General features: G+C 38.0%; 14 protein-coding genes across 21 annotated transcripts in view; 6 read left to right on the forward strand and 8 right to left on the reverse strand.

Moving 5' to 3' along the window:
* The first annotated feature begins 55,383 nt into the window (after positions 1-55,383).
* Positions 55,384-62,458, forward strand: katnbl1 (katanin p80 subunit B-like 1). 4 transcript variants are annotated; one of them, XM_084432746.1, is made up of 10 exons: positions 55,384-55,544; positions 56,538-56,665; positions 58,879-58,916; positions 59,031-59,307; positions 60,541-60,656; positions 61,134-61,184; positions 61,288-61,377; positions 61,521-61,625; positions 61,715-61,811; positions 61,914-62,458. In XM_084432746.1, exons 2-10 carry the CDS (start codon positions 56,549-56,551, stop codon positions 61,944-61,946), a joined length of 924 nt encoding a protein of 307 aa, XP_084288872.1. In that variant the 5' UTR covers positions 55,384-55,544; positions 56,538-56,548; the 3' UTR covers positions 61,947-62,458. The 4 variants fall into 4 exon arrangements, with proteins under 4 accessions (XP_084288872.1, XP_084288870.1, XP_084288869.1 ...); XM_084432744.1 differs by having other exon boundaries at positions 55,409-55,544; positions 61,718-61,811; XM_084432743.1 differs by lacking the exon at positions 55,384-55,544 and adding an exon at positions 55,571-55,974.
* Positions 62,459-63,023: 565 nt separating this feature from the next.
* emc7b (ER membrane protein complex subunit 7b) lies at positions 63,024-65,919 on the forward strand. The gene is made up of 5 exons (XM_084432860.1): positions 63,024-63,461; positions 63,793-63,912; positions 63,998-64,136; positions 64,618-64,698; positions 64,786-65,919. Exons 1-5 carry the CDS (start codon positions 63,235-63,237, stop codon positions 64,930-64,932), a joined length of 714 nt encoding a protein of 237 aa, XP_084288986.1. The 5' UTR covers positions 63,024-63,234; the 3' UTR covers positions 64,933-65,919.
* A 985-nt stretch (positions 65,920-66,904) lies between these two features.
* On the reverse strand, positions 66,905-68,428 carry chrm5b (cholinergic receptor, muscarinic 5b; the record flags this gene model as incomplete). The annotated part of the gene is made up of 1 exon (XM_084432611.1): positions 66,905-68,428. One exon carries the CDS (start codon positions 68,426-68,428, stop codon positions 66,905-66,907), a length of 1,524 nt encoding a protein of 507 aa, XP_084288737.1.
* Positions 68,429-69,632: 1,204 nt separating this feature from the next.
* Positions 69,633-87,439, forward strand: aven (apoptosis, caspase activation inhibitor). Its single transcript, XM_084431620.1, has 6 exons — positions 69,633-69,919; positions 70,385-70,562; positions 83,510-83,580; positions 83,678-83,773; positions 84,456-84,741; positions 85,742-87,439. Exons 1-6 carry the CDS (start codon positions 69,707-69,709, stop codon positions 85,882-85,884), a joined length of 987 nt encoding a protein of 328 aa, XP_084287746.1. The 5' UTR covers positions 69,633-69,706; the 3' UTR covers positions 85,885-87,439.
* ryr3 (ryanodine receptor 3) lies at positions 86,150-173,270 on the reverse strand. Of its 4 annotated transcripts, XM_084431613.1 has the most exons (103): positions 173,031-173,270; positions 159,346-159,465; positions 157,911-158,009; positions 153,195-153,215; positions 150,949-151,023; positions 150,529-150,607; positions 149,781-149,893; positions 146,200-146,299; positions 145,994-146,087; positions 145,654-145,728; positions 144,652-144,808; positions 144,050-144,214; positions 141,926-142,047; positions 141,574-141,754; positions 141,359-141,494; positions 137,735-137,830; positions 137,319-137,437; positions 135,348-135,481; positions 134,316-134,557; positions 133,958-134,150; positions 133,329-133,545; positions 133,015-133,119; positions 132,095-132,198; positions 131,683-131,766; positions 131,384-131,543; positions 130,168-130,312; positions 128,057-128,259; positions 127,597-127,771; positions 127,213-127,421; positions 126,892-127,119; positions 126,571-126,731; positions 126,228-126,387; positions 125,182-125,268; positions 124,872-125,098; positions 123,887-124,706; positions 122,426-122,626; positions 121,492-121,594; positions 121,006-121,140; positions 119,839-120,112; positions 119,161-119,275; positions 118,244-118,376; positions 116,384-116,487; positions 115,740-115,875; positions 115,432-115,615; positions 115,204-115,312; positions 114,955-115,075; positions 114,599-114,768; positions 114,086-114,306; positions 113,818-113,908; positions 111,303-111,443; positions 110,671-110,834; positions 110,510-110,588; positions 110,304-110,393; positions 110,079-110,225; positions 109,930-109,989; positions 109,779-109,854; positions 109,565-109,688; positions 108,776-108,891; positions 108,612-108,679; positions 108,375-108,496; positions 108,142-108,191; positions 108,001-108,061; positions 107,669-107,907; positions 107,430-107,511; positions 107,208-107,338; positions 106,692-107,009; positions 106,351-106,591; positions 106,169-106,256; positions 105,989-106,081; positions 105,666-105,836; positions 105,526-105,585; positions 105,308-105,442; positions 104,314-104,426; positions 101,653-101,749; positions 99,621-99,733; positions 99,471-99,522; positions 99,320-99,376; positions 98,744-98,843; positions 98,581-98,660; positions 98,417-98,493; positions 98,257-98,330; positions 96,600-96,617; positions 95,719-95,799; positions 95,427-95,515; positions 95,179-95,307; positions 94,985-95,089; positions 94,821-94,902; positions 93,434-94,737; positions 93,233-93,276; positions 92,988-93,153; positions 92,816-92,902; positions 92,498-92,701; positions 92,256-92,386; positions 90,889-90,931; positions 90,682-90,809; positions 90,544-90,604; positions 90,319-90,465; positions 90,094-90,228; positions 89,069-89,225; positions 88,864-88,928; positions 88,682-88,782; positions 88,490-88,541; positions 86,150-87,253 (listed from the first exon to the last, which is right to left on the reverse strand). In XM_084431613.1, the coding sequence occupies exons 1-103, from the start codon at positions 173,076-173,078 to the stop codon at positions 87,158-87,160; spliced, it is 14,595 nt and encodes a 4,864-aa protein (XP_084287739.1). In that variant the 5' UTR covers positions 173,079-173,270; the 3' UTR covers positions 86,150-87,157. The 4 variants fall into 4 exon arrangements, with proteins under 4 accessions (XP_084287739.1, XP_084287742.1, XP_084287740.1 ...); XM_084431616.1 differs by lacking the exon at positions 153,195-153,215; XM_084431614.1 differs by lacking the exon at positions 96,600-96,617.
* A 2,727-nt stretch (positions 173,271-175,997) lies between these two features.
* Positions 175,998-202,256, forward strand: fmn1 (formin 1). The gene is made up of 20 exons (XM_084431621.1): positions 175,998-176,472; positions 177,123-178,024; positions 178,157-178,414; positions 183,462-183,598; positions 186,967-187,072; positions 187,946-188,007; positions 188,361-189,679; positions 191,715-191,856; positions 192,524-192,611; positions 193,153-193,214; positions 193,946-194,034; positions 194,218-194,347; positions 194,540-194,686; positions 194,815-194,874; positions 195,573-195,693; positions 198,334-198,426; positions 201,062-201,113; positions 201,244-201,393; positions 201,536-201,617; positions 201,763-202,256. The coding sequence occupies exons 2-20, from the start codon at positions 177,136-177,138 to the stop codon at positions 201,805-201,807; spliced, it is 4,032 nt and encodes a 1,343-aa protein (XP_084287747.1). The 5' UTR covers positions 175,998-176,472; positions 177,123-177,135; the 3' UTR covers positions 201,808-202,256.
* A 462-nt stretch (positions 202,257-202,718) lies between these two features.
* Positions 202,719-203,616, reverse strand: grem1a (gremlin 1a, DAN family BMP antagonist; the record flags this gene model as incomplete). The annotated part of the gene is made up of 2 exons (XM_084431623.1): positions 203,549-203,616; positions 202,719-203,253 (listed from the first exon to the last, which is right to left on the reverse strand). The coding sequence occupies exon 2, from the start codon at positions 203,250-203,252 to the stop codon at positions 202,719-202,721; it is 534 nt and encodes a 177-aa protein (XP_084287749.1). The 5' UTR covers position 203,253; positions 203,549-203,616.
* A 263-nt stretch (positions 203,617-203,879) lies between these two features.
* Positions 203,880-206,571, reverse strand: scg5 (secretogranin V). The gene is made up of 6 exons (XM_084431622.1): positions 206,450-206,571; positions 205,852-206,086; positions 205,584-205,733; positions 205,292-205,404; positions 204,357-204,410; positions 203,880-204,206 (listed from the first exon to the last, which is right to left on the reverse strand). The coding sequence occupies exons 2-6, from the start codon at positions 206,072-206,074 to the stop codon at positions 204,090-204,092; spliced, it is 657 nt and encodes a 218-aa protein (XP_084287748.1). The 5' UTR covers positions 206,075-206,086; positions 206,450-206,571; the 3' UTR covers positions 203,880-204,089.
* A 2,640-nt stretch (positions 206,572-209,211) lies between these two features.
* On the reverse strand, positions 209,212-212,528 carry actc1a (actin alpha cardiac muscle 1a). Its single transcript, XM_084431819.1, has 9 exons — positions 212,361-212,528; positions 211,514-211,665; positions 211,281-211,409; positions 211,030-211,140; positions 210,611-210,695; positions 210,317-210,478; positions 209,855-210,046; positions 209,550-209,731; positions 209,212-209,462 (listed from the first exon to the last, which is right to left on the reverse strand). Exons 2-9 carry the CDS (start codon positions 211,640-211,642, stop codon positions 209,319-209,321), a joined length of 1,134 nt encoding a protein of 377 aa, XP_084287945.1. The 5' UTR covers positions 211,643-211,665; positions 212,361-212,528; the 3' UTR covers positions 209,212-209,318.
* A 5,129-nt stretch (positions 212,529-217,657) lies between these two features.
* On the reverse strand, positions 217,658-222,070 carry rrm2 (ribonucleotide reductase M2 polypeptide). Of its 2 annotated transcripts, XM_084432079.1 has the most exons (10): positions 221,002-222,070; positions 220,708-220,776; positions 219,655-219,801; positions 219,453-219,569; positions 219,221-219,354; positions 218,879-218,973; positions 218,660-218,793; positions 218,461-218,565; positions 218,205-218,318; positions 217,658-218,006 (listed from the first exon to the last, which is right to left on the reverse strand). In XM_084432079.1, the coding sequence occupies exons 1-10, from the start codon at positions 221,092-221,094 to the stop codon at positions 217,854-217,856; spliced, it is 1,161 nt and encodes a 386-aa protein (XP_084288205.1). In that variant the 5' UTR covers positions 221,095-222,070; the 3' UTR covers positions 217,658-217,853. The 2 variants fall into 2 exon arrangements, with proteins under 2 accessions (XP_084288205.1, XP_084288206.1); XM_084432080.1 differs by lacking the exons at positions 220,708-220,776; positions 221,002-222,070 and adding an exon at positions 220,018-220,245.
* Positions 222,071-223,641: 1,571 nt separating this feature from the next.
* Positions 223,642-227,260, reverse strand: klf11a (Kruppel like factor 11a). Its single transcript, XM_084432267.1, has 4 exons — positions 227,051-227,260; positions 225,841-226,086; positions 224,461-225,313; positions 223,642-224,368 (listed from the first exon to the last, which is right to left on the reverse strand). The coding sequence occupies exons 1-4, from the start codon at positions 227,138-227,140 to the stop codon at positions 224,082-224,084; spliced, it is 1,476 nt and encodes a 491-aa protein (XP_084288393.1). The 5' UTR covers positions 227,141-227,260; the 3' UTR covers positions 223,642-224,081.
* A 4,979-nt stretch (positions 227,261-232,239) lies between these two features.
* taf1b (TATA box binding protein (Tbp)-associated factor, RNA polymerase I, B) lies at positions 232,240-243,064 on the reverse strand. The gene is made up of 15 exons (XM_084433272.1): positions 242,953-243,064; positions 242,759-242,857; positions 242,520-242,607; positions 242,330-242,427; positions 238,443-238,535; positions 237,480-237,576; positions 237,248-237,392; positions 235,619-235,718; positions 235,380-235,527; positions 235,077-235,254; positions 234,013-234,050; positions 233,836-233,917; positions 233,679-233,749; positions 233,358-233,592; positions 232,240-233,239 (listed from the first exon to the last, which is right to left on the reverse strand). Exons 1-15 carry the CDS (start codon positions 242,965-242,967, stop codon positions 232,972-232,974), a joined length of 1,755 nt encoding a protein of 584 aa, XP_084289398.1. The 5' UTR covers positions 242,968-243,064; the 3' UTR covers positions 232,240-232,971.
* Positions 243,065-264,677: 21,613 nt separating this feature from the next.
* Positions 264,678-277,979, forward strand: ywhaqa (tyrosine 3-monooxygenase/tryptophan 5-monooxygenase activation protein, theta polypeptide a). The gene is made up of 6 exons (XM_084431703.1): positions 264,678-264,792; positions 265,484-265,913; positions 273,928-274,051; positions 275,791-275,954; positions 276,635-276,730; positions 276,884-277,979. Exons 2-6 carry the CDS (start codon positions 265,620-265,622, stop codon positions 276,941-276,943), a joined length of 738 nt encoding a protein of 245 aa, XP_084287829.1. The 5' UTR covers positions 264,678-264,792; positions 265,484-265,619; the 3' UTR covers positions 276,944-277,979.
* Positions 277,980-278,663: 684 nt separating this feature from the next.
* Positions 278,664-288,358, forward strand: part of adam17b (ADAM metallopeptidase domain 17b) — a 12,201-nt gene continuing 2,506 nt past the window's right edge. Inside the window, exons 1-20 of the mRNA XM_084431705.1 lie at positions 278,664-278,967; positions 279,057-279,232; positions 280,520-280,652; positions 280,744-280,877; positions 280,970-281,058; positions 281,131-281,329; positions 281,587-281,714; positions 282,691-282,777; positions 282,865-282,975; positions 284,699-284,843; positions 284,941-285,032; positions 285,106-285,258; positions 285,354-285,553; positions 285,656-285,759; positions 286,577-286,711; positions 286,815-286,945; positions 287,107-287,185; positions 287,267-287,355; positions 288,099-288,155; positions 288,247-288,358. The exon at positions 288,247-288,358 is cut by the window's right edge and continues 2,506 nt beyond it. Coding sequence (XP_084287831.1) covers positions 279,145-279,232; positions 280,520-280,652; positions 280,744-280,877; positions 280,970-281,058; positions 281,131-281,329; positions 281,587-281,714; positions 282,691-282,777; positions 282,865-282,975; positions 284,699-284,843; positions 284,941-285,032; positions 285,106-285,258; positions 285,354-285,553; positions 285,656-285,759; positions 286,577-286,711; positions 286,815-286,945; positions 287,107-287,185; positions 287,267-287,355; positions 288,099-288,155; positions 288,247-288,358 — 2,266 coding nt within the window. The 5' untranslated portion in view covers positions 278,664-278,967; positions 279,057-279,144. The remainder of the gene's footprint in view (positions 278,968-279,056; positions 279,233-280,519; positions 280,653-280,743; positions 280,878-280,969; positions 281,059-281,130; positions 281,330-281,586; positions 281,715-282,690; positions 282,778-282,864; positions 282,976-284,698; positions 284,844-284,940; positions 285,033-285,105; positions 285,259-285,353; positions 285,554-285,655; positions 285,760-286,576; positions 286,712-286,814; positions 286,946-287,106; positions 287,186-287,266; positions 287,356-288,098; positions 288,156-288,246) is intronic.

Genomic DNA, 288,358 nt, shown 5'->3' on the forward strand with positions numbered 1-288,358 from the left:
AAGTTAATCAACTTAACCAATATATTTTATAAACAAACATGCAAGGGGATAAACAATTTAGGCAGAAATCCTTTTTTGGAGTAGATTCTGTGTAGGCTTCTTAATAAAGCACACCTTTTATCCTGAACTCCTTGACAGTATTCCTGGCACTATACTGATAAGGCCAGTGACATAATTCGCTGTACTGTAGTCATCACCACACCTGTATGAACTTTTATTGTAATACACCAGGTATGTTTTCAGGCTGTTCATGAAATAACAGCTAAAATCTTTAGCAGATTGTACAGATGTGTTCAGACCTGAACACCACAGACTTTGTAAGAGGGTTTTAAGTCTGCGTGATGTTGGCCAAATTTGCCAGTGCTTTAGCCACACCCCAACTATTCAGTGGAGGTATGAGAACATATACACAATTAAAGGGATTATTATAGGGTCATGATCCAAAGGTCACGGATAACACATTAAAACAAGGTACAGTTCGTAAACATTAGTTTCTACATGAGCTACAGTATCATGAACTAACATGACATTTTTTTGCCGAATTGATTCATCTAGGTTAAAGTTAATTGATAATAATTATTTATTGTTTTGTTTGTTCATAATACATAAAAAATACATGTTAATTCATGTATAAATAACACTACTTAAAAGTTAATATAGTTTTAGTATACATTACCGATCAAAAGGTTGGGCTTAGTAAGTTTTTTTATTCAGCTAGGACACACTGAATTGATCAAAAGTGACAGTAAATGCATTCATAATGTTATAAAATATTTCTATTTTTAGAGCGACACCTGCGCGACACAATTTGAACACAATTTATCTTTGGCGGTATGGTTCCTTATGGGGGTTCTTGCTCCATAATTAATAACATACAGAGCTTTAGCATTAACCCACCATAGAACCATCAGCTGGAGTGATATACAGATTTAAGACAGTTTAGTAATGTCTTTAAGCAACAGTTTTAACATGTAGACGTAGCAGTGAAATCCGGGACGTCTATACTGTAGCTTGGCTATGACGATGATGTCCGTGACGCTAGGACTAATCTGAAACAAGAAAGACAACAGCCAGAAAGTGCACGGAAGTATGCTTGATACTTATAGTGGGAGGGCGGGAGGGTTGCGAGTAGTTTGAGCATGTTTCCTGGGAATTACCACGTGAATATATATCCTCCTGGTCTAATAGGAGAATGGTAGTGGTTGGAGCGATTTGACAGCTGACCGTGTCAGCTGATTGCGGCCTATGCCTACGTGGCCTTTCTGAACTAACGCTGCGCTCGATTTCAGACGAGACCACTTTAGCAAGTTACTTGAATTTACTGAACACAATTTATCTTTGGCGGCATGGTTCCTTATGGGGGTTCTTGCTCCATAATTAATAACATACAGAGCTTTAGCATTAACCCCCCAAACATAATGAGAGGTATTAACTGCTCGAAGAAGAAATGTGGAATTGGATGCCTGAAATCATGATCTTGATGGTGGAAGGCTGAAGCTTCCTAGAATCGAAGCAGTAGCGCATATGATGGGTATATTGGCTGCGATTTTAGGCACAGAGAAAGTGTTGCAGAAATCTGAAAAAGACGACTACGGCGAGTCATACGTTTTTTGTGTCGTCTTTGCTAGCCCTGATCTCATATAGTGTGTTGCATTCAGTCTAGGACTGTTTGGCTGAAGTCCGGGCAGCCCAGTCGTGATGAAGCAGCTCCCAGTGTCTGAATTCCTGGAAATTGAACTGGGACAGAGAGTCAACTATTTTATTATCCAGCCCGGGTATGTGAGTAGCTTTAATTGTAAAATTGTTCATAACCGAGATCCAGTTCAGTCCCCTAATAAAACGGTTAATGAACGGCATTGAGGAACGACCTTTGTTAATAATATTCAAAGTAGCTTCACTGTCACAGAAAACGAGGATATTTTTCCTGGTCCATTTATCTGCCCATAACAAGCTAGCAATCACTATATGATATAATTCCATGAGTGCTGTCGATTGAATTGAGGGAGCTAGTTCCTAAAGTTCTTTTGGCCATCTCTCTGCAAACCATTGTTTATTAAATATCCCTCTGAACCCGACGGAAGGAGCTGCATTGGTGAACAATTTTAGTTTTACTGAGGTCTCTATGTTTTCTTCGTAGAAGAAGGAAATGCCGTTCCAGTTATCGCATAGTTGTGACCAGAATATTAAATCGGACCTGCAGACCTCGTCTAGCATGACTGTGTCATGCATTTTCTCTACCGTTTTGGCCAGATCCAAAAGTCTGGAAATAAAAGAACGACCTTGGGGTATGATCCTCATAGCAAAATTGAGATGCCCCAGCAGAGAAAGAATATCCCATTTTGTAAAGGTAGTTAATAGGGAATAAGATCTTATAAAACCTCTAATCCTTTCTAGTTTATCTAGCAGAAGAGATGCTTGAATTTTTTCGGAATCTAGCGTGATACCCAGAAAATCCAGGACATGAGATGGACCTTTTGTTTTCTCTTCTGCTAGAGGAATACCAAATTTGTTGAATGCTTTAACCAGGGAATTGATGCTGTGCGGTGGGTTGGCATCTGGAAAGTCAATGAGCAGAAAGTCGTCCAACAGATGAAGAATGAATGGCAGTTTAAAATTATTCAGTAGGACAGAGTGCTTCAGACAGTGTATCAAAAATATTTGGGCTGCTTTTACACCTGAATGCGAGTCTGACTGAAAAATAATATTTCTTCTGCCAACTAACTCCGAAAAGATACCACTGAGACGAGTATAAGGGCATGATTTTCAATGCGTCAGTGATATCCACTTTACTAAGCCACGGCTAATTTGATGAGTTTAATTGCATTGTCCACAGTGGAATAGCACAGGGAAAAAGGTTCTGAGGGAATTAAACTGTTGATGCTTGGAACCCCTGCGGAGGAGTGGGGAGCGGATAAATCGATGATTAGACAGGGTTTTTTTTTACGAGTATTTCCTGACTGCAACTCCTAAAGGGTTAATACAGAAAAGTTTGAAACGAAGTTGATCGAAAGGTCCGATCATATAGGCTACCCCTTCTCTATTTCTTTCCCCAACAGATCGTCTACGGCCTGTGGGTCTTTGACTGGAAGAAGAATGATGAGTACCATCCCAAGAACACCATCCCTACTGTGAAGCATGGGGGTGATAGCATCATGCTTTGGGGGTGTTTTTCTGCACATGGGACAGGGCGACTGCACTGTATTAAGGAGAGGATGACCGGGGCCATGTATTGCGAGATTTTGGGGAACAACCTCCTTCCCTCAGTTAGAGCATTGAAGATGGGTCGAGGCTGGGTCTTCCAACATGACAATGACCCGAAGCACACAGCCAGGATAACCAAGGAGTGGCTCTGTAAGAAGCATATCAAGGTTCTGGCGTGGCCTAGCCAGTCTCCAGACCTAAACCCAATAGAGAATCTTTGGAGGGAGCTCAAACTCCGTGTTTCTCAGCGACAGCCCAGAAACCTGACTGATCTAGAGAAGATCTGTGTGGAGGAGTGGGCCAAAATCCCTCCTGCAGTGTGTGCAAACCTGGTGAAAAACTACAGGAAACGTTTGACCTCTGTAATTGCAAACAAAGGCTACTGTACCAAATATTAACATTGATTTTCTCAGGTGTTCAAATACTTATTTGCAGCTGTATCATACAAATAAATAGTTCAAAAATCATACATTGTGATTTCTGGATTTGTTTTTTTAGATTATGTCTCTCACAGTGGACATGCACCTACGATGACAATTTCAGACCCCTCCATGATTTCTAAGTGGGAGAACTTGCAAAATAGCAGGGTGTTCAAATACTTATTTTCCTCACTGTATATGTGACAGCAGTCGTCCGTGAGGGGATTCATTTTTGTATTGATTTATTTTATTATTAAAGTTTGTGGATTGTTCTGCCTCCTTCTTGCCGTAACAACATACTTTGTTACACCCATATCTCCTGTCCTTGAGGTATTCACACCTCACACCTACCAAATTAACTGAACTTTGATGGCCAATAGACTCTGGTCCGCAAAACCCAACCGGACTGGAAAGGAGACCAGGTTATTTTTGCTCTTGGCTTGTGAGGTGAACACTTTTTGACATAACTAATATGTACATGTCATGATCTTTGCCAGTTAGAGAGAGAAAGAGTTCACGGTTTAAACACACAGGCCCAGAAGGCCAATCATGACCTGTTCGGCCTTCGAGGCATGGGTTTTGACACACAGGGAAATGTGACTGTGATGGATCAGTAGAACAGAGTAGACGTTCTGCAGAACGCAGAATTATTTGCCTCTATCGAGCTGAGTGCTTGGATAGTACAGCAGCATTGTCTCAAGTAATTGGATGTTCTTCTGTTGAGTAAATAAGAAACCCATGTCTAAAAACTACTGTCTGCCTTGATTGTCACTGCCTGGTTCAAGTGTCATACTCCATAACAGATTAAATTCATTTTCATTTGGAAAGAATTAGTTGTAAAAATACCATCACAGTAAATTGATTGACAAGATTTTGATCTCTGCTGTATTTTTGCTATTCGAACATAGTATTGCCAACCTGAGCCAGAAGCAGCATTTATGTGAAAGCTTCTAATGTGGCCGCACTCACTGCAGGGTTCATTAGGTCCAGATGCTATCAGAATTATCCCTGAGGGCATTGTGAGCAAAATATTTCAGTGGCAGCTCCGGCACAGATAAAGTTAATAACAGAAGGCTTTGGACTAACAGCAGAGAGCGGCTCTTCAGTTCACCCTTGGTGAGATCTGCTGGAATGTGTCCTTTTCAACACTCCTGGTGTGATCTGATCAAAATCAAAATAGTGACTTGTGGATGGAGAGTAATGCTTTCGCTTCACCCGCCTTGCTTTCCTGCTACTATGTAATGGATCTAATGATATAAAAAAATTAACAGAAGGTCTGGATTCAACATTAGAATTAAAAAGCAATACAAAATATATAATTTCCTTTTCTCTCTGATTTAATTTGTTTTTTTCTGTGTGCACAAAATGTTCTAATGTGAGTTTATCTGCATGCTCCTGCTAAAACTTAAGTTATGTAAAACCAGTTTCCTCCACTGGCAAAATATTCTCTTGAAGGAATGTTGCCTTTTTTCTACACAATTTTCTTATTAGCTTTGTTGCTCCACAACCTGTCTACAAGGATAAACGTTAACATGTTGTCTTGACATTATGCTGGGGATCTAAAAATGGGTTCATTCTCTTGGCATATGTTTGGGTTTTTTTTTCTTCTCACTTTTTGCTCTCATTTGTCCAATGTCCTCTCCTCTCCCATAATATGACTAGTGAGGCCAACAAGATCTACTCACAACAGGTGCTGTATCAGTAGATAGGCATGGTAGCACTAAATCCCTTTCCTAGACTGGAGTTGACTGTGAATCAGAGTACAAAAATGCAGAATAAACCTATTAAAGGTGTCTCTAGTCTGTACATTTCAAATGTATTGGTTTGTGCTGTCAACATATGTGATAATACTCAAACCAATGGTGAATATTTCTACAATTTTTTTTATTATATGAGTTATACACTACCATTTAATTGTCTGGGTTTTTTAGTCGCATGAATCAATGAACATGAATGAAAACAATATGATGCTTCGGATGGGATATATTGGGTATAAGATGGGGCCAATGTCACAAAAGAGTGCCCTAAGCTGTTAAAATGTCAGACTAAACCTAGCTCAAGACAGGCTTTATATTGTCAACACAGAATGTTCCCTATTAAACCCAATATAGGGAAAAAAGTTTTGAAAAAAGTCTCTTATGCTCACCAAGGCTGCATTTACTGGATCAAAAATACAGTAAAAACAATTTACAATTTAATAGAACTGTTTTCTATCTGAATATATTTTAAAATATAATTTTATTCCTGGGATGGCAAAGCAGATGATGTATGTGTATATTGTATAAACCTAATGACAATGCTTTTATTTAATTGTTTCTTTCATTTTGTGAAAGTTGTGAGTCATTGAAATGTGAAATGTGTTTTTGTTCACATGGTCACTGTCACAAAATAGCACACATTTGATTATTGGCCTAGAAATATTCCAAAATCGTAAACATTTCATATTTGTTTTACGTTATCATTTTTGGGCAATTTTTTTTTGTAAATCTTGAATTTTTGATGCTGTCCCCACTGTGTACTTACAGTTCAGAAAACTAATCACGGAAGTGAGAAAAGTCAGAAATGTCACTGTAACTAATGCCTTTTGTGAACCCTGTGGACGAAAGGATTATCACTTGTGTGCTGTTTACTGTTATTTCCCTAGTAGAATCATTGAGATTGTGTGTTGAAATCAGGCCTTAAGATCCATTTCCTGAGAAGGCTGTAGCATAATCATCTATAGACTGCTAAACCCTGCTTTCACAAGCAGTGTAGGGTCTACTAAGATCATAGATGTGACATTTGCTGCCTATGATTTCCCATAAAATTGTGTGTGTGGATCTCCGACTGGTAAAATGAATAAAATGGCGTCTTATGGGGTGTTTCAAAGGAGTAAATGAGTTCATAAATTATTATTATTTTTTTTTTTTTTGATGCATGATTCCATTTAAATAAGCATTGCAGTTTATTGAGAAGGTACCTTTTGGTGAACCAATCACTGACTGAGCACAGAGGCAGCTGTCTTTGATTTTGGACATTTTGGGTTTTCCCTGGAAATCAGACATAACCAGCTGACCTTCATCAACAGACATTTTGTGCTTGGAGATTGAACATTCTTGAGAGTGTAGTCCAAGACTGACACTTGAATAAGGACATACTGTATCTTTAAGCAATGTGTAACTGAGCAGTTGGCATTGACTGGAACAGCATTAGTGTTAAAAGGCACCTTAAATTTACTAGCTATTAACTTTGATTTGAGACGCTGTTGTACTTGAGCAGCCCTCCTCTCCAGAAGTTCAGAAAATGCTTCTCAGATATGCTCTTGGAGGTGCTGGAAGTCATTTTTCTGTGAATAACTGCAAATTACCCTGAAATATAGGCTAGACCCTAGCAATTTCCTTTTTGCGTGTTTGTTTTGGCTTTGGATGTAAGTGTGTGGCTATAGATAAAAATGTATTTTTTGTGGGAGTCCAGTGGCATCGGTTCTTTCTTGGTGGAGCAAAGGCTGTTTGTCCTATTTTGAATCTTATCAGCTCAGAGTTTACAAGTAACACATGCACAATCACAACTCAGTCTCTATATAACACAGTTATGTTTAAATATGGACACTAAAGACACTGTCTGCAACGTGCAGGATGTTAAACTTTTCAGAAATCACAACTCCAGCCTGCGAGTCTGTGGTTCAAAGTCTGAGAATAGCAGCATGAGTTTCCACATGCATTGTGTGCTCTTTGTGGTAAAGGACATGTGAATAGAAGCGAATGGCTTACTTTGTGTTCTTTGGAGAGTGTATATTCTCTTCACGTCCCTGGACTGGCAATTTTATGTATTTTACTCAGAATATCATCTGTTTGAAGATCTGAACACCAGAATGCCGTTAAAGACCATAAATCCACAATGTACACTTGGCTATGTTTAATGGAATTACAGTATATCCTGGGAGGCCTGATGTTTCTGAGGAAGGCCAAACAGACATTTTGTGTAGTGACAGTTCATTCTGAGAAGTCATGTGGAACACAGGTGTTTCACAGTACCGGAGGTGCATTTGAACCTCTAAGAGACTTAAAAAATGGGGTTCACTGTTTATTTAGTGCTGTTTTGATAGAGCTATTTAATATATGCACAAATTAACCTGTTCATAATTTACTCGTGGTCCTCAAGCCTCAATTAATATTTGTTGCAAAAGATGCACAATACATTGGTTATCAGCCAATTTGGGGTTTAAATGTTTTTAAAAAGGAAGTTTCTTTAGCTCACCATGGCTGCATATTTAATTGATCATACCTGTATATCGCTTGATCGATATTATTATATTTCCACAACATTTTATTTTAAAATTTAAATTATTCCTGTGAGGTTAAATCTGAATTCAGTGTCATGTGATCCTTCAGATATCATTACAATATGCTGATTATTATTATTATTATTATTATCAGTGTTGAAACCAGTTGTGCTGCTCAATATTTTATGGAAAGTAATCTTTTGTAACATTACAAATATTTAACGATCTGAAACGCAAGTATCAAGCGTGAAACGCAATTAACTTTGTGGGCGGGTCTCGGGCGCTGTTGCTATTATACCGGCGGGATAAATGACTCTTGCGCCCGACGCAAATCTAAAATGGGTTGGTCTGAAGTAGCTTCATTATTCATAGGTGTGGTTTGGGCGTAACGTGAAATAAACTAATCAGAGCGACATCTCACATTCCCTTTAAGAGCAGGCGTGCTTGTTCCATGGCGGTTTGCTATTATAACGGCGGATTTGCAGGCGCACGCCAGGAGCGGTTCACAGCCGAGGAGACCGACGGGCTTGTCAGGGCCGTAAAACACAGAGAAGTGACATTGTATGGGGATGGAAGAAACCCACCAAACCATAGACACAACAATGATTTCCCTTGTGTGTTCATATTTTTCCTTGTAATAATGTATGATTTGCAAAAATGAAAACTGCTGCTTCTGTGTAGATGAGAGAATCAAAGTGTATGCACGTTGTGCACACGCTACATTGATTATGGCCAAGCATGCGCCCTTAAAATAGCATATGAATAACATGCGCAACGCGCAAGGAATTTAGGAATTGTTTTCTAAACCTGCAAAATAGCACCAGGGAACGTTTGCGCCGGAACACGCCTCCTCTTTGCGCTGAACCGCCCCGGGGAGCGCAAGTTCATTCCCTAGTTTACCGGCATGCGTCTGTGGAGGGAAAAGTCCGCTGTGCACGGGTGCAAAATAGGAATGATACATGCGGCGGTGTACAAAGTCAATTGCGCTGGGTGCAAGATAGGGCCCATAGTGTCAATTTAATGCATCCTTACCAAATAAAAGTATGAATTACTTTAGAATCAACAATCTTACTGACCCCAAACTTTTGAACAGTAGTGTTTATTGATCAATATTGCATATTTCATTGTGCATGCTTTACATATTAGATTACTTGTACCATCATCTAATTCTCACTGAAAATTTGTCTTTAAAAAAACAGTTAAATGTATTCTTTAGCAAAACTTTACTTGCAGCAAAAAAAATAGTATAGAATTTTAATATTTGTAAATGAAGATTACTGTAAAAGGTTTCTTTATAGGAAGTTTGGGTGGTCGGAAGCACTAGTTGTCAAATACTAGGAGCATTTTACCACAGACTGTTCCTTATTTCAATAGAATCCCGCACCTTTCCAGACGGTAGCCTTTGAACTCCGCACTCAGTACCGCTAATTGCAAATTCACATGGTTGAAGCTGGCATCTGTGGAGTTCTTCTCAGCGGTGCACTTCATGTAATAGTAGCCATATGTTTGTGTTGTACGTTATTGCCATACCTGTCTGTTTCTGTCTCGCATATCCCCTGAACCGCTCCTTGCTGGACCATTTAGTTTGATATTCACTGCACAGAAAAACCATTGACTGTATATGAAAGACGAATCCCACCTTTGCTCTTGTTGATGGAAAAGATGTCTAAAATTGAATACTTCTGATGTTTTATGTAATAAATGATTGATGTAGTGTATATTTGGGGTTTAATAGGGAACATTGTGTGTTGACAATATAAAGCCTGTCTTGAGCTAGGTTTAGTCTGACATTTTAACAGCTTTTTTTGTGACATTGGCTGGGACGTGCCCCGTCTTATACCCAATATATCCCATCCGAAGCATCATATTGTTTCCATTCATGTTCATTGATTCATGTGACTAAAAGATGCGGTTAAGTGACTGTCATTATGATATAGATTTTACCATGTTTAAAAGGAAGTATTTAGACTTCAGTTCAGTGACAATCACAAGCTAACATCACATCAACATCGGAGAGCTCAAATTTAATATTTCACCAGTTTTACCCCCTGTGGAGGATACTTTCAGGTCAACTAAGCATAACCTTGACCTGCTTTTCCAGTCCAGTTTTAAAAGTCTGTGGGTTGCATATAAACTCCCTTACAAGACCTTAAAAATCCTACACCTATTAGTCCAGTGAGCTTTGTGTTAGCAAGGGAAAACCATTCAGGTTTGAAGTTATATTAGTTACCCTCCTACCTGGTGCATGTTCATACATTGCTATTTTTATCTTGATCTTGCAATTAATAATCATATTTCATATATATAATATTTTATTGTTTCCACTGTTTCATGAACAATACTGATTTGTATTACCTTTTTTATACCGGCAGAGCACATAGATCTGTTCAAGTCTCAACCTGTCCATCAAGGCTTAGTTTGGTCTCTAACCACAAGTTTGTTTCTTTTTTTACAATTGTTATAGACAAACCTGAGTTAAGCCTGTGATTGCTTTGTTTCCTGTTAAACAAAGGTCTTTTTCCACAATGGGGACCTCTTCTTTGGAAGAGCTGCATACGTTTGGCTTATTGTGACCAGATGTCCATGTCAAATTAAGCAGTAACTCAAAAGCAGGTGTAAAAAGGTAGTGCAGCAGACTCCATCTTTATTTTTGGCACCTTTCAACTGGTGGCTGGATGCCAAGATCCGTTCACTAAAATATATTTCATAGAATGGCAAGCTGACCCTTTTTACACTTTATGTTATTGGCCTTTAAGGGTTAGGAAATGATTACAAATTATCTGGCACAAAGTTCACTTTTCATAATTCATGGTTAATCTTAAGACAAAAAAATGCATAGGTTTCCACAAATATTTTAATCAGCACAACTGTTTTCAACATTTCTTGAGCAGAAAATCAGCATATTATAATGATTTTGGAAGGATCCTGTGTGGATAAAGGGCACATAAAGAGTTGGTGACGTGAGGTAGCTGATCTCACAGGCGTTCTGTTGACTTCAGGGTTGAACATACTGCATTAACAGCCATAAAAGGTGTCATATGGAACATCTTGTGTGGAATAATCATGGTGTTTAAGGAAATTAAGTTCATGGTTCTCTTGACTCACGTTGTCCTGTAGCTCATGTCCTTTCCTTGATCTTTTCTGCTGGCTTGTTTGTCAAATCGATGACTGGAACGACTACATTTTACTAGCTTGTACTAGTGGCTGACCATAAAAGGGAGTGAAGACAATGGCTAATATAATTGTTCCCTTTGGCTTCTTCCTCACACCAAAACCAGTGCTCTAAATCTTGAAACGGTCTGCATTTGTCTGGTATGTTTAATTTGAACATGAAACTTGAGCATGTTGTGATACAAAGTGGTCTATATGATAAAATTCAGTACAAAATTGTTATTCAATTATACATCTAATGATATTTCAGTGACTTAGTTCATTATTTATCGTATATTCTTTTTATTTCAAAAGCACCTGACCATTTTTAACCCATTTTTAACCACTTTAATGAGCAATCTTTAAGTGTGAAACAGCTTCTCAAACAAGAAAAAAAGTAGGGCAGGACTTTATTTTGTCAATAGGGAATGGATTGGATCGTTGTGGTTTGCTATTGCTGTGATCTCATGTGAGTGACAGGGTTGTCCTGCCCTCACGCCAAAAAATAATGTGCATGGATAAATCATTTAATACTGCAGTATTCCATAAAAACAAAACAAGAATTGTCTGATTTCATGGTGACTTGTACATGACTTGTACAACCCTGTAGCAATACAGTCTTCATGTCATACTAAATTCTTTTTAATACTGATAAAACACCCCATTCTCCACAGATCTATGGCCTCTATATGTGTGAGACAGATATGTCTGATACTCATGGGAACGGTTGAATGGGTACAGGCTCAATCAGACAGCAGACGAACTGGCGCTGTTTTTGTCCTGGTGACTCCATGACAGAAGTTGAGAGCTCACCAAGACCTTCGTCTGGGATGCCAGCCAAAAATGGCCCGAGTGAGATACACTGTCAGCACCACGGGCCAGGACTCAACATTCTGCCCTCCTTCAATAAACTCATCTACTTTTCCTCCTCAAGACTGCGGAGATAAAAATAAATAATGATAATGAAAGGAGGAAATAAATATAGTAATCATTTTCTTAATATGTTTCTCTTGTAAAATGATCTGGATTTCCTTTAAACGAGATGAATTTACATGATAAGCATGGCCTGTCCTGTGTTTCTCTGTCTAGACCACTAGAGCTTCTGCATGCCAGTTCTCACAGCTCCGTTACTCCAGCAACAAACCCTTAACGCATTTGTTTGTCAGAAACACTGAAGTCAAACGAGGTCAAAGCATGCCTTCACTTCTGTCAAGCACACAGAGCCAATCCTTTCCCCTGTCAATGTATCGCAGTAGTGCGTCACTGTGTAGGTATGCAATGCATTTACATGTGAACACATTCATCTTCCAAAAGAAATCGATCTGGGGATGGTGCATGGTGAACAGCATTTTGTTCATTGTAAGACGTGATGAATTATCTTGTCAGGAGCATGAGTAAGACTGGGCATCTGTTTATGCTCCAGGGCCTCAATTATAAAGCACGCGTACAATCACATCCATGAATTTGAGCCTACATTAAAAGTGAGCAGCAATCTTTAAAGGCAGAGAAGCATGCATGCCAACATTTTGTACCTTGATGCACTGCTTGCTTTAAGTTATCAAAGTGAGTAAAAAAAATGGCCAATTCTGGATTCATATCAAAATATTTTGTGCATATAAATGTGGTCACTCATTTATGTTCATTTAAACAACTGTATATGGAAAACCTACTTGAGTTATTCATAATTGAGGTTTTTTTTTTTCTGCCAAAGTTTATTTGACTCACTTAGGTTGTATTCATTTGATCCAAAATATATCATATATAAATAACTTTTATATTTTAATATATTTTAAAATGTAATTTATTCCTGTTATGGCAAAGCTGAATTTTCAGCATCATTACTGCAGTCTTCAGTGTCACGTGATCCTTCAGAAATCGTTCTAATATGATGATTTGATGCTCAAGAAACATTTCTTAATATTACCAATGCTGAAAACAGCCTTTATTTGAAATAGAAATCTTTTGTAACTTAATAAATGTCTTTACTGTCACTTTGGATCAATTTAATGAATCCTTTCTTAATGTCTAAATCTTACTGATCCCAAACCTTTGAACAGTAGTGTGTCTCTGCATAGTATCTGTAATTTGTGTTTATGCTGTATTTGTTCTGGTAATTTTAAGGGCCTAACAGATCATTTGGCCAGTTGTACACTCAAAAAAAAAATGTTTGCCTCTTGTTAAATTTAATGAATTAAAATAAGCTAAAGTAACACGATTGTTTAATATTTTGTCAACTTAATTTAATTGTGTTCAATCAACCTAATATATTTAAAACTGAAGTTTACTTAATTTATTTGTGTGAAAACTACATGAATAATTTTTGTTGACAACTAACTGGGCAGTGGATCTGTAGTTCCCAGCATGCTTTGCAAGGGCCTGCATTAGGAGGGTAAATTTAGGGATTAAAGTGTTATTTTATGTGTTTTTCTGTAAATGGAAAGATGTTGTTAGTTAATGTTAGTGTTTAATATTCAGTTATGTTAGAAGCTTAGAGGACTTTCTGTAATGTTTTTGAATTTTGTGGTTACCATTATGCAGAAGAGTGGCGACTGTGTTTAGCTTAGGGCTGTGGGCATGCATTGCATGCATTAAACCTCTTTCGCAAAGTGGTTTTAATTTAAGTGAACAAAATTAATTAATTAATTTTGAACACTCAAAAGCTATTCTTTGAATTAATGTAATTAAATCATGGTAAGGATTTCCACGTGATTAAATGGCTTTCTTTCAGCATTAAGCACTTTTGTTAGGCTAACTTAAATTGGATCAACTTTATTAACTAGTGTAATTGTACTACTGTAAAATAAGTTGGATTCAACTATATTTAATTAAGTTGAATGCAAATTAAGTAAATTAGTTGGTCCAAAACATTGCAAATTAGTTGGGCTGACACTATTAAATTAAGCTGTGCCCAACCATAGTAAATAAGTTGAATCAACCTTAATAAATTAAGTTGACCCAACGTAAGTACATTAAATTGGAATAACAGAATTGCATAATGCTGAAATAAAGCAAGTTAATCATGTGGAAATCCTTTCCATGATTTTTTTATGTTCATTCAAAGAGTTATTTTTTTGAGTGTATGAAATCAAGCACGCTTTTAGGGACAGAGTAAAGACTTTCTACAAATATTAAAAAAAGTAATAATAATATAAATCTATATTCAGACAAGCAAAAATGCTGCACAACATTCCAAATTTATCCTTCAGCCACTTGTTTGCTCTTCTAAATAGTTCTAAATCGTTCATGGGAACATTCAGGAAATTATCATAAGTTCAAATTTTGGCTGCTTACACACGTGTCTTTATAAATAAGGCCCCTGCCGGTGTCATTTAATAACAGGGCCCACGTCCATTCGTAAAATTACTGTTTTCTTATTCTACCCACACCTTTCCTTTTTCTGCATAGTGCTATTTTGGATCAGGCCCTGAACAAACACATGTACGTCCTTACACGCACTTATAGAGAAAATTACACTCACAAAGTTTTACATACTGAACTCTTAAAGCAAAAGCATCTCATTGTGAACAACACAGAACTCCTGCTGTAATGAAATAATGGTCTAAAAGTAGATAACAAAAGAAACACAGGCAGTTGTCTGTTGTGTCTGGGAGCTCGTGCAGTGGTTAATGGTGTGGCAGATATTGGATCAGGCAAGAATGCTTAACTCGCTTTGATAAGTATGGAGCTGACATGCTTTCTGAACTTGTCACGCTGCTTCCTGTGAGCTTCACACGCGTGCTGTTCTTATCTCCTGTGCCTTGTCAGCCTTCGGATGATTAAAAAGCTTAAGCTGTCACCGAAAGGAAGCGCACATATTTTGTAGGAACTGAACCAAACTATCAATCAGCTAAAATGGTTTACATCTTATGTCTTTCTTGCATACATTTCTCTTGTAAGTTGATGGATTTTGTTTTAATAACATTTAATACAGCGGAATCTTACTATAATAAATTGTGGAAAGCGGTCTTCCTCCAGAATATTTCCCTTCAGTTCCTAGGCATATCTTAGGGAATATCTGAGGAATTTAGCTCACAAAGATGGAAGCAGTCTCTGAAGGAAGCTCTTTAGATTTTAAGAAAGCAAAGCTCATGGATGCTCTGAACAATTTAGGGGTTTTTTTGCAGGAAAAGGGAGTTTTTTTCTTTTTGATTTTGTTTATGTATGTATAATGTTACTGCATATTCTCATATTTTCTGTTTTTCCCCCCTCATTTGCTACAGTCTGGCAAAAAAGTTAATTACGCCTCTATCCAATGTGCATCAGACCTATTATGTTACCTGATAATATATATATATATATATATATATATATATATGACTATAGCGCTATTGTACGGTTATCATTATGATAGAGGTGCAAGACAATCTAAGGAACTGGAGATTGATGAGAAAGGAAGGAGAAATGTATATCTGTGGCAGTAGATCTACTGTAACACTGTCAGTGTCCTTACAGCAGCTGCATAAATCACAAAACGGTAATCAAGAATACCTTTGATCGGCTAAAGTCAACAATTAAACATCAGAGAGTCTTTACATTTTCAAAGACCTTATGGCTGCAGTAGATCTAGAAGGATTGTGTTCTTTTCAGTGTGTCTAACGACTTTGAATGAAGATGATGAATAAAACCACTTAAAAATAGTTGAACTGATCTAATCTTACGCGATTACAGTTGACTGGTCCTTTCATTCATGCTTACTGTAAGAACAGGGTGAAGACAAAAGGCGAATTAGCTGCAATCCGCATTAATCACCGGGTAAACCACCATGTGAGGTCCACAGTCAGCTGACAGGACTCAAACTGTATTGCTGAGGTTACGTTCTCAATTTTCCTCAGATTATTCCTTAATCCAAAACACTGCGCAATCACTTGACAGAGAAAAATAATTCAGGCAGTTAAGATGAGGAAACTAAAATTGAGCGTGGTTTTTTTCTGCACATGCACGCATGAAGGAATATAGTTCTTGTGGTCACAGATTAAGTAAAAGCTGATGTACAACAGAAGTCCTAACAATATCTTAAAGGGATAGTTCACCCATTTACTCAGTCTCATGTTCCAAAGCGGTATGGCTTTCTTCTGTTAATATACATACAAAGATCTTTTGTTTCTTTGTTCATAAAGAAATTCACAGAAAATCACATTTTTGGGTGGACTATCCCTTTAAGCATGAAACCTACTTTTGGATTGTGTTACATTTTATTAAGAGTTATGGCCAATAAACACAATGTCATGCACCACAAGGCATTTTTACACAAACTGTTCAAAGATATTAAATCTAGTCTTGAAGTAGCATCTCGAAGTAAATACAGAAATCTCATCAAATCGTGGTCAGATCTAATGGTGTATTGAATATCTGCCTCTGATGAATAAACTCATGCAGGAGCTGTTTTGCAGTGTCATGAGATTCTTTGTGGCTTGTCTGTCCGTAAGGTATGACAAAACAGTCTGAGCTTCAGACTAAATCAGAGCCACAGCCACGGTGTTTGTAGGATTCTGTAGCATATGTTTAGCAATTATGTGTAATACCCTCCAGTCTTTAGCCATTATAGCTAATAATAATCGAGAGTGACATTTCATTTTCCTTCACACAACTATTACGCAAGACAAGTCTTATTTTGAAGGTGCAAAAGTATTTGACGTTTTACCTTTCTGGTTTTCCCAATTACCAAATGTTTGCATTTGTGGTTGTCTCTTCAGGGAACGACTGATAAATGTTGTGTTTTGAATTTAAGATTTGCCGTTAACCATAATGGCCATGTTTATGTAAGAGATTAATTTAAAGACACAAGAGGATAAGACATTCTTCAGATGTGCGTGTGTGAGAGCATATTTTACAGGAAAGAGTAAAGGAGTAGTTCATTTATTCGCTATCATGTTGTTCAAAACCTCTATGAGTTTATTTATTATGTGGAACATACAAAAAAATAAGTATTATTATTATTACACAAACAAAGCAATATTTTCTAAAATATTTGTATATATTTTTTAAATGTATATGGACAATTTTTTTATAAATTGTGTGTGTGTGTGTGTGTGTGTGTGTATAAAATTCATTTTTTGTCCATATACGTTTAAAAAAATATTAAAAATATTGCTTTGTGTAATTATAATAAAAAAAATAATTATTATTTATTTATTTTATATAATAGCAAAATGTATAACAAAGGTTTGCTGTAAAAAAAAATATATATATTTATAGTTTAAATTTTAAACTTGAGCCATTGGATCAACTCCAAATAAAGTGTTTTTCAAAAAACATCAAAGTATTCTCAAATTGACATTTAGTTTATTGTGGTGTATGCTGAGTATGCATTTGTTTATTTTTTCATTCACTTTCAAGTGCGACTAAAATTTGTTGGGCCCCTTTGCCGTGCATTCCTGAGTCAAGGGAATGTGCTCTGAAACATCACACCACCACATCAGTCTTGGTCGTTTTCATGCTTAGGTTAAAAGCCATAAATAGATGTTCTCAGACCGCACAGAGTGGCTCTTAACTTCCTCGTCCCGTCCCAGGAATGAAACCTTGACAAACGCGATCTGTTCTGTGTGCTAGTGGGTGGCCAGTGGAGGTCACTGCCCTGCTGAAGTTGAGGTGGAACCAGTGTGAGTTTCACACCTCAGTCAAGCAAGCCTTGCAGGAGAGAATATCTCCTCTAAACAAGTCTAATCTCTCTGTTCGTCCATATGAGCTGAGAGACGGGCCTCGGGTCAAATGCAATCTTAAACTATAGAGATTAAGGGAAAGTGTATAGGCTATATTAGCAGAAAGGAGAGTTGAAGAAGACTAGTTTGACTGAGAAATATATGATTAGACCAATTACTTGTCACTTAAGACACACTTTGTATTCGGGAAGCTTGCATTTTGGCAAATAAATTGGGTGTTGTAAAAAGTAGCATTAGGGGAACTAAATAATGGCAGTGCCATTGCTAAGTAGACGTTCCATGTCTCCACTTTTACATGCGCTTCCATTTACTCTCAAGCTAAATTCCTGAAAAAATGCTGATAACTGCAAGGGTAACGACTGACCCTAACATGTATTAGATCAGGGTTTCTCAAACTCGGTCCTGCACAGTTTAGCTCCAACCCTGATCAAACACACCTAGCTGTGAGTTTCTAGTGATCCTGAAGACATTGATTAGCATGCTCAGGTGTGTTTGATCAGGGTTGGAGCTAAACTGTGCAGGACAGTGGCCCTCCAGGACCGAGTTTGAGAAACCCATCTAGGCAGCATTATCAGTGAATAGACTGCAGGCCTCTGGGCATCTGAATAACTCATGTCTCTGGGGTATTATTGTGTAAACTGCCCTGGAATGACTGGCAGCCATTGAAGGCATCATGGAGACAGATTAGAAGGATGATGTCACATTCATATTATTTCATCTTGTACATAGATTATGAGGTGCATAGCTGGACATCTTCGGAGACGTGTCTGGATATGAAATAATCTAGATTGGTTTCATTTGGCTATAACAAACTGTTCAGGAATTGATACTTTGTGCTGATTTTGAATAGTCAAAACATTGAAATATTTTTACTTCCTGCCATATATAGTGCAAGGCATAGTTTATCACTTTTAAAGTGATCATAATTTGAAGCCCATTTTATCCTTTAAAAGCATCATATATGTAGAACAGAAAATTGTGGTGAAAACAATTTGCTGAACAATTTTCCACCACATCTCATGATGCTGTCACTTGATTGACACAATTTTCCATATTCAAGTTTAAGCTCAGGAAGAATGCAGGAGGGAAAACCATACGTCAACAAGATTTATGACTGTCAACTTGCTTCCTTATGCCACATATGTTTCTCTTGGTAAGACTAAAGTTAGAAGATTCGTTACTTGCTGTTGCTGCCAATGCTATATGCAATATAATGCTATAGAATTAAATCACTGTGTACATGAAATGTATGTGATTTTTGTTCTGCCGGCAACTCTCAACGCAATAAATATCCTAAGGCCATTTATATTTTTGTTCACGGCTGTTTAGCTTAATAGCATTCTATATCTACTGGTAATTTCTTTCACATTTTACTTTCTCAGGTTGGCCTCAGTGACCTGAGGAATGAGCAACAATTTGCCAATCGCCAAGCCAATTTGACAAATCGTGAGCTTAGAATTATAAGGTTCTATCTCCGTTTAGGGAGATATTGAGCATCAAAGTTTTTACATTCCAGCTGGCAATGGAGAGATGGAACCTTTTTATTTTATTAATAACTACTAACAAAATCTTTTTTTTACAAAAATAACACCACACAGGCATTAATAAACACCTAATGGATCAGATTATGTCAAAAACTCAATTTCGACCAAAAGTGGAGATAGAATCTTATAATTCTAAGCTCACGAAATATGCTATACATTTTTTGTTAATACATTTTGGCTGCTTATTAACCATTGGACATGATTTAGAAAGATATATATATATATATATATATATATATATATATATATATATATATATATATATATATATATATATATATATAAGCTCATGTAATACCCTTAAAATTGTAGGTTTACTCACAAATATTAGAAATACATGCCTAAAAACATGGAAGACAAGCTATATCACTCACTTCCAGAGATAAGCATATTTCAGTGAACAATTCTCATAGTGTTCATGCCGCACATGGTAAAAGCCACCCAAACGGCCTGATAAAAATGACATCTGAACTAGACCGTCAGGGAGGTGTACTCAGCAGCCAAAGAAATACACCTGTTAAATTTAACTTCTCAAGCGTCTGTTGGAGTACTTGGTCTTCTTAGATAGCAGTTTCTGCAGTCATTTACACAATTGAGTTTGATGCCCAGGGGGAGAGTGATATCACTGATTTCTCTGCTAATCGGCAGCCATGAGGTCTGCTCTCTAGAAAGTTGTCGCAGGTCTGGACCACCAGTCTAGGTGATGTCAGCGTGTATTTGAAGCATTGACCTTTGATAGCACAAAACATTAACCAAGAGTGACTGTGACTCTTTGTCTAGTAGTTTATGCTTCTGTTTGTGTTGCTTTAAAATAGCTACTTTTCAAGGTTCCGTTCTTATATATTCTTCATGCTCACAAAATGCTCCCGAAAACTTTGCACTGCAATCAAAACATTTTCACAAAACAGTATTGATGTACTGTATGTGCTGTATTGTTATATAAAAGTAAATAGACATAAATCACAAACAAAAAAGAAATAAATTTAAGATTAAAAATATGTTAGGTTTAAAATAAGATTAAATTTGTTAACATTAAGTAATGCATTAGGTATAATGAACTAAAAAAAATTAAATTCACTGCATTTCTTACACTGTAAAAAGTGAACAGTTGGATCAACTTAAAAAAATTACTTCAATTGGTAACACCTAAAGAAATTACGTTTTCTCAACTTAAATTATCACGTTGTATCGTGGAAAAACGTGATTTCTTTAGGTGTTACCATTTGAAGTAATTTTTTTAAGTTGATCCAACTGTTCACTTTTTACAGTGTAATCTGTTAAGGTAATTTGCTATAATACAATACTATATTCATGTTTGTTTATAATACATTAATGTGTACAACTTTAAATGTTAAACATGTTTTGCACGTGCATGTAGAAAATAACATAACCTGGATTTATAAATGCTTTTTTTATTTAATGAACAATATATTTGTTGTTAATTCATGTAAAGCATTAACAAACTTAACCTGAGTTTTACCATTAAAACTGATAAAGTTCACTGTTCACGTCATTTAAATTATGCTTTAACACAGAGATTTTGTGACTTTGAGAAAGGTCTACATGATGTCATTTCAGCTGACAAGTTAATGATGCGTTCCGTATGATGGCTTTTTTTTTTTTTCATTCAGTGTCTGGTATTTTTTAACTATGCACATTTTGTCTCTTCTACAGGACTCATACATCATGACTAAATTGCTTTCTTGATGTTATTCGTGAGAATGCTAGTTTTGCGAAGGCAGCTGTGAGAAAAGATCCACACCACGGCTCACAATTAATCATTTTGCAATGATCATTTTATGTTTTTTTATCGCGTCTCACGCTCTTCTTAAAAGCTGCCAGTTTTAACAAGGGTTTTGGACGAGCTGCTGGTTTATAATATGCAATGATGAATTTGATCTTCCAGCTATCATCACCTGCATCCCATGGGGAGCTGCTGCTCACACAAGCCATTGCCTCAAAACAAAAACAAATTGTTGGATTTTACTGTTTGCATATGAGGGTGTGTGTTTGAAGAGGGTCAACGGATCGCTGAGTAATAGAACAATAACTGCTCTGTTTGTTCTCAGCTGGACTGACGCCATGTTGTTCCTGTGGTGACCCCCTGGAACGCCAGATTTCAGGACATTCCAGGCATTCTGTAATGGGACATAGGTGAGGAGCCCAGTGGCATGGAACAGAGCCCTCTTGCTATTCTTTTTCTTTTTGCAGTTTATAAGCTCATTATGTAATTGCTGGTCTACTTGCATCCCTGCTGAAAGGGATAATAGAGGTTGTGGGCTGGACAAACCAAGACAAGATGCTTAGAGACTTGTCCTTCACGCACTCTGTCTAGGGGAGGTTTGCAGAAATCTATCAGGTATGACATAAGGACAACTAAAACCGTTAAAAAAATACATTTTTGTTACCTGGAAAAATAAATGTAATAAACACAGCACACAAAAGGCTCTCACAGCTCAGAGCCTTGAGGCACGAGGTTTCTCCGTGCTCTCTCTATGCATTTCATGTCTTAAAGGTGCACTATGTAACTTTTTTTGTTTTTTGTACATCATGAATCTATCTTCCAAACTGTGTTTTTATCCTATCATGAATCACTATGATACGCCTAAAGTGTTTATATTCGGACTATTTTAGACTAAATGGGACGCCAACTGCTGCGGAATATCCCAGTTATGTGACTCGTCATAGAAGTAGCTCTGGCTACAATGTTCTTCTGTTGTTTACCAGCCGGAGTGAACTCCTGAAAGTTCGCTTTGGCAAGCTGTTTCGAACTCACAAAACGATCTTCATTTTGGCCTGATTTTGTTCGAAACCATTCACATTCTTCGATTTCACTTGAAGTATATTGGGGCCTTAAAGGCCTCTTTCCCTTAAAGTTTCCCTAGGGCATCCAGTATTTTGGATAAATTAAGATGTCTCCCTTGTTTATTTAGTAGTATTAAAATATTTCACATATGTTTAGTCAAATTAATATTTTTAATTTAAAAAAAAAATATATATATATATAAATATATAATAAATGTAACTTTTGTTAAAAACTAACTAGCCCCCCCCCCAATCCCCACCCCACCCCACACACAACTATATATATAACTTCAGGAGCTGCTCTCCCTCCTGTGTCTTCCAAGCTTGAATATGGACCATGGTTGGCACGTACCCGTCATTCATTAATGCTGTCTCCGTTTTCACTTTCCATTCCCTGCTGCCTCACTTCCAGTAACTCTTCTGTCCCCCCCCACACACATACATTTTATTGGGAGGGGGTTTTATTCCTCCACCTTATGTTTCTTGTGAATATTTAGTTTGTTTATTATGTGAAACTTAGCATGAGGATAGTAAAACTGAAGTTATACCATGATTAACCGATTATTTCCAGAGATTGTTGAAGTATGGAAACATTTTATATGTATTTGTTTTTAAGAAGAAACAGCTGTGCCTCCAAGTTTTTGATATACAATTTGTATTTATGATATATTTATATAGATATATATATTTATATAGAATGTATGTGAAATTTTAAGTTTAACATGAACAAGATCTACCCTTGGCAGCATCTTGATAGCATCTGAAAGGTTTGAATTTTGGGTTTAGGGTTAGTTGGGATAAAGATTGATCAGAACTTATCTGATCCTCTGTTATCTGGACTCAAGTTTGCACATAAGAATATAGCATAGAATGTCATACAACCATCTATTATTTCTGTTTTATAATTTTCTAGGATTTTTTTTAGGATTCTTATTCAAATTAATTTGCTAATGAATCATTCCAACCAATTGTGAACTACTTCAACTGAGTTATATTTATATATATATATATATATAAAAATGTTGTATTTGGTGAAATCACATTCACCAGTGTGGTCATAGGACAGAAAATAAATATGAACTGATTTGAACTTACAGCATGAGCGCCAGGGTTTCATGTGTTAGAGCTCCTGTACTGCTACAGTAGATCACTATTTCATTAATAATTTGAACAAGAACTCATACTGTAAACTTGCAATGACAGAAAGAATCACATACAAATCATGTTTGTAGCTGAACTTTTTTTAATAGAATAAACCAGCCAAAGGAATTGATTTTCACAGAGAATTTATTGCACAGCCATGATGAAATACGCTCTACTGATTCTCTTTAAATGGAAATAAGGTCATGAGTTACGATGATAGAAATATTGTAGGATAAGTCTTTTAATGACCTAATTTGAAAACCATATTAAATGGTCTCATGTAGACCTGCCTGAGGAATTATATGTAGAGTTATAGATATTCTCTCCTATTGTGACAAGCCGGCATACGCGTATGGTACCAAAACCTCTAAACGACAGGTTTAAAAATCCACAGGGAATAAATAAAAATTCTAAGTTATATTATCATCACCACATCTTTAGAGATGGTCATTATTCTTGTTTGACTGTTCACTGACTTCACCCAAACCAAAAGACTTTTTCTGACCCAAGACCCACATAGTTTAGTTATGATGGGGTACCAGGTTTCTTAATTCATAAAACTGTGTAGTTATTGTAACATTAAATATTCCACCAGACCTTTAAGTCATAAGCCTAAGCGTGTTATTGCATTTTCAGCTTGTATGTTAATATGCTTGAAAATGTTAATTGCTCTCAGTATACATCCAATGTGACAGAAGCTTAACTTTCGATGAGAAAACAGATTTTTATTTATTTTTGTGGTAGGGGAATGACATCAGTACTTTCAGCCGAGCTTGACATAGGAAGTTCTGTGTTGCCTCATTTCTTTAGCAAAAATGAAAGCTACTGGTATGTGACACAAAAAAGGCCACATTATATTCCACCCCTCTGCTGCTGAATATCCTTCCATTGACACACCCTTCCTCTGTACATGGGGTCAGCCTGTGTTCACTGTAAAGCTGCTCAGGTTAGAGACAGACCTTGAAGGATGTTTTTCCTTCTCTACAAGATTACCAAAAGATGCTGTGCTGAAAAAAACAGTCCAACTGCACTAGGACTGTTCACTAGCTATGTTTCCATCCAATATTGCAATTTTAAAATTGAGCTCTTTTTTTTTTTTATGCACGTTTTTATAAATGATTCGCATCTTGGCATTTCCATCCAGCATTTTTTTTTAATGCAACATCCCAAAATTCACATAAAATAGATGGAAACATAGCAACTGTTGGCATCACTCCAATTGTTTGTATTTGTGTTTCAGACTGACTTTCAGTCAACATAATAGTGGTGATGATTTTTCAGTGACTCTTTTAAAGGGATACTCCACTTTTTTTGGAAATAGGCTCATTTTACACCTCCCCCAGAGTTAAACAGTTGAGTTTTACCGTTTTCGAATCCATTCAGCCGATCTCTGGGTCTGGCAGTACCACTTTTAGCATAGCTTAGCATAGATCATTGAATCGGACAAGACCATTAGCATCTCTCTCAAAAAAATGACCTAAGAGTTTCTATATTTTTCCTATTTAAAACTTGACTCTTCTGTAGTTACATTGTGTACTAAGGAAAATGAAAAGTTGCGATTTTCTAGGCTGATATGGCTAGGAGCTATACTCTCATTCCTGCGTAATAATCAAGAAACTTTGCTGCCGTACCATGAGTGCAGCAGGCGTAATGATATGACGCAGCGCCTGAAAATAGTCCCCAGCTCGGTAACTTCCAACGTGACCGGGACTAAGTTTGTCTAACCTATTAGACCTATTTTCAGGCGCTGCGTCATATCATTACGCCTGCTGCACTCATGGTACGGCAGCAAAGTTTCTTGATTATTACGCAATTAAAGTCTGTGGCTGCATCCGAAATTGCATACTTCCCTATTATGTAGTAGGCGAAAAACAGTATGTGACAAAAGAGGTATGTCCCAATTCATAGTACTCATAAAAGAGTAGACAAAAAGTACACAGGTTACCTACTACTTCCTCTGAAGTGTGCATACGATGGACACTTTACTATCCCATGAGGCAGTGAAGCAACATTACTGACGCTGGTAGGTCACATGACAATGACAGCTTGGCGAATGTTTTTACGTCTGGATTACATTCATATTACGCACGCTCATACTATATAGAACAGACTTTTTTTCACGGCCATGAAGTAGTTATCCAAAATAAGTACCTATGTGATTTCGGATGCAGCCTTTATGAATCGCTAAATCATTCACTCAACAGTTTCGTTTAGAAGTACTGATTCATTCAGGCACGTCACTGTGTGTTGCTCGGAGATGGGCTTTGTTTGTAACTTTTTTTATATATTGCGATCATGCAACACTGCTTAGATCGAATGCATGTGTTTCGGATAAAGTATTCTTGAATAATTCTAGAGGTTCTTATTCATTTTAGAGAAATCTGATATATGAATCCAGTTCAAAACTGGTTAATGTCAGCTAACTTTTTCTCTCTTATTTAGGTGTTTGGGCTTTCTAAACTTTATGTATAACCTTCAGAGGAAGGATTCAGAGATCAGCAGATCAAGTACTGTAGTTGGATTGTTTCTCTTATACATGTTCTGTTAAATTATGACAGTTAAATGCTCCTCAGAGTTGTTATTTGTCCAATTATCCTCAAGAAGACATTGTTTTACACATGACAAAGTTGATCCGTTTTTCCCTGAGGCTGTAATTAGTCACTCACTAGTGAACTGATGATTGGGTGAATTGATTCCACATGCTGAATTAAATCTTCCTGGCCCCTCTCAAAGCACAAATCACATGTTGTTCTTGCTTATTTGCATTTAGTTTTTTCATATTTGCGCTCCATTTCATCATGAGACGTTTCTGGTGTCACAAGTAGAATGATAGCACTGGAATCAAAAGATTTTCTCATGAACCTCTGATTTAAAATGAGTACAAGCCTAATTCCTTCAGTCTGTGTCATTTCTAAAATGATCCACAAGATATTTTATAGCCAGAAACCATCTTTCTAACGTAGTACCAGAGGACTGCTGATATGAGTCTGTGTTGTGTTAGACAGGGCTTGGAATCACATTGTGTTCACATAGCTAGTCGCACTGTGTCAGCCACATGTCTGTGGTCAACGTGAACCCAAAAACCCCAAATGTGAGGCAATAGTTGGTATATGGGCACATTATTAGTATTTATTACTTTTACCTATTTACCTCCTCCCTAGAGGTTCAAAAATATGGGCCAACTAGTAGGAGTTTATCATTTTCCCATTGCAAATTATATGATTGTATTGACAGTTTGAGTAAAAAGTTGCATTAAAAATAACTGTGACTATCATAATGTAATATTTTTAGAGTCTTTGCTTTAAAGGTACAATATGTAAGATTTTTGGAATAAAATATTCAAAAATCACTTGCACAGTGTGATATATTTCCTGCAGTTGTGTACTTACAATATCCCAAAAGTTCCCAAAGATTTTTAATTTCAGAGAAATTCCAATTTTAAATAATGGCTCGTCCCTGGTCACTGTCGTCTGTCAATGACGTAATATCCGCTTTTTCCCTGGTTTCCGCTCGTACTGTCATAGTAACCATGGCGACAGACGTGGACAACTACGTTACGTCTAGCGGCGCGCTCACGCTGTTGTAGTTTCGTTCAAACATTATGGACCATGGCAAGCAGACGTTGGGACAAAAGGAGAACTAAAACGAGGATCAATATCAGCGTGGCGTTTTCGAGATGCCGAGAGCTCAGCGTCCGCGACTAACTTCGACTTGACAGAGACGCTAGTCTTGCATGTACTTTATTAGACAGGTGAGCAAATGTACATAAAATATATATAGCTCAACATGGTGAAATGTTAGAATATGTTATTCTAATGTTGATCTAGCTTACTGCTAGTCTCATACAGCCAACAAACTAACACATAGAATAACATTATAACTTTCAACACACTCAAATGCTGTTTAGTGTGATAGTGAAGACCAAGTGAAACAGCGCTGCGTTACCTCACAAGTTTCATTCGTCAAATAAACTGACCTGTGTGAGAAGTAATTCAGCACTTGCAGGTAGTTAGGTAGAATGAAATGTCCTTATTCCTTTATATCCGCGGGACTCGCGTGTAGCGCTGATATCTGTCTCTCATTAGCAATCGTGCTATGCTTCATACCACATGTTAAAAACATGAATGTATTCACTCATCCATAAACATTATTAGATCCATCAGCATGACGACAAGTTCCATAATTCTGCTTATGCGTCATCAACCGACGCCTTTGTTATTGTAAGAGGTTAGCGACCCCTAGCGGCGAAAATATACATATTGTAGCTTTAATGACAGCAGCACTCGAGCTGCAATAACTTCACACGTTTGTGTAAAACCTGATGATAATTTTCTCATGATTTGAGAATGATTCAAAGAACATCTTGTGCTTGTGCAATGGAAGCAGGAACATCTGACTGTCTGTACAAACACAGTTTGCAAGATCAGTATCACAAATTTTCAAAAAGAACCTTAAAGGAACACTCCACCGTTTTTTGAAATAGGGCTTATTCACTTTCTTTCCTACATTTAGATAGGTGGGCAAATGCATTTTTGTCTCAGTGCATGCATTGTTTTAGTTTGACAGGGTCGGCGCTAGCTTAGCTTAGCTTAATGAATGGAATCCTTTGTTGCCAGCTAGCATGTCCTGAGTAAAAGTGATATATATAAAAAAATAAAAAAATAATTACTTCTTGTGGCCTGCGTATTCACAACAAGTACAAATAGCGATGCAGATTAACACTAGGCGATTTCCTAGGCAGATATTGGCTTATATATTAAGGACTATATTAGGGGGAAGCACAGGCGAAGCACTGCTACTTGGGCGTGATATCTCTGCACCTAAGTAGCAGTGCTTTGCCTGTGCTTCCCCCTAATATAGTCCCAAGTCAATATCTGCATAGGAAATCACCTAGTGTTAATCTGCATCGCTATTTGTACTCGTTGTGAATACGCAGGCCACAAGAAGTAATTAGGTGTTTTTTTTTTTTTTTATATCACTTTTACTCAGGACATGCTAGCTGGCAACAAAGGATTCCATTCATTATGCTAAGCTAAGCTAGCGCCGACCCTGTCAAACTAAAACAATGCATGCACTGAGACAAAAATGCATTTGCCCACCTATCTAAATGTAGGAAAGAAGGTGAATAAGCCCTATTTCAAAAAACGGTGGAGTGTTCCTTTAAATAATTCTTATTAATTAGAGTTCTTTAAAAGTTCATTCTGTTTATATTATTATTTACATTTGACTTTGAATCCTAGATTTGTAAAGTGGTTTCAGGCACTTGGACACTACCGTTCAAAAGTTTGGGTTCAGTAGTATTTTATTTAAGAAATTAATGCTTTTATTCAGCAAGGATTCATTAAATTGATCAAATGTTACAGTGTAAAGACTTGTTGCAAAAGATTTCTATTTCAAATAAAGACTTTTTAAAAACGTTTTATTTATCAAAGAATCCTGAAAAAAAAAAAAATCAGAATTTCAACAAAAATTAAGCAGCGCACTTGTTTTCAACATTTATAATAATAAGAAATGTTTTTTTTAGCACCAAATCATCATATTAGAGTGAATTCTGAAGGATCATGTGACGCTGAAGACTGGAGTAATGATGCTGAAAATTCAGTTTTGCCATCATAGAAATAAATTACATATTTAAATTTTAATAATATTTCACAAGATTACCGTTTTAACTAAATTTTGTATCAAATAAATGCAGCCTTAGTGAGCATAAAAGACTTCTTACAAAAACATTTTAAAAAGTACTGACCCCAAACTTTTGAACATTAGCAGTGATAGTGGACTTATTAATTTTTTTCAGTAAAGCTTGGAAAACATCTTTATTTTTGACAGTTGCTAAGAAATGCTTTTCCAAGGCACCACACAGAGCAGATTTGAGGCTGTGCGTGTTAGTCACATTACAGATGTTTACTTTGTTTCTGCCGAATGAATGCTGTCAGCGGGCAGTCTGCATGTGCCTCCACTCCAGTGCTCATCTCGTCTGACCACAGACTGTTCACCTCAAAATAAAAATTCTGTCAACATTTACTCCCCCTAATGTTATTTCAAACCTGTTTTACTTTCGCTTTTGAATAGAACACAAAAAAGACATTTATCAGAATGTCTAAGCTGCTGTTTTCCATACAGTGAAAGGTGACCATGACTGTATGTTAATGCTAAAAGTGCGTTATATTCTACCCATAAGCCCCACTTTTCATAAGCGTGTGGTTATGAAAAGTATATGATATAGTGCTGTAACACAGTCTGAAAATATTGTGGCTTTGTTTTTCCTATCACGTGAGGCTGATTTCTCCACTCGTGTCTCAAAGAGTGCTTTCCCTCTTTTGAGAGTTTCTATGACTCCAGTCATTATATTATGGCCTTCCCTCAAAAATTAAGAATGATGATGTTGGAAAAGCTCCATTGACGATCAGGGAAAAGTAAAAGTTGCATCTGATTTGGGAGGTATCATCCAAACAGGTTCTCAGGTCAATCGGGATCATGAACCACAAGATTGTTCTTAAATCTTGCGTCAAAACATCAGGTTTGCCATCAGATTGGATCTAATCACTCTACTACCCAATAGTTCTTGATATTTCTGGAGAAATCTTTATGTATTTAAACATAGTTAAACAAACCTAATGTGAGGCCCCCAAATCATCATCCGGACCTCCCTTAACCACCTGGCAAAGTCAAGATGGAAATGGTAACTTATATAATGCCAAGAGCGTCCAAGAGCTCTAACATTGCCCTAGTGTTGGTGTCCAGCTCATCAATATTCATTAGAGGATCTCTTATGGTGGCTTTAATGGCCATGCTGCCAGGCCCGTTTGAAGGATTACCACACATTAAATTAATTCTATGCATGTGAGACTCTCACTGTATTTAATAAAAGATGTCAAATATTTTAAAATGCTAAATTATGTTCTTAAAGTTCTAGTTTATCTAGTTTGCTAGCCATGTGCCATAGAGAAAGCTGAATGCAGGCATTTCAAATGAATGTATTTGAATAGTTCACTAGCCTAGTCTTTTGTGTTATAACAGTTGTTTGATTGCCGGCATTATGTATTTAGTATATTGTGATTTTCCCACATAGTGCTGAAATTATGGGCAATCAACTGGAAAAGCAGTTTTGAGTAGAGATTAGACACTATTGCTATTGTTATAATTACACATATCTGTATTAATAATAATGATGATAATAATAATAATAATAATAACAAAAATATATCACTAATAGCAATAATAATCTAGATGGTCACACATGTATTTATATTTATTATTATAAAAAATTCATACATTTGTGACCATCTAAAAATGATTATTATTATTGTTAATCACTATCATAATAATGCAAAGTTGTTTATCAGTCTAAATGCTTGCAAATTTATTTTTGCCTTTGTTTTTTGTCTTTGTCATAATAGCTCAAATTAATGAATGAATGGGTTTTATTCAAACAATATATCAGATAACTTACTTTACCTTTGAATGGCATTTAACAATATACCAGATATTGAAGAACCGTTAAATGTGAAAATCTGTAAGAAAACTCCAAAGCCAGTGCAGTCTTTTTTGGTTTTTCAATTTTGGTCACATTTCTTCATGCTTTTATAGGAAACATATGCTCTTTTTTTTACTTTCCTGCTAATTTTCCTCATGAACTGCCCTTGTGTTTTCAATCCATGAGGAGCGATTGGCTCAATAAACAGAGTTTTCCTATGTGCGACGATCAGCCAAACACAGGCACTCTGTGGCTGCGTGTTTATCTGCAGCTCTCAGTGCATTTCCATTGACACACCGTGTGTGTCTCTGCAGGTGCGCATCGTGCGTGAAACTCATAAAGAAGTTTCTGTGAGGGTACTTCCCCCAGCTTCCTCACAGAGTTCTCCCCACCTTTTCATCATTAAAGTAAGCTGATGAGGACTTCTAGGTTTACAAATTTTATGAAGCACCTTTCATATATGGTGGCCCTCCTCCTTTAATGTAACTCTTCACTGTCTGTCCACACCAGTGGTTTCTCTGTCATCCATCTGAACTTCTACACACCTTACTACATTTGTCCATTTCTGTCTTCGTCTCTCTAAAATGTTTCTTGTCTTATAAACTTAAGTAAAACCCAGCATCCCCCAACCCTTTCTACAGAAAATACACTTCCATAGTTTGTGCCAGGATTCATTTCCTTTAAATGTAGTGCTGAGAGCAAAGGAAAACTGCCCCCAGGAAGTTTAACTGAAGCGATGTGGAAATATTTACATGTCCGGTGTCTAATACCTTCCGTGGACATTCCTGAACCTCCTCTTTACTACAGAATGAGACCTTTGTATGGTTGCATTTGGGCAGCGTCTCCACACAGCAGCCTCTACAACTATGTTGGATGACTAATGTTGGTGTGGCCTGCATCAGTACAGTAAACAATGGCTACTTCATCTTACGCCCGGTTCACACATACTCCTTTTGCGGTACGTATTGTAGTACGTATGCGGTGCAGAAGCAGCACGGGCTCATTGTGCTTTCACATATGATGCGTTTTCAGTGCGCAACTGATCCACGGCTGTATACCACAAACACAACATTTATTCATGATTTCAAATCCAAAACTTGAAGTGGTTTTCAGCATTGTACACTCTTTGTACACAGTACAGTCACTTTTAAATGCACTAAAGTTTAATTATTCAATTAATTAGGCTACTTAGGCTATAGATTTATACATTAAGTTGCTCAAGCAAGTGGCAAAACATTTAAATGTACTTTAAATCACACTGTGGTTGCTATGGTGTTCTGGATGGTTGCTAGGCGGTTACTAGTCTGTTTTGGAAAGTTGCTGGGTGACTGCTAGGGTGTCAGATAGAATTTTTATAGACTGAATTCTGGAGTTGAAGATGGAGACTCACTGATTCTTTAATGAGGGATTTAATTTAATTTTCCATTGGAAACTAAAGTGGACTAAAGGAGAATCACATTTTTTTTCATTCAAATAGAGATCAAAATTATCCCATGATTTTGAACAGAAAACTAAACAAAATAACATGCAGTTTACTAGAGGTTCTGACAAAATATTCATTGCTGCAGTCTATTTAAAAATATTTAATTAATTTGAATGAATTAAATTGGTTTGAATGAATAATTCAATGACTCACTCATAAATAGATTGTTGCAGGTATGAAGTCACTTTGAAGGCCAGTCGACAGTTAACATCACACTGGTTCCCTCAACAAAAACCCAATAGGATTTTTCCATATGCTTTTGTGGATCACAGATATAAATTTTTGCTATAATCCAAAAGTTTATGATATTTGCACGTTTTGTCCATCAAGATCATTTTCACAGATGAACACATCTTTTATGAATTTTAAAGCCTAAATGCAGTTGCCAGAAGTAAAAAGGTAGTAAAGGTAGGCTAAACGAGCTACACTACGCTCGAATGAATTCAACGTCACCATCGCTAAGCTTCCGACAACTCTTTCAGTTTTTATCTAAAAATATTTTCCCAGAAAGTTTGAGTTAGAATAGTTTGTAAGAGCACAATTATAACCATAACAAAGCTGTAAAAGCGAGCTGAGCTGACCTGTTCGGCGTGATGTTGAATCTCCTCGACAGCCTCTAGTCCCATTTAGCCACTTGTTAGCAACCGCCTTTATCAAGACACGTTACAGTTTCAAAAATCACAAGTGCGGTAATACTGATGTATTTTATGTTGTTCACCACAGACCTATTTCAGCTATTAAACCAAAATCCCATTCCAGAAACCCATTGACTTTTGGACGATGGAACCAGAAGTGCTAAAATGCTAACTCGCTTCCCCGTTTTGGCCTACAAAGTGATGTCATACCTTCACCACTCTATAATTCACTTGTTTCGTTACTTGATGGATCAGATTTCATACCTATACATGACAACTGCTCTCTCTCTCTGGGTCAGCGGCAGCACCAACGCAGATTTGAAAGTGATTTTGTCAATAGACACATGCGAATTGTTGTCATTTAGGAATAAGATCGTGTAAATATTTGAATCGAGATCGCGATCTTTTAACGATTAATCTTGCAGCTCTAAAATACACGTATGATATTTTAAGATGCCTCCTTAGTTTGGCTTAAAAATAGTTCATACCAAACCAAGACACGTTACAGTTTCAAAAATCACAAGTGGGGTAATACTGATGTATTACCAAATGTGCGCTTGATGATTTATAGCTGTCATCTAAACTTCAGCGTTTTAAACTTAAGACCATTTCACTGGAAATACCCCAAAGCCAATCTCTGACAGACAGCTCTATCTTCGCTGAAAGTATTTAATGTCACTGAAAGGCACTTCAGCAGGTGGGACAATGAAATGGTTGGGATACATTATGACTAAATACATATACCTGGAATGACAATGAAATGAAATCTCTGAGATTGGACCTGAAGAGATCTCTGCTTCATCGTTCTTACTAAAGACTTTGGATGGTGGCAGACTGCTGATATTGCGCCAGGGGCCACTAGATTGTTGGATGATATCTATATCAACCGCCTAAACCTCTAGTGAAAGCCTGGGCCACATCTGGTCATTCTCATGATGCTTAAAGTGTAGCAAGAAATTCAAAAATGCAATAAAATTGATTGAGGTTGTTCTTTTCAAAATAGAGGAATTAGCATGGTGGTATTCTAGCGTGTGCATTGTAATATTTCAGTGAATAAAAACACTCTTATTCCAGGAAAGAATACTCCGTCTACAAAACTGTTTTTCTCTGTCTGAGACTGATTGAAAATGTTTACATGACCCTTGTGGCTACTTCAGTGATTATGAGATGGATTTTAGTCCATTTGATGTTGTTTCCCAGTGCTTTTTTTTTGATCCATTACAAACAAATGTTTTTTGTTGTTTTTTTGTCACCATCTACGCAGAGAATCTTTTTTTTTTTTTTACTCCTGTTTGAGATGTCTGGGCTCCTCCTGCTTCAGTGTTTTTTTCTATTTTAAACTGAAATGTGTATATTTGTCCCAAATAGTTCTCTGCAAATGTGCAGTACCTAAATAGCAATGCAACCTTTTGCACCTTCACATTTCCATTTGAACATACTTACCTCTCTCCTTGTGCTCTGACATGTTGTGTTCACGGTGTGTGTGTGTGTGTGTGTTCTCTCTTTCCTTCCCCTGAACTCAGTGGCTCTCATCATAAAGGTATCTTTGTGATAGCCTAAGGTCTAATTTAAAGCAAGGGGGCCAGCAGTTGCAGCTGTGTTACTTTCCTTGGCTGGCCTGATTTTTCAGACCCTCTAACACCACAGACAGCCCAGTTATGCAAACACGTCTATCAAAAGACTCTTGGCCCTGTGGAAAAACAGTGCTCTAAAAAGTCATGTTATCTCATCCCAGAGGCACTGTAAGTATCAAGCTTGGAAAAAAAGGTAAAGTCTGCCTTTTCTGAACCAGTTTCTTTAAAAAAAAAAAAAAAAATACTAGACCTGAATGATGAACGACCAGTAAAGTCTGATTACACATAAAATGACTTGTATGAGCTGGTCCTTTTTTAGTGAATAAAGCATACAGTGTGACCAGTGTAGTCCAATTTCCAAGGTAATGACTCTTAGGTTGCTGTTTTTAGTGAATCAAACACATACAGCAGAACCAGTGTAATCTGATTCCTGACAAATGAGTTTCTGAATGAAACTGTTGAGTGAATGATTTAGCGATTCAGCATCCGAAATTGCAGACTCTCTTGAGTGTGTACTTATTTTGAATAAGTAATTACTTCACGACCGCTAAAAAATTATGTTCTATAGTATGAATGTAATTTGGACGTATTACATCCGCCATGCTGTCATGTGACCTACCAGCGTCGGTTGCATCACTTCACTGCCATTCACAAATCCTTGCCCGTGGCCTCATGGGATAGTAAAGTGTCCATCCACTTCAGAATCTCGCCGGAAGTACTGTAGTAGGTCATCTGGGTGCTTTTTGCCTCTTTTATGAGTACTGTGAATTTTAATATACTACTTTTGTCACATACTGTTTTTCGCCTACTTTATAATTGGGAAGTATGCAATTTCGGATGCAGTGTAGTCTGATTTCTGAAGGAATGGCACTAATTAGGCCGTTTTTTTTTAGTTCGTCAAAAACATACAGTGCAACCACTGTAGTATGATTCCCAAACAAATGGCTCCTACTGTATGAACTAATAGTTTTTAGTAAATCAAAATCATGCAGTGTGACCAGTGTAGTCCAGTTCCTGAGAGAATGAATCCTAGGATATGGTTGTTTTTAATGAATCAAACACATACAGCACAGCGATTGTAGTCTGATTCCTGAACGAATGACTCTTGTGAGCCGATTCTTTTTAATAAATCAAAAACAAACCGTGTGACCAGTGTAGTCCAATTCCTGAGCGAATGACTCTTATGAGTTGGTTGTTTTGTAGTGAATCATAAAACATACATGGTGAGCAGTTTGGGTCTGATTACAGAACTTTTTGTGTGTGTGTGTGTGTGTGTGTGTGTGTGTGAATCAAAAACATATAATGTGACCAATTGTAGTCTGATTACAGAAAAATTTCATTTTGAGTCGATTCTTTTTAGTGAATCAAAAACTGGACATTTTTATTTATTGTTGTTCTGTAATATACTGTATTAAACATTAGCATTGTTCAAAATGTTCTTCTTCTCGTTCCACTGAAGAAGAAAAAAGGCAACATAGTCATAACGGCATGGCAGAATTATTATTTTTTTGATCGAAATATTTCTTTAATGGCAAACACAAGCAAAAACAGAACATTTATGGTTGAAGCCAGACAGAGTTAAAGGATTGCAGACAGAGGACTGTGGTTAAGTTTATTCTAGTGATTGGTGTGGGAAATTTGTCAAGGAGTTTTATTTTTAGATTGTTATCCGGATTTGGGTCTCAATCTTTAATATTTGTTCATTCTTAAGTGACAGCAGCGCTGCAGCCTTTTTGTTTCCATAGCACTGGTCCGACAATCCTGGAGACAGCGAGTGTCTCTGTTTCTCCTCCAGATGCGTGCTAAGGACCAATAGACAGGAGAAGTCTTCTCATCTAATTGAAGTCAATAACAAGTGAGGAATGTTTCTCCACTTTTTGAAGTTTTTCTTCAAAAGCTCACAGGATCTGTTGGGGGAATGTAGAACATCACTTTAGGGCTGCAGTAATCTAGCCTCATGGGCCAGAGGGCAGAAAACATTCCAGAAATTTTTCCCAGTGACAATGACCCTAAGATCGAAATTTGTGTACAGGTACACACTGTTCAGCGACCCACTGATGTCTTCATATAATCCTACATGAAGTGGCCAAGGAGAACCCCTCGGCAGACCGTAAACGATATTGGTATAACTGTTTCAATTGGTTGTACTGCCAGGAAAGTGTTTGTGTGTATTAAAATCTTTCCAGATTGTAGCTCTGCACAAACCCACAAGAGCCTGAAGAGTTTACATCATACGAATCAAAACCTAACGTGTATATCAGTCAGATGTCTTTTTGAGGACATGCCAGGCTTTTTTCAGCTCTTCCGAAATCCTCAGATATTGTGATTGTTCTGTGAGCGATTCGGCCTTGTTTTCACTTTCTCAGCATTTGAATTGTTACAAAGAGAATCATTCTCAAATAATTATTTTTTACCTGCATAGATGTTTTGTTATTTGAAGAAACATCTAAAGAGACGTGAAATCCCAGGCTTAAGTTAAACACACAAACGCTGCATTCCAGCAAAGGCGGCCGGTCCCAAACGAATTCATTTCAACACCTGATCTTGTTCTGTTGAAACAGCTTGGACCCTCATATCACACATACTTTCAGTTTTACTCCCGTTTGAGGCCAGTGGGTGCCTCTTTAATCTGTGACCTCGCCATAGACCTCATGTAAGTTTGTTGACTCCCTCTCTTCCCTTTTCTCCAGGCATTCAGACGAGTCTCTGTGCGAGTGTCAGGTCGTGTATACCTCACCTGCTCTGTGGGCAAGACAAGCAGATCCTTGTTGACACATGCAGTAGTCAATGTATTCAAGCTGACAGTCTAATGTGCTGGATTAATGTGTGCGCTGGGAGAGATGGATGGATGGGTGAATGCATGATGCTTGTGGTATATAAGTATCAAGATTTTCCTCTCCAGTCCCCCATCTTCCTGCATGCCTCCTTTGGTCCTTTTTAAGCGTCTTAAGTTTGGCTTGTCTGGTAGACCATTGATGGTATGAGGAGAAGTGCAACAAAATTAAAATCATGCTACATGACAACCAATTAGTCCAAAAAAAATTAAAGAGATACTCCACCCAAAATTAAAATTCATGTCATCCCAGATATAAATGACTTTCTTTCATCAGATGAACACAAACTGAGAGTCTCTGTGAGTCCATATAATGCAAATGGATAGTAACTCAAAAGATTATGCTTCAAAAACCAAGCAAAATTGACAATGTTTCCTATTAAACACACCTATCGTTTTGCTTCAGAAGGTAATAATTCATTAACTGAGGTCGTATGGATTACCATTGTGTTCCTTTTCGTGGTTTTTGAAGCATCAACTTTTGGGTTACTATCCACTTCTAAAATCTCCATATGTGTTCCACTGAAGAAAGAAACCAACATACATCTGAGATGGCATGAGGCCGAGTAAATGATGAGATCGAGATTTGAGGAAATAGTCTTTAATAATTAAATCCAATGGGCACAGGAAAACTCAGAAGAGATAATAATTATTATACAACCACGAATAACAAACACAACCGGACCATGAACTGTGGAAACTAAGGGCTTAAATACACAGACAGTACATTAGAGTTTTAGAAGCCTTAAAAAGTAGGTACAATTTTCCATCTGGTAAACTCTCTAAACATGGCAAATAAAAACAAACTGTACTATGATTTTTTTCATGGTAAAGAAATTCATGGTACAAATGACAGATTTGGCTTTTAGGAAAATGTAACATACAAATTGAGTTTTTTTGTTTGTCTTCAAACGGCTACAGATTTCTTTAGAGGACTTGTCAAGAGCGCAGCTTTACCGCTGGCCAAGGTCTCTCTCAGCGGTGACGTCTGACCCAAACGTTCACCGATGCAAGATTTTGCGAAGGTGGCAGAATTATGTCTTTGATTTGACTCTCCCCTGCAGTCTGTGTGAGCTTCATATTTGATCTCAGGTCAGTGAGTTGAGGTGAACAAGTCTCCCCTTTGTGCCTGGCTGCAGCTTTGAACGGTCTCATACTCCTACAGACAGTGCCAGAGCAAAAGAAGTGCCAGTCACCCTGACCTGTCTGGCTGATGAAAGCGATGACCACATGCCAAGCGGGACTTCCAAACATCGTATTAATGGAAAACATTGGCTCTTGAAAGCTTTAAAGCTTTAGCGCTGTCCTGAAAAGCAGGCACTTAGAAACACCATAAACCAGAACTACAAAATGCATCATAAAAATGGATTTATGGGACTGAACAAATGTTTACAAGCCCTTTGAGTTATTATGAATATTTATATAAAAATTAAAAATGAAATGAAATGTAGTAAGCTCAAAATGATGATATGATCTTTCCATAGACCTCACTGTTGGAGGTTTTCCTTGATAGTTTGGAGACCTTAAGGAGCAGGGAGGATACCCGGGTTGCATTACTCCCTTAGTAAGAACTGGCTGCAGTTCAGCATCTCACACACCAGGAAACAGCTTCAAAGACTTCCAGCTTACACTGAGAGAACTGAGGTAAGTGCACTATAAGCCTCGTTGAAGAATCACTGTCTGTGTCAAAATAGCAGGATAATGGGCCATTAAAACATCCTCCTTCTATTAAAACATAAATCTGACGATCTCGAAGCAACTTGGAAGCCCATTTGAGCCACAGAATGGAGAAATTAAAAAGTAATCTTGACTTTATATCTCACAAGGTCCCGGTTTCACAGACAGGGTTTAGATTAAGCTAGGATTAGGCCTTACTTCAATTAGGACATTTAAGTAGCTTTTATAACCGTGCCTTAGGAAAAAAACATTGCTGGTGTGCATCTTGAGACAAAACAATGGCACTGACATATTTTATTATCTGTCAGTGCAAGTTGCTTTCAGTTAAAACAGCTCAAACATGCACTTTAGTCTGGGACTAAGCTTAAGCTATGTCTGTGAAACCGGGGGAAAATGTATTTAATGTCTCCCACTATGTGACTATATTTCGCAATTTCATTGTGACTTCATCATAATTGCCTTTATCGCAATTGTGACTTTATATCTCACAATGTGACATTGTTTCTGTTACGGATATGCAAACACAGGAGAGGAAGATGGATGGTGAATAGTGATTTATTGATAATATAAAGGTGCAGTGATGAGGTAAGCAAGGTAGTGGAGTCCAAAGGATGATCTTAATGGAGACACAGAGGAAAGGAAGGGAGACGGAGACGGTCAACATTGCATGAATGAGGTCGGACAATGACCTGTGGTGAGGAGTGTGCATTTGTAGTGCCAGTGATGATGACATGCAGGTGGGGACCAGGAGGGATGCTGGGAAGTGTAGTGCAGAGGATGGTGGCTTGGTGGAAATGTGTTTCTCATAATTCTGTCTTTATATCTCTCAATACTGAATTTATATTTTTATTGACTTTACTTTAGAAATTAACTTCTATAAAAGATAATTACAGCCCCCTTCTTCCCCTTAACAGTTCAGATCTGATTTACGACAAATTGCAAAGTCAGTCCTATTTGGGGCATGCAAGACCAACTCCTGTCTACTAGAATAGTGAAATACTGAAATCTAAAAAAAAAAAAACGTTTTGCCAAGCTCACATTTAAATAACATTTCAAATCACCAATAAAATCAGACATGGACTGTCTCCTAAATGTTGTTTTTCTGCTTGATCTAGCCAATGCGCATGTACAGTCCCAAGCATGCATTAACAAGACACTGTTTGTTTGTTTTAATGGGAATCTGATCTTTTGACAGCTGCTGCAGTGACGCAATTGAATTTACCAATTTGCATTTGGCTCTTTTATTTAGAAGATGGGGCTTATTAAGCCATACTTAAGCCAAAGAAGTTGTGCCGTAATTATGCATGATTGCTTTTCATTAGCATCAAAGTTCAGAAGAGGTAGCACATTTTGCCTGACCTTTTCCTGCACAGGGAACACTTACATAATCAGCCATTGGCCTTTTCAGTATTTCACTATGTCCTGCCATGGTTATGACTTCCATTGTGGGAATCTTAATAATGCACAGAGCCTATAAGCAGTTGTTTTTTTTATTAACTAGTGATGATGTTTATGAGCAGTGTGTGCTTTCACACAGTTCTGTCCTGTAGGGTGTCAGTCACTCCCTCTGGCAGCTCAATGAGGTGTTAATGCCGCAGTTGAACTGATTGGACCGGGGACCTTTCAACGGCCCTCGGCCCCACCGTGGTGGTGATGTTTTTATGTTTTGTAGGGTTTCATGTCAAACACTTTAGTAACACCTTTTCAGGATCATACCACGCCATGTAGAGAGAACACTGTTAGGTACGCTATGAGTACAAAGAATTGCCTTGTTTTTGCCCCTACATTTTATTACTTCTTGCTGCTTGATACTTACACATTCTTTACCTTCTTGTGGTGTTGATGGGATTTACTTGAAAGCACTGGGGTACACTATAAAAGCACTGGTTTCCTTCTCATGCAATCCCAACGGTTTCCTGTGCTAGCTTGCAGTACATAAGGGGCATTTGTGTGAGCACAAACGAAGATATTTTGAAGAATCTGGCTAACCAAACAGTTGATGGACCCCATTGACTAATTTTTATTTTTTTACATAATATGGAAGTCAGTGGGGTCCATCAACTGTTTGGTTAACCAGATTCTTCAAAATATCTTCTTTTGTGTTCAGCAGAACAACTTAAGAGTGAGTAAATGATGACAGAATTTCCCTTAAACACCACAGAGAACTGCGATGTGAGATAAGAGTGCTTGTCTGCACTGCGGCCAGAGTGTTCAGTACTGCAAATATTTACACCTTGTGAGCCATTTATAAGTAAAAAATTCTGTACCGTAGTGTAAGTTCCCAAAAAGGAAGCACTTCAACCTGTTTTGTCAGAGGTCATGCTCTAAATGTTTGCTTATACATTACTTGCTGTCATTCCTCACACAGATTAATGACATTGTTCACAAGGCTTAAACTCTTGCGGTACTGAACACTGGCTGAACTGAAGACATGCACTTTCATTTCATTTCATTTTCTCAATTTCTTGTCATTTCGTTTTTTTTATTTATTTCCATTTTCATTTCATTTCCCTAGGCCTAGACCCCAGTTTGAAAACATATGAGTTAGGTTAATATACTGCAAGGTTGTTTTTTTTTTTTTTTTCAGGGGTTGGTTTTTATGTAATTTTCAAGCCATTAATGTGTACTTGATTTTATATTTATTTTTCAAAAGGTAGACAGACGTTAAGGACATGATCCTCTCTTGAGCCTTGTTAACTGTGGTGCCCTTTTTCAAAGCTGTGGCTGAGTGAAACCACAAGCAAATTTTTTTCTGTTATATAACCGTGGACTGAATAGATGCACACTTTCAAAATCATCATGCTGCTTTATGCGCTGGTGAACCTCTTCATTTAGCAAGTCAAACACATTTCCATGCTGCTCAATCAAAAGAGCAAGATTCATTTGAAGCCAAAGCTCAAAAGTTTCCACCTCAGAGTGGAATCAGATGCTCCTCTGAGCAAAAAAACTTCAGGTGGGGGACACTCTGCTATGTTATTTTCAAAAGCTAAGGAGCAAAAAGTCATCTAATATGTTGAGGGTGGCTCTGAATGTGGCAGAAGGGCAGGAACCTAAACTAACAAGTCTAGCCTCAGCCACAAAAGTCAAACACCGGCTAAAATAACATTGCCTAACAGTGCAAAATCAGACACCACGTTTTATTACCGTGGGGCCCTCTGTTCTCAGATTCACTCAATGAGTCCAGTTGACCCACCTCGGCAGGCAGTGAAGGTGATATGTTTAAATGTTAATTTATTAGTGGAAGAGGTCAGTTGTGTATCTGTGGACCTGTGTCATGCAGAAAGAAAATGAAAGGGAAATATACAACAACACAAGATGGGCCCCATTGCATATCTGCTGGACATGGGTGGAATGTTCAGGGTTGTTTTTTGAGCACAGTGGCCAACAGAGAGAGGTATTGTGCAGGGAAACCTTAGTCAGTCTAAGCGAAAAGCTCAATAAACTCTAATGCTTAGTGCCTGATCAAACAAGCAATGCAGTGCAATATGGGACTCTTTCATGGTGACATTGAATCAATAATGATAAAAATTATGATTAGGGTCAACGTCCTTATCACGGATTAAAAATATATATAAAAAATTCAATTCATACATCAAATGACTTGAATACACCATGAACATATTTTTAATTTCTTAAATATGTATTATTATTATTATTAATATTATTATTTTTTCATTCTTCAGAAACATTTGTCCATTAGTCATCCTGTTTACTTCATATTTTGTTGCCTCCAGCTGGTGGGACAGTTTTTAAAATGAGAATTTGCGCAATTGCGTAACTGAGATCCTCCAAAATACCCACTGGAACACTTTGTCTCCCCAACACTGTGGCACGTTGAGAACGAAGACGATGAGGATGAGCTCGCGGATTGATGGTATTCCAAAGCAGCACTTGAAAGAGCAAAATCGACGACGTGTTTTCTTTTTACCAAAGCCAGCTCATTAAGACAGACTGAGCTTCCAGGAAGAGAGAGTTTATGGAAGACTGTTCCTTCATATGTGTCCTTGATCCCTACACTATCAAACAACACACATTAGTGGCATCTCTGGGGAGTTTTCCAACTGGTGAGAATTCTGGTTTGGTGAAGGATAAGCAAGATCTGAACATTGCTGATTCGCCATGTGGATCTTTCCTACTGTCTCTGGAATCTCCTTTGATGACAGTGTTGTTCCTGGCCAAGCATTTGAGTAGAGTTTGCATTTTCCAAGTTGACCTCTCTGTTTCATCTTTATGTAGATGCTTCATCACACCCCTCACTATTAGAGAGGTTTCAGTTTCATCACAAAGATATTTGGGGTGGTTAGAAACAGCACATTTGTATAAATTTATTTATTTTGCTGTGGCCTGTGTCGTTTGTGTCAGATCTCTTGTCCAAGTTCTGAAGATAAAGAGACAGACAAGCATTTCATTACGTTTTGAGCCAAGTATGTGTGCGAAGAGAAGATCAACAAAATTCCAGCGCAAATTATACTGTTAGATTTAAACATTTGCAATAATAACAAAAAAAAAGTATCTAAAATATAATATTTTATTCCTTTAGATGCTTTGTGCCATTTAAGTCTGAAAATGATGAAGATGTGGGGAAAATATAGATTTGTCTTTTTGAGTAATAAATAATAATTAAAAATAGCTAATTTCTTCCAGTTAAGGAATTATACAGATTTTTATTTTATATAGGCCTATGTATTTATTTATTTATTTATTTTACTTAATTAAATTTTTGCCAATATTCTCAAATATCAGATATTTATCAATTCATTGTACTTGGACGTCATCAAATTGTAATTAAAACACTTTTCTCTTGGTTACACTTGGGCAAGTTAAAGTCTAATCCGGGGAACCATGTTGAATTGGGTTATATATATATATATACATAATGTCAACAAATCCCAATGTTACAGGGTATAAAAGGTCTTTATTTGTGCATGTCATGTAATATATATGCCCTTGCACCCAGTTTATGGGTTGTTGTCTGAGCTCTCTGCTTGAAATATTGCATTGCAGGGAGGGGGTGAGCTCTGCTTCAGGAGGAATTTGGAATCTGACCTTCAGAGAGGTGAACTGGATACTGTTTCAGACAGTGTATGATCTTTTCACCCTAATGTCTGAAGTGTGTAAAAGTCCCAGGAAGGCCAACAAATTGAAAAGGCTATTTTTGTTAACCTCAATAGGGTGTTATTCTAATTCCAAATAATTCACAATTTCACAAAAAGGTACTGAAATTGTGTCATGTTTCTGATGCGTCACTAAACTGTTCTCTTTGCTATGTTTTTTTTTTTTTTTTCATTCATGTGTAACACACTTTGTATTCAGCCACACATTGATAGTAAAAAAAAAAAAAAATTATACCAAGATTATTCCCACCTCCATTCCACTCATGCTTTGAATTTTTTTTTTTATAATTCCCAATGTTAATGGATATAGAGAGAGCAGTATAGGGTCAAAGGACAAGGATTTGTTGGTGTTTAAATTTGTTACCTGTAATAACAAAGCTTGGGCTTTGCTGCTAATTAGATACAAGCAGTTCCCTCATAATGCTTTTATAGGATATTGCAAAAAAATGTACACTACTTGTTTGAGTTCAGTAAAAAAATTATGTTTTTTTAAAGAAAGTACAGCAGTGGCGCATTAAAATGCATTAATAATGTTGCAAAATATTTCTGCTTTTAATAAATGCTATACATTTGAACTTTCTGTTATTCATAGAATCCTAAAAAAAAATCATAGTTTCCACAAAAATATTAAGCAGCACAGCTGTTTTCAACACTGATAATAATAAATGTTTCTTGAGCAGCAAATCAGCATATTAGAATGATTTCTGAAGGATCATGTGACACTGAAGACTGGGGTAATGATGGCGAAAATTCAGCTTTGCCATTACAGGAATAAATTACTTTTTTATATTAAAATAGAAAACCGTTCTTTAAATGATAATAACAAAAACAATATTACAGATTTTTATGTATTTTTGATCAAATGAATGCAGCCTTGGTAAGCACAAGATACTTTTTCTCAAAAATATTTTACATACCCCAAACTTTTGAACAGTGGTATATATCTGTTATCCTTGAAACATTACATTTTCTCACTTGATGAGTAGCGTAAGCTTTGACGCCTCTCGCGGTTCAAACAAACTGGGCAACAAACTCAAGCTCCTCCGACATTTCTCTTTAAAAATTGTCGTTTTAGACTTCCGATTCGTGACTGGTGTTTTGTTTTGCTCTATCCTCTGCGCTTCTGCATTCGTCATTACGTTGTGCGTCAAGTTCAAGGGTTACTCTTCCACCGTAAATCGATGCTTACAGCCGTCTGCCGGGAGCTAGTTATTTAGTCGATAAAGTTTTCGATATCGATATTTTTCTTACACGAACGAATCGCTTCACTTCAGAAGGCCTTCATTAACCCCCAGAGCCGTGTGGAGCACTTTAATCATGAATGGATGCACTTTGATGGACTTTTAATATGATGGAAAAAATATAGAGCCATTCACTGCCATTATAAAGCTTGGAAGCTTTAATATAACTCCTATTAATAATCTAACTCCTATTGTATTCGTCTGAAAGAAGAATGTCATATACCCCTAGGATGGGTTGAGGGTGAGTAAATCATGGGGACATTTTCATTTTTGGGTGAATTATCCCTTTAATTCTTATGTTCTTTAATATATGAATTGATTATTTTGCGTGGTAAGTGTTGAATACACAACATTGGAGCAAGGCTCTTTTTTTGGGAGATTTTACAACACAGTTAGCATACCTGGAGTGATATCCTGAAGCAGCAATAATCACCTATACATATCTAGGCCATGTTCATAAATCACACACATCATGTCTGTGCGCAGAGGGAGGCTGGCTTTCCACACGCTCTGCCTCTTTTCACAGCATTCAGACGTTCAGTAGCTCACTCTACACTTTCCACATTAGATGTTTGCAACTCCACAGGGGATTGTAGCCATGCCGAACTGTTCTGGGAAACAAAAATGCCTTTGAGGTTCAGCTATTAGCACTTAGCATGCAGCGATTGTTCCCATCACTGTATCGGACTGAGCTGCATTAGTTCTAAGTTGTGTTTACAGTAGGTCCACTTAATAGCTGTTCCATGTCATTAAAGGTCCTAAACTGGCAGAGATATAAATGCTCAAATCCATGCCAACCCCTTCCAATGTATTATAATGAAGTAACGATGATATATATATCAATGAAGTGATATATATATATGATATATATGTATATTATATACTCAGACACGAGTTCAGAATGGAACCCTTCCCAGCTGGTGTCAATAAGCGTGTGTGGGTCCAAGTTTACGTCTGCATGTAATGTAATCAGAATGGAAAGAGCCAACAGCTTCCTCTTTGGCTGTATGAGCGTGTGTGGGAGTTTAGTGTTAGTCAATATTTGTCCCTATGTGTATTACGTGTATTGCAGTGTTTACATTGCCTCAAACATTTACAAGTAGCCTCAACCGTCCTGGCGTTACAATATTTTCCCATGCGCCTGTTTGTCTATCCGCCTTAATCACATTAACCTCAATGACAGACGGAAAGTAAAGGGCTTGATTTTGCTGCTAAATCGAATCATCCGTCAAAGCTAATTTGAAGTGGTTTTGATATAAATTTGTCACAGTGTACATGTGAGCATATTTAAGTTTCAAATCCAAGTAAACGTGCACTAGTAGTCTAGGATGGTGGACATAACAGCAGATTTTGTTTTGTTTTTCAGGGTCATTTGTCGAGTAAATGTCGGGCTGCACGTGATCACTTGACAAGATCCTTTCATGGATAATCAAACAAAGCGAAGTTGGGAAACTCTAATTTAAACAATACCAGCAGTAGCTCTTCATCTTTGACTGATGATTCATGTCCCTGTTTGTCCTTTTGTCCTTAAGAATTCTGTGGAAACTATCAGATATCACATGACCAGTTTTGTGCACAAAAAAAGTGGGCGTATTTAACAATCCAAACTGATGAAAATGGTTCATGTTCAAGGTAAAGTAAAAACTTTCTCTGATTTCAAATAGACCTGGAAAGCCGAGGTCATGCATTCAAGTTGGAAACTACATAAACATAGCCAAAACAAATCAAACAAAAATCTTATTTCCTGCATTAGTGGACAAGTACTTTTACTATTTATGCATGGTGTCTAAAGAAAAACAACTTAACATGAATTAAATGTAAGGTAATTTAACAAATTAATCTTCACAAAGCAAACCACAAAGGGTGTTGACTATGAACTCTGTCGTATAAAATAAATGAATAATTTGGGCATGCTACTTCCAGAGTCGCAACTTTGCTATAATTGAGAATTCAAAATGTCCCACAGGTAAATATGGCTTTGCTTGGTCATTCATGTGCACATACCTCATAATTAGGATATTTAATCCACTTATTAAAGGCTGCATTTGACTTTAGTATCATAAACAGTGCTGTGCTATGTTGTTTTGACTAATTTAAAGTTCTAGTTTACCCACAAATTAAAATTCTGTAATCATTTACTCATCCTCATTTGAATCCAAACCTGTATGATTTTCTTTCTTCTGTACAAAATAAAGATATTTTGAGAAATGTCAAAAAGTGTTTTTTGTGCACACAACAGAAGTCAGTGGTAACCAAACCTATTTGGTTTTAATTTCCAAAGTATTCTCATAATTGTGATAAAAAGTGTAAAAAAAAAAACAATCCAGCTTGATATGTTTGCGTTACCTAGTTGTCTTTTCACTGCTAGGCAGATGAGAACAACCAACAACAACAAAATACTGCAAAGCTGCGACTCTGGACCTCATCTATTGGAAGTTATGAACTCTTCTCACTCTGTCACTTTGGTTTCTGTATGAAATATGACAGTGATGTCATGAGCAGCAAGCCAAATACTGACTCAGTGCCTGGATCCCCATGAAAAAGTAAGAACAGATGAACTGATGCGGAGCAGAATCTCGCTACTTAGCGTGTGGCCCCAGGGCTTGTTGACAATTTGGTGGCCCTTTCATGAATCTTCTACGGATTTATTGGTCTGAATGTGTCTGAAATTTTGAAATTACTCCCAGAGTGATTCTGGTATCACTCAGACTGCAGCTGGATCAGTGTGCGGTCGTCATGACTCCCACAAACATGTGGTGAAGGTTTTATGACGTTCACGCTTTCACCCGACCTACACAGACTATACAAGTTAGTGCATTAGTGATATTAGTCTCATTTATAATATTACCTAAAATGTTCTTCATGTGGCTGATATCACCTGACTGATTCAGATGCATGGCACTAGCAACACTGACTTCATGGGTTTGATTCCCAGGGAACACACTGGCTTTTTATATATATATTGAATGAAGTTGCTTTGGTTAAAAGTATCTGCCAAATGCAAAAATGTGCATTCTTAGCTCATCTGATATCACACTCCCAAGGCCTTGCTTTGTCTTGAGGCAAAGGGTGGACTGCAAAAAGTCAAATGGAAACTATTTTCTCTAAGTTTGTGGTAAATGTAATTTGTTGTGAAAAAGCACATGAAAATGTGTGGCTGTTTGATGTCAGGGTCCTCTGAGGAACTTTGGCAGAGTCAGGAAGTAACCCATCTTGTGAAAATCAACAGTACATTATCGATTCATTACACCAGGGAAACCGTACATAAAGCAGGACAGCCTGCGTAATACATACGCAAATCTGCACGATTCAGAATGCTGGCATATGTGCTATTTGGCCAGACTCCAGTGTTTAGGTGGCTCAAATAGTTGAATACAAAGAAAGCATCTTTTGTGTTTTTTGCATCCACAGATTTATAGAAGTGTTAAAGGAAAAGTTCACACAAAAATGAAAATTCTATCATCAATTAAGATCCATTCACACCAAGGATGACAAGTACTGTATAACAATAACTACAAAGTTTTAATAAATCTACAAGAAAAGGAAGTCTATACCACAACTAATGCTAACGACTTCTTTCAGAGCGTTTTTCTTTCCCAGCTGATGAACGAAATATTGACTGATCAGAATCGGTGGACGAAATAACTGCATGTTTAAGGCCCGTTCACATTAGTTTCTACCCCAACGCATGATAATATTTGTTTACTATAAGTGTGCAATCAAGCCCTTTAAATTCGGATGGATTCTGATTGGCTGTCAATGTTTTTATCTTCCATCACTTGGGGAAGAAAAATGTTCTGCAAGTGATTCCAATGTTATTCCTTAGTGTCGTTATCATTAAGATGTTAAAATTGTTTTTAAAATAAATCTATTATGGATGCATTCGAAAGCTTAAAAATGGTGCCTTCGGAGGACATATTCCAAAGAAAGAAGGCATCAAAGCACGTCCGAATCCAGTGTTAGCTTTAGGCTACTTCCTGGCTCCTGAGATACCGTCATCTGATCGATTTTTGAAGCCTTTGATTTCACACAATCCTGGGCTTTCCATTCTGTGACAGTTAAGCTAAAAAAATAAAGATGGCATCTGAAATTTGTGATTGGTGGTCATTTTGTGTGTAAATATACGTTTTTGATCAACGTTTTCCACTTTTGATTTCATACCGCGAGAAATCACTGTTGTGGTAATTAAGTATTTGCTTACTTATTACCAAAGCTCTCTCTATTTTGTTATAGATCATAAAACTATTATGCCTCCTCAGAAGTCTGTCCAAAAATCAGTTTCAGCAGTTATACCTTCATGCACAAACACTGCTTGAGAAGTCAAGCAGTGAATATTTACTTTCAGTGAATATTTCAGCAGTGAAAGCTACAGTGAAGATTTCATGACTATGATTTCTCGCTAGAAATGACATCATAAGTGGAAAACATTGATCAAAAATGTACATTTACGCACAAACTGATGACCAGCCGCAACTTTCAGATGCCATCTTTATTTTTAAGCATAACTGTCACAGAATGGAAAGCGCAGGATTGTGGGATATCATAGGCAGAGAAGGATACATCTATGCTGCCTTCAAAAATCGATCAGATGACGGTATCTCATGAAACAGGAAGTGAAGCTAACATTGGATTCGGACGTGTCTTGATGCCTTCCGACCTTGGAATGCGTCCTCCGAAGACAGCATTCATCAGTTTTCGGACGCAGCCGTTACCTGATAGGGTGGCGAGGCAAGAAGTCGTAATTCGTACGCAGCCAAAAGCATCCACAGCAATCCACAATAATGCTCTGTTTATTTTAAGTTATTTTAAGCTCTTATTCTGATTGGCTGTCAATGTTTTGTTCATCAGCTGGAAGAAAGACATTCTGAAAAGTTATAGTTATGGTGCGGACTCTGCTATTCTTTTATATTTAAAATTATTTTTAGAATATCGTCATAGTTATCGTCCTTGGTGTTCTAGCTGTGGTGTGCACTTCTCTATTCTCATAGATTTTGGTCGATTATTAAAACTTTATAGATATTGCTATAATTAACACCCTTTGTGTGAACAGGCTTTTATAATAAAAAATAAAAAAATGTGTCTGTTTAATGCTAATATAATTATCATTGTAGTTATTGGTGTGAACAAGCATTTAATCAATCCTGTGTGGCTTTCATTGAAGTCACACTGAGGTACTTAGACTGACACAATCGTAATTACCGTTTTTTTTATTTTTAACCCAACTGTCATACATGATCTCTTTGTAATGTCTCTTTCAGATGAAGTAAATCTTGGCACAGGTTGCCTGCAGTGGCAGGTTTAAGTCTACGGGCACCATGATGAATACACCCCTGCTCCATGTTGGCAGTCAAGTCTCATACACCACTCGAGGTATCATCTTACATCCCTGCAGAGAGGAGAGAGTCTGCAGCCTGTCAGGATCTGGAATCTCAGCCCTGTCAATCTTCCCACACACAGCAAATACTGGCTGAAAAACAATGACTGTTTTCCTACCATCAGTGCTGTTTTTCCAGCACTTCCTTTTTCTAATTTCATCACACAGAGTTATATTGTCTGGTCTTAGCGTGTGTGTGTGTGTGTGTGTGTGTGTGTGTGTGTGTGTGTGTGTGTGTGTGTACAGGTTTATATTGCATTGTGGGGACCAAATGTCCCCACAAGGATAGTAAAACCTGAAATCACCCACAAAGATATACAGCGAAACAGAGCGTGTGTGTGCGCATGCATTCAATGTTCAGGTATATGGTTTTGAAATAGCTGATCATATCCTCTTGAGAGTTTTCCAATGTCTTTTCAGAATGCATTCACTATAACAAGTCAAAACAGATTTAATTAAAAGCCATGGATCATATTTGTAAAAACTTGTTTTGATTCATGCCTTTTGTTTTACCTTCTTAAGGAGATGGTTCACTCCAGAAATGAGTTAACTATGGTTTTCCAAATCTACATGAACTTGCTTGTGTATTCTTAATATTCTGGCCACTCTTTACAATATTATAAAAAAAAGCACAAAAAGTCTCATAAACTATGCCGTACATGTGCTATATTTATGTTGCTGTACAATCTGGACTGAATGGTTTATAAATCAGACTGATCTAGTTATGATTGACAAGAAATTAAGGATCAAGGATCAATTATGGATGAACTATCACTTTTTAAAATATGCATATTACATTAAAACTTGCTCTACTAAATGTCTTTAAAAATCTTTTTTTAAAGATATAGGGAATTTTCACAAACATTTGAAAACATTCACATATAACTGCAGTACTCATGCTTATAACACAGTACTCCGAAGTGTGTAGGTATAGGTTCCAGTGTACAGATACTCCAGATTGGACATATAACCCATACTGGAGCTCCTGCACATGCCCCTCGACGAATCTGCACTGAATTAACTCTTCATAATTCTGTTCACATCAACGTCTGAAGAAAACGATTGCATCAAGAGGGCTACCTGAAATCCAAACAGTGAGCCGGACAGGATGGCAGTTGAAGTAAAAACTGCCCTTATTGCTTTCCAATGACATGCTTGAAAAATGAGCACAACAGTGTCAGTAATGTGATGCACTTACAGAATATATATGTATGGAAACAAATGAGGAAAATTAACCCTGACTCGCATTACTGGCAGTGAAATAAGTGAAATATGTGAGATAAGTTTGAACTTTGAGATGTCATAGGTGAAAACCTAGAGAACTGAATTGACCATAAAGTGTATTTATTCTAAGCTAGGTCAGGTGTAGTGTCAGGTTAACCAAGCAAAATGAGTTCAGAGGTCAAAGTTTACATTAGGGTTAAGGTCAGAGTATCTGAAGACACAAACGATGGCTGGTTAAACTATCACTAATGCACTAATTTGAGGTTTGAATTCCCTTGTTCAAACTAATTTCAATATGTACAAAAATGATGGTTAGGCCACAGAAGAACGTTTGAGATTGAGTTGTGAGAGTTCATAAATAACAGCTCACCCACACACACACTCGAGTTTTCACAGCTTCATATCGCCATCTGGTGGTTGCAGACCCCCCTTTTGTTTACAGACTAATCAATAATATATTATTCTCTCTGATGTATAAGAAGTTTTCAGTTATCTTTATACTTGCTTTTCTTAGCTTTTTATGGTTTTGTCTGTAAATTCATGCTAAAAAACGTTACAATGCAGCTAATCTTTCAGATTTTTTTATATATCTCACAGCGACCTGATCCCAGGTTTTGTCATTAGAGGTGAAATGAGAGCCATCGTCCCAAAACCTCAGTGATCTCAACAATCGAATGAAGAGGAGAACAGATGGTAAATGTGTCAAACACATTCCCCTCTTTACTATTGACTTAAGATGTTACATCACAGGTGGATGTCTGCCTAGTCACGCTAATACAAAAGATCAGAGATTAGATGTCCATTTAAGGAGCAAAATGTTACAAGCCTGAATAGCTTATATATCAAATGTCACCTTCTTTAAAGATTATATCATCATTATATCATCACTTGCAAATATAATATGTGGCTATAACATCTGTGAAATAGAGAAACAAGTGGATCCAACTATCTGTATCCATGTGCTTGCACCCTTAAATTAAGACAAACTAGAGGACTCAGACTTCAGAACTCAACCTTGATTACATTGTTAAAGCTCAGCAATAAACAGCATTAACGCTACAAACACCAAGGTCATGCGTCCAATTCCCAGGGAATGCATGAACAGAATATATATATATATAAATGCAAATGTTTAAAATAAAAGTGTTATGATTCCAACCTGTGTCCCAGTCTTGTGTGTTCCTGGACTTTTATGTTATTTCCTGTCTTGCGCCATGTTTTGCAGTTCCTTGTTACGTTTAATGTTGATTAGTCTCTCCAGGTGTTTCTTATTAGCCACGCCCCCTTGTTATCTTGTTAAGCTTGTCTGGCTGTGTATATATATATATATAGACCTTTGTTGCACTTGTCTTTTGTCAGTCATTGTATGGACATTCCCTGGTTTAGTGTGTTTCCTCCTGTTCTGTGGTTTCACCAGTTATTTTGTTTTCGTACTTTAATAAATCTAACCTGCACGTGGATCCGCGGCCAGCCTGCTTCTTTGCCTGTCTCAAATGTTGCAAAAAGCTTCTGCCAAATGCGTCAACAATGCTTTTTTTAATTTGCTCTTCATCAAAGAATTCCGAAAAATGACAACAAAATATTAAGCAGCACAACTGTTTTCAAAAATAAATGTTTCCTGTGCTTCAAATAAGAATATTAGAATGATTTCTGAAAGATCATGTGCCACTGAAGATAATACACAGATACACCGTAATAAATGACACTTCAAAATATATTAAAATAGATATTTTAAATAGTAATAAAATGTCACAATATTTCTGTTTGTACTGTATATTTGGTCAAATAAATGCAGACTTGGTGAGCATAAGAGACTTCATTTAAAAACGTTTAAAATCTGTCCCCAAATCATTGAACGAAAGCGTACATTTGAATAAGTCAATTAAATGTAATTTTTCCAATATTTTGTTTAAAACAAGTGCTGTGAAGAATGTATTTATGTTCCCCAGTGTCTGCCATTTTCATTCCAATGAAAACTAAGGAAGTCAAGTCTGTTTATCTTTAGGTTTTTTATTTATTTAATTAATTAATTAATCTGTTAGACTATTTTTACACATATTGAAGTAGCTATTATTGCAGTCTAATATTGACTCTTTTTTTTATTTTTATTATTTTTATTTTTATTGAAAGGCTCAACCCAAATAATGGTGGAGATGTTAGTGAATTTTTGTGGCTGTCTGAATATGAGTCCTATGTCGGCTATTTTATTCAGTTTCCCCCATCAGTTCAGCAGCTTTTTATTTGAACTGTGGTGAGATTTGACTTCCATGATTTGTTTGTAACCACATTTCCATGTGGGAAGATTTGTCTTCACATTCTCAAGAAATGGCATTGATTTCTTGTGCTTGACTTCAGAAATAATTTTAGAACTGAAAGAAGATTGATAAAAAATGATGGCTGTCTGTTGGCGGCGTGCTGCTTCTGTACATTCAAATACATTTCAGTTCAGCTCATAAATCTTCCTGCATTCATAATATGAGTCTGCACCAGTATATCCTTCAGAGATGTAGTTTAATGGCAATATGCACAGTTTTAAATCCATTGTAAGTTGGCTGAACTTCTATCTTAACTATATATTTATTAGATTTACAGTAAGAGAATAACCTTTGGTGAAATGTGATTCATGAGTGAAATTTACCAGTTAATGTGTGTCCCTTTATTCTAGTTTGTGGTTTCATGCACTAATGATCACATCAGCACTGTTTGCTAGTCATCATCACCTTTGTTGACACATTTGAACTTAAAGTCATCATGAGGAGCAAAATGAGCTTATACCTTTAACAAACATCAATCCTAACAAGATTCTTACTGAAGATTAAAGTGGCATTACAGTGATAGTGATTAAGGACCTGTATTTTTGATGTTTTGTCGTTTCTGAAAACATTTCTGTTCAGCATCACTTTGAAAACACATACAGTGAAACACATTTAATATTATTTTTGATTATCTTAAAGACCTTTGTACCTAAAGGCATATGCTTCTTTTTATTTATTCATATTAAACAGTGGATCTCAACCAGGAGGCAAATTTCCAAGGGGGCCACAGGATGACTTCAAATATTTACATCTAGAATGTATTAGGCTAATCTGTTAACATAATCGAACTCTAATTTAAGTTAAAACATAAAATCAAGATGTAAACGGCAACTCAAGTTTCTTTCAGTTGTATAATATTGTTCTTATCAACAGACTACAAAATGAATCATGGTTAATGTAATTTATCAATGCTCCCAGTTTCTATTAATAAAAAAAGAAACCATACAGATTTGTCATAATCAAAACAGAACATATCTTATCTTTTCTACCTGCGAATTTTATGTTGGACATTGATTCAAAACGGATGTGTTGTGTTGGACTAGATTGTAAAGGGCATGCATGGAAATTCCTTCAGGACTGTTGGAATCCAGATGAACCTTGTGAAGTTGTATGTGCAAATAGTTTGTACTTTTTTAAAACGTGTTGGTAACGTTATAAATCTCATACTATTCATTTCCCTTCTAAAATGTTGTTGCCCAAAGCCGCGCAGGTCCATTATGCCCCACCAGATGTCGCTAAACCCTCAATCCTCTGGTGCTTCACCCATCCCAGCATTTCAAGTTTGTATTTATTTGAATGGTTCTTCCTTCCCTCTGAAATCCACTCAAATTCCCGTTTCTTCCTGGTTGTGCATGGACATGCTCTAGGATATATAACGTACGAAGGATGCGTAGACAACTTTACACAATGTTATGGTGGGTGCTTACGAAATACGATTGGTTGCTAACGTTGTACAAGTTAAATTTTTGTACGTGCCAAGTCCTTGTTTGCTAGCAGGTGATTAGCCTGACTTGTTTGTTTAGCAACTAGCTATCTGGTGTGTTTTTTAGCAGCTGCTTTGATATGCGCAGGCCAGTGTGAGTGTAGACTAATCTCGAGACTTGTCTTTTGCAGTTTAGTCACAAATTATTGACTATTTGTCAAAGCGTAGGTGACTTAATTAGCGCGCTAGTGCTAACGGACCTTAAACCTAAACAGCGACGTCATATCATCGGAGGCCTAAAGCTTCGTCTGACAGATGTTTAGACATTTACCAGGAATATTAGCTTGTTATTCGGAAACTTATTAGTTGGGTTTCAAACGATGCATAGATTAGTCCTCTGACTCAGCATAACGTGCTACGTGGTAAGACGTCCGTTTGAAAAATTGATTTTTTTAATTATTTTTTTATGTGGTAATGAAATATGCAATATGCTTTACAGTAGGTTGGTATAAATGTTATAACTTATGCATAACATGTATGTAGTGTTGTCTTGATAGGTTTTGAGACGCATCACTTCTTGAAAATACAATGTATTAACGTTCTCTGTAGGTTTTTGTAACAACAACATACAACAACAAAAAGAACCTTCACAGAACGAGTTTCTTTGTGACTACATAAAGAGAACTCATACAGAACTTTTTTCTAATGGTTATTATAGGTTTTGCTTTATAATCAAAAAAGTTCGCAGAAATTTTAGCTGTTTACGATGAAGCCATCAATGCTACATTGACTACTGTGCCAGACTTTCTAACAATGGCAACAGCTTTACATTTTAAAGTTTAATGAGGGTTTGATTATAGCATGACTATAAGCTCTTAAATGGAAGCAATGCAATCGAGGCTTTGAGTAAACAGACTGCAACTATTTGCTTTAACAACATCATGCATCCTGTACCATCTATTGTGTTGTTTGCATTGTACTCTAGAGTCCCTTATTATGGCCACTGGAAGTCATGTTGGAAGTCATGCAGAAGTCCACAGGCTCAAGCAGGCCCAGCCCCATGATCTTCTCAAACGTATGGTTTGTTCTGGAGATGAGAAGAACATGAGGGAGGTGAGAGAGGAATCGGTTCAAAAATTGACAGTTGTTTGTAATGTACGTTTGTTTTTGGGAATGGCTTGAAAGTCTGGTATTGTGTGGTCCTCAGTCGTTTAGTGTGTATGATGCAAAAATGTATGTGGGTGGTTGACATGACATGGCCTTTTTTTGGTCCAATGTGTCAATGTTAAGTAAATTATAGAAAAATATATCAAAAACTGTGATGATATTGTTCAGAAAGTGCTGTTTTATATGGACATACAGAGCATTCATGGGTTTAATCTTCCATTTTTTCACAATTTTCAGCCAAACCAGAATAAGCTCATATGGCGTGACTGTCCCAAGCACATTTCACAAATTTTGATTTTGAATAAAAACAAGAAAATGAATTCATTTTCTGTTTATTAAATCATATATTGATATCCCAGATGTCTACTTGTGAGTCTGCTTGACTAAAAGTTCAGGCATAATATTTTGAATCAGCCCTTAACTAAAACGTGTTGTCCCGGAAATGGATATCATTAGGTGTGACGCCATATTCCCTTTTTTAAAAGGGCAATTGTTTGGAGATCTTTGGGGTGTGGGGGTCCTCCTTCTTTCAGGAGGAAGAACAACACCTCAGAAGGACAATGAAAGTTACAATTAGAGTTTTCTCTCTTCATGGTTTAAAAAAAATCAAGTATACCCGGCACTCCTGCTTCAGTTCCCTTTTGCGCTGTCTTTTGGTGTGACACATTTTACACAAAAATGCCCAAATGAAATTACTTTTCAGTCAAAATTACCTTCAAAACTATATTGTCATATTGTAGTTAGCATGGTGTTAGCATAAAAGCACATTGCTTAATGTCATGCTAAGTACATGAAACCTCATATGGTGTGACACAAAATCATAAGGTGTGACAGGGTTTTCTTGTCACACCATATGATTATTTTGTCACACTATATGATATGAATTGCATTTAAATACGTAAATAATGTTCTTAGATACATATTTTATAACTAATAGTTAAGTTTATTGAATATTTTGATCTTTTAACACATTTTGATACTATATTATGTACACATTTAATATCTATACACCAACTCAATTTGGTGAATCCCTACTATCCCATTTTCAAGCTGAATCCATGTTAAACTACAGCATTTTGTCACTCAAATGTTTCCCTTTATTTATTTATTTATTTTTTCAGTTTGAGGTAGATTTCAGTAGATGGCGAGATAATGCGAATAAAGAAAGAACAACGAAATGATACATCAGCTTGCTGTTCGGTCATTGTTTTACTCATCCTCATTTTGAAATGAATTTATGCATTCAATAAAAAAAATGTTCAATGATTTACTATAAAGATTATTATAATTCATGTAGTTAATATTCAGCAGATTAAAATAAAAAGTGCAACATCAAATGAATACAGTAAGTGGATTAATGCATGTGTTATAAACATGATTCTTTGCTACTTTGAGCAGAACTCACTGTTTTAAACAATTTTGTGATTTTTGCAGTAACTGAAACAATGATTCACTTGTCAAACTATGTTGGGTTGTTTGTTAAATGCAGCTAATACAGATTTTTGCATACAGATTGTTGTGTGGTGTGACATCATATGGCGTGACACCATGTCATTTGGTGTGACATTCAGAATTTTGAAAGATATTAAGGCTTTTTGGTTATTAATCATAAAATCATCAATGTGACAGATGGGGAATAGTGCCAGCAAAGGTTACAAGCATTTTGGTACTTTTATAGCAAGGTATTCCCAAATTAATTTGAAGTATATTGAAAGATTACAAGTAAACGTCTGTCTATGAGTGATGATAAAGTAAAATAATGCAAAATGTAACATATTTGCACATAAGAATTGCTATACTTTTATATAGTAATGATAAAGAATCAGGATAAATTTACTTACATTATCACATTATACCCCTTTTTAATTTAATACACAATAACATTCAAGTCACACCATATGACATTTTTAGTCACTAAGACAGTAAACTAGTGAATAAATGTAAATTTTAGGACAAAATCTTCAAGACCACATATATATTTGGAAATATAAGAGTTGGTAGAATATAACCCAATGAGTTCCATGACTTACATTTGAGATTTTTTTAAAAAACTTTTTTTTAGCCAAATATGTCAACCACCCATGTATGATTTAAAACCTTTCAGGTGTCATTTATTCCAGCCTTTAGGAACGCTAGCTTTAACTGTTATTTCTTTTCAGGTGGATTATTCACTTAAGGACGAAACCGATCAAGAGAGGTATGTTTTTGGGCCAAATGCAAACTAAATAACTTTTTGTGTTATTCCTTGGTTTGACAAGCTCACATGGGAACATTTCTTTGGTATGAGCGTGTTTCATCCTCCATCCCATAGATTTCCAGTGGGCCGTTGTGTGCACAAATACAGCAAAGCGAAGCGAGCGTTGGTTAGCAAGAAGAAAACGCGCCAATCCGGAGTGGGATCAAGAGTATGTCGGAGATCGCCCACCGCAAGCAGGACATCTGACATGGCAAACAAAGAAAATGAACTGACCTGCCCTGATGACGTGCAGGCTATTCTTTACGGTGACAACTGTGGGTTCCCTGTGAACTCAACAGACTCCTCAAAAATGGCAGGAGCTGGCTCAAAGTACAGTGATTATTTCACTGAGGTGAGTTAAGCTGAATGCTAATACCAGTTATTGTGCTTGTTGTGTTGACTGTTCATGTCATTCTAAGCTAGTGTTCTGGAAACCTTCCTGTGTTGATTCTTATTCATGATTGTCCACCTGTTATAATGATATAGTCTTTATCCCCTCTATTTTTGGAAAGGGTGCTCCGATCGGGATTTTTGTGGCCGATTACCGATCACTAGAAGCAGTATTGGGCGAAACGATCAATGATACCGATCACTGAAATAAATAATACTATAAGAGTTTCTTATAATGCTAATGATACTATTAAAAAAAATAAGAGATGAGAAAGTATCATGAATTGACAACTATTTATTTATTGGCAAGCAGCATGTGCAACATATTCTGTTCCCTGTCCTAGAGGTGATTAGGAACAGCTTAGAGCTGAACAAATATAGCAATTCCTGAGAAATAAATAATAAAAATAAAAAACAGAAGATATATTAATCTACTAAAGAGCAGTGAGTGATTTTTTTCTCTTTGTCTTTTCTTGTTTGATTAACATTAATTACACAGACGGCACAAGAATATTAGGCTGCTGTCACTTGAAGACCGATTGCATGAATCCAATATACTGTTACACATGTGACTTATTTCCCTACTGTTTATGTTCACTTAAGACATAACCAACGGTGTTTTAGCGAATTCTCACCAAGCCAGACACATTTCTGTGTGTTTTCTGACTGAACCCGATCACTTTGCTCGTCCGTGTAATCATCACAGAAAGCCGCCTGGGAAACACAGTATCACTTTCATGGCTTAATGCAATTGAAAAAAATTATTTTATCTAGCATGTCCTGGAGTTTAGCAGTAGACTTAATTTTATGATAATCGCTGATTTAGATGATTTGGATGTGAAGTTTGGGCGTTTAGGGAGGAATGAAAGCGCACTGCTGTCAAGGAAAGAAATGCCCTAAAATCGCTCAGCCTTAGTTTCTTGCCGTCATTGCTGTAGTGTTGCAATGTCTCCGTTCTCCGCAATGACATTGCAAATTTATTGTCCTTTTCAGACACCTGGTAGAACTGCCAGACCGGTGAATATAGTGAAGTAATTTTAGCTGCGCATAGAAAAATAGTTTTGCGTCATCTGATCGGCTCTTCCGATCGGCGACTGATCAATTGGTGCACCCTTAACTTTTGGGACGTCTGTTATGTGTGGTCTATCAGAAAACTGTATTATTTGTATTAACTTAACCATTTGTTGAATTTCAGTTATCAAAGGACCATGAAGCAATGACTCACGTGCTCTTTGGAAGGAATCTCCGGCTGAATGTTGCTTTGACTCTTTGGCGGAAAAACGCAAGTGAATTAGTGGCATATTTGAACAGGTTAGCAATTTGCATAATTTTGTTTTGAAAAATTAATAATTTTATTCACAGTAAACCGACTTTTACATGGTTATTAAATGTACAAATATTAAGCAGCACAACTGTTTTCAACATTGAAAATAATAAGAAAAGTTTCTTGAGCAACAAATTAGCTAATATGCTAAAGACTGGAGTTTTAAAATGCTTTTTAATACATTTTAATAAGTATTAAAATAGAAAACTGTTGTTCAAAATTGTAATCATTCTACATTATTACTGTTTTTACTGTGTTTTTGATCAAATAAATCAAGCCTTGGTGAGCATGAGACTTCTTTAGAAAATATGGGGGGGGGGAATCAACTCTATTGATTAATATTGCTGTTATCTATAGATTTGTTTTTTTTTGTTTTGGCATATTGATGTTTGCAATTCTACATTTTATGTGTCGTCAGTAGAATACCATGGTAATTTGGTAACTTATTTTCACTTTTTCCCCAGAATACAAGACACAGGGGTGCTTGTTGATTGCTTGCCTGTACTTACTAAAAGGTAATGTATTTAAAACCTTTTCACAACATGTAAACTCAAAGTTTGATAGACATGTTATAGATTTGACAGACATGTTGTTTCATACCAGTTTCTCTCTCTATAGTCTTCAGGAAGAACAGCCATGCATTTCAATAGGCTGTTGTGTTGACCTTTTACCACAAGTAAAAATGATTCTTAACGCTAAATATGAAGAGTAAGTATTTTGACCTTTTGTATACATTTTTGACCTTTTTCACAAACACACACATACAGTATATATAGATATAATTGTAATATACATTTGTTGCTAGGTCTGACCAAAATAATTAATCTTTTAAACTGTTGAATCTTTCCCAGACACCTCATTGTAGCTTTACACTGGGTTCAATCTATCATAAAAAATTGGTGGTCTGAGCTCTCCACAAACACCATAAGCTTGCGTGATGGCTGTTCAAATGACAGGTGCTTCATTTTTATATGTATATACGGAAATAAAATGGCAGAACATCTAATGTTTGCTGGGATGTGTAACCGAACATGTTTGCATCCAGCAGGAATGTTCAGGCAATGAAGACAATGCTGCTTGAACTGTGGGAGGGAAAGAGTCACTTAAGCTCAGTTCCAGGAACTGTAGGTGATACGGCAAAGGTGAAGTGTTCTTAATGAAGTTTAAAAAAAAAAGAGGCAACTTTACAATAATCAGTTTAAACTTTTTCATCTTAATTGTCATCTTTTGCTTTTCTTTTGCAGATTATAGAATCATATTTGTCACAACTGCGCTGATGTATCAATGTAGCACACTAAGGAGAAAACCACTACAGACTCTTGGTGCATTTTAAGCTCTTTGATCGGCTTGGAGCTGGTGAATCTGAAGCTCCGGTAGGCTGTGGTGAATTGGGGATAGATGAACTGAACAATTCAGACACTCCGATTTCAGCACTGGAGGAGGAACTCTTCCTGCAGGCACTGAATGACTGCTTCACATTGAAGTGGACTTGCTTAGGGGCACATAATCAACTCCATGAGACTCTCTGGAATCAGGCGACTCACTGAAGTGCCAAGCAGAAGTTTTAACTGTTGCACTTGTAGTGCTATGGTGTGAATCTGCTTAAGTGGATGTGATTGTGTAAGTGTACCTTTATTAGATGTTTTTTCAGTCATGCACTTGAATTGCAGGAGTTTTAAGTTATTAGCGTTTTGTTGTCCATTGCCCGATCATGAATGGATACTTGAGTGTAATGTGTACATAGTGATTTTCTTTTAATGAACTTTCAAATAAATTTACTTAATCTGAATGGGTTTTTTTTTTTTCACCTTGAAGTTTATATGAATACTTATATTTTACATACATGTTATTTAACTAAGATAATATTTCCCAACCATCCTGTGCAGGCACAACCCCGATCACAAGGGTAGTGGATTGTGAGAGTAAAAGACTGTGGCTAAATAAAAAATAAGCCTGCAAAATTTGCTGACAAAAAAAAAACAATAGTTAAGTAAGTATTTTACAATATTATTGATGCAAAGATGATTTACGAAACCGGTCTGAACGATTCGTTTACGAGACTGACTGAAAAATAAAAACATTTCTCAGCAGAAGTACAATAGGCTACTGGAAATATATACATTTGTCTCGAATTGGATGGGGTTTAAAATAATTCATCAACGCACACAACGCACAAACTGAACTGGGAGGCAATGAAATACAAAATGAACAAATAAACGACAATATGTGCCTACATATGAATTTACTGGAACGATTAGGAATATTTAATATGATGCACCACAATGTCATGATGTAAAATCATCTGAAGTGGCGTTTTTAACCGTTTATAACATGAACTGTTTGAAGGAAAGAACGGATTCAAGAAAACGAGTCGGACTCGGAACTCCCATCAAAAGCCCCGCCTCAACGATGATCACGTGTACCATGTTCTTCCGGTCTCTGCCTTCTATGATTTCCGCTTACCGTTTACTTCCTTCAGCTGAGTCCTATTCCTGTGGTCCATATTGACGCGTAGTGAAATATTGAGCATTATTGTACGTCGTATATATCGTGTGACAAAGCACGATGCAATACATTAAGCGTCTGTTAGATGTATATATAGCGTTGCAGGCTCTGTTTGCGTTGTCATGGGGGTTTTCTGACACAGAGTCGGGGCCCGTAGCTGGTTCTCAGTCGAATGGAGACCGTTTCAAAATCGAAGGACGAGCCGTCGTTCCTGGAGTGAAACCACAAGACTGGATCTCCACAGCCCGAATCCTGGTGGAGGGGGAGGAATATGTTGGGTTTCTCAAGTGAGTTATAGCGCCAGCAATGCTAACGTCAAAAACGCGATGTAAATATGAATGTGTGTGTGTGTGTGTGTGTGTGTGTGTGTGTGTGTGTGTTGCTCGGTTTACAGCAGCGTGTCTCAAAAATGACAATGATAATCTCAATTATAATGATCTTGTTGGAAGCATTCTGTTTTATAAATCCGTCTTGCTAATGTGTTATTGTGAAATATAATATGCTGGTTATATGTAATGTCATTTAGATGTAACCAGCATATTATATTTCAAAACATTCCTTTATTAAATGAGGTTTTGCCAAGGATGACACAATTAACCACATCAATTTGCCTTATAGGACTGATGGGAGCTTTGCTGTCAACGATGTGCCCTCTGGCTCATACGTGGTTGAAATTGTATCACCATCTTTCAGATTTGATCCTGTTCGGGTGGACATTACCTCCAAAGGGAAAATGAGGTAGCTAACATTCTGAATTCTTCTACCTTCTAACATGTGTACTCACAAACACCTCAGTTAATATCAAGATGTTGCTGAACCACAGGGCACGCTTGGTGAATTACATCAAAACCTCTGAAGTTCTCCGACAGCCATACCCTCTTCAGCTCAGATCCGGCGGTCCACACACATACTTCATGAAGCGGGAAACCTGGGGGTGGACTGATTTTCTGATGAACCCAATGGTATGATCATATGATTTCTGTGTGTTCATTATTATTTTATTTTTTATCAGATACATTTGGTTGTCCTTTTTGTGATTTAAATGGAAATTAATCACAGTCTGTGTTTACTTATTCTTTAACTATGTAAGTCTCCTCTATATGCATGAACTAACAATAAGCAATATATTCTTACAGCATTTATTACTGTTCGTTAATAAAAATGTTCATGTTACTTCACAGTGCATTAACTAATGTTAACAGATTGAACATTTGATCTTAAAAATGTAGTTGTAAATGGTGAGATTAAGAATGAACAATACTTCTATAGCATTTATACATGTTAGTTCATGTTAGTTTATTTGTATCATTTAACTAATGAAACCTTATTGTAAAGCGTTACCAGAGTGTTACAAATGCACATTTTCAGGGCCATTTATAATAGTATGAATTATCTATGATGTAATATGTGACTTTACTCTTAAAATGTTTTTGTTGTCCTTAGGTCATGATGATGGTCCTTCCTTTATTAATCATTGTCCTGCTCCCAAAGGTGGTAAATACTAATGATCCTGAGATGAGAAAGGTAATACAAAACATGTTAAATAGACATCCTCATCCACTGTATATTTCTTTATTCATACAATTCTGTCGTCGTCTTTTTTTTCTGCAGGAAATGGAGCAATCTATGAATATGTTGAACCCTAACCCTGAATTGCCAGATGTTTCTGAATTGATGACTAAATTGTTCTCCAAGGGCTCCAGTAAGTCTGGCGGAGGGAACAAAGGCAGCAGAAGTGTTGCTCTGAAGAGGAGGTAGTGCCGTGTGTTTGGGATCATTTTGTCGGTTTTCTTTAACACTGTTTTACTGGTTTTCTTCTCTTTTTTTTTATTTTTATTAAACGAACCGTTTCTTTTTCGACTGAAATGCTTGACAAAACAGGACTGTGTTTGCACTGTGCTACTTTTCCACGCTTAATTGTCTTCTTTAGCGTCATTGTTAATAATCAGATTATTTTAATCATTGTATGATACACTGAAAACTATACATAACATTTAAAAAATGGACCAGTACAGATGGAGCAAGGCATGAATTCATCTTTTTTAATAAATAAAATAGGATGTTTTAACTTTAAAAGTAGAATGAGTGTGAAAGTAAAAAGATTGGTCAAGATTCCTAGAGGAGATTGTTAGACTGAGATATTCAGTTTTGCTGAAACATTTCAATATCTTGTCATGCAATTAACATAGACTATGCTTTCTCTGCTGCTGCATATACGATTCATCACACAGATATGATTCCTTCTCAGAATTGAGGGCAATGCAGTTTCACCTCCGTTACGACTTGAATAAAAGCAAGAATTAAAGATTTAAGTCAAATTGAACATATTGTGGCTGTTTGGCAGTTGAGTGCTTTGGGTTGATGCAATAGCTGCAGTTTTGCTTCACTGATAAAGTCAGATGCAGAAGTCAGTACTCACTGTATGTAGTTGTTTTGCTCAGTTTGTCACAAAGCCTTCTGGGATATTTCAAAAGCACACTTGAGCTTAAGGGTCAAGATAGATGGAAAAAAATCTTTCCATCTTTGCAGTGATGCCTTGTGTGTTTTCAGACCAACCTGAGGAGGTGACATTGACCCAAATTCTGTTTCATAACTACTTGAAATAAAGCTTCTAGGTTATAATATTTACTATATCTTGTTTGGTTTGTACATGACTGTGAATGAAGATGAGAAATGCGTACGATTTAAGCTATGAAGTATAAACTTATTTAAACTGAATGGAAATAAACTTTGGTGGGAAATATCCTTAACGTCTTGCTTATTTGCCTACTTTTCTCAGCATGTTGCTTGCATGGTGAGATGTGTGGAGAATGAGATCAACATTTTTAAGGAACATGTTCATGATAATAAGTGACTGATAAAACGTTGCAAGTACGTCAGACTCTGGGTAGTTGGAAAGCTTTAGTTGGACTAAAAACATTAATGGAAGACTGAACCCCTGCCAAATCAGACTGATGAAATGTTTCAATTAGTTGGGTGAATTTCATCTTAAAACATTTATTTCACAAATTAAATGGCATGTCATCACAACACAAAGAGTAGAGACTTTTTAAACAACATGAATGGGAAAACAGCCAGTTAACATCCATAAATGTCTTCTGTGGTGTATGTTAATGTCCAAGCGAGTTGAGATCTAATTCATGGCACCACAAATATGGATTTGGAAATGTTTAAATTGTGTTTCATTTCACATGATGTAATGTTGGAATCTCTGCCATATCATCCGGAGGAATCTCTGCCATATCATGGATAATACATCCGGAGTGAAGCTACAATCTTTTGTGTGCTATCTCTCTACAGAAGTGACGGTTTGCCAGCTCAGAAATCTGAAGATCCATATTTAACAATGTCTAGTTATGCAAACATAATACAACAACATTGCTTTGCACACTAGATATTTCAATATTTACGTTTCTATGCATGCAGTGTCACTGACATGACCAAGACGTACAATACATAATATTTAAAATCATTCTATCGCAAAAAGTTAACCATGTTTTTGGCGTCTATAATTAAAACGTCACAGTCCATATCTTTATTTATTGTCCTCACCATCCCATCACAATATTAAAAAAAACACACTGCTATGTAAACATGTTAAATGATCTTTAAATAAAAACAGATCGGAAGCTAAAATATTAACAAATCATATTTTCAAACAATAAGGAATATGGTGCTGTATGCACAGCATAAACTAAAATGAATTTAATGTTAGCCATCTCTGTTGTATTTAATGGTTCTGACCAGACCAGTACAGTTTTTCCTCTCCTTTATTTTTCTTCCATTTGCAGAGGAATAACATCCAAAAGGTCTTCTGGAAGGTCTTGTTGCATAGGGCGTAACACATAGGGTTGATGGTGCTGTTGACATAGCAGAGCCAGTAGCCCAGATGCCAGAGGGACATTGGGATGCATTTAGAACAGAAGGTGGAGATGAGCACCATGATGTTGTACGGGGTCCAGGTGAGGATGAAAGCCAGAAGGATGGCACTGAGAGTCTGTGCAGCCTTTTTCTCCTTGATAAGGACCATTCGTTTACGCTTGGTCATCTGGATCTTCAAGTTTGGATCTTCTGGTTTGGTTGAAGCCGATGTGGACGAAGGAGCCTGTGGCTCTGAGGACTGACATTGATCTGTGTTTGTTCTCTCAGTCTCGGTACTACCTTGCAAAACGGTGATGTCACTAAGGATCGGCTTGAACTTGTACGACATGCATTTTTTATTGTTCGTCTGGGAGCATTTTGCAAGATCACTTAGATATTTGCTGTCTTCATAACAGTCCAGCTGTCCATTTTTATTGAGTGTCGATTCTTGGTTCTTGAAAGATTCTCGAGGGGTCGTCTCGGAGACAGACCGCTCGTCATCTTCTGAGGATGTGTAACTGTTCAAGGTGGTGACCTGGTCTGATTTTGTCCACAAGTCATCAGACTGCAATGTTGTCCTAGTTACATAACTCTGGTTGGACGACGACCATGACGCTTGAGTCCCGTCCCTCTTGTTTTTAAAGCTAAAGCATTGTAGTATTGGCTTTCGTGCTTTAGAGTCTTCACGGCTGTCCAGCGATGGGTATCCTTGGAGTTCTGCTAAGTTCTTTGTGCGTTTCTCGGTTTCTTTGTAGATTTTGCAATATAAAATTGTCATGATGGATACCGGGACATAAAAGGCTGCTATGGCTGTACCAAATGTAATTGTGGGTTCTGAGAAAAACTGGATCTCGCATTGGTCGGGAGAAACCGTCCTCTTGCCGACAAAGTACTGCCAGCACAGAATGGGTGGAGCCCACAATATGAACGATATCAACCAGGCCAAGCCAATCATGATGCCTGCACGTTTCGGGGTCCGTTTAGCCCTGTAGGTAAGTGGTCTTGTAATGGAGAAATATCTGTCAAAGCTGATGACCAGCAAGTTCATCACCGATGCATTACTTGCAACATAGTCAAGGGCCAGCCACAGATCACATGCTATATTCCCTAAAGACCAGTATCCCATGAGAATGTAGGATGTGTACAGGTTCATGGAGAACACGCCAATAATGAGGTCTGCAAAAGCTAAACTGAGTAAGTAGTAGTTGTTAACAGTCTTAAGTTGGCTGTTGACCTTGAAGGAGAGCATCACCAGAACGTTCCCCACTATTGTGATGAGACTCACAACAGCTGACACTGTTGCAATGGTTATGACCTCCAACAGACTGTATGGGGCTGGCAGGACAGCAGAGACATTTCCACTTGCTGTTAAATTTTGGATATCCATGTCCATTGCTGACAGGTTAGTAAATGCTGGATAAAAGCTGCACTGTATTCTTCATGCTCACTTGGCAAAGGATCATCTGAAAACAGAGCACAAAGAGACTTAAGAAAATTTAAACATAAAAATAGTGTACTTTTCTAAGACATTACAGGCAAAGCATTGTTTTTTCATGCACATTTCTTTCAGACTGGTGGAAAGAAAACATCCAAAATGCACATTCAAGAGTTCATTTTATCACACATTATCTTTTTGTGTCTGTTGATTTTAATTATAAATACATAAAGGTTGTTCAGTAGGCATTCCAATAATTTCCCGTTTTATTCTTATGTAGTTTCTCAAGGTTTCAACAAAAAAAAAAATCTATTTAAAAAAGATTCCTATAACCTTTTATTTAGAAAAACATGTTTTTTTCTTTTTTTTCCTCTCTGGCTGTTGACAGTATTGATTTATGGAGTGATTAAAAAATAGACAGAATGAAAAAATGAACCTGGCTTTATCCAATGTTCTGATTTAATATTTTGGAAGTGCATGCAAATGAGAGCATAATTAATTAGATATTGCTTATTTAAATTTGCATATTTAACATAGCATTTCAGAAAACTTGTAATATAAAAATTGTCTTAGGCCCAGTTTCACAGACAGGGCTTAGATTAAGTTAGTATTATGCCTTAGTTCAAAGACATTTAGTTTAAGTAGCTTTTTTTAAACGTGCCTTAGGGGGGAAAATTGTTTTGTTTTATCTTCTTGAGATAAAACAATGACACTGACATATTTTAAGTCACTGTAAATTGCTTTAATTTAAAACAGCTCAAACGTGTATCTTAGTCTGGGACTATAGTTTAAGCCTTGTCTGTGAAACCGGGTGTTAATGTACTATGATTAATCAACTTTGGAAGTATTTTTATTTTTTTCAATCTGACAAGCACATAATAACAGTTATATGCATCGCAATATCTTAAAGATGACTGTAATAACTACCGTTTTACAGTCTATTATATGCAAAGGAATGACAGGACTGCATGGGAGGCGCACCTCACAGATATCACATGCCCTCAAAAGAGCTGGTTTCCCCTCTGGTGGTCCTACTACTTTTGATACTACTGATACTCATACTTTTTCCCCATTTCGACCAGCCTAAAGTTGACAATCTCATATTCATGATTAAGCGGAACTAGTTGAATGAGGGGGAACGTTTCTCCATTTAAGAGGGTTCTTTTTAACTGTAACAACTGTTGTGGTGTTACATGATTACAGTCTCGGTAGTAGTTCTCATTTTCATATTCAGTTATGGAGAGTAACGTTAGACATAGTCGGGGACGCGGTGGTCATTGGAGAAGAGGAGGTGGAGGTAGAGGTGAAGGTGAGGGGGACACTGGCAGTTCGGGAGAGCACAGGGGTCGCGGAAGAGGGGGCCACCATCGTGGAAGAGGCAAACGGGACCATCGTAGAGGAAGAGGGCGCGAATATGGACCTCCCGCAGACTTTAGAGAGTTTCGACGAGTGAGTGTCACCCATACAAAACAAGCTCCATGGCAACCATAGTTTCTGCTGAAATACCAGAGTAACTGTTACTATAATGCCATACAATGACAGTAAGTTAATGATTACTATAAAACTCTGGCTATTTGGTCATAAATATTAAGTATGTGAAAATAAAATAATGTCACAAGCATTAAGAGAGACTGTCACACTGTTTGAATGAGATTAATGGAAAATAATTGTAAACTTAATTTATGGTATTTCTGTAGTAACATTTCTGTACTATAATGTGTTGGCAGTGGTTACTGTACTATTTGTCTTTTACTTTATCAGTACTGTTACATGTTTAACTGTATTACTGCTACCATGTTAATTTTTAAAACAGTTTTTATAGTTTATTAGAAACCAATTTAGAATCAATAAGTATTCACTGTATGTATTGTGTCATGCTTGCTCACTGTCATAATTTTTCTGATTGCTTTTCAGAATCAAGATGACCATGACAACAAAGAAAACTTTGAGGAAGTAGAGGAGCACAACACCTTCTCTCGCCGAAAGCTTGAGCCCAACTGGGACCGTTATGAGGAATCGGAGAAAGAGGACATTAATGAAGATGTACCTACACAAAGAGGCACAGACTATCATGTCCTCCTCACTTCAGCTGGTAAGACATACTGCCCACTTAAATCTGTGTCATATTTCCCCCGTGCCTCTGATACAGCTCATGCAGGGAGGAGATCAAAACTAAAATTTATGTAGAACAACGGTGGTGTTAAACAGCTGTCCTGCCGTGTGCTATTGAGATACTAAAGGTGACGAGAAGGGCAAAACTCTATTTCTGTTGCACGGTTGGATCTGATTGATGGAGGAGGACTCATCTCATGGTGAGCAACAGTTTTTGCCATGTTTACAAATAGCACAGCGAGCAACCATTACCACTCACAGAATTCATGTTATGCTGCCTGAATGAGAAGTTTGGGACTAGTACATATATTTTATACAGCAGGTATGCATTAAATAGATCAAAAATGGCAGTAAAGACATTTGTAATGTTACAAAAGATTTCTATTTCAAATCAATACTGTTATATTGAACTTTTATTTATCCTGTGTCCACAAAAATATTTGGGAGCACAACTGTTTTCAACATTGATATTAATTAGAAATGTTTCTTGAGCTGCAAATCAGCATATTAGAATGATTTCTGAAGGATCATGTGTCATGAAGACGGAAGCAATGATGCTGAAAATTGAAAAGCCTTTGTGAGCATGAGAGACTTCTTTCAAAAACATAAAAGTCTGACCGATTTTTCAGTACTGTATAAGCAAGTTAAAACATGAAGAAAACATGGGAAGGTTTTCAGGGAATGCCTGTAGCCAAAGCAATACACAATTTGATGTGCTGCCCAGTTCCTTTATGTATGTCAGTAAGTGAATGCAGAGATTGTACATTTTGTTCAAGGACAGGTCATACACTGTCTAATTATTCAAAATTAACCATTACAAAGGCATTTGTACCTCAGATTTAACGAGCCTAAATTCCCTGCAAGTGCAGAATGAGTTTCCATTACGCTGTTCTCTTGAGGGAATTTTCTTTGCTCAATTTGCCTCTCATTTCCCTAATCTGCTTCCTAAAAAGCCACATTGATATTCATGAGATATATTTGTGGCATCTAATTTTACGACAGCGAAGTACTGCAGGATTGCACTGCCTCTTGTGGTATTTCAAAAGAAAGACTATTTATCCCTCGTGCATATCTGTGCAAACATACGTACTTGGAAATGTCATTTGTTAGTAACAATCTGTTTCTGTTTGTCATGGCCAAACAGTTAAAGTTGTACTCCAAACTAAATTGGAGCACTTAATCTGTTTTGTTGCTCTCTATTTTTTCCTGTGTTGTTCCCTGCACATTTACGATTAGTCATCAGAGGTTCAAACTCGCTGATCCCTGTGAATGTGGGTGGAATTTGTGTCTGTTCTCCAGAACAAGTATTGTGTCCATGACTTCAGGAATTATGTAGGACAGCTTTACCATCATGATGTGGTTGTACAGCACCACGATAACAACAAAAGAAATAGTTCAGACTGCTTTGATGAAGAATCTTCTTTTCTGTATTTTATATTTTAACAGTGAAAAAAGTCTTTACAAGTTTTGTTTGACTTGGCAAGATATGTAAATATGGTCACACCTCTTGGTCAAATATTGCAATATAATGACTTCAGCTAAGTTATAAATAGAAAAATGGCTGTTCCGGTTTGTTCAGCTCCACATGTCTTTCAAAGTTGCCTGACCTCCCCTGTGATACTCAACTTACTGTCCTTTATCCTATTATGATTCTGCCAGCAGGCCCTGATTAGTGTGTGTGGTGGTAACGGACTGATTACATACCAAATGAGCGTAATTCAGCTATCACCAGGAACACCCTTCAATTACCCTTGAGCTTTCTCACAAATGACCAAAATCATAACTTAATCTGGATTCTTTAATGGGGTTGGTTTGCCTAAAATTTAAATTGTCATCATTTAGTCACCTTCAAAGTTCCTTCAAAGGGTGATAATTTACACATATTACACATTATTACACATATTACATTAAAACAGATGAGTTGTCTTCTTCATGACAGCAGGTGCTTGCACCTGTTTGTCACCCACATGGTCGTTTGTAGTGTTTAATCTATCAGTTTGAGTGAGGAAATCATCATGCAGTTCATAGAAAACTCATTCTGTTTTCTTAACCATTCTTTGACACGGTAACACAGGTGTAGCAACGTTGTGTAATTGAGACAATATTCCACCAGGTTTGATTTGCATTCAGCAGCAAGATTGCTGTAATCTGTTGATTTGCACTGATTATGGTCCCTTGTAGGCTTATCTTTTATGCTTTCACTGTAAAGAAGACTACGTTTGTCAGATAACAATTTGAAAATCTGTTCACCGAAAGGCTTCATGCTGTAGCAAATCTTTGATGCGATCATTTTTGTGCATATTACTCACACAGATGGGTAATTTTAGTTGATTCAGTTGATCAAAGATTAATCTGCCAGAAATTTTCTTTCTTTAAATTTGAATTGCATCATCCAGACCTTGTCACTGTGGCGGTGAACTTGTTGCTAGGGCCAGCATCATAGGACATTGCTCAAGCATTGGGAGTCTTTTGTTGGTCTCAGAATAACCCTGCAACTCACATTGCTTTGAAAATCCACTATGAGGAAGAATGTGGTAATTGCTACCTCGTATTACAAGGTAATAATGATCTCCTTCAGATGATATTGATGCACATTTTCCCTCTTAAGATGCTTTAATATTTAAACATTTTGTAAACACAGCCATATAAGCTTTGCATTGATTTCTAGTTTCGGTAAGGAGTCTGTATTGTCAAAACAATTGTATTTACAGGAAATGTAAAAAACAATAGTGCATGCAAATATAATATGAATGGTGTAATTTACATGACAATAAGGTGACATTTATTAACATTAGTTAATGCACTATTTTTACAGCCTTTATTAGTCACATTACATTAATGTTGAATGTTTCAAACTTTGAGTATTAGTTTATGTAATAAAAAAAAGTAAAATGCTGTAAAAGTATTGCTCATGATTATTTTATGACAGCTAATGCATGAACTAATTTAACATCATTGAAAGCATGTTTATTACACTAAATATACATCATAGCACATATTGATTTATTTGGCAATTTCCAAATTACTGTAGGTAGGAGCTTTCTTTACTGCTTTTTTTTTGGGATGTCCATAACATAACATTAAAAACAATGTCTGTTTTTTTTTTTTTTTTTTTTTTTTGACCCCAAATTGAAACGTCTGTCATTTACTCACCTTCATCTCCAAACCTGTATGACTTTGTTTTATTATGTGGAACATAAAAGCAACACAATTAAACCCTATTGACATTGAACGGGCAAGGTTGTATGCCCATACTAAAATTCTGCTTTTGTCCTCCACAGAAGAAAGACATTTTTGATACAGGTTTGAAACAACATGTGGGTTAGAAAATTAGAAAGACAGAATTTTCATTTTTGGATGAATTGCCCATTTACATTTTAAACATTTTAATTGAAACATAACTAATTCATTAGAATAGTTGTTGAATAAATGTTGACCTAATATTCAGTTACAATATTAATTACTACATTGTCTAATTATCTGTAAAAGATGTATGTATTCAGTACTCACTGTTTTCATATCTCAGCCTTGAACATCCCAAACCTTTTCCTCTATTGTCAACTCTCACCACTCTGGAAGTCGAGTGTCTAGATGTTGCTTCTTCATCCAGTCATGAGCCTGTTCTTAAATTATATAATCCTCAAAGTTGTAGTAAAATGTTCTCCTCTGTTTTTGGATGGTTGTTGGTGCTCAAGGAAGAGTCAAAGTAAAAAGCTCCGTCTCAAGTTGTGCCGACTACGCCAAAGTCCATTGTTAAGCATCTCCTTTTCTCTCAGTGGTGGAGGATGATTGGGAAACGCTGCTGCTGCTGCTATTTCTTTGGATGAATATGTGCTGCTGCCTGTGGATGCTCTGACAGACACAGATGTGAATGGCTGGGAGGAGGTCATTCCCTCTGGGCTGGGATGATCGTCATGATTTGGGGCAGTGAACAACAGGCAGACGCCGAGAATGGGAGGAGGAAGAGGAGAAGAGCAGGGGGCTGAACCGAAGCAGAAATGAGGGGATGAAGGTTAGACCGTTCATGCTCATGCTGGAGACAGAGGGGGTGTGTGAAAGGGTGGTTTGATGCTCACTGAAACATAATGGAGGCATTAATTACTCTCTTTTGACACAGATAGCGTGGCTGCGAGCAAATAAGTGGGTGGAGATGATCGGCTTTCTAGAAATACAGAAGTAAGAGGGTCATTTAATGACTTTTTGTTGTGTCTGTATAGGAGCTACTTCAGCTCAACTCAAAGTAAAATGGTCCTCTAAAATAGTACAACTTATTAAGGTGCCAGGTGAATAGATATTTTTAAAAATGTTTCTCCCATATATTTTGAGGTTATATAGCTGTTTGTCTGATGTTCAACATGAGGTTATCAAAAATCTGTGGTCATTCAAGAGATAAATTGTTTTTGTTCCACTAGCTTCACCAAACAAACATAAAAAAAATAAAGTAAATAATTGTTTTATACAATTTCATCTACCATTGGTTAGCCAAATGAATAGCCTCACCCCAAATTCACATCATTAGTTGAGTCAATGCTACTGCATCACACCGGAAGTGATATATTTAACATTTACAATTTATGTACCTCAGCATTTAGCTGTTCATATATCCTTGACCATTATGAATTTGTTTATTTATTTATTTATTTATACTGATCAAAAGATTTTTGTTTTGAAAGAAATTCTTCTATATGCATTAAATTGATCAAAAATGACATGAACATTTACAGTGTTACAACAGAAGTATATTTCAAATATATGCTGTTCTTTTGAGCTTTTTCTATTCATCACATTCCACAAAAAAATATTAAGCAGCACAACTGTTTTCAACTTTGATAATAATAAGATTATCAGCATATTAGAGTGATTTCTGAAGGATCATGTGACACTGAAGACTAAAGTAATGATGCTGAAAAAAATCAGCTTTGCAACACAGGAATAAATTGCATTTTAAGATATATTAAATTAGAGAACAGTTATTTAAAATTGTAATACAATTGAATCACAATATTACTGTTTTTACTGTAATTTTGATCTAATAAATGCAGTCTTGGTGAGCATAAGGGACTTCGTTTAAAACATGACAAAATCAAACCGACTTTTGAATGGCAGTGTAATTTATTTATTTTTGCACTTACACTATTTTAACATTAGCATTAATGTTCATTTGAAGATGATGCCTCTAATTCTGCTCTCACAGCTGCATGGGTGCAATCAGTTACATCACAGGCCATCAAAGGAAGCCTTGAATGATCAATGAGAAAAAAAAACAGATTCAATGCACACAGTACAAACATAAAGTTGCAATGGTAAGAGTGCAGGACGCTCAGGAAATGAGTGACATCGTGTCCTTGCAAGTTGTGTCTGTGTAAGCGTTGTCTGGTTGGGGATTGAGTACAGATCGACCAATTCAGGGTCATTTCTTTTTACACTTTTTCCTTTTGTCAGCCGTCACCTGGTTTTTTTTACAATGCCACAGTGTGATCACAATCTCACATCTTCATGTCATACAGTCAGGTTGACAGGAAATGGCTTATGTAAGATAGTTCCATGTAGGGCAGGATTTCCAGGCCTCCAAGTTTATTGATCATAATGAGATCATAATGGAGGATATGAGCCGTATCACGTACCCTGGAGGAGGACTAATAATGAAGGGTATAGATATACAGTGACAGCTCCGCTGTGTTCGCCTGCATCTGCGTCTCTGTCCTAGAGTAGTACGTCTCCTCTGGGTCTCAGATGGCTAGCAGACACAACTCAGCCCCACGCGCTACGTACTCGGGTTACACTTGACAGTGAGAGCAGCAAATGAATACTAAATGTTGCCTGAATTTCATGACCTTGTTTAGCTGTTGACTGCACTTCGACCTGTCTGTGTCCCTGCGGAGAAGCAAAGAGATGTTGATTCATTACCAATGACATTGCACCTGTAGGAACCCTTGTCCCCTCCCAACTTGCTGTCCTTTATTTCAGTACCTTGGACCTCCACCTGTGGCCCTGCTGCTGGCAGTTTCACCAGCTGGACCCTCCACAAATGACTGCACCCTGGTGGGACACAGCTCTCTAGATTTCTCTCTTTTTCATATTCTTGGCAGGCAACAACCTATCTTGCACAAAGTCAGCCATTAAATTATTACTACCATAGAACCCTTATTGTTTTTAAGCATGCTGATAAACACATGCTAGATGTGTTTGTTTACATGCACTTTATAAGTTCAGTTTCAGTTGGACTAAAGCAATAATGAAGCTTTTTTTATTGTCTCTAACCCGTCCTGATTTTGTGCATTTGGACTAACAGACCTAGATAATGTGATTGTAGCTCGGCTTCGTCGAATGCAAGTGGAATCAGTGACTATTTTCAATGACAAGGACACATTATATTCATCAATGGTGATTAAAGTCTATTATAATGTTACAAAAGATTTCTATTTCAAATGAATGCTCCTTTTGAACGTTCATTATTTCCTTATCACAGTTCATACAAAAATCTTAAGCAACACGATTGATAATAAAAGGTTTCTTGAGCAAATCAGCATATTAGAATCATTTCTAAAATAAATGACAGTAGAAAACAGTTATTTGAAATTGTAATAATATTACATTATTACTGTATTTTGATCAAATAAATGCAGCCATGGTTAACAGAAACATTCTTAAAAATCTTACCGGCCCCAAACCTTTGAACTGGATTATACTTGCTAAACATGCATTGCCAACTTTGATTAATTGAATATCAATTACGGACTTTGTTTTCTCTGAATCTGAGCCTTGTTGATTTAAGTTAAAATATGCGAAATGGATGTTGATTCCAGCCTGCTAAGTGTAATCGCACAAATCCGGCACAAACTGGTGTTTCTGGAAGAATGCTGGAGCAACCTTCACGTAAATGCTGAGCACCTGTGTTTTTGATCGTGCTCATACTGTGACTGTAGTCCCCTGCTTCAAGCATTGGACAGTAATTATGATGCGGGGGTGTGCGTTTGCACCCACACAGAGTATCAGAATGTCATCTCTGTAATAATGTGTAACAGTAACAACCACTCTGTTAATGACTGCGTGTGCCTCTCTTCACACTCGCTCTCTTCCCTCGCTGCTGTTGTTACCATAACACCTGTGCGATTTGCATGAGGCCGTTCATTATTTTAAAGCCATTTTGACACCTTTATGAATGTTGGGAAGAGCAACAGTGGCCACTTGTTTCTAATCATTTCCATATTAGCCTTCCATATCTTTTTATCTGTCCACCATAACTTACTCCTTGTTTGTTTCCTGTGGCGATTGTTCCCTGTTGTCACATCACTGAAATATGGGAGCTTTTTTCAAACCGTATTTACAGGTTAAAGGTTCAAGTGACACTTTTGCATAAATATGGTTGTGTAATAATGATAGCTTTTGACTATAAATAGCCTGAGTGATCTAATATTTTGTCCCCAATGAATCTGTTTTATAATTCTGCCAGGAAATGGTCCCCTGATTGTCCCTTTAAACTCGTGTATGCCCAGAGATGCATTATTTGGGGCAGTGTTGATATTTGGGGCATGAAGTCCTTTGGTATTTGGTTGGAAGTGGATGTTCTTAATGGGCGCTGTCATTGAAATACCTCTGTAATCAAGATCCCCTGTAGTTAAGAAGTCTATAAGAGATGAAAGCACAGGTGTTATGTATGCCATGTAAATGGTACTCATGTTCACTAGATAGATTTCCGATTCAATGTCCGTCTTGAAATTGATGCAGTCCTAATTAGACCTGGGCAATAAAACTAAAAATGTATACCTAAATATTTTTCAAAATTTTTATGATATTCAATATATAGAGATGTTTTTGCAATTGAGCCTTTCAACATTATTGAGATATTCCCTAATTATATATATTTTATGTCAGCAAAGAAGATATCGCAATAATATTGCTTGCAGTAATAATAATAATAATGTTTCGGTCAGCTCTAGTCCAAATGCATTTTGGTTTTGAATGTTCTATATCAAGTATTTCAGGTCTGAATGTTTATAATTTTAAGTTGTATAAAATAATGAATTTGTTTACTTAATAAAAGTAATTAACATATTGCATAATAAATAAATAATATACAAAATATTTTAAGTAATATAATGCATGTATTAAGTTTTAAAATAGATATTTTTTTCTTGTATAAATGAATTCTGTGATTTCTTTTGTTACTTCTCACAGAAAACCATATTCTGCAGTGTTATATGACATGCTTTTAATCATTTCTATCAAATATCTTCCTCTTAAATACTGACATGCATTTTTAGTAGTTTCTGAAGAGGATCCTCCCTGAGATGTGTTTCCTCTGTGTTCATCATTGGGAAAAGCATCTCCTTTGATCAAGAGTGGCGCATTGAGTGCTTGATTCATCTCTATGGAAATAAATGACTCTTCTAAATGTCTTATTAAGATGAGCCACAGCTGTCTGCTAACCTGATGGTCAGCTCAGCCCATCGTCCCAGCTGCAACACTGGCTCCACTTGTAGAAAGTGAACACGCATGTTGTTATGTAACTTGGTGTAGCTTTCAAGAAGAAAGGAGAATACTGCTGCTCTTGTAGTGTAGGTCAGGTTGTGCCGAGAAAGATGGATTCAGAAAAGGACTCTGGACGACTTCTGGTCTTTCGTTCATTCTGTGGCTCGCATCTAGCATCATTCACTTGAGGTGCACCTCACACCAGAGCCCTGTTCTCAAACACGCTAATGCACCGGACATATGGGGACGTCCATTCACAAATAAATAGGAATTAAATAGATTAATATAGAGCAGTAGGCGTAAACACTGTGTCTGTAACACTGGAAAACTCATCAATCATGAGACTCAATCCTGTGTCTGATAATCTTTCTTTCTTTCTTTCTTTCTTTCTTTCTTTCTTTCTTTCTTTCTTTCTTTCTTTCTTTCTTTCTTTGTCCAATTGAAAAAAATAAATGCCTGTATATAAATATATGCACATATTTAAAGCTTTTTTTGAGTTCAAAAATTATATAATGAGCATCATAAATCCATTTTCCAAACCGTGTTCTTGTTTTATCCTGAATCACTACGGTACACGGCTATTTTAGACTGGCTCGGGTCGTACCACTGCGGAGTAGCCCAGTATCTGCGTGACTCGTCATAGATATAAACAGAGAAATAACTATTATTATTATTAGATTTCTAATACATTAAAGATTTCAAAATAAGAGTTGATTAGTCACTTTCTGCACCGTTGAAACCACATGAAGAGATTCACAGCTATAGTTCCAGTCATTTCAATTGTGATTTAAAGCTACACTGTGTAGGATTTTCTCCCATCTAGCGGTGAAATTGTTTATGACTACCAACTGAATATTACTTTCTAGCCCCTCCCATTCCGAGGGCGTTTCTAGCCCCCTCGCATTCGTCACGGTGCCACTGAGTGTAAAAACGCGAAAGGCGAAGCTTGAATTTCCAGTTATGTCCCTCTTTGGCTAATGTAGTTTCAAGATGGAGGCGCAACATGGCTGCCGCCATTCGAGCGACTCGCTCGTATGTATTCTAAATGGCAGATTCTACGCTTACGAGAATACTTGATTAGTTGGTAGAAGTAATTACACATTAATGAGCACATATCATTCTGAAAGAACACAGTGTTTTTTGCTAAGAATCAACTTAAAAAATTACACAGTGCAGCTTTAACTGAATAGATGTGTTTTATTCCCCGTTTCTGGTTTAGGAAGCTCAGACCTCTTTATGAACATAATGATTTGAAGGTTACGCAACAGTTCAACTTCAACAGATCAAAACCGAAAGCAGAGCTCAAACTTTTAATGATCTGAAGGAAAACATTTTTATTTTACACATTTGGCCTCTGTCAGATATCCAAGCAGTGTTGCATTTAAAGATGTGTTTTCAAATGAACCAAGTGTCTGAACTGCACAAAAGTCTTTCCTTTCAACTCTAGACACTAATAGGAAACTCTTGGTGTTCTCCATGGCAGCTATCCTGAAGCGTATATTAAATAACCGTCTTATTGTTTTGAATGTTCGGCTTGAAATGTTTTAATTGCAATCATCACAGTCTGATTTATTTTGATGGTTCAGTTCGTTACGGAGTTGCTTCGTGGTAATTGGCTTAGCAATGATTTGCTCAAGAGCCGTGACGACAAAGCAAATTAGCAGCTTCTTCCAAAGGGCTGTAGCCTCCCTCCATTAAGTGGCATTTAATGACTAACAGTGGATGGCCTGTGCTCGGTTTAATGGTGCCGTGCTTGTGGGTCCACACAGCGCTTCGTGGTCCTTCTGTCATCAGTGTCTTATTGGGGCCCTTGAAAAAGCAAAGAACACTGGCCAGTTTTGGTTGGCAGGCTGCATGGTGCCACTCTCTGGGAGGAAATGACCTGTGCTTGTAGCGTGGCTTCCTGTGAGCGGGTCAGAGGACGCCAGCCTGCAGAGAGACAACATCTGCCACACTGACATCGTGCCAGCACTGCACAGAGCTGCTACTGACAACTGCTCTTCCTCTCACACCACACATTTCTACCTCATTGAGTTCTTTGCTTATTTGTAGAAATGCACAATATGTCAACTTTTGGTTATTCATTTCATTTGAAAGTCTAAAAACTGTCCAATGGCATTTTTCTAAACTTCTAAATTTCCATTTGGGAAATGGATTAAGAAAAAGATTTAAAATAGTTAATAAATCTAATAAATCACTTGAAAAGTGAAAAGTTATTTATTTTTTATGGAGGCTTGTTTCCATGGTAACACTTCGTAATGCTTCATTAGTTAACTACTCTAGTTAACATGAACTAAGATCGAACAATACTTCTACAGCATTTATTAATCTAAGTTAAAGGTATAGTGGAGGATCTTTCCGAATTTTAGATAAGACCCGCCCTCTCCACTTTTTGAATAAGTTTGATTGATTCACCAGAATGATTGACAATTAGGAGGACCAATAGTTTAGGTGATCCACCCGGAAGTAAAAAATCCTCCATTATACCTTTAATGTACATTTCAACATTATGCATTATTCAAATCTAAAGTTGTTTTTTAACATTAGTTAATGCACTGTGAACTAACAATGACCGACTATTTTTATTAACTAACATTAACAAAGATTAATAAATACTGTAACACATGAACTGCTTATTGTTATTTCATCTTAACACATTAACTAATGTTAATAAATGAGACCTTATTGTAGTGTTACCAAAAAATATCATTTTTCTTTAAATGTAATTGCGACTTTTTATCGAACAATTTGTACAGAATTGCAATATGTAAATTCGCACAATTCGGACTTTATGTGTAGTTCTGAATATCAGCATTATTATGTGTGCGATATTGCTCAATTATATTATTCATCAGCCATAACAAAAAAATGTGGCATCTGGTTTCAGCCAACATATTCTATATTTTTGTGTCCCTAGTAAACCAATTATTCTTGCACTGTTTCACTTGTACAGTGTCTTTACCATAATTACTGCAACACAGCAGTACGCATGTCACGTGCAGCTGGTTTGTTATATTGGCCAACCACACACACATTCGCTGTGATAATGCTTCGCTGACCCTCACCACACATGCTGACAGGACTTTTGCTCATTGTTATGGCAGCAGTTTCCATGGCGCTGTCACTGCCAGTGAAGGAAACGTGATGTCTTCTCCTGTCCACAGCTCCTCATTCTCTCATAACAGCGACATCAGCCACTGCGTACTTGGCATTCTGCTCCACGTTACGAGGAATCTGGGTTCTGAGTCACTGGACTGGTGTATATAGACAATTTTACATCTTTAGGTTCTTCTTTATCAGTTTAATGTAGGCTACTTTACATGGAGCCTTTAGTGGCAGAATGCTCGCTTTTGAAGAAGGATCCCTCTACTTGACCTCGAGACCCTGCGCTGTATCATCCCTGTCAGTTTGGCCAACTGCAGTTGGCAAGTGTGTCTTTAGTGAAAAGCGTGTTTCTGAGGCGGGACGCCTGCTATTCTGCCTCACCCTGGCTGGACAGCTGTGTGTGACAGACCCACGGCTTCTTTCTTCAGCTGTCCCAACTTGCTGCCGCCTCACATTTCACGCTGCTTGTGTCAAGGTGAAAATGACTTCAAAAGATGACACGCGTTCAGCTGCTGCTGTGATGGTGTGCAGTGAACTGAGCTGTTTTTTCTTGGCCCGTGTCATTATGTCCATTTGGAATTGAAAACAAAGGTGGAAGACATGATTAATAATTGCCTTGTAACAGCAATATAGGGTCTGGAAGGTGAGCTGTAGTACAGCAGTTATTGTTGACGATAGTTCATCAAAATAAATATTACAACAAAATACAGATATTATATGGAAAAACTTTAACAAAATAACTAAAAGGTAACTAAAATAAAAAATTTAAGTTTAAGTTTGAGGTTTATGTTGAAATTACTAAAACGGAAATAAAAAATTAAAGCTAAATAGAAATGGTAAAAACCAAAAATAAGAAAAATGACAAAAGCACATAACATAATTACTAAACTTAAATTGAAATGAAAACTGAAAATATAAAAATTAGGCCTAATGCTAATTTAGAATACAACAAAAGTAACACTAAAATAACACAACTGTAATATAATTTTAAATGAAATGTGTTAACTGGATCATTTTAATCCTGGTAAATCAACACAGAATGGGCAAAATAATCCCAGTACTATTGTTTGTAATAATATTTAGTAAGATTCATATAAATGTGCTGTCAAATATTATTAATATTTGATAGTAAATATTATAACACTTTGAGTTTGTTGATCATTTAATAGTGTTATTAGTAATTAAACTTTACACATTGAACTTTACACGTCAATAATTTCACCAAAATAAAGAATTCATTCCAAGCTTCCTGAAAGTGTTGAAACAAAACCAATACATTAGCTGGTGACTCACTTTACATACTCTGGTTGATTTTTTTTAAACAATGTATTGCATGTTTATCTGTTTTAGGAGACTCCTTCACACAGTTCAGGTTCTCTGATGAGAAGGACTGGGACATGGACTCACTGGCAAAAAATCAGGTGCATAATCAGTCATTTCTCAAGTCACTAAATATTAAGATTTGCTTGTATGTTTTTTGAGGATATATCTTCCTATGGTTGATTGTGACTTCTCTAGATTCCAGCTCTTTTTATTGACCTGCCAGCTTTAACTCAGTCACTTCAAGAGCTTCCACTGCACACCAGACTGAACCTGGAGGCTGAGCTTGTTCAGGTAGATCCATTGCTTTTTATGTTGAAATACTTTGAAATGCTACTGCTGAAATATTTAGTGAAAGACTACTCAGCCTGCAGCCATATCACCCTGTAGCCCAAGACTGTAGCCCACTGAAGCTAAGCAGGGCTGAGCCTGGTCAGTACCTGGATGGGAGACTCCTGGGAAAACTAGGTTGCTGCTGGAAGAGGTGTTAGTGAGGCCAGCAGGGGGCGCTCACCCTGTGGTCTGTGTGGGTCCTAACGCCCCAGTATAGTGACGGGGACACTATACTGTCAAAGAACACCGTAATCAGATGAGACTTTAAATCGAGGTCCTAACTCTCTGTGGTCATTTAAAAATCCCAGGATGTCCTTCGGAGAAAAGAGTCGGGGTTTAACCCCGGCATCCTGGCCAAATTTGCCCCTTGGCCTCTGTCCATCATGGCCTCCTAATCATCCCCATACATACTGATTGGCTTCATCTCCGTCTCCTCTCCACCAGTAAGCTGGTGTGTGGTGAGCGTTCTGGCACAATATGGCTGCCGTCTCATCATCCAGGTGGATGCTGCACATTGGTGGTGGTTGAGGAGATTCCTCCTTCCATGTAAAGCGCTTTGAGTACCTATAAATGCTATATAAATGTAACAAATTATTATTATTACTAGTAAAGTATGATGTACTAGAGCTTTAATATGCTTCAGGTGACGACTCCTGTTGAACTGCCGCCCGTGACAGTCCCTCACAGAACCGACTCGACACTGACAGCTCCTCAGGCAGGCCGAGAGTCAGCCCTGGGCATTTCCTGCAGTGTAAAGCCTGTTTCAACCACCACAGCGTCACTCGGGGTCTCCACAGCCGTCCCTGCGGCCACTGATGATGCTGACCAGGAGCTCGACCTTCTCCTCAGCTTGCAGAGACCCGTCACAGAACTTTCTTCAGTTCAATCCCACGCTACAACAGATGATGTGCTGAACACCCCAACACAAGGTATCCAAATCAATTGGTATATCTTGGTTCTTTTTTGTTAAACAGTGTTGGAGGGTACTGTAACTAACTAAAAGTAGTAACTTTCAGAGACAAATTAACTTAAGCGTAGTGTTTGGAAATCAGCTTCATTTTCACAGTTCATGTAAACTTCTCAGTTTAAGCTGAATTTTGCCAAATTATTTTAATCCCAGTGTTTTTTTTGGCGCTGCGTCATATCATTACGCCTGCTGGACTCATGGTACGGCAGCAAAGTTTCTTGATTATTACGCAGGAATGAGAGTAGAGTTCCTAGCCATATCAGCCTAGAAAATCGCAACTTTTCATTTTCCGTCGGTCTTAGTACACGATGTAACTACAGAAGAGTCAAGTTTTAAATAGGAAAAATATCGAAACTCTTTGGTCATTTTTTTGAGAGAGATGCTAATGGTCCTGTCCGATTCAATGATCTATGCTAAGCTATGCTAAAAGTGGTACCACCAGACCCGGAGTTCGGCTGAATGGATTCGAAAACGGTAAAACTCAACTGTTTAACTCTGGGGGAGGTGTAAAATGAGCCTATTTCCAAAAAAAGTGTAGTATCCCTTTAAGTGTTGCAAAAAAATCTATTCCACATATTCAGCTTTCTAATCGAAGTATGGTTTCCACAAAAACTGTTTTCAACATCGATAACTGGAGACTGAAGTGATAGCTGCTGAAAATGCAGCTTTACCATCGCAGGAACAAATTACATTTTAAAATATATTCAAATACAAATCAGTACTGTACTTTTTTACTGTATTTTTGATCAATGAAATGCAGTCTTGCTGAGCCTTCTTTCAAAAACATTTTACCAACCACATTTTTTTTAACATTAGCATATATAACAGAATGAAAATATCCTCTGATACACATATAATCCTTAAATACTCGAGTTTCGATTCTGTTGAACTACTTTGCAAGTTGTAGATTCAAAGTAGCTTCCTGAACATGGTGTAAAAACATGATTTTATCACCTCAACAGAGGATTCAGAGGAAGAAGAGAGAGAAAATCAAACGGTTGTTATGAAAGAGACCAAGCCAGAAGTGGAGAGTGAACCTGAACCCACGAGGCAGGAAGTGACAGAGGAGGATCTGGAGGACTGGTTGGACAGCATGATCTCCTGACCTGAGAGAAGCACTTTCTCCCTTGCTGACTGACACGGCTGTGGATCAAATCAGCACATGCTGACAGCGTTACTTCTGTGTGGACGTGTACATCATACTCAGACACTTCACGGAGTCTTATAATAGCCAAGACTAATTCAGTCATGTGGAATATAAAATGCTTCATCAATATATAACTCCTAAAAATGCTGATGTAATGCCATGTAACAGTTTCCTGACTCATCACATTCTCACTCCGATTAAATGCGACTATGGTCAGCTGGGATTTATTGCATTAGCTACTTTATTTTCGTTCCCCCTGCTCAAAACAAATGCAAATCACCAAAGCCACTACATACATACAAATGGCCATACAATAGCAGTTTACAGTATTGACTGTTCAATACATTTGTTAATCATTTTTGTCCTTGAATATAGATTTCCATTGTTTTGCGATCGTACTTCATAAATGATCAGGCAAACACGACTTGAGTTATTTAACCTTAACCAAACATTTTAAAAAAGCAGTGATCATCTTTACTCGTGAACCATCGACTAAAGCTACAAAACTACTAACCCAAGTGAGACCGTCAATGAGGGTCTAAACTAAAATGCAAACTAGCAAATCATACGAGCGGGAACCAAATGTTTGCATAGTCTCTTGTCATAAGGCACTTTGCTGTATGAGAAACATCTAGTGGACTGAAGCAGATGATCTTTATATTTCTCATTCCACCAGTCAGATTACTGTCTTTAAAGGCATTGCACATTCTTCATAGTATTTTGTTGTTGTTTGTTTTGAAATCAAACAGGCATAAATTGTGTTTGGCACTCAGAAGGTATTCTTGTGCATATTTGTGTAGACGTTCATTCAACACATCAAAAAACATATATATGGTAACATCTCATCTCACAACTTCATGTGCATTTGTGAGTTAAGCAAATGAGGCAATTTACCATGTTGGTGTTTTTTTTGTTTTTATCAAACATGGCTTGTGTCTTAATTTGGCAATGTGTGCTACATGTTTTTTTTTGTTTTTTTTCTCAATGTTGGACTTGAGTTCACATTTTTGGCTTGATCACAATGAGTTCTCGGTATGTCGCTGTCATTTCTGGTGGAGAAACGGCTGAGGTTTTTTTGTTTGTATGAATCAGTGAGCAGCATTTGATGAGAGCTAGTTTAGGATGTTGTGTCCAACCTACATAAGATCCTAAAATCCATTTATATTAGGAGCTCACGTAGGTTGAACATGTGATTTCTCTCATATTTGGACTGAGGACAACAGTACGTCCTCTAGCCCAGCAGGTCCTCGTATTGCTTCCGGAAACAGTCTCCAGCAGGGAAGAAATCCCAGCACCTCTCCTGATACATCTTCCAAACGTACGACTCCTGCAGTAAAAAGGATAGAGAAGTAATGTGATGATATAATTTATGAAATATAATATACACTACCGTTCAAATGTATGGGGTTAGTCATTTTTTATTTATTTAAAAACATACTTTTTATTAAACACGATAATAATGTTAAAAAATTGTTTCATTTCAAATAAATGCAGAACTTGGCTATTCTATTAATCAAAAGTCTTTTTTCAACACTGATAATAAGAAATGTTTCTTGAGCAGCAAATCAGCATATTAGAATGATTTCTGAAGGATCATGTGACACTGAAGACTGGAGTAATTATGCTGAAAATGAAGCTTTGCATCATTAGGAATAAATTACAGTTTTAAAATATATTCAAATACAAAAGTTATTTTACTGTTTTACTTTTTTATATATATATAATCGCTAGGACACATTTTTCTATATTTGGGTCACTTTTCACTTTTCCAAAACTCTTCACACAGTTCTTCCAACCAACTTTCAGCTTGGCACAGCAGTTGATTTCACATTCAAAATTCACTAAAACTACCAAAACACGTGTCAAAATGCACAGTCATGTCTCAATTCAATTCATTCTCCCGTAACATCAGCAAACTTTGTCAACAAGAAATTGTAAAAAAAATTACAAAACATGAAATGACATTCATGCTATTACTAAAACTATTAGAATTCACTACAGTATGTTACATGATCCATGTTTAAATTTCAGTACAAAATAATTCCTTTTGTACAGATGGTAATGCAATTGAAATACTAACACCTGTGTAGGTGTTCAGCAACATCTAATTGTTTTGATAGAATATATCAAAATATATTTCAGTTTGGTATTATTATGGAAAAGTAGCAAATTACTGTCTTTTTCAGTTTTGAAACGGAACTAAAGTTTAACAGCTTTGAAAAGAGTACAGTATGTAAACGTGTGCAATGGTTTTGGCCAGTGTTTGTGTCTAAATGAGAAAAGAATAGATGTAATTTGAAAGATGTAGTCGTTGAATGCATTTTGTGCCAAAGCAATGTGAGAAAATCAAGTTTAGGCCATACTGACAGCTGTTGTGATCACTGTGTGAAGAGTTTTGAAGAAGTGCCCAAGTGTTGAGATACGTGTCCTATAAATTGTAATAATATTGCACAATATTACTGTTTTGATACTTTTTACAAAAACAAAAATCTTACCAACCACAAAACCTTTGAACAGTACATGATTTTATAATCAATTAATTTAAATTAGATTAGTAGATTACCTGACCAGTGTATTCAGTCTCATCTTTGTTGATAAGGTACATCAGGAAGAATCTGTTAAATAGGAAGATTTGAATTTTTAGATGTGTTGACTTGATTAGTTTATAAAGGAAGCATTCTAACTATAAAAAGGTTGTCATCAGATGATGTTCATTCATGTTAGTTGAATTACGTCATATAGATGATTTACTCACAAATAGTTGGCCAGATTGTGCTCTTGTAAGGTATGGGTCTCAAAACCATGCGGGATTCTGTCAAAGTAGTCATTCCCGATTCCACAGATGAAGCATTTGGTCTAGACCGAAGACAAAACGTTAAAACGGGAACAAACTGTGCTCTTTTTAGACTTCGCAGGAGGACGTGTGACATCACTCACCTCCATGTCCTCTTTCACCTGCTCCTGCTGGTCTCTCAACTCGCCGAAGGCATCGATGATCAAACCTGGTTTGAAAAATGAAAGCAGTCACTATTATGTTGATGTTCTGAAGATACAAATATTGATTATGATCGGTTGGGCAGTGCTATTTAAGAGCAGTGTTAATACAGAGTTTAATGGAGCATGTAAATCAGTGCATCAGTACCCTGAATGATGGCCAGCAGAATGACGATGACAAAGAAGAAGAAGGTGATGTCAAACAGAATGCGGTAGAGCTCGTAAGGGTCACCGGCCGGGTCCACGATTTCATCACCGATGCCACCGCCAGCCCTCACACCCACGTACATGTGGAACAGGTAGCACTGAGGATTCATGGGATTTGTTTTAGTTATTAATGATCTAGCAAAGCAGCTTGGGCATATACACACACACTTGTGTTTGTTAAGATTTTTTTCACCAAGGCTGCAGTTATTTGATCAAAACTACAGTAAAAACAGTAATATTGTTTATGTGCAAACAGAACTTTTCTATTTGAATATATTTTAAAATGTAATATGTTGAAAAAAGTTTTAGTTTTCTTATTCTGGATTCCTTGATGAATAGACAGTTCAAAAGAACAGCGTTTATTTAAAAGAGGATTATTTTGTAACATTATAAATGTCTTTATTGCAATTAATTTGCAATATTTTACAATTTACAGTCTTTATTTGATCAATTTAATGCATCCTTGCTGAATAAAAGTGTTCATTTCTTAAAAAAAAAAAATAGTACTGGCCAAAAACTTTTGAATGGTAGAGTACAATCTTCGAATATACAAATAAAAATGTAAAAATCAAGCTTTAATATATATAATAAAATAAAATTTAATAGTAGGGAGCCCCTAAAGGGACATAGTGATGGGACAAAGTGATCTCTCACAAATGTTTTGTGTTCCCCTGCAAAATGTTTGCATTTTCCCAAGAAATTCCAAGTTCACTTGCTAAACATCCACTATGTTCCATTAGGGGCTCCATAGAATAGTACTTTTGAGAGAAAAAAAGGATGTTGAAAACAAATCGAGTTAATATCAGAAGCTATATATAATTATATATATATATAAATGATCAATTCCTGACTATAGACTGCATTTCTGCATTAATGTCTGAAATATTTTGTGCAATAACGCATCCAGATCAGACTAAATCCACATTCAAACCCAGGGAACCTTTCAAAACGAAAACATAAACTCACAGTCATCATATCATCACACTTCATGTCAGGTTCGTCCTCATCCTCGCTCTTGTTGTAGAACTTGCGGAAGAAGTTAAAAGCCACTACAGTGTACAGGTAGACCACGACAGCCAGGAGGCCCACGGTCAACACCAGCTGTTCAAATCAAGAAGGTGTTTTCATCAGATTTGAAGTATTTTGGTGGTAAAGCTGTACTGCAGTCACCCCCTGCTGGATGACACTTGCCTGTTTGCCATTGTGAGTCACAGAAGAGAGGATGGTCCTCAAGGTCTTGAAGCCCATCGCAATGTCCAGCAAATGAGCGGCAAAGAAGAAGTTATTGTAATGCCCCAGAATCGACATGGTGGTGTACCAGATCAGGTAGAGGTAAGACTAGAGATCAAAGACAACACGTTATTGTCCAGGAATAGGATAATCTTCCTAACATTCTCAAATCTGAACCGTACTCACGTTGTCCGTCATCACCACCCCCATTTTCCAGATGTGGTACTTGGTATCAATTGAGCTCAACCTGCAATTCAAACCAAAACATGACTGAATACTTCAATGCTCCTTAAAATCAAATGTTTTTGGGTCCTGTCAGCTCACCAGGACAGCAGGGAGGCTTCCTTCACCACGGCCTCTTCAGTGGGATCAAAGTCCAGAGCACTCTTATCCAGACCCAGGAGTTCAGCTATGCGCTCGGCCCCGTACAGGTCACCGTATTTATTGATGACCTAAAAGAAGACAGTGGAAATTGTGGAATACAAGCACCGTAAATGAGTAACAACACAAGTTTATTGTGATTCTGCTTACCTTCCTCTTAACAAATTTGTCCCAGTAATTGTTAGGGAAGGACCTGAAAGACAGGTAAGTTAGTTTTTAATAATAAAATCAAGTACAAAATCAAGTAATAATGGATGTTAACAGATGCATGACAATAATTAATGGATTCTGAAAAATCTGAAAAATTAATGGTTTGTCTTATATTAAAATGTAAAAAATTGTAACAGGTCACCATTCATTTTTTAATTACATTTGCCTTCACTGTTTCTTTTTAAATGGTTTAAATATATTTAAGTTACAAATATTGCAGCCTCTCAATACATATTAAATCATAAAAGTACCATAAATTATACTTTAAAAGAAATTTTAAAATGCTGTTTAAAATAGTTTTGCATTGTACTTTTGATTGAAAAGTAAAATGTTTCTTTATGTTGATTATGACTTTTTTTTCTGTGAAAATGTTTCGATATGTATATTTATTGTAAATTCTAGTACAGCATATCAACTTTCCACAGTATTTAATGCCATTGTACATACACTACAATTCAATAGTTTGGGGCCAGTAAGATTTAGAATTTTTAAAGAAATTAATACTATTTTTATTCAGCAAGGACATATTAAATGAATCAAAAGTGACGGTAAATTTATGTCACAAAAGATGTGGTATGTGTATGTATGTGGTGCTCAATGCTATTGAATTTTTTTTTTTTTTAAACACTGACACTGTATTGTAAATGTAACATAAGGGACTGAATAAAAGGCCCTGTTTACACCCTGGTATTAAGATGCGGTTTGGTTGATCGGATCACAAGTGGATGATGCAAAATACAGGTGTAAACTGGGTCGTTTGATGGTGAAACGGTGAAAACGTTTCAAGCTTGTCCACTTTCGACCTCATTCGACCGGATTGCTTTCGTAGTATAGACACTAATGTGGTTGAATGTGTTCGAACAGCCACAAAAGACCATCTACTGACCTAACTTGTAAACATTTTGGGAAGCACGCAAGCCAGACAGGATTTAAACTTTGTCGGCTGAAGACCCAAGTTTGGTTTGAAGATGAAAAAAGTACTAAGCAACTAAACTAAGTTTGTCATGGTCTTACGGCTATTAGAGCAGAAACAAAAGTTGCTGCTCTCCGTATGTTTTTGTGCCGTCTCTAGTCGCATTCATATGTAAATTGCGCAAGCTTACTGTATTTCATCCATTAGACTGAAAGATCTGAAAAAGCTCCCCTTAGACCCTCCCCTCGAAAAAATCAGGACAGAAGTGGCTGAAAGTGGACAAAAGAGACGGATTAAAACACCAGGTGTAAACCGGAATGTGTCTCCCTCATCTACTTGTGATCCGATTGACCAAATCACTTGGGCCTAAGAGAATGTCAAAAGTGTTTCTTACGGAGTTGCAATGACCAAACGATCCCACTGTCCTTTGATGTCATCATCAGACGGCTGCTCGGTAATATACAAACCATCAAACTCAAGCTTCCTAGCGATCTCCTTCTCCCGCTTGAACACGACTAAAGGAACCTAAAGTGAAGAGAAAACAAGGACACAAATCATGGACACTGTTGTGCAGCATCTGGCTTTGACACTCTTGATCCTGATAAGTATAACCAAACTAGAGGAAACGGGATAAACCTTAAGGTAGTAATATCCAAAGACACAGAGCAAGGAGATGACCGTGTGCGTTATAGCCAAGAAAGTCAATGTGGGAGCCATGTAGCCAGTGCTCTCCTGAAGAATGAAGTATTCTTCCATTCCTTCATCATCTTCATCACCCTCCTCCTCTTCTCCACCCCAGGATCCCTCCTCCTCGTCCTCGTCATCGAAACCTCCAGTCACCTTCAGAGTGGCAATATTCAAACGTGTTAGAAAGCAACTACAAAAATGTCTTTTATACTATAAATGTCTTTATAAGCACAATTCAAGTTAATAGAAAAGTAATTTGCATGACACCTTGTAGAAGAGCAGGATGAAGTTGATGGCGAAGGCCACAAACAGAGCCAGAAAACGAAGGTTGTAGAAATTACGAGCCAGGTAGTTCTACAGAAAAGAAGAAGTCAACTTAAATTTTTCATGTTTGCCACTTTAACAACATTTCCTGTTTAACGAAAAAGCTTTTTCTTACTAGTGTTTTGGTTTTGTAGACTTCAAGCACTGCAAAGAAACTGGCCATGAATGCTGGAGCTTTATCTTTGGATGAGCCACGTTTGGCTTTTGGAGCTGGTTTTTCTGCTGCTGGTTCCTCAGGCGTTTCCTCTTTAACCTTGTCTTCTTTCTCCTGATTCTCGGTGCTAATAGAAACATTGCCATGTCAGAACATTTTGACAAAAGAAATAATATGACAATATCTTATTACAATAGTCAACTTACTCAGCTTTCTCTGGCTCAGATTCTGGCTTCTCTGCTGCTACTTTCTGTGTAATAAAAAAAAACAGTATACTTTCAAAAAAAATCACACCGTACGTCCGCCTTAAGTGCAAGTTGCTTTCAGTTAAGACCGCTCAAACATGCATTTTAGTCTGGGACCAGGCTTAAGCCTTGTCTGTGAAACCGGGCATATAAGATACAAACCTGGCTTTTCTTCTTCTCAGCAGGGGCACTTGCTTCAGTCATGACTTCACAGACATCGCCCAGACCGGGTTCTGCTCCATGCTTGCCTTCTTTCTTTACACCAGTATTAAGTAGATCCATGATCGTATCCGGCTCCAGCTTCTCAGCACCAGCACCGGTCATCTGCACCATATCTGCCGACACCACCAGCTCACTGCTCTCAGTTTTTTCTGCTTCCAGTACATCGCCATGGATCCCAAACTGTGTTGGATCAGGCATATTACCCAAAATATCTGTCACTTTCATGTTTTTAGCTCCCTCTACAAAACCCCCTCCAAACATGGAGGACCAAATTATATGGAAGAACCCGAAGATGATGCCAAAAATGCCTTTGAAGAACCCGGTGAAGAGCATCCAGAAGAAGGAGAAGAACCCTGTGATCATTTCTCTGATGGTCAGCTTCTTGAATTTCTTAAACTGCTTCTTCATACTCTTAAATGTCAGCATTTGACGGAAATTAGACATGCTCTTCTTCACAGAGACGCAGGCTGCCGTGAAGGCCGAGGTGGATTCAAGAGATGCGTCTTCCTCCTCAGACAAGCCTTCAAGCAGGCTGTGCAACTCTTCCTCTTCTTCCTCCTCAGGTCGTTCTGCGGCATCTGGCTCGGAGATCTGAGAGGCCAACTGCATTTCAAAAATGGTGTCCTCACAGAAGTTTACAAATAACTCCATCTTCTCGCTCTCACCACCTTCGTTGACCACATCGAAGATGAACTGTCGTTTGGACTCTTTGACTTGTGGCTTCTCCCATTGGGTTCTGCTAGACTCGCTGATCTCGAAGTAAACCCTCTCGATCCTCTTGGCACCACCCATGATCTCAATACGGCCCAGGTACGGCTCAAAGTAATTGAGCACGCTTTCAGCCAGGTCTAAGAAGGTGGCCAGGCGCGAGTCGTGAGGCATGTGTTCTGAAAGGTTAGTGAGAAGCACAACCACGTTGAAGCCGATGTCCTTGGCTGGTTCATGGAAGCGTTCCACAAACTCCTCGTAGTTGAATACGTCATTTTCATCTGCCTCCACACAGGAGAGAAGAAACTCGATTTCAGACTGTGTGTATTGCTTCTGGCTCTCCATAGACTTCTGGAACTCCTTCTTGGATATAACGCCTTTGCAATCTGGGTCATACTCCTTGAAGTTATCAGATGTAGTGAGGTCCTTCAGTTTGAGGAACATGTCGAAGAACTTGAGGATCATTTCCACATTGCTGGAGGACTCCACTAAAGTGTCGACCATCTGCTTACCGATAGTTCCATTCACCACATTACCTGTAACATACAGTTGACGCATTAACCATTACTAGTCTCTCACTAGCTCCATTGTGATGTTTGAAAGGTCAATACGCTCTCACCCTCAAGAAGAGATAACATCATGACCACCATATCCTTCTGCAAATCCATCAGTTCCTTCAATAACTCTATTTGACTAGAATCCTGAAACAAATGGACAATATTCAGTTTTGAGAGACATCATCTTTGGTAAAAGCTAGACATTAACAGTGCCCTGACAGGTTACCTGTGACAGTTTCATTTGCATGTTTGCGAAAACGTGCAGGAACCCAACCACCGCATCCCACAACCTGCTGTGTGCCAAACTCTGCTGATTCCCGATACAAGGGCCCTAAAAAGAGGAAATACAGTATTATGAAATGCAGAAATCCATTGAAATCTAACATGCGCTGGTGCACTGGTGTAGAGTATATGCATTACCTGAATGTACTCAGTGAGTGAGTTAAAGATTTGTTTGGCTACTGCCAAAGCTTTGGAAAAGTTAAGTTGCCCAGCCTCATCCATGACGTCTTTCCCAGAGTAATACCAGTAGAAATCGCTTATGGATTCCTGGTAGTGAAAACAAGCACAACCAATATTACAGACTGAAGTTGAGAAGATTCATGGGGATTCAGAACTATGTTGTTCTCATATATAACGCGTCTACAAATGTATTTAGTTTGTGTTACTTGTAGACGTAATAGGTAGTCCACAGTGCTAATGATGATGTTGACTGTAGTAGTGTTTCCAGTCTGGGTCCGCAAGAAGTTTTGGAAATCTGTAAAGGAAATAAAAAATTTCAACAATGTTTCACCAACAATTTGCTGCAAATTAAATATATTACTTTCTTTAAAAAGTAATTACATTTAGAAAAATATATACTTGTATATTTATATTTGTTATATAAAGATATAATATAAAAACTATAATATATATATATATATATATATATATATATATATATATATATATTTATCTTACCATTATTGTGGCCCTCGCACAGAAGTTGCAAAAACCTGAATAGATCCTTTGTAAAGTCATCATTTTGTAGTACTTTGGAACCTTAAAACATGAGAGAAAAATTTCATTATTTCTGGGCCATATGGTTAAAGCAAAACTAAATAACAAATTGATATCAGTCTCAAGCAAGCAGGTGACTAGCACATATTTTGGGAGCTTGCTTCACTTAGGATGAGGCTCGTAACACCATCCCAAGAGCTGACTGGAGAAAGAAAAGCTTGTCGATTAATACACAGAAATTTCAAGAAGCTGGGTTAGCGAGGTAACTTTCACAAGGATGGTGTACAGTATATTTGCTGGAGATACAAACAGATTATACTGGAACTTGACAAAAATAGTGCTATATTTTGTAGAATTGAATTATTATATACTGCACACATAAAGAGGAGATCCTGTTGTTTTTATTATGTTTTACACAATGTCATACTTGTGAAAGTTAGTCATGTGAAGAACCAGCTTTGTGAAATAGCCACAGATTCACGGCCTGGCAAAGCTCTTTGCTCATTTTGTAGCTGTGTTCTAATGTTTAGCTGAGTGTACGCCTATTTTTTTTTATCATGTATTCATCTTTTTCAACAAAGTATGAGTACAGATGATTCATAAAGTTCACAAGGAAGAAAAAATTGTCCCATTGAGTGTACTAGTTTAGTAAAGGGAGTTAGGTAAATGAGCCTGGCTTTGGTCTTAGTTCTATCTTAATACTATGTCAGCATGCATTAGCCTCTACAAGCACTGAAGAGTAGTACATTCATATCACTAGTAGCAGGAGAAGAGAAACGTTACAAGAAATGGAGACATGCCAGGGAACAGCATTTAGAAATGAGTAGCTAAACTTTATTTACCCCGCTCTCTCATGTTGCCTGCAATCCAGCATAAAATGATGGAAAACAAACACAAAGAGAGCAGACATAAGCAAATGGAGAGAGACTGAATTTCAGAAAGAAAAAAGAAGAGTCATTAAACTTTTAGTCAGAGGATGGACATGCAGTTACAGATGTGAACAGAGACAGACTTCAGACGTGTTTCATGAAATGTAAGACCTGGCTTTTAATTAGATGCAATCTATAACAATGAAACTAAAGTTGGACTACATACTGTGTAACACATACAGCATATTATTCACTGGGATTGGGACAAGGCTTTATTTGTTTAGTTGTGAGTACACAGTCATCCTGCAAAATCAGTAGTTAAGGAAGGTGTTAGTATTATTTCCAGTGCAGTGATTTCAATCATGTTCTGTATCACACTTGATATCCGATGCCTTTCATATGATATATCTGATGCCAAAGGCGACAATATGGCTAATAAAATAAAGCTATTAGGTTACACTCATCGAGCCTTTCAAGAATATGTCTAGGTTAATATTTATATATAAAATGTATATATATATATATATAATATGTTGTATGAAGTTGTATGAAAAAACAGTAATCTTCATTACAGTAATGCTGAATTTATTTAAAATGTAACTTATTACATCATGGACATTTTTGTTCCAAATTAAATTAATTAAATTTGTTTAATAAATCTGGACGAAATGATTCTCATTATTTATAGTAATTATAATCTAAGGAGAAAAATCATTGAGAATAATACAAATTGCAAACATCTGGACGGATTACAGTATGAGGATGACTTGTCAAGAAAATAATGTCACAATGCAACAAAAAAATTTGTTTCAATAAACCAATGATGATTTCTTTATTTTTTGTGCACAGCACCATCACACCACTGTGGTCCTTCATTTCACCTTTGAAGATGAAGCCCTTTAATTACTGGATAATAAAACATGTAGGGCCCTATCATACACCCGGCGTCATTTTCATGTCCTACGCCACGTTGTTTAAATAGCAAATGTATTTGAGCCCTTTTGTGCGCCCATGGGTGTGCTGGTCTGAAAGCAAGGTGTGTTCAGGCGCATTGCTATTTTGAGGCAACTGAAATAGACTGCGCCATTGACCGCAGTATTTTTGTAAATAGCGAATCTGCACATTATGCCCAAAACACACCCATTACTCATTAAGAGAATAGGGACAACCCTTTTAGACCATGCGCCAGGCGCGCCAACCTTTTTTCCCGTCGATAAACTAGAAAAAGTGGATTCGGACACGGCCTATGTGCACTTGCGCCGTGCGCTTTAGACCATGTGCTTAGATCGTTAAAATAGGGCCCCTAATGTTAATGGTATCCCATAGACATTTGACATTGCATGAGAAGAATACTGCAACTTCCACTGTTGCAGTGAATCCATGTACACACATTAACTATACACTTCACAAAGTTATCAGGGTGCAGCGTTTGCCAGCTAGCCAAAGGAAGGACCAGAACTGGTACCACTTTCAATCCTGACAGTACTAAAAAAGGCAAAACTTTTGTCTGTATTGTAGTATAATGGCAGGACAGACATTATGCAGATGTTGTTATCAAATACATGAACTAATTACTCATTGTATTCATTAAAAAATTGCAGATAGAGAAGAATAAAGTTTATTGGCTTACTTGACCCCTCTTCAGTCATCATTCCAAGACTCTCTGCTTTATTTTGCCTTTCAAACGCATTCAAATCCAGCACACTGTCAGAGATAAAGAGATACTGTCAAAATGAATAATCACAGTAGGGTCAAATGGATAATCGGTGCAGGTCTGTGTTCACACCCACCTGCAAGACATCATCAGTCCAGATAAACTTTTAAAGAAGCCGGCATCTCGCTTTTCCTTCAAATAATCCAGCATTTTCTGAAAAATGATAAATTACAAGTATTTACTGAGCTCAGTATCCTCTGTGGGACAAAAGAACATGATCTGCCCAGTCAAGCTCTTTACCTGCTGGACAAGAACGTTGCCTCCGTTTAGGATAGAAATACCCAGTTTAAGGGTGCCAGTCACCATAGGACCAAGTCGGCCTGTAAACAAACAAATGCTGCTATAGAAAATCAAATGGATTACGAGAGAGAGCGAAAGCAGGTCAGAAATAGAGAAAGTGTACCTTTACTGGCACTGATCATCTGTAGGACCATTTGAGCAGCCCCACGGGCGTGAAGTCTGGCCTGCTGGTACAGAATCTTCTGCTTCTCCATTTCTTTTTCCTGTGAGACAAGACAAACGCATTCAAATTGTTTTGTGTGACAATACAGATTGGTACATTGATAATGAGGTACACAGTAAGACATTGTCCTTTATTAATATTTTCCATGATCCCTTTTAACTCAAAAGGACAAGAAACCAGCAAATAAAGAGAAAAGGTCAAATAAAATAACAATTTAAATAAAATAGATTAAGAAAAAAAGTTCTGTTCTGACAAATATTATTTGTTGTCAGTTACCAGTGAGCAACGTAGGCCTTTAATGTAGTTCAAAACGGGATCCCAAGTCTTATAAAGGATTTAAGTGAGCCAGAGAGCGAGCATTAAAAAAGTCCTGTATCCACCAGTCATGTGTCAGGGGAGAAGCATGCTTCCACTTAAGAAGGATAGCCCGTCTGGTCAGGACGGTCATGCCTGGCACATATGGAAGAGGAGTGTACCTGTTCATATGCATTATTTTTTAATTCAGGAATTGAATACCTCAAAAGTTTTTTCTTTTCCTTCCTCTTCTTCTTCTTCCTCATTCTCAGCACAGCTCTGTAAATTAAAATATTGATTGATTGAATAGTAACTCTTTAAAACAATCACAGTATAATTTAGAAGGATTAACTGGATTCAATACAACACTGACTTTTGCCATCATGTCAGCATATGCAATAAAGAGAGGATCCTCTTCTAGGAAACTACAAAAACACAGTAAGAAAATCAGCTGTTTATCCATTATTAAATGAACATGTATTTACTTCTATAATCTTTACAGCACATAATATGAAAACATCACCTTCTCTCCGTCAGAGCATTGTGACTGAAGTGAAGGATGAGCTGATGAAGAGGGTCTGGGTGAACTTCAGCTTCCTCTTCCTCTTCTTCCTCTACCACAGCCATAGGAGTTTTCTGCAGGAAGAGCCACTTAAGTTATAAAGACTGCACCTCCCATAATCTGTTAATCACCAGCTTTCTCTCTAACTTGACTCCACACAAGCAAATATAAACTTTTTTTTGTTGCTATAATCAGAGTTCTAATTTGATAAACCTTGGTTTCTTTAACACCAGTCATTTATATTTTTATAAGCACACCCACCAGCTGAAATCAAAATAAAGCAAATGACGATGCACTAACACACTCTGACACTTCAATCACTCTCTCACTAAAACCATGCTCATCTGCTCCACTGCCAGTGTTATGCTGAATTCAGAATTTATGAATTAGCTCCCTTTTAATCAACGAGTGTAAATTTGAGTTCAATAGCTCATGTCCCAAGGGATGATTAACTGGAATTTGAAATTTGAAATTATTGAATTGCAATACACATTTCATGTGTCCAACACAACTACAAAATGTTCAAGAGCAGATCACTTCATGAAGTCTGACATTTTGAACTGGCAAATAAAGTATACATTAAACATTATCTAATGGTTTTGGAAATATCTCATGTTACGTGTGTGATAACATGGATAATTCATCCTGAAAAATGAAATGTATATAAACCTATGAATTCATTGCCATTCTACTTCTTTAAAATCTAATTACAATTACTTTCCGCATCTTGCTCAACTTTTTTAATTTAGGAGCTAAATTCTCAATTCTAAATGGTGCACAACCTTGAACAAATAACTTGTATAGTGTTACAAATCAAACCGTAACATCACATACATCAAAAAAGCTCATTAAAAACACAACGGAAAATCTGTTCTCCTCATTATGAGAATAAACACGTGACACTTTATGCAAATTAGTTTCATTCCAGTCATTTTCAACATTACGACTCCAATACTTTTGCTTCCTGATCTTGTGACAGGGGTTTAAATTAGACATGCAGATATTTTACACGAAGACACACTTAAATGTAATCGGGATCAGTGTCTCTCTGTTCAGGTCCTGTGAAGCCACTTTAAATTAACATTTGAAAACCTCAAAGAAAGAAACTACTTCTATGTTACTTGGATCAGATGTGCTGCACAACTGGGTTAAAATTGGTTGGATCCTGGAAGTCCACTGAGCCTGAGCTGAGAAACACTTGTTCGGATGACATCGTGGTCTGAGCATGGTCATGGGGTCTGGTTGGATGCTCCAGAATTACACAAGGACCAATGACCAGCTCAGGATGAACATGCAAATTCACATGGAGACACGGCAATGGAAATGGCTTTGCAGTGTATGTTAAGTGTTACATAATGACGTAAATGAACTTGTTTCATTATTAAAAACAAATATTAAATATTACTAAAAGGGTGTCTTCATAAGATTTTAACAATGAGCGCCCAATTATCCCATTAAAAATAATAATAATATGAATTAATTCCGTTACATATTTCATTAGTGCTCAAAATATTTCCAGCTCACTAATGAATAAATATATTCTTATTTAAGACGCACAAATCAGGTGGGTCAATTTAGAGCGCAGACTAAACTTTAGCTGAGACATGATCTCTACATGAGGTGAACATGCCACCGACTCTCACAACAGAGACTTACGAAAGAAAGACGACACCCAAAGAACAAATCAGAGCGTCGCGGGGAACGTCCGCCCCCTTACCAAAGCTGCGCTGAAACGGACTGCTTTTCTAGTGAGATGGCGGGTTCTGAGGCTCAGCCGAAACTCATGCATGCCTTGGCTGCTGTGCCTCGGTCTGTAGTGTGTCACGCAACCAGCAGAGCTGAACACAGGCCAGGATGAGTACATGAGGCAGGCAGAGACGTGCTCCCGCGCCTGAGCAGGCACGGTGCTGGCCGCAGAGCATTCGGCCGCCGAGAAGGCACCAGCGGGCACACACAGCACACGGGGCAGCGCTGATGCCAGCCCGGTACTTACTGCCAGGTCCTGCACTAGCCTCTCCTCAAAGGAGTACTCCTCTGTCTCTATCCAAAGTCTCTGATAGCCACTGAGGAAGAGGTTAATTGAGCGATGCCTGAGAAGTGGGGGGGGAGAGGGAGGTTAAGAGGAAGATGAGGGAAGGAGGTGCATTCTGTGGTGTGAGAGGAAGATGTACAGTCCATGGCCTGATCTGACTGGTCACCTTAATGAGGACTTCCATGAAAGCACGGCTACCATCTAAATGATCACTGTTGCATGAAGACTTATCACAAAGTAGTACTCATCAGGTGAACAACCTTCCACCCACTCTGAAACTGCCTGTCGCTACGTAAAGTTAAGAGGCCCGTGGGAAACGGAAGGTGACCATTCAGAGTGGCGGCGCTAACTGTATGCTTGTGCTCAGCCCTTAGCTTGGAGGATGGAGGAGGAGGAGGTTGGGATCATGAGTTCTCTTAGTCTCACATTACCGTTAGCATGGAGAACAGACGGTCAAAGCTGGAGGTATGGTACACCTTTTCCAGCCAAACGTACCGATAGCCATTCAGGAAGTAATTATTATTTTTGTATCTGAAGTGTGTTATGGAGACAATAGAAAGGGACAGGTTTTAGGAGGAGGAAGAAAGGAGCATGGAAAAACACCAATAAAACACATTTAAACAATGACACTAGAGCAGGGGTCTCTAACCTTATTTCATTTAAAAGTTACTTTTTAAAAATGAAAATGGCTGAGAGGTACAGTTGTTTGCATCAAAATTTCATATCACGGTAATAGTAACCAAAATGCTTACGGTTATCGTAATATTGTTAAATTGTGCTGGAAATGAAATGATAAATCTATAAAATGATAAACCTCACATTTCAGCCTTTAAATCGTTTTTATAAAAAGAGTCAAAATGATAAATCATAGGCATTTTATGTGCTCCATTAACAGTTCATAAACATAACCAAATTGTACATTATTAGAATGCACATTATCTTATTTTCCATCTACAGGTTAAAACTTACAACAAACATTTGGTCCGATTTTCGCATTGGTCTAAGCAAAAACGTAAATCCACTATCTGCAAGTAGGTGGCGTTTACGGAAGAGAAGAAATAGAGCTCCTTCCTCCGTAAAGGGATAGTTCACCCAAAAATTATTTACTCAACCCCAAGTTGTTCCAAACCTGTATTTCTATCGATAGAATTGTGATCATATTGTTCAAAATATCTTCTTTTGTGTTCAGCAGAAGATAGAAATTCATACACATTTGGAACAACTTTAGGGTGAGTAAATAATGATAACATTTTCATTTTTGGGTGAACTATCCCTTAACCTCTGTAAAGCAGTGCTGCACTTATAAACAACTTTATTAGGCATAACACGGATGGAAGATGAAAAGCAAATACCACTTTTCTGAAGACAGTTGGTTCCATCTTAGATATTCATTCAGTCATTCATTCAGTCATTCATCTACTTTCTCTTAGCACTCTGCCTACCGTCATGATTTGACAAAAACAAAGCCTACACGAGTTTCTAATTTTGCTTAATGCTGAACAATATTTACCACAAATTTTTCAGATCGCGATAATCAAATACGGGTTTAATGTTAATTAAAATATGAAACAATAATTTTTGTTCTGAATTTTAAAAGAGCAACTTGGATGGAAAAGCCAAGAGGCTCAAGTTACTGTATTGCAACCGCCGCAAATTAGGCACACGCATCTTTAGCCTATATTTGTAAAGAAAAACTCACTCTCCTATTCCTCATGAAAATAGCATGTTTTTTACGCTGTCTTTAATCATCCAGATGTAAACGAAGTTTTCTAGCTAATACTGCCTTGTAGCCGTATAAACATGATGACATGCTTGAGTGAAACTTCCTGATTCCCCTTTTATTGGTTGTTATTCTGTCATATTGTAATTACATCTGCAGGTTCATAAATAAAATAAAATAAAAATGTCAAATAAATACTTGATTTGCAATGATGGGGGTGGGACAACGGTCTATATTAGCTCAATCTGACTGGATGAAAAGTACGGCTGTGTCCGAAATCACATACTCTCGAGTAGATAGCTTCCTTATTTTGAATAAGTAATTACTTCATGACCGCTAAAAAAACGTATCTACATAGCTCGAATGTGTGTAGTATGAATGTAATCAGGACATACTACATTCGCCATGTTATCGTTATCATGTGACCTACCAGCTTCAGGTGCGTTGCTTCACTGCCATTCACAAATCCTCTCCCGTGGCCTCATGGGATGGTAAAGTGTCCATCGTATGCACACTTCAGAATCTCGCCGGAAGTAGTAGGTCATCCGGGTACTTTTTATCTACTCTTTTATGAGTACTGTGAATTTTGACATACTTTTGTCATATACTGTTTTTCGGCTACTATATAGTAGGGAAGTATGCGATTTTGGATGCAGCCATTGTCTTGGCGAGCTACCTCCAATCAGGCCACGAGCTACTGGTAGCTCACGAGTGACGTGTTGGAGACCCCTGCACTAGAGGGAGTACGGAATGCATTCAGATGCATTTGGAAGGAAGGAATAGCTATCAAGGAAACTTTCAGAAGTATCTACTGTCCATTGAGTCAGTACATTTTAAAGCTGAATGCTGTGAATGTATATTGCAAAGTTGGAATTTTAATACAAAGGCTTCCAAGAACATACCTTGGTAAGTTGTAGAGTGGTGCCATTCGGAAACAGGCCACTACGGCACGCTTTCGTTGCTTTGACAGCAGCTTCTGAAACACCATCTTCTTGTTCCTAAGTGGCAGCTCAACCTGAGAGTGAAATAAATGGTTAATAAAAAAAATCAGTAATCACACTGGGAAGTAAAACATTCATTTATAAGTCTACTTGGTGTTGATGACAAAACAGACTCACTAAATAAGATCAAGATAACATCTTTTGGATAAATCACAATTTGGAGTTCATTTGGAGTTCACAGTAAGTGTCTGGTCATGATTCAAAATACAATTAATAAAATGAGGGTTGTTGACCGATTAAAAAAAGATCACAGAGTTATAAATATATTTTCACATTAAATCTCCAAATTGACATAGAAGAAACATAAAGACAGTATTTTACATTTTCAATATTTGTTTAATGGCATTTTATTTATAAAGGCCTACTATGAATGACGGCTAAATTATCACATTAGTTTTATTTATCATTTATTGACAATTACAGAACATTACACAACTTTTAATTTAAGTGTACCTAAAACTTAAAAGCTGTGAGCGGCGCATAGATAGTGTGATCATACACTGTAACGCTAGCCGAAGGATGTAAATGAAAGACATTAGCATAGCTATTGTACTTCAGGAAGTAAAAAAAAAAAAGTATGCTGTGTTAATTATTTTTAATTAACATAACGTTTTAAACAGCAAATATTAATTGCAATAATGAATGTTTTATTTTCCCAGACCTACTTAAAATGTTACATTTATTAGCATAGAGTATGTAGAAATTAACATGAACCTAGAATAATAAATGCCGTTAAGGTATTTTTTATTGTTAGTTCATGATAACTGATGCATTAACTAATTGAACCTGTTAAGTGTTAAGTGTTTCCCAATAAACAAGGTTGCTGACCCGGTGTAGGCAGATGTGTAATGGCATTATATGAGCATGGTGGATTTAATTTGTATGCCTATTGTACCTGTTCAAGGTAGTAGACAGCAGCAGAGATGGCCTGAACTCTCTCCACATTTTGCTCAGGGTCTGGAGCTCCCTCACTCTTCACCACAACATCTTTATAGAGGTTCAGCTGCCACTGCACTGCTGGATCTGCCGACTGTGATGAGACAAGAAAAACCAATAAGCCAATGTCAACATTTCAGCATCTAATCATGTATGTTAGACTTTGCTACTCCAGACCTTCTCCTGAAGATGGAGGTTCTTCCTCAAGTAATCCTTAACCTCATCATCTGTGTCTTTCTGTTAAAGGGAGATATTGTTAGAGGCTTGTTGGAGATCACTTTATCGAGAATAATTAAGACAACAACACATACACTCACCAGACTGTACCGGATCTTGGCGAGGGATATGAGCTCCTGGTCTCCAGGAGTGCACATGTTCAGGCCAATAGGCAGCATCTTCTTGTGAGCTGCTACAATAAGTGAAGTCTGGATGGAGTACAACTCTCCTTTTCTTTTTTTTCCTCTTCTTTCTTGGTCCTGACCTCCAGACTAGTTTTACAAAGCAATATATCTTAAACACATATGGCTCTATAGATCTTATAATGGCTTTTTGTTTTCATGAGAACGTTTACTGGGTAATTAGCCCAGAGCTTTTGGGTACAATTTATTATAGCGGACAATTACTTCATAAACATACTCACCTTTGACATCTTCGTCTTGCTGTCTCCAGTAAGGAATGCCAGGTTGTTAATTTCATTTTGCACCACAAAATTTTGCTCTTCCCTTTTAAAGTTCTATGGACAAAGAGCAGAAACAGCTTTTGGAAGTCTTTTATTTGCAAGTCCTTAAAATTATTCTTTGGAGCAATAAAGAGAACTCACATGAGATTTACACCAAAGGATGAAAATCTCCGACACCATTTTGAAAAGTTCAGTTGAATCTGAAAGTGGTTCCTTCAGCCATGTGGATCTAGATTGTCAAAAGAGAGATGGTCATTGTTTTGTTTTCATTCTTGTTTATTGAAAAAGTTTAGCAGCTCCCTCACAGGTTGTGGCATAAATACCTATTGTTGTCCACATAACGAATGAGCATCGGATAGAAGGCATACAGATCCCTGCAGAGAACAGCAAACTCATCCAGAATCTGCAGTTCAGCTTCCTGAGTGTCTATCCTGCTTTCAGCCTTCAGCAGCTCCTCCTCGGTCACTATCTTCACTGTTTTCTTCTTCAGTTTCTCCAGCGTTGGCAGGAAGTGCGCTCTCAGGAGATCTGCGCTAGCCCTGCTAATGATCGGCTGGGTGTATACTACATATGAGGGAGTTGACAGATATTTGAGAATTGTCCTGATATTTTGCAATCATCCTGTATTAAAGCAGGTTAAACATAATTTCAAATTCACCCTCACCTGCAAGTCTTTTCATCCAGGGGGCGTTATCAATGCCAAGGTTGTTGTTTAGAATCTTGAGGATATTGCCCAGGATGAGGCTGAGATGCTCAGATGTGACAGTTGTGCAGCAATTGGCATCAACTGGGGAGTTATCTGGACCTTTTTCCCACCAGTAAGACAGGTAGTTACACAACATGGGAAGGATGACCTCGATGACCTGTGGCATCTCTGTATAGCGTGCTCCAGATTCAGAAATTTCCCCAATGTCCTTCATTAGGCCGTCTAGATGAGGCATCTCATGACACATCTCATCCACGGTGTCTGGCATGCTCAAAACTGTAAAACATTCAGTATTAGGGCAGGGAATTTTTGAAATCATGTTTTTTCTTTAAGAAAATGAATAAGCCACTGTCATCAAAAGACCAATTTGCCTATTATGATTGGCTGCAAATGAACCATATTTTCATTGTATGGTTTCTTACTGAATTCCAAATGATTTAAAATAGTCTCAGATTCTGAAAAATATATACTCACTAGCTCGTTCTCTTGGTGTCTTGGTGTTGAAGACAGATTGGGGATTGTGCATATTTAGGTGGGGTTCCAGGAAAGCAACAGGCATGGCTCCAACCAGGGTAGATAAACATTCACCCAGCGACGGCAGCTGTCTGTAAAAACCAACATATTGGTCTCAATTTCAAGAAGAAATGGATAGCTCCACCAGAAAAAAAGTTCCCTCAGAAATAAAGTTTTTTGTACTTTTCCACATAGATGTTCTTGCCACTGCCCAATGAGTACAGGCTGGTCAGGATGCGGTAGCAGGACAACTGAATGTCATCCACTAAAACACACAAGGGCAAATATTTTGAGGAATATAATGATTTTAAGAGCAAATAGTGGCATGCAAATCCACTTTTTCTGGCTGGACTGGTTGCACTGTATGTTTTTGATTCACTAAAAAGAACCAATTCATGAGACTAACATCATAGCTCACTTACATAGCAGCTCTGCTCCAAACTGGTGTTGGGTGATATGCTGAAAGACAACCGTCAGGATGGGCAGCAGGGCCACTGAGGTGTAGTTGATGATCTGGGTAACGCCCTTCATTTGAGAGCGTGACTGACCCAACTTCCCTAGCTTCAAGTTCTCCAGAGTCTTCTCCAGGTCTTCCGCTGCATTCTCGAAGAAAGTCCTGATACCAGCCTTCACCAGCTCTGAGCCAGACTTCATCACAGTCCTACAGTAAGAACAGAATCAGATCAAAACAACTTAAGACATCAATCGCCATTGACTGATTCGTATAGCACTATTTGCAGATTTTGCTCTCTACCTGAAGTCCAGTGAGCGTGACAGGATGTGTAAGCAGCTCACCATGGTGGTGGAGTCACTTCCTGAAAGAACAAACAGTCTTAAATCAGTGAAATGAGGTATAACCAAGCAAAATGAATTTGAATGCTCTGAGATGTCTCACCAAAGAGTGAAATCCTATGTCTGACAAGGGCTGCCAGCTTACAGAAAAGACTAAGAAAGAATGGTTCAAGTTAGTACTGTCCATAAAACAATTATTGCATCCAAATATGCACTCTACTTTGCTACGCAATATACAACCCTCTCTCCCTTCTCAGGACAAACATATATGATAAACATTAATAATGATATGGATTAATATCGTCTCATTCTAAATAACAGTTGTAACAGCAGCACCTGGTGATCATCTCCTTCTCTTTGTTGGATGCGTAGCCACTGCTGCTAAGGTTGATGTTGGGGGTTGACAGGAAGTACATGCAGTGGTTCTTGAAGTACTGTTCTATGAGGGGCAGCAGAACCTGTGTTTTAACCGATCAAGAGAAAAACCTTTTAAAATCTGGCCTCTAAATCCCATAAAATATGAAGTTTGAAGACTGTTCTGCAAAGAGTGTCTGCTTGAAAACGGAATGCTACCTTAGCAAAAAACTTGATCTCTTGATCATGGGGAGATTTGTCTGTCTTCCCACTGGAAGCCATAGCCTCTAAAAAAATGTTATGCAAAGAAAACAACTGATCAACTTTTTATGTAAACATATCAATCTTTAATTGTTTTCAGAATATTTGTCATCTTTTCTCACCAAGATGGGCGATAAACTCCTGTGCAGAATCAACGTAACTCAAGAGCCTCTTGAGGAACTTATAGGCAATCCTTTTTTCCATAGAAGAGGAATCTTGCTCCAGGTCCTTCAGACCTCTGCATACAGAAAAAAACCCCATTAATAAAGAGATCACAAACTGTTGCACACTTCATGTGCTTCAAGACCCAGATTGTAAATCAACTGGCGACCCCCACAGTACTAAAATTGTTTGTTGTACAAACGTAAGAAAAATGTCCTTAATATAAAATATGAAATATTACTCATAGTGCAAACACTGGGCCAAATATTGTGTATATAATTATTATTATTATTATTATCTGAATACCTCTTATCTCTGTTTAGTATCTAAGTTTCATTTGGATTATTTATATAATTTGGATGTATTGGGTTAGTTTTTGAAATAATTATCTTTTGCTTACCAAGGCGGCATTTATTTGATCAAATTTACACTACAGTAAAAAGTAAAAGTAATTTATTGTTATTTTCAGCAGCCATTACTCCAATTTTCAGTGTCTCATGATCCTTCATAAATAATTCTAATATGCTGATTTGGTGCTCAAGAAACTTTTTTCTATTATTATTATCAATGTTAAAAACAGTTGCGCAGTTGAATATTTTTTTGTGAATGAATAGAAAGACTAAAAGAACAGCATTTATTTGAAATAGAAATATTTTGTAACATTATTAAAATATAAATGCACCCATGCCAAAAACAAGTACCATTTCCTAAATCTGATTATACAAGAAAAACATTGTTAATGCACTGACCTGCTGATGGCATATCCATTGACCTGAACAAATTTAAAGAGCTCCTGGGCCTTCTCTCTGTCTCTGTACTTCTCCTTCGCTGTCAGCGTGTCGTACGGTACCAACAATGGATGATTTCCTCCTCCTTTCAATGACAACACACAATGAGTCAATGCACCTGGGACTGCTTAGACAGGATTGAGCCAAACAGACTTTTCCAGGAGAAAAGCGTCACCTTTACTGTCAAGTTCCTTCTTCTTCTTCTTTGCCCAAATGTTGTGGTAATTTTCTGCAACTGTTTCAACCATTGCCTGTTGAAATGATTAACGGTTTAATACACAGCAAATGAGATATCTATTGTTTTTAACAGTCTGATTCACACTTGCCTGTAGTTCCCTTGATAGAATAACATTTTCCAAATCTTGTGGGGCTGGATTAAACTCACCCTGTAAAGTGAAGAAGAGGCAACTCAATGTCCTAGATGCATTGATTTGTTGATTAACACTATAAAGAAAGAAACTCTGTCCTCCGTTACCTGTGAGGACTCTGATGTTTTGCGTTGTTTTTCTGTTTCCCTTTGCTGCGACCTGGCCTCTCCTTCTCTAGTCCTCTCAATGTTCCATCCCATTGCCAACATGCTCTTTAGAGTCTCTTTCACAGGGTAGCGATACGTCTCCCTTTCCTATACAAAGTGACAGATTTCAATAGATTAAACTTTGTATGTTAGAGACAAAAGTCAAAACAGAAAATGTATGTGTACCTTTTCACTCAGTGCTTTGTATGGTTTCAGAAGCGGATGAGTTTTAGCTTTGTCATCTAATTTATCACCCGCAGACCAGCCAAGAGCGATCTATCACCATACAAGATAAAACAAGCAGTCATCTTTTGTCTAATTCAACAGAAGAAGAGTTCTAGTGACACAATGAACACGCAAGATTAATGGGATGAGTTTTAACATTGTCCAACCTTCTCAGAGGACCATTTCTCATGAGTATGCTCCGCAAACTTGCTTGCAATGTAATCTAGTTTTTCAGGGAGCGAGATGCTGAAAAACAAAACGGTATGTAATGAAGTCCACATAAAGTTCAAATGAATGATGCAATTTTCAGTGTTTCTATGGTACTTACTTAGCAGTGCTAACAGGCTGGGGGTCGAAGTTGCCTTGCGCATCCACAGAGGCCTGCTTAACTAATGTGGAACCTGGGCTGGAGTCCACGTAGTCAGGTGGTAATGCACTGGCTATGGCACTCAGACACGGCATGGACATTTTGAAAAGCTCTGCATCATATTTCTGCAAGACAGAATATGGAGTCAAAGAGCAAGGTTTGATAATATCTTTGTGGTTTAATTCATTTAGTAAAATAACTTTTAATTACATTTGTAGTGGGGCTATAAATGTAGTGTTTTCATTTATCGTTATTAATTATATAAAAAATAATGTTACCAGAATTATTCATTCTTCCTTAATCACACTACTACCAAAAGGTAGGCGCATTTTTAAAAACTGAATCATATTAAAATTAACAGCTTAAATTTTTTTTTTTTTTGAAAAACAGTGAGACTTGACAGGATGACCTCAGAAGTGTACCTTGACCAACAATTGAAAAATTATTGCAGACTTCCAAATCAACCTTTTTAATGTCTATTCAATGCATTTTATGTCATAATAATTAATAATAATTTGTATTACAAGTCATTACTATGAATACATTGTTTGTTTGATTGACACACCAAATTTACACTGAAGTATGTTTTGTACCTTTTGAGATAGAGAGTCAAAAAGTCCCCAGAAGAGTTTCTTGGTGAGGTGGAGTTCCTCCTCTGATGCCATTCCATAGCTGCCCAGGCCCGTTGGCAGACAGTAGTACTTCCAATTCTGCTCATAGTGATTCGTCAAAAGCTGCGAGGATAAACAGATATGTGGATTAGGCTGTCAACATTCAGGATACATTAAATAACATTCAAGTATTGTCTTGGGTAAAAAAAAAAAAAACTAGAATAAAGGTTAATTTTATATTTGGATTTAATTTAGGGAATTGTATTGGTTCACAGTTACTAAATAATTCAATGTTGTGTGGTCTACCAAGCACTCTTCTGATAACCTTGCCCTGTGGTAGGGGTGAGACAGCTACCACCAGAGAGACAAGGTGCTTACACCTGCCTATCAAAGGCTCACGATTAGGAGGATCTGTGGTGACTCATATTGACAGCTGCATAAGGTAATGTGTAATCCAGATGCTCTGTGTGTTTGCAGGGTGTGTGAAGCTGTCAAATCACAGAAGCTATAACTGTGAGTCGAGTGACCTCACTGTAATGAAGAGGAACTTTTCACCAGGGATGAAGTGTGCCCCGTTATCAGGTAAACACAATGACAAAATGTGTCCCTTAATGCAATTAGCATGGAATACATCTTGTGGGTCAGAGTGCATCTGGCATACTTGATTTAGCTCTTTAAAATGTCAAAAATGTGTTTGATTACACTTTTTTTCGTAACAACACTCATCTCCACCATTTGATCATCATTTGATGAATCACTGCTGACATGATAAACAGAAAATGTACACAACATCTCTTTTAATGTATTCTATTTGTGAATATGGTGGAACTTACATAGTAATTTAAATATGTCACATTTGCATTTAAAAGAATGACTATGACTTTATTTAAATAGTCACGTTGCACAGTTGCAGTGCTATTTTAGTGCATTTAAAACCTTAGTAGAATTGCATGTGGCTAGTGAATAAGATTCAGGTTTTGTGCTGAAACTATGTTTAGTGAATTTGCCTCTTAAAGGGGTCATATAATGGTACATGCACTTTTACAAGTTGATTGTACTGAAATGTGTGTTGGCAGTGCCTGTACACAACCATCATAAAATAATAAAAATCCATCCAGTGTTTTTTTTTAAATCTCCTTATATGTTTCCCCCCCTCTCAAATCAACCTAGTGACATCACACGGTCGGACGCCCCTCCCACGATTGTTGATTGACAGCAGCGTTTCAACACAGACCCGCCCTCGCTCGTGAGCGAGCTGTCAATCATAGTCCGCTGGACATGAGCTGTCTATGAGCAGAATGGTGTCTAAGCGATTGTGGTGTTCTGTTCTTGGGTGCAATAAGGAACACAGCAGTCATTTTGATGTTCCTAAATCCGAACAGCTGAAGACGCAGTGGCTGAGTTTTGTTTTCGAAGGAATATTTCCCAAGATCAACGTCAATGTTTTCATGTTTGCGCGAATCATTTCACACACCAGACTGCTTTATAAACGAGGGTCAGTATAAAGCTGGTTTTGCTAAGACGCTGCTCCTGAAAAAAGGATCGGTACCAACTATTCGTGTTCCTGCTGCACCTCCAGAAGAAGAAGTGAGTGTAACGTTTTATTAACCTTTATATTAATATGTATATTAATCTTTGCAAATCGCGTGCTGCACGCTTCACGATGAATGCGACTGTTCACATTACGGCATGTTTTCTATGGACGACGTTCTCAATATAATTCATAATCCCACGTTTATAATGAACAACGCGTTATGGTTATTGTGTTACAAACGGTGTACATGCACAGAACAGAGGGGCAGGGTGAGCAAAGCTCATTATCATTTAAAGACACATGCACTTAAACGGCGTGCTGAAAACTGAGCTGTTTTTGACCAGGTAAAATGAGTGTTTTCTTACAATACTAATGAGAATTTTTAATTAAAGTATATTACAAACTTTTAATTTAGACCCTAAGAATCATATTAGCTTGTACAAAAATGGCATTATATGACCCCTTTAAGGTTTTATTAACGGAGCCAAAGGGTAATAAGGATGAAATGTACGCTACCATCGTGGGTCAGTAAGTTACTTTTTTTTAAATAATTTGGTTAAGCAAGAATGCATTAAATAGATCAAAAGTGACAATACATTTATAACTGTTACAAAAGATTTCTATTTCAAATAAATGCTGTTCTTTTGAATTTTCTACTCATCAGTCCTAAAAAAACATCAATAATTAGAAGAAATGTTTCTCAAGCTCCATATCAGCATATCAGAATGATTTCTGAAGGATCATGTGACACTCAAGACAATAAAATATATTAGATTTAACATTTGTGATGCTGTGAAAATTATTTTTTAATTGTAATAATATTCAACAATATTATTGTTTTAATCAAACAAATGCAGCTTTGGTGAACATAATAGACTTCTTTTAAAAACATTCCAAAAAAATCATAACAACCCCAAACTTTTGAATGGCAGTGTATGGACATTTATGGTTCACTAGACTCACATTAATGGGCATCTTGCAGTACTCTGTAAGCTGTGGGACATCAAACACAAGACGACGCAAAAGTTGCTGTAGCATTGACGGCCGCAGATGCCTGTAGAAAGTACAAACATATATAAACATGTATAGACAAAGTATAAAGTATAACATCAGATGATACCTAACCTCTAATTGAGAGTTATCTATAGCATGAAAATGCAGTTTGAGTTTTCACTGAGCTGAGGAAACCATCCCAGCCTCTCAGCTAAAGGTTTTTTAAAGAGGTTCTTACATGCAGATGGCCATTAGACATTCATCAATAGCATCTCTCTGTGCCTTGGTGAGTGATCGGCCCTTTGAGAGGCGATAGATGGTGTGAAGCGTAGAGTCAACGAGCATTGCATGGTGCTCAGTGTGAGCGAACAGATGAGCACAGCGGGTCAACAGAGGAAGCACTGCGGATCCAACGTAGCGGTTCATGGCCAGGGCTGTCTCGGTAGTCCTGAGCACCTCCTGATGAACACAAAATAACACGAAAAACAAATCAGGCAACTGAGTTGTATGTTTACATTTTTATAATTATTTAATTATATTATAATAATGCAAAACTACTACATGCATTCTTAATACTATACAATCATTCAAATTAAAGAGGTTAAATATTCTTAAATATACTTTTTGCTACTGCTAAATCACTATGTTAAATGGTTGAAATCACATTAAACTTTTAGGCTTTTTTTTACACAAAGCATGATAAATTTATGTCTGCGACTTTTCTCTGTTTTTCTCCGCAGAGCACCCTTACCGAGTCCAGGGAGGCTGAAGCTCGCAGGTCTGGCAGGAAGCCAACCTCAAGCAGGTGCAACAAGAAGCTTTGGTCGTCAATGCCATAGACACGGTCCAGGAAAAGCACCATGGGCGCCTTGTGCTCTGGACAAAAGCTGGCATTCATATCTGGCTCCGTCACAGTACCATCTAAGCAGCCGAAAGAGTTAAACAAAAAGACATTAGGGTTATAATGACTGCGGAACAAGAAGCACAGATAATGAGACACGTAGGGATGAAGATGACATTGAAAGAGTAATAGCATCAATCAATCTTATGCGCATAATACGTTTCAGAGATTATGTCTTTCAAAGGCATCTAGTGACTTGTACAAACCTTTATTGACGACCGGCATTTTGAGAGGAATACTGATTATTCCAACCAAATCTTTAGTGGGTACTAGGGAACGGAGGATGGCACGGATACGCAATGCTTCACCTTTCCCTTTGTTTATAAGCTGTAAAACAGCATCGGTATAACATTAAAGTGAGGCCGTGTACAGTTCAACAGCACTTTACTGGAGGAAACTGAATGTTTGTCCCCAGCTTTGTAAATCAATAAAATGTGTCAGAAAGGAGCACTCACATGCATCTCAGGTGCACATCGGCCCAGAAGATCAATAAGGGCTGAGTAGAAGGACATAATAGAGTTGCCCATGTGGGCAACCTCCTCCTCCTCTTCATCCTTCCCAACCCTGTCAAAACAAAAAGCAAAAATGCTCAATCCTGAGGTCAAAGGACATCTCAACTACAACTCAAACCTAACATAAAATGGCAGATTATGCAGATATATGGAAGAATTAAGTGGTCTTACGTTGGTGCAACCCCTTCAGGTAAGTTGGGCAGGTCTAAAGCAGGATCTTCTGAGATCTTGATGGCTTCCTTCATGGCAGCGAGTAAACCTTGACCTCCCTCTCCTCTAAGAGCAGGTCCAAAGCACTCCGGACGCCTGATCAAAAGCTTTACAACGACATTAGCGTTCTCTTCAACACTTTCACCTGAGATGACCAGAACACACACAAAAGAAGAAACAATATTTGCATAATGATCATGAAGTCATTTTCTATTAACCAAGATACAAAAAGTATTCCAAAACAAGTATTATTGGTAAAAAGTACAAACCATTGACAAAAACAGCAAACCGTAGGAAGGACAAATAGCGTTCTCCTTCTATTGGGTTCCAGCCAATGTCTGGGTATCCCCTGGCAATGAGCATTGGGCAGTTCTGTAACCCACAGCCTGCCAGATATGTAACCACCTGAAAAACACATGGACAGAATCCAAAATGAAATCCAAATGGCACTAAAAACTGGCTTAGGTAAATTTAATTGGCAACCATTTGGCAGGAAACTTTATTAGGCATTGCAACACATTACATCAATTAAATCACAAGAAATATAGTCTGATCCTTGCTGTGCTCTATTAAAAGTCTTTTAGAAACTTCTACCTCAATTGTTAATTTACATTTAATTATTTAGCAGATGCTTTTATCCAAAGCCACTTACAAATGAGGAGAGCCTCATTTGTAAGTCGTAAATATACAGTACCACCAGAAGTTTATCTAGGGTGCTTAAACTGTTGTTTTCTCATCAAAAATTGCACATTTATATTCCTCACACTGAACCACCAAAACTAAAGAATCAAAATATCAGCTTTTTAACTTATACCAAATTTTTTCTTTACAATCAACCCTTCTGTAAGTAATTTGTATACATTTTATTAAGAAGTATTACATGAACAGGGCTGATGTTGTAGTAACCGGTTACCTTCTCAAGATCAGGTTCCTCTAGTGCCAGAGCCAAACTGTTGTTGTCCATCACAGAGGACGCAGCTACGTCTAAAGGTGTGGAGCCTCTCATGGTTGGGCATGCTGGAGAGAAATAAGAAACTAAAGTTATCTCTATATGGCCACTAGAGACAGTAGATTTTCGGATTTACAATCACCAGCAGATGGCAGTCTTTACTTTTTTTTTTTTTTACTTTTTATACAGCTACTCTGTAAAACCCAATCAGTGAGCTTATATTACTGAAATAAAAAAAATGAAGACTACAACACTATCTATGCAGCATGAAGATGTGTTAACATAAAACTGTACATCTTTGGATGCTTCACACCCTGGTTTGCAGCTTGCGGCATTATCTTCATCTGATCTGATCTGTCCTGTCATTGATCTTGGAGTGATAAGGACTATAAATGTGTAAGTGGGCTCTCAGCTGCTCAATAACGTGCCGTTATAGGAAAGGACTCCTGCAGAGTCAGGTGGTCTTAGCTGCACAAGCTATTATTCACAGTCAAAACAGCGCACTGTGCAGTGTTGCCAGATCTTGCTCGAAAAACAAGTAACCTGAAATAAATGAGTTGCTGCACCAACATAAGCAGCAGTTTTGTTTTTGGGGAGGTGCTCCATGAATCCTGAAAAAAATGTATCCTGTTTTCCACTAAATATTAAGCAGCACAACTGTTCAACTGTTCAATATTGCTAATAGAAAATGTTCTCTTTCAGTCAGTCACGTTCAATGTTACGTCCTTCAGGGAACGAGGGTTACGTACGAAACCAAGACATTTTTTTGAGGACTAAATCATCATAGAATGATTTTTTAAGGATCGTATGGCACTGAAGACTGGAGTAATGGCTGCTGAAATTTAGTTTTGCCATCACAGGAATAGATTAAATTAAAATAGAAAACAGTTAAAGGGATAGTTCACCCAAAAATGAAAATTCTGTCATCATTTACTCACCCTCAAGTTGTTCCAAACCTGTATGAGTTTCTTTGTTCTGCTGAACACAAAGGAAGATATTTGGAAGAATGTTTGTAACCAAACAGATCTCGGTCCCCATTGACTACCATAGTATATTTTTTTCCTACTATGGAAGTCAATGGGGACCGAGATCTGTTGATTACAAACGTTCTTCCAAATATCTTCCTTTGTGTTCAGCAGAACAAAGAAACTCATACAGGTTTGGAACAACTTGAGGGTGAGTAAATGATGACAGAATTTTCATTTTTGGGTGAACTATCCCTTTAAATTATAACACTTTTTACTGTATTTTTGATCAAATAAATGCAGCCTTGGTGAGCATAAGAGGCTTTCAAGAACATAAAAAAAATCTTACAGACCCCAACCTTTATAATGGTAGTGTAATATAATTAGTGTAAATACAATTAATTGAAAAGATAATTGATTAATTATTTCTTTTTACAAAAATAACGTTTCCTATGTACAACTGCCAATCTTAATCATTTACACATCATGGGAGTAGGGGATAGGCTGAGAAAGGCTAAAAAACAGGAGGTAAGGACAAACAAAAAGTACAATGATTAATAATAATACACAGACTGTGGCTCAAACCACAGGTGGGGATATTTGTTAATTGCTATTAGTGGCCTTTATTGTGCTATGGAGCACAATAGCAATTTTTGCCACTCTCCTTTAAATTGTGGCCTTTTTGCACCCCACAGAAAGATAAAATATTTGACTATTTCTATAATACAAACTTAGAAAGAAAGAAAACAGCCCAAAGTAATTTCAATACGTGGACATGGCAACACAGATACTGTGATTCAGCCCTGCCTGACCTGCATCCCTAAAGAACTATGCGTTGTGTGTGTGTGTGTGTGATTACCCAGCCCCACGCTGCTGTTCTCCAGGAGGTAGCTCAGGTGGTCAAACATAGACTTCTGGTTCTGACGGCTGATGCGACAGAAGTAGCACAGAAAGCGACAACAGCTGGCCACCATCTTGGGGAAGGCAATCTCCTGAGAGTTAAAAACAGCATTCGTTTTACTTCTGCTCAGATGGAGATCATTTCCTTCACACTTCAAATTAATCTTTCATCTTTTTTGCGTGCATGTCCTCACGTGGTGGCTAAACGTGTGTAATGTAACATACTCAAGATATCGAAAGAAGCCCCCGAGACAGCTAAACCAGACTGAGGAAATATGAGATGTGAGGCTCCACCGTGAATACAGGCAAATATGTTTTGTACTTCATCTGAGCAGGGAATATGGTCACCCTAAATGCCTGGAACCCATGTCCCTTTGCGTGAGGCCTCTTCAATGAGGCTGCCAAGCAGAAATGAGAGACACTGTGGCAATGTCATATCTGGCAAAGTCAGTGGTGTTAATTCACATCCCAGACTCCCGACAAACCCCAAAAAGATCTGGCATGAGAAGCAACCCATTCCTTCTCTTATTGCCCCTAAGCATAAGACGGTGTAAAGCTGTTAGACACAGGCTGTATTTGCCCATGTACTATGTGTTATCCCTTAAGATGTTGTGTTTAGTTTAGTCTGGCTGAGAGGGTTTATCCAAGTATCCAACTGACTCAAAGGATCTTATTAATATCATAAAAAAGCAGTATTATCTAAATACTACATTCTTGTTTTTAATAATTTGATAAAATGGACAGAAGAAACTTGTTAAGTATGTGCATTACAACCATCAGAATACAACACATCACATCAACAGAACATAATCAGAGCATCCCACCCCAGAAAAAAACTATTTTGGTGCAGTTTTGCTATAAAAAAATATATAGTACCTTATTCTTGTCTCCACCCAGCACATTGACCATGACCTCCATTACTGTCTCGTGCATGCCAAGAACACGCATCAGATTTGGATGCTGGTAAAACACTTTGTTGTTCATGATGTCCCTGAATGCAATAATAAGATACAAATTTTATAGGATGTAGCTGTACAATGCAGAGATGCTTGCCAATGCAATAAGGTGGATATTAAAATGATGTACTATTTTGTCTAAATAAATAGAAAATAAAACAGTAAACAATTAATTAAATAATTTTAAATACATTTAAATATATAATTCATCATCATAATTTAAAACTATTTAAATAATTAATTAATTAAATAAATGTCTAAATAAATTTACAAAAAAAACCTAAAATCAGTCATTTTAAATACTAAAATTGAATTTAGGCATCAAAATACTATAATGTACAGAATGAAAAATTGCTTAAGATTACATTTAAGAGTGTTCATAATTGTTTTTTTTTATTAGCTTTAAATGAGCATTAGATGAGCGTTACATTAAATCTTAATGTAAAACTATGGCAAATGATTATGCACAATAAAATGTCCAATATTGGCCGATGTCGACCATTTAAAAATCTCTTAATATCAACTGATAACTAGTATGGAACAAAAATATTGTGCATCTTCAGTAGAATGTAAACCTCATAAAGACTGGAAGATTTACCCGAGGCCGTCAATCATGAGCTGGCCCTCCTCTTCGCCCATGCGGACGCTGAGTAGTGAACGGATCTGGCCCAGTGAGGCCAGCAGGTTGATCGCGTCCGCTACAGACTTGGCACTGATGGTGTAGCTCTTCCTCAAAGCCCTGAGCAGCTCACCGACGCCATCATACTGCCTCCTCAAAAGGCTGAACATGCTGCGAACCAGTGCCGGGTCTAGGATTTTGCACTCCTGAGCCCAGCTGACCATAGTCTGAGATATCAGCTCCTTCAGGTTGGCTGGAGAAGACAAAAGCATATGAAAAGATATCTGAATTTGTTTAGGATTCTGTATCTTTTAGTATGTTTTTTCCCCTCTTTTAATTAGATCTCTGTAATGTGAAGCACTCAATATGGATTAATGCTATAATTGGTGAACTGGTATATTGTATTATTGCATATAGTATAATACTATTAAATGAGTGAGGGTGAATAGTAACTGTGTTATATAAAAAAAAAAAATGTAAAAGTGGTTTCAGACCTCTGCTCTAGTCATGCTTAATGTGTTAGGACCATTAGTGTATGTTGCTACATCTATTAATATTTTCTATTCACATATTTCCCCCGTATGCGGTTCTTAGAATAGCTGCTCTAATCACCTACTCTTCTCATCAAGAGAGAGTGCAGCACTGGCGCTTTTTATCCAGCATCAGCAAATTTCATCCATTTTAATATCTACCTGTCCACCCATCGCTGGTAACATGATTCAAGCCTATGTTAATATTCTTGCCATCTTAATAGCCTTTTATGCTTACTTGCAGCTCAGTACTGGCTGCATTTCATTCCGGAGGCTATATAACAAATACAAAGTGGAAATACATTTCTAATCAGATGAGATTTTGCTAACCTTTTGGACAAAAACATTCCACTTCATACCAGAGGTGTATATATACAACATTATCTTCCATATCTTCCTTTTAATCTACTTCTTTGAGAGTCCAGCTAAGCTTTAAGCACATTCTGTACAAGTTAAACAATGTAAATGCTTTGCTTAACAAGTTATTTTTCATTAGAAATGTTTGCACACTTTGGTTTAGAATGTTCTGGCCCTCAGGATATCTTTGTAACCAGATAAAGCAGAACAAAAAGGCATAAAAAATGTTAGAAGAATTTGTTTTTGACAAGAGCCTTACTAGGAGCAGCCTGCTCTTGCTCAGTCGGTTCTTCCTCAGTTTTTTGAGGACGACCTTTAATCTTGTATACCAGGGACATCAGGCGGCCTTTAAGAGATGTGTCTTGCTCCTCCTCCTCCTCTTCCATAGGGATGCCTGCATATATACACAAAGATGAACATCTTATCATCCAACTACCGTAGTGCATAGTAAAGCACTATATAAATGCTTCATTCTTTCACTTTGTCTGCATGCTCCAATTATTTGCGCTGCAACTGGCATTTCACGGTATTAGGGTTGAATTAATAATGTCTTTAAAATTCTAATTCCTGAATTTGAATTGTGTTGGAACAGGTTGTAGATTTAAACAAATTCAAGGAAGTAGAATTAAAATAGAAACTTCACAAGCTCATATAAAGATTGATTTGACCTTTCAAAACACTTATAGAGAGAGAAATATGGGGTGAGAATGGAGGTGGACAATGGAAAGAATGGATAAATACAAACCACAATGTAGTCGAAGGTCATCATGGAAGCCTTGAAGTTCCTCTTGAAGCTCCTCGGGGCAGGTGCAATCATCACCAGCGCTGAAGTTCAACAGCATGTTTATCTGCAATGAAAAGTTATATGCTGCTTCAGGAAAAAAGCATCACTCCACCACAACAATAGCTGAGAAGCAAGTCTTCTTTTTTTAATATGATGGATCATGAAATATAGATTTCATAAGCATAACCTTTCACAGAAGTTATGTAACATTCTAATGGAAATCAGCTGTATCTGTAGGAAACCTTTCTGTTGCCCTGGTTACAGAGACAGACAAGTTTATTTCCAACATGAGCTTATGATGTAAAACGCTAGTACAAAAAGTACAGAGGGGTTTCTCAGTTAGTAGATGTGTGTATTTTAAACAGGGTGAACGGTTCTGCCAAGCAGTCCTAATCAGTGTCTCTGAGAATAATGGAGTAGGTGCAGAAGATGCATCTTTTCAGTGACCGAAACAGACACGTAATTAAAAAAAGTAAACATGAATAATTTGGGAAAATGTCCATTCTGAATCAATCTTTGAGGTGTCCTAAGTGCAAATCAAATAAAAGGCAACAATCTGTTCTGATGCCAAGGTGTTTGTTTTCTAGTTCCCATCCAAAAGAATGTAGTCGCATTCAGAAATGAGAAGAAACATGACGACAGCAGGGGGAACATTCCTCGGTCTACAACCCAGTGTTGCTTGCTTTTGTATAATAACAACAAATACTGTATATTTGGAATTACATTACAAAGGAAGTGAAGCGAAACACATTGAGCGAAACATGCTGCATGTGATGAAGACATCGGAGATGGTCTGAAGTCTGTCATTAAAGTGTTCAAGAGTCATTAAAGGCCTTTGGACATTCTGAGCTTTATAAAGAATGTGGCTCTGTGTGGGTCTAAGATGAAGGCCTACCTGCTCTTGTGGAGGTGAGCGGAACTCTCTAGTCTTCTTGGCAGTGACAGCAGCTGACATGTTGAAGGCTAGCATCAACTCGTTGTAGCGGAACTTCTGATTGTACTGCAGCTTGGATACAAAATCATCTGAGAAGGCCACGATAGCCTCAATACGCTGCTTCAGCTCACAGTCACAGAAATAGTGCAGTAGCTCACACATCTGCATGATAAACAAACAGAACCCACTTCATTTGAATGCATATATCTTATAGTTACTTTAGAGGAGTAACAGAGAGTTGAGGTTAAAAACCTGAAAAATTTGTTAGAGATTTTCACTTCCACAGAAAGCTTTTACAGTTACTGTAAAAATCGTCCATATAACTCAAACTCATATACTTCAAATTCACTATACTTGTTTATACTTGTGTCAGGGCAATCGTGGTAGTCAGACTGGTAACTTAAAGGTTACTGGTTCGATTCTCAGTACCAGCAGGAAATGACTGAGCAAGGCACCAAACCCCCAATCGCTCCCAGGGCGCCACAGCAAAAATGGCTGCCCACTGTGTCCACCCACGGCTCCGGGTGTTTGCAGTGTGTATGTTCACTACTCACTACTCCTAATGTGTGTGCACTAACTTGGATGGGTTAAATGCAGAGGACAAATTCCAAGTATGGGTTACCACATGTCACTATGTCTCTAAATGCACAAGAATCATGTAAACTTCTGTAAAGCATTAATCTGGGTGATATTATATACAGACAAAAGTTAAAGAAACACTTTTAGAGAAGTGTTATTCTAGTATTATTCATATACTTGTCACTAGTGGCTGTAATGAAGTACACAAAGTAGGAGTATAAACAGTTTAAAAAATAAACAAAATACTATTATAATATTGAATATTTTGAATTATCTTTTATTAATTTTAATTTAAGTTTTAGTAATTTTGTTATGTGCTTTTGTGTTTACTTATTTATTTATTTTTTATATTTCTATATAGCTTTATTTAATTTTTATACCATTTTAGTATTCAGCTTAAACCTTTAAAAAAATTCATCTAATACTTATATTTCGTTTTATTTCCGAAAATGACTTTTAATATTTATTTAGTTAGTTAACGTTACTTTTTTACTTTTGATATATCTTTTGATATATTTTAATATATCAATATTTAATATTTTAAATTTGTGTTCCGAAGATGAACGAAAGTCTTACAGGGTTGGAACAACATGGGGGTGAGTAATTACAGAATTTGTATTTTTGGATGAACTAACCCTTTAAGGAAAATTTTAATAGTTTAAATAATTAAATAAATTAAATATTAAATAATGATTAAAATATCTGTCCAAAATTATTAGTATGTCAAGAGAAAGAATATTCCAATAGCATGAAAATGAAGGTTTACCATAATTTTCGGGCATTAATCAGAAAATGATGTGCATGGGAAATGACAGGTCATCATGAACAAGACAAGTCATTCACCTGGCGTTTGACCGATTCAGGCAAGCTCTTCTCCAGAAGACCTTTGGGAAGCTGCTTGGCCTCTTTACTCTCTTCCTCTCCCGCCTCCACAGCCTTCTCTTCATTACTGGTGGCCTCCTCTTTCTCGGCTCCTTGTTCTGCAACTGCTGTCTGTTTCTCCTCCTCCTTACCGTCCCCAAACACACTGGGGTCGACGAGGAGCAGAATGATTCTCACCTCCTCGCTGGTCAACGCCCCCATTATCAGCAGTGTGCCAATCAACTTGAGAATCGGAACAAACTGATACTCGACGCTTCCGCCCACAGGATCTCGAATGTGGGTGCCTCCGCCCTGCACAGCTTCCGTCAGCATACTGATGGCTTTCTCCTTCAGGATACCCAGAGGGATCTCGGGGCTATAGAGAGGCTGATCACGCTTGGTGGTAATGAAACACGGAGGGGAGAAGTTGAGGCGAGTGGTAAGCGAGGTGCTCAGGCCCACTCCAGGAAGAGAGTGACGCTTTGAGTCGTCAGGGAAGAGGCGGATGCTCCTTGTCTCGTCCGTCACTGGGATTATAAACTCGTTGTTCATCATTAGATGGGCCTCTTTGGCTGTCTCCAGGTGAATGCTAATGAGGACATTGTAAAAGCCTTCACGTAGCTGACCAGTCAGGTATTGGTTATCAATGGTGTACAGGAGCTGCGATTGGTCGAGATGGCTGCAGAGGGCGTGAGCTACACGAGTGTTGCCCAGGGCACAAAGGGCGCAAAAAAGCTTTAAAGTGTGATAGTGGAACTGCCGTAGATCTTCATTTTCCGACAGCTCCATGATGTCGATACACCTATGGTGGGGGGAAACAGGAAGAGGTTTAAGATCATCCAACTCAGTTGGAATTTGAGTAAGGAGCCAAATGAGCACTTAAGGGGTTTTATTTCAATGAAAGGTCACATTCCCAGGATCACAAAGTTGCCAGTGTGTAAAACTGAGTGCATGAGTAATGCATCACCTGTTCTCCTCTGGGATATGCACGCCCATCATCTGCAGGGGCTCCAGACATTGCACCACCCAGCCATGCCTCTCACTCACACGGGCCGTCTCCACCGACAGGAAGGTGTTGGGCATTCTGCTCCACAGCACGGACACAATTGTCTGGACATCCAGCCGAGGAGGACACTGGGGCTCCGGGTTTTTTTGTAAACTCTTGAAGATGGCTGAAGACAGGGGCATTGCATCCTGTGTGACAATTGATGCAGATGTCAGTGAAGTACAAATATGTGAAACAGAGGAACTTGAGTACATTAGTAGTATAGACTTACTGGGATTTTTGGAAACTCAAACTGGAAGAGGTTGGGACTCGTGGGTTGAATAAACACAGCAGGGAATAGCTTAGTGTTAGGCTCAACCTAAGAAGGCAGAAAGCATATGAAGTCCATTATGATTATAGTTTACTTGCTCTACTTGGACAAGCAAGTGTTGCACACTACTTGGTTTACGCTACTTTTAATTTAAATCCAGTCTGCTCAGACATGATACAGCCTTTACATAATTGCTAATGTGAGTCTGATTCAAAATCAGAACCTGAGGCAAACTAAGACGCACAGAGCTTCATTAATGTTATATTGCAGTAGCCTTTACCAGCTCTCTGGAAAGTCTCACTTTAAACCCAACTGACGTCCCAAATGCTTAACCCTGTAAAGTCTGACATATAAAATATATATATATTTTTTTTTTTTATGGAACAGTTTATTGAACCTTTAGACAAAATTTTCAGGAAAAAAGTTTGTGTTGAGTTTTATATATACCCATATACTATTATAGAGTGAGAATATGGAGTTCATACTCGAGGAGGAAATAAATACCTCAATTTTATTCAGAGGCCCAAACTGAGCAAAAATATGCAATTTGGTGCAGAGAATGGGATTTCGGATGCAGCAATTTTGTAAACCACTTGATGTATGTGCCATTATTGTGCTAGGATAGCTCTGCACATTGTGACATCTCATTGGTCCAAAATAACTGTACAATAAACATCAAATATCACCAAATTGCCTGGGACTGAGCCCCTGAAATGCACTGTCATTTGCAATTTTAATAGATCTATTTAAATAAATGTAAATACATTTTCTTTTTTTTGTATCTTTTATGGTATACCTCTTAGTTGATCACTTATTTTATTATCTTCTCTAGCAAACCTTTATAGCAGCATTAATAGTCAAAATAAAAATCCTGAAAATGTGAATTTAATTATTGAATTATTTAGTTCTGCATTATAATATTGCATTACAATACTGAGCTCTGTATGTTATTTACGTCTAGCGACATCCTGTGCCCTATTTTGTTAAAGGTTCGAAGTTGAGATTACCTGGTATGCGTTAGGCAGCTCTCTGCCATTGGCAGTGAATGAGACCAGACCTGAGGCAAGATCTATGGAGCAGCCAATCTCCAGATCAGTGTTACTACGGCCTGTGGACTGGCTGACAACGTCGCCAGCACAGACCATGTAACAGTTACTTCTCCTCACACTGAATTAAGAGAGATGACAAAAAGACAACAATGAGCACATTCTGAAAAACTTTCTGGGCTATTAATATATGTCGGAGAGGTGTGAAAATGACTGCGTGAAAAAGGAACAGCAGTCTGAATTGATGGGGTTTCTTTTGGTGTTCATTAGGGTAATGAGAACCAGGTTAGTCTTTTGAACTAACCTCTCATGAACACGTCCCCGCTCGTCTCCCAGTGTTACTGTGACGGTGCGAACTGTGTTAAGGCTGAAATGTTTGCTGTAGTAATGGTAGTCTGGTGTTACCCAGCCCACCCAAACTGATGATGGATCTTGTCCGGCAAACACTCTCACAGAGTAAAAGTACTAAAGCACAAGGACATCAAAAGTCAAATAAGAACAATAATAAGGTTATTTTATTATTCTCAAATGTAATTTGATTAGTGGGCTGCAATGCAAGTACTGTGCTTGAGTATAATATATATATATATATATATATTATTATTTTTTTAATTTATTTTTTTACCTTTGTAATGCTGCCATAATCAATCTTGCCTTCATCGTCCTTCTTGGCTCTTTGGGCATCAGCAATCACCTCATTGATATCAGTGATCTTCCGAGGGCCAGAGTGGAAATCAACAGGCATGCTCAGACGACAACAGATCATATCGTCATTGCTGGCCTGGGTTCCAAATGTCTTGTGTGTCACCTTTAGACATGGAGGTGTGTCCACAGACCCATCTATTCTAGTAACCTAAACACAAAGGGATGCCAATTAAAGAACCCATCCCAGTATTTTCCAAGACAGTCCTGGGATATAATCCACAAATTCAACATCATTCTATACCTCAATATGGGGGTGCTCCTCTGGCACATTCACAAATGTTGGCAGGCGTTTGCTGAACCACATGGTGACCTCTCGATTCATGTTGACAGCAAAGGGTTCAAAGCCCTCCTGAAGGCCACACATAGTGTAGTACTTAAAAGTATTAGCATCTTTCCCCAAGTTCATGCGACCAATTTGGGAAAGACCCAGGCTGCACACTGGAATGAACCCTAGGGGTGACAAAGGTCAGTTTGTATCAACATTTTCAAGGTTGGACTGAAAACTGATGACCAGTCATTTAAATGAATGCCATGTTCTATTACTTTTATTTTGACCATGCAACTTTTTAAGTTATATAATATATGTTACACGTTTTGTTTTTATGAAGATTATTGTCTTGTTTACCATCTTCAGTTTCAAAGTCAGCAAAGCAGAGCTCAGAGCCCTTGTTGGTGATTAAGAGCTCTCCATTCAGGGTGAATATCATGGATTTGTCCTCCATGTTGATCATGCAGCCCACCACATCTCCTTTATTCCATGACCGCCCAAAGAAATGACTGCCCATATGCACCCGGCGGCCCTGACAGAAATTTTTTGGATTAGATCAAAACCATTAAAATCATGTATCATTATCGACTAATACATTATTAGCAAACATTATTCGTTTAATTTTGTGATCGGATGAAATATAGTATGTGATGTAGATTCATGAGAAAATATTACTGTTTTGTTCAGTACATTCGAATGTGTTTACAGTTCACACAGAAAATCCTTTGGACTTCACTGTATGTCCTCAATAACTTGTACCACTATATATCAAAAATAAAACTAATAACAGGTCAATGTGTTAGTATCAGATAATCACCCTGTAGCCATCAAAGATGAAGGCTTGGTCATCGAGTCCCAGTTCCTTATCAGGTCTGCATCCAGGCCGTGCCCAGCCCACCCGCATGTCACCTCCAGTGAGCGCCTCAAACTCAAAATACCACTTCCCTGTCTTCACAGCGTAGGTCTTCTCCACACGGAAGAGACGGATGGATTCAATGCCCTCCTCTACATGGTGAGCAGCTGAAGAATTTGTGAAATAATTTATTGCATATTTATAAAATAAAGAATATATACAGACATGGACAAATTTGTTGGTACTCTTACATCTCATTGAAAATATGCTTCATTCCTCCTAAAACGATTAAAATGAATTATCTCATGTATATCTGCATGCCTCGGGTATGTCATAGAGTAGTGCAAATAAAATGTGTTACAATTCCTTGTTTTGAGGACTTTTATTTTGAAGTGTATTTTCTTGATTCCATTGTTCCCAGTGTTCACCTCCTGTGTTTAGTTCCTGTTTACTTTGTTTCCAAAGTCACCCTTGTTAGTTTCCATAGAGATTAATTACCCACACCTGTTCCTTGTTAGCCTCTTCTTATCCTGTGTATTTATATCCTTGTGCCTGGATTTACTCTGGTACAAAACGAGGCATTGGAAAGTTTGTAAGTACATCAGGAGTTTATTTAAATGACACTTGCCTGACAGCTCATGCTACTGCTAACCCGGACACCGACGTCACTTCAGTGAGTTGAGAAAAGCACGTAAAAGTCCTAACAGAATGCGATGCATAAGGATGTAGTGTAATGACGAATTATAATTTTTTCCGAAGTGTTGACAACTTAGTGTTAACTAATAATTGTTATAAACTGGTACTACCAACAAAATATTAGTGCATTCCTGGAACTGGGCGTCGTTACACTACATCCTTATGCATCGCTTTCTGTCAGGACTTTTACGTGCTTTTCTCAACTCACTGAAGTGACGTCGGTGTCCGGGTTAGCAGTAGCCGTCAGCCGTCAGGCAAGTGTTATTTAAATAAACTCCTGATGTACTTACAAACTTTCCAATGTTAGTTAAAAAAAAAAACATTTTAGTTGCAATTGGATCCTATCCTTCATCTTTCTCAAGTACCCCGCATTACAGTGAGAAGATTTTTGTTTATTCTACAGAGATATTCTAAAATTGTCTGGACAGATTTGTTGGAACCCCTAGGAAAGAAATACAAATAATTGTATTATAGTGATGATTCAAGTGTTTTGCTTAATTAGTATCACACATGACTCAATCTTGTAATCAGTCATTCAGCCTATTTAAATGGAGAAAGTATTCAATCTGCTGTCTAGTATCATTGTGTGCACCATACCGAACATGGACCAGAGAATGCAAAATAATAGTTGTCTGATGAGATCAGAAAGAAAATCACAGACAAGCATGCATCTCCAAGCAACTTGATGTTCCTGTGACTATAGATTTAAATATTGTAAAGAAGTTTACGGTCCATGGGACTGTAGCCAACCTCCTGGACATGACCACAAGGGGAAAATCAACCCTAGATTGAACAGAAGGATAGTGCAAATGAGCCAAGGAAAACTTTCAAAGCTGAACTCCAAGGTCAGGGTACATCAGTGTCTGATCACACCATCCATCACTTTATGAGCAACAGAAGCAAACTGAAGCTTTTTGGCAAAGCACATCATATCTATGTTCACAGACGGAAATTAAGCTTTCAAAGAGGAGAGGCTGCTTTCCTGCATCTGGCACAGGGTGCCTTGAATCTGTGCAGGGAACTATGAAGTCTAAACACAATCAAGGCGTTCTGGAGTGAAATGTACTGGCAAGCATCAGAAAGCTCTGTCTCAGTCACAGCTCATGGGTCCACCAACAGGATAATGACTCAAAACATACTGCTAAAAGCACTCAAGAATGGCTGAGAACAAAATACTGGACTGTTTTGAAGTGGCCTTCTATGAGCCCTGAATTGAATCCCAACAGACATTATGGAAAGAGATGCACTCTGGAGAAGGCACCCATTAAAGCTGAGACAGGTGAAGCAGTTTGCTCATGAAGAGTGGGCATAAGTACCTGTTGACAGGTGCCACATATATATATATGAGAGAGAGAGAGAGAGAGCGCATTAAAACTCACACTCTTGATCAGGTGGATCAATGAAATATCCATATCCAACCAGAGTACGGATGGCCTCACGAAGACTGTCTCTGTTCGATTTCTTAGTGCGTTCATCTAATAAAGCATATGGCACCAACCGTGGATTACGACGGTTTTTCAAATCCTTTGAATAAAATGCAAAAGACATGATTGTACACAACTTTATGGGGGAAAAATGGTTGATTTGACTTTTAATCATTCTTAATGGGTTTGTTTGTCAATGCGCTTAAAGGGATGGTTCGGAGTAAAATCAACCTAGGGTCCTTTGCACCATGACCTTGAGCCAAACACCCCCCCCAGAAGCCTTTTTTCCCTTGGTTGAACATTATTCAAGTTAGAGCTTATTTAGAGAAATCAGCCGGATGGCTTAGTGCAGGCGCTAATGGCTCCAAATTTGTATCTCGTAAATTACCCCACTAATAATGGCCAGAATGCTACCAAACTTCTGCAGTAGTACAAATAGGTACAAAACGAGGCATTGGAAAGTTTGTAAGTACATCAGGAGTTTATTTAAATGACACTTGCCTGACAGCTCATGCTACTGCTAACCCGGACACCGACGTCACTTCAGTGAGTTGAGAAAAGCACGTAAAAGTCCTGACAGAATGCGATGCATAAGGATGTAGTGTAATGACGAATTATAATTTTTTCCGAAGTGTTGACAACTTAGTGTTAACTAATAATTGTTATAAACTGGTACTACCAACAAAATATTAGTGCATTCCTGGAACTGGGCGTCGTTACACTACATCCTTATGCATCGCTTTCTGTCAGGACTTTTACGTGCTTTTCTCAACTCACTGAAGTGACGTCGGTGTCCGGGTTAGCAGTAGCATGAGCCGTCAGGCAAGTGTTATTTAAATAAACTCCTGATGTACTTACAAACTTTCCAATGCCTCGTTTTATGAGTACAGAACCTATTTGTACTACTGCAGAAGTTTGGTACCATTCTGGGCATTATTAGTGGGGTAATTTACGAGATACAAATTTGGAGCCATTAGCGCCTGCACTAAGCCATTCGACTGACATCTCGAAATAAGCTTTAACTTTAAAAATGTTCAACCAAGGGAAAAAAGGCTTCTGGGGGGGTGTTTGGCTCGATGTCATGGTGCAAAGGACCCTAGGTTGATTTTACTCCGAACCATCCCTTTAAGGCAACATCATATCTAATGATTAATAAAAAGGACATTTTTACCTGCTGAATACCATAGGTCCATCCTTGTTTGATGCGGTCTTTGGCCCAAACATTATGAGCGTTTTCAGCCAGTTTATCAACTAGAACCTCTTGACCAGGTGTCAGTTTCACTTCAGAAAGGTCTAGTGGTGTAGGTTTATAACCATTTGCCATCATGTAGCTTTAAATTAATTAGGATACAAATGGGAAAGGAATTAAAGCAGAAACAAGAAACATATTAAACAATATCAAAATGTTTAGACAGTTAGCTAAAATATGAACTTTATGATATAATTTTTTTTAGTGTGTGCTAGTTTTACTTCTTGGGGAGTTTCATCTTTTTCAAGTCTTCCTCGGCATCTATATTGACTTGAGCAACATGGCAGCCCAAAGCAAGCAGTGTCCTGAAAAATAATAACTTTCAGAAAACTGAGGAAATGATCAGACAAACAGTATGAGCAATATTTTATGAAAGATGCAAGTTGAAGTGTCAAAGACAAATAGTGTAAAAGAAATTAATCTGTTCAACACCTCATTGAGCTGGTTATTGCGTTTCAATCTAAATACTGCTGAGTCTAGAGGCTGTATTTGGATGAATTTGCAGCCACAGCCTATCAATATGTACTGATGTGCATTTAATTACAATAAGCATTTTAATAATCATAGCCCAAAGTAAAGCCTTTTACAGCATATGCAAGTCTGTATTATAGAGGACATTGAGGTAATACTCACTTCAAAGTTTCAGTTGACATTTGCAGGTTATAATTCTTTTCTGTTTCTGGCAGTTTAGAAAAGTCGACAAGACAAGGGTGCTGTCTCTTGTTGTCATCACGAACCTAAAAAATAGCAATTTATATTAATTAGTGAGTGAAATAATAAATCAACAAGGCCCGATTTCATGTGGAATATGGAAAGTCAAATACTCCAAAACTAATACCACTCTCTAATTCATGACCCGTAAAACTCTTTAGATTTATGTGATGCGAGAGAGAATGCTAAAGTGTTTAGGATTGAATAATGGTGGCAGAATGAAAGTGGCATTGTGCTTGCCAAGCCGCTCTTGCTCTATGACCCCACATACTCACAGCAATGCCACATTGAGCCAGCAAAATCTTATTAAAATCTGATCAATCAGACACCAGCTGGGCCTCTGAAATATTTGTTATTAATAAATGCTAAGATCTGGCCTCAGGAGTAATGGCAGCGTTCAACCACAATTCATTTTTCTGGACAGCACGCTGCTCATTAAGATTGTCTTAACTACTGTAATACCGCAAAGCTCTGTCATCAGAGTGCTTTTCCACTGTGCTCTGCAATTTTGCATTTACTCTCCTGCAGCGATCAGTGGAAGAAATAAGACCGGATCAAAGTACTTTCCTTTTGCCATTACTATCTAAAAATAAGATCTGCATGGCCATCTGCTGTGTAGCTACTTGGGATGCTTAAATATTCATTTAGACTGCAGCCAAGGACTCTCAATTCAGGTTGACATTTTCAATTATCCTCCTCTGGGTTCCTCCAGTAGTTAAAGTTACACAGCAGAAATGATCCTGATATCCGAGCTTGTGTCATACAGAGAGGATCTTGCTTTTGCTGAGAAATTCTGATGATGCTGTTTAATATTTTCACAGTCCCCTGAAATGTTTTCCTACCTTGCCGTACATCCAGCCAAGCTCTATTTTGTTCATGCCCCAGAGCTCATGGATGTTCTCAGCCAACTTGTCCCGCACATTTTCAAGATATGGAGGCAGGACAATCTGGATCATAAGACAACACCAACAACAAAAAAATACAAATGTAAAATTACAATACTAATATTTATGTCTGTCTTTGTCTTCATTTGATAATCACACTAAGCCATTTCAGACTTTGATTAATCTTGAAATAATTGAGCAGCCCTAGCAGAGCTTGATAACATGTAGAAAAGAGTGTAAAAATATGGTGAATTACTCAGTTAATATCTCACCTGGCTGGTGTCGACAGGAACAGGAATGAAGGAAGCCTGGGACAGGAACTCTGTGGTGCCCAGCAGATCTCTCACTCCTTCCAGGTCTCTTTTATACTCCTTCACAGGCTCCACACGCATCTTTTCTTTGGGAAGCAGGGCTTCATAACATGGTGCATAGCCCGCAGGAGGAAGGAACTTAAAGTCTCCATGGCGACCACCCAACAAGAAACGGACCCTTGAGGAAAAAGAAAGAAAGATGGCATTTAAACTCATGATCAATTACTTGATTAATCCTAATACACCACCGGGTTGTTCAAAAATGTCTTGGTGCTACTTAATTTGTTTGGATTTGGTTGAGAAGTCAAATGATGAGTAATGGCCTTTCTCTGTTGATTGAACATAAAGCGAAAGAAGAAAGGGTTCATTTGTCACACAGAACTACTCCTGTAAAATCATTTCAGAAGAGCTAAGCTCAAAGTGAAAATGATAGAAACACATGTTGACTGATTGTTACAGAATTTTGTCCTCATTAATATTAAAACTAATGTATACTGTAAATCCGACTATATTTATTCTTGCTATTTACGTATCTGTAACACAACCCGACAGATCAGCAGTGTTGGGCACTTTGTATTGGAGAAACTCACTTGACCCCTGCAGAGAAACTGACGACGGGAAAGAAGAAGCCATCTACGTTGAAGTCTTCAAACATGCCTTGAACGGGCTGACCGTTAATTCGGAAAGACATGCTAGGGGCTCCGAGATCCAGACAGCAGCTCACCACATCATCTGAATTCAGCAAGTGCTGGTTAATAGAGGCCACGGCCCGTGGGATTCGCCCTATCATAAGTGGAGAGAATAAAGAATTTAGTAGATTTGTGTGAATACTGCTGCTAAAACAAGAGAATCAGAAATGATTTATGAGTTACATTCTTATATTGGTTTTTCATAATGTCATATTAGATTAGCTAGTGAGGAACATGGGTAAAACAGCTTTAAATGTACCTGACCACAGATGAAGTCCATCAAAACTGTAGGAGTAAAGATCGTCACCCACACCGTTTCCTCCCCAACCCTCTCCACCCCCAGGATAGGGGGCATAGCCTTTAGTGGTGGCCCAGCCAACTCGAAGGTGGGTGGGCTCACTGGTTACATAGTGGTCTACTTGATCGATGATCAGCTCAAAGTACCATTTCTTATACTGCGCAGAGCCCTCACTCATGCCCAGGAAGATGTTGGGTCTCATACTGTATAAAAAGAGATCACATTGGAATTATAGGGGAAAAAAATACATCAATTATTAACAAATATTCTGTTAACAAATGTTGACAATGACTGTTAGCTGTACAAAAAAGTATAATTATCTAAATTTGTATTTTTTTGTCTTGTGGTCTAGTAAATGTACTCTGTCGACAAACACTTTTTTTCTTGTTTTATTCATAAATCTAAAAAAGTGGTTCACACTTAAAACAAGAATGGAGCAAAACCAGTAAAAGTAATTTAAATACAATTTTAATCTTACATTTTAATTTAAATAGAAAACCTGACACAAGATGTGAAAAACACGTCTTATTTTCTTATGCAAATTTGCTGAAATAAATCTTGTTTAAAGTTTTTGGCATACATCTTTTTTAAAGAAATCAATACTTTTATTTAGCAAGCACACATTATTGATCAAAATATTGATCAAAAGTGACAGTAAAGCCTTTTACATTGTTATAAATGATTTCTATTATATATAAAAAAAAAAAATTACATTCTATTATACAAAGAATCCTGGAAAAAAATGTCTCAGTTTTCACACAAATATTAAGCAGCACACTTGTTTTCAACATTGATAATAATAAGAAATGTTTCTTGAGCGGTAGATCAGGATATTAGAATGATTTTTGAAGGATCATGCGACACTGAAGACTGGAGTATCGGCTGCTGAAAATTCAGCTTTAGAATCACAGGAATAAATTAAATGAAATAACTTCGGAATAAGAAACGTTTTTCACATTTGTGTGTATGGGGGTGGGTGAGTGGTTTGTCTACCTTTGGACATCATTGACCAGACGTGTCTGGAGCAGCAGGTCTCTCTTGGGAAGCAGGTGATCACAGATGAAATTCTGATTGGCTCTCACAGCCACACCATTGCAGACACACAGGGAACAGAGAACATCTAGAATCTGAAAAGGAGTGTGGGATACAATTTAACAATGCTGTAGTTTTATTCCTTTAAACACATTTTATACTGCACATGCCTATGTACAACTTTATAGTCTTGCGCTTACATGTTCTCAAGTGCATACTTGAGAGGGTTTGCTAGCGTAACATGCTGTGCAGCTCCTAGAATGTATTTACGAGTTTACATGACCTACATTTTATAAGACAGAGGAATTCTCAAGTCAAGTAGCACGGGTCTAAACTAGCAGAAACACCTGCCCCTTGTTAAAATGTCTGGATGTTTGCACCTCTCATTGCACCTTGAGACGTTTAAGCTAATTTTTTACTCTGCTGTTCAACAACTGGGGTCAGGAAGATTTTTTTTCTTTTTAAAAGACATTAAAGGCAGTATTAATGTTACAAAAAAAACGATTTCAAATAAATGCTGTTCTTTAGAATTGTATATTTATCAAAGAATTCTAACAAAAACTTATCACGATTTCCACAAAAATATTAAAGCTGCAGTCTGTAGTTTTTCCTCTTTGTCGCCATCTCTGTTCGAAATCTGCAATTGCAGTTATTCACGGAATTATCAACTTTACGTGCACTGTGCCTCGGCACGGCACAGCGCGGATGAATCCAATGTTTTGAGGAGAATGTGTGGCTGTCAATCACCGCGCTCGTGTGGATACCGGCATTAACAATCACAGATTCTACTTTTTGGAAGTATGACCAACATAAGAACTTTCACTGGAAAATGTCATCTAAACAAGTAAGTAACATCCACTTTTGTTCTGACCAACTAAGGGGAAAAAAGCATTGCAGTAAATCACGCTGATTAAATCCAACGATCGCTTATCATATCACGTCAAACCGTGCAAATTATACTTTGTTCTCAAATTGTTAATGTTAACAACATCAGCATTGCGTGACTACATTTAATGCCCTTCCGATATTTATCCTTGTTTTCGTATGGGCCGGTTGCAGTGTCTTTATTTCTCCTAAGTTTTTCGCGTTTTACAACGGGTGAATCTCCATTTGTCACTGGTGATTGACTGTCAGGAACCTTTCTGGATCCGCCATCAAATTGATAAGTTTAATTATATCAAGTGCTGCGAGAAAAGGCTATAAATCTCCACCTCCAACATCCTCACACGCAATATAGCCTACTAGCCGAGACACCGTCTTTATGTATACAGATGTGACGTAATTACGCAAAGACATGCTCGATTTAATTAATTAAAAACATTATTACAAGCTTACCATTTTGAATCAAGCTAAGGCAAGCAGATCGTTTTGAACGTTTTGCTGGTTATGTACTTGCTCAAAAATTTATTTTGGAAAATGTTTAACCCAAAAAAGCTACGGACTGCAGCTTTAAGCAGCACAACTGTTTTGAACATTGATATAATAAGAAATGTTTCTTGAGCAACAAATCAGCATATTAGAATGATTTCTGAAGAATCATGTGACACTGAAGACTGGAGTAATGACTGCTAAAAAAAAAAAAAATCAGCAAAACTGTTTTTACTGTATCTTTTTGATCAACTAAATGCAGCTGTGGTGAGCATAAGATACTTTTTTTCAAAAACATTAAAAAACTTGCCGACCGCAAACTTTTGAACAGAATTGTATGTCTCCCCCATAATATAGAAATGTACAGATTCACACTAAATCTGACGGATTTATCTATGAAACTGCATTTTCAGCTCTTCATATAATATTTATACTATTCAGGACTGCAGGTCTTAGTTTCCATCTAAAGACTTTGGATGGTCAGCAACATCCTTTATATTCCATACTCTACTATACATAATCTGTGTATGTGTGTGTGCGCTTGTAGAAATAGCAAATGCTGACCTTGTGGTTGCGCCCATGCTTGTACAGCAGAGAAATAATGGATTTGATGTGGGCCTTCTGGATGATGTTCAGAGATTCTGGACTCTCGATTAGGACACAGTGAAGCACCTCTAAAATGCCTGCATAGAATTGCTTTATTAATATTGCATTGCAGTAAACACAAGAAATGATAAAGGCATTACATAATCAGATAGAAGAGAGTTGTATAAGCAAATTACTACAATTGTCCACATGATGCTATTATTCCCATGTAATACTTCAGTGACATGAAGCTAAAGCTAAAACCATTGACATATGTGCAGATGCTGATGGTGGATCACTCAGCTTATGGCTACGTAAGACAGACTGGATAATGTATAACCCCTCTATAATCAGTGCTAATGAATGTGTCTAATTTGACATATAGCGGTATTTACCTGATGAGGACTCCAATCGCTCTAGCTTGCTGACTAGCCAATCCAGCTTGCGAGAGAACTGTGTGCAGTTGGTTCTGTTGCCTCGAATCAGAGCGGCTAATGGACAAAAATCAATGGCAATAAGCTCAATGTTACACTGATTTTCCTACATACCTCAGACAAATCCCTTTCACTATCCTTCACACAAGGTTTCCGACCTAAATGGTCATATTCTAAAATGAATGCACCTTCCGGCGTGTGTGTAAAATACTAAATAGGAGTAATCCTAACCTAGACCATTTTTCTCAGAGCAATCAATCAAACTCAACCCCAGAGCTAAAGGCACTTTGCTGAGAAATTGTCTAGGCGGTTTTGAAGCCCTAACGACCCGAAAAGAGCTGCTTCCTGTGTGCAGCAAATGCATCCGTATGGAGCCTTTAAAAACTGGCTGTTGTCACACTAGCATAATGTATCACGCTACTGTTCGCCAGACAGACTCAGCACGGCCCCTCTCGAGGGTGACCTCAGCGACTGGAGCGAGCAAAATTTGGAGCGAGCCTTGATGGGGGCTCTGATAAATGCCAAGCCAGTCAAGGTGAACTGAGGAGAGTGTTTACGCTCACTGGATGCTGATGTGATGTCAAAATTTAAAACAAAAATCATTTGCTAAAGATAATGTTCTGCAAGAAAGAGTACCATAACTCCGAAATAAGTTCGCATTTTTGGACTTCCGGCTTCATAGTCCCAAAGTAAATGGGTTTTTTGAATTTGAGTTTTTGTTTAAATGCCTGACCATATTTACTCAATATAGTCTGCTTTACATTGTGTTTACACTTGTGCTCTTGCAAACTATTATAAAAATTTTTTTCCAATTTGTAGATTTTAAATAAAAAGTCATCAAAAACTTAGTAGTGATGACCAGTGTTGGGGACAACGAGATACAAATAGCACACGTTACATAATCAGATTACTTTTTTTCAAGTAATGAGTAAAGTAACACAATGGGTCTCATTCATGAAACACGAGCAGAACGAATTTTTGTGTAAATCGTGTGTAAAGTGGTTCTGGCGTAAATTTTCGGATTCATTAAAATGTAATAGCATCTGCAAATGGAACACAAGTCCGCAAGTCACAAGTGTTGCAGTCAAGCTTCATGTCGAACCATTTTCTTTTAACTTCTGGGACTGTTCGATTAACAGATGAAACTCTATTAACTGCATCTGTAAAATGCTGCCAAGCTTCCTTTTTTTTAGGACCTGATACGCCACTATGTACGCTTGAAAATAAAATGTGGCGTTTTGAATGAACTTCTGATAATAAAACTTAAATTTCTGCATCTGAGAAATTTAATGCTGGGTACACACCAAAAGATTTTTGACATCTTATAAGATTTTCAAAATGTGACAGACCACAAACATGAGGACAAAAAAATCCGAGATTTAAGCGTTTTGCTCCTATAGTGTGTGGTGTGCCATGATGTGACAAAGACAGCACACCACACACAAACAGATTTTCAACCAGGGTCTCGACTATGAACACAGGAAATCTCGCAAAATATCGTGAGACTTCAGAATAAGCATGACGGACAACATGCAGGAAGAAATTGCGATAGTGTTTGGAATGATTTTCACAGAAAATTCACGTGAAAAAAACATTGTACCTACCATTGTATATAACCTTTTATACAGAAATATATTCATTCTTTATTGTCTTTATTTATTCTTTATTGGATTTATTGTCTCTTTAGAAAAAGTTATTTAATCCCTCTAGATAGAACCTCACTGAACCCTTAACACTCAGCTTCTTCTTTTTTTTATTTATTTTTTTAAGAATTACAATTACAGTCAGGGGGTACAAAGAGTAAAGCCGATAAACAAACATAAAAAGACATATACATAAACAGTGACAAACTTAAAAGTTAAACAAAAATTTGAAAATGTTTACAGATTGAAACGCACTTTGCAGCTTTCTTATTTTTCAAACCCAATTGTGTTTAGGTATTGTAAAATTTCTGCACTTAAAATGAAAAACAAAGGCTTGTTTCCTCGAAATTTACACTTATGAATACTAAATCTTAACATTAAGCTTCCTGCAAGTGTGTGTGTGTGTGTGTGAGAGAATGACCGTGTCTTCCATCATCTCGCTTTCTGATTGGATATCGTTTTGTTTCACGTGATGATCTCCAGAGCGTGCGCGCGTTTGTCCTCGGGGTTCCCCCCACACATCAGGATTTTTTATCGTAAATATTAAACATGTTTAATATTTACGATTCGCGATCGGAGCGGCTCCGACGTTCTTCCGAGCAGGTTTGGACACTCTTAACACACCTCACACCAAGGGAAAATCTGATAAAATAATCTGTTAAACCATCAAGATAATCGGGACATAGCTAGGATTGTCGGAAGGGGGGAAATCGGCCCAAAATCAGCCCGATTATCTTTTGGTGTGTACCCAGCATTAAACATGTTGAAATCCTTCGTTTGGTGTCATAATATGATGCCCATATATAGTTGTCAGTCGGATTTAATGGGCGGGATTTATGTTAATTGAGAATGAGCGTGCACGCGCGTCCCATTTATGACTGATTGGAATTCATTAACACACACACACATTTCACTATCACATCTGACGTTTACGAAGTATTTGTGAATCAGGAGAAGAGTTTTCGGGAAGGTCTCTTTAAATCACTCACATATTTACTCGTAAATTTTACGAATGTTTCATGAATGAGACCCATTATTTTTAAAGTTAAACAAAATATCTGAGTTGTATTTTCAATTAAGTAATGCAGCTAAAATGCCTTTACACTTATAAAAAATAGAACTTGTAATTAAAAAGCAGAATAATATAGCACGCTCAGCATAATGCTATATTGGTCTGAAAAAGACAGAAAGAGCCAAAGCCAGCTAAGGTGAGAAAAAGTAATGCAGAAGTAATGTAACACACTGCTTTCCATAATTAGTAACATAATTAGTTACTTTTTTAAGGGGGTAATGCATTACTTTCCCCAACAACAAAAAAAATCATGAAAGTTTTGTTAATTTGTGAAGATTATCTTGATGACCAAAACTTGCAATGTTGTAATGCATTACTTCTAAAAGTAATTTTCCCCAACACTGGTGGTGACTTATTTTATTATAGCCTTATTTTAGCTTTTTACCTAAAATAAAAACACTTTAAAATAAAAAACTTCATTTGTGTTCATTTGTGAAGATGATCAAATTCAACTTATGTTGACCATAGAGCTTCATTTCTGCAATAATCCAAAAGTCAATGGAAAAAAACCTACTGAGTTTTTTTGTCAAGGGGAAAACTTTTGGGTTGGCCTACAAAAATATATAATCCCTGCAGCACACTTTTATTAAAATGCTTCAGGATCTACAAAAATATTGAAAAAGAAGCAGAAATAAAATGGTCTTAATAGATTCTGAAGCAATTTTGCTTCGATCTCAACTTTTAATATCTTGAACAAGGTCCTTCTTCTCTAACTGTATGTTTGCCCTCCATAAATCAGGCTGAGAGTCAACAACAAGGTGATAAAAGAGAATAGAATTGCTATTTAACTGCCTCTAATAACTGTCATGTCTCTCCATCATCACCTTCAGTGAACAGCTGAAGGCTTTGGGAATGTGATTGAATTCTTACCCAGAAGCTCATAGAGGAGGTTGAGAATGTCCTTCCATGCCTCTCCGGCCTCCTCGCCAGCTAGCTCCTCAAACTCAGCGGCACTGTTGTATACGTTTAGCCGGTCGATGCAGTTTGAGACCAAGGTTAGCATTCCCTAAAATAATCAGAATAAGTGTCAGCCTGTACATAGTATGATCCTGAATCTAATAAGGCGTGTGTGAGTTGTATTCAACCTCCTCTTTGAAGAGATCTTGGCGCTTGATGAGAGATCGAAGCTGCCTCTGTTTCTCCTCATGTTCGAGCTCAGAGTCTGGCTGTTGGAAGTACACAATGAGGTCGTTGAGGGTCTGCAGCACTTCACACACAGGCAGAGTCACCTCTGTAGCCTTTTCTCCATTCAAACCATCCAGACCCCTAAGACCAGGATAATAAAATTATTATTATTTCATATTTTTTTATATTTTAATATTAAAACATTAGGAATTTAATAACTAGTCTCATGGTACATGGCACTCAGTTATGAGAGGTAGGACTTTTCTATTGTACTATTTGAGCATTTGAGCTCTGTGAGTTAGAGTCTTGTACCTGATGAACTGAGTGAAGAGGTGGGTGGTATTACGAATGATGCGAGCCGCCCTGGACTCCTCGTGCTGGCAGAGCTGCAGAGTCAGCCCGTCATCCATATGGCCCTCAAGAGACAGGACAGCCTGTACACATCATTAGCATTGACTGAAAAGTAAAACAGCTGACGAACCAGTTCAGATATACAAGGTTCAAAAGTTTCGCATTTTTTTTATTTAAAGGGTTAGTTCACCCAAAAATGAAAATTCTGTCATAATTTACTCACCCTCATGTTCCCTCAAGATGTTCATCTTCGGAACACAAATTAAGATATTTTAATCATGAAATCTAAAGGAGATCTCTGTCCTTCCATTTACAGTCTACATAACTACTAATTTGATGCTTCAAATAGTTCATAAACAGATCATAAAACTGATCCATATGAATTGAGATATTTAGTCTGTATTTTCTGAAGCGACATAATCGCTTTATATGACAAACAGATTGAATTTAGGCTTTCACACATCAGTTGTGGTAAACGTGCTTGACGTGTGAGAACCAATGAGGTTCATTCTTGTGTGTTACACAGCACGTTTGAGCTTCCACAAGAACCAATGAGGTTTGTTCTCTGATCTCAACTGGGTCTCTTTTGGAAAGGTTCTAAAGGTTTGTAACGACATGTGGGAAAGTAAATGATGACAAAATTTCTTTTCTTTTTTTTTCATTTTCATCACAAATTATATTATCAGTATAACAATTAGAATTTTCTGAAATTTCAGAGTGTATTAGCATCTGTAATTTTTGCTTACTAATGAACATCTGATCATCTGTACCAAGAAATAGTGCAGAATCTGAAATATTGCTAATTTATTTTAAGCTGCAATTTTGTTCATTTTCAGGTTTAAATTTAATTCTGAGTCCCAGGTTTTAAATGTGGCCTCAGAGTTTTTAGAAACGGTTCCTATTTCTGCGACGTCGCGGAGAACAGAAAGTATGATAATCTCAGGTAGGCTACTGTTTATGTGCTTTATTTAATGTTAAAAGCGTCTGTGTGAGTTTGAATATCATTTTGTGTGTCTTTTATAGCCGTACTGAAAGCAACAATTCACCTCAGATCTTCAAAATAAATAAAAGTGACCTAGAACGTTCAAACTGTCAACTCGTTGTTAACAGACAAGTGTATTCTATGACAACGATTGTTTCAGTAACTCAGTATGTATTTTTAATAGTGTTAATATTCATGAATTTGATTATGTACTTAACCATTTCAATTAGAGTGCTGGGAGCTTGCCGAGAGAGCCCGTCAACGCGCTCTTCAGATTGGCTGAATTTGAAAGATTTTGATAGACTACATCGCGTCCCATAGTTGCGTCGCATCTGGTGTGGACAGTCAAATTATTTGTCGCTGAAATCTTATCGCATCGCGTCAGGTTAGGACACGGTGTCAGAGTCTGTGGTCATACTGTATTTATCAGTACTTTTCTAATCTAGCATTTGGACAGGATGCTCATGAAGTCACTTTTTAATGTCAACATTAGTGCTTAGATTCAGGCCACTTACTGTAGTAATTTCAATGGCCATTACAAATCTATGGGCTATGAAATCTATTCAACTTGGCACCTCCTCCTCACAGGAAAGTCAGAGTCCGTCCAGCACACTTCATAAGCTAAAAAATCAATATTGGTTTATTATTTTCGAAGTGAAAATCAAATCAAGTGTCACCAAAGTTACGACTTTGGCTGCCTGGACTGTGCATAAAGGTGGCATGCTTTTTCTGGCCTTTAGCCCAGAGTTAAGCTGCATACCATAAGGCTGGAAAGATGTGCAGTCCATGTGAACGTGTAATCCCGACCACTTCCCCAAAAACACACTGTCACCATGCCTACCTCATTATCACATTTAAACCACGGCCTCGTATATCCTACACTCTTCACAGAAGCCACTGCGGTTAAGCTTGAGCCAACATTAGACCATCCTGTGAGCCCCATAATCTTTAATGGGATCATTACTTACAGCACATGATGTCATGAAAGATGTGTGTGTGTGTCATTCAAAGTCGTTGTAATCATGTACGTGTGACCTGGAGAGGGAGCTAGGTGATCGTTTCAGCCTCTTAGGACAAAAAAGCACAAGGACACTATCTCTCACCCTTCTCTTCAGTGGTCCCAGGCGAGAAGATTTTGCATCAGGCGCTTGGTAGGACAGCCACAGGCCCGTGGACACATGCATGATGAAGCAGAACGAATCACCATATTTGATCTCTGCAACCCCCATACCATCAATATCACGCTTTGGGCCAGAGTCAATCTTTTCCTGTGAAGAGAAAGACAAATTGCAAAAGTCCTGCCATTACTGTGCCAACTCAATGTCATGTGGTCATGTGTAAGCTTTATTGAGATAAAATAGAAACTAGAGCAGCTTGTTTTATGACCTCTCTGCTTGTTACAGCAGAGCAAGGCTAATGCAATGTCAATATACAGTAATAATGCATTGAGGATTAGTAATTGGGAAACAGATGTAGCAATTACACAGTCTGGGCACTGACTAGCAGGGCTACAATCTAATAAAGTCAGTTTGTCCAATAGCAGAAGCTGTCTAGCTCTGAAAGTCAATGATTCGTCTCATTTATTTCATTTTCTATTAAATATAAGGAATGTTACTGGCTCAGTTGACTACATTTGTGGCATAAAGTTGATAAGCACAAACAAAAATTGAAAGCTAAAATCAGGGTTAAAATATATGGTTCAAACCTTGCTTGCCCGGAAACAGAAGGCAGTTGCAGTGGTGTCAGACTTCTCTCTGTCTATCAGTATCAGGCCATGGTCCTCTGTCTGGCCCAGGTAGTGACCGGTGGAGAGATGGCGCAGGCGGAAGGGTTGACCCCATCTGATGTGGCTCCCACTCCAGCTATAATTCAAGAAAAAAGACTACTCTGTGAGTATGCATCTTTTCATCTTCAAATATGAGTCGCTAACAATTTTAATGCTTAATCAATCCATAGGACTTGGCAGAAGATTAGGAAATCTTTCGATTTTCTAAGTCATGGATTACATACACTGCTCACTGACCTGACTTTGAACTACCCTTTTGGGCATAATTGGAAAAGACAGAGGAGGAGAAACCAGTCTGGGGCATAAAAAATTTACAGCAGTTTCAACCCAAAGGATTTGTGTGTGTGTGTATGTACAGGTTTATATTACATTGTGGGGACCAAATGTCCTTTACAAGGATAGTAAAGGATAGACACAAGGATAGACCAGTCAGTCCCCACAAAGGTAGTGAACCAGACTGTGTGTGTGTGTGTGTGTGTGTGTGTGTGTGTGTGTGTGTGTGTGTGTGTGTGTGTGTGTGTGTGTGTGTGTGTGTGTGTGTGTGTGTGTGTGTGTGTGTGTGTGTGTGTGTGTGTGTGTTCTTGTTTATGTGATTTGTGAGGACACAAATTTGTATAATGACATGGATATTACACTGGTATTACAACTTGAACGTGATTTATGAGGACATTTCCTGAGTCCTCATATTTCAAATGGCTTTAAAAACATACTAAGCAGTGTTTTATTAAAAATGCAAAAATGCAGAATGTTTCCTGTGATGGGTAGGTTTAGGGATAGGGGCAGTGTAAGGGGATAGAATATACAGTTTGTCCAGTATAAAAACCATTACGCCTATGGAATGTCCTCACAAATCGTGTGTGTGTGTGTGTGTGTGTGTGTGTGTGTACACAAGCGGGTAAGAAAGTGTGTATTTGATTTGACCTTATCCGAAGAGGCTCCAATCTCCATAAAGACCTGGCCTTGGACCCTCCTTTACCAGTCTCATAGTTCACCACTCTATAGGAAATAAAGAGAGTAGTAGACATCTTTTCTCAGATCGATGGATGGATATTTTCTATTTTGCCAATTTCTGAAATTGTCTATATGTTTTTTTAGATAGACAATGATAGATAAACAGACAGACAGAACAATAGATAGATAGATAGATAGATAGATAGATAGATAGATAGATAGATAGATAGATAGATAGATAGATAGATAGATAGATAGATAGATAGATAGATAGATAGATAGATAGATAGATAGATAGATAGATAGATACCTCTGTTGTGCTTCACTTTGTTCGGATCCTGGTATAGTGAGACTCTCGTCGTGCCCATGGAACAAGCGCATCACTTGCCCACCCAGAAGAAATCCTACAGAGACAAGGGAACAGAAAGACAATTCCTAACATCAGCTGTGCTTTAACAACTAGTAAAGCTAGACAAAATTCAATTTTTGAAAGCACACAGCATTAACTTAACTCACCCACTGCCACGTTGCTTCTGGAGCAGGTAGGCTGAACATTCCACAGTGTTTGCATGAAAGAAGCATCCACTTGAATACTTCCATTGGAGATAGAGAGGTGCTGCAGAAGAGAGAAAGAGACAAGTGTTTTACTAAACTAACCAGGCGTGCATGTTTGTGCTTGCAGAATCGGAAAAAAAGAGAAAGGAAGTGAGAGCAAGGGAGACAGAGAGAAAGAGATGGGAACAGGAAAAGAGATACTGCCATGTGGCCTTGATGCTGCCAGCCTGTCTGTGTTGTCAGCATCTGAGTTACAAATCTGTTTTTAAAAGATTACTGTCAAGAAAAATACAAACAGGATTGCCTTTCCCAGAACATGAGCTCTCTGCATGAGCAGCTCCCCAACCCCTTCCAAGGGACTTAGAGGCTGTTTTAGTTCATTCATAGCTGGAACAAAAACAATGCAACTGACCTGATCAAAAATGGGAGCAGTGCCTGAATTATAATAATGACTTTCAGAGGTAATATGTATACTTGTTTAAACTTCATTTTTAACAAGAAAATTATGTTTTTGATACATTTTAATCTGGTTTTAGATCAGGTCATAGCACAGAATCACCTCTTCTTAGAGTACATAATGACATTTTATTGAAAACTGACTCTGGTAGCAGTGTTGTTTTGCTGGATCTTAGCACAGCATTTGACACGAACGACCATTCTATCCTTATTGAACATCTAAGGCAGCATGTGGGCATCCAAGGAACTTCCCTAAGTTAGTTTGCCTCTTATCTTCAAAATAGAACCTTTTCTGTTAAAATTGGAAAGTTCTCATCATCTATAGCTTCTCCTACCTTGGGGTCCCTTAAGGTTTCATTTTGGGACCAGTGTTATTTTCATTACATGATATAGTATTTCATGTATTTTTTATGCTGATGACACCCAGATGTATTTGCCTATGAAGTCTGTAGATGATACATCCATGAAATCACTTTCTGAATGTCTAAATCTCTATGTAAAATGCAGGATGAATAATAACTTTTTCCAGTTAAATGAGAAAAAGACAAAAATTATTATATTTGGGCCTAGTAGCAATGCAAATAATATAGCAACGAGTCTAGGTCCTCTATCATCCAATCTGCATACTTATGTCAAGAATATGGGATTTATTTTTGACACAGAGTTAAAGCTTGACAAACAAATCAATTCAGTTTTCAACTGCAAAATATTGCTAAACTTAACTTTCAGTGATCTGGAGAAAGTAATCCATCCTTTTATTTCTTCACGTCTTTATTACAGCAATGCTTTGTACCTGGGTGTAAGTCAGTCCTCGCTGTCACGTCTTCAGCGGGTAAAAAAATGTGCCAGCAAGGTTGTTGGCAAACACAAGAAAGAGCGATCATATATCCCCTACGCTGGCTACCAGTTCATGATTTTAGGATAAAACACCACAAATAAATTACATTTTAAAAACTATTAAAATAATTTAAAATAGAAAAGAATTTTAATTGAAATAATATTTCACAATATTACTGTTTTACTGTATTTCTGATCAAATAAATGAAGCCTTGGTGAGCATAAGAGACTTCCTTCAAAAACATTTTAAAAATCTTACCAAACCCAGACTTATGCCCACTTGTAAATGATAGTGTATTTCGTAAGATCACTAATTTTGACATTCTTTTTGGTTTTTAGTTTTCACGCCCTCCAAAATAATTTTAAAGCCTGAAACAGGACAAACTGGGGTAAAACCTCTTTCTCTCTCTCAGTGCATCCATTCTCCTCCAGTACATCTAGGGGAACTCAGTGCATCAGTGCTCTGTTGGCAGGCTGAGCACGTCACCATGACAACTTACTTGATTAAAACTGATGGGCTCCCTCTGCATGAAAGAGGTATATTAACTGTCATCTTACCAGACACAAATGAAATTATAATGAGAACTTTTTTTTCTTCCTTTTTTACTACAGATCAGTCTATGTACTACATTATTGCATTGCTTAAAGTTAAAAGTTTATCTGGGAAATTTTAAACATTGACTCTGGGTGCCTGAGTCCATTAAAGGGGTGGTATAATGCCCTTTTCACAAGATGTAAAATAAGTCTTTGATGTCCCCAGAGTGTGTATGAGAAGTTTTAGCTCAAAATACTTAGCTTAAATAATATATATATTATTATATATATTATATAATAATATAATACTTTAGCTTAAAATTTTCACTTTTTGAGGGTGAGCAAAAACGCACCGTTTTTGAGTCTGTCCCTTTAAATGCAAATGAGCTGCTGCTCCCGACACAGAGGGCGGAGCTACAACAACTTGTGTCCTTTTACCTCACATAGACATGCACTGAAAATGTCAATGTTTATGTTCAAACCGGAGTCAGACAATGATGGAGTGACTCAAGAAGAAGTGACAACATGTAGAATGCAACAGGACATTTCTGAACGGTTAGTTGATGAATTCAGGTAGCTTATGTGTAGTTATCTTCAAGTCATTTATTAGCATATTCTATCATGATAATCTATAAATCGCGTTCCCAGGGGAGGGGTTTATGTAAATTTTAGGGTTGGTGATGTCACTAACCCAAGAGGAATGTTGTGTAGTCCCTAACAGCCGTTTGTTGTAGTCCTTAAAAAACTATTTCTTTAAAAGCAAATATCTTCCTTTGCTTTGAACTTTGAGCTTCGTAACTTTGCAGATGTTGTTTATGCTCACAGCATAACAGCAACATTACACACTAGCTAAAGTTAAAAAAGTGAAATCATAATCAACCAACCCTCAATAGAATAGATCACTCAAAATTGTTCATACACTGGCAATTTCGTAAGGACAATTTTTTTTTTGTAACGTTAAAAATGAACACACCATTTTTTAAAGAGGGCCTATTATGCTTTTTTACATTTTTAAATTTCTTTAGTGTGTAATGTTGCCCTTTGAGCATGAAAAGGGTCTGTAAAGTTACAAAGCACAAAGTATAGGGATTATAATCTATATCAGTAGGTAAGCACTGTTTCTGAACTCCCTGAAACGCCTTGATTGTAGTCTTGAGGTTTCTTCCGGGAATGGACATGTCACAATATTTCTCATTTAAATAATTCCTGCCCAAGGCACAAGCAGAATAAACGGGGCAAGGCTTGGTTGAGTTGAACACCGGAAAAAACGCAGTTATGGTAAGGGACGTGACATTTCCAAAACACGCTTGAAGAGGTTGACCAATCACAACACACTGGTACAGCCGACCAATCAGAGCACATTGTGCTTTTCGGAAGGAGGGGCTTCGTAATTCTAAACAGAGCTTTACTGACAGACTGGGAAGAGAGGTGCTGCAACAATGTAAAATATGTAAAAAATAATGAGTCTTTTGAACATTCAAGCATGAAAACCTATTTTAGTAGACCCCAAAAAACAACATCAAGACTTTGTAAAATGGCATAATATGGCCTCTTTAATTAATTATGAGATAAAGAATTGTCAAGTCTGTTGCTGACACAAAGCTACTATTTTATATTGTGTTTTAATGGGGCTTGAAAGACATGGTCACCATGACTTGGTGTTGTATGTAAAGAGCTACATTGCTCTTTTAACCTCAAACAAAGCAGGTACTCACCAGGAACCTCTCAGAAGACACACTGACCAAGATGAGGTCATCCCCAATACGCACTTTCTCACCCTCTGACCTCTGCTTGGATGCCGGGTGAATTGTCCACCAACAAGCTTCCCCTTTGATTGAACAAATCATCAGTTAAAGGACATTAACCAGATGTACTGTAAATAGAGAAACAGCTCATCAATGTCCCACAGCTCTCAATGATTCAATCAATTTTGACCATGATGAACTGAGATTGCCTATAAGATCTTTTGGGTGTTTGCAAACTTAGATGTTGATACGGATATTCATGTTTCTCTATTTTGGGTGGCACAACACACAAAAATAGTAAGATATCTAAGTTTAATTTTGGATCTCTTTTCAAAGCTTGGGAAGTAGTCCTAGCACTGCATCTGTTACCTACAGTTCAAATGTCAAAGAAAGAGGCCTGAAAGGGATGAAAAATAAATAAATAAATTGTGATTTTCATTTAATTTTTGAGTCCATTGAAGCACACCATTAATAAAAAATTAAATAAAATAAACAGTAGATGAAACAAAACATAAGCTTAAAGTTTGAAGATTAAAAAACTTTGGCAGCTAAATGAAACAAAATAAGTTTAAGTTAGGGTACTAAAATTACTTAAACTGAACCTGAAATAAAAATGAAGTAAACAAATTTGAAATGACAAATGTAAAAATACAAACAAAAACTAATTGAAAATATAAATAGTATATAAATAATACTATAATAACACTGATGTTATTACCAATTGAATCCTCTTCTAGGCCAACATCAAAAGACAGTTTGTCTGTTAGAGACCTGGAAGTCTTCAGACATGTCAGATACTGTGGGAAAACAAGTGTAAATTCAACTAATAAATCATGACAGATAAGGTTCCCATACACTGTAGCAATGCAATATTGGTAAATGCCTCCAGAAGGACCAGTTCAATAAGCTTCAAGCTTTATAGTTAATGTTTATCAACAATATAAACACATAATTATCCCATTTAAACATAAGCCGTCCTGTCATTCGTGGTGTTAAAGCATTTTTCACTTATCCCCATCTCCCCCCAATCTACTGTTGGGAGTCATTGATCATGAAGTTGATGTGTGTGAGCTGTAAGCTGTGACAGGCTGCCTAATCCTTCTCCCCACTGGCTTCAATTTGTGTGGTGCATTCTCACCATTCCACTGAAGGAATGCCTAAAGAGGATAGCGTGACCGTAGAGCAGTGTCCGATGTCCACCTCCTTGTGCTGCCTACAGAAGAGAGTAAAATGCTGTAAGCACACTCAAGTCAAAGGTTCAGAGACATGGACAGAATGGTAAAGTTAGGAGTCACTGAAACAGAAAACACCGGGAAGAACATGCTGGACGGATGTTAAATGGAAATTTCTCGTTCAGCTGTTTGAACGAGAACAAAATTTCGTCGTTGTACCGTAGATGAGGAAATGTGAGGAGGGTGTGGAAAAAAACTAGAATGAAAAAATAAAAACGGCCCACAAGAAATAGAGGAATAAATATACTTACCCGTCTTATAAGCCTCTGAGTGCATTGGGGGAAAAGATGTTTCTCTTAGTTAAATATAAATATAATGTAGAACCTCAGGTAAAACTCATGTTTTAGTCTGCCACGTTTGACAATCATATTTTTAATCTGACTGTGTGACCCCCTCACTGGGCAGTCCAAAAACGAATGACTTTGACAAAGAGGAAAGCTGAAACTTGTGTTCCCTACTCCCAGCTGTTGCTGTATGCCTGCTGTCTAACTGAAATATCAGATGATACACAACAGTACGTTGCTGTATGTCTCTGAGATATCGTACAGTTTAGCGCCACATTTAAGCAGAAACTGCAACTTCCAAACGGTTGCTTTTTTCCTGGTAAATCCGACTACTGTGTTCACTGTCAGCTTATTAAAAATGGCAAGATCTCTGGACTGTTGATAAAAAGGTCAAGAAGCCATCTTGATGCATAAATGTTAAATGAATATACACTACCATTCAAAAGTTTTTGGGTCGGTGGGATTTTATGATGTTTTTGAAAGAAAACTTTTATGCTCACCAAGGCTGCATTTATTTGATCACAATACAGCAATAATACATATTATTACCATTTAAAATAACTGTTTTCTATTTTAATACATTTTAAAATAAATATTAAAATGTATTCCTGTGATGGCAAAGCTGAATTTTTAGCATCATTACTCCAGTCTTCAGTGTCACATGATCCTTCGGAAATCATTCTAATATCCTGATTTGGTGCTCAAGAAACATTTCTTATTATTATCAATGTTGCTAATAGTTGTGCTGCTTAATATTTTTGTGGAATTGTTTGATTAATAGAATGATCAATAGAACAGTATTTCATTTAAATATATATATTTTTAGAGGTCTTTAATGTCTTTTAATCAGTTTAATGCATCCTTGCTGATTCATTTCTTTCAAAAAAAAAAATCTTACTGACTTTAAACTTTGAACAGTAGAGTATTATAAAGTAGTAGCACAATATCCTATTTTGGGGCTGAAAAAGAAGCAATGCCTACAAAGAAGAAACCAAAAAATAAATAAAAAGAATGAAAAATCATGGAATATTCCATGTATCAAGACACATTCTTTCTGGAATCAGCATTCCAGACCATTTCCTCGTCATTGGTACTCCTGAAATTTGACAGTGTTAGAGCCCAAATGCAAGAAGAAACAGTTCACATCTCAAACTACAAATAATCAACACAAAAAAAGGCATTGTTTCCTCATGACAGGTGTGTATCAGACACTGAATTCATTACATAAATGACACGATAGGAATCTTTATAGCGAAGTTGTATATAGAAACTCTGCTGCACAATGGTTCTCCAACAGAACTCACTCTCTCGTAGACATTAATGATAGCACAACAGATAGACAGCAGCACTGAGCTAATAAAATATATGCAGTGACAATCTCATTTCAAAATGCTGCAGTAAAAAAATAAATAAACATGAAATAAAATATTGGGCATGCCATTTTGTGCTGAAGGGAGGGCGAATAAAGCATTCAAATGGCCCTGTGCAGAACATGCTTAGCCAGTAGATTTTATTTTGGGATTTGCATAATTCTTGGCCACTAGCTACTAGGTTTGACAAGTTCATTTATATTCTTTGTGCTACAGGAACATTTTCACACTCTCAATTATAACATGAAAATGAAAAGGGGGAGACGAGTCTGAGATAAAGGAGAGAGACCTTGATTCTCTGACATGGGGTTAGCATTGTGAACTGTATTAGTAGGGTTATGTCTGAGTTAAATCACACTTAAAAATCAGTTAATTACACGTGAAGTGGTTGGGATGCTCAAAAGGAGCAGTAGGTGTAATTATGTAAGTTAAAAAATGTGTTGCATAATTTAGATTAACATTCATGCATACTCGTTGGTCAACAAATTGTGAACATACCCATCGCTCATGATCAGGATTCTTGCAATGATGAACAAAGATACAGATATGATTAAAGAAGGCAGTTGGAAAACCCTCGCCACTTCAGCACATTCAGTTCATTATGTCTCAGCAAAAAAAAAAAAATGTAATTAATTATACTCTTGCTACTGTTTTTTTTCTTTAAAGTTTTTTTAAAGAAATAAAACTCAAGTATTGATATTGGTTGGATACATGGATATGATAAACTGAATGTTGCCAAATGATGAGGCAATCCATAAGCAAAACACTGTAAATAACTTAAATACAATGTATTTTTGTGAAGATTTTGTAAATAAATAAATATATAAAAAGAGAGAGAAAAAAAACATTTAATTTCACCTTCTACTGAAAGCAGACTAGACATGTGGAGCGATGTAATTAGTCTATGAAAAGCAGAAGGTGAGGTACGACACTAGGCAGTATTTTATCCATTTATGACACTACATACCTCACCTGCATTTGTTAGTAAGTAGGTGTTTAAATGATTAAGGGATAATGGATTTGCTTTACTATCATATTGAAAATAAAAAGTCATTTCTAATGCATAAAATTCATAAAACTCTCCTAACCAAACCTGCCATTGTGAATTGTAGTTGTGATATATCTGTGGTCAGTACTTCACAATATCAATGTCATCACTCATGATTACTTACCCTATATGTCACACAGAAGAACTACAACTAATGGGATAGTTTTGGCAATAAAAACTAAAGTTTGGGGTCGGTAAGATTTTTTTCATGTTTCTGAAAGAAGACTCTTATGCTCAGACTGCATTTATTTGTTAAAAAAAACTAGTCAAAACAGCAATATTATGAAATAATAGTACAATTAAAAATAACTGTTCCCTTTCAGACGTAGTCGGTCGTACCGTACTGATTGGAATCATGCTTAGGGAGCCTGTCATCTTCAAGTATTGAAAAAACGAGCCAATGCACATTGGCGTGCAAGATTTGCATCTCACGCTCCGCCCCACAGCGCGGGTGTAAATACAGAAGCGGATGCACGCACCACTTGTCTTTCGCTTCGGAGCCGATCAGATGTTGATGTCGATGAAGAGTGTTGGAGTGTTTTCAACGAGCGAGTGTGTTGGTGCTTCTTCTGGAAGTCTCTCCCAGTGCTGGTGTGTTTACAGCACGTGTGCAGCGGTGATCGTGAACCTTCTGAGCTCTCAACTGCTGTTTTAACAGCATTCTTTTTGTTTGTTTGTTCTGACGGTTGGTTAGAGGGCGAAGAAAGTGAGTGCTTCACTGGTACAGGCTGCACCATCTCCTGTCAGTGTTGCTGCGGTCATTCCCCTGTGTGAGAGCGCTATTTCCTGAAAGAGCAACACGGGTGTGTCTATGTCTTTTTCAAGATGCCATTCCACCCGTGCGTTTCTGGAAGCGGTCGTTCCCTCTCCCCAGCTGACGGTCACAATAGATGCATCAAGTGTTTGGGCTTACAGCACACTGAAGGAGCTTTTGTGGATGGTTCATGTTCTCATTGCGGGAACATGACTATCTCGATGCTGAGATCGAGACTCACCTTCATCCGTGAAGGTGGAGTCCCCATTCCCATGTCCCGCTCTATCTCCTCTGCGCTACCTCCTTCTGGGAGAGTAGCGTTGCCCAAGCCGGATCCAGAAATGTCAGCTATGCTGAAACAGGCGGCCAAGATGGTCGGGCTCGCGTGGAACTCTCCACCGTGTCCCGCCTTTCTTTCCCGAAGTGCATGAGGAGGTTACTAGGTCGTGGACGGCACCTTTTTCTGCCAGAAACCGCCTTAGTTCCTCCTCCCCCCTCATTACCCTTGATGGAGGAACGGCGAAGGGTTACGAGGCTATCCCTCCAGTGGAGAGGTCTGTCACGATGCAACTGTGTCCGGCGACCACTACCTCTTGGAAGGGTGATCCTCGTCTCCCCTCTAAGGCCTGTAAGTTCTTGTCCGTTCTCATGGGCAAGGCTTATAAAGCCTGTGGGCAAGCAGCTTCCTCCCTGCATGCCATGGCGTTGCTGCAGGTCCACCAGGCCAGAGCACTCATGGACATGCACGAGGGTAGTCAAGTCCGCACCGCAACCGACCTCGCCCTCCGGGGCACGAAGGTTGCGGTTCGCGCAGTCGGTCTGGCACTTTAGTGGTCCAGGAGCTCGGTCCACCAGACGGCACACCTCACAGAGGATCGTTTCCGGTCGGTGCTGAACTGCTTGAATACAGTCAAGAGCAGAACAGTGGTCCCACTGAAACTTTTTCAGAGGCTGCTGGGGCAAATGGCATCCACAGCCGCAGTAACGCCGCACGGATTGCTTCACGGCCGAGTCCCGAGATGGGCGTGGCAGAGCGGCACGCTCCGTGCGACAATCACCCCGGCCTGCCGCCAAACCCTCAGCCGGTGGTCAGACCCTTCGTTTTGCCAGTTGCCAGTTGTTCTACGTCACAGATGCACTGGCCCTCGGCACAGATGCACTGGCACACAGCTGGCCCCGGGGCCTCCGCAAGTATGCGTTTCCCCCAGTGAGCCTTCTCACACAGACACTGTGCAAAGTCAGGGAGGAAGAGGAGCAGGTCTTGCTAGTTGCCCCTTATTGGCTCAACCGGATCTGGTTTCCCGAACTGGTGCTCCTCTCAACAGCCCCTCCCTGGCCCATTCCTTTGAGGGAGGACCTTCTCTCTCAGGGACGGGGCACCATATGGCACCCGCATCCAGACCTGGTCCATGTCTGGTCCATGGATGGGATGCGGAGGTTCTAGGTGATCTACCACAAGCTGTCATAGAGACCATCACTTCTGCGAGAGCACCCTCTCTGAGACATGCTTACGCTCTGAAGTGGAACCTGTTCGTTGAGTGGTGTTCTTCTCACCGAGAAGACCCCCGAAGATGTTCGATCGGTACTGTGCTTTCCTTTCTGAAAGATGGGTTGGAGCATCGGCTGTCCCCCTCTACCCTCAAAGTGTATATTGCCTCTATTGCCACACATCACGATGCAGTTGACGGGAGATCCATTGGGAAGCACGAGCTGATCATCAGGTTCCTGAGGGGAGCGAGGAGACTGAATCCTCCTGAATCCCATTCTTGCTCCAGTAAAGTTCCTCATTAGCCAAACCCTGTTGAGTTCCTCCACACCCCTCGGCAACAGATGTGGCGGAGCGTCCGATGCCAGGCCTAACACTCGTATGCATTGGTGGAACCTGTGCTAGACTGGGTCCCATATGTTGTGATCCCTACGGCGATCCCATATGTGTATTCTTCCATGGTATGGCTCCCTGCGGCGAGCCCGTGTCTTTCCCTTGGCAGAGCTCCCTCTGCCGTCTCTGACAAGTGCTGTCTCCCCCCTGCTTAGGCCAGAGCCACCTCAGTGACATTCCATATGTTGTACTTCCCGGAAACGCCCAGTTCATATGTGTAACCTCCACATGATACCTCCCTACGGGCAGGATGTGGCTTCCGCAGCGTCTCCCTTTGCACGGAAAGGGCACGCTTTCCCAGTGTTATCCAAGTCTGTCTGAGTGGGTCATGTGGAACATCAATGGACTTCCCTGCCTAAGCCCTGTCCCATCGCCGCCTCAATAAATGCGGGGTGTTCAGGAGGCTTCCGCTAGGCACTGGAAGGTGGCAGCACTAGGTGGCGTTTTAATTGGGATGCCAATCAGTACGGTACGTCCGACTACGTTGAATGTGACCGAACTGAAAGGGAACGTCTCGGTTATGTATGTAACCCTCGTTCCCTGAAGGAGGGAACGGAGACGTAGTCCCACCACTACTGGATCACCGCTGATCCCGGGCTCCGCTTGGCTCCTCAGCGAAAAACAAGTGGTGCATGCATCCGCTTCCGTACTTATACCCACGCTGCGAGGCAGAGCACGAGATGCAAATCTCGCACGCCAATGTGCATTGGCTCGTTTTTTCAATACTCTAAGATGACAGGCTCCCCAAGGGTGATCCCAATCAGTAAGATACGTCCGACTACGTCTCCGTTCCCTCCTTCAGGGAATGAGGGTTACATATGTAACAGAGACGTTTTCTATGTTAATATATTTTAAAATGTAATTTATTCCTGTGATGTCAAAGCTGAATTTTCAGCATCATTACTCCAGTCTTCACTGTCACATGATCTTTCTGAAATCATTCTGATATCCTGATTTGGTGCTTAAGAAACATTTCTTATTATTATCAATGTTGAACATATTTTTGTGCTGCTAAAAGCCAGCATGAAATCAAATCTTTTTTTTTACAAAATGTTACATGAATTTATTCATGCACATCATTATTTTTTTTATTAATTTGCTCTCATAATCTTTAATCAAAAACTAAAATATTAATCACTTTAAAAAGAAAATCTTACTGACCCCAGACTTTTGATTGGTGGTGTATATAATTTTCCAGCTACTATAACTTTCCATGAATATGACTTTCTTTGCTGTTGCTTTTAAAACACATGAGTTATTGTCTATATCAAAATGCAGTGTATTGATGTAGAAACATAATTAGTGGTTCTACCGTCACTAAATTTAGCATTTGCTCATCAATGTTAATGGAGCCTCACAAATTATACTTTTATTTAACTTCAGGATGCATTTTCAGCACCATTATACTTTCCGATTGACATGGTAAATGTACTCAAAAGTACTCAAAGGGTTTTAAAGGATTCTTACTATAAAGGTTGAGATACTGTATATTCAGTATAGTAACCCTGTAATCACTGTGATTTGTTTACTTACTCCTTCACCGTTCTGCCCGGCGAGCATCTCCTGTAGGGCCCGCACTGAGAGCGACTGCTCCAGCACAAAGTTACAGATGCATAGGTCAGGAGGAAAATACTGTGGAGAGAGAAAGATAGTGTGGGTGTTTTTGCTTACTTTTGATTATGGATGAAGTCATATAACTGGTAGAGTGGCTATGTTTACAGATTAAAGTCTTTCATTAGGCCTAAATAGACGTTTTGTTTTCGATATGTGTTCATTAAGATTAGCTTGAGAGGCCAGCGAGGATTTACATGGGCAAGTGGTGAACTCCACCCTTGGTCTAGAGAAGTCTATCCCACCCTGCATCTGTTTATCAGGCTGCTATTTAAAGCTCCTTGACTGTCTAGTTCAGCTATCCTGAGAAAGTGAACATTATGTCACCTTCTGATAACTACAGTCTGAATCGTGTACAGTCTTACTGAATGTATACTTTATAAACCCTTAAACACTCTGCATGGAGAAATTAAGCCATGAATTATGGTGACCTATGAACTCTAGGGTCTTAATATGATATGTGAGTAGGGAGAATGTGCAGAGCAGAGTGACAGATGCCTATGAGGAAAGTCATCTGTAGCCATAAAAATATATGTTTATTTATTTATTTATTTATTTAAATTGCACACACTTGATAATAAAAATGAATGACCTTAATTTATGGTCTTAAACATATATGTGAGAGACCAGGGTGATTGTAAAGCATGATGGTAAAGGCTGACAGTTATCCTCTTTGTCACTCAGGCAATTGCAGCAGATGTCTCACTGTCACTGAGGGTTATCCGTTTCATAACTGGTAACCCATAATAATTAATTTATTGATATGCATGAAGAAGACCAATACTTTATATGATAATGGAAAGATCATTATCATCCACCTTCATTTTTTCAATGTATGAACAAGGTCATGCCCAGCAGACACAGCACATAACCATAGATGCCCACAGATCTTCTACTGCCTTGCCTCCTGATGCATAGAAAATATGGTGCAGAGCACTAGGATCAATTGCTGTTGCCATGGTTTTCAACTACATGAATCTCTTCCCATTAATTTGATGTATTGCTAGAGGACAACATATCAAAGGCAAATATCTTCAAACATATTTAAGTGTCCCTACTTTACTCAACATATATTTTTAACCAAGACATTTTCTTTCCACATAAAGAGGAACATTATTCAAAGTATTTCTTAATGGACATACCTAAAGCAAATCAGATTGTGTAATTCTAACATTATGCACTCATACATTGTAGTTATCTAACCATTAAACTAAAAAAACATTAAACCATTGTCTAACCATTAAACCTTTTTTTTTTCATAAATTGCTTTGCATCGATCTGCATTGTGGTTTGTGTTGAGAGGTTCAGGCATACTGAAGCAGTGATTAGTTCCTCAGAACACATGAAGAGGCATTACCTTCGCCTCTGATGTGGGCTCTAGATAACACAGGCGGTTGCCGAGTCCCTCTGCTGAAAGACAGAATTTGCGATTCTCCTTCTGAATGGCGGCGACACACTGCAGCACCACCTCATCTTCCTGCCAGAACAAAAACATTAAATTAAATTGATGTTTAAAAGCAAAAACGCTCAAAATACTTTCACTCAAAGTAGTCCCAAGAGCTTGACACAACATAAAAGTGCAGAAAGCGATTTCTGAGAAACGCTGTTGAAAATTTAAATCAACACCTAAACAAACAATTTTGCGAATATTTGCTAGATGTCTGTTCTGTGTGTGTGCTGAAAAATAATATTGTTTTTGTACATAGTCCTGGCTGCGTAAATAGGGGAACAAACGGTGGATCAGATCGATCCACAGAGCACCAAAACACTCTTGTAAACATTCAGCAATATCCACTCATGATGGGGGAGGAGAGAGAGTGAGCAAGCGGGTCATTTGCAGAAAGACTGTAAAAAGAGAGATGGGTGACATACTACCAAAGAGGAAATGGTCAGATGAATATAATTGGAAGAAGAAGGGCAAGAGCTAAGACCCCCATTAATATTGGAAAAGCTTTCCAGTGCTGGAGAGACGTTTGAAAGAAGGAAGATCTGAAACCAGACACAGAGATTAAATACACCGACGGAGTAATTAACCAGTGATTAGTGATTAGAGCTAATTAACAACCAAGGAGACTAACTAGGAACAGACGGGTAGGAAGACAGGGAAAATTAACACAAAGACAATAAAACCGAACATAACCCCTTTTAAACTTTAAACAAAGAAAAAAAGTCCAACAGAGGAGGAAGGGTGGGGGCTCTGGAGGCGGAAGTGGGGCTGGTGAAGGACAGTGAACAGAAATTGCCGTCAGGAGAAACCAGGGAGGCGCTGAAGGTGAGGGGAACTATGAGCAGAAGGAGCCAGGAGCCAGGAGCAGGAGGAACCAGGCGGAGACCCAGACCACAGCCAGGGCTAAGGCCCACGGTGGAGTCGAAAGAGGGAGGTGCCATGATGGAGACTCGGGTTTAACCAGGGGGACGACAGACGGCGACGGAGCCGATAGAGGTGGACACCTATGTGGAGCTGAAGAGCCAATGAGACCAGGTGATCGGAGAGGTCAGGGATCATGGATCAGGAGATTGAGGCAGAGCTGCAAAGACGAGCGTCCAAGGTGGAGTCAGAGTGCCAGAGGACTGAGGCGAAGCCGATGGGACTGAGGACCAAGGTGACCAAGGCCTGATGGAGCCAAAGAGGTGGAGGGACAAAGCGCAGCTGAAGGCCGGGAAGTCCGTGGCACAGGCAGAACAATGTCTGACCAAGGTGGAGCCGGAGGGATGAGGGGGCCCGGTGGATCTGTAAGGACGATGGTCCCAGGTGGAGCCGAGGGAGGGAGTAGCCAAGGTGGAGCCGACTGGTTGACAAGCCGAGGTGGAGTGACGGGCTCGGCAGCTGGAGGCAAAGCCAGCAGATCCTCTTGACAAGGCAGAGCTGGAAATCTGGAAGACCCGAGGCAGAGTGGAGTCAGAGGAGGAGCCGAGGGACTGAATGGAAACAGCAGAGGCGGGGCCGAGGAACTGGCTGTTATAGGCAGATGAGGTGGGAGAGGAAGGCTAGGTGGGATGCAGGAGACTTGGTGTATGCTCCATGCAGGGTTTAGAAGGTGGCTGGCAGGGCTCTGGGTCCAGAGTGGGGCTGGTGATGTCCTTCACAGCAGGGCAGATGGTGAACACTGAACCATTGTTCACCAGCATCCAATCCACAAATGTGCTGAAATTTCCCCAAGGACCATCACCAGGCAGGCGTGCCTTTGTGCGTTCATTCAGGCTAGTCCTGAAAAACACGCACGGAGAGCGGTCTGGAAAGTTCACCAGGTCTAAAAAATCCTTTTTACGGAGAAATCAAAGTAAAACAGAATAGATGTAGAGCTAATTAACAACCAATGATACTAACTAGGAACACAGATGGGCAGGAAGACAGGGAAAACCAATAAAACCAAACATAACCATTACATTTTACACTTTATGAGGAATGACTAGGAATCACTTACTTATAGTTAATTCCATATTAAAATGGGAAAGTAAAAAAAAAAAACATTAAAAAAATTGCACACTTTACTTACACAATGATCAATTAGCAGCAATATTGTTAGCTAAAATAGTTATCAATAGCCAAATATATGAATTATAAAAAAAAAATTTTTTAAACATTTATAAAGACCTTCTCAAGTTCCTGAAAAATAAATGTATTAAAAAGACATATCATGTCAAGTCATAAATAAGTAAATACTGTATTTAAATAAATTTGATTGATGTAACAAAAGCTAAATTATCTCAAAGTTGTCACTGAAGGGAAGGAAGAAGAGTGGAGACACTTATGTCATTAGAATCCACAATGAATCTCTGTACATCCTCATTCTCTCTCAGGATGAATATATTGATTTCTGTCTCATTTGTTTCCAAGTCCAAGCCGGTGCTTTTCTTGTGTGCCAGCTCACGTATCACATTAATCCTAGCCGATGGTTGCCATGGTTCTGATGAACACCATCAGAGCAGTAACAATTCTTTAACACAATCACGGCATAGAAGTTCATTTTTATTATTTAATTCATCAGGTTCAGGATGTGTTAATATGATGAGAGCTAGCAGGAATTTCCAGAATTCTGAATAGACAGATAATAACCAGTGTATATTTGGGCTTGAGTTATGCTAATTATATTGGGCTGTCAAACGCCGCTGTCTAAGCTATGCTAAAACTCTGACAGTAAAGCAGTGGGAGCGCCTAGTAAAATAATCCAGATGCCAAACCAACATTTGATGTAAACAAATAAGCCTAATATAACATTACCCACCATACCCCATTTAAAAAAAAAAGAAATTAATACTTTTATTCAGCAAGCATGCATTCGATTTTTCAATGTGACAGAAGAGACATTTTTAATGTTACAAAATGTTTTTGTTTAAAAAATCAAATTAAACAATATTTATCAAAGAAAAAAAAGTATGTATCGCAGTTTCCACAAAAATATTAAGCAGCACAACTGTTTTCAACATTGGTAATAATAAGAAATGTTTCTTGAGCACCAAAACAGCATATTACAATGATTGCTAATGCATATCATAACTGGGGGTACATGTTATTTTGTGATTTCACTGTAATGGAGAGCAGGCCACAGAGCAGGTGTCTGAGGTATGGGGCACATTGACTTATAAGCAAATTTGTTTGGACTGAGTACACTTTCTAAATGGAGCTGAAATGTGTGTACTGGACCTGAACTGAAGCCTACAGGATTGACAAACAAATTGCCAGCAATTTCCAAATCGTTCTAATCCAATTTTGCTCCTCATTATAATCTGAAAAGTATATTTTCAGTGTTTGCTTTTCTACTGGCAAATTAAATGATCAGTCTTGTCTTTAAACAATGCAATACTTTATCGATCAATCAAGGCTGCTGACTTGATCCTACCAACCCCAGTCTTTTGAAAAGTAGTGTACTGATTCCTGTTTGAGTCCAATTGATAAGCCCTTTTGTTGTTGTTATGCTTCAAAAACAAATTTTTTTTTATAAAATAAAAGTCAATGAGGTCCAGTGTTGTTTTGGATCCCACTAACTTTCATTGTCTAGAGAAAAACAGTTGAAACATTCTTCAAAATATATTCTTTTGCGTTCCACAGAGGGAATAATGTCATAAAGGATTGTAAGAACATTTTCTATTCCTTTACCACTCTGCATAATATCATGTGCAATAATACCGTGCAACACATCTCATACGCAATATGCAAAATCCAAATATTTTTTAAACTGTACATGCATGCATATTATCACAAATTCTGTGCACTACTTTTCCCTTTGCACGTCTATTGAAGATTTATGTATATATGTTACGTTTATCTGTGCTTTGGGTATTTCTATATATATTCTATTTACTTTATTTTATACATATTTTATTTTGGAGTTTTGGCAATAAAAGCTCATTCTGATTAACAGCATTAGTATAAGACAGATGGTGTACCTATACAGATGTATGTATGCATTTACAATACAGCGTTATCTACCTAATGCAGTCGAGTGGTCTTTATCTAAAAGAGGAGATCTTCCCTTTCTTAAGTCTCACCTAGATCCCCTGCCAAGGAATCTGGTGAATCTGCAGCAAAGTGATCCAGGGGAAAGCCGCAAAGCCATCTGCAAAACAGCTAAGGGGCAGAGTCACAGTCTATCTATAGGGGTGTTGCGTGTTTAAGGATGCTGGGGGGTGGGGTGCGTCTGCTCTAAATCACAAGGGCAAGTACCAGAACTCTCCAAACTCTCTGTTATGCATCCATATTCCATATGCCTGACTTCCTGGACCATCTGCCAAGCCAATGTGCACCTTACTGACCAACCCTATTCATGCTTGTGAGTTTAAACACAGGTGCAGCAGAGATATACAGATCTCTCCACCCCCCTCCTCCACCATACTCAGTGTGTGTCTTTAAGGACATGAACAGGTGTGGGTGTGTGGCCTGAAGACTTCAGGGGCTGTAACTTGAGAGGTCCTGATGTGCTCTGGTGCCAAATAAATACTCACAACTCACCCGGCCCTGCGACTGACATGAACTTGAGAAAAGGTGAATACACAGCGTTGCCCCTCCCACAATGCTATTTTGAAATGTACGCACATGCTCAGTCAGCCAAAGTCTTGAACACTGTAGAATTGTTCAGTTATCTGAAAGATGGAAAGGCTGTTCACTGCAGAGCCAATGGGTGGAGCTTGACATCTAGCTCCCCCTCGCTGGGTGTAACGGGTCGCTAAACATAACTCCACCCATAAGATCCACAGAGGTGGAGCTGGACTAGGTCAAGCTCCACCCATTAGGTCCAGAGAGGGGGATTTGTCGGGATCATCATTCGGATCTGTAGCGAACACCACTTGAGATGAGGTTTCTGTGTCTCGAACACATCATAAATCATTGTATGTACAATGGGGTTCAAACTCTAAGTAAAAATGCATTTTTCTTCAAAGTCTTCTAATTGAATGCATTTTAATATATTGTCAGCATAACAATTTGAGATTGGTTTAATCAGCTGAAGTATTATTCCTTAACTCAAATTTATTGCCAGCTACTGTTCACAGACACACCTTCAGGAGATGGCAATAGCCAATTGTGTTTTTAAATTTTTTTTAATTTTTAATTCATGATAAATTGTCAAATCACAACTTATGTACTACACTACCAATATAGAGATATATATATATATATATATATATATATATATATATATATATATATATATATATATATATAGAATATAAAATATATAGATTGCACTGAATGTCAGCTTGCTTATTTTGCTCACGATAAGGATTTATTAAAGGGGTCATCGGATGCAAAATTCACTTTTATATGGTGTTTGCATATAAATCTGTCTTTGCAATGTGTGGACACAACCACCATACAATGAAAAAAATCCATTCACTCCTTTTTTTTTATCCTCAAAAAGTCTAAACACTCTCAATAATCAAGCCGTTTGGATTTTCTGAGCAATATGATGTCATATTGCTCATGCTCTGCCCACTACCGTATTAGCATATTTCCACCTTCAGCCATTTGTATACTGTCCACCAAGGCAGGTTGCCAAGGCAGCACTTTACAAGTCTTGTGTCGACACGGAAGAGAGGGGTGGGGTGAACAGTCATTAATGGGGTCATTATCATTTAAAGAGACATGCACCGAAACAGGTCGCTGTGAACAGAGCTGTTTTTGAGGAGGTAAAAAGGGTGTTGTTTTACACAACCATTGAGGAATTTTAACCAAAGTATGTTACAAACCTTACATGAAGACCCTAAAGAATCATGCCAACTTGTGGAAAATGGGCATCCGATGACCCCTTTAAGTCCACATGTCATGCAAACAAGACAGTAGGCTTCAGTTTGAGAGCTGTCATTCCGACCACACTACTTTGCGATGCTGTTTGCCAATGTTTGTTGGAACTATGGTTTTCGGGAAACAACTCGTTGAACTATGCTGTTAACGACGAAACTTGCAACCATAGTTGGCTAACGATGCTTTTGGAAAACGCATCCCTGAACACAACATTTATTTTTATCAATATTATTTAATATCAATTTTATTTTGCCATTTAAATTCAGTGAAAGGCAGTAGTTATAATATTTTATGATGATTGATGATGATGAAAAAAGGGAAAATACACTCTGAGAACCCCAAAAATGGGCTGTCACTATATATGCACAATAATCATATTACTTGCCGTGAGTTTTTTTATTCTCAATTCAGAAATTTTCCACAGACCTCCTGGCTATCCGATACTGAGTAGCACTGTGTTCAAGATTTGCTTTGTACTGTATTAAATCCATGTCTAACTATGGATGAATGATTCTAATTTAATGTCTTTTCACACTTTAAAAAACTGATTTCATTATAGACACATGCTCAAAGAAATTATTAATTAATCAAAAATAGAGTTGTTTTGTGCAATTAATGCAGTTAATGTGATTTTTTCCCCCCACTTTTAATTCTCTAGCAAAAGTAATCACACACAACATAACTAAAGAGGCTGGATTCACACAGAAGAATATATTTAAACATTACAACTGTAAGTGACTCTCTTCTTTGTCCTACAACTGATGTAGATCATTTTTATTGGTGATTAGACTAAAATGCAAAAGCCTTTTCACCAGTGCTGTCAAGCATCCTTACTAGGGTTGCAAAATTCTGGGAATTTTCAAAGATGGAAACTTTCCATGGGAATTAATGGGAATTTAAGGGAATTAACAGGAATTTATGGGAATAAACGGGAATAAACTGGGAATTTTCAAAGTTGAGGGTTGGCTCTTCATAGGGAACTTAAATACAGTTGAGGAAAGTATATTTTAGCATAATCTTGACTAAAACAAACAGATGCCATTCAAATACACTTGAATATCCATGCCATTCCTCAATCACATGCACATAGCACACTGCTTACTGCATGGCTATTGAGACCACACCCCCTGCTGGCACTTTGCATGCCTCCATCACATGTACAGAAGCCCAAAGCACAAGACTATTGAAGACACACATTTGAGCCTGTGGACTAAACAAAGTGAAGTAAGTTTTGGAGATATTATGGGGAAATATATTTATTAAATGTTTAAATTGCAAATATCACATACAAATGTATTCATCTAGTAGATAGCAAGCTGAAAAGTTAGATGCTAAATAAGCTAGCATAACTTTATTTACCACATAAGTAGGGCTGGGCGGTATTACGGTATATATCGTTACCATGGAAGAAAATGTCAACCGTAACAGATTTTTTTATTCCGTGTATACCGCGACATGTAAATAAGTAGGTGTGGTTAACTCACGTGCAGCGTGCGTGAGACTGAGACACTGATATTTGTCAAAGAAACATGAAGAATGACTAAGAAGAGGATCCGCAAAAATGATTACATTTTCAAAATTAACGTGATATTTTCAGGGGGGAAGGTGCAGAAGTCAACTAGAGCAGTGCAGCACACTGAAAGTTTAGAGAGACGCACATGCTCACAACGGGGCTTACTTGACAACAAGTTCATATATCAATATTCTAACGAATAGAAATAACCTTAAATAATGTATCTATCCGTCTCTTATGTGTACAGTTACTTTCAGAGTGGACGCGCAAGCGGTTGCCGTGGTAATGAATATTTCCAAAATTCCCCAGCTTAACTTCCCATGGAAATTTACTGGAAACTTTCCGGAAATTTACCGGAAATTTTCCGCCCCCTTGCAACCCTAATCCTTACAGAGATCTTTCCTTGAGTGAAACAGCAGAAGGCATGCTTTGATGTTTGATGTTTAGCACTGCTTAAAATGTGATTGGGTCAGGGAGACGAGCTTCAGTGTCACAGACAGCAAATACTGTGTCTTCCACTACAGACAAATTACAAATTGTATTACTCAGCAACCTAAGCTTAGCATGCGCACAGCTGGGAAAAATAGCCTCACGCAAAAGTGGCTTGCATGCATGCCTGAGTGAGCTCCATCTACACTAACAAATGAATTCAGAAAGACTGCCGGTAGACAGAGATATCTCTGCATGTGGAAAAAATACTGATGCATCAGATGTGGTCTGGTCTGTGAAGAAGGACTGAACTCTGAGTTCACCATTTACGGCTGGAGGAGCAATTAATGGACTGGGAAAGATCTCAAAAATACTATCATTTACTCACCCTCATGTTGTTCCAAACCTCTATGACATTAATCCAAAATTATTTTTTTAATAATGTACTGTACGCTTTTTCCATACAATTGCAAAGACACAAAATTAGATTTTTGGAATATGAATGAGACCTTTTAAAAGCTGTTAAAAATGGCAATCATCATAAAATATATAAAAAAGTAGTCCATCCGACTTGTGCACTTTATTTTAAAGGGGTCCTATTATGCCCTTTTACCAAGTCTTGATTTTGTTTTTGGGGTGTACTAGAATATATTTTCATGCTTGATGCTTGCCGTGTTTACGGGAAATGCCGTGTTCCGCCCCTCCATAACTGCAAGTTCCGCTCAAGTGTAAATATTAATCAATTTCAAACCATTTCGAGCTCGATTCAGACCCTGACAATGTTAACGAACAAGAGGACAGTGCAGAACGGATTTCATGCAGACTTTGCAAGCACGGATTTCACAGGACATTTCAGAGTGACATTTCATACATTATAGATACAATGTTATCCACCATTTAATCGTGACATTTGTCGGAAAACTAAGGTAATACAGGGAATAAGGTAAACTTTTCTGTTTTATTATATTTTAAAATGTAATTTATTCCTGTGATGGAGAACCTGAACTTCATTCAAGAAACATTTCTTATTATTATCATTGCTGAAACAGTTGTGCCGCTTAGTATTTTTGTGGAAACCATGATACATTTTCAAGATTCTTTGGAAACAGAAAGTGCAAAAGAAATCATTCTAAATGTCTTTACTCGACTTTTGATCAATTTAATGCATCTTTGCTGAATCAAAGCATTACTTTAAGTCATAAGGGTTTGCAATGACGTGAAGGTGAATAAATAGTGACAGAATATTCATTCATAGCGATAACTATCAAGAACTTGTTTGGGTACTTCCTCTAAGCAATGCTGTTGTGCTCTTGAGTGAGCTGTCAGCTCCAGGGGCCGCCTCGCTGCTATGAGGCCTGTGTGTCAGACAAGCAAAAGCTATGCCACACATGTGCTGACTTTGCTGTGACAAGAATTCTTGTGTAATCCTGGCATTGCTAATTGCCTGAAGTGGATTTTAGAACAGTTAACGAGCTCAACCTATACACCAGTCCGATGGAATCCTGTCAGATAAATTATACGCTAAACATGCTTTACAAATGTTGGTACAGTAAACACCCACACAAACACTTTTAATCTTGAGCATTAGTGCTGTCCTTTAGCACAGATGGCTTGTTCCCTTTGGGATAAACCAAGAGGGCACAATAAGAGCAGGGCCATCAGTAATTAATCTGACGGAAGCTCAATGAGCTGAAGCTGCCACATGAAGCTCATAGACCGCAGATGTGTCTTATACAAAAACCACAGGGTCGCACACACAAAATTCAATTCACATACTGCGGATTTCAGCTGTGCCCCAAAGCTCTTTGGTTTACCTTTTACCAGGGCGCCACTCATTACTCATAGTCGCCGAAGCTATCTACACTCAGCACAATCTCAGTGATGGTGGAACAGTGAGAGCAGATCACAAAATGCTTTAAAATATCCACCTCAGTTGCTGATCAAAGATACACATAAGAGCTGTCAAAACAGTCTGGTGTCCTGCAAATGTACTAGTGTAAATTAAAGGTTATGTCTCTGGTGGGTGTTTTCTAAAACAAAACTTATTTGAAGAAAATAAATGGGGGGAAATTTGTGCTACCTTGTAAAAATATGCTGTTTAAATTTGTGGTTAAACAAACAAAAAAAATGGCAACTGTGTTTTATATGGAAAACATTTCATTATGTAATGGCATATTGATTTAAATGTGTACTTCACCGCTGGCCAAATGGGGTTTCAATAAAACTTAGCTGCAAAAAAATAGAGAAAAAAGGCTGTTGTTCTCCCTTTTGCCAAATAGGTACCTAATTTTCTTACCAAATAGGTAAGAAACCTTCTACACCGATAATGCACTGGGCATGTTGACATCCAAGGCCACTCCCACCAGTCTGCTATGGATGCACTTACCAGAGTCAAATACCGCCATGCATTAGTAGGAAATAGTTTTTAGCAAACTTTTAGTCAAAATGGTGTCGACTTGTATTGTTCCTGGTTGTAAGAATTAAAAGAGTAAACATTTAACAGGAGAGAGTTACTTTCGGTTTTCAGTGAAGGATCCAGCACGTTGTAGGCAGTGGCTAAAGGCTTCAAAGAATTGTAAATACAGAGAGAACGCTGCAAAGGAAACCTGGATGACCACGATTCCACAAACACAGTGTTTTAGGCCAAACGGAGGGGAAAAAACTGAAAGAAACTGCTGTTCTGTTCATTTTTTTTGCATCATCCGCCAGACTTTTGCTAACAAATTAACATGAATTTATTAATTGATGCTGATGAAGTACTCCAAGGCCATTTTACTGTAGTTGCAGAAAGCGAATGTGGTGTAATATGCTGATATGGAGAAGGGTCAAATGGACACTTTATAGCTGATAGATTATAGTGTAGGCCATCATTATACAAAGATATTCGACCACTCCATGCCACGATTGACCAATCAGAATCAAGTATTCCAGTGCGCCATGTAGTAAGGTGATGATATGGTATACTAATCCAGGTTTGTGGTGCTCTTTGCAGTATTTTTTTAATATCTTAGCACATGTCGTGGTAGTTGTTGACTTTAAAACACGATACTGTGCAAATAAAAACAGTGTTGAAACATCAGTGGCCTGGCTTGCTAAACTAGCTGATGCAATGACCTATGGAGATGGAGCCTGAGAACTGTGTGTGTATGTGCGGTGGAAGTATTAACTTTTAAGAGGCTAAATTTAAACCCTGGAATGCAGAGGGCTTCCAGAACAACATAAACTCCAAATAAGCCCACTGCTACTGTACTGGCCAACTCTACATCTGGATTTATAGAAGTGTGCCCAAACAACACTGTCAAGTCTCATTTGACCAACACTGCACATTGGACAATGAATTTCTTGCCATTTCTTTTAAGCGATCATCTGAGTTTGGGTAACCTGTGGAGGCCCTATGAAACTGTTTTTGATTTATTGTTTCTTTGTGTTTTTACTATTTAATTTATAGTAATTATGTTTTCCCCTGAGAAATTAATCTCCACTTATTTATTATAGCTTAACCATGCTGCCAATTATTGATGTCATTCAGAGTAAATTGCCTTGATTGTCTGAGCAAACTATTCGCTACCAAAAAATAAGCTAAAGAGAAGGGATTACATCCTGATGCATAAAATGACCAGCAACTGGGGTGTGAAAACCATGCAACTGCTATTTTGTGTGCAGTGTACACAGCCAACCAACAGCAAAGACAGAATTGGGGCACCTTTCACAGACATCTAGAGTGCATTAATGCCCCCTATTTAGTGAGATTGTAACCTTCACTGCCAGAGTTCTCACTTTAACGCTTTAACAGGGAAGTGAGATGTCACACACCTGCCTAATGCAAGATGCTGTAACAGACTGCAATAAACTGGTGTGATGGATTTGATTGATGTTGCATATGCAAATGATAGATGATAAATATCAACCATGCTAACACAAATTCTTCAAAACCATAACTCGATACAACATATTTTACACACTTTATATAAAAATTCTAACTGGGGCCCCAAAGGTTCAAAAAATAATAATATTTGTATATATAGTAGGCTATATACATGCATAAATGCATTATTTAAAGCACTGTGTCCTAACCTAAACTGTGAATTGTCTTAATAGGCTACTCCTAATTTACTATTTCATGAATGCTGTGTCCCTGCAGCACTCCCATTCAGGAACATTACCAAAGTCACCTCAGAAACTGTTCTGATTTCAAAATATAGCAATTTGGCAAGTACTCTCAGAATGCCCTTTTCTCCATGTCTACCAAGTTTTGTGAAGTTTGAATATTTTGACATTGTTCTCACATGATTCCCTGCAAATCATTCATAATGGGCCAAATTCTCTCAAAAAAGTATCAGTCCACATATGCTAAATGAATAAATGAACCAAAGTTCTTATGTCAGAAGTGTCTGTAGGTAGCTTTATTATTTGTGTCGATCAGACGAACAGCCTAGAATGAGAAAAGTTTGTTTTTTAAAGATTTTTTTTTTCTTGCAGAAATGGAAAAACCATGACATTTAGATTTATGGACAGAAGGGTTCTACAAGGGTGCTATTTGCAAAAAGCTCAGCCTTGTGAATGGTTATCACAATGGTTGGTACATTGCCTCATCTAGACCCCTTTATTGATATGGCACATTTTATAATGATCAGCAGTCCACAGTTTAAGATATTAGTTGCTGAAATTGAAAAGTAGATTTTTCAGAATATTCAACATGTTGTTAAAAAATAATAAACGGACAAATATAGAATTAATTGCATCGCAAACTATGTACTCACTGTTCATTTACACTACAAACAATTAATACTATGGCAGAGTGTATGAGTTTTAGAAAGGCAGTGTCATCTCAAATCAAACTTATCATGTGAAAATGCTATTCGTGCTATAGGCTTCTGCAAAATGGCGTAGAAGTACAGAACGCAAAATGGGACACCCTGTGATACCTACACTTGAATGCCTGAGTAGAGATTTGTGACTATGCCAACAAGTATATAAAATATATATTTTGCCCAGTTTTAGTGCAGAAAAATGATAATAAAGAAGAAAATTATGAGTGTAGCCTATTTGTAACAACCTCTAAAGTATACTAAGCAGTCCTCAAGACACTTTTACTCATTTTCATAACTAACTAACAAAGTGTGACAAGTAATTTACACCACATATTCCTATCCTATCATATCGTTTACACAGGTAACTGCCATGCGTCATAGCATCTATGTAACCTATCTGCGTTGAACCACAGAAATAGAAAAGTCCAAAAGAAGGTGAGAGGATCGTATCAAATGTAATCGCATGCGGGAGAACACACAAACAGAGCACTTCTTTATGGAATGAAAAATGCTGCAGAATTTAAGATCGACAACCAGTGCACGAGCGCCAAATGGATTAATTTAGTAATCGCGCGCTCGTTAACTCCTCTGTTGTAGCGTTCTAGACCATTGCAACACAACAAAACACATATTTATATCTTCTTAGACAGACATGCACATCTCCCTCTCGTTAAATTAAAGTGGCATAAACATCATTTGTCCTTGCACCTGCCTGATGCTCATTGAATTCTCATTCACGTGCGTTGACTACAGGTGCGTCGCGAGCGAAAACTCGCACCTGACTCAAGTTCCAAAAAAGGAATAATACTTTAAATAGCTGCTAACATGACACCTTGCTATCATATATGCGTAAGGACGGGAAATAAATCAATATGACCACTGAGAAAAGCCCAACAGCGTTGCTTTAATCCCGGAGTACAAGCCAACATTTTTGATGTCTCAGCATTACACTGTCTTTATCGTAATTAATCATCAACAATGCGCAAAAAATATATATAAAAAAAAATAATCAATATTGCATTTGCAAAAAATACCGTGTTTTTACTTACAGTTCGTAAGAACTGGACCTCATCTTCCCCTTCACCACCTTCGGCCATGGCTGTAGAAGAGCCTGCCTAGACTCCGAAAGCCACCACTGACAGCAGGCAGCGGAGCGGTGCTTCTCCTGTCCTGCCGATATTAGCATAGCGCTCCATCCACAGCCATATAAGGGAGAGCGGGCAAGCCCACTGCCGCTGCTGTCACTCAGTGTCTCAATGCCACCACGAGGACGAGCGCATCTGCATCACCTGCGATCTTCCAGTCAATCGGAAAATATGGGGGGTTAAATTAAGTCAGCATGCAAAAATACTTTCCATGCTGCAATATTAAACGTATCAGCAGATAATGTGAGAAGATGAATGTGATTTTTTTTTTGTTGCTTAATTAAAGCCACTGGGACGGTGTTATAAACACACCAAACAAAGAAATAATTGCATTATACTTTGATAAAGCTTACCAAAATCTATGACCATGAAGAAATAATGTTATTTCTGCTATATTTCTAATGCACTTTGGTAGCAAAAAAAAAAAAAAAAGTGTTTTTATTGCTCTTAGGGCCTGAAAAACAAGATTTTATTTTTAGTTTATTTGTTTACAAATTTTTCAAAGAGATCTTCAGATGTCCACTTGAGTGGACAGCATGCGGTTATGGTTTAAACTGAAGATATACTGTATTAAATATAAGACAATAATCACACAGATAAAGTATGTGAATTTAACAAACTAATCAATACAATTATATCAAATCATGTGAAAACTATAAAATATATACAAAAAATATAAATGTGAAATATTGCAAAGGCTTCATACAACTTAATACAAGTTGCACATCGCGTATCTTTGATATCAGAACATGAGGACGTGATTCCATCAGAATTTTCTACAGCCTATCAACTGTGGAAACCACTCAGATGCTCCCTCCAGTGCACCAGAGTATGGATATTTACCCTTATTAGCTGATCATTCTGATTATGTTCAAGATGGACATGCACATTTCTATCATAGCCCTCCTCTGAGAAAACCTAGCGATACGTTTTTTCAATCTCATCTGAAATGATCAGTGTTGGGGGTAACGCATTACAAGTAACATGCATAACGCATTCAGATTACTTTTTTGATGTTACAAGTAAAGTAATGTGTTACAAGTAACATGCATTACCTAATCAGATTACTTTTTTGATGTTACAAGTAATGTGTTACAAGTAACATGCATTACCTAATCAGTTTTGTTTTAATGTTACGAGTAATGTATTGTAACATGTATTACCTAATCAATTACTTTTTGATCTAACAAGTAATTAACTACAAGTAATGTGCATTACCTAATCAGATTACTTTTTGATGTAACAAGTAAAGAAACGCATTACAAGTAACATGCATTACGTAATCAGATTACTTTTTGATGTTATGAAGAAACGCATTACAAGTAACATGCATTACATAATCAGATTACTTTTTGATGTTGAGTAAAGAAACGCATTACAAATAATATGCATTACGTAATCAGATTACTTTTTGATGTTATGAATAAGGAAACGCATTACAAGTAACATACATTACGTAATCAGATTACTTTTTGATGTTATGAGTAAAGAAACGCATTACAATAACGTACATTACGTAATCAGATTACCTTTTGATGTTATGAGTAAAGAAACGCATTACAATAACGTGCATTACGTAATCAGATTACTTTTTGATGTTATGAGTAAAGAAACGCATTACAATAACGTGCATTACGTAATCAGATTACTTTTTGATGTTATGAGTAAAGAAACGCATTACAATAACGCACATTACATAATCAGATTACTTTTTGATGTTATGAGTAAAGAAACGCATTACAAGTAACATGCATTACGAAATCAGATTACTTTTTGATCTAACAAGTAAAGTAATGCATTACAAGTGTCATACATTATGTAATCATGACTTTTTTCGATGTCAATGAAAATTACATTCTAATAATACAAATACATTTATTTACAGTAAAAAAAAGTCACTGTTTCAAAAACAATATTCACATTATAATTATGAATTGTAGCTGAAACATAGCCATTGATGCATGACGTCCACTACAGTGGACATGTGATTAATCAGAGTTTTCTCTCAATCTAAAATCAAAACTTGGAAAATTTTACTGTGATATGACTCATTAGATATTGCTTGATGCTGCAATATTTTTATACCTACAAGAATCTTCTAGGATAGAAGGAATGGGTGGATATTCCGGAGCAACTTGGCATGTCTGACTGACCCTTGGCCATCTTGGTTTAGAGGGGGAAAAAATCGAAACACAGCGGCTTGGCAGTTGGTTGCAATTTATAGGATGATGCACCAGGGTCCAATGAAGAGGTTGATGTGCAACTTTTGCCATAAAAACCCGTGCAAATTCAAGAAAATGCTTTTTTAATAGCTGTCCACTGTAGTGACCACTATGCGTGAAAGGGTTAATCATCAATTTTAAAGGTAGCCTACTTAATTGCCATAATTATTTTACATAACATAGCCTATAATATTGTCAAAGTATTAATGAAAAATAAGAGCAGGGAAATAAAAGAAGAGAAAAGAGAGGAAAACCGATAATAAGGTGCCAAAAATAAAATAATGAAAATAACAAATAATAATGACATGCAAAAATATAAAATTGAATAATATTTTTGTTTTCAATTTCAAAGTTAGACCTATTGAAATTGGTATAATTAGGCTACATACAATAATCTATACAGCGTTATTAGCCTACACACACCATTAAAAAATGTGACGGGTAAAACAAAAAAAAATTAAACAGTAGTAGGCCTAATCTAAATAAAATAAAATAAAATAAAATAGTCTACTAGCTAATACAGGTTTATTCAGTGAACTCAAAAAAAAAGCTCCAAAGATAAAATGGAATCAACTGACATTCAAACAGACATTAATGACTGCATCTTAAATATGAGATGCTGGTTTTATATGAATGCTTGCCTATGACAGGGCATAATACTAAGTACTCACGCGTCACATTCACGGTCGTCTTGGGTCACTTGGGTCTCTAGATTAAATTCTGGGGTAACAGCTCTCTCTGGCGGCCAACTCTGAACTGCAGTCACTGGATTCACATCGGAGCTCTTCAAGAGCCTGTCGTGACACGCTATCAGTCATTTCCCCTTCTAGATCATGCCTCCAAACCATGCTCCAAACACACACATTTCTAAAAAAAAAAAAAAAGTTTTTTTTTTTTTTTTTCATTCCTGCTTGTTTTTATTTATCTATTTTTGTACAGAATACTTTGACATTGACCTCAGATCTTGGATTTGGATCATTCCTGTTACAAGTCAGTGTTGATTGGACAGTTATGTGTCAATCACAGCCAGAGGGGACAATACAGGAAAGACTCATGGGACAGACTACCGGTACTACAGTTCGAATGAATACAGCGAAGTAGGCTATAGCCAGAGGATGATGCTGGTAAGAATTAAAGTTCTATGGATTTTATTGTGGATTTTATAAAGACTTTTACTTGCTTTATTTTGCAACCTGTTTAAAGCAAATTCGTAACTTAAATGTTTTACTTTGTTGACACAACTGTTAAATTAATGCAGATAGTCCATAAGTCAGAACTAAAATCATTGTGAAGTTTTTATTCACCCATGGTCCATTCTTGGGCGTAAAATCATGTCTTTATCATTCAGTATGTTGTATGAAATAATTCTCCACTATTACTGGCATTATATCAAATGATATATGAATATACACTACCGTTGAAAAGTTTGGGGTTGGTAAGATCTTTTAATGTTTTTGAAAGAAGTCTCTTGTGCTCACAAAGGCTGCATTTATTTGATAAAAAATACAGTAATATTGTGAAATATTACTCCGATTTAATATTTACTCGTATTTGTGGTGAACAAACTGAATTTTCAATTGTCACGTGATCCTTCAGAAATCACTCTAATGTGCTGATTTGGTGCTCAAGAAACAGTTATTATTATTAGTTATATTATTATCATCAGTTATTATTTTTGTGGAAACCGTGATAAAAAGAAATTTCAGACTTCTTTAATGAGTAGAAAGTTTAAACAGCATTTATTTGCAACTCATTTGGATCATTTCTTTTTTAGAAAGACCGTCATAATGGTTAACACTCTAATAAGGAAGCAGACTGTCAATGAGGGCACCAGCACTGTTCTTCAGCTTTACAAAACAATCAGAGAGAAAAACAAGAAGATAAGTACGTTTCTCCCAGTCATTAACAGTCCGGGCTCCGTAACGAAGAGAAGGGCAGCTCTTAAGGGCAGAGCTTTGATTAGTTCTGGCATGAAGGAGGTGGGACTGTCGGAGACTGAGCGTAAGGGTCTTGATGAGACAAATGAAGTCAGAAAAAAGCTGCTTTATGAGGACCTGTTGGATCTACGCGCGGATTGCAAAGCCGTGACTATAATGGGAAATCAACAGGGGAACAAGAATTCAGACTTGGAAAGTGACCATGGGAGTGGAGTGGATCTGTGTTGCACCAGCAGCCTGGAGCACAAGCTCATCATTTCTCCTAAAAGCCTGAGAAAAGCCTCCAGAGGGCGGAAAGAGAAGAAATTGTGGATGATGAGCTCGGTGAATGTGGAGAGGAGGATGCCCGTGAGCACTACTGAACCACTCTCACTCAAAGTTTTGAAAAACGAAAAGGGGCAATGCGAGGATGAATGTCCCAGGACGCCGGCTGAATTGAAAAGTAAAGAAATAGCTAAGGATTCAAGGAGTTTTGAGGAAGATCTGTCCAGTGAGCACTCCGAATATGAAAATGGATTTAATATTGACTCAGATGAGACACACAATCTAAATATTAATAGTCAAGAGAAGTCTAAAACAACAGACATGATTCAACTGTACCGGTGTGGGAATGAAGGAATGGAGCAGCAGGAAGCGACGTCCAGAGTGAGAGACAAAATAGTCGAAGTGGAGAACATTATTCACCAAGTTTTTTCCAGTTTAGACTGTTTGAGAGGTAGCACGCATGCCTCAACCGCAGGTGGGATTTTGCATAAGGACAGTCACATACCCACCCAGCACATGGAGAGTTTCCCTTTGGAGCTCTGCAAAGAATTTAAGCAAACAAATATAACATCAGGAGGAATGAAGAACATTTCTTTCTCTTCTTTAGATGATGTCTCTGCAATATCAACAAGTCTGGACACAGTATCCACACCATTATCCCGTCTATCCTCACAAACCTCCAGGCTCCTGCCGCAATATCGTATTCTGCCGCTACCTGAAGGGGATGCAGTGGACTACGACAGGATTTATGCATACGGCAGCACAGAAACGAGCACCTATAATGGATCTGTATCAACAGTCATTGAGCAGAGTGTCAGTTGGACCCCATCCACTACAACAACCATCCCCACGTCTTCAACTATAGGTATGAGATCTCTCTGTCCTCAAGAACACTTTCTGATTCTGTTCTTCTGTCTCTCACTTTTTTATGACAAAAACCATTTCATGAAATGCATGATATTTAGTACTGGCCTGTGATTCATGTCAGTGAATCTTTATTTGAAAGAAATTAACACTTTTATTTAGTAAAAACGCATTAAATCGATCAAAAGTGACAGTTGACATTCTTATTGTTACAAAAGATTTTCTATTCATCAAAGATTCCTGAAAAAAAAAATGCCCAAAAAAAAAAAAAAAACAGGGTTTCCACAGATGTGGAACGGTAGTTTTCACAAGTGTTTTCAACGGTAATAATTATAAGAAACATGTACCATATTTACATTTTTAATTTTTATTTTATTTACATGAACATATTTTAAACTAATATTTGGTGACACTTTATTTTGATGGTCCTCTTTAGACATTCTGTTGACTATAAGAATAAGTTGAAGTAGTTGCGAAGTTACTTATAGTCAGTGGAATGTCTAAATGGGACCATCAAAATAAAGTTTTACCTAATATTTTTACTGTAATTTTTAATCAAATACTGTAAATGCAGCCATGGTGAGATTAAGAGACTTCTTTCAAAAATACAAAAAATATTAACCCCAAACTAACTTTTGAATAGCATATATATACACTGACGAGCCAAAACATTATGACCAGCAAATATCATTGATCATCTCCTAACGAGGCCACATATTAAGGTCTGGGTAGATTAGATAGTAAGCAAACAATCAGTTCTCATAACTAACGTGTTGGATGCAGGAGAAATGGGCAGGAATAAAGACCAGAGCGACTTTGAAAAGGGCCAGATTGTTATGCCAAGGCGACTGGGTCATGGCAAGGCTTGTGTGTTACTCGCAGTCAGCAGTGGTGAGATTTTACCAACAGAAGTCTGAGGAGGGACAAACCACAAACCGGCGACTTTCTGCAGGATAATTCACCCTGCCACACTGCACACATTGTTCAGGAATAGTTGCCCTCCAGATACCCCAGATCTCAATCCAATCCAAGTTCGATCCATAGCTGCTTCACCTCACAACCTACTGGACTTGAAGGATCTGCTGCTAATGTCTTGGTGCCAGATACCACAGGACACCTTCAGTGGTCTTGTAGAGTCCATGCCTCAGAGCTGTTTTGGCAGCACGCGGAGGACCAACAGCATAGGCAGGTGGTCATAATGTTTTGGCTCATCAATGTATGTGTGTGTGTGTGTCTATATATATATATGGACTTAAAAAGGCAAGATTAAGATGTGCAGCATTAATTCCTTATGCAATGCTCTTCAGCTTCAGTATTATGTATTGAAGGTACTTAGGTGTTTTGAAAGTAGAAACACATTGAGGAGGGGTTAAGAATACAGCAAAGCATAGGCTATTACTCCTCGCAGAGTCTGTGATCACTGAGGTGGATAGGAATGCTAAACCTAAACCTTGTGATGGTTGTCATGATACAGATTAGCACGGGTGAGACGCTGAAACACTGAAGACTTCCCGTCCAAAACCTTAAGGCATTCTGTGTCAACCTCAATACTTTATTTTGCAGACGATCATATGATTTCAGGGGTCAAAGAATGAAACATTATGGGCCTGTGGTCTGTTAACTGGTGGTGCTTGAGGTTTTCAGGAATGTGAACATTAAAACGCAAATGAGTCATCCTACCATGAAAGATTGTAGATGACTTTTGATCTCCCTGCTCTTGTTGAAGTAATGCCCAACTTGCCTAAAAAGGGAAAAGGATGAAGAATGAGGAAGTTACTTACTTGCAGTTGTGGTTAATCTCTTGGGAGATTCTTTCAGTCCAGATATGTTTGAATACACATCAGTTAATAAGATTGTGTGATTTGTTGTGGGCTTACACCTGTTCATCTATTGGCTGTAGGACACTCAGTTCCAGATAAAGCTAGTCAACCAATTTCTCAGGCTTGTGATCTATATCAACTGTTATTAGAAGTGCGGTGAATAGACCATGACATGTGGATGTGCAATCAATCTAGTGTGAAATTGGTTATTTAGAATTATATTTTTATTGCTTTATTTAACTCTGTATTGACTTTGCAATGACAGGCCTAAACTCTTTGGCTTTGATCTTATTTAAATTTCCTTTAGACATGTCGTCAATGCATGGACCCCATAGAATACAGGATGCTAGAGAAAGCAATGAGAATGTGGCTACCTGCCGCATTGTGTTAAGACTCTCACGTATCACAGTAGCAGCAGTTGCAGCCCAACAGCTATAGCTGTTAACGCTCCAATCCTTTGAGCTTTACAGGAAATGATATCCTGAAGATGAGTCAAGCCTCAAATGAGATTAAAGGCACACAAAATGATTTGAGTTTGACGGCTTGTATGTGTGTGTGTGTGTGTGTGTGTGTGTGTGTGTGTGTGTGTGTGTCAGAATTCAATTGCGAATGCAAACTGAATTTGAACTGATGCAGTAATTTAAATTTGAATTCAATTGAAAAATAATGAAATTCTAAATTGCAGATTTTTTACTTTAATGTGAAAAATGCACATAAATTATTTTTGGGTTAATTACTCACCCTCATGTTGTTCCAACCCCGTAAGACTTTCGTTCATCTTCGGAACACAAATTAAGATATTTTTGATGAAATCTGAGAGCTGTCTCACTCCTTCATAGGCTTCTATGTAATTTCATTCTGCCGGCCCAGAAAAGTTAGTAAAGACATCGTTAAAATAGTCCAAGTGACTACAGTGGCGCAACCTTAAGTTTATCAAGCGACGAGAATACTTTTTGTGCGCAAAAACAAACAAAAATAATGACTTTGTTCAACTATTAATTTAATGACGTGAGTTCACGAGAGCGCCACGACCTTACGACCCCACATTTTTGATTGGTAGTTTAATTATTTCAGTTTTGTTGCAAACAAGTGAGTCTGTTCTAACTTTATTTTAACTAATTCAGTCAAATTCCACTTAATGAATTGAAAGGGAGTCAAATCTAAATTTTGTCCAACCCTGGTCTCTGTGCCACAAAGTGTTTGAGCTATTGACATTTTTTTAGCCTCTTTTTGTTTTCTCTATTTTAATCCAACAGTCCGTAGAATAGAATGAAGTTTAAATAAGGACAATGTGCTTGTTTCCCCACTACTATCTCAACTCATTAACCTATCTGGACCAAACAACAGTTTGCATCACTCCCCTCAGGGTTCTGTCCAGTGTCCACTGCTTACAAAAATAACTCTAAGCTAATGACATTACCTCTGCATGTCTACTATAGAGTTGTCCAAGAATAATGTTTAATCACAATGGATAAAAACTGAACTCCCAAGATAAATCAAAAGTGAGCATCACATCACATATGTAACGTTACAATAAACCGGAATATTGTGCTGGGGCTGTCGGACACATTAAACAGTCGCAAGAATTTTACAGTTTTGTAAAAAAAAAAAAAAAAAAAAAAAAAAAAATCGAATAAAAACAATAATTAGTACCTGATTGAGACATTTTTCGTCGTCTGACATTGGATGTAGTGACTTCACAGAGTAACTTATTCGGCCATCGAAAGAAGCAAACGCCAACAATGGTCAGTCCCTCCAGGATTTCACGATTTTTTTTGTGTGATTTTTGCGATCAAAATTACTGATTTTGTGGTGGTAATTTCCAGAAAAATGTTGTGTTGTTATTTTTTTTATGATTATTATTTTTTTATTGATTTTTTACCTCAGGAGAGGAGTTGTCAGGTAGCTAGTTGTGCAGTAGGCTAAAGTGCACGAGAAATGTAACCGTTATGATTACCATGCATGCAGGAGAAACACAATTGCACTATACATTATTTGTATTTACTATAAATGCACAACATTTTAATATACATTTTGTATGGAAGTATTGTGATTTATATTAATTTGCATAAAATATTGCAACAAGACGGTATTATTTCAGTTTGAATGTATTTGTGTATTTGATGCTTGTTTTTTTGTTTTTCATAAAAGTACATGGATCTATAATATAAGTCTACATTTTGTATGAAACTATAGTGTTTATATGTTTACACCAATGTTAATCTGCGCGATACAGATGTCGTCTGTATTTGATGACGTCATAGCCCGGCGTAAAGAACACATTTTGTCAAATGTTTGCAAAATATTATAGCCTATATGCCTACATAAATGCAGATTACTTAAATGTTTAAGTACTTGATTGTAGCCCAGCTAGATGCACATTATTTAATAATGAAAAAAACAACGACAATGTAGCCAACCATTGAACAAGCTTTTCTTTCCACAACAGACAGCAATCTGTGACCTGTGCATGGCTTTTTAAAAATTATGTAACTGTCTGCTGCACCACACACTCCTGTTCTCTCCTGCACATTCAATGAAATCTGTCCATTGATTGTTTGTTCACTGTTTCCTGCTCTGCAGGGGGGAGGCCTGGGGAGAGGAGTGGATCTCAGGTCTCCTACACTCCCCTGCTGTGAACCTAAGCTGTATATTGGTTAAAAGCTTTATTGATTCTTGGAGCTGTGTAGAGATTTTCCATGTGTTTGTCAGATTTATGTTCTCTTTCAGAATGTCCAGTTATTGGGATCTGCATTTTAATTATAATTTTAAAATGAAAGGTGATGAGGCAAGATACACTAACTGAAGACTAGAGTCAATTGCAGTACACTTCAATGTCCACTTTGTGGCAGTCTGTGTATTCCTGTTAGCTACGCTCACAGCAATCCGGAAAAACATGGATTTTCATATATTTCAATTTATATGTTGACAAATACATCTTAAAATGATGTGCAACCCTTATCATGTGTCAAACAGCATTGCAGCTATAAATATGTATGCTTTTATTTTCTTCACTTTACTCAGGTCTACAGAGAGCTAGCGGCTGTCACTGACAAAACAACTTTTGGCTCATGCATCTGGCTAATGCATTGCATATTCATTATATTCTTTGTTGCAGAGTCCAAATCTAAAGCCACCTGTCTGGTGGGTTGTTTTGAGTCATTAAAAACCTTGATTATGAATAAATTTGTTTAGTTTAGTTTTGTTCGTTTGTTTGTGTTTTCACAGAGGAGAACGAGAACAGGGTGCATGCATTTGAGCACAGGGAAAATGTGTCCTTCTGCACCTCTGTGTCCAAGCACAAACAAGCTGAAGAAGATGAGATCGTCATTGTCCCACATGTCTCTCTTGACCATGACCTCACTGTGAGTATTAGTTTTATTTTTGACAGATTTGTAGTGAACCATTATTGTGTATTATTTTATACAGTGATGTGTATATGTCATATAAAAAACCAGCATTAAGAAATGTGATATTTATTATTATTATTAGGTCTATTATTTAAAACGTGCAAAAGAATCTTTATTTACATTATTTCTTCCTTGTGGATTACTGTAGTAAAAACATACCTCTGACGGTGTCAGGAGGACTAGTCTCTACAAACAAAACCATAGGTGACAAAACAAGGATGTAGGTGGGGTTAACAGGTTAATCATGCTGATTAATGTGATGTTATCCAGTGTGAAGTGGACAGAAGGAGATATCCAGCTTTACGGAAGCAGGACAGACTGTCTTGTCTGGACAGAGTTACTCTTACTGGAGTTTTGTGTGCTCTTCTGGGTGTGGTACTGTGATGCTACTTCTTTCTCATGGATGACTGAGAGCGGGACCAGAAATCCTGTCATGTGGCAGAAAATAAGTGGGTGGAGCACTCACTGCCTGACTGTATGCGTATCTCAGGATTGAATGTTTTGCCGTATGCGCTATTGTTGCGAATTGTGGATTAAGAGCAAGTACAAAATCTAACATGGAAAAGAAAGAAGAGGCTAAATAAAAGTAAAGGCTGGATAACGGGAGCAAGCTGCATGCTGGCACTATTTTGGAATGCCGTTGCGGAATGTTTTTTCCATTTCTTCAGCTCTCCTTTAATGAGAGCCTGAGAACAGCATCTCTGGTCTTTAATGCACATTTTCCTGGCATCCATGATTCTGGAAACTTCATGTAAGGACTACATGTTACGGAAAATAAAGACACATTAGACTTTAACCAAACTCAAATTATTTTAGTAAAACAGCAGCTTTTCATACCAGTAGAAGACTAATAAATGGAACTCATAGTAGGAATAAATTCGTATTCATAATTTGTCAATGGTTGTTCAGCACAAGGGCTTGACATTCAGGGATGGGTGAATGGACTTGGGAAGGCTATTGGAAAGAACCTGGAATTCTTTTTTTTTTTTTACTGCAAACATAGACATATCAGTTTTACCTATAGTTTGAATTTTGGTTTTAATCACTTGTTTGGATACAGACTAAATTTGATCTGAAAGAGACTGTGAACCATACTGGAAGGAAATGGAGAGTAAGCCCATCAATCATTTTTTTGACAAATTAACTAACTTTTTTAATCACCATGAAAAACATGAACTCCAAACACTGACTGAGGAGTGTCCAGATTTGACTTCTTTTTGCTCGTTGACTGAGGAAGGAGAGGTTAATGGTCAACAAACATTTGTTCAAAGGCAGGATGGTTTTGATGATCAAGGGGAGGATTTTGCTTTAATTGTTACAATTTTACATACAAACGCTGAGGAAGACAGGACAAAGGACCATGTCAACAGATCGGAGCAACAGAATGTTAATGAAATAGATTTTTCTTCAGAAAAGGAGGAAGTGGACTTAGACCTCAGTGTTATGCACCAGAGAGATAATTACAGTAAAACATCAGTTGTGCGCCAGACTGTCCAGGATGTAACAGATGGTCAAGCTGACACACCATCTAAATCACTTAGCAAAGTCTCAGCCAGTGGCAGCGCTAACAGATTGGACAAACAACTTGAGGATCCAGTAATCGGTACAGTGGATAATAAAGAACCTGTTTTCAGAGAAGGACACAGACTCAATCAGGACATATCTGCAAATGAGACAGTTGTTATGGAATCAGATAACTCCAGCAATGAGGAGCTGTTTGCTGAGGAAGAACCATTGAAAGAGAGAGTCCTCACAGACAATCAAAGCAGAAATGATTTTTCAATAAAAGAGTCTTTGAATTCATCCACAAATAACAACGACATTTCAGTGCAAAGTCACCGGGAAGTATCTGCTCCTGAGAGCAAAATAGAGTCTGGTGGAAATCTTCAAAACACTGCAGATGTTCCAGAGGTAACCAAATCTGGTGTGAATGAACAAACTCTGACTAACCACAAGGCATCTGCAAACATGGACGTTCAGACCACGTTAGCACATTGTGAAGTTCATAATCTCACTGATAAAAAGGTTCTTTCATCAAACTCACCTGTGAACACCAGACCTGTGGTCATCACCCTTACACGCGTTGAAGCTCTTTCTGCAGGACCGTGTGTTGATACTGAAGAGATCCAACTGAGAGATGAGACTGCAGGTAGCCAAGCTATATGCAATGAAAGCAGCGCAAGTTCAGACAGCATTATTGTGGACGTCCATCCACCTACCACAAGCCAGGAGAACCAAATGAGACATTTTGAGGCTGGAGGTGCGATTTTAACATGTTCTGACCTCTGTGACACTGAAGAACACAGTTCCAGTTCGTCTGAGCTAGATAATAAGACTAATTCAGAAACAGAACCGGTGCCTTCAGTCATCCAGGTGGAGACAAAAATGCATGCAGAGGGGGAAATGAGTAAAGAGAGTGTGGAAGAAGTAATACAAGAAGACACCATGTTAGATACAGATTCACCTTCCACTGAGAAGACCACAAAAGACCAAACCGTACTCTCCCCCACTGCAGTAAAAGAGAAACCGCTCCAACTGTCGTCCCTCTTCACTGGGCTGCTCAGCCCCAAGAAAGAAGCACTTGAGGAAAATGAAACTACAGAGCAGCCCCAAAGCCCTACCAAACGAGGACTTTTTACCAATCAGTCTAAGAAAGAAGTCAAGGGAGACTTACTGGAACAGCTTACCCAATTTCTCAGCAAAGGGGAAGGGAAGAGAAAGCAAGAGAGCATGTCAAGCCCCCCGCTGTCTCCGATCGGTCAGGACCCTGCTGAAAAGCCAGAGACTACCGTAGAGGAGCCGGTCATTCCCCAGTCTGAGGAAACCAACAAATCTACAAATGCAGAGACGGCCTTAGGTGCACTGAAGGCTTTCTTCACAGTTAAATCGGCCAAAAAAGACACTTCAAATCGCATGGACCTGGACATTGTAAAGAAGAAGATCAACAGGGACAAAGAGGTCCTCAGAGCTTTCTTTGACAGGAACTCAAGCAAGTCTCCAGACAACAAAGAAACTGCGGATTCTAAAGTATGAAGTGAACAGATGATTGCATTTATGGGTGACATCTGAGTATCAATGCATAAAGTTTATATAAAGAGTCTTCCTTTATGTACACCTAAAAAAAATATTATTTTATTTACTTATTTTTCATCCCTCTACAGGGTTATGGGGATGCTGCATCCTTTATATATATATATATATATATATATATATATATATATATATATATATATATATTTTTTTTTTTTTTTTTTATTAGGTCCTTTAATTCAACAGATATTAACAGTACAATGCACATTAATTGTTGCTGTTTTGTGTCTTAGGCTGATGTGAGTGAGGAGCACGCCCCAAAGCGACTTCAGACTGTCTGGCCTCCACCAAAACTGAAAAATAAGGAGGAGAAGATTGGTCTCAAATACACGGAAGCTGGTAAGGGCTTATTGTATAATTGAAGAATAAAACAAGCAGTAAGTGTAAATGTTTGCTCTAATTCAAATATTTGCCTTTGTATAAAATGTGACAACACTGTCCAAACAAATCCCACTGCACCTCCACTCTAAATGTGTTCCTAAAGTGCTACTCTGCAGATGAAATAACTTACTTTGGATACAATGTCAGATTGTTTGTTACTTGTACGAAAATTAGTTTTCTCAGCAATGCAGTCATTCATCTTTTTGCATTGAAAACATACGTTTACATCCATAACATTGCCCGTATTGCAGTATCTTGTAGATTTAAAGGGTGTGGCGTCCTCAAACATACCTAAGCACACATACTCAGTCATGTGTCTAAATATACTTGAGGAAATTATTTTTTCCCATGGTTCTCTAGACAATAGACACTGCCATCTATTGGACATTTTACATCTGGATATCCAATTCTTCATTTCATATACACTACCATTTAAAAGTTTGGGGTCAGGAAGGAAAAAAGGACAGAAATTAATAATTTTATTCAGGCATTTTTTAATGTTACAAAAGATTTTTATTTCAAATAAATGCTGTGCTTTTGAACTTTCTATTAATCAAAGAATCCTGATTTTTTTTTTTTATCATTGTTTCCATAAGAATATTAAGCAGCACAACTGTTTTCAACATTGATAATAGAAATGTTTCTTAATCAACAAATCAACATATTAGAATGATTTCTGAAGAACCACGTGACACTGAAGACTGGATTAATGATGCTAAATGAGCACTATTTTATATAAGTAATGAGCACTATTTTATTGGGTTTCTGGCACTATTCAGTGCATTTTGTGATATATTTAGCCATAACGATGTCCTTGTTTTATGTTCTCAGAGCATCAGGCTGCTCTTCTGCAACTAAAAAGAGAATGCAATGAAGAGGTGGAGAAGTTACAGGTGAGAAACTCAAGAACAGTATTTTACAACTGAAGGGAAACAGTTTACTAATAGCATCAAGAATTTAAGGCCTCTCCCGGGAAAATCGTGTTTCCAGAATCAGTGCTTTCAAATGTATTGTACTATGCTGCTTATTGAATATAGTCACACTTAATTCACACTTCTTCTATAGAAGTATCAAGCCAAATTACATTACATTTAAAGAAAGCAAGCAAAACCCACTTTTCAAGAAAAAACTTTTCAATTGACAATTGTGTTGTCTGCTAGGACACTACTTATCCACTTAACAGACACTTTTATCAAACGTTATACATTTTTTATTTACATTTTGTTGTTTGGACTCTTTAATACAGGCCGACTTCAAACTTGAGCTCTTCCGGTTAAAAGAGAAGAACGAAGAGGATCTGTCCAGACTAGCGGTAACCATTGCAAGCTTACAAAGAGAGAAAGACAAAGATCTTCACAGAGATCACAGAGATGTTGGCGTGTCCACTGACGACAACATCAAAACACGGGCCTTCCACTCTGTGTGCATTCAGACAGACAGAGAGACATTCATCAGGTCTGAGGAGGCCAAGGAAGCGCAGAGCAGGAGTCTTGACCCCCTGCCTAAAAATGCTGACCGCAACTCAACAAAAAACTTTACTGAAAGACAAAAGACAGTTCCTCCTCCAGCTGCCCCTCCTGTATCACCTCAGTTACAGATGGATAGAAACAATATTCCACCTCCTCCTCCTCCTCCACCTGGCCCTTGCACTCCTAATGTACCTCCACTTCCTGCTCTGCCACTGGACAAGACAGGAAGTGTGCCTCCTCCTCCTCCTCCTCCTCCTCCTCCACCTGGCCCTGGTATTCCTAATGTACCTCCACTTCCTGCTCCACCACTGGACAAGACAGGACGTGTGCCTCCTCTACCTCCTCCGCCACCTCCACCTGGCCCTTGTATTCCTAATTTACCTCCACTTCCTGCTCCGCCACTGGACAGGACAGGAAGTGTGCCTCCTCCACCCCCTCCGCCACCTCCATCTGACCCTTGTATTCCTAATGTACCTCCACTTCCTGCTCCGCCACTGGACAGGACAGGAAGTGTGCCTCCTCCACCTCCTCCGCCACCTCCACCTGGCCCTTGTATTCCTAATTTACCTCCACTTCCTGCTCAGCCACTGGACAGGACAGGAAGTGTGCCTCCTCCACCTCCTCCGCCACCTCCATCTGACCCTTGTATTCCTAATGTACCTCCACTTCCTGCTCCGCCACTGGACAGGACAGGAAGTGTGCCTCCTCCACCTCCTCCGCCACCTCCAACTGGCCCTTGTATTCCTAATTTACCTCCACTTCCTGCTCAGCCACTGGACAGGACAGGAAGTGTGCCTCCTCCACCTCCTCCGCCACCTCCATCTGACCCTTGTATTCCTAATGTACCTCCACTTCCTGCTCCGCCACTGGACAAGACAGGAAGTGTGCCTCCTCCACCTCCTCCGCCACCTCCACCCATGACAGGATGTGGTCTTCCACCGCCACCACCCGTCCTCCACTCGACCTCTAATCCCCCTCATGGAGTTGGTGTCTTCCTCAGCACAGCAGCAGACAATCCTCCTCGCAAACCTTTAGTGGAGCCAGTGTGTCCAATGAAATCGCTCTACTGGACACGAATACAGATTCAAGATAACAGGTATCTCTCATCACCTTACCTCATGTTTTAATTGACACGGGGCAGTGACATGATGCTCATTTGTATAATTTCTTTTATTGTTTAATTTCTGGTTTATTTTTATGGGGGAATAGTAAAAAATGCTTATAATGAAGAAAAAACTCAATAATAAAAAAAAAAAATGAAAATGTGTCATCTAAAAAAGAAAATATTTTATCATATCTGCTTCACTACAGCGTCATTGAGTGTGGCCAAAAAAAAAACATAAAACAGGAAAATGTATTTTATAGAAAGCCCCTCATGACTGTGTGTGAATGTCAATAAGTCTTTTAAAATATCATATAAGTATTTAAAGTCTGATTGATTGATTGATTGATTGATTGAAAGGGATAGTTCACTTTGAAATTAAATTTTGGTATGTTTTAGCTTACCTCAATGGCATCCAAGATGTAGGTGTCTTTGTTTCCGCAGTAGTTTCAATTTTGATATTTTTAGGTCAAACCGTTCTTGTCTGTCAGTCATATAATGCAGGTCTATGGTCACCACCTCAAAGAGCATGCACAGAGAAGTCCAAATTAAACAATTCCCCATCGTAAGTACACATTGATGGCCTAAGACAAGAAACGAGCGGTTTGTGTGAGAAAACGAACAGTATTTATATCGTTTTTACCTCTTGTACACAACCACGTCCAAGTGATCTGAGGGCGCGCGCGCTTCCTGGTGTGTGACGTATGCGCGCGTTCTGGCTTCAGATCACTTGGACGAAACTTGGTAAAAACGATATAAATACTGTTCGGTTTCTCACACAAACCGCTCGTTTCGTGTCTTAGGCCATCAATGTGTACTTACGATGAGGAATTGTTTAATTTGGACTTCTCTGTGCATGCTCTTTGAGGTGGTGACCATAGACCTGCATTATATGACTGACAGACAAGAACGGTTTGACCTAAAAATATCAAAATTGAAACTACTGCGGAAACAAAGACACCTACATCTTGGATGCCCTTGAGGTAAGCTAAAACATACCAAAATTTAATTTCAAAGTGAACTATCCCTTTAAGATATAGTGAGAAAGGGTTTAGCCACTGACACTGAATCTGTGTTGTTTTAGTATTATTTATATAGTATTATAGTATTTATTAATATTGTGAAACAGCTTATATTTTTATATTTACAGTTTTAATTTTACATTTTATTTAAGTTTTAGTACTTTTGTTTAGTGCTTTTGACGTTTTAATTAGATCTTTTTTCTTTCTTTTTTTAAAATATTTATATTTGACTTTTTTTTTTTCAGTTATAGATAGTTTTAGACAACAATAACAACACTGAACACAATTCACTTTTACAAATAGATAAAAAGTACTTTAAACTAAAAATAAACATCATCCCACTCCACCTGTATTTAACCATAGACCTTTAAACAACATTTCCATTGTTCCTCAATCAAAAGTTTCCTGAAACACGCAATGTATGTCCACAAGTGACGCTGACATTTTCAACTCTCTCTCGTCAGACCTCATGGGAAGTTTAAGACAGACCGCTGCAGACATTTGTCTGCATGAGGGGCCAGCCACAGGCTGAGCTGCAGTCTTTCCAGGACCTCTAGTGGCGGTGTGGATTTCTGTGGGATTCGGCTCCCCGGCCACCTCTGTGCTGTTGCAATGTTATTCGACTCCTCATGAAAGCTTTCTGCTCTCTTCGTTGAGCATTTTGTCAAGCCAAAGCCGAACCCAGTCAAGCTTTGCTGAGCGCCGTCGTCCTGGCTCCTTAATTATTTTTATGGGAGAGAAAATTTAGCATGTCAGATCACTCTCATGCTGCTCCTGTTGATTTTCCTTTTCCTGCTTTCAGCCAAGGTTGCTCAGCAACAGTAAATAACTTACGCAACACGTGTAACGTGGTTTTTACAGATGCTAGTATTAGAAAATGCTTTGGTTGGTGGCCTGTATGACTTTGATTCAATCTCGATAAGCCTTAGACTGAGCAGAAACTGTTGTAAATGCAAAATATTTGAAAACAATAAAATCTCTCATCATCTCTCTCTGTCTTTTCTTAGGAGCGGTATGCTATGGAGTTCCCTGGAAGAGCCACAGATAATAAACACCAATGAATTTGCGGAACTGTTTGCTAAAACCACATCGCCCACCAAAAGAAAGCCCCTATCCGAAGCCTATGAGAAGAAAACCAAAGCCAGGAAGGTACTGCTCTGCCCTGAAGATAAGAAAAAATGATCTTATTTATGAATGGCAGTCCCATTCATTTCATACATGTGCTTTTTTGCAATTTTATATCTATATAGCAAATGCAGTTTGCTTCATATTTTTTAGGTTGTGGGTTTGATTCAGTAAGTCGCTTTGGATAAAAGCATCTGCTAAAATGCATAAATGTTTTTCACTGCTTAGAAAGTTCAGATTTGAGACGTGTCCACTAGGTGGAGCAGTTGTCAACTCTTTAGAATTATGTATGACTGGAACACTAGCCCAACTGATGCATTCAACCATTCACCTCTGCTAATTACTTTTCTTAAACAGAAACATCATTTGTCAGGTGCAGTCACTTTAGACTTTAAAATCCATTCATTTAATACAAATGCTTGTGCGTAATATCAGGATCCCACAAAAGCCTCTACAATTGCCTTTGAAATTGATATAATTATATAGGAAATGAGGATAATTTGAAATAAATGAACCTGTTTATGAAATGTGATCATGCCATTGTTACCTTTGGCAGGCGGATTTTATAATGGAGGTTTGGAATTTCCCAAAGGTTCTTTTGTTATTTATTCATTCCACTTTTGCGTAATACAAGTCCTTAAGACATTGTATTCATATGTGTAAGCTTTTTTTGATTGATGAACTTCTTTAGGTCATTAAATTACTGGATGGCAAGCGCTCTCAGGCTGTGGGCATCTTAATCTCAAGTCTCCACCTGGAGATGAAGGACATCCAGCAAGGTAAATCACACCACCAGCTCAGCTGTGTCGTTTATTTATTCTGTCCAGACTAATTTTGCCTCCACTAATAATAAACAGACATGTTAAAATGATACAGATTTGTGTGGCCTGGTTAGAAAAGGCTAGCTAAGACATGATGTTGAAATAATTCTGACATATCTTGCAACAATGTGATTGGCTCCAGCTCTTATCAAGGATAAAATGGCTGTATGTTTGTTAAATAAACTTGTCTTGTGGTTTACCGCTAGAAATATTCTTTTGCACGTATAGCTATCAGCCCCACTTACCAAACATATACTTTTCACAATCTTGAATTCATCACAGCTTGCCTTAACATAGTCAGACAGGCAGATTTTTTGGATGATTTTAGTCAATTGAGCGAATTCAAAGTATATGTTTGGTAAGTGGGGGTTTGGTTACAGTGGGGGAAAAAACTCTCAAATACATATTTAGACTTTTTACATTCACATATCACATCCATGTATGTCCAATAACTTAATCAGTGTTCTTGTCTAGGGACTAATACTTCTTCATTTCACAGCTGTTTTGAATCTGGACAACTCTGTGGTTGATTTGGATGCTATTGAAGCCCTTTATGAAAACGTAAGTATCCTGCCACATTGGAAACGTACTTATGTACAGGCCCACACTAAACCATAGCCTCCAAAACAGTAGAACTACACAAGTTCTACACATTCGCACCACTTGTATGTTTTCTCCTTTTCAAATAGTACAAGTGTAAGTGTATGATGTAAATTTTTAGAGGAGTAAGAAATATGGATATTATAATTGTTTATAAAGCACTTACATTAATTATTCTATTAAACTATTGTATTATGTGAGCTGTAAAACGTATTTAAATCATAATTTGTAGTCACTTTAGGGATTATGGTATTTGTCATGGTGACAAAGTTGTAAAACAGGATATGACTTGACACAGATATAAAGTCACACACTAAAATCATGGTAACACTCATTTTGTTTACATTTTGTGGCTATACTAAAATAGTGAATACTGAATATGCTGAAAAATGCTGAAATAGTGAGTATTTAATGTTTACGGATTGGCCCCATTAACTTCCATTGTAAGCGTTTCACTGTAACTTGGCTTATTAAGATTTATTTAACTATTTAAGTTCATTATACACACGTTTCTACCCAAAATCTCTTCAGAAATAGCAGAAAAAGTCTGCAGATTCTGTATCACCAATCTTGTCTCTCTAGTTCCAGTTCCAACATAACTAAATAATAGATAGTTCCAGTGTGGTTTCATAAGTTTATGTGTGTATCATTGGTCAGTTTTCATATGAATGCGTCTGTTCTGTTTCTCCCAGAGAGCTCAGCCTGAGGAGTTAGAGAAGATTAAGAAACACTATGAAACCTCAGACGAGGAGCAGGTCAAACTACTGGACAAGCCTGAACAGTGAGATATTCCAGAAACACACACTTTTTTTATGCAACTAGTGATACGTCAATTGTCACTTACAAGGGCAATTTCTATATGCTCTTTGCAATGTATACTTCTCTAACGTTCCTTCATTTGAAAACAAACGAAGAAAAAGTAGTGTTTTCAACACTACGCACTTTCATTGCTTTTCCTTGACAGGTTCCTGTATGAACTCTCCCAGATCCCTGAGTTCTCCAATCGAGTTCACTGTTTCATTTTCCAGTCGAAGTTTACTGACGCCGTTGCCTCCATTCAGCGCAAGACCGAGATTATTCTCCAGGTCTGCAAGGTACAAAGGCACTTTCAAAGAGGTCAGATATTATCAAACATTTGATAAAGTATCGACGCTGGCATTTCTTCAGAGCACAAAACAGCCCTTCAGGCAGCTGCGGTTTATTCAAGAGAGGTTGTCTCCAACATCTCCAACATCTCCATGTGATGAATGCACTAAATAAATGTTGATGTGTCTTTTGTGTTTTAGTGTCTTTTGGAGAAAGATAGTGTGAGGGTGGTGATGGGACTGGTGCTTGCTCTGGGAAACTACATGAATGGAGGGAGCAGAGCTAGAGGACAGGCCGATGGCTTTGGGCTTGAGATTCTTCCCAAGCTTAAAGATGTCAAGAGCAGGGTAAAGATTTCATGAGCCTATGTTTGGCACTGTGAAGACACTGTAACCACACTGAGGTCCCGATTTGTTCTTTTTGTTTGCTAGCAGAATGACATACGTTTTTGACATAATTCTCTATAAATCTACAGGGAAACCACATTAGTCTGTTGGACTACATTGTTTCCTACTATCTGCGTCACTTTGATGAGGTAAAACATGAACTTGTAATCTTCCACATGCAAGTTTGTTTATTTTACACACTTCATCTGTTCACATTGTTTTCAGTCAGTGACGTGACTCATTTTTAATCCTATCTATTAATTTATGGAGTGATGCATGACAAATGCAATTTATACAATGTCTTCAATAAACCTCTTCTATGATAAACGTGTTTTTAATTTCTAAATTAAAATTAATTTTGATAGGTGGCACAAACTAAAAAAATGTCAGGGTGCTAAACTTTTCTTGTAAAGACGTTTATAATATTACAAAAGATTTCTATTTCAAATAAACGCTGTTCTTTTGAACTTTCTATTCATCTGAGAATCCTGAAAAAAAAATAATCATGGTTTCCCCAAGCTTAATAGATTGATTTCTGAAGGATCATGTGACACTGAAGACTGGCTTAATGTCTGCTGAAAATTAATCTTTGCCATCACAGGAATTATAATACATTTTAAAATGAATTAAGTCAGAAAACAAATGTTTTAAATTGTAATAATATTTAACAATATTAGTGTTTTCACTGTATTTTTGATCAAATAAATGTAAGTGAGGAGAAGAGACTTCTTTCAAAAACATTACAAAATCCTTCCAACCACAAATATTTCTAAGAACATGTGTTTTAATCTAAATCTTTAGGCCGTGGATACTCGTATGTTTCACTGACCCTTCGCTCTCTCTCCAGAACGCTGGGACAGAAAAGAGCATCTTTCCTTTGCCTGAACCTCAAGATGTTTTCCTTTCTTCTCAAGTGAAGTTTGATGACCTCTCCAAGGATCTCAGGAAGATGAACAGAGACTTGACAGGTAAGAATTACCAAAAACACTCTCAAGGTCTTCAGAAACGATTTTAGCGTGCCACTGATTTACTATAGCATCAAAAGAAGCAAGATTACATGGGTTTGGGTGGATGGATGTCTGCAGTCCTGCAACATGGCTCCAGCTGAATCCTGAGGACTTTACAGCATCTGTTAGCAACAACTCATTATTAAACCACATCAGATCAGGTGGAATATACAGACGTGTTTGCCTATGTATATATGTGCACGCACAGATGCAGAGACGAAGTGGAGTCTGTGTGATTTTGCCATGGCGCCTTTTAGATATGACTTTAATCCTGCCCATCAGATGCTCTGGCATTGTGTGATTCTTTAGCTCCGTCGCAGGGGCCAAAGGCTACGGTGCTTTGGCGCTTATGTAATCTGAGAGAAGAGCAGCTTATCGCTGGCGGGATGGGCTTTATCTGCGCAGAGATGCACTGCCATTCTCCCGCTACACTGTATCAGTCCGTGTTCAGTGTGGCCCCGCAGATGTGTGTCAGAGATTCTTTTCTTTACCTCTCAACAAGCCTTTCTTATCGGGCGACGGAGAGACTGCCAAATCTGGCCCATCGCGCTCTCCCTTTTTTGTCCTGCTGTTTGAACTCCCCTCATGACTGAGAGAGAATCATGTCTTTGTTTTTTATGCTGTGTTTGTTCGATTTTTTCGAATTACAGCCCCACTGAGGTTTTGGCTGCTCAAGGTGACCGCATTTGTCTGCGATGTAATTTTGCGGAGCAAAAAAGTGCTGCACTAATCAAATTAGTCACTGCGTGCCTACACAAAAAGGGAATGTCCCTGCGATTTTATTTTCCAGAGACAATGATGACAACATTGTGAAGCACATCTAATGCGTTGAGACTCCACAGCTGATTCATCTGGCTTGCGTTTGAGACATCTTTTTGATCTCTTTGAGATCATTGTGGCAGTGGTTTGGCTCGCCGAGGTTCACAGTTGAGCAAACCTGAATGTAGCCGTGAGCCGCCTTGGTGGACACACTATATGAGGATCCAATCAATTGAAACTATAATTGATATTTCGCGTGTAAATGCTGCGGAAAAGATTCCCAACTGTTTCTTAATTTCCAGCTGCGTTCACAGTTTATACAAATGCTCAATGAAAACGGTAGTATGCGTAGCCTTATCCGGGGTGAGATGCAGATGGAGCATATCCAACAGTCCCGGGTTCCCATCAGGGTGTATTATGACTGAGGCAGGAGACTGGCTCCTCTGATCCTCTGATTGGACGTTGAACAAACAGTGCTGTGTAGGTCCACGGGTGATACAGTGACTATCTGAGGATGTGATCAGAGGTGCATCAAAACAGATCTTAGAGACAAAGACATTTGATTACCTCTGACTCTGTCACAGGTGGAGCTTTAGCTCTATGGTGTTTTCTTGACAATAGATTACGAACAAGTGCAAACAAAAGGGGTTTAAAGTGATAGTTTCCCCAAAAAAGAAAAAAAAAGGTAGTCATTTATTCACCCTCATTTCTTTCCTATGAAGATATTTTGAGAAATGTCATCATACAGTGAAATTCATTGGGTTTCAGTGCTGTTTTGGACCCCATTGACTTTCAATGTTGGAGCAGTTGTATGTATATTATACAGTTATTACAAGATCCAACATACATAGAAGGCTGACGCTCAGCTTGTTTATAGACTTTGGAAGTTCCCCCATTACTGTAACCCATTGTTTTTACAGATGTAATCGACATAATTCACTGCACTGATGCCGTAATTAAGGCACTAACAGCATTTGCTTCACCAGCAGAAAGTGATTTCATTCTATGTGCAAGTAATCAGTGATGCGCAAGTGGCTTTGACCGCAGTAGCTGTTGTTTTAGATGACTTGATAAAACCAACGTAAGCTGAAGTTGTGAATGATTGTTGGACTTCTGGTAAAAAGCAATTGGTGCCTACTCAGAATGTGAGCGGACTGATAAACATGGCCACACACATTCTATTTAGTACATTATATTAAGTAAATGTGTTTTATTAGTTTCACCAGCTGAATCATTACTCCAGTCTTCGGTGTCACATGATCCTTCAGAAATCATTCTAATAAGCTGATTTGCTGCTTAAGAAACATTTCTTACTATTATCAGTGTTGAAAACAGTATTTTTGTAAATAAATATTTTTCAGGATTATTTGGTGAATAGAAAGTTAAAAAGTTTTGTAACATTAGAAATGTCTTTACTGTGACCTTCAATTTAATGCATCCTTGTTGAGTAAAAGTACTGATTTCTTTCACAAGAAATCTTACTGACCCCTAACTTCTGAACAGTAGTGTATATATTAAATTTTTTATGTCACCAATAATGCCCAAATCACTCATCTTTATCATCTTAATCAACATATTATATAAGCTTATTAGTAATGTGAAAGAGCTTCACTATATTTGCAGTTGTGTGCTTCTGGGCTTTTTTTTCAAGATCTGGGTTATTGGAATAAAAAGTAAGCGCTCATGGTGGTCTAACAGAAAGAAAAAAAAAACTGTTTAGGTTAGGATAAAATATTGCGTTAAAGTAAGTGTAAACTTTGTTTTACAATGACTGGCTTCTGAAAATTGGACCTGATCGGGGATTTTACTCTAACCCAGTGTTATTCCTTTTGTCTCGTACAGTTTGTAAAAAGGATGCTCTAACCGTGTGTACCAACTCATCTCAAGAGCACATACATCCCTTCAAGGAGAAAATGGACTTTTTCATTGCCAACGGTGAGCTAAGCTATGCTATGTTGCGTGAGATTAGGCCACATTACCTTTTAGAAGAGGATCTGCATTCAAAGGTTTTTAAGTCTTCTTATTATATTATGCTCCGTCACATCAGCCAATCCCTCTTGTCTTCCTTGTTCAGATATAAAGTCTAGTTGGTCTCTGAGACGACCTGCCTCTCTAGAAGATTGATGGAGAGGAGTACAAATGTTTGCTTAGATTGTACAGGATTGTTTTGTTTTGCAGATCATAGAGGCAGATATATGGAGATATAAACTGGATGAGACAACGCTAGTGAACTAGACTAATAAGATTAAGGGCTCTATCATACAACCGACGCAATGCAGCGCAAGGCGCGACGCAAGTATTTTTTGCAAGTTTCAGCCCGACGCAGTTATCATTTTCACGTCCTGCGCCACGTTGTTTAAATAGCAAATGCATTTGCGCCCATTTGTGACGAGGTGTGATCGGGCGCTTTGATGGCGCGTTGCTATTTTGAGGCAACAGAAATAGACTGCTAATATTTTTTTTCGTTATTTAAAGAGCGCGTTAGTAATGTGCGCCTATAGGCGAGTCCACAACACGCACACACTCTGCTTATTAAACAGGGATGCACAGCAGCACACAAACATGCCAAATATTAAAAATAAAAGGATTACAATGTAAACGATTATTATTGTGCACATAAAGATATGGTGGAATCCGGCTTGTCCCGTAGATGACCTGCTTGCACGCTTTAAACTTGCGCAGGAGCAGATCCGTTTCCTCTCTGGAGAAGCGTTCAGTCTTTCCACTATCAAACTCCGTCATGTAAATAGCGAATCCGCCATGGCGCGAGCGCAACTTGCTATTAAAGGGAATGGGAGATGAGACTCTGAGGCCCTGTCCCAAATGGCACACTCCGGACTTGTGGACTTCCTCAGAGCCCACACTTTGGTGACGTCATGTAGTGCAGGCCTGTAGGGCCCTTGGCGCGAGTCCACGAGGGCGCATTGAGAGGTATTTTTGGGACAGACTCGATCGTCACGCCGGAAATAACGGTCTGGTTGTTGTTGGACAGGAGTCTCCGAAGTCTTCTCTCCATGTCAACTAAACAGCCTGCTTTTAAAGTTCTATATTTTGATATTGTGTATGCCACCTGGCCATTAGGCAAGATACATCATGCTTATTTAAATGATGTATACAGTTGTACATAATAATACATAATGTTCCATTTGAACTAAGATTACAATTTTAACACATAATGAAAATGTGCATGAGTTTCAGATGAATTTTTAGGTTTCAATATTCATACTACGTTTACATATGACTCAGTAAAGCCCTGACATTCGGTTCTCTTTATTTAATGAATAATAATGCGATCGTATTATTCAACGCGCTATTATTATGTTTGAGACATCAACCACTGGTCGATGACTATAATGTTTGTATAAACTGTAGGTAACAACTGGTAAAATGTAGCTACACCTAGGTAATAAAAAACTTAATATTTTCTTCTCAGCCATGTTAACAATTGTCCGTGAGCGAAATCTCCTCCCATCCGTTGTCTGATTGGCCTTTCGCAAGGATTCCTGGGTAGTTAAAGTGTGTGGAGCCTGCATCTATGCGGGCTTCGCGGAAGACCGCTTCAAGGGTACAAAGGGGGCGCTGCTGAGCACACTTCAGAGCGTTAAAATGCTGAATGGGACGGCCTACGGACTCGTAGACTCAGCGAGCACGCGCAATTTAAGTCCACGAGACCGAAAGTCCACATGAAGTGCGCCATTTGGGACAGGGCCTGATTGGTTTATTGCATGTAAAGCCCAAAATACACCCATTACTCATTAAGAGAATAGGGACAACCCTTTTAGACCATGCGCCTTAGACCTTTTTTCCCGTCGTTAAACTAGTAAAAGTGGAATCGGACACGGCCTAAGTGCACTTGCGCCGTGCACTTTAGACCATGCGCTTAGATCGTTAAAATAGGGCCCTATTTATGTATATAGCAGCACGTTTAAAACCAAGCTTTTCCTTTCCTCACATTCTTCCTACTACAATTATTTGATTGTCTCCACTACACAGATAAGACAGCACACATCCTGCAGTCATGAGGAATATCTGCCGTATGCCCTTTTGGGGACCTGATAAGTGTCTGTGACTGCCTACCTGTACAAGATTGCTGGTCAGGTTCAGAAGACAGACGCAGAGATAGGAATCAGAGAGACTTTGGCTATGAAGGAGACTTCTTAGTAAAGGAGAAACATCAGTTTTAACATTGTCTTTGAGGCCCTGGCCAAAAGTAATGTTCCCATATTGTTTGCAAAATTCTAAAATGGAATGTGTCCTTAATGTTCTCATGGCAAAAAAAAAAAAAAAAAAAAAACATTTTTAACATTAAAAAAACTGCCCATTTTGAAAGTTCAGAGAACATTCAGAAATGATGTTTTCATAACTGAATGGGAACGTCAGCAAAACGTTCTTAGAACATAATTTTGTTAGCTGGGATACGGCTGCTAAAGAGGTCAAATTAAGATCCTGAAGTAATATTGGCTCTCAATATTGAAACCATTTGCAGGAGTCTTTATGAAAATGAAAAATGTGGTACTGATTATGATACAATTTAAATGCAAATGTTGATACTCATCTTTTCATTTTACAGCACAAAAAGAGCTAACTGCTGTGGAACACCAAGTGATATCAGCACGTAAAAGGTACGGGCACATCACTCTTGTTGAAAATATTACAAAAAAATGCAAACTTCATAAACATTTTTGACATTTAGTTACGTTCATTTACAATTATGGCCATCCTGTCTGGTGCTTCATGTCTTTTCTTCCTCAGCTTCTCTTACCTAGTGGAGTATTTTGGGCTGCAGTCACGTTCCGGGGAGCAAGAGATTGTGCCAGGCCATGTTTTCACATTTTGGTTTGAATTTTGCAATGACTTCAAGATCAGATGGAAGAGAGAGAACAAGGTCATATCCAAACAGAAGTGAGAAGTTAACAGCATCTCGAGTATCTAGCATCATATTTTCTGATTTAGCTCTGCTCTAACCAACCACACAATGTGATAACCAAGTTAAGGGTAATTTTGTCACTGACAGTTGATGTTTTTTGGGGTTTTTTTACTTCAGAATCAAAGAGGCCCAACAGTCAGTGCGCAACATGACAGCAGAGAAAAAGATTGAGACCAGAAGGGCCAGTGTGAATGGACTGGTAAGCGTCTGTCTTCATTGGTGGCAGATAGATAAGCAAACACTAGCTATTGTTCTTTTATGAATCCGATTTTTACAACATTCATGAATAATGTAAGCACAGCTGAATAAGAGCTGAATAAGTTTCTGTGTGTTTTTTATGACAGAAAGAGAGACTGCGTCTGAAAGAAGCAAGTCTGACCACCAGCTGACCCTTTCTCCAGACTGCATGTTACTGTACAACAGTCAATCATTCACTTGCACATTTATGATCCAAAGATCCCTTTGACTATGGTTTAGATATGAATGAATGCTGTTCGAAGTGAGTAACATTTAAGAAATGTTTAAATTACAAGTTTAATCTGCTCTGGAATCTTCACCAGTCTAAACAATTAAGCCTTCAAAACATGTTGAAAATCTCGATATCTGACTTGGAAAAAGCAGTAACTTTATTTTGTATATTGAGTAACAAAGTTATTGTCATATTAAATCATTACAGAATATTACAAAACATAAAGATAATGTACATGTAAAATAATATACGTTTTTTATTTTGATCAACATCACACATTTTTTATTGATGTCAGTTGTTGCTTCATCACATCTCATTGCCATTTAATCACAGTAATGTTGTTCCTTTTGCGATAAACGCATCAAACGCAGAAAAAAAGTTCTTATTGTTATACAAACATAATTGTCCATCCATTTAACTGTTTCTTCATCAGTCATGAAATTCAAAGTGATCAAGACACCTCATTCATTTGACATTACTTGCATGAAGACCAGGACAAAACGCGGTGGAATGTTTTTGTTTACAAAATTACTTATTTACACCCAAATGTATCTACATTACAAAGGTATCTACATTGATCCACACAGTGGAAAATAATAAGCATATTGTTCACATGTTATTCTTTTTTTACCAACCTGCAAATAGTAATGGCATCAATTGTATTTCTTCACAATATAAAGGCCACATTTAGATGACTTTTTGACTGACCGAGTAACGATGCAGGAAACAAATCGATAATGCTCCTTCATTATTAAGCTATAGGAGTGCATTGAATATTGACTTTCAGAGAGACAAACACACAAGTTGTCTACACCAATGACGTCAGCGAGTTTAATCCAAGTCGACAGAAGTACAGCGGCACTGTTTCACGCGGCGCACGCGCTTCTTCTTGGTGCTGGGGATCTGCCCGGGACAGAGGAGCGTGTAAGTGACAGTCGTGTAACTCTTCGGCTTACACACGGAGCACGACTGAAACGCACTGTCCTCTTGATAAACGTGTCGAGGTATGTAGAATGAGTTGCACTGTCCGTAACAGAAGCGATTGATGATGGTGCGCGGCTGGCACCCGTCCTCGTAAATCATCAGTTTCAGCGGCTGCGTTTTACACCAGTCAAGTTTGAGATAACGGCGCTCCGTTACGTGTAAAGCCTCCTGGCTGGAGTCCAGCACCTCGTCCCCGACTGAAGGCGGTCCCATTCCCCCAGAACTAGCCTGCGGTGTCTGCGGTGACTGTTCCGACTGGTTTGGGCTGTATTTATTTGGGTGAGGAATGGCGCCTTGAAATCCCCCGGTTCCCCTGATCCTCGCCGGATTGCAGAGCAGCCACAAGACCACGATAGTGACAGCTAATGCTTCTTTAGTCATTCTTACACAAGAAAAAACAGATACAACATTTTATTATTTGTATATATAGCCTATATATATACAATATTATATAATTTTTATAAAACTTTTCATATATAAAATTAACACATACAGCTACCAAACCTATTTGAAAGCATATATAGTTATAAATTATTTAACCAAATTTAAAAAAAATACTATTCAAGTTCTCTACATCATTTTGAGAGCAAACTGCTTATTTCCCTCTGGCAACTTATTTCTTTAAACACATTTCAGATGTGATTTAAACTAAATATCCAGTAGATATGCACACTTACCTCAGATTAATAATGGTTCAAACTTCTTCACATGGACTTCAGCTGTTCACAAAGTATTTGTATATCATAACAAGCTACAATTAAAAATAAGTTGAACCAAAAGTTCCAGAGCTCAAGAGTCAAAATAAGGTATGGAGCTGTGTTCTGAGCGCTGACATTTAAGAGAATGGGGCAGTCCACGCCTCCTCAGCCTAAAATCATTCACAGCACTTTGGGGATGGTCCAGTGCTTTTAGAGAGTACGGTCCTTCACGATGCAGGCATATCGGATGCGTATTGTGGTATTTGTAAGTTAGATGAATCTTGAAAGTTAAAAACGCATGACCCTGATTATCTGCACATGGACATATACGTCATTTTTATTTGATTAAGTGGTATTACAACAAAAGTTGTGCCAAGAGAATAATCATTCATGTTACAATCACCATTTGCACCCTTGCTCTATTAATAATATGATTTATTTGAATATCACACATATTTTAATGCTTACTTTACTCTGAAACAGAAAAGTCATTTTTATACAAATTGTATGAACATGATGTTCAGGCCTTGATATTGCTTGTAGCAGTTTCAACTTCATCTTCCTCAGGGAAATGTGGCACTGATTTCTTGGCCACTACGTTATCCAGCCTCTTTCCCATCAGATATGGATTTGCACTCTGAAACACAGTCAGTGACAGATCCTGTGACATTACTGAAAATACGAGACATGTATGTAATTATAAAATCGCATAATTCTTGTGCTGGTCTATTGAGAAGGATTCAGCAAAGAAAAATAATGTTTTAGTTATTTCATATTTATAGCATACCCTTTTTCTTCTCTTTGGCCCACCCTTCAGCTTTTCATACAACAGTCCTTTATTCTGAAAAAAAAAAATTAAGTTCAGTCTGTTACAAACCAGTATTTACATATCTGTACATTATACATTCTCTGTACATTAACTTCTACAACACACTCTCATGGCAATTCGTAACTATTTAACATTTTGGTGAATTGGTGGCGAAGTCTATATAGAATATAAAATTCTGTCATTAATTACTCATCTTCATGTCGTTCCAAACCCGTAAGATTTTTGTTCATTTTCGTAACACAAATAAATATCTTTTTGATGAAATCTGAGAGCTTTTTGTCCCATAGCGACACAACTACAACTTTGACGCTTCAAAAAGTTCATAAAGAAATTGGAAATCTAATCCACATGCAGTTTAGTCCAGATTTTCTGAAGAGACTTTTATCTTAGCTATAGCTTTATATGATGAACAGATTTTTTTATATACATTATTAGCGAACACAAACAGAAGCTCAACTGAACCTGTTTGATGCGCGAGAACAAACACCATTGGTTCTTGCAGAAGCTCAAACGGTGCTGCGTAAAACACAAGAATGAACCTCATTGGTTCTCGCATGTTAAGTAAACATGCTTGAGCTTCCGTTTACCATAACTGATGTATGAGTTGATGAATGTTCATATGCGAATAAAAACCTAAATTCAATCTGTTCGTCATATAAGGTGATTGATTCACCAATTAGGATGTAAGAATCTTACTAAATGTAGAGGAGAACATATGTATGTAAGTACAGGAAAGGTACTTGACAGAATACATCAAATACGATTAGTATAATAAAAGTATGACAACTGAGAGAAAGTAACTTCACTGCACTTTTCACTAAATTAATCATTCATTTCATTTAAATGAAAAATCAGAAGTCCAGCCTGTTTCAAGGTGCCAAGTGTGAACTCACCCACTTCGCCAGCGCAGGGTAGTCATGCTCAGGGTCAAAGAGGTGCTGATGTTTCTGGAATTCCCGACTGAACTCAGCAGTGTCCGGAGCGTTCTCTAAACATCCATCAGCAACTATAAAGACACGATCACATTTTTTCAACCAGGAGAGATGCATCCCATTCTCAAACCATTCGCAGAAGTTTAGATTCCTAAATATTTCATATGGATTCCTCTTGGTTTTAATGTGATTGATAAACTAAATGAATGGTGACACCACTGCATATTTGTGCACTGCATTTGGATCTGCATACCAGTCTTTCCAAGGGGGCAAGGATTGGGAGGGTCGGGGTAACCATGGTCCTCGCTGAAGTCTTTGGGAACACTATCCCCAGTTAACTCTGCAACAATGTTAGGGATGTTCCCATACGGCCCGAGATGCTGGAGTCCCTCATGGGCACCACCTATTGGACAAAGTGTAAAATTACAGATAAAGGTAACCGCGTCATGAGTATTATACAGTTATTATATCCCCTGTATAATCATCTTTTAAAACCTGCGCTTCTACAAAGAAACTCTTACCTTGGATGCTGAGAGGACCCACTATGTTGGTGGCCTGGTGCGCGGGATACTCGACCCTGGGCCGCGCGATTCCCAGTTGCTCCATCACTCCATGAAGCAGGCGCTGGATATCCGCCTCCGACACCTGATCCACCGTGCGTGGACTGCGGCCAGAAACCACGGCCATCGAGCATATAACGACACTCAGAAGAACCGTGTGTGTCATTTTCGGAGCCGAACCCATCGTTGACTTTCACTACACACCGACAATAAACACAACATGTAGTGTAACGTTACAAAATGATTGCTGCGATGTATGCTAGCTAAAACTTCAGATGTAAACAAAATATATACATTATTTTTATTTTTTTATTTTTTTTTGTTCACCGACCAGCTAATGTTGAAACTGGGTTATACACTTGATGCTATGATCTATAATTTAAAACGCACATCCCAGATTGTAACTAAAATACGTAACGTTACGTCACAAGGCTTGATAAAAACACAGGCCGTTATTTTATACGCGCACATTAAGAAACATTCGTTGTTCAGCTAAACATCCAACGTGTTGTAGACAATACAGAATAAAGAGTTTAGCAAACACAAAGAGGTAACCTACCATGTAATCTGGATTGAGAGAGTGTGTCGGGTTCAACACAGATGCCGTCCTCCTCCTCCTCCTCCTCGCTTCATTTGCTCTGTTGCCAAGCAGCAGAATCACCATCACACCTATTGGTTTACGACTAGCACATAGCCGTTAAAACATGCTGCTGTATTTTATAGGAAACGGAAAGCCTATGAGGGGGGGAAACTCATATTTTCCATATCATTATTTTTAATTATATAATAAATAAATCACTTGGCTATACATGTCGTGTCGTCATAGTCCTTTAATGTATGAACCTGTCAGTTTAATCGAATTACAGTGCTATGCATAAGTTTAGACACCCATACTAAAGTTGACTAAAAAGAGGAATAAAAAATCATCTTTTGGAAACTGAACTTAATGCCTTAATTTAAAAAAATTAGGAAAAATCCAACCTTTAAGGACACCAATTTTCTTTGTGAATGAATAATGTATCGTAAATAAATAAATGTTCTTCCTTAAAATACAGGGTGCATAAGTGAGTACACCCCTATGTTAAATTCCCATAGAGGCAGGCAGATTTTTATTTTTAAGTATTTAAAAAAAAAAAAATTTAGGATACTATGCATCCTGATAAAGTTCCCTTGGCCTTTGGAATTAAAATAGCCCCACATCATTACATAGCCTTCACCATACCTAGAGATTGGCATGGGGTACTTTCCATAAGATCATCTCTCAGTGCAAATCAAAGTAGCTATTGGGCTAACTGAAATAAAACCATGCCAATCTCTAGGTATGGTGAAGGCTATGTGATGATGTGGGGCTATTTTAATTCCAAAGGCCAAGGGAACTTTATCAGGATGCATAGTATCCGGGATCCATGAAGTAACTGGCCTTTAAAAATAAAAATCTGCCTGCCTCTATGGGAATTTAACATAGGGGTGTCCAAACTTATGCACCCTGTATTTTAAGGAAGAACATTTAGGTTGGATCCAACAAAGGTTGGATTTTTCCTAATTTTTTTAATTAAGGCATTAAGTTCAGTTTCCAAAAGATGATTTTTTATTCCTCTTTTTAGTCAACTTTAGCATGGGTGTCTAAACTTATGCATAGCACTGTATAATAAAAGATTAACGTTCACAATGCAAATACAGCCTACAATGCAAAGAATAATAGCCAGCAACAATGGTTCAATTATTCATTGATTTTCTTGGTAGTCTATTCTCGCGAACAGGCATGAATTTATGAGGCTGTAGGCTATAGCCTATTATGGAATATATTATTTATATCTTATATAATTCTACTTTGCTCCAATGCACTACTATTAAGTGTGCCAGTTTAATTGTTCACTTGTTTACACCGCAGTTAATAAAATATGATGGTATTGACATTTTACAATCCCATTTTTGTAAAATGCAATAAAATCAATAATCTGTTATTTGTTCGTTCTCTTTAATCTTTAATTAACTTACAAAAGATTTTCAATGTTTTTACTGACCAACTTAATTGTATTTTGTATATATTTGGTGACTGCGACACAATCCAAAAAAAAAAAGTTGGGACAGAGGCATGTTTACCACTGTGTCACATCACCTTTCCTTTTATTAATTTTTAATCATTTGGGAGTTGGATGAGGATACTAACTATACTATAGTTATATTTATACTATAGTTATACTATACTTTATTTATTTTTTGCCCAATCTCTCCTGATACAAGACAGACTGTGGTCGGTGTTGTCTGATTCTTCTTTTCATGATGCCATACATTTACAGTAGAAGACAGAACTGGACTGCAGGCTGGCAACTCTACGGTGTGTCTAGAAAACACTCAGTTGTAACGCGTGCAGAATGAATCCTTGCATACTCTACAGCATCTCTGCATAGATTTGATGTAGGGCCTATAGATTTCTCCTTGCATAACAGAGATTCAAGTTGCATTTCTTGATGTTAAGTGACAACAGTTTTCCAAAGTACTTCCGAGCACATATGGCTATATTTAACAGTAGCACGACGGTTTCTCATGCAGTGCCAGCTGAAGGTTCGAAGGTCACACTCAACAGAGGTTTCCTGCCTTGCCCTATAAACTGAGATTTCTCTGGATCCCTGAATCATTTCACAATGTTATGTAAGGTAGATGGTGTAAGACCTAAATAGGCTTCCTTGCAATCTTGCATTGAGAAATGCAATTTTTGAATTGTTTGACAATTCTCTCATGTAATTTGCCACAAAGTGATGAGTCATGACCTATATTTGCTTGCAAAGACAGAGTCTTTGGTGGATGCTCCTTTTATACCCAAACTACCAATTCACCTACTTATTGTGGACTGTTTCAAAACAGTTTAACTTGGATATTCTGTAATCTTTTCACATGTATTTTGCCTCTGCCCAAACTTTTTTGGAGTGCGTTGCTTCAAATTCAAAATTGGTTTATATTTTGGACAGTGAAAAGGAATTGGAATTTTTTCCTTTGTACTTTTGTCAGTTAAACAAAGGTTCAAGAGAATTAACTAATCACAGATTGTTGATTATTTTAGCATTTTACTAAATATCCCAGCTTCTCTGAGATTGGGGCTGTAGTTTTTTGAGGATTTTAAAAATGTAATAATTTTAATTTAAGAATGCTAGAGAAACGTATTTTTGCTCTTGGACATTTTAGACCTTTTTTGCACTAGGACTTGGTCGATTTTCCACATTGTGTGTGAAGTTTTGAGGAAGTAAATGCTTTTGTTGAGTAAATGACTAATACCTGCATTTTCTTCATTAAATATTCAAAGACAAAACACAAAGAGTACAGTTACACTTCACAACTTTTATTACAACAGTAAATGTATATACAGAACAAGACACAGTAACGAATGCATACGGAGGGTTAGATGGATTGACTTGAGGAGGATCGAAGGTTTAGAAGCACTTTCTGTGAACGATGGAGGGACCTGCCTCATCATATTCCTGCTTGCTGATCCACATCTGCTGGAAGGTGGAGAGAGAAGCCAGGATGGAACCACCAATCCAGACAGAGTACTTACGTTCAGGGGGAGCAATGATCTAGAGGACGAACACAAGAGCATGAATGTAGTCAGACTGTAAAACTGGAGCTATGAAGCAAACAAGAGCTCATTTAGAAAAGTTTACCTTGATCTTCATTGTGCTAGGGGCCAGAGCAGTGATCTCCTTCTGCATACGGTCAGCAATTCCAGGGTACATGGTGGTACCACCAGACAGGACATTGTTGGCATACAGATCCTTGCGGATGTCAATGTCACACTTCATAATGCTGTTGTAGGCGGTTTCATGGATGCCAGCAGACTCCATACCTGTGAGGTGCAATGTCACAAACTGTGTTAGCGATATTTCCATATTTCAGAAGGGGGGCACTTGTGATGTATGGACAGCAACATGGATGCAATAAAGTCATCTGAGGCCCAACTAAAACATACCAATGAAAGAGGGCTGGAAGAGGGTCTCGGGGCAGCGGAAACGCTCGTTTCCAATGGTGATGACCTGGCCATCAGGCAACTCATAGGACTTCTCCAAAGAGGAGGAAGAGGCAGCAGTGGCCATCTCATTCTCAAAGTCCAGAGCGACGTAGCACAGCTTCTCCTTAATATCACGCACAATCTCACGCTCAGCTATGGAAGAGAAAAGAGAGTAAGTGAATTGGGAGAAGAAAATGAAAACATTTGTTATCCTGTTTATTGCATGGCTTCTCACTGAATAAATGAATAACTTGGATATCTTTTTTTTTGCAATGAATTATTTAACTCTATAGTATCTTATAGTGTCTGTTAAGACAAACAGTTTTACATTAATATTAAAACACTGAGGTAATTTCTTTTTAGTGTTTACTAATTTCTAAACAAAATCATTCAAAGAAGTCTGATTCTTCATAGAGCACCCACCAGTTGTCACGAAAGAGTAACCACGCTCTGTCAGGATCTTCATCAGGTAGTCAGTGAGATCTCGACCGGCCAGATCCAGACGCATGATGGCGTGAGGTAGAGCATAACCCTCATAGATGGGGACGTTGTGGGTCACGCCATCACCAGAGTCCAGCACGATACCTGTAACATGATGCATTGGCATTTCAAGCTTTCTACTGGCATGTTAAGTGTGTATTGCTTTCTATGACAGACTTATAGGATTGAATGCCTATAATGTTATGTATTGCTTCTGGTGATTTGATAGACACTGACCAGTGGTACGGCCAGAGGCGTACAGCGAGAGAACAGCCTGAATGGCAACATACATGGCGGGGACGTTGAAGGTTTCAAACATGATCTGAAAAAAAAGAGAAAAATACAGCTTTATTATCCTTAAATAAAACTACAATCATAAAAACATTTTCATTACTTGAAATAAAATAAATGAAATATGTATAGATGATATATATGATGATTTGGTTTAGGGTTAGTTACTTGTAATTATGCATAATTTACTGTTGTTACTATAGTAAGTACATTAAAATAACTTAACTTAAATTTTGACAGTATAAATGTATTTGAATATGTGGCTGCTATTATACGCTTCCACATCATAGGGTCCCACACAAAGGGACATTCATATTTGGGGTCCGTGTCAAAACAAAAGTTTGTGAACCCCTGCATTAGCTTACCTGTGTCATCTTCTCCCTGTTGGCTTTAGGGTTGAGGGGGGCCTCAGTGAGCAGAGTGGGGTGCTCCTCAGGGGCCACACGCAGCTCGTTGTAGAAGGTGTGGTGCCAGATCTGGAGAAATATATTAAATGAATGGATGAATGCATGGTGTGAATCCCTTGGTGACCAAACTAATAGGGGGAAAAAATCCTTATGTTTGATTAATGGATGAAAAACAATGCAGCATTCTGTAATAATTCTGTGATTGCTACCTTCTCCATGTCATCCCAGTTGGTGATGATGCCGTGCTCGATGGGATATTTGAGAGTGAGGATACCCCTCTTGCTCTGAGCCTCATCTCCCACATAGCTGTCTTTCTGACCCATACCGACCATCACACCCTGAGGTACAAGAGTCATGAATTAGATCTATAATCAGTTGTATGTATAATCTATTGCATACACTTTCCAATATGCAATATAATAAACATGCTTTGGAGGCCCACCTGGTGACGGGGTCTGCCAACAATAGAGGGAAAGACAGCACGGGGAGCATCATCACCGGCGAATCCAGCCTTGACCAAACCAGAACCATTGTCGCACACGAGCGCGGTAGTCTCATCGTCGTCACACATGATTGGTCTTTTTTAGAATGGTCCTGGGAGAAAGAAAACATGTATAATTGTGCAACAATGGTAATAAAAGAAATATTAAATGCTTGCTTCAAAATGGTCAATATAGAGCCCGCAGTAGAAAACGTAGCATCAGGTAAGGTCAACAAGCAGCACAGCAGAACCCCTTAAACTATTTTAGGAATCAGCTCTTGTCAGTCTGAACAGAGGCCCCTGACCGAGTGTCCTATCTGTAGCTGTTTCGCAGTTGTCTGATGACAAATGACAACAGGACCTAAAGATCGCCTCCTCAGCTGTCTAGAAACTGTAAGAGATCCACTGGCAACATGTGTCACTTCACTACATCTGTTGATGACTCTCTTTATTAGAGCATTTCCAAGTGACCCTTATGAGATCTAGACATGGATTCCAATCCAATCTAATACAACTCGTTACCACTGCTTCATCCTTCTAGCCTTCATTACATCCAGTGTTATTTCTTTATGCCCACCCATCTGTTTTTATACATTTCTCTTGCTACAGCTACAGATATATTATCGCAGAGGATGAGCAATTATCAGAAAAAGTAGTTTTCCACCAATTATCCACCATCTGCATCAACAATTCCAGAAATGTATGTTCCTTCCCATGAAGGAGATGAAGTGTTGGGTTATTCCATCTCAAATCTTTCTCTCTCTGTCTCTCTGAAGTAGTCCATATAAAGGTAGTAGCAAACACTCACCAAGTTGTAGCACAAGACTGGGGTTTCCACTGGGATGAAGGGCATCGGAGAAGGATGCCCCTTAAATATGCTGGTGGGTCGGGGGGCGGGTTCAGGATTTCACACAACACCAAATAAGAGATGCTAGAAAACGTCCCACAGCCAGCATATCCTGTACTATATTCTCCTGCATGATTACCAAAATGGACAGATGTTTCTTAAGAGGGGACGGATCCTCTTTGGTAGCAAAATAAGCAGTGGAAAACTGTTATGATTTCAGAGCCAAATGGAAGGCCGAAAGAAGCCAAGTACTATTCTTTCATCGTTCTCCATCTCTTTTAATATATTATGTCATGTTTTATGTCATGTTCTGTTGTTATGTGTGACTGAATGTTACTAGATGTAATTTAGTCAAAAAAATAACGCTAAATAGCATTGTTTTCTATGAATGTGGCTAAAGAGAAATGTTATGCTAACAAATACCATAGCGGTAATCGGTAATCTAATACCTCATATTAGAGGTAACATTTAAAAAAAAAAAAAAAAAATTTAACACTGTTAAACTTTAGCAAATATCAAAAGGAATATATATTTTTTCATACTGTACATTATAATATAATGGCAAAACCAGTGTTGCTAATGTTAACTAAAACTAAAACTATTAAAATGTGTTACCGTTACTTGAATACAGCTGAAATAAAATCAATTATAACTATTTGTTGGAAAACTTAAATGTAAAAAAACTAAAATTGGAAATGCCGCCTTGGCAGATGACTGAAATAAAATAAGTTGACGTTGAAGAACTATAACTTAAAAACTTAAAATAATTTAAAGTTAAATAAAAATATTCAAAAGTTATAAACAAAAGTGACAAAAGCACATAGCAAAATTACTAAAACACTGAAATGAAACTTAATAGTAAAATAAAAGCAATTTTAAAATATTAATAAATACCATAATAGTGTAAAAATAATACTAAAATAGGCAACATTTTCTTGTACCATTTAAAATTTCAGATTTTTTTTTTTTTTTTTTACAAAATAGTATGGAATTGTAATATTGACATTTTCTTGGCCAATAACAATCATATCAACCAGGATTTAAATATAAAATTTAGGCAAAAGGAGACAATAGCACATGCAAAATAGTTGGTTTGTGATGCCATCACACACACCAAACAAATAAACTTAAAGGAATGTCAGTAAATCACACATCATGACCTTTGACACGGAACAATATATATATATATGTACGGTCAGTCGTCACTGATGACACAGTGTAAAACAAAAATGATTTGACGTCACAGGCGTTGTAAAGTTCAGAGCACAGGGGATGTAACACCAGACGTGTGGGGTCACATCTAGGAGCCGGACCTGAGTAACAACCACCTTTGTCAAATGGCCTGGGCCCTGGTATGCGATCGGGCCCGCAACATGCCAGACAGCTGAGAGGTGTGTGGGGGGGTGTTAGGAAGGACCTGTGTCCTTTCTCTGCAACTGCTGTTCTCTGATTGGCTCAGCTCTGTCCTTTTAGGGTCATGGTGAGTGACAGGTGCTCCTGGCGACACATCAGTGCAGCTCCTTGCTTGGCTCCAACTCCTTATTTGTCACCTTCTCCCCCCGTTATCTCTTTCACTCGACACTGTGTGAAAACATTGAATGTTTCCTTTGTATATTCCTCTATATTTGCGGAAAAACTGTATACGCATAAAACGCATATAATCTGGGTTAAAACATGCATTTTACAGATTTACCATTTGGTGTTAAAGGTGCTATTGCCTCCTGTTGTGGTGTGTGTGTGTGTGTGTGTGTGTGTGTGTGTGTTATCTTGTGTTGTTTCAGGCATGGTGAACAGGAAGATAATGTTCTATTTGTGACCCTCAAAGCTCAAACCTGACTGAAAAAGGCCGTGATATCAGCGTGATAGTATTTTCTAACCTTTAGTTATCAGATTTCTGGAGTTTCTTACAGACCCTCTGGCTTGCTGTGCCAAAGCTGGATTATGTGTGAGCATTTTTGAGCATCATCCTCTATCCTCTCTGTTAGATGTGCTATTATTAGCAGTTTTTTTCACCCTAGCTTGATAGATATCTACAGCACACAATCCACTCGGATTCCCTTGAACCCTCGCGTATACTGTGACTGACACTAGCATCTTATTATAGCTCCGATGATGATGCTGTTTACCAAAATGAGACCATTGCTAATGATTTCTTTGCAGTTGTAGTGTGGTTTAGTATCTTTCTGGGTGAAAAGCGTGGCTTGCAGCGTCAGGAAAGATAAATGAAGGTGTCTTGTTGGGCTGTTAAAGTACAGTAACAGTTGTAATTCTACCATGGCAATATTTACTGGGATGATGATCTATTAGCGTCAGTTAAGAAGCGCTGCTGTGTGGGAGGCCCGGTGGTCAAACAAAGCAGGCAACCAACACACGCACTTTGACAGGGTCCTGTCTCCTTAAAAGGGCATGGAGGGGACACAGGATTTGCCTGTTTCAGACAGCTGTGCTTACCAGTAGACCGCCACTTGGAGTGTGGCAACTGTTGGGCCCAAATGCTTTTTAACATTCATTACATTGGGAACAATGGTTTGTTGATCAACCTGTTTGTGACATGAGCCTGCAGGGCCGTACCAGCAAGTGATGTGGATCATGTGCTGGGCTGTTGATCCACATCATGTAGTGTTTGCAGGGCCTTTAATATACATGGTAAGGATGAATTCACCTTGAGTATCAAATGTGAGTACATTAAAGATGAGTAAATATCGATATTTCAGAATATCCAAAACAAATGACATGGGGTAAATAAGTCAGTGCTGTTATCGTTAACTAAAACTATTGAAAATTGTTTTTAATAACTGAAATAAAGCTGAAAAAAGTATATATATATATATATACAGTACTGTGCAAAATTCTTAGGCATGTTAATATCCCCCGTCCCCCCAAAAAATGGTTTTAATTTATATATTTTGCTGTAGTGTGTCAGTAGGAAATATCAGTTTACATTTCCAAACATTCTTTTTGCCATTAATTGTAATAATCCAGTGAGATTTGTGTATGCACAAGGAGTCTGACAACAGCCGGTATGATCTGATCTCACCATCATCGAGTCCGTCTGTGATTACATGAAGAAACTGAGACAGACTAAATCCAGAAGAACTGCGGGAACGTCTCCGAGACGCTTGAAGAAACCTTCCTGCAAAGCTACAGTACTGTGAGAAGTACTGGCACTTGTGTTAAAATGCTGTAAAGTGAGAATGCTTTCAAAAATAAAATCACAAATTGAATTTATTTATGATTTAACTTCTATTAACTAATTCAAATCAATATATGGTGTATATTGGTACACTTTTGTCCAGGTACACTTGCGCGTAGTTTTTCAGGTAGCTTTGCAGGAAGGTTTCTTTAAGCATCTCGGAGACGTAACCCGCAGTTCTTCTGGATTTAGTTTGTCTCAGTTTCTTCATGTAATCACAGACGGACTCGATGATGGTGAGATCAGATCATACCGGCTGTTGTCAGACTCCTTGTGCATACACAAATCTCACTGGATTATTACAATTAATGGCAAAAAGAATGTTTGGAAATGTATTTTATTCTTATATTTTGGAAATCTTATATTAACATGCCTAAGACAGTACTGTATATATATATCAAATGAGGAATACTGTACTTTAATACTTTTACTACCTGTTGTGCCACTGGGCTGTTTCAGTGATGTGTCTGCTAACAAGATGTAATGTGTGTCAATGTGTCGGCTAAAGCAGCTGTTAACTCTTCAGAATGACGAACCACTGACAGGCATGCTAATAAGAAAAACCCCCTATAAATGATCCTCACAGTAATGTACATGTCCCAGAGTCAATCACTGTTCATATTCAGACACTCGTACTGACTCTAGACAGGAAGTTCATGACTATCCATTACCGTGTTTTCACAGCCGTTACGGCAGCACAGATCAACTGACAAGTCAATGACAGATGTGCCACTGATATAACAGTGTGGCATATAAGGAAAGATTTAGTACATGCAAAAGAAAACTGATATCAGCATATGAAGAGTCCAGATGCAAAAGCCTCTAAGTGCCATCTGAAATTTTCTTCTAGAATGATCATTTTTATCAAGCTCGTATATTTAAGTTCAGTAATTTCACTTAAATGACAATTAATAGGTCATTTTCATTGCCATTTAAGTGAAAATACTGAATTTAAATATACAAGCTTGATAAAAATGATCATTCTAGAAGAAAATTTCAGACGGCACACACAACTCTTCATATGTAATTAAGCATAAAAGATTAATAGGCCTATTTTAAAGCAGGCCGGACAATGTTAACGCTTTGTTCTTCGTGTTTAAGGAACGCGTTCCTACAACTTAAAGTTAACGCCGTCCCATGCAAACTGTTTCCAAATGTCCTGAGAGCACTTAGAGAACAGCCGGTCACCAGCTCATGCCATGAGTGCCCCAGATAATGACTACTATAAATATATGGAGTGCTTTAGAAGTTTCCATGTCAGAAATGTTGTTCATTACAGGTGTGCATGGAGTAAACTATATAATTCACTAAGTCTATTTAAACAAGTCATGATTAACCTTGAGAAGTTAAAAAAAAAATATTGCAATGTGATTTTTATATTGACCATTCAACAGCCAATAGTTATTAGCTTGTCTTGACCAGCGTTCCAAGATCAGTTATGAACTAACACTAAACAGTCAAGAGACTGAAGTGAGTTTGGGCAGAAGCTAAAAAGCTTTATATCAGCTGAAACAATTAAGCTTGTGTAAGAAACATGGCAGTCAGGAGGAAAAACTTGCCAAATGTTATACATTTAAGTGGGATGTTTTGGATTTAAGGAAGTTCATCTGCACTATACATGTACCAACACGGTCATTTTACTCTCCTGTTCTATAAACTACTGAAGAGGTACTTCTGTCTTACAAATGAAACTAAATTACCTTATTTAAGCACTGATTTAAGTCTGCTTTTAGTCACATCACTAATATTTGCAGTAGGCCGATGCATCAGTCCCAGGCCCAGTTTCACAGATGGTTTAGATTAGGCCAGAGTTCAATCAAGGCATTTAAGTAGCTTTAATAAATGTGCCTTAGAAAGAATTACTGGTGTGCATCTTGAGACAAAACAATGGCACTGATAATCTTTAAGATGTCAGTGCAAGTTGCTTTGTTAAAACAGCACAAACATGCATTTTATTCTGGGAATAACTTAAGCCTTATCTGTGAAACCGGGAGCTGTAGACAGATGTCTAATCCTCATCTCTGCCACACCCTAGAGGCAAAGCAATGAGTAGAAGAGCAGCAAGTAGATCAGTTCTTTTTATTATCATTTAAAACAACAAAAATAAAAAGTCATTTAATAGAAGACATCATTAAAACAAATGAATAGTTAGTTAAAGAAAAATCATGTAAACACTAGAATAAGTGAGGCTGAATCTCCTTAAGAGTCCAAAGGGTCCATTAGCTTACAAGTGTCCATTCAAGGCACTCAAGAGTGAGTCTTTAAAAGTCAGCATCCAGTGTGAAAGTGTTATCTGTAGATCCAGACATGACTCCCATCCGCTGGTACTCGCCAACTCGCTTCTCAAAGAAGTTGGTCTTGCCCTCCAAGGAAATGTTCTCCATGAAGTCAAAAGGGTTTTCCACTTTATAGACCTAGAAAGAAATTTAGAAGGTTAAAAATGACACTTGAAATGCCATGTTAGAACAAGCTTGATTTGTAGGCTGATATTAGCCAACAAAGCTAATGACCTGAGGTCGGTCACAAAGACTATACTACCATGAGCAAAGAAGCAAAACTACCACAAAATGCATAGTTTAACATGTCAGTTTATGGTCTCCGAATAAACCTACCTTGTCAAATCCCAACTCCAGCAGTAGCCTGTCAGCCACAAACTCGATGTATTGCTTCATTAGGTCACAGTTCATGCCAATAAGCTTTACGGGCAGCGCATCAGTCAGGAACTCCTAGGATGACAAAGACAAATCACATGAGTTTCTTGCCAGTATCATGCATTTCATTCAAATGAGTTTAAAGTATAGCTTCTACACAAAGACTCCAAGGCCAAAAAAGACCCTGAAAGGGACTGTTTTATGCAAGCCCACAAACCTGTTCAATTTCAACTGCATTCATGATGATTTTCTTTACTGTAGCTGCTGATGGTTTGTTGATCAAGTGCTTGAACATGAGGCAGGCGAAGTCACAATGAAGACCCTGTGAAGAGAATGAGAATATAACTTAAGATCACATCTTCAACTTACAACATATGCATTCATGCCCGTGTTAGAAGACACTTCTAAATGGTTACCTCATCTCTGCTGATGAGTTCATTGGAGAAGGTGAGTCCAGGCATGAGTCCTCTCTTCTTTAGCCAGAAAATAGAAGCAAAAGACCCAGAAAAAAAGATTCCTTCCACTGCAGCAAAAGCCACCACTCTCTCCCCTAAACACAGACTTAAAGTTAGCTCAGGCCATAATTTAAAGTCATTAGTAAATAAAATCTGAAGTAGTGTGTCAGTACAACATACCAAATTGTGCGTTTTTGTCACCAATCCAGTTGAGTGCCCAGTCAGCCTTCCTCTTTACACAAGGCATCGTCTCAATAGCATTGAACAGATATTCTCTACAGGAGCAAAACAAACATCTCATTATTCATTAGTTCAATGTCTAAATAGATTGAAGTTAGACAAGCACATAGTTTAAAGGGGCTCAGTCACGGCGATAATTTCGTGCTGACACCCTACAACCAGTGGACCACACGTCCACTGATCTTGAGCAGTCAACACTCAGCTCCCATTATCAGCTGAGGTACGTACCCCTGCGCCACTCATCATCGCCCCCCAATAACTCCCACGGGTCTAATAACTCACCTCTCTTTGGGATCTTTGATGTAGGTATTGATCAACAGGCTGTACATTTCAGAGTGAATGTTTTCCATTGCAATCTGGAAACCGTAGAAGCATCGGGCTTCGGTCACTTGGACTTCCTGAGTAAATCGCTCAACCTAGATTAAAAAAAAAAATCACAGAAGACGTGCGATAAGAAAAGTGTGACTTCTTACAGAAGTTTAAAAACCTTGTGAAAGTTTGCCTCCGAACGCACCAAGTTCTCATTGACAATGCCATCACTTGCAGCAAAGAAAGCCAAAACATGAGAGATGAAATATCTCTCCTCTTCTTTCAGGGAATCCCAGTGCTGAATATCTTTGGACAGGTCAACCTAGGAAAAATTAATTTAAAAATATTTAAAAAGTGCTTGTATGCTTGCTTTGATGTCATGGTTTAAAGCATCCATTGAAGCTCACCTCCTCAGCAGTCCAGAAGGAGGCCTCTGCCTTCTTGTACATCTGCCAGATGTCATGGTACTGAATTGGGAAGATGACAAAGCGCTGGGGGTTCTCCTTTAGAAGGGGCTCTTCCACCAAAGCTCCTTTCCTGACTTTTGTCTGCTCCTTAAAATAAATAAATTAAACCTTTAATCACCAGTGCCTATTCTGTTGCATGTGAATGGGAGAAGCATAGTTAATAATGCACATAAACACTTCATGATTGACTATTAAAGTGCATGACACATTTTGAAGATTTGATTGTTTTTAAATTACATGCATTTCCACCAACAAGAAATATAATCTCAATTTTGCAGCATTTAAACACTTCAAAATATTTACCATTTAGCATGAAAACCTAGTTTCGCCTGGTTTGTTGCTCTGGTAACCAAACTTTTTTGCCCCATACTAAAAAGGTAGAAGTTACAGACTTCATAAAAATATTAGCATATGCTATTTTCTATAACTATTTATGTAACGTTAGTACTACTATAAACGTGGTAAATGGGATATTTTTTTTCCCCAACTTGCCCCACTACTTCCGGTCTAGTTTGCCGGTGAAACAAGAGTGTTCTTCCGGTTGATAGAATAAAATAAATTCACAATAAAATATGAAAAAAAAATAATAAAAAAAAGGGAAACATCGCTCGAAACATGTACAGAATATTTTTGCATATTTAATCGTACTTTTTGCAACATTTCTGCGTAGTTTACACAAAGAATCAGCTCGAGATACCGACCGCAAAAATCAGCATAAACCATAATATATTAACTGGCTTAAAATACACCGTAAACCCCCATTTTAGGTTACCATATAGCATGGTCTTCATTTAAGATTAGTATTTACGAGCCATTGTTTTCACAGGTCTAGATAGTTTTGATGGACCAGCCCAACTTGGCGCCAAATTGTGTCTAGCTACCACTTTAAAACATCACCTGAGAAATCAATAATTTACATTGGTATACATTTGACATGCATTACTTCTGTAAATCCTGAAGAAACGTGCAGGGATAAAGTTAAAATAAGCGTACCTCTGAATCATCAAAGATTTTGCGCGCCGTTTTGGACGCCAGAATTCTGGTGGAGTTCAAGCTGGGTGGCTGAGGACAAAACAAAGCACACATTTTACAATCTAAGTTACATAACTTAGTGGCTAATGATTTAGTATTTGGCTGTTAATTCAACAGAAGTAATACTTCTGACATAGTATATAGTATTGATCTAGGAACGTTAACTTACTCCCGAAAAATAAACTCTCAGCACATGTTTTAGAATTACACGTATGGATATCAGATAACACCTAAAAATAATAAAAACGCGCTTACCGTGTTTTCTTTGTCCACCAAGGACATTTTAGTTATTTTTGCAGAAACTGTGTTTTCATTCTTGGCCTTCAGTGGAGAGCGAGTTGACATCATTGTAAAGATTAAAGCGTTGGGTAACACAGAAAATGAGGTTAAGTTAAAAAAATATATATGTAACACAACTTCTAAAACAAAGTCAGATACAAATAAATAAAAGTAAAGTATGAGCTTGAAGGTCCACAGTCCAGCTGAAGCGAAGAATGAATGAATGAATGCCAGGGTATACTCTTTTATATTCGATTCTGGCGCTCATTCTCGGCCAATAGGAAAAGGGCAAACTTTACTGCTTTGTCTGGTCCTTTTAAATCTTTCATCAGATGAACCAATCAGAATTCTCCACGGCGTCACGTGAGGACTACGCCTCGCGGGAAATTCAAACGTTTCGGGGGATGCAAGTGTTACACAAAACCGAACTTGCATAAGTTACACAAGCAGGTTTAAAAAGGCGCGAATTAAGAAAAAAAAAAACAGGTATTTGTATTTTGTACAAAAACATTTCATTTACAATATATTGTGCGAAATGTGTGTTAAAGTTAACTGACCACTAAAGAAAATCTTACATTTGCAGGATATGGAATTTCTGGTTAACGTACACTTTATCATAATGAGTTGCTAAAATTTATATTATCAATTATTAGAACAGAATAAGGTCAAATAAAATCACACGTAGTGCCATTTAAATCACTCAAGTCTGTAGTTGTCGATTACATACAGATGCCACGTTTAACAGCACACACAATTGTTTAAGGTAAAACAACATGCCTACTGATGTATGAGGAAAAATCCATGAACAGTGGGGGAAAACATGTCTCAGTGGCTCGTTTTATAACAAGCCAACAACAAACCCAAGCCCATTTTACACAACAAAAAACCCTGCCAGGAAGAACTTTTCGCGCCAGATTTGAGTAAAACAATTAAAATACATAACTTCAAGCCGTACTAATATCCATGATACTTAAAAAACAGAAATATTATTTTTTAATAATAAATATAAACTAGATATGCGATCTTTAAAACAACTACTAACTTCATAAAATCATGGCGGAATTTTAGTTTGCTTTTCTTCTTGTTTCTCGTGTCAACAAGCACAAAGATCATAGTGAGCATCATTAATTAATATAAACTGTAGACTTTGGTGTATAAAAATAGGGATTATGTATTTATTGACGATTAAACATTACACCACGTACAACTATCAGCTGTTAGGCCAGTTGCTCACCACAGCCAAACCAACACACGAATTCCTACGAGCTTTGTGATTAATTAAAAGTCGGCATATAACCCAAATTGTGTTGAAAATGTATTTTACAACAGCGAAAATGTTGAAATCCTTTGTTTTCCTAATAACAAAAAAAAAAAAACATTTTCAGGACGCGGGAACAACAAAACCGCCCAAGAGGATACTTCCTGGGATAAAATACTGAATGCTTTTGGGATACTGCTTCCTAGTGGCAGGAGGACAATAGTCACAGATGTTATATGTTTTGTAGAAACTCTCATCAAATAAATTGTGGTAACAAAGTTAAACATCTGTACAAAAAAATATGAACAATGATCAGCTACATACGACATTACATTACTTGTTTAGCTAGGATATTGATTGATGACTATTTGACTTTTTCATTTTTAACAATATAATAACAATGCAAAGATAAAAACTGAACTAAAATATACAGACACACACATTTAGCTGCTCTGAATGCGATAGTGGGATCAACACTGTGGAGGAAATAAAACAAATTTTCGTATATTATGCGACATAATGCAATAGCCTGCCTGCCCAGCAGGGGGCGCGCTTCACCTATATTAAAATTTGCCGTTCGAAAAGTTGTTAAAAGGCTATTATTATTATTATTATTATAAAATATACATGTTTTATCGTGAATTATAATAAAAACAACGATTCTGTAAAGTAAAACTAAAATTAAAAAAAGTCATTGTATTCCGACAGTTGTTCACGTAATAGACCATCATCGAGTTTTTCCATTTTGTATTTACTTCTTTCACTTTGGTTTAGTTAATCATCATTTAAACAGAAAGTACAGTATCTAAAATCGACTTTTAGTCCAATTTCTGTGTTCGTTTATTTTGTGTTTCCTTTGCCCGTTTGGAAATATCGGTCAGTAAGGCAAATGGGCGGAAACCAAGGCTTGTCAGTCAAGCTGCTGCTGCCATATTTCCCAAATCATCCTTTGTGATTGGTCGCGCCCCCTAACCGCTCCACAATGAAGCGATGTGATTGGACGAGGTTTGTTACTGGGTGCTGTGGGGTGACAATGTTGAGAATTGATGTTGAGCTGGTGTTGTGTAACTGTGTCGTCACACCAGTTCGTGGCTATGTAATGATTCTATTGTTTTCTTTATCCACGTTTTACGCGTTTAGTAACACTTGTCATGCTATGTTCATATTAATGTGTTTTGTTGTTTTTTCATGTCTGAGTTTAATCGCTTTTTTGTAAAAGATATTTAAAACATGTAAAGTGTTTTTTGTTTCTTTCCTAATGTTTTTAAAATGCCTTGAACACTTAAATGTATCTAATTAGACGTCAGTAATTTATTTTCATTTGTTTATCAGAGGTACCAAATAAAACAAATTATATATTCTTACTACAAATGTTTATTATTAAATAATATGGAATATTGCAGGTAGTATCACATTACAGGAATACTGTCCAATTAACAGAAGTAACATCAATAACATTTATTTATATATCAACAATAAATGCTAATTTGAATACACATTACATTCATATAGATAGTAATATTTATCTACAAATGTACAACAATAAAGATTAAGTAACAGATGAACTGATGCAAAGACTTTGGCAAAGGGAGTAAAAACATTGGGAGACATAACTTATATAAAAGTAAACAAGAATTCCTTATAAACAACCATGATTAAAGTAAAAATCCAGTGCAATGTCACATTGTTTTATGTACATGGATGTGTATAGCAGCCTTGGTTTTCTTGTATTTCCCCTGTTAAATGGTCAGTGGGATATTGTCCTGAGGTGACTGAGGTGAGTGGTCTGAGTCTCAACTTAGTTTGAGGCAGGAAGAAGCACACTAAGGGGTATGGAAGATGGTGCTTGGGAAGTGGCCATTTTGTTTACGTCACGAACTTCGGTAGGCCACACTGTAGACCTCTTGGTTGTCATGTGACGGCGTGCGTGCTTGGTCAGGTGGTCGCTTCGCATAAACCGACGCTCGCAGACAGTACAGACGAACTTCTTTTCACCCGTGTGCGTCCGACGATGCCTGGAGAGTTCATCCGAACGGGCAAATTTTTTGTCACACCCTTCCCAATGACAACTGAAAGGCTTCTCACCTGAGAAACAGTGGGAGGATATGATCAATAAACATGTTTATGGATGCAACCTTTTAGCACAAAATCATATTTTCTGGTAAGTGGATACAAACCTGTATGGGTTCTTAAATGAGCCTTCAAGTGGGAACTTTTAAAGTAAGTCTTCTTGCATCCTTGGAAGTTGCAGACGTAGTTCCGCCTGCGTGAGAAGTCAGACTGTGTCACTCCGCCGCTCTGACCTGAGGGCACGTACACTGGAGCGGGTGCCAAAGGCAGGAGCTTCGTGTTCCCGAGCGTAACGACGCTCTGCTGGCAGGTGGAGGATTGGGATACCTGAGACTGTGGGACTACAAACATCACAGTGCCCTGAGCCACAGATGAGCTCACCAGAAGAGGTTGAGAATGTGGAAGAATGGGCTTTGACCCTGAGGTCTGCATCTGAACTGGAGTCTGAACGAACGCTGAGATGATTCCGGTCTGCCCGTTAACAGGAAACACCTGACAGAGCACCGGCGGGCTGGAAATGGTCGACTGTGGAACGGCGGACTGCGTCGTGGGGATAGCAAAGCATGGGGAGCCGGGAGAAGGGGCCATTCTCTCCGTTTCTGCAGTGTCACATGGGCTGCTGGAGCTGTGCATTTCTGCTTTGAGGTTGGCACTGGGCTCTGCGTTCTGTAGAGGGACTTCTGCAGAACATGGCCTCTCCTGCCCTGTGGTCGGAGACGGAATGCTGTGGTCCACGGATCTGTCGGCGGTGTGCCGTATAACACTGGTGGCTCTGCGCAGCGAGGACTGTTCTGCCATCTGTGGCGGAGCTGGGTTGAGAAGGACTGTGCTGACTGCCCTGTTGGTCAAGGCTGAGCATAGTCTCGGGAGTGGTTTGAGACTTGAGCAGGCCACTGAGGTACTGAGAACCGCTGTGCCTGAAGTTTCCGCAAAGCTTGGGCTGTGGGGAGGGGTCATGCACTGGTGGGAGAGAAGAGATTTGCATTGAGCATTGGGAATTTCCTTTAAGGCTGGAATATACTACATGATTTTTGATTTTCAGTCTGGACAAGTTGCCGAAAGTCAGAGCCATCTGCAGATTTTTGGAAAGTCAGAGTTGACTGACTTCACAGAAATTCACATAGTGTAAGATGGGAACAGACTCCAATTTTGTAGCTTCAGACTACGATTACATCCAGTCAAATCCAGTTTGTTATTTTGAGCCGATTTTAGAACAAATATTGTTTTCATTTGTCATGTGTCTCCTAGCAATTAGGTCTATTAATTTGAAAGTCTGGTAAGTGTGTGATGGTCATTTAAGTGTATGATGACCAGTTTTTCTGGAACAAAAGTCAAGTAGTTTATTCCAACCTAGTATACTAGCAACTCTACACTTCCTATTTAAAAAAAATGTGGGCCATAACAGCTTTCATTTATGCAGCATCCACAAACCATTTTTGGAAAAATGTATTTATACTGCTCACACAGTCCAATTTCGAGTCACTCACCAGTGATGAAAGGGAGACCAGGTCTTTAGGGGACTCAGTGAGCTCAGGCTGCAAGGCGAGAGAATCACAGGAGTCTGAGGTGGGCGTCAGTGGGCGAGGCTTGTGCGTCCTCTGGACCCAGGAGCTCATGCACACCAAAGCCTCCGCAGCCTCCAGGTCATTGTATTCCAGAGTGGAGGAGCAGGACTTCTCACTGTCATGCCTGTTTCTCTCCATCATCACCTCGCAGATGTCCACAAGACTGGACTATAGATTATTAAAAAATAAGCACATTTTAATCTTATTTTAATGCCACTAGTTTATAAACCACAACACACTGAATCTGAATTGACACCGTCACATGATAACGGTATCTAATTGCATGACATACAAAGAAAGTGGCAAGATGGTGATGTCTGTTATGCATCTACTGTTAAAAGCTGCTGCTGCCATTCATAAGCAAAGAAAGGGCCCCTAGTACTTTGCGACTACACCCACCCTGCGCCTTGCATAGCGTTAACCGTGAGCTGCTGGGAACCTCCCATCGCCAAATATAGATTTAAGAGTGACGTGCACCCAACCAAAAAGCCATGTGAGTATGCCATGCAAAAAAGAAAAAAAAAAGAAAAAAAAAAGTATAATCTAAGTGGTTAACCATATCAAGACGTTTTGCACTAAGGATACTCTTTTTGTTAATGCGGAGCCATTATGATACATCAAGCATGATAGGAAAATACAGAACGTTGTTGTAGCCTAATAACACAAACAATGCATTCTGAAATAACTGACAATTGAATGTATAAATTAAGCATGAGAAAAATTAGGTTCAAACTCGAGTATATTCAGGGGGCACATAAGGTCGCTAACAAAAAAAACAAAACCGATGACAACAGTTTGAACGTAAAGTAGCACTGCAGCTTAATGCAGGAGGCAAATGTAACGTTACAACAATGATTGCGGCAAATGGCTCATCATGACATAATTTAATCAAAGCAATTTAACACAAAGAATGTGGTTCATTTCAAGTGTCAAGACGATCAAGTAACGTTATGTTTTTTTTTGTGTGTGTGTAACAGAAATTATAAACTCAAAGTCAACTGTTCTCCCTTAATGAGCATGGGATTATTTTTTATGGGGCACAACTTACAGCAAAAGCGGATGTCATTAGTGGGTCAATGCGCAAATACTAAAAAGTAGCAGTAAAGCCACTTTGTCAATAAAATCAACTTACCCGGCTGGAGTCAGAAGTGAAATTCAGCATATGTATAACGTCTCTTAAAAGCACCGAGAAAGACAGCTGTGATACGAAGCCCGGGTACATAAGTCTAACCACTTTTTTTTTTACAGCAAGGTCCAACCTCAGCTGAGTGAATCAGAAGCGCGAAAAAAAAAACACAACAGAAAGAAGAAAAAAAAACAGAAACAAAATTCAGAGCACTCTGGCGGGTGGTAACATGTTACCAATCAAAAACAAAGGTGTAGTGGAAACGGACCAATGGAAAAGCAGGCAGCGCGTGATCAGTACGTGATCGCTCGCTGATTGGCTGAAACGGGGTGCGTGGCTGTTGGGGGGCGTTTCAGAGGAGTCAGCAGTGTCAGTGTAAACCCGGTGAACCCGGTGCTCGAGAACTGGGGGAAAGGTCGGCGCAGCGAACGAGCGGAATCGTGAGATACTCGCACGCGTCTGGCTAGCGGTGCCAGCGGAGTGTGGCATGCGCAGACGAGCACAGTCCACGCCTGCATTCAAGACAAAACTGAAATAAAGAAGCGAAAACCACATCGTACATATTTTGTTTAGCCTAAAACATGGCTATGTTTTTTTTTTTGTTTTTTTTTATGGATATTGCTTTTATTATATAAAGTGTTGTCATGAATGTTCAGCAGCCTCACGCGACTGCACAAAGGGGAAACACAGTGAGATGCTGCCTATACAAGAAATAATGAATAATAGCTATAATAAAATGAAACAACAATGGGACTAATAGTAGGCTAATAATAATATCGAAATATATAAAGAGATTTAATTCGCCTTTTTAACAAATACAAACACTGTTGTGCGAGGATGCACATTTTTGTCATTTGTATTTGTCTCTATAAAAAGACAGTTGTCACAAGGGCGGTCCGGAAATCATTACATATCCCACATGCGCACACAGTTTTAGTGAACTCAACTGAACTGAACTCAGGAACCTCGGTGGAACAGCTTTCTGTGAAAGAATCCAGGGCGGAGTCTATGAGTAGCCTATGCTGCATCTCTTTGTTGCAGCTACACTAATCTTTATGTGTCTCTCTCTCTTTGTCTGTTTTTTTCGTGATAATTAGCTGTTCTTACACTGAAATGATTAGTGGGAAGAGGTGTAAATGTGTGCAAATCATATAGGTATATCCTAACTGTGCGTCCCTGCAGGAGGGCTGTGATTTTTTGCTGGTCTGTCTAGTGAGCAGAGCTGAGCAGACAAAAGGCTTCATCAGTCCCCCTCCTCTTCAGAGATTCAGATATCCTGTGAAAAAGACAGAGGAGATTGTATTTCTCTGTCTGTGATGTGTTGTACAGCTGTACAATTTGCTGTTCTTATGTTCAACATTTAGTAATGTTCTTAGCAATTAAAGAAATAAAAGACATGCATGGTTGACATTCGTAAAAAAAAAAAAGAAAAAAAAAGAAAAGTAGCCTAGTCTATGGCAACACTTAACGTCTTTTAAATAATAATTAAATTATTTACATAATTGTTTTGAGGGTTTTTTCACACAAAGATGATTCAATAATAAAATTCAGTGTGGAGTCCTAAACACGTAATTGACGAGAACAAACTATGGCAACTAATTAAAGTGCAATATTTAATTCTGTATAGATATATAGGGAAGGTTCGGCCATTTTGTCTGATTATAAAAACTGAATGTTTCTGCTGCAGATCTGGAAATATTTAATCCAGGAACAAATTTAAACTAATTGGACATAATAACTTCTTAAGCCTGCACAATTGAAACAAAAAAGAGGGCTTTTAATGGTGAAACACGTTTCTTTACTGCATTGAGGTTTAGAGGGCAACATCTGGTTTTGCTTCATTACATTTTGATGGCAGGATTGGGGTTTTTCTGTTGTCTTTAAATCTGTTGAAACTGGTGTTGTGGGAGTCAGATGTAAAGAGAAAAGACTACACAGGTCTTTAATAGAGATGATTCCTAAAGATTGCATTTTGCAAAAGCAAAAGACTGAGGAAAGCAGATCTGCTGTGTTGATGAAACAAGAAAACAAAGTTGCACATGAACTAAAAACACTTTATTATTAAATTGTGGAAACCATGATTTTTTTTGTGGAAACCAGGATTCTTTGATGAAAGTTTAAAAGAATGAGGATGTCCTGCCCTGCCTTTAATTTGTTTAAAATAATAATAATAATTTTACTGACCCCAAAACGGTAGTGTATGTGGATATATTTTTTCCCTGCTGGTTCATCTGTTTAGCTACAACCAATGTAAGTGATATATTTATTTTTTAATCAAAATATAAAATGCATACTAGAAAAAAAAACAACTTTTTAAAGGAAATAGATACTGTTCATAACAATAAATCTCATAACAGATATAAAAGTCAGTAAAGTCAAAAGATATTTAATGAGAAATACAATTATTTAAACAGTTCTGGAGATGTACAACATTTGCTTTGCACACAAGCCATTTCAAATGAAGCTGAGACATGTTCAACCTAAAATAACCTAATTTTGCTGTGTTATACATCACAACAACTATTCATCACCATGGCTTGTGTTTTCGAGAATGAGCTGTGTGAACCCAGAGACTGTGGAATCTTGGGAGGGTAGTGAGGCCATGTATGGGGGTTAGGCTGCTAGCCAGCGGAGGCAGTTTGTGTGTCTGTGTGTGTGAAAGAGAGAGGCCAAACAGGGCATGCAAACACAGGCTATGAGGAGGATTGGGTGCATGGCAGATGTGCTGTCTGCTTTGGGCTGCTGAGGAAAAACAGTTGAAACTTTGAGGCTTCATCCAGTGTGCTGCTGCAGCCCGTCTGAACCGAATGACTTGAGCTCAGATAGGTGGAGTTCTCAAAAAGTAGGTCAGCCAAAAAGGGCGGGCTTGCTTTTAACCTCTGAGATGCAACATGCTTTCCGTGTTGCGTAAAGCCCGAATCTTCCCATTCATGGCCGTTAGAAGTAAATATTGTTGGTAAATTAACATCATAAATCAAAGTAAGAGCGTTGGTGCTTTATTCTCACAGTTTTTGTACTTGAATGAGACTTACTCAGCATTTTGAGCAAGTTACATGAATTCTCAGAGGCACCATCACGACTAAGAGCAAACAGCTCGCCTCCACACCCACGACTCACACAGAAGGATGGAAAAATTGTTCACAATATTCACATCACACCCCTTCTGAATATGCAACATAGTGCAAGAAAGAATAAATGCACACTGACTCATGATGGCCCATCTTCTTGGTTTAGCATTATTAATGCACATTCTGATTCTGTTTTATATTTTGCAAAGCATTTTTTATTTGTTATCAGTGTTGAAAACAGAGGTGCTGCTTAATATTTTTTCTTGAAACTGTGATACTTTTTATTTTTCAGGATTCCTTGATTAATAGAAAGTTCAAAAGAACCCAGCATTTATTTAAAAGATCTTTAGGAATCTTTTGTAACATTGTAAATGTCTTTACTGCCACTTGTGATCAATTTAATGTGAGCTAAATAAACATTTTTTAAAATTATTATTATTATTTATTTTTTTTTAAAGTAGAAATCTGATCCCCTAGTTTTGAACTGTGTGTATTCTATATAATCCAGCAGTAAGTGTAGAGTTGTGATATAGATTATCAATTGAATAGAGCTTGATAAGATCACAGGCCAGATGTTTGACCAATGCCTTTAATGTAGCCTACATAAACTGCAAGTAAATCATGCTCACATTTTTCAGTATTAGGCCTACACAATTTTATTTTAGGCTACTTTGAAGGTAGGCTACAATTAGACAAGATTTTGAGGGAAAATGGCTTTTACGACTGCTAAACGCGACAGAAACCGCTTTTACGACAGAGAAAAGTCTCTGTTATTTAGCACTTTCCTTTCAAGTTTTTCTAAGTGCAATTTTATAAAATAAATGGTTGCGACACTTCCATAAGACAAGTTAACATTATTAGGCATATAAATATAGGCCTACATCTATCGAGCGAAACCTTAGCGTCAAATACTGACACAAAGCACTATGTGGTGTGCGTCTAAGAATGAAAGAGAGAACCAGCGGTGGGGGAAGGAGAGGAAGTGAAGTGTGAGATAAAACACGAAAGATAAGACCGTCGGTTGTTTACAATGAAACTGTACCGGTCTGTTTATCTATGTGTATACAGAACACTGGCCAGTAAGCAAAGGTTAAACCCCGTTCGTGGAGTGCAATCCCCAGACCGAGTGTTTTCCGTTTGGCACCATGGAGTTTGATCAGCTCAAAAATAGTGCTGTCTGTTTGGGAGAGCCCAAGACAAACAGAAAACATGCCAGGAAAACGGTCTCTCTACACGTGAGAAGGGAAAACAACCCTGAAAAGCTTGCTGGGCAATTTGTTTAGCCTGGAAACAAGAATGTTTCTGTGAGAGTTAGTACATGTTTGTGCACGTCAGGGCTTTTCGTGCAGAAAGCATGTGGACGGTGTTTACACGCACACACGCGCAGTCAGCTGGTTTGGTTGAGGAATAGTGCCAGAAAAACACCCATGACACCACACAGGCTCTCTGTCCTGGCTTTCCCTTATCTCACCCAGCCCCCTCTGGCTCAGTCTTTCTCAAATGTCTTCCTCCCTCCATCACTCATGCCCTGCTGTTCTAATGTTTATCTCTCTGGATCTACCCAGTTTTATTTCTTGGCTGAAATAGTCCCAATTCCTTTTTAGCCAATGGGATTGTACTCTTCGGTCAAAAAGTTGGAACATAAAAACAAAAGTTTTCCTTTGTTTTAGTTTTTTGCTTAAAAAATAAAATAAAAAAAATGCTGCTTTAGTTTTTTGCTTTTTAATTGCTTCAGTCTGTATGCAATTATTTCTGAGAAATGTATCATGATAATAGCATGGTTTGGGGTCTGTACAATTTTTTAAATGTTTTTGAAATACGTCTCTTGAGCTCACAAAGACTGCATTTATTTGTTCAAAAATACAGTAAAACATTAATACAATTCAAAATGTATTTTAATATAATATAACATTTTATTTATTCCTGTGATGGCAAAGCTGAGTTTTCAGCCGCCTTTTTTTGTAAAAGAGAGAAAAAACACAATTATAATAAAGTGTTTCCAATACATTCTTGAATATAGACTATGTGTGCTCATCAACTTGGCAAATAAATATCTTTAGCCTGTCAAAGCAGCAAAAGTAATAATAATAAAGAAATCATGTGCATACAAATAATAACAATATGAACTCTTGTCATCAGTGGCTTTATCACATGTTATTTCAATAGGTGATATTTCTGAGATTTTTAAGAAAAACAAATGTGGCACTTGGCAATATGATACAATTAAGGCATATTGAAAGGACATGTATGAAAAGTTTAATTTCGCGACAGCAGTGGGCCACAATGCATACATAGAGAGCAGTGGAGGAATATGTATATGTGCAATCACTTTAAATCACAGTATGATCAAATATAAGCCACATTCTCCTACATGAGTCATTTATTGGACTAAAAATGCGTGAAATGGCTTTTGTTCCTTTACCCAGGTCTATTAAGACAAAGACTGTAAGAACAAAGAAAACTGCTCAGACACAAAACCCTCAAGCAGTACATCTACCCAGCAGAATTACTTAATTTTTCCCACCACCATCAATTTTGCTCGCACAAATAAGACAAAACAATTTTAGTAAGCTGCAGGACAAAAGAATCTATCACTCAATTATGAGGCGCATTACTCCCCCTGCTGGTTTATCTGTGTAGCTACAACCAATGTAAGTAAATTCAAAATATAAAATGCATTCAAGAAAAATAAATTTTTGAGGGAAATAGATACTCTCATAACAGATTTAAACTGTGCAAGACACTACTGAAAAATATAATGTACATGTGAAAATCTTGCACAACCAAAAATAAATAAATTTGTTGCTGCCATTTTGATGGAGGGGAACAAAAGGGTTCTTGGAAACTGATGTGCACATTTCACACTCTGTCAGTGGTATCAGTGATTTTTTCTTTAGCAGCAGGGGTTGCAGTTTTGGACTTTTTTACTTTTTTCTTTGTGAGGGAACAATAAGTCCATTCAATCTTAGACCGATGACTTCTGCTCAAGAAGCGACGCTCAACATTGAGGACCTCTTGGTACACTTCTGCCTGACGGACCCCCAGAATGAAAGAGAAGAGATCAAGGACCCACACGTACATCCTGGGTAACCAGGGCTCCATTTCTGAGAAATGATTACCGCACGACCTATGAAGGGGAAAGTGAATGAGAAAATATATTTTACACATTACATTGTATATTTTATAATGTAAATTCTATTCAAATACAATACAGTTTTATAATATGTCCATTTGCGATGACTCACTTCTTAACGCATAACCTCAGGTCAGGATGCCAGTATTTTCGGTTGGCGAGGTACTTGACACCATTTTTCTTAAAGGTACAGTCCAAACGCTTGTTACGCATACTGGGTCCATCTGAACCCTCCTCATTTCCCCAGCTGAAGCGAAAGCTGGAGTAAGGGTTTGTGGTGGAAGGCAGTTGCTCTGGTGCGGAGTCAGTTAACTTATGAAATCTCTGCTCCAAATAATCAGCCACACCTGGAGATATGAATGTAGACAGCATTGGATGAGACACAGAGACACACTACTGAGATCATTACGGAGATGTGACCAGACCAGCTTACGTCTTTTTTTGAGGACCAAGCTCTTTTGTTGCAAAGATGTAATGAAAGGATTAGTGGGCTTCCATCGCCGCCTGAAAGAGAAGAACAGAAAAGTTTGTAGTAAAAGATTTGTCAATAAAAGTCATGGAAATGAACTACTGAAATAATTGGGTCTTACAGGGCTTCTTCATGTTCCTCATTCTGTCTGGCTTTCTCCAAGACGGGTTGTACCGTTTCAAACCAGTTTTTTAACCTGAAGACTGTGAAAAGCTTATGAGAGCATGTTGTGACCCCAAAAAACAAACAAAACAAAAATGATACACATGATCAAAATGAAACCTGGCAAAATAGTTACTTGTCTTTTTCTTCTTGGCCGCTTCCTCAGATAACTTCCTTGAGACATTAATGAAAAAAAGAGAAACATTCAAAATCAGTAAAGATTTAGCGCCCTATTTTAACGATCTGACACGCAAGTATCAAGCGCGAAACGCAAGTAACTTTGTGGCGCTGTTGCTATTATACCGGCGGGATAAATGACTCTTGCGCCTGGCGCAAATCTAAAATGGGTTGGTCTGAAGTAGCTTCATTATTCATAGGTGTGGTTTGGGCGTAACGTGAAATAAACCAATCAGAGCGACATCTCACATTCCCTTTAAGAGCAGGCGTGCTTGTTCCATGGCGGATGGCTATTATAACGGCGGATTTGCCAGGCGCGCGCCAGGAGCGGTTCACAGCCGAGGAGACCGACGTTCTCGTCAGGGCCGTAAAACACAGAGAAGTGACATTGTATGGGGATGGAAGAAACCCACCCAAATTAGCTTCGGTTAAACAGGCGTATAAAAATTCGGGTAAAAGTGTAAGCTAGATTTATGTCTATTTTTTCACATCTTCATAGACACAACAATGATTTCCCTCGTGTGTTAATATTTTTCCTTGTAATAATGTATGATTTTCTAAAAATGAGAACTGCTGCGTCTGTGTATAGATGAGATAAGCAAAGTGTATGCGCATTGTGCACACGCTACATTGATTATGGCCAAGCATGCGCCCTTAAAATAGCATATGAATAACATGCGCAACTGCCACTGACTTTAGACTAGGTTTTTCCTGATCAGTGGCGGAATTGTTTTCTAAACCTGCAAAATAGCATCAGGGAACTTTTGCGCTGGAACACGCCTCCTCTTTGCGCTGCACCGCCCCCGGGAGCGCAAGTTCATTTCCTAGTTTACCGACGTGCGTCTGTGGAGGGAAAAGTCCGCTGTGCGCGGGTGCAAAATAGGAATGATACATGCGTCGGTGTACAAAGTCAATTGCGCTGGGTGCAAGATAGGGCCCTTAATTTTACAAAGACAGTAAAGTAAATTTTCCCCCTGAAAGATAACAGCAAAACCCTCAGTTACAAGTTATGAAGTGACGCACCACTCCACGTGATCATCCAGCTTGAAAAGGAGCTTCATGGCAACTATGATGACAGCTGCCGCCTGAATTTCATAGCGCAAGAGACCAGGGATCTCTCTTTTGGGGTCAAAGGTCAGATAGGATTCGTCATCCATAGCTGCCCCCCTTATAACCTTGTGGACCCAAATATGAAGGGCATCTGAGGAGGATCAGAGACATAACAAACAAAAAGATAAAAAGAGGATTATGCATGTTGGATAAATTAGTTTCAAATCTAAAACCATCATTTGCCACAACCTCTCCACTACAGTCCAAAACACTCACCTGGGAGGTTTGCATCCAGCAGATATCGGACAGTGAGTGGAAGTGGGTGGAGAAGGCAATCCTGGGAAACCGTTGGGAAGGAGGGTAACTGCATGATCTGAGCCAGATTAAAAGCTTCTCTATGGACCGTTGAGTAGGACGGAAGATGCTGTAGAAGAGTAAGAAGTAGTCATGGCTATTAGAAATACAACACACTGATTTATGACTGAAGAAGTGTGAACTGGTTGTGTCATTCTCACCCAAACTCGAAAGATATGGACATCTTTTCCAAACAGTCTCATCTCCTCTGGAAAAGCCTCTTGAATGTCCATATAAGGGACACGTCTCTCTGAGACCAGCCTGCAAAAAACATGACTGCAAAATCAATTTTTTCAAATGATCCCGTACAAGTGTAAAAAGCATCACTAATAATACATCTAAATACACAGGCTGGAAAGACTGACAGCAATATTTGATGCTGCACACCATGCAGAAATATAGCTTCGGGCCTATAAATTGTCCAAAGCAAACATATCAAACACATTTAAACAGCATCGAGTCAGCATGACATCAAAATCCCATTTAAATACATGTAAATGAATAATGATTCCTTGGTGCATGTTATTCCAAAGAAGAAGAAAAAACAGTCTTTATAACCTTAATCTTAACTTAAAAGTAGAGCTACATGATTTGGGATTTTTTTTTAAAGCTACAGGTTTGCTGTGTTGGTCCAAAATGCAAGTTTGTATCAATATGACTATAAAATAAGCACAAAATTAGAAAAACTGTCTTAATTTTTAAACATTATTTTGATGGAAAACCACAGAGAGGGCCTTAGTTTTTCTTTTGTTGACAACTGCCGGTTTTTAAGCACTTCTCATTAAAAGTGTGGTATGGTGGTTGGCATATGCTTGTTATAAGTGACCCAAAATCATTAGAGTAGATGCAGAGATGCTGTGAACCACAGCGAGAATGAAAGCACCAGATCATGAGCTGCACGTGTGTAAAAGAGCAAAGTGTAATAAAATCACAGACTTAGAAATTTGGTGATTGCACTAACTAAGCCATATCACAATCTTGCTTTTATTTCAATTAACTGTGCAGCCCTACTTAGCATCGCTTAGGACGTGCGGGCTAATGGATAATGTTAACTAATAGCCAAATATCCCTTCTTTTAGTGAACTTGCATTCAGGTCTGGCTCCCTATGAGTTCGTAATGTCCACTTTTCACAATCCAATTCAATCAACTCCCAATTGATAGAATCATAATCTGCCCTATTATATCTTATTTCACTCGTAAGTGTCACATTTTGAAGTACTGTATTGCGAATATTCAACCCTGATTATAAGATGACCCCTCCTTTTTTGAGATGTACCTTTTGGAAAGGCATTTTGAGGACTAAATCTAGTCTATTGTAAAGAAAATGATTTTATTTGAAAAACAATTGTAATATTGCACATTTTTCACATTTAAATTTTGATATTGAAAGTATGGTAAATACAAGTAAAAATGTGCCGACAATCAAATTTAAAAACATCTGTAGATCTCATTTCCAGTAGATTTCACAATGACTTATTTCTCATCTTTTTTATGTACAGTTATAGATGTTGGCATGTCAAAAAAGAGTTTGATCCGCATTAAATATCTGATCCAGGGGAGATGAATGTTTTTTCCTCAGGCTCGTTTTACGCCTATTTGGCGCTCCCTGTTGTTGCGGGTGTATTATTGACATGTAAAAGTCTAGACCCTAAATATAAGACGATCACATTTTTTTTCAGATTAATTTCCAAGAAAAAAAAAAAAAAAAAAGTTTTATATTCGGAACAATAAGGTAAATGGGTTGCTAAAGGCAATTTGTGTTGAAATAAGCAGTGCTTGTACTCCAAACCTCAGTAAGTCAGCCAGAGTGATGGCCTCTCGGACCCACAGCAGAGCCAGATAGCACAGGGCCAGCGTCCGTGGCATGTTCATAAGAGTGAATGTATGTTGGTAAGCTTCTGAGCATAGTGATGACTGTACATCAGTGGTGTCACCTGCAGCAGAAAAACAAAATGCAGCTCAACTGACACTTTAAACCAGGTGTAAATGTGCCAGCTGACAGAAAGTAATCATATCCGTACCCGAGGCAGTCATTTCTGTTTCAGAAGAAACCGCACTGCTGTGAAATGACATCTCGCTCTGAGTGTCAGACTCTGGCTCACTCTTCGGCTTCATGTACTTGAGGAAAAAACATTGGGAAAAAAAGCAGAGCAGTGGTCGTGGTTAATTAAAACGTGTAAAAATCATTATTTAACTTTTGGCCCTCTAGCGGTTAAAAAGCAAAACTGCATTTTGCAGATTTTTAAAGAACATGTTTTGGTCGTGCTTCAGCGCTGCGTGACAGTGCGGATGAATATGGCTCTTTCTCATAACCAAAAAACGAGAGGGAGATTATCCTTCTGCTCATAAATCATTCACTACTAGGCTTAAGAGATATAACCAGTTTAGATGGAAAGAATCTCAAGCTGACTAGCTAAAGACGTTACTGTAGCTCTACCCATTAATAGACACGGTACTTCCTTAAATGAATACCAGCACAGCACTGCAACCATAATAAAATAACCCTTCACAATAGATGAAATCTGATCCCTTTCCAATGACATCTGTTAGAGAGCTACATATAGCAATTAATCTGTCCAATAAAATACCTTACTCAAGATTCGAGATTCTATGTCGACCGTCTCTATTTATGGATATGACGAGACATGCACAGGTGAGTGATGCATGTACGCAATTTCCCGTAATAACCATCCTGACAGGTCTAAAAGAACACTTACTATTGTGATCAGGGCAAGACAAAACATGTTTTAGATTAAGGATTGACTATAATAAAAATTTTAAACAAAAGAAATTACATAGTGTACCACTAAATTAAAATGAAAACTGAAAATACATAAAAGCAAATTGAAAATATTAATAAGTACTGTAATAGAATATAAATAATACTAAAATAACACCGGAGCAGAGAGGTTGTGTGTGTTTTTTTTTTTACACTACACACTTTTTTTTTTTACTTCAACATTAAAATTCAACATAAAACTTACCACTGTAAATCTTGGAGTGTATACTGCATTTTCGGTGAAAGCTTGCCGTGTGTTCTGCAGGTATTTCTTCCAGAAATTCCACAGAACTTCTGTCTGTCAAAACAAAATATGACATCTTACAGAGACACGTTTTCTTGTCATCTATAGAGGGCCTTTCACACTGAGTGCGATTAAGTGAAGCGAATGTACGACGCGATGGCACTCTTAAATCAAACAATAGAACCCTATGGAGCTACTCACACAGAGCACAATTAATCATGGTGTGACAAAGCGAGAATTATATTTTTTGGACTAGTGTGTTGATTTTTTTTCTTCCCAATCACCCCGCGATGAAGCTGGCCGTCCAATTAGATTTGAGCTTTAGATCATGTGCCTGGACCTGCTGCACAAAAGGGCGAGATTAGTGGCACAATTTTGAAAACCAGTGTAAACACAGAAGTATTCAGGAAGAGAGAAAAGAGAATGCATGTTGAGTTCGTTATCAATGGTGTCTGATTTATTCCCACGTTTACTTAATATTTCTTTATAAAGAATATCATTTCTATTCATTTTCCATTGAATTATGTGATCTGAAGAGCTCTTAAACATTACAAATTGTTTGCGTTTCTGGTGTATAGGGCTGGGCGATAAAACGATGACGATAATTATCGCGATATAATTTTTCTCGATAAAACGATATCAAGAGTTCGATAAATGTTCGATAATGTTTATGCGCCAAAAGCGGAACGTAACCCCTTTTTCGGACCATTAAATCCAAACGGCAGCGCAGTGCGAGCTCACTAGAGCAGATGCGTTTACTCTGATCGGTCTCGGTCACGAGATCCAGTGAGAAGCGCTTGAATTCAGCGAAGAACACAAATGTCTCAGTGATTTAAACCAGTTTAAAGGCAGATGAAACAGCGCTGACAAACAGGAGAAACACTGTGCGCAACGATACAGTCAGAAGGCTTTTCCGTCTACAAATTCCCATCATTTACCATGGATTTACTGTAACGTTAGCCTAGTAATATTAACTGCACCATGAAATGTGGGATATACATATTGAATTGTATTATATTATTAATGTAGACTGTATTAAAGGACTAATGGAATATAATTACAGTATTTAATAATGTATTTAGGCTACTGTTTTTCATACAAATACCATAGAAACCATAAAGTTACATTTTGCCATGATAGTGAGGTGCTACAGGGTATGCCTGGTTTCATCTGTGGTTGTCATGATCTAAATGCATGATACTGGATGACCAATGGTTAAGTTTAATAAAACTCAAACAGTCAGAATATTACATTTTACCAAATAAAAATGAGCACATGCAGAAACTAAGAAATTAATTGTCCAATAAAGATATTTATTTTGTTAAGGAAAAATGACAAATGTTGAATGTTCTACCTCAGATTTGTGAAATGTTCACCTGTTTGGCAAGTGTTTGTCATGATATGTTCAGACAATAAAGAGTAGTTTAAAACCACAATTAACGCTCTGGTTTCTACAACTTTCACTTAGGAGCAAAAATCTGCCTTTAAACTTGAAAGAAATAAAGATTTGACTTTTATTGTGATAATTATCGATATCGACTGATATAAAAAAATTATCGTGATATTTTTTTTTGGCCATATCGCCCAGCCCTACTGGTGTAGTATCAAACTTTATTTATCTAGCTTAATTTACTGTTGTGTGTTGAGCAGTGGACGAGGTTAAAGCCAAAGGAAAAATGCATTCTCGGTCAGCGCCGCATGACATCACTTTGTAGGCCAAAACGCTGAAGCGAGTTAGCATTTTAGCACTTACGTCACGAAGTCAATGGGTTTTCTGAACGGGGTTTTGGTTAAATGGCTGAACTAAGGTCTGTGGTGGTGAACAGAAGCTCTTTTGAGACACTTTCGAGTTTTATTACGACATAAAATACATAAATAATACCCCGCTCGTGGTTAATGTGGTTGCTAACAAGTGGCTAAATGGGACTACAGAGTCTGTCGAGGAGATTAAACGTCATCACGCCGAACAGGTCAGCTCAGTTCGCTTTTACAGCCTCATTATGCTCATATTTGTGCTCTTATAAACTATTCTAACTCAAACGTTCTGGGAAAATGTTTTTAGATAAAAACTGAAAGACTTGTCTGAAACTTAGTGATGGTGACGTTGAATATGTGGGACCGTGGTGTAACTAACCCTTACTACATTTAGCCTAGGCTTCAAGATTCATAAAAGTTGTAATCTGTGAGAATTATCGTGATGAACAAACATGTAATGCCGAGTTCAGACTGCACGATTTTAGCCCCGATTTTGGCTCGCTGACAGGTTTTGAGAAATCGCCGACAAATGCCCGAAATCACAGGCAAATCGGTGCTCGTTCACGCGAGTGACAATCACACAGTATGAATGAGCAAAGACGCGATCTGAGAGAATCGCCAACGAGTTGCCGCCGCCCGTGAGATATTTGGCATGCTAAATATCTGGACCTGTCGGTGATTCAAAATCCTGCTGTGTGAAAAGTGTTCTGACTGAAAACTACATCGCCGATGACCGACAGCCAATGAGAGAGCAAGATACAGAGCAGCGGGGAGTTCGGGGAGGAGTTATAGGCCACAATATCAGTATTTTAATAGATATATTTACAATTATATCAAACAGAAACAAAGCACAAACATTTGCTTGACCAGCAGCACATTGCAAAATTATTTATTTACCCCCAACTCTCTTTGCAGAACACACAGTCATTGCTCCCCTTGTCTTCCCAGCCATTTCCTCATGCATAATATGTTTTTCTTTTTCTCCTTTCCGCTGCAAATCAGTGCACAGACAACTTGGATCGCAAGCTTCTTGCAGGCTATCATTTTTAATAACAATTTCTCGCGCAAGAACTGCGGTCTTACGCACGCGGGATTTTGCGCTATTTCCTTATCACTTCTCGCATGTGTTTGGTTGCGAAACGTAGTTTGCGGACCAGACAGAAGTTGTCGGCGATTCTTCCTCCTGAAAGTCACGCAGTGTGAAACCTCCTGTCGCCGATGCATCGTGCAGTGTGAACACACCAGCAACTGAATGTTACCCCAGATAGTCACACAGTGTGAAGAGACCAGTGATCCGACTACTTTGAAAATTGTGCAGTCTGAACTCGGCTTAAGTATCAAACTTTTGTTGAGCACAGAGCTTGTTACTAGCAATAATCCAAAAGCCTATGGAAGCCTATTTTTGCTGAGGGAACCAGTGTGATGCTAACTGCCGATTGGCCTACAAAGTGACATCATACCTGCACCACTCTATTGCGCAGCCGTGATTTGGCCAAAATAGATCAATCGTTTTGCGCTTGGTGTGAAAGCACAGTTTGTTGGAGATTCACTTCGCTTTATCATGTCACGCTCAGTATGAAAGGGCCTCAAGACTATGATATAGTAAACTAAGGCCTGGTTTCACAAACAGACAAAACAATGGCACTGATTCTACATGTTGTCACTTCTTCTTGAGTCTCTCCATTATTGTCCAACTCCAGTTTAAACATAAAAGGCAGACCAGTTTCTGACATTTCAGTTCTTGTCTGCAGGTAATCGGAGCTGCTCCGCCCTCTGTGCTGGGAGCAGCAGCTCATTTGCATTTAAAGGGACACACACAAAAACGTCACGTTTTTGCTCACCCTCAAAAAGGGACAATTTTAACATGCTGTAAAAAAATTATCTGTGGGGTGTTTTTTAGCTAAAACTTCACATATACACTCTCGGGACATCAGAGACTTATTTTACATCTTGTGATTATTATACCACCCCTTTAAGATAGCCTATGTAGGTGCAAGTTGCTTTCAGTTAAAACAGCTCAAACATGCATTTATTCTGGGACTAGGTCAAGGCAAGCCTTGCCTGTGAAACCAGGGGTAATTAAAGCTACTAACCTCAAATTTCATGCAAACACCAAGACTGACCAAAGCCTTGGCCTGGAGTTTCAGGATGAACTGAAATCCCTCACACACCATCCACTCTCGTTCATCCTCTGAAAAATAACAGAAGACATGAGATCATAAAAAGGACTGTTTGTAACTAAATGTCTTATACCAGCTTATCAAAAGTGGATAGAAGACTGACCCGATCTCTTTCTCTTGGGTTTCTTTACTTGTGAGATTCTGCTGTATTTACAATAAAGGGCGGTGGAATCCACCACCTCCCTTGTTTTCTAGGGAAAGATGTGAAATTATAAAGCATTATTTCATTAATGTTTTGGTCATTTGCATTACTGGATGAAGGCCGTTTTAATTAATTAATAACCAGTGTTTCCATGACAGTGAGAGCCCCGGATATCTAATAGTTTTTGTCTATTTACCAACCTCGATCACATTGTGGCAGTTCTTGCAGAAGAAGTGACCCCCATCTGAAACTCCCCAGTCCACAGCGGAGCACTGGCCACATGGCTCACTGAATCCATCCTGGAAGAAGAGTCCAGCGGTAACATCATCATAAGCTCACATATCGAAATACCAGTGCAGATCGCCTAACAACACTAACTTCAGGAGAAACTCACAATAAGTTCGTCCATGCTTTTAATTAAAGGTTCAAAAAACTTCCATATCAAATCCTGCGCACACAGTTTCTTTGCAAGCAGCGTAGGAAGAAAACACGCTTTCAAAATGGCCACCAATATATATTTTTCATAATAAAAGTCCAAGTCAGCTAAAATTTTATGAGGCTTAAAAATTTGTTTTACAACTTTAGGTTATTTTATTATTGTTAATATTCATTATTTTGTTTTATATAATATTATTGTATGTAGAAATAAAGAATTATTCTATTATTTTTTATAGGCTACAATTTTTATTATGTTATGTTAACAATTGCTAATTTTGCTATCATTAATTTACGCACTTTTTGTTTGTTTGTTTGCACCAATGTTTTGCTTTGGCAATACAAATGCATAGTTATTCACTTTATGTCTCTCCTGAATAATTTGACATATGTCATCATGGACAATGAACAGTAGATGGCGTATAAGTGCATGAATCTGTCAGTGCCTTGGGGGTGTAAACAATATCATAGTAGGCTACTCCATACCTGGACTGCATCCGCTCCCCCCAAATATCCTTCTCAAAAAGACCTGAGCACATTCTCTTCCTATTGCTCTCCTCACTCCATGATGACAGTTATATGGCTAAATAGTGTCCTTGTCTGTATGACTGTGTTATTATGACACTGTGGAAGACCCATACAAAGTAAATGTTTAGCAGTATTCATATCAAACATTACCGTTTTATGACATTTCTCCTGCCACGTATAGGCTAAGCACACCATATTTTTAAATATGATTCATGAACATTTCTGTCCAGATAATGCATTTAAAGTTCAAAATGAAGATCTGCAGGGAATTTTAACACATTAGCAGCAATTATATGGGACAGACAAATTAAAGGGGGGCTTAATGTGCAATGTGACATTTGTCTTTTGTGTGCGCCTATGTGTTTTTTTTTTCTCGCCCACTTGGGCTTCAGCAAAGCAAACCTCCCTTCCTCCTCCCCACTTCTTTGAAGAAAGCTGCTTCTTTCACCAATGGGCCAATTTCATGGTTTACTGCCTCCCATGCTTTCTGTTGTGTTCTCTATGCAAAACGCAGCATTGTTGCCAATGGAAATCAGGAATAGTCAGTAACTGCAGGTGGTATTATTCTTGACAGTAATAATACAGCGGATTGCCTATGGCACGTTTTACATCCCCACAGACGTTGCATGGCGTGGATAGAGATAGTGGGAGGCTGTGGGCGAAGAGAAAATTATACTTGAGTGTCACTCACTTGGTTCCTATCTGGAATAAATATTACATGCTCTCACTGCTTTTCCCATCACGACTCTGCTTCCTGCTGTTCAGGGCAGCTAAGGTTAGCCAAAACAAAACACAAAACAGCCACTGCTTGCTGTGAGCTGCACCATACAGTAGAGGGAGATACTTCATCTGTAATTAAAGCCTATGGAACAAAATTGACTATCATAACACTTATGTGTACACGCCTAAATGTGTACGTGTGTATGTGTAGTTTTTTTGACCAATTCACTGGAAATGTCTCTGTTTCTTTGTAGTTAAAACCTAACCACAAAACAATATTTGCTGTCATATTTAACACTTAATATAAACTTAACACTCGACATGTAGGCCTATTTAGTAGATAGCACCGGTACGTCTGTAAGATGTCTGCTAGATGTCTGCTGGAAAACATCTCCAGTGTAAATACATCTGATAAACCTCTTAGAAAGAGTAGTTTTACAGACATTCTAAATATCTTAAAGACATCTAAATGTCTATCTGACAGGAGACGTCTCAGAGACGTATTGCAGATGAGCAAACACTCTTACAGATCATCAAATAGACGTCTCTTAAGATGTTCGTGTGCTATCGTGTTGCTTGTGCATTAAGGCACAAGGAACAACTCAACCAATTCAATTGATGAGCCATTACGCTGCAACCGTTCAGATCAATTCAAACTTAAACTGTTTAGACCGATTCAACCAATTCTCTGAAAAGTTCTCCGTTTCTCTGGTATTAACTTAACCATGAAAATAGCTATAACACCCAGCCTGAATACAACACCCAGTACATGTGCATGTGCATGCACCGCGAAAGATTTTGGAAGAACTTCAGTCTCAACCGTTTCGGAGTGAGTCAATACGCTGGAACTGTTATGAATTCCGATCAATGTAATCTAAAACCGGTTCGATCAGTCTAATAAAAACAACCAACCCAAAATAGTCATTAATTTTCGAATTGCCCTTTGCTTGTTCTCCAGCCAACAGAAAATATTACACATTAAAAAAAAAACATTTAAGCCTGTTTTTAAGATTACTCGATCATTCAATTGTATAAAATCCCATCTAATTGAATGAAATAATCCCTAAATATTATTCATATTATGAAATAAGAATTTTAAATGAGTTAAAAAACAACAGGCCTAGAGCTTTATTGCATCTTTATTGCTGAAATGCTGTCAAGAAGAAAATCCAGAAAATAGCAATTCTCAACTACAAACAAACTTAGAAAAGCTACATGATTTAAAATGTAGTGAAACTAATTTAAACTAATTTTACAGATGTTACCGCACATCACTGTTAACCAGTAAACCTCTCTTGGTCAACCAGCTTCATCAGAAAGACATTTTTGTTGGTGAACAACATAGTTTTGCTGGTCCAAAGCATAAACTACCTTGGACTAACATGGTCTGAGTTATTCTTTTCAGCCAGGTTATCAGTCTGTCTGGGCAGCATTATTTGATGAGTTGGGATAAATGCTGCTATGATGCAATATTGTTATTAATGTTGCCACTCACTGTATTGGCATACTAAAACCTTCTGTATACACATTTCTGTCATAACAACTCTCGGAGAGATTAGCATGGTAATGGATGTGGTAATGATTGTTAATGTATTTGTTCTTGGCGGAATAGACGCTGCTGCAGAGCAAGTACCGAGACTATACTGCCAATACATTCACATACATTGGTGTGAGCATGTAAGACATGCTGCTGCTGCACATGTAACAGACATGAATAACCCCCGTAGCAGATCTGTACAGGTGGAGCTGGGGAGGGGGAAGGGTTTCTTAAAGTGCACTGCAACAGCAACCAATAGCTGCGCTATGTAGATGACAATGTGATCGCTACCAATTGAGTTATGGACCTCAACCTGCGCCATCTTGACTTTCTTGCCAGAACTTGGTATTGCAGTATTAACTAATTAAATTGGAGCAAATATAAACACATATAGCCTACACTATTTATTAAATAAACCTAAAATATTGAATCTTAAAACATGCTTCACAGATATTATCCATTGTCAAATTCATATTTTGATGTGCTGAGGTGGAGGCAGGGGAATCTTCACTCACTCTCACACACTACACACATGGAAAATCCTATTGTTGCCCACCTCAGGTCTGCATACCGTCGGTTACTATGGCAACCACACCACGTAGTTGCAGCCGGAGCGAACGGAGGGGGTAGTTCATGCATAATCAAAGATGAGAGCATGTGCACAGCTCTCATCTCAAAGAGGCTGTCAGAACTCCTAGAATTATGCGCCCACAAAGGATCTGATGTTGTGTGGGGTCTGGAGGATCAACCACCGTTTTTACTGAGAACAATTAAATGTAAACAGGTACATTCAGATGATTTGAATTGACCTGTTTTAATAAGTAGGCCTATCTAGGGTTAATATGCAGAAAACTAATGCTGTGGTGTTGTTAAGCATCATTTTCTGATTTTATGTTCATGTATGGGGTCCCGAAACCCCAATGTTATAAAAAAAATATTAATATGAATTAAAATTTATTGTGGTATTAACTTGAAAATGAGAGTCAGATTGATCAATAAGCGACAAAACAACCTTGTTCGATTAGCAAATTATCTAAATGTTACATGATCAGGTACACACTTTTGGCTTTACTCTTTGTTTATAATCCAGAACGTTCAAAACATAACCAGGCCTATTTGTTGTTTTCCCTTCAAGCATTAAAATCTTTATAGCTGTTTACCCACTGGCCTGTAAATGCATATTTCTTTGAACAATATCCACACTTCACTGTAGCGCACTATGTAGTTTACGGTATACACTTTCACTACATCTATGGGTGAGGCTACACATAGAGACATACACACCAGAATTAAGTTCCTCCCATCACTCTGGAACAAATGACCTCATTGCCATCATTAGTCAATGCGGTAGCCTGTCAGCAGACCCGCTGTTTACTCAGCCCGCCATCACCATGGTGATAAAAGCGGCACATATTTCCCTTCTTTCAGAAATACTTTGGGCAGGCGTATGTTTAGAAGGCAGCAGAAGTCAGTATAGTCCCATACGTTTGCTTACACAATCTGCTGTAAGACTAACACATCTCTAGAACGCTAAAGCTCAACATACTTCCTAGAATCTCTGGATCAATGAGCTGCTCAGATTCTTCTTTTCCATTTGTATATTTATTCCTTCCAGACGGCTATTTATTCCTGCTTCATTGCAAACAAAAGACTAAAGACTTTCCTACTTCCCCACAACAGCAATATGGTCCTCAGCACGACCAGTAATTGACTGACGTTTCTCCACCAGCCCCATTAGAATATACTGTGGTCAGCAGAAAGGAATGAGGCATTTCCCAGTATCCTGGGATGACCTTTGAAATACAGCCGGCTGCTTCGGCAATAAGCTTGCAATTAATTTACGATAGCCTTCAGAACCACATATTCCCAGTAGCCTAAGAAACAAACGTTTAAAAAATGTATCAGAAATGGACAAAATGACTCTACAAAGATATTATTTTTGAGCAATAATAAGTATTATACAAAACACATGACAAACTGCAGCCAATATGCATATGCACAGCTAATAATAAACACGATCGCATGTAGTCTAGGCCTATTTAAACTGTTTTATGTGCTTTAATTGGGTTTGAAAATTGGCTCTCAAACATGCTCTCCGGAAAGAGAAGTGTACAGAAAGCACATGGATATGGTTTGCGTGTCTTTAATGAAAATAACAAGCTCTCTCTCTCTCTCTCTCTTAGAATAATTCAGATTCATGTACATTAAAACAGCAACAATAATAGAGTGCAACATTTGGGTTCAAGGAGTAAAAACTTCATAAGAAAATTTATTTTGACGCTTTCAAGACTGACCTATTGTGAGCTATACGAGGTTGTTAATAGGCAATATGGTGTTTGTTTCTGTTGAAGCCGTCCGCCCACATTATTTCATTTCATTATTTTATAATAATAGTGGAATTCCTGGTGGAAAAACTACATTACTCATGATGCTGTAAAGAGAATTGTACCAATCAGAGAGTTGAATCAAGCAACACGCTCCAAAATAGCACTTTAGCTCCGCCCACTCTCATGAAGCACTGCAAATGTCGTAATAGAGTCGAGCTCCCTACGCTCTTAAAATACTGAAACGCTTATATTGCGCTTATATACGCGAAAAAGTTGTCTTCAATCAGCTGAACAAATTCTTGAGCTTGAATGGATCCTTTGACAATTTTCAATCTGTTTTCCGACCGCACCACAGCACAGAGCACAGAGCTCATAAAGATAATAAACGATATTCGCTTAAATACTGATTCAGGCAAATTATCAGTGCTGGTACTACTCGACCTCAGTGCTGCATTTGACACTGTCGATCACAACATACTTCTTGACAGGCTGGAAAACTGGGTGGGGCTTTCTGGGATAGTCCTAAAATGGTTCAGGTCATACTTAGATGGGAGAGGTTATTATGTGAGTATAGGAGACCATAAGTCTGAGTGGACATCCATGACATGCGGAGTCCCTCAAGGCTCGATACTTGCACCACTCCTGTTCAACCTGTATATGCTCCCAATGAGCCAAATAATGAGAAAGAACCAAATTGCTTACCACAGCTATGCAGATGACACACAGATTTACTTAGCCCTATCGTCTAATGATTACAGCCCCATTGACTCCCTGTGCAAATGCATTGATGAAATCAACAGTTGGATGTGCCAAAACTTTCTTCAGTTAAACAAAGACAAAACTGAAGTCATTGCGTTTGGAAACAAAGATGAAGTTCTCAAGGTGAACGCATACCTTCACTCTAGGGGTCAAACAACTAAACATCAAGGTGTGACACTAGAGTCAGACCATAGTTTCAGTAGTCATGTCAAAGCATGATTTGCCCTACTACGAGTTCGTTTACCATCGAAATGACTTTTAAGCTGTTATATTAAGGTACAAATCTTGCATAGTGTGCCTTTAATTTGATTACGCTATTCGCAATGCAGTTTTTCAAAGGACATTTTCTGCTCAAATAAATACACAAAATGTATGAAATTATTTGTGAATGAGGTCTACAGTATTGTTACAATGTATGAAATAATAGGAGAGGTATATAGACAATTTTAATAATATGATACATGCATATTTATGTAGGCCGTGGCCTATTTCTTTTAGTGCTCATTGAACAGTAATGCACTGTGGCAGATGACCAATAGTTTATTTCTTTTAATTAAGCAATATAGCATGAGAGGCCATCTTATAGGAATATAGGCTGTATCTGAAACCGAAGACACCCCAGTCATTAAAGACTTCAAAGAAAGCATTTTTATATAATTACATTAAAGGTACAAATACCCAGGGTACCCCTGTGAGGTCTAATATTGTGATTGGTGCACATACCCATCGGCAGATCTGGTCTCTCCTCCACCTGCTAAAGGGTCGTTCAGAATACAATACCAAGTCAGGGATAACGGGGGCTGTCTCCATAGCAACTACCGATGGACTCTACGACAATGAAAGATAGACTGTGTGAGAGGGAAAAAGAGGCAAAGAGAAGAAGAATTCTATGGTAACTAACTCCTTGCAACCAACTAAAAATAGCTCTGTCGTAAGTCACATGTCTTCTACATTCATACACCTTTTACAGTAATTGCATAGCCTTTTATAAAACACCTCACTTGGACATACTTCACTTCTTTTGAAGATAGTAGACTAAAGAACAAAAGCTTAGTGTGAGTGGGTAGTTAGTAAAAGCCTCTTCTGTTTTGGAGTGGCACACGTGTAGATTTAAAACTAAGAACTATTCTACGCAAGTACATGATTTTTCTGTTCAGGTCAACTTCTGTCATGACAAAGAAAATCTAAAGAGAATCTCGATGAGCAAGTTTGCATTATAAAATATGTTTATCTAGCTAACTACTTTTAAATCACATTTGAAGGGAACCATATCGCCCCCTAAAGCACTGAGACTATTGCCAGAACAACATAATGGCTGTGTCCCAATTCAAAGGCTGCATCCTTTGAAGGACCCCGACTTCAAAAGCCAGGCCTATTTGCATATTAACAAATGGATATGCAAATTAGATACAATGTATATTGTATTGAATGGAACTACCCAATTATGGCCATTTTACCTACCCTGGTAATCCAGAGTTCTCGCGAGAGCACAAGTTGAATTTGCTCAGCGAGTTACTCTGGTGTCGAGTAATGATGCTCATTAAATATGCCCCTTGATCTGAGCTGCACCAATCACATCGGGTTATCTGATATAGGCGGGCCAGAGGCGAGATGACGACAGCGCTGCGACGTCGAAGTCATTAGTAAACATTGCAAGATGGCTATGGATGAACACCATTTGTTTGAAACGGCTTTGGCCGCTACAATGAAAGATTTAGACTTTTTCTCTAAAAGAGGAACAGAAGACACCGCTCGAATCGTTCCTTTGCAAGAAGGGCGTTTTTGCTGTTTTGCCGACCGGATACGGTAAGAGTCTAATCTACCAGTTAGCTCTGCTGGTAGCTAAGCGATAACTTGTTGTGATTGGTCGTAGTGTTATCCAATTGCGTGCAGTGAGTTTTTCAAATGCATGCTTGGTGCCGCCCTTCGAGCTTGACGATTTTCATTAGTCGACGCCAGACCATTAATCTTTTAGATTTAGGTCTGGATTTGCAGGCTACATTTTACCCACAAATGGCATAAAGTAAAATGGAATATTAATTAATTTCGTTATATCTTTCATAACATAGTTGAGAATAATCTTTATACAAAGTTCAGTAAAAAAAAATCCTGAAACCTAACAAATTATTGGTGAATAAAAAAAAAAGAAAAAAAAAAATTGTTTTGCCAATCCATGTCATTTCATGTCTTTTTATTATTTTAACAACTGAGCCCTGGTGTCCACTAGAGAGGACATAACATATTGATAAAAAATCAGTTTTTATATTTATAAAATATTTGTTTTTTTTAACGCTCTAAACAATGTACTCAAAATATATATACAAATATAAAAAAAACGTTTTTTTCTGGGTCTCAGGAGGAGTGAAGTGAATGGGCATCTGTGTACTGTAGACAGTTTCAGTGATTATAATGGGTTCTATTTGCTGCTTTTGACGAGACGCTCTCATCCGGTGTACTGAACGCCACTAGGCAGGGCCTATGGTACGATTATGTAAAACTATTCATCGATGCTCTGGAGGAATATGCAAATGCATTTGCCCGTGTGACATCAGAAGTCCCCCAATATCCAAATGAGCTGTTTTTGGAAATTGATTAAAATGCTTTGTTTATAGTGAGGAGGACATTTTAAGCTCTGAAACTTGCAGGATGTTTTAATTACAGGACTTAGCATTTCCTCCTTTCTTCTAGCACTGTTGAATCCTGAAAAAAAAAATCACAAGTATCACAACTCTGTAGTTTTCAACATTGATAATAATAAGAAATGTTTCTTTAGCACCAAATCATCATAGGCTATTCAAACGATTTCTGAATGATCATGTGACACTGAAGACTGAATTAATGAGGCTGAAAACTTTGCTTTAACATCACAGGAATATATTACATTTTAAAATATATGAAAGTAGATAACAGTTATTTTAATTTGTAATAATATTTCACAGTATTAGTGTTTTTACTGTATTATATAAATAAATGCAGCCTTGTTGAGCATAAGAGACTTCTTTCAAAAACATTAAAAACATTTGATCGGTAAATTAAGTAATTACTGACACCAAATATCATACATTTTCTACTTACATACTCGAGTCACCAAAAAATAGTTTTCATTCTTTCATTCATCTCAGTTTTATTTTTACATTCCTGATGATTCTTAATTCTAGGAAGATTGTTTTAATATGTAAGCATGAGAGAAGCATCTGGTGATTCTGCAGTGAGAAGGTGATTTATCTGTAGATTAAAGTGCCAAGCGTTTGGTTACCACAGTGCTTTACTCTTCTTTCTTCACAGAGGACTGTAATTATTGCCATGGCTTTTGACCCATTTACTTGAATAGTACTTTCACACATCAAAGGGATTATCAAGTTAGACATTAACCTGCAATTCAGTTTGATAACCTCTAGAAAACACAAATACAGTAGTATATACTGCAAAGTAACATATCTGTTTCCATAGAGATATATGTCTACATTATTTGTTTAATATTTCTGCTGCGTATAGGTATTGACATGCATTAGCTAGAGTAAAGCACCATTATTTTATGATTACTCCGCTGGTAGTCATGTACTCACAGATTAATTGCATCAGTGGGTGAGGGTCAGAACAAAGGATCACTCAATCTCATTTGTCATCATTGTTAATGTAAAGTTTTGTGGCTTTTAGTCACTAGAATTCTCAGGCTTGTCAGAATGTTATGACACCTGCCCACACGCATGAATAATGCAGCCTTTATTCCTTAGCCACACACATCTCACCCATCTCTTGTTAGCTACAGGATGATTGTGTTTATATGTGTCAAAGTGTTTGTGATTAGAGGTGGTGGTGGGTAGAGCGGTTTTGAAATGGCATTCCAACATAAAGAGACATTATGTGTGCAATTTTCCTGTTGTTATTTACAGATAATCAATGATACAAGGAACAGGTGTGTCTAATAGGAAACCATGGTAACAAACAAAGTATGAGGAAAAGACTATGTAAGACTATGTTTACAACTATGAACTAAAAACGGAAAAGTTTTTCCTTCGCGTTTTTTGCATACAGATTGCAATACAACATTGTCAAACCAATCCCCGTTCACACAAACGATTAAAGACGCTGTATTATGCTGCCAGGCCAGTAGAGATGCGCGGTTGGCGGTTACAGCCGCGGACTCCGCGGATAAACCGCGGATCGGGCGGATGACGTGACGAAAAATAATATTTGAATTAAATTCGGGCGGGTGGCGGGCGGTTGAACCAAACAAATGAAAAATATTATGTATACACCAATCAGCGGATGGCGGGCGGGTACGGTTTTGAAAATTGGTCAAAAACGTTGGTGCGGATGGATGGCGGACGGATGTTGAGTTTTGTGATGCGGTTGCGGATGAAATAATAGCCCATCCGCGCATCTCTAGCTGGCGAGGTCATTTTGTAAAGAAAAACTATGCGCCTATAGACTGAACACGTACACATGTGTATGACTTCACCATTTTCACTAATTCACGTTTTTGTAGTTTACAACGAGACAGTAACGTTTTTCAAAAACGTAAACTTTGAAGCCCGTTTTCAAAAGTTTGCGTTTTGAGGCCCCCAAAACTTATTTAGCTGAAAACAGTGTCATGTAAACGGCCCCTAAGAAAGTGAAAACTAGACATTGAAACTAAACAGAATATGATAATGAAACTAAACAAGACATGATTGTGACAGACAGTGCCAAAAAAATTCAAAAAAATTCATCCGTTTGGCATCTAAACAGAAGTCATTTTCTGCAGTTTGGTAACAAAAAATGGCCTTTTTAGAAGTTGTGAGATCTGAAACTGACAGCAAGTAGAAGAAAGTGAAGAAAGCCAGAGCATTAAAGGGATATTCCACCCAAAAATGAAAATGATGTCATCCTTTACCCTCATGCCATCTCAGATGTATAAGACTTTTTGAAAAAAATACACCGTATAATGAGAGTGGATAGTAAAGAAGTTGATTCTTCAAAAACAATGCAAAACGAACACAATGGTAACCCATGTGACCCCAGTGGATTAATCAATGTCTTCTAAGACGAAATGATGGGTGTGTGTGAGGAAAAATACTATCAGAAAAATACCATTGCTTCTGGCCAACTGTCACGTGCGGGTTCATAAGATGTGAACATCACTGTGCTCACACAGTGAGTAGTAACCATAGTAACAGGGAAAAATCACTTCTCGTGCGAGATTCGCACCGTGCTAACATCAAGCATGAATTTTTTGAAATATTAGTTTAAAGCTTTAGTATTAAAATATTAGTTTCAATGAAATTGTATATATTATCAGGCTATTTTTCTTACTTACACCTGTCGTTCTGCTTCAGAAGACATTACTGATTCGTCCACTGGGGTCGTATGGGTTACCATCGTGTTCGTTTTTTGTGGCTTTTGAAGCGTCAACTTTTGGGTTACAACAACACACTTTTATTATAATATGAGTCACTTGCAGAGATGGATTATTTTTCTAAAAATCTTTCAGTATTCATCTTAGAAAGAAAGTCATAAACATCTGGAATGGCATGAGGGTGAGTAAATACTAAATAATAATTATCATTTTTGGCTTGAGTATCCCTGAGTAACTCCATCTTTCCATAAAGGGGCGGAGTCGAAACGACCTCATCGTTTTGACTCCGCCCCTTTATGGAAAGATGGCGTTATGCTGGGCTCTAATAAAGGGATACTGCAAAACTGTGGTGGAGAATTCTCTGAGGAGAATCTGTACACTGTGCATGCGCTGACAGCTCTCACACTTCATTATTCAACACATACAAACACTCACACACACACACATACTGAGAGCACAGAAAAGCTCTTTGGGCTTTTGAGAGGATGTATTTTTAGAGTGATGAAATCTCATGACCAGACTAAAGCTGCATGTCTCCCTAGATTCTTTGCTCTAGGCACTGTCCTTCCACCAACTCTAACTCGCTCCCTGAAGGTTAAGCTTCTTTAAGTGTCCTGTTTTGTTTTATAACTCATCTTCTGTGTCCCATATAATGGGAGTTTGTATTTAATTAATTGAAAGTGTCCAGCTGCCATTGTTTCATCTGTTATGCAGAAGAGTGTTTTTTTTTTATATTGAAAAAATCTGTGTGAACTACAATGCTGCAGCAGTATTAAAAAAAACATTCTTTAATATATGCTTTATTCAGAAATTCACTGTATGAGGTAATGTGGGCAGAAGCAGCAACACAGTATGGTGGGATCCTGAGCTTTCTCAAAAATGAGATAAAACATGAGTTATTGATAGTCAAATCTTCAGTCTCTTCTGAAGGACCCAACAGAGAGTTCTCAAAGCCATTACACATTTGAACAGAGACATGATAAGGGGAAGCCGCCATCAAGGGGATCCAGTCTATGATTCGATTTGTAAACAAATGACTCTTATATGAATCGGTTCTTATAAATTACTCTCAAATGTTCATGTAAGTTTGAGGTATGCCACAATATATTTCTGTAAATTAATATAAAAATACTATAGGCTACTTTATTCATGTGTATAATATGTCCATGTGTATTGATATGAAATGTAGACCATTTTAATTGCAATTAATATAATTTTCACATTTAAAAATGCCCTAAACTATGTGATCAATGTCCCGTTATGTAACTGTCACACGCTTGGACACAATGATCAGAACTGAGGCAAAACTATTTGGAGATATGGCAAGAACACAATGTATAAACAGATAAGTGATGATGCTTGAGGTCGTTAGTAGATGAGACACTTGTATTGTTAACTTTGAGTCTTTGTCTTACAGAACTGTTGGAGCACACACACACACACACACACACACACACACACACACACACACACACACACACACACACACACACACACACACACACACACACACACACACACACACACACACACACACACACACACACACACACACATACACACAAGGGGACCACACTGAGACGAAGGATGACTGGAAGACGACTTGGATGATTGGAAGATGACTGGCGATTGACTTGGATGAGGTAACAGCAGTAAATAGCAAGGTAGTAAGGAACATAAAGCAGGTACTTAGTGTGTCAGATGAGGTCAGACATGGTGATGAGGGCTAGGGGTTGGCACAGTGACTCAGTGGGTAGCACTGTCGCCTCACAGCAAGAAGGTCCCTGGTTCGAGTCCTGGCTGAGCCAATCCTTTCTGTGTGGAAAATTCTCCTTGTGTCTGTGTGTGTTTCCTAGAGTTGCCCTGGTTTCCCCAACAATCCAAAAAACATGCAGTATAGGTGAATTGAAGATGCTAAAATTGTCTATAGGTGTGTGTGTGTGCGCGCAATATGTATCATGTATGGCAAGAGATGGCCATAGAATCACCAAGAGTTGGATATGACTGAAATGGTAATAGGTAGATGGCTATGAGTTCCAGGTGTGTGTGGTTTGGTGCCAGGGAGGATGATGGAAAATGGAGTCTGTGACAGTAATTAGGTTATTTTAGGCGTCTTTTGTATTTAGCTCGTAATCATGATAGCGGCATTTCAATTCCCGCACCTTTTTTTTGGGGCAAATGCAGTCTGTGACAGTAATTGGGTTATTTTAGGCGTCTTTTGTATTTAGCTCGTAATCATGATAGCGCCATTTCAATTCCCACACTTTTTTTTTTACACGCAAAAAACTGCATACAAACCTCACCTGGGACTAAACTAAGTAAAAACGTTAATTTTTTTCACACTTATTGCTATGGGGGTGATGTGCAGTATTTAACTGGCTGAATTATGGGCCTATAATGAAATTTCTACGGCACAAATAGAATAAAGACCACATCAACAACAGAAGGTATGCGATACAAATGGATTAGTATAGAGTTAGTGTTGACAGAACTATAGTGACCCCTAAGTCAGTCATCTCAGTGAGAGTAATACGATCTGATGGCTTTGGAAAGTTAAAGTACTTATGTGTTTATTTCATATCTAAGAAGGTTATTCCCCAGTCAGGCTGCAGTGTGTGTGCATTTGGTGATCACCAGATGAAAACCTAATTGAATTATGGCCAATATGATGCGAAGTCCCACTTATATGCCACTTAAAAAAATGGAGGAAACCTGCTCTGTCTGTTTGAGCATTCTCAATAAATATTTCATCACCCCGAGAGCTGATGCTCGCATTGAATGTGAGTGGTCTACGGACTCCATATGTGGGCTTTCCCTTTCACTCTCTCTTGGACTGAGAGGCCCGATGGAACTCTGCCAAACTGGAGCACCATGTGCTGTCAGGGTCTGGATAGAGAAGATTTATCCACTGAATGGAATTGCTGCAAATTCATGCTTGTATGCCCAAGAACAAACCAAAGGAATGTTTGACTGTGTGTGAGTCAGTGATGTAAAAAGAAGGAAAAAGGATGTATTTGTGTACATCTGACAGAAACCACAGCAAAGTATTAAGCCTTGCCTTTGGCTCAAATGGCCAGATGCAGGATGTGATAAAGCATTTGTCTGCTAATGTTACATTTTATGCTTGTGATCACAGATTGTACTTATATAACACAGTGTAGGCAACAAAAGCATTAGCTGGAAGCACCATGGGCAGTCAGTTTCTCTTTAAACAAGAGAATGCTCACATACGCACCAGAAATGTGGTTTTAACACTGATCCATATTTTGTTTTGTTGTAGATGCTCCCTTATGATTCGGGATTTACAGCTAATTCAAGAGATTGTGCAGACATTTAAAACCCCTCATTGCTTTTGTGCCAGCAAAAACATGGATTATATAGGCATATATATAAAACGACTTCATATTACAATTGGCTTCAACTTGCCAACATTCTGTAATATTGTTACTTTTCCGACATTTTTCTGAGGATTTACAGAACCTCATACATGCAGATGTAAGAAGAACATTCACAGCAGACATATTTAGCATCAGTGCTAAATACTTTAACAGCTTCTGTAAAGTGATAAATGAAATCTGACGGCCAGGAGGAGCATACTGACAGAGCCAGAAATGAGGGCGATAACTTGTGCCCAAGCGTTATGCTACATAAAAGCAATGATGTGACACCTACAGTTTCCATCTACCTCCTGCTTTTGGACGGCCCCAGAAATTTGACGGGGTTATGCTGTATTCTCCAATAACATCAGAAACTGTTAAATCAAGGTTAGAGTCATTGCTCTTTAATTTTCAGCTTGCTCATATGAAGTCAAGCTGAAGCTATGAGTGTGAGAGATTAAATGAATTGTTTAGAGATGGTGCCAGTGGTGAAAATGAACTATTGCCAAACTTTTCAACAATGTGCCCATACAAGCTTAGCTTGATCCCAGAATGAGACATTGGCAACACCCCTAAGACACATTCTTTTTACAGTTTATATGATGGCGACGTCTGACCGAGGGAGCCCGGTGCAGCAGTAAGCCCGATGGTCCCTTGTGGAGCCGAGGGAGGAGCGAAGGTGGAGGAGTCGAGGTGGAGTGATGGGATCAGCGGCTGGAGGCGGAGCCAGGGGACCCACTCGCCCAGGGGTAGAGGTGGATCCACGTCACTGTGAGGAGGCGGAGGAGGAACAGAGGCTCACAGCAGAGACGGTGTTGCAGCCATTTAAGTCGATTTATCTGGTTTCATATCTTTGTTACAGTTTTATGTTATTAATTGTTTGTTTTGTTTTAATTGAATCTGTTAATTAATAATGGGATACGTCATAAAGGGCGTGGAAATGGATTGAATACAATATGTCGGGAGATATGGAGTGGGTCGGAGACGATTTTTCGAAGTTTTTGCGTTTCGTATAATTTGTACCTTAATTTCAGTTGACGTTTTGTAAATCAATGAAGTGCGTAACAAAGCACAAGCCCACTACCATGCTTTCGCGGCCTTGAGAAAAGGATTTTGATTTAAGTCAATTTGTTTGGTTTCATATCTTTGTTACAGTTTTATGTTATTAATTGTATGTTTTGTTTTAATTTAATCTGTTAATTAATAAAGAAAATATCGAAAATGGGATACGTCATAAAGGGCGTGGAAATGGATTGAATACAATATGTCGGAGATGATTTTTCGAAGTTTTTGCGTTTCGTATAATTTGTACCTTAATTTCAGTTGATGTTTTGTAAATCAATTATCTGGATTTAAATAAATAAGAAGAAAACAAAACGCTTGGTGGAATGAAGTGCGTAAACACAAGCCCACTACCATGCTTCCGCGGCCTTGAGAAAAGGCAGAAACAGACTGGGTAGAAGGACTGGCTGAGGTGTGGAGAAAAGGCGGGAGAGGGATGCTGGGTGGGATCCATAGATCTGAATATGAAGAATCTGATTCAGGTGGAATAAGTTGGGTCAGGGAATAATCCTCTCCAAAACAGTGGCAGGAGTGTGGGCAGGGCTCAACGCCATTCCCTCAGTCTCCACTAAAACTCCCACGGAGATGGACAATGTGGCTGGCTCACACACCTGGTCAGACATGTACTCAGCCACACCTTCTGGCTAGCTCTCCGTCTGCGGTGGGCTCGGGTGTCTTGTCCATCCCGGTGGTGTCTGGCTGGACTCTGGGTTGGGAGTGGGGCTTGTGTCCTCAGGGCTGACGATAAGATCTAGTCCATTATGCACCAGTACCCACTCCACATAGGTAGCGAATTCCTCACGGGGACCGTTCGCTAACAGGCGTGCCTTTGCTTGCTCAGGCTGGCATGATAGAAGACGTTGAGCGTGCAGTCGTCATAGTGTGTAAGGCACGCCAGATCTAAAAAGTCCTGGGTATAATCCCCCAGTGAATAGTCCATCTGCTCCAGGCATAACAGTCTTACTGCGAGCAGATCCATGGTGAAGGGGGGAATGAAACAAATATTCAAAATCACACACAAAAAAGAAAAGCTACACAAAAAAGAAAAGCTGCACAAAAGTCTGGTATTCTGTAACGTCTACATCCAAGGGCCGATTCAGTAGTTCCAAATAACAACCGGATTTATAACCTGTCAACATGAAACAGCGTGATAACGTGACAATACCGGACAATGAGGGAGAGGAGGTGATAAATACACAATGGTGATGAGCATGATGACAAACAGCTGTGATGATAGATTAGTGTCCATGGAAACTGATGAGAGGCGGGAAACTTGAACAAATGAAACTAACTGAATACAAACTTGACAGTAATAATTTGTTTCTTTGGTTATGAATCACATATTATCCACATAACCACAAAACAAAGGTGGCTCTTGTGATGCAGCCAGAGAGTGCCGTGTATGCGAACATCAATATAATCAAAGGCTGAAACCAGATAATAGAGGAAAGCATAAAGGAAATTTCAACTGCTGCCTTGATAAAGTGGAGAAATGGGGGAATGACAAGATAATAGTCCCCAGAGATGCCCATGCTTCAGCTGTGTTGGATCACAGGTTCACAGAGGACATGCACAGGCACATTCAAGACACATTCAGCAGTCTTGAAACACCCCACTGAATCTTATTCCATATGCTTCTTCAGGTTTCTGTTGAACGTTTTTTCTAATGAGTCTTGTTTTTCTGGAACATCCATGTTTTTGGATGCTGTAACACAGCTGCAAGGAGGGGTTGAGAGAAATTTTAAATAGAAACTATTGTACGTGGCCATGATAACAGGTCTAAGTATCCTTTGTTTCCAGGCAGGTTTTCAGGAGACGAGACAACGCCCTGGGACATTTTTCCTTCTTAACCATTACGTAATAATGCTTGCCTGTGCAGACAGTGTGAGCCGACAGCCTGACTGGTCCACTTCGTGAACGCGCATGACAGCAGACGGGCTGGGAGGCGGTGGAGGAAAAATTGGAGAGGGTGTGAGCAATGCAATATGCATTTCACTAAAAGGCTTAATCTTGCTCTGTACTCAATATAAATCTCAAAATGATGTGTTCTTCATCATGCACTGCCCAATTTTTATTGATCCAAAAGATTGGTTCATTGACAAAATGATCTAACTTTTTTTTTTTTTTTTTTTATGTTGCTAATGAGAATACCTATACAATTTTAGATATATAATTAAGACCAAAAATATAATATCATTCCATATAATTTATTCATTTATCAGATGCTTTTATCCAAAGTAACTTAAAAATGAGGAATACAGGCGATTCATCTTAAGGACGCAATAACTCGCAAACATTGTCCAGAATAGTACAAGCTAGAACAGGGAGGGATATAAGAAATAATAAAAACAAAGAAAAGGAATAATAATTATTATTATTATTATAAAATCAGAAATTCACAGTTAAGTGTTCATGGAAGAGAGGATTTTTGATTTTGTTGAAGGTGTTAAAAATGGTGCAAAAAAAGTTTTCAAATAAAGCTGCCAAATAAAAAAGTGAGAAAAAAATGAATAAAAGTCTACCTTGAAATACTCAAATTTACTAAGTTAGTGATATTTAAGCAATACAAGCAAAATGATGATTCATAAAGTACTTCAAGAAACATCTTTCTATTTCAAAAACATTTTTATATGGTGAAAAGATTATGCTATAGTATATCACTTTTGAGATATATATATATATATATATATATATATATATATATATATATATATATATATATATATGAAGAGTTCAGATGCAAAAGCCTCTAAGTGCCATCTGAAATTTTCTTCTAGAATGATCATTTTTATAAAGCTTGTATATTTAAGTTAAGTAATTTCACTTAAATGACAATTAATAGGTAATTTGCATTGCCATTTAAGTGAAATTATTGAACTTAAATATATGAGCTTGATAAAAATGATCATTCTAGAAGAAAATTTCAGATGGCACTTAGAGGCTTTTGCATCTGAACTCGTCATATATATATAACTATATATATATATATATATGCTCTTCTGACTGCCTTTAGATTTACATGATTTTTAATAAAAACAATATTCTTTTACCATTTCCTGCTATACAAATTATGTTGCTCAATCAGTATTATTAGTAGTATTATTATCAATGTTATTAAAAAAAATTATTCATCATATATGATATGTTATTTATTTTAGGACCAGAAAATGATATAACCATAATCATAAAACCAGCTTCTTGAAAGGGTGGCCTACTTCATTGGAGACATCTCACTTATCTTAGGCTTTTCTAATCAGGGAACACTTTCCCTCTCCCCCTTTCTCTTTCCGCTCTTTATGAATGTTTTACAGCCCTGAGGCCGGAGAGGGTGCAGCAGTTCAGAAACTTCACATAAATGCCCAGCACTCATCATATGCCGACTCTCACACATTCTCAACAGCTCTCAGGCTCCATGTGAGTGTTAGATAAGCCAAGTATAGGCTATGAGTACTTAGAAGGAGGCTCGGTGTATTACTGCTCTCTATCACTGTAATATCCCCTTATCATTTTAAGCCTCATAGGAATATAAAGTGAAGTAAATAGAAGTATAAGTGGAAGATTTAGAAAGATAGCTCTATAAAGTGGTGTAAGATTTAAAACAGAAGGTAATGCAGGCCTATTAGCATCTCTGTCACCGTGTGTTCCTGCTATTCAGTAAATTATGATCTGGCTGGAAGATTCAGTGAAAAGTTAAGTATTAAACATTGCATCATGGAGTTGAGGAATGCCATGTCATGAATCAGAAAGGCCCCATTCAGTTTTTAAAACACTATACGCCCTTCCAGTCCATGGGGCATAACAATCGGATGGGATTACAGAGCAAGAGATCATTCCCGGTAACCGATCTGCAGTTTTTCCTGTTTTAGAGCAGCCACGTGACCTATTGTGAAGTCAGACCGGAGCCAAGTGTGACCTGGAGCAAAAGGTCCTCTATTTTCAATTCAGTCCCCATTTTATTCCCTTTGCTGGACCAGTTTTTGGTACGGTTTTAAAATTCAAGTTTGAGTGCTTCTTTTCTTTAGAAGCATTTAATGTCTTAGACGGGAAAAAAAGTGATCAGAACTCTTAAGTCGGACATAATGAATATGGTTCATTGGCATGAACACAAAGAAAGTGGTAATTTACAACCACTTTGCAGCCATTTTCAGACTCTGGTTGATTCAGTCATTGTACATATTAAGTGCAACATAATGTATGTCTGTTCTCTGTAAACTGGCACAACATTACTGAAAACATTTATAATGCATGGATCTTCAATTAAAGTAATGGACAGTTGGGCTCTCTGCATGGCATTTAAAATTATGCACATCCTAAACTACCTCTTATTATATAAAAGATTTTAGATGCATATGGGTCCACGAACATTCAAATTTTACTTAAGTCATATAAAATATATTATCCCAAAGCTCTGGGGCCTCATTTATAACCATTGCGTACGCATAAAACAGGCCCTGAAAGAGGCGTACGCCACTTCCGACGCACAAGTTGTGATTTATAAAAACAAACTTGACGGGAAAATTTGCGCACCTGCACGCAAACTCTGACCCATGCGTACGAACATTTTGGAAATGGAGCAGTTTGGCGACACCGATGGTGAGCTGGAGTATGTCTATTTGGTCACTTTTAGACAGAAAATCTAAAGAAAATTAAACATATACAGAAAGATAATACAAATATAATTTCACTCACCAAGCCTGTCACTTGAAGCAAATATCCATCCCTTCTTAAATGTCCACGCCATCGAGCGCGCTGGGCCATTTAATGAAACTGACGCAAATAACAGTTTAAATAAATAAAATAATGATTTAAACTATGTTTTACTTCTGATATAAACATTTAGATTAAATATGCCATTCAAATTAATGGAGTTCAACACTTAAACATTAAATCATTACTGAAAAGTAAAAAAAAACAAAAATTATATTCAATCAATAAAAATATTTGTTGTGGATGCGATGTTTTTGAACACTTTTCCTGTGGCGTGCTGTTTTAATGTTTTAACCACAGAGATAATTGCTTATCATGATAGCCTACCAGATTGTCTGAGAAAATAGTTTCGTGCAAATAATGCCCAAGGCCTATCTGTTTCCATTAAAAATATAAATCAATTAAAAATACAATTCAGCCAGTGGAAAAGATTGAGAAAAACTTTCTCTGAAATGTATTTTACACTATTTGATATTGTATTCAAAAACAAGGCAAGGATAACTGCATGATTTTTATTAATGTAATGTGTCTTGTACCGTTAAACGTTATCACGTGGATGAATAATCATATGCAAATGATATGCAGATGAGGATCTGCATAGTAAAACTAGGCGTTGTAAGCTCCATATATGGTTATTTCGGGGTGGAGACGCATGTACGCACAATCTTCCGCTGACTGGGATTTATAAAGTGAATTCTGCGCAGGTTCTGGCGTACGAACGGTTTTATAAGTCTGAATATTTTTTTGCGTACGCCATTTTTGGCTTTCGGGCGCACGTACACTTTTAGAAAGGATCCTACGCACAGTTTTATAAATGAGACCCCTGATCATGATCCATAAACATGTACATTTATAGGCAGCCTAAATGTGGTGTGTGGCCTACATATTTTTTTGCAGACACTTTCTTATCAAAGCAATGCATACATAGATCCTCCATGTAGCCAATAGTGTTTATGACAGTTACCTAAGCAGATTATTAGAATAGTTAAATTGCGCCAATAAGAGCACTATGCAAACACTATTGCAAACAGCGCTACATGATGAATGCTCAGACAAAATACGACGTAAAAGTGGATATAACATATTTACAATGTTGTGTGAAACATTTGCACATCATTAATTTTCCGAATTAATGATCCTACTACCACGCCCGCTGAGTGCACAAGAATCGGGGGGTCGTACGCATCGTGATGATGACGTCCTCTCACGTTAACTCCATGGTCTCAGGGTGAACCTCCTCTACTCCCGCCTTTATTTCAATATTTGATCGGCCATTGGTCAATTTAGCTTGACCTACGATAAAATGCATGCGAAATCTAAGCCCTGATTGGACTTGCGTTCAAAGAGCCACGCCCCCTTTCCGTTTGGTTGAGGGGAAGGGGAATCTTTTCTCCCAAAGCGGATATAGCTTTCGCGGAGTAGCTGATTGGTACCGTTCTTCAAGGTGGGAAACATTTCGTATCTTTTTTTTTTTTTTTTGCCTTGCCTTTTATTCCTTTCTCCAGTTATATAATGAATTTGATCATGTTTGACCTTAGCGTTTGCAGCCAGGCGTTATTTTGTAAAACTCAAAAGCCCTGTCAGACAAGAGTGCAGTCGTTAGCTGTCACAAGCTAACCAAATCAATTACACGCGCTATCAGGTGAACTGGGCTTTATTAAAAGCCAATGCAAATATTTGATATGTATTGAGATGACTGATGTTGAACGATGTGTAAAATATCTTCGCGAGCAGCGGGCAGGTTTGCTGGAAATCGTGGCGCTCGCTCGTCGTGGTCCATTAGTAGTAACGTTAGGTTAGTTAGCCATCGGCTGGTTAATGGACAGTATTAGATTAGATAAGCGTGAGTAACCAGAGCAGGCGAAATTTATTTAACGTTAATATTAAACCTCTATATGCTATTTATTTTAATGTGAATTAAATAAAGAGGTTAACAGGACAGTTTTCCTCTAATCCTCTTCATGTGATTTAAATTGACATGTTAAAGAAAATATGTATCGTGTATAACATAACACGTCTTTTTTAAATTAATTTTTATTATTAAATATTTAAAATACGTTATTTGCACATCTAAACAAATCGCTATGTCCGTTCTGAACACGTGATTGATTAAAACTGTCATGTTGTATCCTCAGGTGCTCCTGGATCACTTCACCCTTACTGCTTCGGCCAGCCAGCTTCTCCTTTCCCCCTTTACACACTGTTTTTTCTCTCCCTCCCCACTTTGCCGGACTCGTAATTTCCCGGAGTTTAAACGGTGCGAATTAAATCATGGATAAGACGGAGCTGATTCAGAAAGCCAAGCTGGCGGAGCAGGCGGAGCGCTACGATGACATGGCGGCGTGCATGAAGCAGGTGACGGAGCAGGGAGCCGAACTCACCAACGAGGAGAGGAACCTGCTCTCCGTCGCCTACAAGAACGTCGTCGGGGCCCGGAGGTCGGCCTGGAGGGTTATCTCCAGTATTGAACAGAAAACCGAGGGCAACGACAAGAAGCTTCAGATGGTGAAGGAGTACAGGGAGAAGGTGGAGGGCGAATTACGCGACATTTGCAACGAGGTGTTGGTAAGGCCGTGCTCTTTAATGCTTATATACTATACTGAATGTACTCCATATTGGCTATGTCCTAACTACTGAATCTATATCCGGCTATAATCTGTACTCGCTATAATACTGTAGTGACAATGAACTATACTACTCAATACTGACTAGATATCTATACTGGCTCAATACGTCTTTGATTCATACTGCCTCTATATTTGCTAATCTGTCTATATATAAAATGCTGTATACACTCAATGCTGACTAAATACTAAGTATACTAAATTTTGACACTGATAAAAGTGACTTAAAGTGATATTACACTTAACGTCACCATGAAATCAAAATTGATATTTCTTTTTGTAATCATTTTCTAATAAGTGAATTAAAAATTACTTCCCCCACCTACCTTCCAATGACATCTCTTCTCTGATGACGTTTTTCGGAGCGAGAGTGGGACAACCTGTCACTTGCATCATGAGATTCGCAGCAATAGCAAATGACAATGATCCAATCAATTTATGAAGGGCAAAATCAAGTCCTGCCCTACATTTTTCATATTTGAGCGGTTTCATTTGAGAAAATCACAATAAGGAAGAAAAGACTATTGTATCCGTTTCATGCCGACTTTAAAGTTGGTTTAGAGCAAGTTTAAAAGTTAATTTTAAGCAGGTTGCTGGAAGAAAGAGGTTATTGTCCCTCCCTCGTGCCAGCAAACGCGTCGTCAAAGAGGAGGAGAGATGTCATTGCGAGATCACATGAATTGCATGGATAATAAATACTGCAATATTTCATAAACCATTTTTCCACAATCCCATTTTTTGTTTTTATATTTAAAAAAAAGTATTACATATGGACCATCATTATGGATATGCATATGAAGCCTTTAAGGTTTAGCGATGATATGGAACTGGTTTTGAGCACCAGCAGGGATCTGTCACTGTTAGCAGTGTCATCGCTGGCAGTACATGACAGACAAGTATTGAACCCAGTGGTTATGTACCCCGCCCCCCCCCAACCTCCCCAACCTCATTGAATTAAGAAGAATCGAATTCATCTTGAAAGGAGTGCTGTGTTGAGCCATGGGACATTTTGAGGCGAAAACAGCTGCATACAGTGTTCCAGTGTATAGCTTGGCACCTCATCACAGTGCTCTTGTTGTAAGAGGCTCTCATGGAACTATTAGAGAATTGATTCCTCCGAACAGTGGTGCAGAGAGCAAGAAACCAAGCCTTTAGCTTCTCGCAATCGATATGTAGGCTATTGCAGGCAGAAGTACAGCATCTTTCTTCTCCCACAGGGTTTGACAGGGAGGTTCTGTGTCATCACTATTGGATTCCCACTGTCACTCCCCTGGTAGCCCAGTCATCTAATCAAACTTGTTGAAATTCTGCTGCAGCACAAGACAAGGCTACTCACGTCATGTGATGACACTGACAGACCGACAGATCATTTAAAGAGAGTTCACCTTAAAATAATTTTGTTTTCATTTGTGCACCCTCATGTTATTCTGAACCTTTTCTGACTTTATCCAATGTTGTTTCATACCAAAAGTAGCTTATTTTGTTTTCCACAGAATAAAGTCAGTGGAATGACATAAGTGAGAAAATATTTTATGGTGACCAAACTCTTTAAAATGCTTTGTCATTTTGAGAAATGAAATATATCTGGTCTTTTGCATTTCCTCACTTTCGAGACATGAGTATAGATTTCTTAAGACTCCAATGCAATAATTAATGGGTTATTGTTAATTAAATCAGGTGACCAGATCACAAGAGTGAACTGTCTTTTATATTGTGATCAGATCAGATCAGAAGTTCTTGTTCATTAGAAATACCAAGTGTTACACTAATTTACTGATGGATAAACAGGATTGGGGTAGGGCATGATTGAAAATGTTCAACCCAGGCCATCGTAGTAGTGGATAATGATCATTTTGTTGTGCAACCTCTGACTTTTTGACTTAAACTCAAGCCCGGCTGTATATTATAAAGGTTCGTCTGTTAAACCAGCTTGAAAAGAGCAAATAATTCTTGATCATGAGAGTTTTGCTGATGGGCCTCCAGCTTACATTCTCTTCATCTTTCTCTCACAGGTCTTTTGCAGTTGTCACATGCTGCAGATAGAAAATAGTTGTGGTTAGAAACAAATGACCTCAGCTGCTAAAAGTAGCCGTTAAGACAGTTTCCGTGGCGATGCATTGCCTTGCAGTTGACTGTTGTAGTGTGCCCTGTTTTTTAATAGCGCGGTTCATTTCAGGATTGTGTCTTGCTAATCCGTCTGCGTGGAGGGGCATCCATAACATGAGGGCGCTCATCCTGTAATGGGTGAGCGATTGTGCGTACGCATAGTACTGTAGGCTACATGCCGCACGGTCTGGCAGGAAATGGACGTGCACATCATCATGTCAGCCACTGTTTTCTCTGAATCTCTTTATGCTGAAGAGAACGGGAGGAAGGGCATTAAAAGAGCTGGTTTCCTGTCAAACAAAGAAAGGAGAGTGCGTGAAGACAGGAAGGTCAGGGGCCGCTGACACACAGGGAGGTAAAGGGCATGACTCAATGAAATCTCTCATTGTCTAAAGGGTTGCTATTGCGGGGTCATGGATTGGCTGTTTAGCATGGCCCAGTTTGCCCCTGCTGGTAGATTCTGTAACTACACCATGTGACTGCAAATGGGTCTTTGTCTATTGTTTGCAATTCTAAAGTAGCTAGTATGTATGTAAATCACTGTTTTATTAACTATTATTAATAAAATAAAGCTAAATAAATTATAATTACTAGATAAACTTAAACGAAAATGAGATGCTGAAATAAAATAAGTTGAAATACTACAGCAGTTACTAAAACTCAAATGTAAATTTTACAAAAATTAAAGCAATATAGAAATATTAAAAAGCATATTTTATATAAAGGGTATGCACTGACACCCTCTCAGCCGGATTTAGGGGCACAACATCCTGCAACATGACTGGATTTAATAGGAGAAACTGCAAAATCAAGAGTCAAACAAACAATTATCTTCTTAAATTAAAGGCAATTGGACTCAACACAACACAATCTTTACAACTTAGCAAAGAACCAGTGGTCCATGGATTTCAATGATGGGTAAATGCATAAAGCAAACCCTGTTAACGCTTTTATCTGCTAGACAATACTATAAATACAATTTAGGTAGATCTAAATCCGGATGAGCACATATATCATTGATATATTGTCATATCGCCCAGCGCTAAAACTTGTTAAAGCACTAAGGCATCATAGACATGACATTATGACTTTATGTAAAGCTGCTCGGAAACTGTGTATTGCAAAGCGCTAATTAAATTTGACTTGACAGACGGGATAATACTGACGAGGACATCGATGGATTTTCAGGTTGTTTCAATTTGTTTTGTTGAAACTTTTAAAAGATATCTGGATAACTCGACTGTTACCATCAGGCAGATGATGCAGAGTTTTGCTTTGTAAGGACATGACCTAACCATCCACCTTTGTAGAACACAAGGCTCATCGTAATTGATGTTTTTAATAAATCATTTTAGATGTGATTTTGTGTTTTTCGCGTCCTTCAAGCTGCACACCAACATATTCAGTAAATTCAAACTGGTTCTTACCTCATCCTTTTGTTTGAGTATTCACTGCTGCTGTATCATCTCTCTCCCGGGACGAACCAAATCTTTTGAGCCCACTGGTCCGTTAGTAAAGTTGACACAAATTTATCACGTGTAACGGGTTACAAGTAAAAGTGGTTACAATATACACTCAGCATATAACACTTCAGGGTGTGAACGCAGTGATTCCCACCTACTGTGACGTCATGTACATACTACATACCAAAATTAAGTTACTAAAACGTAAACTGAAATAAAAATAAAAACTGAAAATACAAAAATTAACTACTATAATAGTATACAAGTGAAGTAACCCTAAAATAATCTCTCAAACAACTTTTAAATCAAAACAGAGGGACTGGTTTTAATGTGAATGGTGTGGCATAGTGGCTCAGACGCTGAACGCTGCTTGTTCAAGCAATACAAATTACAAGCCATGACCTTTCACCATTTTGCCCTTGAAGAAGGCACTCAACCTCAGGTTCCTCCAGGGGAAATTGACTACCTGTTTGTTTCCTGTTTTGCTGCTATCATCTGTCTTACTGCCATGCTAGTTTCATCAGCAGATTGCTCATAAAGATGCATCAGATCTCTTCATTTATAATGTCTCTTGACTGTCGCTACACTGTGCAAGGAACTCGGGATCAGTTCTCTTTCATTCTTCAGCTGGACTGAAGTGTACATGGCTGCATAAATTCACTGCTCTAATCAAATCCTGTTCCAGTTCCTTTTCTTAAGGTGGTACCAGCTGGATTACTGGATGGTAAACAGGAAAGTGATCCCTGGCTTCATTGACATTAGATATGTGCTGATCGTCTGTTAGACTTATGAATGCGTTCAGTGGGGTGAAATGTCACGCTTGCTTAACGGACATTTGGCATTTTAATTTTATTTGCTGTTAACAGCTGGCAGTAAACACTGACGTTTAAACAACTTTAACTTGCATTAGGAGATTGAAAATGCATTCGTTTTTTGTTTTATCCTTCCTAATGTTACATAGTTTTTCGGGGGTTCCTGTAGGACTGTCCCATTGATATCTGATTGCTGGAATGAACTGATGGCATATCTGAATGTGGTAGTTTGCATAAGCATATTTTGAAAGAAATGTATACTTTTATTCAACAAGGACACAATAAATTGATTAAAAGAGCCAGTAAAAACATTTTTGATGTTACAAAAGATTTATTTATTTATATAGATTTAAAAATGCATCACAGTTTCTACAAATCTTTTACGCAGCACAACCGTTTTCAACATTGAAAAATTGTGTTTTGAGCAGCAAATCAGCATATTAGAATAATTTCTGAAGACTGGAGATAAATACACTGAAGACTGGAATAATGGCTGCTGAAAATTCAGCTTTGTCATCGCAGGTATTATATTAATAGAAAATCCAAGCTTTACCTCATTCATGTCATAGTAGCATACGGTAGTTTCTAAATGTGTTTTTGGTTTACGCAAGATTGACTGTATGTGGTTTCACTTCACTTTGGGTAACACCCAAAGTTACCTTTATTCCATCAACATTGAGTTACTCTTCTGGGCTCATATTTAGACGCTTTATACTTGGTAGGATCGCTCTAATTACGTTTTTATTTTATTATGTATTATGATTGACCGATACGAACCCGATCATTCAAGCTTTATAAAAGTAATATTTAAGATATCTTAACTTTTGGACCATTCTTTTGACCATTTCTTTTGCCATATTTCTAACATGCAGTCAAACTTGACACTCAACAAACCCAGCCAGGTCGGATACTTCATGTGTTCTAGCTTAAGCACACCTGATGCAACTAATGAAGCCCTTGATTAGTTGCATCAGGTGTGCTTGAGACAACACTATTCTATTCAGGGGGTTGAATAATTGAGACTGCAGAAGTCAAAAAGTGGCTTTTTCAGTTGAATTTGGGACATTTGAGTTGAGCGGTTTCAATTACTTTTTTATTTTTTTATTTGTTCATTGAAAACAGCTGAAAGTCTGTATATTTTGCCAATAAACCTGATTTGCAATGGAGGTTGAATCATTTTGATTACAACTGTATTGAAAAAGTTTGTATTGCCTCTGACAGTGGATTTTATGTTCTGACACATCTGTGTCTGTGTGGTCATGAACAGTTATTCCAGTTACAATTACTGCATGCGACTGTGAAAAAGTATTTAGGAGCACCAGTGCGACTGACCTGATCAGGCCCGGTTCTAGTTGAAACTAATAGCAGCGTATTGGCCAAACAGATTCTGCAAACGCACCAGTGCGCATTCGTGTTTGCACTCTGGAGAGCGTGATGAGAGAACGTGTTTTTGCAGCGTAGAGCAATGTAGCCAATCACAGACATAGGCTATCTGTTGACATCTTGAGAGACAATGGCCAGTCAGAGGCGTTTAAGTTAAAACCCGCTCACCGCTCAAAACGCTGGGGTTTGTTCAGTCCTGAGTTACGCAAGCTTGCCAATCCTTACCATAACCAAGCACAGACACGATGTAAATAAGAGATTCATTGTGCAGTGTAGACAGTTTCATTGATTATAAGGGACGTTTGTGAGATCGCGATGAACTGTTGTGTTTTTAATGATTATAAGGGAGTTATATGCAAATGTTACATTGATTTTTCTACAACAATTCAATAAACATGGAGTTTAAATTAAGTGACATTTTAGGAACTGTATTGTCAGATTTTGCTCTATTTCGTCAACGAAAATGGAACCGCTGCGCATCTCCGAGCGAACACGGGTGTTTCATTTATGAAGGAATCTGTGTATTCAAACGAATCTAGTGAGTCAATGATTCAATGACTCATTCATAACGACAGTTGCTTGCTTTGTTCCTGAATGAATCAGCTGTTTGAACGAATCGATTGAATGAATGATTCTGTCACAGACAGTGACTTGCTGCCCCCTACTGATGGTTTTAGTTTCATTTTTAAAGTATAATTTCAGTTATTTCAATCATTTAATATTTCTATATTCAAAACCTTCTATTTAAAACGCTAATCTCATAATATTGTTATTATGAATTTAAATACATTCATACCACTTCTGAGCCTTTTTGTTCTTCAGTGCCACCTCTGCAGTGCAAAGGTGAATTTTGTTGATACCGATTTCATTTGTTTGGTAACTTATTCTTCCTGATTGCGTCTTATTCTAACTCAATCTATGAATATAAATGTATAAATTTGACATTAAAGGTGCATTGCGCAAGTCTCTGAGTTTTTGAGGAACTATGCCCCCTTCTGGCGACACGCGAAACTGCAACCAGAGTTGTGCACGGAGTTTGCGTTGGGGTTTGGGATGAACTAGAAGCCGGTCTCTTTGAATCCATCTTCTACTTTTGCAAAAGTCGCTCGAGTTGTCTTCGCTGATGCGGATAATGGCGGCGAATACACAAACCTGCCAGACATAACCAGGTGAGCGTGAACGCGCATGACGTCACGCCCAGTCGATTCCGTCCCGAATCCCTCTTATTTATTTTACTGTACAGGATTATAGAGGCAATCGCAGTGATCATAGAAGGGCTCATTCAGCCCATCAGGCAATTGTTTAAGCATGTATGGGTTAGAAAAACGGGTATTTTTAACATGAAAAGTTGCTTAATGCACCTTTAAAGTTGACATTTAATAAAGTTAGAAAAAATGCCTTTACAAAGGTTAAAAAATTGCCCCGGCAAGTCATTTTAAGGAGTCAAATATCGCCTCATAATGGGAAGTTTAATTTCTGTCATTGATCAAGGTGCTCCTAAATTTTTGACTGTGCTCTTAAAAAGAAATGTAAGCGCAGAGCCCTGACGAGGGGTGTGTGTTGCAGTGCTCAGGCGTGCTGTTATATCAGGCATTAGGAAGCACATGTGATGTGACTGCTGCTCTGACTGTGCAACCATAGGGTCATGTGGGGCCAGAGTGTCATGACTGCCCTCTTTAGACTAAATGCACTGTCAGTCTTTTACTTTTTCATTTCTCTATTTGTTCTGTGCTTTTTTCTTCTCTTTTTAGTGTCCTTTTTTTCTTTTTAACATTGAGGACATGTATACAGTTGGCTCAACAGATCTAAAATGACAGGCTGAGCAGTGAGGGCTGGGCTGTCACACAGGAAGTCTGCACCATTCTGTGCACCATTCACTTGTGTATGTGTGTTTGCATTGTTTTGTCTAACAGCCCCACTGAACCACCAACACCTAGGGTGTGGTAAACTGGGGACGATGCAGAATGTCAGTGTATTTGCCTCTTAACTGGAGTGGAGAAGAATTTGTGCATTAACAGACTTTGTGCATACTTTTGCAATGGATATTTTGCATTTACAATCCCATAAAACTGCAGCTATTTTCACCTTCATTAGTTAATTGCGTCAGTTGTAACCGTTTTGTTTAAAGTAGATAAAACAAGCTCTCTATCTTTCTTTCCTTACACATGGTCTCTCTCTCCCCCACCCTCAGGGACTGCTGAGCAAATATTTGATCGAGAACTCAACAAATCCTGAGAGCAAAGTCTTCTATTTAAAGATGAAGGGTGACTACTTCAGATATCTTGCAGAGGTTGCCTCTGGAGATGACAGGAAGGGTAAGTGTCTTAATGCATTTCTGCTATAAGGGGAGGGAGTATATGCCTGTTATTTTCTCAATAATGCATTTAGGAGCTGGTAGAACTCCAGGATTCCGGATGAATTCTTTAAAATAAAGATCACAATTCTGTCACGGTTCTGAATAGACAACTAAACAAAATAACATGTCATGTATTAGATTTGACAAAATGTTAATTGCTGCAGTCTATTTAAAAATATAAAAGTTATTTTTAAATTGCTTTGCATTTTGTTTCCAAGCATCTATTTCACCATCTTGATCTTTAATCAGTTTTTTTTTTTTTTACTCAATTTATGGTCTCTGGTTTAAAATGAATGCCTGGTTTTGTATGTTAAGTTCAATGACTCACTCATAAAGACTTCACTTGTTTCATTAGAGCATTTTTGAGTGAATCTTTTGCATGAATGATTCAATGACAAATGCATTTTTAACAGTCACTTGTCATCACCTACTGGTGTAATGATGCAATTGATACAATCTTTATTTGAAGCGTTACTTTCAAAAGGTGATTTACTCTATTTTGATCGTTACTTTAAACATTATTGTTTATGTCCAAACTAGTTTAAAAAGGTTTAAAGTCTTAAATCGCCCTTACACAAATTAAGGCCTTAAAGGGGTCATGGATACCAACTTGTGGAAAATGGGCATGATTCTTTAGGGTCTTCATGTAAGGTTTATAAAATTCCTCAATGGTTGTGTAAAACAACACCCTTTTTACCTCCTCAAAAACAGCTCTGTTCACAGCGACCCGTTTCGGTGCATGTCTCTTTAAATGATAATGAGCAACTGCTTACCCCACCCCTCTCTTCCATGGGGGGTGTCGACACAAGACACATAAAGTGCTGCCTTGGTGGACCGTATACAAATGGCTGAGGGCGGAAATATGCTAATACGGGACAGTGGTCGTGGGCGGAGCATAAGCAATATGACATCATATTGACACAATATGACACATTCAATAGCAATGGCCTTAGTTCACCTAAAAAATGTATTTCTGTCATTTACTTACCCTCATAAACCCGCCAAACTAAGACTTTCGTTCATCTTCGGGACACAAATTAAGATATTTTTTATTTCTGTCCCTCCATTGACAGTCTACACAACTACCACTTTGACGCTTCAAAAAGTTCATAAAGAGTTTGTAAAATGAAACCATTATGAATTGAGCGGTTTAATGTCAATGGATGGACTGAAATCTACTCTCAGATTTCATTAACATAATCTTCATTTGTGTTCTGAAGATGGCTGAAAGTCTTATGGGTTTAAAACAACATGAAGTTGAGTCAATGACAGAATTTTCATGTTTTTGGGGAACTATCTGTTTAAAGCAGTGATTCTCAAATAGGGGGCCGGGGCTCATTACAGGGTCTCTGCAAACTTCCAGGGGTGCCCAATAAGTACAAAATCTTACTAAAACACTAAAAAATACTAAAAATAAAGATGTACGACATTAAACTGACATCATATTTTTTCTCAGAATGGGTAGTAGGACCTTTGAATATTGTCTTGGACAAAGGGACATAGGGAGTCATAATGGTTATGAACAACTAAACTAAAGTCAACCAATGAAAGGATTTAAAGGTCCACATTCCTAGAGCTTGGTTTTTAGAAATCTCTCCTGTCCAGAACCACGGACTCATTGCCACTAGTTATTTTTTATAACTATTATTATATAACTATTAACAATTTTTCATATATAATAATTTTTGGTCCCTACAGACACGATAACCAACTCTCAAGGCGCCTACCAGGATGCGTTTGACATCAGTAAGAAGGAGATGCAGCCCACACACCCCATCCGTCTGGGACTGGCTCTCAACTTCTCTGTCTTCTTCTATGAGATCCTCAACTCTCCTGAGCAGGCCTGCGCTCTGGCCAAACAAGTAGGATTTTAGATGACCACACCACTCTGTTGCTCTTTACTACATTGATTTATGAGGAACAGTTTACCTAAAAATGAAAATTGTTTTAATGAAATTTGAGAGGTTTCTGTCGCTCCATTGAAAGTTTAGGTAATTTAAAATGATAAAAAAGTTATAAAGCTCCATAAAATGAATCCAGTTGAGTGGATTAATCAAAGTCTTGTGAAAAGATACAATCTCTTTATTTGATGAGCTGATTTAATTTAGGCTTTTATTTACATCTAAACCATGATCGACATAGATTGGGCTCATTGCATTTGGTAAGTACAAGAAGGTAAAATGTGCGAGCATGATGTGTGAGAAACAATGGTGTGTTTTAGTTGTGATGTTTATATGTAATTAATAGCCTAAATTAAATCTGTTCATCATATTAAGCGATCATATCTCTTCTAGCAACAGAAACATCTCAGGCTTCATTAAAAATATTTTTGTGTTTCAAAGAGTTTTTATTTGTGGATGAACTCTCCCTTTAATGGTCTCCCCCCCCCCCCCCCCCTTTTTTTTGGTCAAATTGACCCACTTGTCCTTCTAGATTTTTCCACTTTCCTCAAGCTTTGAATTTCGTCAGGCACGTGGTTCACATACCAGGGGCTTGACTGTTCATTCGCATACCTCAACTTATTGTGGCCTTGTGCTTGCAGGCATTTGATGAAGCCATTGCAGAGCTGGATACACTGAACGAAGACTCGTACAAAGACAGCACACTTATCATGCAGCTGCTTAGAGACAACCTCACAGTGAGTTACAAAGTCATACTGACCTAAAAAATAGTCTTCTCCGAGACTGTGGAATGTAGATTTTATAAGTTATATTACAATCATTTATATTTATTGTGCAAAATATAGATAATCAGTATTCAAGCATACATTTGTCCTCTTTTATTTTATCAGTTATGGACCTCTGACAACGCTGCAGATGAGGGTGAAGGAGGAGACGGAGGAGAGAACTAAACGCCCACATCTTCTCTCCTCAGATTAAAGTGAAAGAATCCTGGATAAAGACAACTTTTTACACTTCTTCATTCCTTATTGTTTCACTTATGATTATTCTAGCCATGTTAAAGCCCATGATCATTACCAATGAGCTGTGAGTGTGGGAATTCCAATCAGTCTGTTTTTTTTTTTTCTCTCTCTCTCTCTCCATTTTCCACCACCTGGCTTGTGGTTGTACTGAAAGTAAATATTAAGTTAAAGTAACATCTTCATTCCTCAGTTTTGTGTTTTTGTCCTTTGGCCTTCTTTATGTGCAGTGTCTGCTGTAGAAAAGTATTAGCCTCACATAAAAACAATTGTCCTTTAATTGTGACAGCGACTAGTGTGTATATTCTGGTAAACTGAAATATTGGAAGTGTCGGTCACAAAATGCAGAGCGTTTTGCCTCAAGCATGGCTAGTTCCTGTCCTGCTATATCACTTTCCATTTGTACGTCTCTCTAGGGAAATCAACATACACTTGAATGAGATAAATGTGTTGTTGACTGTCATAGTGTTGGCTTAAAATGGGCCTGTGCTTTAGTATTGATAGCAAGAAGGCTGTTTTCTGATGTACCAAGTCAGCTAGCATTGCTCAGCCAAGTATGCACTTTTCATTGACCATTTGAATCATGTCTTCATCTTGAAGGTCACGAAACACTCCTGCCTGGTTATGGTTTTCACTTTAATGTGTGACCTTGCAATGGCTTGTGATGATAAAAAAAAACAAAAAACAAACAAAAAAAGATATCATGCATGCCCATTTTTCAATATACACTGGAATGGGAACCAATACTGCATACATGTTCCACAGTTTGGTTAAGTACTTTTTTCATTGCAGGTTTATGCACATGTTGAGAGGATGTTTGATTTGTCAAGTGATGTCAATAGTTATTTGAACCACCGTTGTGTTTTTGCTAATCATTGACTGTAGTCCCCCAAAGCCTTGTGAAAATGTACAAGCCCTACATAACAGCTATGTAACCTGAATTAAAATGACCATTTTATAAACCATACAGTTTTGTCTTGAAATTTGTTTGATCTCAGTCTTTCCGGGTACTGCATTTTGACTGGTTTTCAAGTAGTATTTTGTAGACTTCTTTAATAGTGACAAAATAAAAACAATTTCTCTGACTTATTGCTTTAGATGCATTTCCTATTGAAATAGGAAGTTTATATGTGTTCCCCTTTTTTTTTTTTTTTTTTTAGCTAGTAGTATTTTACATTACTTAAACTACGTCTAATGATAATCAAAATAATTTCATTATAGAATGCCAATGATTGGTTAAAATGACAGTGCAGGATGGCATCAGTGTTTTTTGCTCAATTTTCCAAAAGAGGAAACGAAACATGATGGTTAACTATAAATATAACACCACAATTCTGCTGTTTCCTCCTTCACGTGTTCAATTATAGATGAAGTTCTTTGAAAAGAATTACTTGTACAAATGAATTGAATGCTTTGAGTTTGTGATAATGGCCAAAATAAAAGATTTTCAGCTGCGTGTATAGCTGTCCCTCAAATGAGCCTGGACGCTAGGCTGAATTTCATGGGGTTTGAGGTAAGAATTTAAAAATAGAGTCAGGACGAGACTGAGACTGTTCTCAAAACTTAGTGAGCTGTCTATCTAGACGCACGTTCACCCGCATGCGACGCCTACTAAATGCGGTCTAGATAGACAGCTCACTAGTTTTTGAGCACAGCCCGAGAGTTTATCCACTTACGTAACTCACACCGCGGATACACTCTCTAAAACCCACTTAAAATACTGTGTACTGTCACTCGTGAATTTAAACTCAAGCGCCCTTCAAATCAGTGTTTTGATAACGCCTTCAACACGAGCTGTAGAGTTAACAGCGATTTCCTGGCGCGGTGAATATGATCCATCCATCTCACATTAAATACTTCCGGGTATTTCACTACTCTCTGATGTTGGCATGATTTGGTTTTGAGTGAATTTTTTTCTTTATAACATCAAGCGACATGGACGAGAGCGTCTTGAAGTGAGCGTGTTTTTGTTCTTTTTTGATACTTTGTGGCTTTGTTTTATCCAGCCAGATGTGAGCGTGTACATTTGTTTGGCCATGTCCAGATGTTTATCTCAGGCAGATTGGTAATCCATGGGATTAAATGCTGCTGCTGCTGTGTGAAGTACTGTATGCTGCATTAACGTGCTCGCCATGAAACGCATCGTTTTCTTTCTGGCGTCTTTATTCCTGACGGAATGTTCAAGGAGACCCATTAGGGATGTCCTAGACGACGAGTACGGTGAGTTATTGGGAATACGAATAGGAATACTTTGAAAACATTATGGATACATTTAAATCGAAAGAGTGTGTTGTTTCGAGTACGTCATCATAACCTAGTGTGCATTTTCAAATACCTATACTGTAGTTTCAGATCTCAGATCTACTTTTTGTCATTGAATTGAATGACTTTCACCAAACATTTTGTGAAGAAGCTCAATTGCAAAGAAGACTTTTTCTTAGAAGAGTTTACTGTGGCACCAGACTTTTCACCAAAATTCCATCCTGGTTTTAGTTATGTAGTATAGACAGTGGTTGTAAAAACTAAGTAGCCTGATAAACAAAAAGTTAATATCGAATGTATCTTATTCTGCAGATAAAATTTGTCTTTTTTTCTTTCTTTGTTAACGAAAATCGTTGCAAAAGAAGCCAAAGCATCATTGCTTCCCTGTTACGAAACAAGCCATGGACTGGAGCTCTGAAGGAGTGGAAGGGATTGACAGTTCCCTAAGATTTCTTAGAGAAAAGTCAGAATTGCGGGATGTACTTAGAGGGGAAAAAAAGAGATAATATTGAGAAATAGTCTGAATTGTGTCACAACTCACACTTCCTCAGAAGTGTGATCTTATGACACAATTCTTAATACACAAGTTTACATCTCCCAATTCTGACTTTTGGTAACACTTTACTTGAAGGGGTGTGCATAAGACTGACATGACACCGTCATAATCATGACATGACACATGTCATGAGTATGAAGGAGGTTTTATGCATATTTATGACAACTGTCATTAAGTTAAGTTAGTAAAAATGTCATAATTGAGCGAATGACACTTAATGACAGTTGTCATAAACATGCATAAGACCTCCTTCATATTTATGACATCTGCCATGTCATGATTATGAAGGTGTCATGTCAGTCTTATGCACACCCCTTCAAGTAAAGTGTTACCTGACTTTTTTCCCTCTGAATTCTGAATTTACATCTCTAAACTTCCAATTCTGAGATAAAAACTCAGAATTGTGAGATGTTAACTCAAAAATTTGTGGTATATAAACCCGGAATTGCGAGAAATAAAGAGTTGTATGTTATAAACTTGCAATTCTGAGAAAATCACAGATTGTGAGAAATAAAACCAGAATTGTCAGATAAAAGTTGCAATTACTTTTTGAATTTTTTCCATAGTTGAGAGAAACCACAGATACCCCAAGTCCTTAAAACTGCTCCTTGAAACCTGTAATTTCACTTTAAAATGAATTGGTCCTAATTCAGTAATATGTATCAAGTTGTTCACTGTGACTCTTTCAGACCAGCTCAGCTCATTGCTGTCAGACTTTGATGTTCTTCAGCTGTCCAGTCTTCAACAGCATTCGGTTCGCAAGAGAGATGTCCAGTCACAAACACACGCAGAGAGGCTTCTCGGTTTCACTGCGTTACAGAGGTGAATACTCATCACCCATGTACCATGACACACGGTCACCGCCAAGATTAGACCTCAGTCATTTAATAAGCTCTCCTAATATATTTCCCAGGCATTTCAAATTGTACCTGGCAACCAACACAGAGCTCTTCACTCATGACTTCAAGGCTGTGGTAGTAGGAGAAGATGGCACTCAAAAGACGTACGAGGTCCAGAGAGAAAACTTCTTCATCGGTCATGTCATTGGTAACTGCAACTTTATGTATTTTAACGTCTAAAAATTAGGTTCTAGCGAATTTCATTTGCAGGTCACGTTGTTTTTTTCCCTTCATTTCTAGGAGAGGAGAATTCCCGTGTACAAGCGCATATCGGTGTCAATGACTTCACTGCTCATATTCTTACCGATGAAGCCGAATACAATATTGAGGTATTATAACACTGCAAATCTAATGGTTATGCCACTGCAATAATTGTTAACCCATTCATCTGGTTTCTGCAGCCCCTGTGGAGGTTTATCGAAGACTCGCATGATGACCGGCTGCTTGTATATCGCTCTGAAGACATCAGGAACGTGAGCCGGTTGGCGTCTTCAAAAGTGTGCGGCTACATCAGCTCAGACGCCTTCGAGATGCTGCCAGAGAGTGTGCGGGCTGCCAGAGCACTAGATGAAGGGGAAGAGGAGGAGGAGGAGGAGGATGGTAAGTCTTTGAGTTAATTTGCATGGTTAACATGTCAAAACTGGTTATTAAATCCTGAAAGCTCATTCTATGGCTCTCTGTCACAACACATCTGGTTTAAATGAGACTTTTCCTGCTCATCTGAGAGAGATCTAGACAGTGTAATGCGAGTTGCCACTTTATATAGTTACTTTGTCACCCATGTGTTATGTCTCTCGCCTTCTCATCCCTTTGTCTATTTTTGCCATCTTTTTCACTCCGTTGCATCTGTTCCACAGGGCACCTGAGAGAGAGAAGACAGACCCCGGACCACAGCAAGAACACCTGCCCTCTGCTGCTTGTGGCCGACTATCGTTTTTTCAAATACATGGGCCGTGAGGAGGAGAGCACCACCCTCAACTACCTGGTAAATAAAAAGTCTTCAGTTTTGATATTGTCATTTTTGCCCTACACACAAACACATTTCTGCATAAATTGAGCATAAAATCATTCTGATGCAAATCGTCACATTAATTTCAGTAGGACAGTGCTTATTAGACCAGTGTTTCTCAACCATTTTGACTCCAATTTCTCATTTCTAACCGATATAATATTTTTGTGCTTGACGTATACTTCCAGTCAAAAGTTTGGGGTTTATAAGATTTTTTTATTTATTTAGCAAGGATGCATTAAATTGATCAAAAGTGACAGTAAAGACATGTATAATGCTACAAAAGATTTTATTTCAAATAAATGCTTTTCTTTTTAAACTTTCTATTCATCAAAGAATAAAAGAAAAACGGTTTCCACAAAAAATATTAAGCAGCACAACTGTTTTCAACATTGATAATAATAAGAAATGTTTTTTGAGCACCAAATCAACATAATAGAATGATTTCTGAAGGATCATGTGACACTGAATGCTGAAAATTTAGCTTTGCTATCACAGGAATAAATTACAAATAGAAAACAGTTATTTTAAATTGTAATAATTTTCCACGACATTTCTGTTTTTACTATATTTTTGATCAAATAAATGCAGCCTTGGTGAGACTTCTTTTAAAAGCATTAAAACATTTTACTGACCCCAAACTTTTGAACAATATTGTAATGAAATTTTTAAAGTAAGTTTAAAGGTGGAGGATCTTTCCGAATTTTAGATAAGACCCGCCCTCTCCACTTTTTGAAAAGTTTGATTGATTCACCAGAATGATTGACAATTAGGAGGACCAATAATATAGGTGATCCACCCGGAAGTAAAAAATCCTCCGCTATACCTTTGAGTCATTGGATGTTTGCTGAGGCCCACATTTAAAAAAAAATTTTTGTGTGTCATCTGAGTAGAAGGTTGTATAAAGTTGTTGTCAGCAGATGTCTTACAAATTTGCCTTGGATGTGTTTAGATTGAGCTGATTGATCGCGTGGATGACATTTACCGCAATACGTCTTGGGACGAGGAGTATAAAGGTTATGGAGTTCAGATTCAGCAGGTAAGCGTGGTTCTTTGAGGAGAACAAGGTGAAGAACTCCAATGAAATGCTATTTTGGAGCCGGCAACAAGCATTTGTCTCTTTCAGATCATAATTAACCAGACACCCACAAAAGTATCACTGGGAGGTGCCCACTTCAACATGGAAGGGACTCCTGTGAAGAACAAAGACGTCTGGGACGTCAAGAGGCTCCTGGAGGTGAGCGAGCTGGAACTGTGGGAGTCTCGCAAATGACTGAATTAATGAGAGCGTCCTTTCTGTATTCTGAGCTGTGCTGATATATAACGATGAGAGACGCTTCTATTTGAGAGTGAAGAACATTGAGGACTTGTGTGTTGTTTCATTATCCATCTCTGTTTGGCAGAGAACCAGCAAAGAGAAAGAACTAGCTATGGAAACATTATTAGCGCAGTTCAGTTTGTAGTTCTAAAACTACGGAGGAGAATTAGCATCTTCCAGCCATTTTGTGTGATTTTTGATTTGAGTAAAATAAGGTCTGTGGGTACAATTATTTAAAGAGACTTTTAGGTTTTGTTCTACAACACAGATCACCCATAGTCATACCTCTAATGTGAATTTTGAACTGTTGAGTGCTTTGAAAAGATACTCTACCCTTCAAAAAATTTGGAGTTGGCTGCTTTTATTTGATCAAAAATACGTTATAAAACAGTAACAGTGTGAAATATTATTACAATTTAAAATAACGGTTTTAATATATAATTTATTTTAACTTATTCCTTTGATGGCAAAGCTGAAATTTCAGCCTCATTACTGCAGTCTTCAGTGTCACATGATCCTTCTGAAATCATTCTAATATGTTGATTTGGTGCTTAGAAACATTTCTTATTATTATCAAAGTTGAAAACAGTTGTGCTGCTTAATATTTTTGTGGAAACTGTGATACATTTTAGGATGAAAAGAACAGAATTGATTTGAAACTGAAAACATTATTAACGTCTTTACTGTCATGTTTGATCATTTCATTGCTGAATGAAAGAAGTTGTTTTTTACATAAGTTACAGTGATTATTCTGTTTCGTCAAGCATGTAAACTTGCATCCTTGTAGTTGTAGTCCTTATGTCCTTAAAGGGGTGGTTGATTATGATTTCACTTTTTTTAACTTTAGTTAGTGTGTAATGTTGCTGTTTGAGCATAAACAACATCTGCAAAATTACGACACTCATATTTCAAAGCAAAGGGAGATATATTTTTTTAAAGAAATTGCTTTTTAAGGACTACAACAAACGGCTGGTAGGGACTACACGACATTCCTCCTGGGTTAGTGACATCACTAACCCTAAAATTTACATAAACCCTGCCCCCGGGAGCACGATTTATAGATTATAAAGACAGAATATGCTAATCAATGACTAGAGGATAACTACACACAAGCAACATAAATTCATCAACTAACCATTCAGAAATGTTGTCTACATGTTGTCACTTCTTCTTGAGTCTCTCCATCTTTGTCTGACTCCGGTTTGAACATAAAAGGCTAAAAGTTTTAGAAATTTTCATGTCTAATCGAAGCTGCTAAGAACAAGTTGTTGTAGCTCCGCCCTCTGTGCCGTAAGCAGCAGCTCATTTGCATTTAAAGGGACAGACACAAAAACTGTGCGTTTTTGCTCAGCCTCAAAAAGTGGCAATTTTAACATGCTATATAAAAATATCTGTGGAGTATTTTGAGCTAAAACTTCACATACACACTCTGGGGACATCAGAGACTTATTTTACATCTTGTGAAAAGGGCATTATACCACCCCTTTAAGACATTATTTTGCTTGCAAATAGAAAAGCAAGCCAAAAACAAACAAAATGCTTTCACAAAATTCACAAGTAAACTTGGGGTACCTGATTGGTCCCGAATAAACAGCTGTGCTATAATTGTAGTAAGAATTGTCATTTTGTCTTTCTCCTGCAGCAATTTAGCATTGACATTGCAGATAATGCATCCCAAGTGTGCTTGGCTCATCTGTTCACATATCAGGATTTTGATGAAGGCACGCTCGGCTTGGCTTACGTGGCTCCCTCCAAACCAGGCTTTCCTGGAGGTCTTTGCTCTGAGAGTGAGTGCAAATACCACATTATGGATAAATCAATTTGGTCTACCACATTCCCAATGCTTAGACATTTTGTTTATTGTTGTTATCTGTCTTTCTTAAGAGTGTCCTCCTGCAGGAAATGACAATCGTGCTATATACCTCAACACTGGACTAACCAGCACCAAAAATTATGGAAAAACCATTCTTACCAAGGCAAGTGAAGTCAAAACAAATGTTCTTGTCGCTTTTATTTTAGTAAGCAAATTTTCTGACTATATACCAACAGGAAGCGGATTTGGTTACCACTCATGAGCTTGGCCACAACTTTGGCGCTGTTCATGATCCAGATACTGTGTCGGACTGCGTGCCCAGAGAGGATCAGGGGGGCAAATACGTAATGTACCCCATTGCGGTGAGCGGGGACCACTCTAACAACAAAGTACGTCCTTCGTCGATGTGAATTCAGCTTGGTGTCATTGTTCACAACGTCACGTGATCAGTTTGTAAGTGTTTCGTTTTGGTGCTCCCCTATAGTTGTTTTCAATCTGCAGCAAGAAATCCATAGTAAAGAGTCTGAAGGCCAAGGCCTCCACTTGCTTCAGAGAGAGGAACAGCAATGTGTGCGGAAACTCACGGGTGGAGGAAGGTGAGGAGTGTGACCCTGGACTGATCCACCTCAACAGCGACCGCTGCTGCACGTCAGACTGCAAACTTCGGCCCAACGTGCAGTGCAGGTACAGCTCCTCCATGTGGCCTCGTGATAAAAAATGCTGATGCAGATATGGTGAATTAAAGGGACGGTTCACCCAAAAATGTTTTTTTTTTCTTGACTCTAGTGACAGAAACAGTGCGTGCTGCAAAGACTGCATGTTTGAGAGGGAGGGCAAGGTGTGTCAGGAGCCAATGAATGCCACTTGCAAGGGAAGGTCTTACTGTACAGGTGAGGCGTCAACCAACAAGCTTCAAGTTTGCACAACTGAATATACTACTTTGATTCTATATATCTGATCAACATGTTAAGGAATTCAGGTTGAGAACTGTTTTAGTAATATTTATAGTATTTATTAATATTTTGAACTAACTTGTATTTTTATATTTTCTATTTTTATTTGTTGTTTTATATTTCTACATAGCCTTTATTTAGTTTAGTTTTAGTAATGTTAGTACCTCAACTAAAACGTATTTGTTTTAGTTAATTGCCCAAGCACAATTTTTCAAGTTTTGTTTTGTTTTATTTTATTTTAATTACTAAAATTTGATCAATATTAGTTTTTGATTTTGATTTGGCTTTAGTTAACAATAACAACACTACTTGTGCAATTATGCTTTATTATTATAAAATAAAATGCTTTTATATAATACTTTTTAAAAAATACTTTGCGTATTTGATTTTTATGGTACCAACATTTTTATGGTAAAATATTTTGCAATGTGACATCAATACCCTTATGCAAAAAAATTCAAAGAAATTATGCTGTATTATATAAATGATGAAATATTTGTATATTATGGTTGTCATTTGAGATTGTATGCTGATATAATGAGAATCACTACTGAGGTAAATAGAAGATTTTGGAAGTAAAATATCCATATGGATTATAGTAATAAGAAATTGGGAAGAAATTGTGCTTAAATGTCATGGAAAACAATGCTGAAATGCTAAGAATCTCATTTTCTTTATGCAAAATTCCTTGCGGATGAGATTTAACTGCATAGCCCTTTGTCCTCACTGAAACTCTATTCTTCTGTGCTTACAGGACTCAGCAGTGCATGCCCTCCTCCAGAGAACGTCCCTAATAAGACCATCTGTGTGGACAATGGGCGGTGTCTGAACGGAGATTGCATCCCATTCTGTGAAGCTGTGAAGAGCCTGCAGTCGTGTGCTTGCAATGGTAAACTGAGCTTCTGATAAAGCTAATACTGTTGGTATATTGATCAACAAGTCTGTTTTGAGGAGACGTGCCCTCTTTTACTCTTCCTGAATGTCATTTTCAGAGACGTACAACTCTTGTAAGGTGTGCTGCAAGGATAAGAGCGCTGTGTGCACTCCTTATATTGATGACAAGGGTAACCCCATCTTCCTGCGGAAAGGCAAACCCTGCACTGTGGGCTTTTGTGATGGAGCGGTGAGTGGCAGTGTTCACAACATACACTTATTTACATTTCTACTCATGTAAGACATTTATAGAAGCTGTTGATTAATCGCAGCTCAATTGCAGTTGTTCACAAGACAATTGTAAATGGTTTAGGTTCAGTTATTCCAAAAATATGTTCTTATTCCTTCCAGGGTAAATGCATGAAACAGGTCCAGGATGTTATTGAGAGATTGTGGGATTTCATTGAGAAGTTGGACATTAACACTTTTGGTAAGTTATCTGTGAACACAGTGATGTCATCTTACTTGAAACCCAATGGAGGATATGAGATCTGTGTGTGTGTGTTCTCAGGGAAGTTCTTGGCAGACAACATTGTTGGCTCAGTGGTGGTCTTCTCACTTCTTTTCTGGATCCCGCTCAGCATTCTGGTCCATTGTGTGGTGAGTCATCTCCACTAACATCTTACAGTTAGTTGTAGCTTCTGAGGAAATGTCTGCCACTATAATGGACTGACCTTGAGTCGTATTATGGTCTAAAGCAGTGGTTCCCAATTCCAGTCCTCGTGACCCACTGCTCTGCACATTTTGTATGTCTCCCTTATTTAACACACCTGAACCAGATCATCAGCTCATTAGGAGAGACTCCATGAACTGACCTGAGTGTGTCAGATAAGAGAGACCTACAAAATGTGCAGAGCAGTGGGTCAGGAGGACTGGAATTGGGAACCACTGGTCTAAAGGACTGTTTACGGTGAGAGCAAAACAAAAAGTGAAATGAATATATATAGAAACAACTATTCACACAAAGAGCAAAAAAGTTAAATGAATCGCAGACAAAACATTTATTTACACCAAGAGCAAAACAAAAAAGTTAAATGAATCAGACAAAATGCCTATTTAGACAAAAGAGTAAAACAAAAAATTCCGTGAATCACAGACGAAATGTATTTTTCGCACCAAGAGCACAAAAAAATGTTAAATTAATCACAGACAAAATGTCTTTTTACACCAAGAGCAAACCGAAAAAATGTAATCACAGGCCAAAGGTTTATTCACACTAAGATTGAAACTAAACAACACTCTTAGAGGAGAGTCATTCAGGTTCTTAGAAGAAAATGCATTTGATGATGCAAAAGAAAGAAAAAAAGTGCTTTTTACAAGATTCCTGTCTCTTTTGTCTTTAGGATAAAAAACTTGACCAGCAATATGAATTTAACACAAAGTCACTCTTCTACCCCAGTGTAAGTACAAATCAGAACACAGAAAAAGTTATTTTTCTTTTGATAATAGGAAGCATAACAAATGCCTGACTGTGTTTACGTGCTGTCCCAGAATGCAGAGCTGCTGAGCAGTCTAGAATCAGCCTCAGTGCGGATCTTCAAACCGCCATCATCCTCGGGCTCCTCTGCGGTGCCACGCTTTCAGGCGTCTGAACCCCTGCAGA

The sequence above is a fragment of the Rutilus rutilus genome, assembly GCF_951802725.1.
Source record: "Rutilus rutilus genome assembly, chromosome: 15".
In the NCBI taxonomy this organism is placed as follows: Eukaryota; Metazoa; Chordata; class Actinopteri; order Cypriniformes; family Leuciscidae; genus Rutilus; species Rutilus rutilus.

Excerpts from the sequence above, each read along its gene's own strand:
- katnbl1 (XM_084432746.1), top strand. The coding sequence starts at position 56,549 with ATGGCCACTGGAAGTCATGTTGGAAGTCATGCAGAAGTCCACAGGCTC. Across the intron at positions 58,917-59,030 it reads GACGAAACCGATCAAGAGAG|ATTTCCAGTGGGCCGTTGTG; the intron begins GTATGTTTTTGG and ends TCCATCCCATAG. Across the intron at positions 61,185-61,287 it reads TTGCCTGTACTTACTAAAAG|TCTTCAGGAAGAACAGCCAT; the intron begins GTAATGTATTTA and ends CTCTCTCTATAG.
- emc7b (XM_084432860.1), top strand. The coding sequence starts at position 63,235 with ATGCAATACATTAAGCGTCTGTTAGATGTATATATAGCGTTGCAGGCT. Across the intron at positions 64,137-64,617 it reads ATTTTCTGATGAACCCAATG|GTCATGATGATGGTCCTTCC; the intron begins GTATGATCATAT and ends TGTTGTCCTTAG. Across the intron at positions 64,699-64,785 it reads ATGATCCTGAGATGAGAAAG|GAAATGGAGCAATCTATGAA; the intron begins GTAATACAAAAC and ends TTTTTTCTGCAG.
- aven (XM_084431620.1), top strand. The coding sequence starts at position 69,707 with ATGGAGAGTAACGTTAGACATAGTCGGGGACGCGGTGGTCATTGGAGA. Across the intron at positions 70,563-83,509 it reads TGTCCTCCTCACTTCAGCTG|GAGACTCCTTCACACAGTTC; the intron begins GTAAGACATACT and ends TATCTGTTTTAG. Across the intron at positions 83,774-84,455 it reads TGGAGGCTGAGCTTGTTCAG|GTGACGACTCCTGTTGAACT; the intron begins GTAGATCCATTG and ends AATATGCTTCAG.
- ryr3 (XM_084431613.1), bottom strand. The coding sequence starts at position 173,078 with ATGGCCGAAGGTGGTGAAGGGGAAGATGAGGTCCAGTTCTTACGAACT. Across the intron at positions 108,497-108,611 it reads AGATCAAGTTTTTTGCTAAG|GTTCTGCTGCCCCTCATAGA; the intron begins GTAGCATTCCGT and ends GTTAAAACACAG. Across the intron at positions 105,586-105,665 it reads CCAAGATCCGGTACAGTCTG|AAAGACACAGATGATGAGGT; the intron begins GTGAGTGTATGT and ends TCCCTTTAACAG.
- fmn1 (XM_084431621.1), top strand. The coding sequence starts at position 177,136 with ATGGTTAACACTCTAATAAGGAAGCAGACTGTCAATGAGGGCACCAGC. Across the intron at positions 191,857-192,523 it reads AGAAAACCAAAGCCAGGAAG|GTCATTAAATTACTGGATGG; the intron begins GTACTGCTCTGC and ends GAACTTCTTTAG. Across the intron at positions 195,694-198,333 it reads GATGAACAGAGACTTGACAG|TTTGTAAAAAGGATGCTCTA; the intron begins GTAAGAATTACC and ends TGTCTCGTACAG.
- scg5 (XM_084431622.1), bottom strand. The coding sequence starts at position 206,074 with ATGGGTTCGGCTCCGAAAATGACACACACGGTTCTTCTGAGTGTCGTT. Across the intron at positions 205,734-205,851 it reads GGGTCCTCTCAGCATCCAAG|GTGGTGCCCATGAGGGACTC; the intron begins GTAAGAGTTTCT and ends TTTGTCCAATAG. Across the intron at positions 204,411-205,291 it reads ACCCTGCGCTGGCGAAGTGG|AATAAAGGACTGTTGTATGA; the intron begins GTGAGTTCACAC and ends TTTTTTTTTCAG.
- actc1a (XM_084431819.1), bottom strand. The coding sequence starts at position 211,642 with ATGTGTGACGACGATGAGACTACCGCGCTCGTGTGCGACAATGGTTCT. Across the intron at positions 210,479-210,610 it reads CGCCTCTGGCCGTACCACTG|GTATCGTGCTGGACTCTGGT; the intron begins GTCAGTGTCTAT and ends ATCATGTTACAG. Across the intron at positions 210,047-210,316 it reads TTACTCTTTCGTGACAACTG|CTGAGCGTGAGATTGTGCGT; the intron begins GTGGGTGCTCTA and ends TCTCTTCCATAG.
- rrm2 (XM_084432079.1), bottom strand. The coding sequence starts at position 221,094 with ATGATGTCAACTCGCTCTCCACTGAAGGCCAAGAATGAAAACACAGTT. Across the intron at positions 219,802-220,707 it reads AAATCTTTGATGATTCAGAG|GAGCAGACAAAAGTCAGGAA; the intron begins GTACGCTTATTT and ends ATTTATTTTAAG. Across the intron at positions 219,355-219,452 it reads GCATTGTCAATGAGAACTTG|GTTGAGCGATTTACTCAGGA; the intron begins GTGCGTTCGGAG and ends TTTTTAATCTAG.
- klf11a (XM_084432267.1), bottom strand. The coding sequence starts at position 227,140 with ATGTACCCGGGCTTCGTATCACAGCTGTCTTTCTCGGTGCTTTTAAGA. Across the intron at positions 225,314-225,840 it reads TGGTCTCCCTTTCATCACTG|TGCATGACCCCTCCCCACAG; the intron begins GTGAGTGACTCG and ends CTCTCCCACCAG. Across the intron at positions 224,369-224,460 it reads TCATTTAAGAACCCATACAG|GTGAGAAGCCTTTCAGTTGT; the intron begins GTTTGTATCCAC and ends ACTGTTTCTCAG.
- taf1b (XM_084433272.1), bottom strand. Across the intron at positions 242,428-242,519 it reads ACCCAAGAGAAAGAGATCGG|AGGATGAACGAGAGTGGATG; the intron begins GTCAGTCTTCTA and ends GTTATTTTTCAG. Across the intron at positions 233,593-233,678 it reads CTTGGTCCTCAAAAAAAGAC|GTGTGGCTGATTATTTGGAG; the intron begins GTAAGCTGGTCT and ends TCATATCTCCAG.
- ywhaqa (XM_084431703.1), top strand. The coding sequence starts at position 265,620 with ATGGATAAGACGGAGCTGATTCAGAAAGCCAAGCTGGCGGAGCAGGCG. Across the intron at positions 265,914-273,927 it reads ACATTTGCAACGAGGTGTTG|GGACTGCTGAGCAAATATTT; the intron begins GTAAGGCCGTGC and ends CCCCACCCTCAG. Across the intron at positions 275,955-276,634 it reads CCTGCGCTCTGGCCAAACAA|GCATTTGATGAAGCCATTGC; the intron begins GTAGGATTTTAG and ends TTGTGCTTGCAG.